This window comes from Ischnura elegans, chromosome 9 (assembly GCF_921293095.1).
Source record: "Ischnura elegans chromosome 9, ioIscEleg1.1, whole genome shotgun sequence".
In the NCBI taxonomy this organism is placed as follows: domain Eukaryota; kingdom Metazoa; phylum Arthropoda; class Insecta; order Odonata; family Coenagrionidae; genus Ischnura; species Ischnura elegans.
The window spans coordinates 34,234,393-34,522,750 of NC_060254.1; the positions used below are offsets into that span (position 1 = coordinate 34,234,393).

General features: G+C 37.5%; 7 protein-coding genes and 1 non-coding gene across 13 annotated transcripts; 4 read left to right on the forward strand and 4 right to left on the reverse strand.

The window, feature by feature from the left end:
* Window positions 1–732: 732 nt before the first annotated feature.
* On the reverse strand, window positions 733–22,457 carry LOC124165462 (26S proteasome regulatory subunit 6A-B). Its single transcript, XM_046542897.1, has 9 exons — window positions 22,191–22,457; window positions 21,895–22,101; window positions 16,852–16,959; window positions 9,845–10,045; window positions 8,818–8,920; window positions 7,748–7,927; window positions 6,589–6,695; window positions 2,690–2,917; window positions 733–910 (listed from the first exon to the last, which is right to left on the reverse strand). Exons 1-9 carry the CDS (start codon window positions 22,236–22,238, stop codon window positions 800–802), a joined length of 1,293 nt encoding a protein of 430 aa, XP_046398853.1. The 5' UTR covers window positions 22,239–22,457; the 3' UTR covers window positions 733–799.
* A 480-nt stretch (window positions 22,458–22,937) lies between these two features.
* On the forward strand, window positions 22,938–69,332 carry LOC124165081 (eukaryotic translation initiation factor 2 subunit 3, Y-linked-like). 4 transcript variants are annotated; one of them, XM_046542344.1, is made up of 11 exons: window positions 22,965–23,071; window positions 23,331–23,463; window positions 23,790–23,853; window positions 42,971–43,081; window positions 57,676–57,909; window positions 64,364–64,522; window positions 64,606–64,835; window positions 65,858–66,002; window positions 68,134–68,303; window positions 68,828–69,000; window positions 69,088–69,332. In XM_046542344.1, the coding sequence occupies exons 2-11, from the start codon at window positions 23,392–23,394 to the stop codon at window positions 69,155–69,157; spliced, it is 1,428 nt and encodes a 475-aa protein (XP_046398300.1). In that variant the 5' UTR covers window positions 22,965–23,071; window positions 23,331–23,391; the 3' UTR covers window positions 69,158–69,332. The 4 variants fall into 4 exon arrangements, with proteins under 4 accessions (XP_046398298.1, XP_046398297.1, XP_046398300.1 ...); XM_046542343.1 differs by having other exon boundaries at window positions 22,966–23,098; XM_046542342.1 differs by lacking the exons at window positions 57,676–57,909; window positions 64,364–64,522; window positions 64,606–64,835; ... (2 more) ...; window positions 68,828–69,000; window positions 69,088–69,332 and adding an exon at window positions 43,328–45,022 and having other exon boundaries at window positions 22,938–23,071.
* Window positions 69,333–72,962: 3,630 nt separating this feature from the next.
* LOC124165680 (DNA polymerase zeta catalytic subunit) lies at window positions 72,963–109,339 on the reverse strand. Its single transcript, XM_046543161.1, has 24 exons — window positions 109,052–109,339; window positions 108,788–108,974; window positions 105,863–105,956; window positions 105,630–105,774; window positions 105,302–105,487; window positions 104,317–104,498; window positions 102,828–103,059; window positions 100,476–100,797; window positions 95,581–99,022; window positions 94,787–94,940; window positions 94,444–94,607; window positions 92,259–92,492; window positions 90,470–90,588; window positions 89,281–89,422; window positions 86,840–86,970; window positions 83,862–83,975; window positions 82,481–82,694; window positions 82,223–82,366; window positions 81,842–82,093; window positions 81,364–81,477; window positions 77,891–78,081; window positions 75,058–75,321; window positions 74,095–74,404; window positions 72,963–73,290 (listed from the first exon to the last, which is right to left on the reverse strand). The coding sequence occupies exons 1-24, from the start codon at window positions 109,188–109,190 to the stop codon at window positions 73,150–73,152; spliced, it is 7,617 nt and encodes a 2,538-aa protein (XP_046399117.1). The 5' UTR covers window positions 109,191–109,339; the 3' UTR covers window positions 72,963–73,149.
* A 35-nt stretch (window positions 109,340–109,374) lies between these two features.
* LOC124165683 lies at window positions 109,375–131,607 on the forward strand. Its single transcript, XM_046543163.1, has 9 exons — window positions 109,375–109,759; window positions 109,983–110,202; window positions 113,855–114,188; window positions 116,452–116,762; window positions 116,852–117,141; window positions 121,129–121,275; window positions 124,789–125,327; window positions 127,141–127,346; window positions 131,393–131,607. The coding sequence occupies exons 1-9, from the start codon at window positions 109,592–109,594 to the stop codon at window positions 131,605–131,607; spliced, it is 2,430 nt and encodes an 809-aa protein (XP_046399119.1). The 5' UTR covers window positions 109,375–109,591.
* Window positions 131,605–152,320, reverse strand: LOC124165682 (probable ATP-dependent RNA helicase DDX10). The gene is made up of 14 exons (XM_046543162.1): window positions 152,041–152,320; window positions 151,777–151,971; window positions 151,548–151,698; window positions 149,782–149,903; window positions 149,566–149,687; window positions 148,031–148,232; window positions 146,221–146,383; window positions 145,948–146,134; window positions 145,398–145,574; window positions 144,662–144,906; window positions 143,549–143,757; window positions 137,650–137,816; window positions 135,173–135,424; window positions 131,605–131,844 (listed from the first exon to the last, which is right to left on the reverse strand). Exons 1-14 carry the CDS (start codon window positions 152,155–152,157, stop codon window positions 131,694–131,696), a joined length of 2,460 nt encoding a protein of 819 aa, XP_046399118.1. The 5' UTR covers window positions 152,158–152,320; the 3' UTR covers window positions 131,605–131,693.
* A 73-nt stretch (window positions 152,321–152,393) lies between these two features.
* Window positions 152,394–177,276, forward strand: LOC124165684 (WD and tetratricopeptide repeats protein 1-like). 3 transcript variants are annotated; one of them, XM_046543165.1, is made up of 15 exons: window positions 152,394–152,491; window positions 152,887–153,078; window positions 153,159–153,289; window positions 153,362–153,473; window positions 159,727–159,911; window positions 160,395–160,599; window positions 161,567–161,693; window positions 164,785–164,991; window positions 166,054–166,295; window positions 168,008–168,135; window positions 168,547–168,627; window positions 171,663–171,916; window positions 173,962–174,196; window positions 175,156–175,348; window positions 176,482–177,276. In XM_046543165.1, the coding sequence occupies exons 2-15, from the start codon at window positions 153,013–153,015 to the stop codon at window positions 176,695–176,697; spliced, it is 2,382 nt and encodes a 793-aa protein (XP_046399121.1). In that variant the 5' UTR covers window positions 152,394–152,491; window positions 152,887–153,012; the 3' UTR covers window positions 176,698–177,276. The 3 variants fall into 3 exon arrangements, with proteins under 3 accessions (XP_046399121.1, XP_046399120.1, XP_046399122.1); XM_046543164.1 differs by having other exon boundaries at window positions 152,396–152,599; XM_046543166.1 differs by having other exon boundaries at window positions 152,411–152,438.
* Window positions 177,277–178,886: 1,610 nt separating this feature from the next.
* On the forward strand, window positions 178,887–194,884 carry LOC124165243 (prolactin regulatory element-binding protein). The gene is made up of 8 exons (XM_046542561.1): window positions 178,887–179,149; window positions 179,763–179,985; window positions 180,554–180,749; window positions 183,527–183,743; window positions 186,029–186,147; window positions 187,561–187,834; window positions 189,871–190,033; window positions 192,065–194,884. The coding sequence occupies exons 1-8, from the start codon at window positions 179,012–179,014 to the stop codon at window positions 192,148–192,150; spliced, it is 1,416 nt and encodes a 471-aa protein (XP_046398517.1). The 5' UTR covers window positions 178,887–179,011; the 3' UTR covers window positions 192,151–194,884.
* A 60,401-nt stretch (window positions 194,885–255,285) lies between these two features.
* Window positions 255,286–255,359, reverse strand: Trnat-agu. Its single transcript has one exon. It is a non-coding gene; the product is annotated as a tRNA-Thr (tRNA).
* Window positions 255,360–288,358: the final 32,999 nt, after the last annotated feature.

A 288,358-nucleotide genomic window follows, 5' to 3' on the forward strand; every position in this document is an offset into this window, starting at 1 on the left:
ATTGATTGAATTTCAAGAAATCAATGTTTGAAATATTATTCACAGCCTTGCTAAAAGTTTTCAAACTATACTTCGATTCACAGAGCTTTGAAGACTTAATAAAATCATTACACTTAGGAGGTTGACCTTGCAGTAATTCCATCACATATTAATTATGGGCTTGTTTAGAAGGTATTTCGATAATTAATTTTGTTTATGTACATGAAAATCACCTTCATAAATGTTTTTTGATCATGCACAGTTAAAAGTTTTACAATTTTTTTGTATTTTACAAATCAATCGAAATATCCTATTGCATAATTTTCTCTAAAGGTAATTCCGTCACAAATGGAATTGCCCATGGACTCTTTGGAAGGTTCCCCACTACCAAGCTCTGGTGGACCGATCCCACTTCACGCTGCAGAAATGCAGTCAGACCACATATTGATCCTACCTTTTACGTTGCAGAGTGCTCACAGTAGAAGTGACAATCCACAAAAATAACACTCATTATAGTGATAAGAGCAACTGCAGGAAAATAATGTGGAGTAATACTCATTTTCAGGAGATCACCTGTTTAGCAAAACTGGGCAGGTTATTTTCCACAACACCAAAATATCAATAATTAAAAGTGGCTGGCAGATTGATTTAATGAAATGATATTCCATCACAAACTCCAATTGTGGTAAATTCAAGTACATACAACGAACCCCACGAGGAACTTTGCATGCAAGTGAAAATGAGAGAAAAATCTATATATAAACAATTTTATTATATTTAGAAGTATAAATTCATACTCATTTACCAAAAAATAATTAAATTAGGCATAATAATTAAGATTAGCTTTCTTCTTTGCCTGAACTTCCATTATTGCATCCATAAAGTCTTCATGAGTAACAGCTGCAGCTGCTCTCCGCAGGGCAATCATACCCTAAAGAATTCAATAAAAATAAAGTGTTAATACTAGTAAAAATATCTACCAAAAGACAATTGACAATCAATAACGCTTAATTATATCATGGTTATTACCCAGTTCAAACCAAATTAGCATAAAAAGGAAGATCTGACTCTGGATAACAGCAGTCACTAGCCTCGCCCACTAACTCCACAATGGTAGAATAGAACCATAGTCAGATCTAGGGGGGGGAGGGAGGGAGGCACGGGGGCACGTTCCCCACCCCCCCCCAGACCCTTAAAAAATATGCAAGATTTTTAATACAGTACCATTATCATTGCGTTCGTTTTGTATTATGAGGTATCCTTGTCCCCCCCCCCCCCCCAGAACAAAATCTTGGATACAACCTTGCTTGTGCCCCCCCAAAAAAATCCTGGATCCACCCCTGAATAGAACATTAATTATCCCAGAGAATACAGAGGAAAGCACAAAATATGAAACAGAGATCGACATTCATTGCTGTTTTCACAGTACATACATAGTTTTGACAATAATTTCCAATGCTCAATAGTTCTGCCATGCCATTGCCGTATGTTTAACTCTTATTCACTTAAAATAACCATGGTTTCTAAAAAAACTTCTTTCACTGGCCTCTCATTATACACATTAAAAAATTTCTATACTTTTCCCAAAAATTTTGACAAAAAAGCAACTATAACGATGCCTGTACACTATAGTGGATGCTCCATTCAACAAAGGCACATCACCCCCAGAAAATTGTTTGCCATATCAGGCAATTTTTACATGGTGAAGAGTGAAATGACTAATTTCCCATATTCTTAATCACCACTTTTTTTCATCTTGGAGCTAACTCAAAGAGGAATTAGATATTTGTTTGCCTTAACTTGCATATATGTATATAATGTTGCAAATGAAATCTCACAAACCAATTATTTGCACTTTCAAAAATCATGCATCCATAGCTGCCTAAAGCAACATGTGTGATGAAATAACCATGGATCTAGTATTATCTGTGAATGGTAAGATACGTCTAATCGCAGCGCAAAGGTATCAAATCAAAAAGGCAAAAAATCATATTCCAGGCACTATACTAAACATTTGCAAGTCAAAAAGATGCATGAAAGCAGTCTGAGTGGGATGCAGTTCAATAAGCATGTGGTGCAATCATACCGCCTCACATAAAGTAAAGCTGAAGGCAACTTATTTGCAATTGCACATCATACAGCCATTGATTCATGGTTCTTGAACACATGCGCTTAAAGCTGCAGATATTTTCATAGGCAATGAAACAAAATTAATTTTCAACTGTCTCATACAATGACAGTTGAAATGTGGCAAAATTTCCTTTTTACATTAAGTCTCAATGTCTCCACCGCAATCTATACCCGACCTCCATACATGTCAACATTTGCCAAAAATAAGATCGCTCTGAAGCCTCTCTAAAAACCTCTTGAAGCATTTGCTTTATTTCACAAATCCTATTGACCCTACCTGCAGACACAATTGATAAGTGTTAGGGCAAAAAAATCGAGAGCAATGACACGTACTACCCAAAAATAGAAAAAGTGCAATTAGAAGGGAACGTATATATTAAAATTTTCATAAAAAATCAAGTTAACTTAATTTCAATAATTGTCCTCCAAAACTTATTGGGCAGCTAGCAATCTTAAGCCCATAGAAAAGAATAGAATCTAAGACACTTTTAAAGCATGCTCTCAATTTCCTTGAATAAAACTGTCCACCAAAGTTCCTTAAATTTGACTGGATTTTTACACATTTTCAAAATACACTTACAGCTTCTACGCAGACTGCTTTGCACTGAGCTCCATTGAAATCATCTGTGGACCTAGATAACTCTTCAAAATTCACATCTGGGCTTATGTTCATCTTTCTTGAATGGATTTGCATAATTCTTGCTCTAGCTTCTTCATTTGGATGAGGAAATTCAATCTTTCGATCCAGACGGCCTGACCTCAGAAGAGCTGGATCAAGAATATCTACCCTGTTGGTAGCAGCTATCACCTATGAAATATATAAAGAGAAATTAATCATGTCCAACATATATAAAAACATTTAGGCAGAACAAATACACTGGATAGCCATAACAATAATACAGTAAACTCTCGATTATACGAAGCAGGATTTTACGAAGTTTTCGATTATACGAAGTGATAGTGCGGTCCCGGCGAAAAGCCTATGGTAAATACATGGTGCTATTCGATTTTACGAAGTTTCGATTATACGAAATGTTTCGAATTTACGAACCTCGGATCGGTCCCCAGGAGCAAAAGGCATTCGTTTATACGAACTATGGCGAAATATTTGTCAACAAAACTAGTTACGCCGGCGTAAGTAGCTAAAAAAATCAGCGCTTCCAACTGTGGTTCATCAAAAGTGTGAAATCGTAAATGATAGTGCAACTTTGGAGAGAAAGGGTTCGCCTAAAACCTCACGGTGGGAATTTAGGGGAAGTAGGACTTAATTAAAATATCGCGACTGATATAATGCCCCTGTTTACGTGCCTATTCGTAAACATCGCATCGACAATAATTCGTAGTTTAACATGTCAGGAAGGTCGAGGGTATTTCGTACACTCCTAATTAACCCTTTGCACTGCTGTGAACGTACCTGGTACGTTCGCAAGGCAGGCTGCTTTGAACGTACTTCGAAGACTACTTGACTACTTTTCGCCGAAGCACTACAAAGGGTCCCTAATCCGGGACCCTTTCCTCGACGAGCTCACCCTCGCTGGCCCATCTCTTCGACCCTCCGAGCGTGGGGCCTTTCTCTCCAAAAGTGACCGCTCTGACTGCATTTTGAAAATCTATCAATCAATGCCATCATCAAAAATAATTGTTTGCATCACACTCCTGCCTATCAGGCATTCAAGTACGTCTCTGAACCGTGTTTCTGCGATGAGGAATAACGACTTTGTTAACTTTGCTAAAATGGCCAAGTTAATAAAATTGTCATTTTTCATCGCAGAAACACGGTTCAAAGACGTACTTTATTTCCTCCACTACAATCGCAAATTGCTGGAAATCGGCCGGATTCCCTTTGATAGCGCATCATGAGGATGTTCTCGAGGTTGGTAATTGATACAACTAGCCTACTAGTAATTCTACTGCTATAATATCACGGCTATGGTTGATTCGTTACGTTATACATTCAGGAAGCAGCAGCAGATAAAATCGCGGAGGAGATTAGAGGCTTAAAAGATGATTTTGAAAAATTCTTGGAAAAAGCAGGAAGAGCACAGCGCGCAACATCAAACGATTATATTGCCCTTGACGGTGATCTCCGGGCTTGCGACAATGGGTCGCCGGTATATGCGTCGGAAGAAGCAGCGGCCGGGACTAGTCATAATAGCAGTGGCGACGAAGATGAAAGTGAAGTAATTTCACCAAATAAAAATGAAGTACCCGCTGCCCTCCAAACATTAAGATATATTGATCTGGCTAACGAGTTAGTTCCCCAATTTCATTCCCATTTATGCAAGTGAGAAACCATGGTGGAAGCGGCGATGGAGGAGGGCAAAAAGGAAAAAAATAATTGATATTATAGTAGTATCTTTTCGTGTGTATAATAGCCTTCCTGAATAAACAACTTAAATATCTTAAGTATTGGGCTCTATTAACCACCAACTTATTTTTCGGTCTACTCGTAAGAAAGATGCACTTCTAACCGTGAACTTTCTTCTCGCGTGTCTCCCCGCTTTCCCATGCTGAGAGATCTTTCTTTCCAAAGTCTTTGTTTACTTCCTCCCGCGGCCTTCTGCTGATCTTGCTGACACCCATCTTACGCATCCCAAACCCCTCCTTCCCCAGCATTTCCCATTCACTCCCTCCCCCCTAAGGTGACAGAGGTCGAGTGCGTCGCAAAAAATACGGCCCCCAAACGTAGTCTGAGGCAGAGATGAAGGCCATTTCCCCACCCTTCTTTCTCCTGCCCCCTTCACCACTATTCACCACTCCTTTGTGCTGACCACACTTCTTTCCTCAGGCAATCCCCATCCCACTCTTATTCACCCCACCCACTGGGAACGTTCCCCGATTGTGGAGAAGGGCATGGTTCATCTTTACCTGCAACAGGGGTAAGTTATTAACCGGAGAGAGGCTGAAGAAGTATCTTCCACTATCAGGGAAATGGTGCCGCGCTTATAATTCTCTCTCTTCTTCTCTGCTGACGTTTCAATTGCAATTATTTTCTTTGCTCTTTCCTCACTATATTTATTTACGATTATTGCGCGACTATTTTTAGTGCTAAAGCTAAGAAAATCTTTTCTCTACGTCAATGATTCTTTGCATAACTTTCAATAGGGAGGAGAAAGGGACACGAAAAGTAAATGAGGTGAATGTACAGGTTTTTGCTTGTTATTTTTGGGAATTCACGCAAGTGAACCAATACTTCACACACGTTGAGAAATGATGAAACATCTCTTGTAGAAAAACAATCAATGCGGATAATAACGTTTCCCTCTTTATTTCTCCGATAATGGAAGATGTTTCTCCTGTCGTTTTCCGGTTGGAACCTTGCTCCTGTCGGCATAAAAGAAGAGAGAGAAATACTATATGAACATAGCACTTCACACCCGGTATGAAGAATATATGGTCCGAATGAAGAATGAAGTCTTTCGTAGCAACGTCTGCGAAGATGATGGAGCACAGTATCCGGACGGAGAGCTCAAACAGAATTTACTTCAATTATTCGCCAGAAGATAATCATATCCTACGAAATTTAGAATCGTAACCGAATCTCAACAAAAATAACCAATGGAAAAGATAGCACATTCAACTGAATATACAGAGTAACTCGAAATATTAACTTACGAAGGTTATTTAGGAAACGGGTGGAGGCCCTCGTTTTTCTTTTTTTTCTCGTCACTGAGCGATAGAGGGCGACATAAATGGCGGTTAGGCCGGCTGCTGCTAACATTCCGTGGGTGCTGGAAACAAATATCTATCTTACGCGAACTTAATAGTTGTTATTCGCTCCTAACCACAAATTTATAACATTAAATTCTTATAATAAACTTTGCAATTCATTATTTGATTGCGTTTTCTAAACTGGTCGGGAATTTCTTAAGCGATCGTTGATGTTGAAGTATGAACAAGAAATGGGAATTTTATGGTGGTATAATTATTTAACGATTTTTCACATCATAAATCGATAACAAAAAGCCTTTTCTATGAATTATACCGAAAATAACAACCGAAAACATTTAAATAAGACCACTAAAGACAAAAAACGGCGGAAGAAACAAAAGCGAACATTTTTTTCATGACTTATGAAAAAGGTTTGAATTTACGAAACTCGATTTTACGAAGTGCCGATTTTCCGGTCCCACTGACTTCGTAAAATCAAGAGTTTACTGTATATTTTGCGACTAGTTGAAACACCATGAAATCATATTCTTAAAACTTATTCATCATTTCAGACAACAATTTAACATTCCAATACAAATTAATCTCACAGTATAGAAAGTGGATATCTGAAAATTACCGTAAAGAGTTAGTGATTTTCCCTAGAACTATCCACTATTTTATTAGCCAAAGATTTTAACAGGTTTCCTTCTTCAATTTTCGAACTCAGCTTGCTTTAGGCTCTCAGCATAAATTATGGCTAGCTCCCAGGGCAACCACTCCTGACACTTAAACCATAAATTACTACATTGCTATGCAAACATACTTTACCTTGATATCTGAGTTTGAACTGAAACCATCCAGCTGATTCAATAATTCCAGCATAGTTCTTTGAACTTCTCGGTCTCCAGCCTTTTCAGAATCAAATCTTTTCGTACCTGAAAATGGAAGCCTCTAATGAGATTTTCATGAAGCATGAATTGTTTAAAATTGAAAGCTGACAAACTTAAATGAAAAAGAAATGCAAAAATTACACAAAAATCTGAAGAGCCAATGGAGCAAAAGCCACATACATTTCTTATGAGACTGAGTGCGAGAAATAAAAGCATATGTGTGCGTACGTACCCCAACCTTCCTTATGTCATGCATCAGTTGTGACAATCTACTTAGGAGCTTGATTAACACTTTTAAAGGATGAAATAGGTTTCCTCAGCAAAACTATAGTCTCCATTTAACCAATAAACTTTTTAGCACAATAAAACTCAATTATGGGGATGAGAGGGAAAACAAAAAATAAACGTCTAGGAGTTACAGTGTGAATTGTTAATTGAAAATAAATAATGAACTTGTACAATTTATGGAAAAGAAATAAATTACCTGAACCAAGAATCAAAACCCACATTGGTCATATTTTAAAGACAATACCCTTCTCTGCTACCCAAAAACTCACCATAGTCACGCAATTCTATTTGTATGTGTAAGAGGTGATACATACTTGGTAATCTAGATTGATTGTTAAATCATACAAAATTTAAAGGCATTTAGTGGCTAAATTGAAGTTCCAGTGAAAGACCTAAATTAAGAATTTTTCACACAAACCAAATAAAAAACTTGTAGTTGAAACAAACCACCATCAAATATTGGTTGAGGAATGACATAACATGACTGAATACCTAGAATATTAGGTAAATGTGACGATATATAGTCTGCCCAATTAGGTTCCTGAATTATACTCTCTGCATACACACTTTATGCCATTATCATATTTCTCATTATTCCAGCCATTAACCTTCCTAATCTCACACCCACAAAATCATACATAGGCAAAATAAGGAAATCAGAATAAAATATGTTACAATATGAAAAATAATTCACAGCAAATCACAACGAAATTGACCATCAACAATGGACTTCAGGCAGATTTAGAATTCCTGCCATAAATTAGAAGGTAATACTTACTTTAAGCTCAAAAAAATATTTTTTAACGTACCAATTGCATCCAGTTCATCTATGAAGATGATGGCAGGAGCCTTTTCCTTGGCAAGCGCAAAGGCATCTCGAACCAATTTTGCACCATCACCAATGAACATCTGGACCAACTGAGGACCAGCAAGTTTCAGAAAAGTAGACTTAGTCTGAGCAGCACAAGCTCTGGCTAATAATGTCTTTCCTTAATAAGGAAAATGAAACAATTTTAGAAAAGCACTTGTTCCCCAAATACACTGCAAACATTAGGGATCATTTATTTAAAAATGAAGTGTTGTTAAACTCTTTAAGATAGGTGTTTGTGTCTTTGGTATACAAGCAACACTTATACATTAAAATTATTATTGCTGTCATTAAATTGTCCAATTACGAACAGGAGAATTTATCCCAATGAGACGATGAGAATGTCACCGATCAATGCATCCTACCATTATGCATTATTTGAATCAGTTAAAAAAAAGAAATACAGAGAAATAGAATAATATTTACAGTATCGTGATAAATAAAAGGAATCAATGCACATAAGAGTGACCAATCAAATCTACAACATACATAACATTGCAATGCAATAATTTCTAAAGGCAATGCAATATTTTATACGGGGCACATCATTGCACAGGTTAGCACTCAAACCATGTTGAAATTGCAACAATGTGAACTTGGAATTAGAGCAGGGGCCATTTTGCCATTTCGTGTCCATGAATTCTCACATGTGTTCTTGCAATTCACAGCTTTACGCAACACAATTTTGATTGTACCTTCGTACAAACATCAGATAATGCATTGGCGAGCCCAGGGTCAAATAGCCTTAAAAATAATCTATCATTTACATTATTATTCCCTTAAAGCCAGTGATAAGCCATGCATTAAGTGCAGTTTATTGCATACAAAATTTAACAAATGAAACATTATTTTGATATTCTCCTGCTTTGCATGATGCAGCCAATTTAGGCTCCTCTTCGTGGCCTTCTGATTGTACTAATTCAACATGTACTGAAGAAATACATACTTTACATACAGAAAAAAGAAAATTCTAGGGAAAATTAACATGAAAATATGAAAAAGATCATTTACCTGTTCCAGGAGGTCCATACAATAAGACACCCTTAGGGGGTTGGATTCCAAGATTTTCAAACTTCTCTTTGTGAGTCATTGGAAGAACAACAGCTTCAATTAACTACAAAGAAATAATAGAGTACATTTTGTCCCATGAAAAAGCACAGAGCATTGGCTACACAATTATATGTGTTTTTGAGTTACCATGGCACTTTTTCTAACTTTCCCAATGGAATATCAAGATTTTCAATTTAAGGAGCAACAAACATTATCTTTTATTAAATATTATCCCCACATTTTGCTTAAAATATGTTAGGAACAGCAATTTCAAAAGGTTTACACATTTTAATGCCAGTGATGGCTTGTTAGATGAAGTGAGTCAAGTATTACTTCATCTATATTTTGAGAGGAAATGAGAGTCAATTTATACATTATTTGAAAATAGGGAAATACACTAAGCCTTAAAAGTAAAATTTTCAGAGAGTTATGATATAAATATAATGCAATGATACCACAAGATGTATAAGCATCAGTACATCAGATTTCATTGAGTAAGTTTATTTTTTTGACGTAGTTACCAACGTCTGTCCAAGCTACTATAAGCCCACCTACTGACCCCATTGAATACTTGGACAGATACACAAGTTCCTTTCACTGAATGACATGCTTTAACATAATAATAGGTAATAATGAGAATAAACATCATCGAACATTGATAGAACGTGCAAGTCCTGAACAACAGAGATCATTAAAATTCTTTAATTATAATTTACAAGTTAATAGGTACAAAGAATGATCTTAATATTATGGAATAGTATCGGTTCCATTAAAGATTATATTAAAACTTATGGAATCATAGACAATTTGGTGAAAATATTTTATCTTCGCATAAACAAATTTCAAAGTAATGAATTCACCACTTTTTGGGTCTCATGAATTTCATTATGTTGGGGTTCTAATGTATACACACACACCAACAAAATGCAACTACTGCACTAGTGAAAATCAGGATCTCATATTATGAAAAGATAATGCATTATCTTACCTCCTGAATCTGCTTGTCCAAACCTCCAATATCAGAGTACTGCTCAGTAGGTCTCTCATCAACTTCCATGGCTTTCACACGTGCATCATACTCAGCCGGTAATGTTTCAAGAATGAGGTAAGAATCTTTATTCACTCCCACTAAATCACCAGCCTTCAATCGCTCTGGATCAACTAACCCAATGACTGGTAGGAAGTATGTCTAAAAATACACATGACAGAATACATTTTTTTTAAACTAAGATATGTACTCAAAAATGCATTCAACACAGCACATCATTTAAATAATTCTGGTAGTTAATAATAATAAGTAATAACTTGACACAGCGGAGAATTAAAAAAACATCAAAATAATTTAGGAATTGATCAGCCACGTTAATGAGTGGCAGACATATGCACTTTAAACTTCAAAACACTAAAATTTTGAATGGGTATTTTGGCAACAAAATTCCAAAACATTTTTAACATAAATGATTTTGATAAAAGATTTTTTTAATGGTAAAAATGGCAAAATCGTTAATAACAGAATATCAAGTATAACATCTGAGTTCATAACCAATTTCTTTTCAGTAAGTTAGCTCTTTTCTTGCTGTGGTTTACAGACCAGTCCGCAGGTGGGTTCACCAGATAAAGGACATATTTTTTTAGAAAGGGAATAAGACAAGTCTGAAGAGCGTACACATCCAAATTATTAAGTGCCAATAATTCCTCACAACACATAGATTGTAAGAAAATGATGTAAAGAGGATAGCCTCTTACGAAAATGAAGACTGTGATCCTACAATATAGCTATCAAACAAACATTATTGATCCACCAATTATTATTGGATACTTCTCCAAAAATTATTAAAGCATCATAGATTCGGTCATTAATTTCTACCAAAGGTTACCATAAAATACTATACTGGCTACACTTTATAGTTCATAAAAACGCAACAAAAAACCAAATTGCACAAATAAAAAAGAAGGAAGACACATCCTGGGTTAATAAACAAGCAATACATAAAGACAACAAAAAGTGAATGATTAAGCTTCAGTTTTTTTCCCTCAACCTTCCTAGGATTGTTTAGAAGTGAACAAAATCCCTCATTAATGGAGATTATTGGATATGCCATTTGTATTCACTTCAACATACGTAGTTGATTTACCAAAAACAATCCAAACAACATTGTGGCACACAAAGATAAAAATTTAAATATGGGGGTTCAACTACACAATGAAGCATATGTAATTTATTTGAAATATTCATAATTATCAACTTGTCTAATTGTAATACATTCTAAACTGCATGCCACACAAAAAGCTGGGCTTTCCATGCCACATAATTTGGGGAAAAAATTAAAACAGATTTAGCTTTAACTATTTCAAATGCATGTTGAATAAATGCTAGCAAAGTAACTTAAACCAAGCATGATCATAATTACGAAAATGCCACAGAAGACAAGAGACAAGAGGTTGTCTTACATTGTAATTCCATCATATTTCGCGAGTGACACAAGGAAAACATTTACATTAAACATTGCCTGAAGCAGGAGTAAATTAGATAAATATTTATTAGAGCTGGGACGGTCAAATCTGAGGAATGACTTTTCAAAAATGGTTCAAGTTCATTGCTTAGGTATCGCGCAATGTCACGGCTCACTTGAAATAGATGCCGGCAATCTTCTTCCCTCGCCTAAAATGGTTAATTAATATCCCGCAACAATTTCTCACCCAGCTTAACAGCCCCACTTTTTCTAAATGCTCTTCATATACAAGTGTAGGAACGCACGGTTGGCTGCTCAGGGCATGGACTCTTGGGGGAAACCCAAGAGGTGGGGGCGTGAAGCCCTCAACGGGAAAAGGGCTTTTGGGCCCGTTGTAAAAGAGAGAGAATAAAGAGTTGTGTTTTGAACCTCGAAGTGAGCGAACGTTATTTTGAATATCCTTCTCCAGCGAACCGGCGCTACATTGGCGCAGTCGGTAGGATTGTGTTCTCGATCCTGAGATATCGCGTGCGGTTCGGCGGCGGCAGCCATGGCGGGTATGGTGATGCCGGAGAAGTTTAGTGGTGCGGAGGAGTGGGAAGACTGGGTCTTCCAATTTGAGACAGTTGCAGAAATAAATAAGTGGCCTGAGGAGCAGAAGACACTTTATCTGAGACTCTGCCTCACAGGAAACGCTCTCTCGGCATTTCGTGATCTACAGGAGGAAAACCGTGGGAGCTATGCAAAGGCGCGGGAGGCATTGGGGCGGCGCTTCAACCCAAGGGAAGCGAGCGAGAAGGAGAAGGCGCGATTCGTCCAAAGGGCGCGCAACCCCGGAGAAGACATCGCCGCCTTTGCCACGGACCTCGGGCGCCTTGCTCGGCGCGCATACCCTTCCTGGCCCGAGGATGCGAGAAAGGCCGTAGTGCGCGACCGCTTCCTCGATGGGCTCGACGGGAACATTCGGGTGTGGGTGAAACAGGCGAGACCTGCTAGCCTCGAAGAAGCAATCGGCGTTGCAATCGAGATGGAGGCAATCCATTTCGCCAGGTCATCCACCAAAGGAGTGAATGCGTTGGCGCCGGCGACGCTCGTCAGGTCACAGGAAATCGGTGTGGAGAGTCGAGGGTGCAGTCGCGAGGACAGAGTGGAGGCCGCGTTGACACAGAACTCAGAGACAATGAGAGAGGTGTTGCAATTTTTACGAGGGATGGGTATGTCAAGTGGTGAAGACCGCGGCCCCGCTCCCGCTCCGGAGAGGCGGCACCCTAATTCCAGTGTGAGGCGCAGAGATCGGCCGCGGTGTTGGATGTGTGGCGAAGCGGGCCATCTGAGAGCCGAATGCTCACGGCTATCCTTCTCGGGAAACGACGGAAGGCTGAGGAGGCGGTAACCTTCTCGGCCGGTGACAAAAAAGGAACCCGAGACACTTTTTCACCGCTCGAGGGCGTCGGAGGATGCGGAAAAAAGGAAATTTGGACAATTTTGTCGGAGTCAGTGCCCCTGGTGCACGGATCCGTTTCGGGGATCCACGCCGAGACACTAATAGACACGGGAGCCGCGGTGTCATTGATATCGGAAGAAATATGGAACCGCACCGACAATTCGAGGAAAATCAAAACAGACAATTTGACACTAATAACGGCGAATGGGGAGCCATTACGGGTGCTGGGGAAGGGTGAAGTGATACTTCAGATCAGAGGGGAAGAGTTCTCTCATGATGTGCTCATTGCCCCGCGCCTATCGAAGGGATGCCTCCTGGGTGCCGATTTTCTGCGAGCACATCAGTGTGACATGGCTTTTTCCCGGAATTGCATTCTTCTCCGCGGAAAAGCGGTGCCTTTTCTCTTAAGTGAGGGAAAGTGCGAGTGGGGCTGCGCAGTTACGTTGAAGGAGAACGTTGTTCTTCCTCCTCACCACGAAGTGGTAGTGAAGTGTTTGGTGAGCTCGGACCCGGGGTTCAAAGAAAAAGTGGGGATAATCGAGCCAAACCCAAAACTTTTAGAGCGTTATGGCGTTTTCGGTGCGCGGATTTTGCATAATGTGAAGGATACGGTGAAAATGCTTTTCCTGAATCCCTTGGGAGAGACAGTGACTCTATACAAAGACAATAAAGTGGGCGTATTGCATTAGTGTTGTGGAGAACAAGTGGAAACATGTCAAAAGCCCGTTTTTAGTCTGGAGAACACGCATCTCCCCCCGGCATCTTCCCTCTTTGACTTAAACTGTGCCGATATTAGTGAAGCGGAAATAGAGGAACTCAAAACAGTGTTGAATGAGTTTTCAGATGTGTGCTCTCGAGGACCCTACGACTTAGGGCGTACAAACATTCTTAAGCACACAATAGAGACTAGGGATGTGTCCCCGATTCGGCAACCTCCCAGGAGATTGCCAATCCACAGACGCGGAGAAGTGCGACGAATCGTAGAGGAAATGATGAGGGACGATATAATCGAAGAATCATCATCTCCTTGGAGTTCACCGATCGTTCTTGTGAAAAAGAAAGACGGATCGACGCGATTTTGCGTTGATTATAGGCGTCTGAATTCCGTGACTCACAAAGATGCTTATCCCCTCCCCCGCATGGACGACATTCTCGATTCGCTCGCCGGCGCAACAGCTTTCTCCACAATAGATATGGCGTCAGGATACTGGCAGTGCGAGGTCGCGGAAGTTGATCGAGAAAAGACAGCCTTTACCACTGGTGACGGTCTATATCAGTTTAAAGTGCTGCCCTTCGGATTGTGCAACAGACCCAGTACATTCCAAAGACTAATGGACCTAGTGCTTGCGGGTGCACAGTGGAGTTCTTGTTTGGTGTACTTGGATGACGTCATAATTTTTGGAAGGGATTTTAGGGAGCACGTAGAAAGGCTAACAGATTTGTTGATACGCCTAAGGAAGGCGGGACTGAAAATTAAGCCTGAGAAGTGCCAAATCATGAAACCATCTGTGAAATTTTTAGGCCATATAGTCTCCAAAAATGGTGTCGCGACGGATCCTAATAAAATTTCCGCGATCACACAATGGCGGTCTCCAGCATCCCTTGAGGAGCTTAGGGCGTTCCTCGGAACTGTGTCATTCTACAGGCGATTCATTAGAGGCTTTTCAGAGATAGCATGCCCCCTTCACAGATTGACCGAAAAGCATGCCCTATTTAAATGGAGTGCAGAATGTGAAGACGCCTTTCAGACTCTTAAGCGAAAGCTAACGTCTTCACCAATTTTGGCCTTCCCGCGTATGGACTCCGAATTTACACTCGACTGTGACGCTAGCGGGATGGGTATCGGGGCCGTACTCAGCCAGAGACAAGAAGGCGAGGAAAGGGTTGTGGCCTATTATAGTCGGACGCTGTCACGTGCCGAAAAACAATATTGTGTGACGAGGCGTGAACTTTTGGCGGTAGTCAATTCTACCCGCCATTTTCGCCAATATTTATTAGGCAAACGGTTTGTGGTGCGCACCGATCATAATTCCCTACAGTGGTTGAGATCGTTTCGAGAACCGGAAGGACAAGTTGCTCGCTGGCTTGAGCAATTGTCGGAGTATGACTTTTTAGTGGTGCATCGGCCGGGAAACAAACATGGAAATGCCGACGGTTTATCCCGGTCTGTTTGTAAACAGTGTGCTCGGGGAGAGGGGGAGCTGATTTCAGCGGAAATCGACGCCGTCTTAGAGGCCCCCAGTGAAAGCGTGAGGGACAGGCAAAGCAAAGACCCCGTGCTGAGAAGGGTAATGGAAGCACTCGAAGCAGGAATTCGGCCGTCCGAGGGAGAGAGGAGGGGTGACTGCCCGAAGGCGAAGGCTTTGTGAGACGCTTGCGAGAGAGCCTCGAGAAAGCCCATGATCTCGCACGGCATAGGCTTGGGTCGGCCCACCTCTGGCAAAAAGAACAATACGACCGCCGGTGTCACGGTGCACCCTTTGAGGAAGAGGAAAATGTATGGCTCCACGATCCCGCTACGGCAAGAGGGAAGTGTCGTAAATTCCATCGCCCCTGGACGGGACCCTTTCAAATCATACGGAAATTGTCTGAGGTCACGTACCGGGTGAAGAAGGTGGATAATCCTCGCCGCCGCTTAGTGGTACACTTCAACCGACTCAAAAGGTGGGAGGAAAGACCGGGAGAAGACACGGAAAAGGAATGTCAGAATACGGACGGAGTGGAAGAAACAAAAGCTGGGCCACGAGAAGCTGAGACAGCGAGGGAAAAACCTGTCGTCCGCGGAGGGGGTGGATGGAAGTTTTTCTCCATCCCACCAACACATGAGGGCCAAGCGACTCCGGCAGCGAGAGAGGAGCCACCAGCCGAAGCGGTTATAGAGCCGACCTTGCGATACCCCAGACGGGTGACAAGAGAACCTCAAAGGTTTCAAGCTGGGCTCTGAGGAAGGAGTAATTCCGGGGGGTTGGTCTCTTTTCTTTTCCTTTCGTTTCAGAGATAAGGAGATTAAGGCGCCCACTTCCCCAGGTCCGAGGACAGCGAAGGTTCTCGCTATGCAGACCGTCGCGAGGCCTTTGAAAGGAGGGGACAGTGTAGGAACGCGCGGTTGGCTGCTCAGGGCATGGACTCTTGGGGGAAACCCAAGAGGTGGGGGCGTGAAGCCCTCAACGGGAAAAGGGCTTTTGGGCCCGTTGTAAAAGAGAGAGAATAAAGAGTTGTGTTTTGAACCTTGAAGTGAGCGAACGTTATTTTGAATATCCTTCTCCAGCGAACCGGCGCTACACAAGCAATAATCTTCTATGGTTTAAAAGAAAACAAGCTATGTTGAGAGAATACAACAAAAGTGTCGAGAAACGCACTTTCTCCGCGGGAGAAAGTGATACTTAGGGCTCCTGAGTGGAGCATAACTGAAGTGCCCGTCTGGGATGCAGGAAAGCGTTTGAGAGGTCTAACAGACTTTGATTGGGAGACAAGAAATCTCCCAGGCGACAAATTGTCTCCTTTCTCCGGCAGAAAGCGCTAGAGACTTTGGGTAGGCGACAACTCTCACACAGGCACTTCATGAAGCTCCTTTCTCCCATTTTCAGGAGAAAACAGAGTTACAGACTTGCCCTTCAGATCTCCAGATTGATATTCTGGTACGCTACTCACAAGTATAAACCAAGGCATTATTATGCTTTACATGTACATTTTACTCTATAACATCGTATTTACATTCCAAATGGATTTAACAAAACTAGCAATTTTCATCACTCTACATTGTAGCATAGCTGACATGGTCATACTCCCTAAGCTTCTGCTGGTAGAATAACCTCTAATTTACATCTAATGAAGAATAAACTTTTCCAAAGCACAACATAATAACGTGACTCTGCACATAGCCATGTGCACTGGTGCTAAGTTATAAACTTGTTCTGCATTCATAGCATGAAAATGCATAAAAAATATGATCACAAATTAAAATCAGAGAAAGTTAAAAAAGGTTTATTTCCTTTAATACTACTGATTAACTTCATAAAAAGGTAAAAAGTATAGTATAGCCAGATTTGATGAATTCATTTCAACCAACTAACAAGGATATTCATACCAATCACATACCTGACGTGTAGACGTTTTAATAACAGCACATTTTCCTTTTCTTTGAGAGTCTAAGTCAACAACAGCTCCATCCTCTTCCCCAGTATCTTGAGGGTCCACATCTAATAGCTATGGACATGAAAAAAATAAAGAAAACATAAGAAGTAAAAAATAGAGAAACCCCTTGTTAAAAACTAGATTTAAAAAGGTTTTTTTTATATACTTCGGAAGCCACTTCTTCCTAGAGTAATTCAGCTATTTCCTGTAAGTAAGAGCAAGTTTCTTTTTTTTGCTGAAGGCTAGCTGAGTGAATAGAGTTACATCACAAGGTTTTTGGCTAATAGATAATCCTCATATGGCTTGTAGCAGATTTTTCAATTATAAACATGCTTTGAAATTTACAATGAAGTAATGAAGCTTCAATAATAATTCATCTTAACAGAGAAGTGATGGGCAATAAAGACCCAAACTGTCAAAATGAATGGTTCAATGAAATAAACTTATTCCCAAATAAAGAGTTCTTTAAAACTCCCGTTGTCATGATTATGGTAATGTCTGTACTGCACTAATGCAACATGTTACGCCATGCTCAGGAAGAGGTATTTTGACCTAAAGCACTATCACAAACTTACTTCAGTAAGTGTATTGGGATCACCACAGATGGTGGTAACAATGAGACCATCAAAGGTGGCCTTAAGAGGTGCCATCTGCACCAAAAATCCATTCATATGGCCTTTAGACAGCACAAACGGCCAGACATTAACCATTTTACTGCCAGGTGGTTTGTCTGGGTTTACACATTCATCTGGGCATTCATGCTCATCTTTGAACAGGATTTGATGATTCATTCTCACAGACAATTCACCATTAGCTTATGTACCTGTTCTTAGCTTTTTTCAACTATTCAAAGTTAATTTAGACATTCAGTAAAAAAATTGATGTTATGCTTGTGGAGAAAAATTGTTAGGCAAATCCAAATGGGAATGTGGCAGCAGAGAGGGCAGAGTGCTTGGCTTAGATGTTGATTGAAGGGTCCTAGGTTCAAATATTGGGTGAAGCCTTTGGACACCACCAAATAAAATCCTGTAAGTGAGAGGTGGACCAGGGGTAGGAATTGGCCCTTCAAAGCTGAATGTTTTATTTTCATCCGCCCGTGCCTAAGCCTGGGGTGAGCTCTACCCTCACTTCTCCAAACCAACATTTATATTCACTACATGAGAGTGAATGTTAAGCAGCAATCAATAATCTATTTAATTTTTGCTATTAATATTTTCAATAGATTTCGCATATTTATAGGTCATCTATATGCATATTTCCTCTCTAGTGATGAATGATGATACAAGAAGAAAGTATCTATACAGTATAGCAATGCACAGGTTGAAAGCTGTGGAAAGCTCCCCCTAACATATGGGAGTAAAAATCCACAACTGCATGATAGGAAAATTCAATACAAATAACAGGGTACTGGCAAAGAAAACATTAATTGTTATAAAATCTATGTTGATAGAAAAAAGTTAGAGATGAGCGAATAGTATCCACGAATACTCGAAAGCATTCGATAATCGAGACCTCGAATAATTATGCTCAAAGTACGAACTTGAATACCTCAAGTACTTTGAATTTCGCACCATACACTATCGCACACACGTCGTTGGTAGTTGATCTGGAAAAACATAGAGGACTCAAGTCGTTTAGTGCACGCAGCGCCGTTTTAGGCAAGTGACAAACTACATCCAACTCGCAGATTAGAGTGGTGAAAAGATATCGTTCGATGAGGGGTACCGAAAATGATTGGGGAAAAAATCCAAAAATTAATGAATAAATAAATCCGTGGGGGGAAAGTCAAGGGGTCCGGGTACCTGCTCCCCGATTTCGAGGGTAAAGCCTAAAACCCGCAGTGTTGGGTCCCGATACAAAGACGTCTCACACCCCCGACCATCATAAAAAAGAGAGAGCTAGGAAACATGTATGTTCGGCATTTGTTCATTTGAGTAAGAAAACCTCAGACAAAAATATGTGGCTTTCGTCTCCCGGGTCAAAAAACGTTCACACGTTTATTTTCGTCTTTAGTAGGGAAAAAGTTAATAGTGCTTCCCAGACTCATTGCTTTCTTTGCCAGTTCGCGATCTACTTAGCGGTGATAACATGGTTGTACTCGTATTATTAATGCTCCATGTAAGGCCTGGTTTCGAAAACCACACATCCGTAGCTGTGTGATCATGGATACAGAAAATTGGTTTGCACGAATGCTTCAAAACCACGGCTCGACATCGGAAACTACACTGTCAGGCACCACGCCACGTAGTCGCGTCTTGCACAAGTTGAGGGCTAGCAACTGCAGTGCGATGTGTATCCGTGATCAAGGACCGAGGTTGTGCACTGCGAGGCTTGGAAAACAGAAACAGAGTGCTCCCGTGAATGCAGCTGGCACTTGATCGCTTCCTTTTTACGAAGGGGATTCTAACGTAAATAATAAGCCCGCTGTATCCTAGAATTAATACCGTAATTCCGATGATTTTCCGTCCGATTTTTTTAAAAAAATTGAGCGAGATTGAAAACCATGCACGGATAATCCGCAACCGGGATAAACTGTAGCCGGATAATGGGGAGTCTGCTGTACAACCATGTTATCGCCACTAAAAAGAATGCGAACTGGCGAAGAAAGCTCTCATTGAGTCTGGGAAGCACTCTAAAATAACAGAATACCTGCATAAATAATATTATACTGTTTGTTTTAGGTAAATTAATAATATTTCAAGACATTTAAGTAAAATTTTGGGTTATCCGTGCTTCCTGATTATTTGTGCCATCTCTCCCCATCATTAGCCCGGATAATCGGGAATGTACTGTATTTACACATGGTAATTTGGTATTTTTGAATATAAATTCCATATGTGCATGAAATATTTCAGTATAAACCCAGGATTCAAGAATCTTTACCAGAACAGAGTCCTTAAGGCCGTTTTACACGGTACACGGAATTGCGTAGGTTAGAGCTGCATTACTTTCTAAAATGGCATGGAATTGCACGAATGCATGAACGCAATTAGAACAGGGGCTATTTTGCCATCTCGCATCCACACATTCTCGCATGTGTTCTAGCAATTCACCGCTTCACACGACACAATTTTGATTGCGCCTTCACACGTACGTCAGACTGCGCAATTCCGTGTACCGTGTAAAACGGCCTTTAGGCCCAGTGCACACGGTGCCACTGTTCTGCTACTGCAGTTGCAAACCAGTTGACTGCAAAACTGTTTAGCGACCTCGACAATGTATTGGAGTTGGGAGGCAAACACAACACGACTGGTTTTTGATTTTAGGACCACATCATGTGATAGGTCCCTGACAACCTTGAACCTACTTCATTGTTTTTGCTGGAGGATTGTAGGATAGTAAGTAGATATAGGTTAACAGAACATTGCTCCTATTAAAATACTCTAAGAACTGCATAAAAGTACTCATATTTTTAAAAAGTGATTTCTCACTGTCCTATTAAACCCATACGGTGATATGCAAATTGAGAAATTAAATTGATTATAAAAAAATTAAATATCTTTTTAAAGACCTTAGCATTGATTTAACTTTATGTCACCTTAAAAAGATACGAATACAAATGGATGATTCTCAAACTTGCACTATGGACAACAAAATTATTTCCCCAAGACCACAGCTATTTGAATAGCAATCACAGGATTTTCTCTAAATAAGATACTTTTTTATGTTGAGGAATGAAAATAGACTTTTCCCATAATCAGGGCTGGGCAAAATACAGGCTGAGGGGTAGATATTTGAAAAACAAACAATAAATACCTTTTAAAATAAAAAATACATTTGTATGGAAATATAAGAGATAAAAAGAGTATAACCTGCCTTGGCATGTTATGGATAGTTACAAACATGAAGAAAATGATTCTAATGAAAATGAAGTAATCTCTGAAACATAATGTATTTTACAAATTATAATTCTTATTTTAGAATGGGAAAATACAAAAAATCTGTATTTGAAATACAAGATACTTTCAGATTGTATATATGAAATACCAAATACATGTATGTATATGTTTACCATTACAAACGTATTTCAAATGCATATTTTAAAATACTTGTATTTCAAATACTGCCCAGCCCTGCCTGTAATATACATGTATCACATGGTATCATTTCACAAAATAAATTGATTTTCAAGAATGTTACTCCAAGTAATGTGATAGTTTATCAGTTTCATGCATTACCATGAACAATACATTCAAAGCCTTGGAATAATAATAATCATGAGGCCAAGCCCAATCCAAGGGGATAAGTTATTTGCTGAGGTCAACACTAGTGATGATAGCCAAGCAAAATTAAAAGTTAGGTACACTGTATAGCTAAACAATAACCTCAGAAGTCACCCTTTCACTATTAGCCCTCTGGCAAAAATTTCATAAGCCAGGTTCACGTGGATGAACTGCAACCTCTAAAGCATAAAAAGAAATAACAAAAACTCTCCTGAGGTCTCTTCAACATTGCAAAAGTAACCTATGCAACTCTCTAAAGGTTGATAATTTGTAATACATTTTACATGGAAATCAAATAATTAAAATTACTGTCTACGGCTAAGGAATGAAATAATATTGTACATCATAATTTCTTGAATAGTTAGGGTAAATATTAGATTAGCAACCAAGACACATAATATTAGAATCATGCTGGCAACTACAAGTAGTTGCCAGCATGAGTCGCAGCTTTGTCATAGGTGACATGACAAAGGTATTTTTACTTGGAGCAGATGACTGAAGTGAGTGAATATTTAAAAAAAATCACTAAATTAAATTGTCATTTTTACACGTCTCTGCAATCAGCAAATGAGTATAATTAGCAATGCAGTATTCAACGATCAGAAGCCTCCTCCGACTGTACGGAATGTTGAACGTCAAACTATAAACAACTACAGTATTACTATACCATACTAATCCTACCATTTGATAGTATGGTATTATGAAGGCATAAATTCAAATTAATTTGAAAAATAGGGGCACAAATGGGTTCTGGTAACAATGACAGTAATGTAAAAAGTATTACCTCTATGACATTAGAGACCAAATACGGCAACGTTTGATTGACCTTAATTTTCTCGTTATTTTCTTTAATTTTTTCATTTTGCGCCTGCAGTTCATGAGAAATCCTCATTACTTCACTCTTCATGATTTTTATTTCATTATCCAACAACCTAGTGCGACTAACAATTTCATCTGTTGACATTCGCAGTACTTCCTCGCCAAGAGCCTCCTGAAAATGAATTGATCCCGCTTTTAATGACACTACACCGTTAAATCACCTCAATTTTGTGAAAAATATAACAATGCTCAAAAGCTTACCTCCGCATCCTCCCAAATAGATTTATCCTCAAGAGTTCCCAAAGCCATGGCTGAGCCGAAATACTACCACAAAAGTTCAATAAGTGTGCAGGTTGATGAAGGAGAATAAACTTTTCACCTTCACTTCGCCCTTCAGTGAACTCGATGAAGGTTTTAATCTTCAAATAAATGTATTTTTCTAATATTTCTGGAAATTCCGCGATCCAAATCCACTCCAAAACATACGCAGACGATGACTATCCGAATGCGGCTAGATTGTTTGAGAAAGAGCTCCATCTGCTGAGAAAAAATAGCAACGGAGTTATACACTCAACTGTCTGCAGAACCAGCTCGTGATCCTATTTCGAAAGACCCGTTCTTCAATTGGAATTTGGATTCGTCATTTATTGATAAAGTCAAACTAAATCTTCGATATGTGAGACCATATATGATGGTTGATTGATAATACTTGTAATTGATGTTTTACTGTTATAGAATCGGATAATAATGGTTCTAATCCTATAGACATTCACACCGACAACTCATGAGTCAGCTCTTTTTTGTAGCTGAGACTGATTTCAAATAGATGCTTTAATCAGTTTGCTCATCTACTGATTACCACTTATTATGAAGAATAGTCAAGTGTAAATTTTATTACTTTTCGAGGCATTTACTCATCAAAGCTTATGCAGTAAGCTTCATGTGTTCTTTTCTGATGCACTTTCCTCGAAGACCCGATTGGATGATGAGCCAACTCATCTTTTACCGGTCAATTTTGAAATGACCGATTAGTATTCGTTTTCAAAAACGGACTGAGTTGACAACGGTGTTAAATATTTTCGATAAAAAAAGCTATAGCAATCATGGAATAGGAATATATTTTGACCCATTGAAAATACAAGGTGATTCTATCGTTAATCTACATAGAGGTACAGTATGAATCGTATTTTGAGATGATTTTAAGGTTTTTTGAAATATCCGTTGTCTGTGGTTCGTATTTTGCCGCCATCCGTCCGTTGGTTTTTTGGATTGATGCGGCAAATGAATTTTTATAGTTTTATGGTATTTGCATCAGAAGCCAGAGAATTCCAGGAAAATTTCGTGAATATTACAGTGTTTGTGACTTATTGTATGGGGTATTTCAAATTTTCGTGAATTTAGATCATCAATCGAGCTGATTTGAAGGAAGCAACGACTGGCGTCCAGCGGTAACGTATCCAACATGGCTGGGGGTGAAGGACTCATGGCCACGACGACTCAACCGAAGTTGTCGAAACAGGACTTGTCGACCCTAGTAAGTTCTTACTGGATACACTGTGCACGATGCGCTTTAATTTTGATCATATGTGCATTTTTTAAGGGATTGTTTTGTGTAGAATCATAGCAAATGAAGTGCCGCTGGGGGGAATTTTCGGGCATACTAATCCATATAAAATGTGTTCCTCGCATTCAACTTCGCTAAATTTTGCTCTGTGACGCCCGAATATGTGTTTGCTTACTTTGGGTAGCATGGTTTCATTATACCCTTTTGAATTAATTATTATTGCATCACCATGTGGTTACGTTGGAGGGTCATTACTATCCAATCATCCATTCACTGAAAATGTTGTATTTTTTCAGGACGTTACAAAGCTCACGCCATTGTCACCGGAGGTAATCAGCAATCAAGCGACAATTAACATAGGTAGGGTACCTTTGTTGTTTTTTCCATGAGTTATGTCATTTTGGAGAGACTTGGTAGTCGTGTGACAGTATGCAATTAATGTTCTAAAGAGGTGTGGCCTGGCTGTATTGTTTCATAATGACGTGCCTCTAGTTTTTAAGTGACTTTCCTATCTCGGATTCGTCGTTAACTGAATTCGTCGCCAGGAAATTTGTAAAAGACAGCATACGAAGTTTGCAGTAGAAGCATTAGAACGTTCTGATTAACTGCTTTTTGCCGGTTTCGTGTTGTAGTTATGTATTCTATACATTCTCTTAAGCACATCAGAATTCGGGTTTTCCCCAACCTGCCATCTTGGTGGACGACAAAAGTTTCTTATTGCTTTGATATACCTGAAATTCTGGCCGTTTTCGTATTTTCCACTTTTAACATCGGTGTTTGCTCCGTGCTCTTCTTACACTGTCAGATTTAATAGTCATAGTGATCTCACTTTGCATGTGCTACGGCTTAAGTTGTTGTGGAAGCTCCACCTTTTATGTGTATTTTTTCGTGATGATTCATTTTGCCTTCGTAGTCAATTGATTTTGCCATCTCGAAGGAATTGTTTTTGTTGAAAAGCATTAATATAAAATTATTACTCGAAAAGTTACGGCGAGGTAATGTGCTAAACCTAGAAGGGATAATAATGTTAACTTCATTTCTGTGTAATGATCGTGGCTTTCAATCATTTTTGCTTACGGTTGTAGATATTTCCTCCTCGGCAGTCATTTACGCCTGGTTACAGATTCGAGATTTTCGACTTCTGGTCTTCTGTGGTAAAAAAACGTTTTAATGTTATTCTTTTTTCTTTGGATATTCTAAAGTCGTGAAGTCGGCGTTTTTGTTCAAAAGTTTTGTCTCATTTAATGCTCGAAGCACCATTTATGCAATACTATTTCTTGTGGTCATGTATTCGTATCGTTATAATTACTGATGTTGATGATGTTATTTTGTATTGGGTGCAAAGCTATTTTAAGGCTTCTTTGATTAGTTTCACTGGAATTCTTGCCCGTTGTGTTGTTGGTGAATAATTTTTGTATTCTAATGTTTGCAGCAATTAGATGTAGTGGTATGATGCATTTTTTGGGTTTACCGCTGGGTGGAATGAACGAACAATTGTAAACATTTCCTCAAATAATACCTTTGCGGCTAATGGTGAACAGTCTCACCAACCTATAATTTGGCTTGCTAAATATCTTGGGATATTCAGTTCTTCTATGACATTGCCTAATCCCATGTGAAAAACTCAAGCCAATTGAAGGAGTTAAGAGCATCATAAAAGGATATTCCTGCCAGTTCTGATGCTCTGACTCTTTTCTCTAAAGTTTGTCAATGATTCAGTGCATTTCAAATGTGAGTGTAAGGGTTATTCGCAATAGACCTAAGAATATGAATTTTATCAAAAGCAAGCATTGTAAATACAGCACAAAACTGTTACATAATGGTTAATGCAAGTAGAAAACACATTACACAGGCTGGTATCTGCAGTATATGTTAATTGGAATCTGAAAGCAGTCATGTTAAGGGAGCAGAAATATAGAGTTGAAGCAATATATGAATTTGATTTCCTCTGCAATTTTGTCAGATAAAAACTGAGAAAGATCAAGCTAAACTTTTAGGTCTGAATAAAAACTGAGAAATCTCATTCAGTCCCTTAGTAACATTCCTTCCAGGAGGAACAAAATTGTGAGCATTAGAAGTTCATTCTGCACAGCAGTGAACTATAAATTGGATGACACATGGTGAATATTTCTTGACTTCTTCGTTTATAGAATAGGGTAGTTTCCTTCATCAAAGAAAATGAAAGCCATTGACTGCGATTTGTTACCCACCATTAGTATATTCATATTATACAAATTATTTGGTTTTAGAAATCCCAGTTTAGAAAAATGTTAATCGTAAATTTTAACCTCATTTGAAAAAGGCCCGATTGGCACCCATGCAATGCCACTACACGTGACGTCACAGGGACCCAGGTGCTATATGAGTGGTCAAGAGTTTAACAACGTCTGAGTTCACCAATGCATGCATGAGGCACAGAGCTCAGGGAAACATCTCTTAGTAATTACTTATTAAAATTGCCTTTGGTCATAAAGTTTCCTTCGTTTGATAGGGTATAAATAATCCTTATTTCAGCCAAGCGCTACCTGCTAGTTGAGTTCTCTGCTACCTGCTAGCAGCCTGCATCGTAGCGGTGCTCATAGCCTTGCACTAAGGTGGCCTCACACAGTGGCAGCCGGAACCAGAATGGCATCACATGGGCTTTTCCCAGCGTTCATACTTACCATTAGGTGTTGCGTTTTTACGCTTAAAATTTTTCTCTTTTCATTCAATTGAAAGAAATAGATTTCGTCATTAGGAATCTAAAAGCACGAAATACGTACTTCAGGAGTAATAATCTTTCAATTTATTTATTAAAGTATTCTACTGATTAAGGTAAGTTTCCAAGGAGTACTTAAGAATTCCGAGAGCCTCCCCTTCTCTCATGCACTTCCCGCTTCAATTCACAATAAGACCTACTACCTATCATTCTATCTAAAAATCCTATTCTTTCCCTCCTCTCCCTCGTTTACCAGTCATTCTACCCTCTTAAACTGTTTTCAACATCCTCTCCCTGCTAGGTACTTGCTCCATCCTTATCTTCTGTCTCCTCTGTATCTCATCTATAAGCTGCCTCACCTCACCCACCATGTCCAACTCTTGTTGTTCCTCCTCCTCTTCATCCACTTCACCTTCTCCATTCTTCACCATACCCACATCTCGAATGCCTCAAGTCTTCTCTCATTCTCCTTCCTGTGTCCTCATTTCTGCACTGAAAAGTGCTACACTCAAGATCAGACTCTTCACTAACCTTTTCTTTAAATTCTTACTTAGAGAACCTCTCAGAAGCTCCTTCCTGTTCATGAATGCTTCCTTTGCTATTGCAATTCTTCTCCTAATGTCCTTACTACTGCACCCATTTTCCTCTATCGTATCGCCCAAATATTTGAACTGCTCAACCTGCTCAAGTTTTTTACCACCCACCTTTATCTTAAGTCTCACATTCCTCCCTTGTGATGCTTTACAAAACCTCATAATCTTGGTCTTCTTGTGATTAATCCTCATCCCATACTCCTCGCGACTCTCGTGTAACGCATCCACTAGAGCCTGAAGCCCCCTCACTGACTGGCTAATTAATGCCAGATCATCCGCGAATCTCAATGATTTGAACATCATTCCTCCCACTTTTACTCCAGCCTCTGACTCATCCCATGCTTCCCTTACCATCTCTTCAGCGTACACATTAAAGAGCAGTGGCAATAGAGGACAGCCTTGCCTCATTCCTCAGCCCATGCTTGGCCACCCAGATTCTCCGTCCGCTACCCTAACTTGCGCAATCTGGGCCATGTACAGATTATGAATCAGTCGCCTATCCCTCCAATATACACCTATTTTCTTGAGAATATCCAGTTTACCCAGTTCTCTCCATCAAATGCTTTTTCAAAATCCACAAAACTGGCATACACGTCCTAGTCATATTCTAGGTTCTTCTCCACTAGGGACCTCTTGATCGCTTTTGCATCACGAGTTGACTTCCCTTTTTTAAAACCAAACTATTCATCGCCCAAATACTCGTTTGCTCTCGCCTCCGTTCATCCGTTCAATAACCTCAGTACCACTTTTGCCGCATGCAATATTAGGCTAATAGACCTATAAACCTGGCATTCAACATTTTTCTTCTTTTTCGGTAGAGGAATTTGAACCATCTTGACAAAATCCTACAGCCAACACCCCTCCTCATAGGTCCTGCATACTAGTTCGAAAAACCTTTTCTTACTATCCTTCCCTAGATTCTTTAAAAGCTTACACAGGATATTGTCCACGCCCACTAATTTCCCAGCCTTCATATCTTGAAATGCTCTCTCGATTTGCATGTCTAAGATACCCAGCCCCAGATTATCCCTTTTCCACTTCACTTTCCTCCTTTGAAGTCAATCTCTCCAGCCTGTTCCTTCCTTCGTACAGATCTGCCACATATCCCTTCCATCTACTGTGTAACTCTTCTCACTCAGCATCCTACCATCTTAAGCCTTAATTTTAGACATGGCTTACCTTCTTTTGCCGCCCAATAGTGACTTAACTTTGGCATATAAGGTGCCTACCTCTCCCTCCTTCTGAAACTTTTCAATTTCCTCTGGTTGTGGTCTGAATCAGCTTAGCCTAAGTCTATTCTCACATCACAATTATTCACAGTCAAGTCTTTCTATAATAACACTATTCCTAAACTTCTGTCTTACCATGATGTAGTATATCTGATATCTCCCAATATCTCCTGGACTTTTCCAGGCCTATCTTTGCCCTTTGTGATGATTAAACCAAGTGTTTGTAATGGATAACTTGTTTCTCCTGCAAAATTCTGCTGCTTTCTCACCCCTGTCGTTCTGAATTCCTTATCCAAATTCTCCTACTTCGTTTCCATCCCTCCCTTCCCCGACTGATAAGTTCCAGTCCCCCATCACTACCAGATTTTTCTCACCCGGAATTAAGTGTCTCTAATTATTTCCTCAAGCTGTTCATACACCTCATCTACTTCTTCCCTATGATTGCTAGTGGGCATGTAAACTTGAACCACCACAAGGTTGGTGAGTCGTGCCTCAATTTCTACCACTAGAATTCTCTCGCTTACTTGATCTATACCTACCACACGCTAACCCGTCTTCCTGTTTAATACTAAAGCCACCCCTAGGCTTGACTTTCCACTCCACCACTATGTATAACCCTGTACCCGTCACTCCATTAATCCCCATTGTCCTTCCACCTAACTTCGGACAGACCCAAGATATCTATCCTCCCTTTCTGCATTTCCCTTATTATATTTTATAGTTTACTCACCCTTATCATTGTCCTCATATTCCCTGTCCTTACATTCATCGATGCCTTCTTTTTCTCAATCCTCTTGTTTTTCTACTCCTCCTCCTTGGATGCTGCTGCTGATGCTGAAAAAGATGATTATGATATGTTTCTCCAAAGATTTCGCATAATAAGGACCCCAAGGACCTTGCTGCCACCTACAACACATGCCCTTAACCTTTTCCCTACCGTACACGTATATATACGTGTGGACGTTTCCTGACCCGGAGACCACGGGCGTATATGTATGTGTGAGATTTTCCCGGTCAAGAAAACGAAACCCGTATATATACGTTTTCTAGCTCTCCCCCTTTCAGGACGGTTGTGGGTTTAGGTCGCCTTTGTCTCGGGACCCAAGCTTCCGGGTTTAGGATTAACCCTCCGAATCTGGGAGCAGGTACAGGTACCCGGACCCTTCGTCTTTTATTACCCCTCTCAGCAGTAAGGGACAGCGAGCATACAATTGTTTATAGAGTCAATTTTCGAAATAAATATTTGTTCATTTCTCAAGAAATATAAACTAAGAATTGAATTGTTTGTCTTTTGAGCAGCGTTTACAATTTTTAAACGAAATTCTACGATAAATATTAACTTATATCTCGAGTTATGTATAAACATCAACATGGAAATTGTTGCTGCGTTAAATGCTTTGATAATGGCCTTAGAACTTCGTTTAAAATTTGACAATGCTCAGATAAAAATGAGGAATTATATTCAATGTCTGTAATTTACGTGCAAGCAACAATTATCCATTTGCTAAATACATATAAGCAATATATAAGTTGACCGCAAACCAATGCAGCAGGTATGGTCGTAAACCCAGAAAGGAAGGAGCACAACTACTCTCGGAGTCCGAGATAATATGGAGTCCCAGAGATAATATGGAGTCCCACCGTGGAGGGGTCGAAAAAGGTTCAGCGAGACCCTTCTTAACGAATGCCCTCCAAAAATGCTCCTCCGTACCACGAGAAAGAAGAGTCCTTGGGGCTCGGTACAGCAGTCAAGCTAAGACGAAAACTCCGCGGTCTCGAAAGGGTTAAGGGCTGCATCCTGCAATTCCATCCGTGGCTTGTTCAATCAAACTCCATGTTTTCAGGAAAGAGATAATTGGTAGGGTTCACGTCCATTCCAAAAGTGTTTTTTACGTGACACCATCACATGGACTACCTTTTGTCTGGCTCCTACCCTTCGACCTGTCTGGCATGGGTGGCCCTACTGGGAATAATTACCAATTAATCCCGCCAGCACAGCTCTAAGGGTCATAGGAACGTGCAGGCCCACTGCGAAAAGGTTGCCCAAGGGAAAGGTCTTTTGATTTAAGCATTGAAAAAAGGAATCCACCCTATTCATTCCAATAGAATTATCTTGCTATAGTTGCTACTGTGAAAAATTCAATTTCACATTCAATTCATTGAATTCATGTTGGGGAGGAGGAATATGTTTTGCCAACTTTAAATCCTGACTTCTGGCGAAAAAGAAGATCCTGATAACTCACTGGAACTTCATTTGTTGCTATTAAATTCTTTCATATTAGCTCTGTGAGCTCACTTGAATGCGTAAGTTCTTCATTAGTCACATTCAAGGAATTTATGGTTATCAACTGAGCAAGCGAATCCTTCACGTAGAGTAATTTTTTGTTGAAGCAATTTTCTTTTAAGATTAAATTTCGTGTGATGATGTCTAATACCTTCTGTTTTATCATCAGCAGCTGTATCTCATATTTCTATCTCAACAAGTTAGTTGGTCCTTCAAGTTTTTCAATGTGTGACTAGGAGTCATACACTCAAACTTCTAAGGAACTCGTGGCAGTAACAAGTATTCCCAATTAACAACAAAATCCCTGGAAAAAGAATTTTCTCACTTCCATGGCCAGTACGAGCCCCTGAATCACTTGCATCAGTGTCAGGCCCATGATGACCTAATTTGCTTCATCAAATTCTCACAAAAATGTATGGGTTCAGATTGATTGTTTGTCAATTGCCAACTCAAATGTTGCTGTAAATTACTCTGTTCAGTTGGTATTTAAGATAGGATTGTATTGGATATGTACATATTATTTTTTCAGTAGGAAAGTGGCCATAATGTTGGTTCATATATTTTTGTATTGAATGTGAGGGATTGGCTGAGATTCTATTTTAATGTGTATTCAATTGGTGCGGCAGCAAGAGTCATCCCCTGGACTCTTAGAGAATATGTTAATAATAGGAATATTTATTGTGACACGCTGATGCTTTACTTTCTGAGCCAAAAGAAGATGGCAGGCAAAATGTTTACCAAAATATTAAATTCCCCATTTCTTTACATTGCAAGTGAAATTAATTTCCTAAAGTACATACTCTATTTGAATCAAACAATTAAGTAAAAAGATTGAAAAAACAACTAACCACTGTTGAGATATTCAAATGGCATCCTAGATAGCCTACTGAATAATGACTTGGGTCTTATTCCAACGTTATGTTTTTGGGGTTTAGAATTTCAAAAAGCCGAATGTGTTGAGAGTAAAAAATTTGTTATGTTGATGTTGGAATCAGATTTCCGATGCTACTGCTAAGTATGAAAAAAATAATGGGATTAAGGAAAAGTTATTTCTCTAAGCATTAAAAAATCCAAAAATAATAATCCTGTGGTAGAATCAGGTTTTTGATACTTGATACTGTACTCCATTTAAATCAGTTTAGAATCCTTTTTGGATATTTGCAGAAGGCTGAACATGAAATTTATAGAGTAGGATAAGGTTAATCTGGAATTTTAAGTAGCTGTGTATGTATCTATTTAATGGAAGGTTTTTTTTTGTTTTTTTAGAAAAGTCCCAACTTCATGTTTTCTGTCACCCCAATGAAATGACTGCCTAATTAGCCATTACTAGAGGTCCATGAAAGTGGTTTTATTTTTTGCTAAAATTCATTTTAAAACCATGTGATTTCGGTGTTATAGAAAATCTTGGCTGTGTTATTATAATGCTACATTTTTCATAGATTTACGGGCGTTTTATTATTTAATGGTACACGTTTCATGAACACTTATGCTTTTATTAAGCATTTTACATGACATTTAACACAATTTCGATTGTTCAAAATTTCTGATAAAACTACATTTAAGAAATGGTTCAAGTATGTAGTCTTGGTGAATACGATCGGCAAACGGCAAATCCCCACTACCTTATATGTACATACTTTGAGAGCCATTCCAGAATTTTTGCATTGTCAAGTTTCTCTGCACTAAATAAAGCCTTTAAAATTGCTTCTGTAATAGCAACAACAAGCTCCTCCTTTGCTTTCTTTGACTGAGTGACTGTGTGTTCAAATGATAGCTGTTGTTTTGTGGGTCCCTTTTCTTTCGCACGTTTATGTGTATCGCTACTGATGTGCTTTAACAAAGTGTCAAATCTTTCAAATTAAAATCTTTGATTGCAAACTTTGCACAGTAATACTCTGTCTTTCACATAAAATCCTTCTCAGCTGAATTCACCTGCCCTGGTATGAACATTATCACTAGCTTTTGGCATTTTGAAATTCCTATCCTTAGTTCGATATTTAAAGCTGGAACTACGATAAAAAAACAGTTGTGCCATAATGGGCACTTTCTCAATCCCTCTGAGACTCAACCCTTCTGAGACTTGACCCCTCTGAGACTTGACCCCTCTGAGACTTGACCCCTCTGAGACTTGACCCCTCTGAGACTTTCTCGCGAAGCTACAGAGTACGTCGTGCCGCTGATCCACGCGTGCCGCTGATCCTCGCGTCCTGTGAACTGCTCACAATTTATAGTGAATTCACCAACGGTGTCGGCCTCTTTATGCCATGTGTGAACTATCGTTACTTTCCGCCACCGTTTACCCAATTGTAAGGTGAATCGTCAGCGTGAAACCTGTTTCCCCTCCTCTGCCTACACCTCCCCTCTCACGCCTGCTTCGAGCGCGGCCGCGATCCTGTAAGCGGTCTGGCTCGCTCTCTCTGCTACTGACCTCAGACAAGGAAGGAACTCTCTCTCGTGCCCGGCTTCTTCCCAACGGCAAGAGTACATTATCCTCAGGCAATTTAGTATTTTATGTATTGTGCTCCTAAAGCTTACTTTGGTTATTAAATGTATTATTACTGTTGGAAATCAACCATATTGTTTGTTAATTTTTTTACTCCTAACCACCTATTTATCGTCAATTCATTCTCGCGACGTGTGTGCGTTGCAAAATGGTGCCGTGACCAGGATATTGGTCGAATTGACAGGTGGTTTAACTAATGGAGTGTCATTTCTTGTATTCTTTAAGTTGTCTGGGCACTGATTTCCACTATATTCTCATAAATGGTTTACTTGTCTTTCACTACACCTTGATCGAGGTATTTTCTGCTATTGCTATCGTATGTATTACTGATTTGCTTAGTTTATTCACTGTGTTCTCTGGTGTGCATATTCTTAAGTCACTTGTTTTCGTATTTACTGTGTTTTCTAAGAGTGTCGTGACATCGACTCAGGCCTTGTGGTGTGACTTATTTTGGGTCTCTTGCTCTGATAATTATTTCCTCGCATCAGTGTTTGTGCGCTCTGTAGATTACTGCGTTCATGTCTCAAAATCCAGAAAACCCTTACGCGGTAGAGTATCTCACCACGTCGTCAGACCGGCGTGATCGTCTTAATGCTCGCCAAACTTCCTTGAATGCTGTAGAGTCAAACGTAGGCTCAGCTAACTCTCTCGAGCAACACGAATCCATAGTCAACATGGATAACGCGGACGGTCTGCGTGTAGTACGTCAATTGATTGACGAAATTCCTACTTCGTCAAGTTCGTCTTCTAGTGTATGGTTTAGTTTTATTTGTAAAACCTCAGAGTTGTTAGATTTGGCCCTGACCTCTCAAACTCACTTATTTACTCTTTTACTATGTAAGCTGCCACCAAATTGTCGACCCTTCTGGCTGGGTGTTATTCGTAGGAATGCTTCCTGGGAGCAAACTATCTCCGAAATTTGGGACACTTTCGTCTCCAATCGCGAGCTTGACCGTTTGGTCTCCCAGAAGCTCAAAAGATTTCAATTTCCTAACGAAAACCCTCGTGATTTCTATTATTCTATCGTGTCTGCAAATAAGGCACTAGGTAAAAAGTTTACCGATCTCGAACTCGTGGAAGTCATTCTTGATGGTATCAATCCACTAACGCAGTCTGTTTTGCTCTTTTGTCAAAAGCCCACGAATTTGGTCGACTTGGAAAAAATGTTGATTCATGCCGCTAAAGCTCTTATGACACGAGCTGAGTACTCAAATTCTGTTTCCGAATCGCGCCCCACTGTTCAATTTCCTCGTTCTCCTCAATCCTCTACTCTTACATGCCATTACTGCCGAAAACGTGGTCACGTTGAGCGAGAATGTCGAAAGAAAATACGTGATTTGAACGCTCGAGACAGGCCGTCTCGGCCACAGCTGACTTTTGCTTGCGGTGGCTCATTCCTCGGCCTTGCTCATATCCCAGTTCAACCCCAAAACACAACCTACCATGGTGGTGTTTTCAAACTGAGTGCTGGGTAGCTACGGTATAACCATAGTACTGAATAACTTACAAATTGGCCAAAATGCTCGTGTCGTGGGTTCCCTTTCGATGCCCCTCACCCAGGTGTTGAGGTAAGGTAGGACAGCAGCTAGATACAACAAAATCGCTTAGCTTTGATTACAGCTGTTGCCAATCGGTCTGGAAAGGCAGGGAAAGAAGTGCACATAACAAAACCTAATCGGGTTCAAAGAAACTTGAAAAATTATTTCCCATTAATCGATCTTGAAACGTCTAGAATGAGACGCTTTCTCTCCTGCAGAATTAGATATTAGATTTGTCCAATGTCGAAATGATTTTTTTTTTTTTGCATTTTAGCTCAGTGGAGGGCCAATATCCGACGATCCGTCCGCTAATAAGGAGAACTTCCTCTCCTCATATCCTTTCTGTTCCTTCCTTCCCCCAACTGCTAGCGCTTCGTGCCTTCAAATAACCATGCGTGTCTATGGATGTCTTAAAACGAATCGAATCGCGCCGTTGACGGCCGCCGTGGTCAATCTGGCCCGGCGGTGCGCCGTCTACGGCGTGAAATTCAGGTAGTGCTACATTGAGGCCGCTTTCTGACCAAACGACCTTTCGCCGGCCGCTGTAAGGTCGGGACACAACCGCACCGAGCCCGCGCCGACACACGGCCCCGGCACGGACGACTGTTGGTGACGGTGGTAGGAGAACACACTGGCCCGTCACTGCTCCGAGCGACGGCCGTCAGTATTGTCTCATTTCTGTTCCTAGCGTGGTGTTTTTTTCTGTTCTCGATCATGTATTCAAACTTTCGGAACTAGAGGTGGGTTAAACTGTTCATTTTTATGAACCGTTCACTTTGATCCTGTTCAGTAAAAAGAACAGTTCAAAATATCGGTTCATAGTGAACAGGTAGGGTCATTCGGTAGAAAATATTGTTTATCATGCGTTTAGAGTACATGAAAGCTTAGTGTGGTATCGTAAGGCGTTTTAAACAACATTTTTGGAGATGCATCCACATTGCACAATACAGCGCACTTAAAAAATTAAAATTTCATCATAGGCGCCAAAAACTAAGTCCAAAGATCATCTTGGTAAGGGGACCGAAAAAAATGTTCCACAATCATGAGTTCAATCGTTTCCTAAGTTCATGAATCGCGTTTTAAACAATATTTTTGGAGATGCATCCACATTAAAAAATTTCATCGTAGGCGCCAAAAAGTTAGTCCAAATATCAACTTGGTAAAGGGGCCGAAAAAAATGTCCCACAATCATGAGTTCAATCGTTTCCTGAGTTCATGAATCGCGTTTTAAACAATATTTTTGGAGATGCATCCACATTAAAAAATTTCATCGTAGGCGCCAAAAAGTTAGTCCAAATATCAACTTGGTAAAGGGGCCGAAAAAAATGTCCCACAATCATGAGTTCAATCGTTTCCTGAGTTCATGAATCACGTTTTAAACAATATTTTTGGAAATGCATCCACAGATCCACAAATGTTCAAAATACGAAATCAAAATGAACGCGATATCCCAACTGAACGCCCCGAGGAAACTAATATTTGATCTAATATTTCGAACGGTTCGAAAGAACTGATATTTTAAATATCAGTTTAAATATTAGTTATTTCGAACGGTTCGAAAGAACTAATATTTTAAATATCAGTTCAAATATTAGTTATTTCGAACGGATCGAAAGAACTAATATTTTAAATATCAGTTCAAATATTAGTTATTTCGAACGGTTCGAAAGAACTAATATTTTAAATATCAGTTCAAATATTAGTTAGAAGGAACCGTTCAGTGGCTATCGGAGGGGAATAGTAGAGAAAGAAGGGGAGGGGCTCGGTCGTCTACGACGCACTTCGGCGGCCTTGGATGGCCTCCCTCGTAACCGCCATCTGTTGTACCCACAACGCACTTGCTCGAGTAAGCTGCAGTTCAAAATGCCTCTTGATGATCATACCTACTGTACCGAGTACGCCACAATTGTGCAGTGCCGACATGAACAGTGAACAGGGTGTTTTAGAGAACGGTTCATTTTCGAACCGGTTCATTTCAGTGAACAGTTCGTTTTGGCAGTTCGGTTCTTTTTGACCCATCTCTATTCGGAACAGTGATCTAGCGATGATTGCCGTGGCTCTAGAGGAAGAGGAAACTTTGAGGAGGCGAAGAAAGAGAACTTGGGTGGACAGTGCATGGAAATCAAGATCCATTGAGGGAGAATTTAATACCCTGTTTCATCGTCTTATGGATGATGAAGTCAATTTCTACGGATATTTTCGAATGACAAAAAGTACTTCAATAAGTCTTTCGCTCTCCATGTTGCACGAGCCCGCACCGTCACCGTCAAGAAGTAAATGGAGCTAGTCGGTGACGGTGTGGCCCCGGCGCGGTCTCTGAGCACGATGACGGTGCTGGCACGGTGCGGTGGTATGTGTCCCTACGCGTTTAATGCATTGTTTTCCTTTCCCGCCGTAGCACGTCCAACACTCGGCCGTGTGTCGGCGTGGGCTCGGTGCGGTTGTGTGTGTCCCGACCGGTACACGTCACGACGCCGTGAAATTCAGCCGAGAGCTTTCAGACGAGACGACTCTCTGACACGCTGTGGGCCGTGCCGCGAACGGCGGCCCGGTCCCGCCAGCGGCCGTGCTTAAGCCAACGAAATGGTTACATTTGACACTCACTCAAGGTTTTCCTGCAACAAGTTATCCAATAACGCTGTCTAATGCGTCGCGGGGAATCACCGGAATTACTGCTCGGCATTGACGCGTACCGGGCGCGTGAGCTTGTATTTCCGCTCTTCCGCGGCCGCGTTAAATTTCTTTCCGCACATTTTGAATTCATAATATCCAATTCTTCAGGTGAGAAAGCTAAATTCTAAATTTCAGGGTTGATACATGGGAATCAAGAGAGAGGCTGTGATAAATTTAACGGCAAATATTTGGCGGAGAAATCACTACAGTGCGCGACATTACGCGGATGCGTTATGCGCGAGACTAAACGAGCCAATTGACCTTTTAATCGTAATGAGATAGAGCAAATGAACGTCGGCAGCGTTAAACAATGAAGGCTTAGGCTTTAATAGATTATGACTCATTAGATTTGATTTTTTTCGCTAATCCACCTTAAATCGCAAAAAACGCGAAATTTCGTTTTAATTTACCGATTTCACGTTATTTCGTGTTATTTCGCGTCTCGCGAAATTCACGGACCTCTAGCCATTACCAATTCCTCTTAGCACTTATTGGCTTCCAAGTTCATCCATAAAAGAGAATCTTTCGGCAAGTATGTATTTAAGTTAATGTGGATGCCACATACTGATAACAGCTCCATACGTTTTGTTATTCTATGGGCTTACGCCACCTATGCAGGAGTAGCTATCACAGCGTTCCAATTAAAACTGAATCGCCTTGTTTCAAAGCAGGTTTTAATGAATATTGATTAGACCTTGAATAATCATTTGCTTCGGCAAAGTGAAAAGCATCAACTGAGTAGGAGTTAATGTGAAAATTTGGCAGTGCCTCCCAAGCATGGCAATTTGGTTGATGATATGAGTTAACAACCAAGGAATTCCTGCTGGATTATCCATACTCATCTATATTGCTGTTAATTTGTGGTGATGCTTTTCATTATAAGTGATTGATTTAGAGTCATTCTCAGTGATCTAATCCTCGAAACTTCAATGGCCATTCTCTTTTTCTTTAAACAGCAGCATACAAACATATTTTTGATAACTTCAGGCTTTACTTTGTGAAACCTCTCCATTTTGGAAATAAAGAAATAAAACTTTGTAAGGTTTACTATTATTTTCATATGGGCACGACCCAGGTTTCGTCATAGGAAGATGTAACCACGTTACGAAACCCGGGTCGTGCCCGTATGAAAATAATAGTGAACCTTACAAAGTTTTATTTCTTTATTTCCAAACTTATTTTTTTTTTTGCTAACACCAACTCTCATAGCCATCAGCAAATAATGGGGAACATGCACAATTTTTTAAAAGTACTTTAATAAGAAGGCCCCTGCTTCAAATGTACTAGCCGAAAATTTTGCGGATTAATAATGCTTTTTAGCTGAGTTACGAGTCTTTAAAAATAGACTTCATTGGCTGCGTGAAAACACAACGTCATCGGAGCGTGACGTCACGGCACGGTATCCACTGATGACAGACTGAGGAAGTGGATAGAAAATCAATCTACGAGGGCTCAAATGCAAATTAGGCAAAAAATTATTGCTGTTTTAATGTCAAAATGCAGACCGTTAATATTTTAGGTTGCCAAGGCTTTGTTGAAACAAATAAAGGGGATTGTTTGGGGAGATTTGGAAAGATTCAGTGAAAATAAGTAGGTTGCAGATTGCGATCTCCGTTGGACACCCATATCATTTGATTGGTGGAATGAGTGTATTGCAGCATGGATATTAAATAGACAAACATGTGAAAACCATATATATCGTGTTTAGTGGTCCGCCGATCTAGTACCTTTATTTTCACGGCGGAGAAGATTTTTGCTTGTGCCCCAAAAGACAAAAAGAAGAGAAGAAAGTGGTTGATGACGTACGGAATGGAGTTAAATACTTTACTTTGCACTTGCACTTGCTCCAAATGTTCCATAGCAGTGGATGCTAGTTCTGGACTACACCAATGGTCACATTGTTGTGCATATGTTTTGATTAGATCCATGCGATCCATTACTTGGAATAATTAAGTTAAGCAGTAGATAAGGTAACAGGATAAAGTGAATAAGTCCAAATGCCAGTTAAAGATAAAAGGATAAGTATGTTTAAAACCAATTTTTGATCGTCATCGCCAATCAACAATGTGGGAGGAAAACTGGTGTTAACATGCAAAGGGGTGGGCTGAGAGTGGCTCAAATGCACTCTTAGCCCATTCCTCGTTTTATAACAGTTTTCCTTTTCTGTTGGTGATAACTGATGACTATCGCAATATGGATTCTGAAATATATTTTCTTGCAAATTTCTTTATTGTTTTGATTGTGTCTTTGGACATATTCACGTGCTTCCTTGTAAAAGAAGCAGAAATTTCCTCAAGTTTTCATCAGCATAATGGTTTCTAATGTATCCTCGACCTGTTTTTCTGGTAATATGATCACTTAATGCTATCCCGTGTTTTTTATGTTAGCACTAACTTTCTCTCATTTCCTAGTACTTGCAGTAAAAAAATTGGCACCACTGTACTAAATGTTGACTTTTCAGCAATATAGTCATTTGTTTTTATTATGATCCCGAGGAAAAATTTGATGTTAGACCCAAGTAATTACACTAGACGGCAAAAAATAATTTTTTCTTGAGCCCTGGTACCATTCCTGCTGATTCTTATGTAAAATGACCTCCTGAATCCGAATACGATATCCATTTTCCTCCATCACCCACCATTTTTGGGGGAAGCCCCCCCCTCTAATTTTCATCACTTTTGCAATAATTTGGAGGAATGAAAAGGATTATATCAGCTTTAATATTTCTTATTAGGTTTTTGAGAGGTGAGAAGTTCTAAAACGTGATAATTAATGATAAGGACGTAGATTTGGCGGGATTAGTTTCCGTTAATGATTAAAAAAAACGCATTAAAAATAATCAACCTTCCTTTTTTTACACTTATTTTCTTCATTTTTTATCTCCCATTTCATCTTCCCCTACCCGAAATATCCCAGAACGATGGAAAAATATATCAACAGCTCATATTAGCAATTATAAAAATATTTAAGAACATGGCATAGAGAATGTAATGAAAATTTGTGCCGACAGTTCAGAAATATATGGTATCCCCTAAATTATGAAAATGAAATAAACTAATAATAATCACCCACCGTCCTACTCCATCCCAAATTTCCCCCCCTGCATAACCTCTCTCCCCCCCCCCCCCTGCTAGAATGTGGGTATTTATTGAGTAATGGTCACTCTACTTGAGATTGATGCCTCCTCATCGAAATGCATCGAACCAGTAAATAATTTCCAGGGAAAAGTTACCAAGGCTGTTTATTTTTCATTTCAACATGGATTTTCTCAAAGTTAAAGCAATTGATTGATTTCATGAAATAAACTTTTTGTTAACTCGGTCATCTTTATCATATGAAACACTAGTCCCAGTCTCATCAGAGGAATTATATTTTTTTCATCTGGATTCCAATCCTTTTCTCCTTGGAATCTGATTTTTCCCAAGTAACTCAGTCATTTGAACCATCAAGTTGGTAAGAAATACAGCATTTTTGAAACCACAATTATTACAGTTAGGTGAATCCCATGCATTTAATATCTGCTGGGCAACCATTACCAGAGATGGCCTCCTTGATTTTCCTGCTTTGGTATATTTTTAATCATTATCTCCACATTTAAAAAAAAATTATTTTTGAAAGGTTTGTCAACCGATTCATTTAAAAGTTTAGTTGGCTAGTTGAACTCAGTGCGATAACGACGGATCTGCTTTCCCTTATGCTAGATTAATCTTCACACTTGCAGTAATGTGGCCCCTGATTGAGTCGAGAACCATCATGGATGGTATATTTAGAAGGGCACTTGGCTTCTTTTTCCAAACAACTTTTATCCAATCCATGGCCAATTCCTCTGTCATCCATTCATTTTCCTGAACCCTTACATGCATTCCTGGTGGAAATTTTTCTTTTAAAAATATTTATTGGTGCAGTTTTCTCCCATCAGCAGTGATTATAGGCATGTAATTATCTTTTCGTTTCCCGAAGTTTTGACCAGCTCTGATTTTGCTCCCTTCTCTTCAACTGTTGTCGAACTCGGCATGCCGATAGAAAATGGAGTTTCGTCTACATTGCCCATTTGCCCCAATCCTTGATCTTTGCCTTTGCCACATTTGGATGACATATCTACCTTTGGTAGCCAATTATTTTCTCCTCGTAGCAAACCCGGAGGCTCTGTGCTGGTGATGTTCGTCGTCGTAGTGTAAATCCATTCCGTTTCATCTCTCATCTCAACCAGTCTGAACTTGCGTAAACTAGTTCATTGGTATTCCACTCCCTAGGTAATTTTCAATGCCTCGTCGTGAATCATTCTCTAAGTTACACAAAGAGCTTCTGCTTTGCACTTGTGCACAACTTTGATGACATTTTCCTGTAATTCTTTATATCTGCATCATCGAGGCTTCCGAAATGATTTGCGCATCGCAAGCGAGTAACTGCTCATTCCAAAGTCACCGACTTGCTTTCCACGCCAAACTTTTCTGCCGACGAATGAATACTATGCTTTATAGCGTATTCTGCTAGGGCTATTTTTGAAATGCCGTCAAAGCTCAATCTCTGGTGGTTTCATATCTGAAGCAGCGTCGATCCTCTTCTTTCCACTTGACCCATCACCCCTCTGTTAAACGTAAAATTATACTGTGGAAAGAAGACATCGTGGAAGTAATTGCGAAAAATTATGTGACCTAACAAAAATATCGATAGCTGCGCATTCTTGTTCCATTATCAAATCATCGGTGTCTATTTAATTATTCTCTGAGTAAGAATCATCTTTTCAACATTGGTGGGAAAATTTTTTATAATTTCCACTAAAACATGGCAGTATTTACTCATCTCTCCGATTATAATACTTATAAAAGTACCTAACTAGAAAGACTACGAGAACATCGTTCTTTACGCTCTTTTTTAATTTGGTGCTGACCTTTAGTATGCTTATGCGGATTATCCTCGAATATAGTCCCTTCTTACTTTTTGACCACACTTTTGGAAAAAAGGGGACCATGTTCGGTTCCCTTTCATCCCAAACAACTTATGTAGTTAAGTTGTTTGGGATGAGCTATGTTGGACTAAGTGTATACAGAGCTTTTTGCACATTTTGGTGAAGGACTATCGTAGCAGTTAATGATTAGCGATATATCGCTAACTTTAATTGATCACCGTTACTAATGGTGAGCAGAACTGTGATTTTCAAATTACTCTGTTACCTGTGACTACTACTCATTGTAACGGTGATTCTTACTTGATTGCTACTAGTGATGAGCGGAACTGTGATTGGAAAATCACAGTTCCGCTCATCACTAGTAGCAGCTCTAGTTGTTCTCTGATTATAGCATTCCGTAGACTGCAATGATTGTTGTTTTGGGATAGAGGCTTGTAGTTTAAACCATAATATAAAAATTCACCAGCTAAATTTGTGGACTAATTGGTCGACTAGAACTATATTGGTTCGAGCAAATGTGAATTTTATGTAATTAATATGGCAAGTCTGTTCTCACTAAAAATGTTGCTTGGGTAGGCTTAGCCAATGGCGCAGTGAAGGGGGGTTTTGGGGGATAAACCCCCCCCCCCCCAGAGCTCAGAGAAATTTTAAAGTTTAATCCATTTTACTTAGTTAGATTAATATTACTTATAGAATAATGTAAGGATTATAAAAATATCCCTCAGAAGGCCGTAAAACTCACCATTTTAACCATTTATCTTAAAAAAAATTCTGAGGGATGGCGCACCACCTCCAGCTTCCCCTGGCAGGTATTCCATAACCTCTAACTCCCCGGTATTAGTTGTGCCTAAACCCCCCCTAGCCTTAATTCCTAACTGCGCCCCTGGGCTTAGCCACTCAGGTGCTAGCTCCTAAATCGTCCCTGAAGATATCTGTGGGGAAGTTATGCTTGTTAAATTATCAACAGATTTTCAGCCTGTTGTGGCTTATCGGTGAAAATTTTTTCATGGCTTTTTGTGGACTTATAAATTTTCTAATATTTTTTTTCAGGGACCATTGGGCATGTAGCTCATGGGAAGTCAACTGTTGTTAAAGCATTATCTGGTGTTCAGACTGTGCGGTTTAAAAATGAGTTGGAGCGGAACATCACAATCAAGCTTGGTAAGAGTTTATATTTTTTGCATTATTATTTAATTGTAACTCCTTTGTTAGAAGAACTTTCCCTTTTTTTATAAATTAGAATTTCAAAAAACCTCTACCACCTACCAATGTGACATGAAAGCTTGCAAAATCGGCTAAGATGCACTCACTTGATCGTTAATTATGAAAGTGTGTCTTGGATTTGAGCAAGTATGTGTGTGGCTCCTAGTGGAGTGAAGAGAACATGAGGAATTTTCACAATTACAGGCAAGCGTGCGTCAGGACTCCAGTCATCGATGGGAGATGCTGTAACACCACGTGAAGGAGAGGTTGCATTCCCATTTGATGGTCTTCCAACAGAAACAGCTGGTGCTAGGGAATTTGCTGAAAATATGGATGAAGTGCCAAAAAAAAAACTTCGACAAGAAAGGAAAGGACAAGTGCAGAGAGTTAAGAATAAAGAGAATGGAAGAATGAAGAGAAAACAAAGGAGAAGAAGTAGTAATGTACCTGAAGATGAGTATGAAGTAGAGAAGATATTAGATTATGATTATGACTATGATACTCACTGGTATCTTATAAAATGGAAAGGCTGGAAATCCAGATTTAATACTTGGGAGCCATTGGATAATTTGGGAAACAGTCAGCACTTGGTTGAAGAGTTTCACAAAAAAGCTGATGAGCAAGCAAAACAAATTAAAAAGAAACAAGAGTCATTATTAAATCAAGCAGAAGAGTTAATGGCTCTGCATGCTGATATAAATTTTTCTCAGGTGAATTTAGAATCAATTTTGAAGAAATTAGGGAAATTTCCAGAATTGCCATCAGATGATGATCTCATACAATGTTATAAAGTGTTGAAGAGAAAGGAATTGACGAAGATGATGCGACCACCCATCATTTTATGTCATTGGGCTTTAGCCAAGGCAAGAGAAAGGCAGATAAATGAACTGAAAGTGTGGGAAAAAGAAATAAATGAGAAATGTAATGATCCAGCCCCAATTTTTGTGGTCAATGATGTTGATTTGGAAGGATCTCCCAAGCAGTTTAATTATATAAATTGTTACTTACCTTCCCCTGATGTTCATATTCCATCTGAACCGGTTGTTGGATGCTCTTGTGTGAATGAATGCTCCTCCCGCTCAGTTTGCTGTGCTGATCAAGCAGGTGCCAGTTTTGCGTACAGTTCACAGAAGAAGCTAAGGATAGCATATGGACACCCTATCTATGAGTGCAATTCTCGATGTCCCTGCCCACTAGCTTGTCCTAATCGAGTGGTGCAATTAGGACGTGAGCAACCACTGTGCATTTTTCGCACCAGTACAGGTTGTGGCTGGGGGGTCCGTGCAGTGCAACACATAGCCAAAGGATCATTTATTTGTGAATATGTAGGTGAGGTTATAACTAGCGAAGAGGCTGAAAAGCGTGGAAGAGAATATGACATGGTTGGTCGGACTTATCTGTTTGATTTGGACTACAATCAGATGGGAGAGACTGACTGTATGTACACTGTTGATGCTGCCAAAAATGGCAATATTTCACATTTCATCAATCACTCTTGTGACCCTAATCTTCAAGTTTATGCTGTATGGATTGACTGCCTTGATCCTAACTTACCCCGTTTAGGGTTGTTTTCTTGCCGAGATATCAAGCCAGGAGAGGAAGTGACATTCGATTACTCTCCTCACCAAGGATGTGGAAAGGCAAATAAAATGTCTCATGTGCGGGGTACTAAGTGTAGATGTGGAGCAAAATCATGTAGAAAGGTATTCATGTGAATGTCGCAAATGGATTAGCTGTGAGTTCCAGTTGTTTATTTTAATCTTCTTATTTAATGGAATGTGCTATGCAAAATGTCTTGTTTTGCATAATGAAATCTGACCATACATTTATAGAATTTGTGTGTACAGCTTGCAGTCACTGCCATACCATGAATATATATTTTTTACTCTCGGACATTCACCATGCATTTTGTGTTAACCCTTCCACTGCTGAAAATGTATGGCAGTAGGTTTCTTGACCAGGGAAATGAATGCCAGAAATATCCATCTGAGATTTTTTGACTCAGCCATCGAATGTTGTTTACATCAGGCATCTTGCTCTCTCCCTTCTGTGGTGGTCGCAGCTACAGTCTTAGTTTTGGAAACCAGTGCAGTGGGGATCAGGTCTTACTATCAAAATCTGGAAGCAGGTACCTAAACTCCTCTTCTTAAATGTATTTCCGCACTTTGCAGTGAGGAACCATGGTCATACGGTTATTTATCCTACCATTTTAGCGAAATTCTACCATTTAATATTAACTGATATATCGATTTTTGTATTAATATCGTACAAACACTTGATAATGCATACCGGGAATAGTTATTTCAATGTTTTGTTTTATAATGTGTTGAATGTTATTAGAATATTCTTTTGATTGAATTTCTATAAAGTTTGTTTTCTTGTCTTGTCACCATGAAACAATATATCCTATCCTTTCATATCCAGGCTTTGGACTAGCATTGGCTAAGTTAAAACTCTGTATTTGTCTTTCATGGCACACCTGTGATAGCACATACTTTGCAAACAATACCACTGTAGTTCTAGCTGTTACAGAAAACAAGTTTTCCTGAAAATGAAATTGTTGCCTCTACTAATACATTTTGAAGAAATATATAGTTAGCAAGGTTTGTCTAAGGGTGTGGTATTCAGTAAGAATATTTTTGGAGCACATTTTTGGAGTGGAAATGAATGATGCATTAAATCCGTTGATATTGATGGTAGTGCTTCGTTTAAAATTTGACTTCCCAGAGAAAAACGAATTTGATTCTAAGTCTGTAATTTAAAAGCAAGCAGCATTTATCCATGTAGCTAATACGTATAAAATTTTGAGTTGACCGTGAGCCAATGCTACTGGTTGGGTTTTAAACCAGAAAGGAAGGAGCCCAACAACCCTTGAAGGTAATCCAGAGTCCCTGCTGAGAGGGGTTGAAAAAGGTGTGAGCTGATCATGAGTGATTACCTGCAATACAGCAGTCGTGCTAAGGAGAGAACTACACCATCTTGAAAGAATTAACTAGGATCTTCATTTAGGCCACTGTAATTAGTGGTGGCTGGTATGGCTTTGTGTCTGAATTGAAAAGGAAAAGTCTGTTCCGTTAGAATTCATGCTGTAAAGTAGAAGAAAATATATTTTTTGGTTTGGGTGTGTACTGATGAGTGTGTAAATATATATAAATTCTATCAACTTGAATGGACTGTGGTCTATAAGAGTATAACCATATTGCCTTGTTAAAGTCTACCTCAGTAGAAAATTGGATGGCAAATTTTATAAATTTGTCATATTTAGGCATAAGTAAAGCTTTCATAGAAGCTCTGAGAACTTTGTTTATTAGGTTTATAATTATTTTACAGTATTTCTTTAAATGTGCAACCATGAGTGGAAAAGATAAATTACATGAACTATTTGTTTTGCTGTGGTGTACATGTATAAGGGTGTGTCGAAGACTGATGAATTCTTAATACATGTTTTGCATTTAAGTGTTACACTATTAACAGAAAAGTTGTGGATCACCATTTGCCTCCCAGGATGTCTTTTAACCGTAGGCAGACGTAGTCATTACCTTCCTTATTTTTCCGGTGTTCTCAAAATTCACTTATGAAAATTTTTGCTCTTTCTGTCTTTTATGTTTCTAGGGCTATGCCTCTCCCTGTGTTTACCTCGTAAAAACTTACTGCATTATTAGTACCAGCATGATAAATATGAATTGGATTCTTATTTATTTTGGTTGGCCATTAACTGCATCTTTAATTATGCTTGTCTCTATACTTGTATTAATTGATAGCTATAGATAGTCATTTGTGATGGGCTAATGTGATGAAACGTGTTATTTAAAGTTATATTGATAGATACTTGAATTTGGCCAAAGTTGAATTTTAGAGGAAATTGTTAAGATAATATTAATAATGGGAAATATAAGTTCTTAAGTGTACAATTAAGGACACGTTTCTCAAATTTATTTGCCTAAGTTGGTAATGCACTAGTTGTTGCCAAACGTTGGGGAAACAAATGGTCTTCTATTAGACTCCAGAATTGATTTTTTTAAAGAGACAAGCTATTAATTCTTGGATTTTAGTTGTACGACTGCTTCATGGATGAATTTTTTTGTTTTGAAGAACGGCTATTTAAACTATGAACTAAACTAACTAAATTAAAACTACATAAACTATGCACTGCATACCTGGAAAGGCATATGATCTATTAAGTTTGTAGCTACCTTAATCTCATTATCCAAATGGGTCATTTATGCTTTAATTATTTTGAGTCCTTAGTGAATTTCTGTGACTGAATGCATTGAGAACTTGTATATTTATATAATGGCAAGTTATCAAATTAGTTTCAATCAATGTAAATATTATTGTTTGATCTTTGGAAATATTAGTTTTATGATATAATGAATTAGAATCCTTTGGTGTAGCATAATTTTATTGCAACCATACTCTTTAGTTTAGTTGTTGATGGCATTATGTGCTTGATTCTTTCAAGCATACGTATGATTGTGGCAGTTCATCGTCACATTGGTAGATCATGTTAAGGATGCGACCTGATACATAGAATTGCAGGTTAACCGCATATGATCTCTTACCCCAATGAGGATATTGATATATCTGAAATGGATATAAGTGTCATTTTGCTTTGGTGTTGTACTGGGAGTTACTGTTTTCAGTTGCCTTTATAATATTTAAGCAAATAATATCCCTTGGTATTAATTGCCTTCCTGCAATATTTTCTAGAAACTGATTAATTGTAGTACTGTATTTGTCTGAATATAGTCCCCCCTTTTTTTTCAAAAATGCTCATGTTAAAAGTGAAGGTGAGACTACATTCTAACCCATTTTTTAAATTTTTTCCTGAAACTCAAGCCTCAAAATTAGGTGGAGGGGACTATATTTGGAGAAATATGGTATCTCTTTTAATTTTCCTGTGATCTGGCCTGTGATATAATGGCAAGAGTAGTTGATACTAACCTGTGCTTTTATAAGGAAATTGTAGTTTGGAAAATCCTTTTGTCTACTATACTAAGGCCGATTAATTCCAGTGATAACATAGTGTGCCAAATAGTAATGGTTTAACGTGCACACAGAAAAATTGTCTAAGTTCTCATTTGTTTGTTTATTGTATGTCAATTGTTTCATATTGTTATCGTGCCTTTTTCGTTGTCAAATTTGTGTGTGAAATTTCTCTTCACTTGACTCAAAAAATTATACTTTTATAATAAAGAAATATGCTTGTATGTATGCTTTTGATTTCTGTAGCAGCCCATGGATTTGAGGCTCGAAGTGGTGGTAATTCATGCAGAATTTGGAAGTGTTTTTTTTTTACCTTTTATGATTGAAATAAAGCCAGCATTTGCTAATGCGCCTCTCATTGCCCATTGTAGGTATTAAGCTTTGGCTTCTTTACCATCACTGCTCTAAAGATGTTGATGTATGTAGATCTTGGTGGTTGGGTTTTGAAGTTAAATGTTCAATTTCATATAATATGGAACAGGTTTCTCAGATATGAACAGAAACATCTTCACACAGATGAAGATAAATCCACCAGAAAAGCTGTGAATAATTACAGTAGACCCTCGTTATTACGAAGTTCACGGTACCGAGAAACCGGAGGTTGGTAATAACGTTTCCTTTAGGAATCGTTGAAAGAAAGCAACATATAATAACGACGCTTAAATTACGCGAAAATATATATAAATGGGAAAATATGTTTCAGTTTCTCGACATGAGAATGCGGTATGATGCAATTTAGGGTTGATATCTTCCTGAACACAGTCCGATATACGACCTAGGTGCGTCCCAAGACCTTGTTCCTAATTTGATAAACCTACAGTCCGGCCGCCGAGAGTGGTTCGATGATAGGAAGAATGGTCGGGAAGGGGGCTAGGTTACCAGGCAAGAAAGGGAAACGCCAACAAAGGGTTCCGTGAAGAAAGCCGGAAGGGACGACAAGCGTGAGGACCCAGAGGAAGAATCACTGGGTTTGGTGATTCGAAGGAAGGGCTTGTTTGGGCGGATCAAGCTTATTTCAGTGCTCCTTATGCATTTGAAGTTGTATGACTAGGCGAGGGTGTATTAGGTGCGTTTGGGGGACAGCGATTGGATGTAAACCGTGCTGGCCCAGGGTTATCTGCCCCTCCTACCGTGCCGTCAACGGACAAATCTTGCCGGCCGGATTGTGTACAAGGAATCGAGGAGTGCAGTTATCCTGCAAAATGCAACACTGCAGTACATGTATGCGCTAACTCTCGAAATTTGACAATTTTGAATGCTCGTACCTCTGAGAATTCGTAAATAAGAATGTGCGTGGGAAGATTATACGTCCAATTTGCGAGCGGTTATGAGTGGGTCACAATGACTACAGGAATGAAGCTTATTATATGATGTAGCGTATAAACTGAATGAAGAACCATAACTGACTCTTTTGAGCACAGAACACGAGAAGAACTTCAACGTGGCGCAATTATTAAAACTTATCGTAGTGAATTTCCTCCAAAATGCCGTTGCTTATGCGTGGAACTTCGTAATAAAGTTCATTTTGTAACCGTTGGGACCGGGACCGAGGTTCGTAATTTCGTAAAAACGAAAATTTCGTAATAACGTTTTCTTTACTATAGCTTGTATAGTCCTTTTCATCGGGACCAATGCTTTGCTTCGTAATAACGAGAACTTCGGAATAACGTTGTTCGCATTAACGAGAGTACTGTATATCTATTCGGCTTAAAATTACATTCTCGTTTATGTATTGCTTCTAAAGTGTCCGTTATTGTTTATGAATGAATTGATACATATGGTGGTATCTTAATTTTTTTATTTTTAACTAGATATTCACTTTAATGCTTTTCACAGTAGTAATTCTTGTGTAATTCAAGAGCTTACCCCAATATATACTGCTCAGTTAATGCAATATTTGCAAGGATTGTTCTCTGCAATTGATCTTTTTTAATAGCAAGGAAGTTAAATTCTATTTACTCTCATCTTGATGAAATCAACCAATTTGCCCACTGTGTACTTCTTGAGGCTTGGGATGAGGTTTATCTAAGTGAAGATGTCGATATGAAATTGAAAGCTTTTATGAAAACCTTCATGGTGTGTTTAAAACCTCGTTTTTTTCCTTCAAAAGAGTCAAGACAAGAAATTTTCATGAAAGTTTCAAAATTGGTGCTACAAAACTTCAAATGATGTCTGAGAACCTTCACTTCTTGTGTAAATTTACTGAAACATCCCTTTGCAGTCATCATAATACAACTGTTAAGTGTTTTAAGAACTATTGCCTCAGAGAAAAAGGCAGCACTTGACAAATACCTGGGGAACTCGAACAACATTTTCTGGGAACCATGGAAAGTTATTCATCTGTTAACTTAATCTTCAGTTGGTTCCTCTAATTTTAGCATTACCTCCAGTGGTAACCTTGTGAAAAATCTTCAAAAAATTGCTGATCACTTCAATTCAGAGTTTTGTTTTACTCAGTCTCCTACCAACAGGTCCCCTGTCCGTCCTCAATGTAGGACCCTACACCATTCTTTTTTTTTAACACCGACTGTTCCCTTTGAAATTGTAAGCCTAAGTAAATACCTTTGCAACTCTTCTTCAAAAGGTCCAGATTAAATTCCCTAATCTGTTGTTAATACTTCCTCACAAGTGATAGAATTACCCTCTGCTAATATTTTTAATCTTTCACTTCCGTTGTCTTTCCCTCTGAAATGAAGCAAGCCAGATTTGCACGTGTCCCATAAAAGAATCCTTCCTAAGAATCATGTTACTTTTGATATTTTCTGCTCAGTCAGAATTTCCAAGTCTTATAGAAATTAATTCATCAACGATTTAGTTGCTACCTAATCTCCATCAACTGCATTACAGACTCCCAACATAGCTTATGAGTTCGTAGATCAACTAATGCAGCAATTTTCCAGTATCTGAACTTGTTACTAGAGGGCTTAAACCTTAAACAGCATGTTTTAGGAGTATCTTATGATCTAAAAAATGCATGTAATAGTGTTGAACATGAAATTTTAAAATGTAAGCATGAAAGTCTGGTGTCTCTCACCACTGAATTACCTCCTATCTTGAAAATAGAACCCAAGCAGTGTGCTACATGCATCAATCTGCAGTGGGGATGGTGCAAACTGTCTCAAGCACACTTTGGGTAGAAGCAGGTGTCCCACAAGGGTCAATTCTTGGCCTACTATTGTTTCTTCTTTTTATTAATATCCTTCCTCAGCAGTTTACCTGGAGTCACAGTTATATATGCAGATGGTACATTTAGTCTGTCGACTGCTAGAAATACTTCAGATCTAAATGAATATTCCAAAACTACTCAAACAAAAAGAGATGTTCGAATGGTGTTACTGGAACAATATCACATTAAACGAAGCCTAAACTTCTTACCTCCGTTTTCATACTAAGACACCTCACCAAGCCTAAGATTTACCTCGTGATCAACTTTTCACCTTTTCTTCATCAGTAAAATCTTTCATATGCACTTAACTGATCATCACAGGATTCTGAACTGGATATCAAGCTTTGTTTTTTTATTATAAGAAAGCTTGAGCCTTTTTGTCCACCAACACACTCAAAACTCTACTCTGCTGAAATACAGTCTCTCTTGTGTCCTCCAACTTTTTTTAATACCTCTCTTTTATTGGAAACATCTCTCCAAAAGAAATCTGTTAAAACAAACTGTAGACTCCCTATCTGCACCCCTGGCAGATTAGTTTTCATATGTCTCAGTATCTTAACTTTCCCCTCTATCTCTATACTTACCTGTGTCATGTTTGTGTGAAACTCTCCTCATCTTTTTACTGTTAACTCCAGCATACACAATCACAACATATGCCCCAGAGAAAACATCCACATCCTCCAATACTCGTACAAAAACTTACATACTTTATATAAAAGGTCCATTCCATTCCGTTGCCTCTGTGTACAATAAGATTCCTATCACCATCTGTTCCATATCCTCATCCATTATATTCAAAGCTAAATTATAGAATATAATAATTCAAAAGTGTTATTAAAATGAGTTTCTAACCGATGGTTTACATTAATCTATGTATATGTACTTTAATTGTACTAAATAGCTTGTGTGTACCATAGTATAGCTGTGTGTATTTTATTACGTCCTTGTGTATTATTTAATATTGTATTATAAAACTGATGGATGATTTAACCCAATGGCGTAAATAAATATTACTATTACAGGCATCCCCCGAGTTACGTAAGAGATGCGTTCCGGCAGACTATGCGTAAGTCGAAATTTACGTAAGTCGAACCTTTGCGTTGGCGCTTCAGAGATTGCTGTATAACAAGTTGTATCGTACAGGAATGAGCGCAACCACATACGCCACCACATCCATCGCTAGAACTGCAAATTTTCACGTTGATTGCTGACTTGGAATTTATAAGCGATTTTTCTACAGAAATTAATGAAATTTCCTTCGAGGAATGACAAAAATGGGTCACTTTGTTATTTTTAGCAAGTAAAAAACTATAACTATTCGATATTTTTTCTACCATAGGTTGTACGAGCGAATATCTACTTCTTCGCGCTCGCATTCGAAAATTAACGTAATCATTTGAAATACGGTTATCGCTTACGTAAGTACGGATTTACGTAAGTCGAGACATACGTAACTCGGGGGATGCCTGTATTATTATAATTCAACTATTTTGGAGAAATAGTAGTACAGTAAAACCTCTTTACATCGTAATGGAGGGGACCAAAATTTTGGCAATTTGATGTATGGAGGTTCAGTATAGAGAGGTTTTATTGATAGACACCATTTTTTCATATCCTTAGGAAATGAAAGGCACTACTGTCTTTTAAACCATTATATTTATGTGTTTAAACAAACTTGCATCAGTGAACATATATTTATTATTTAATAATTACAGAAAGCGAGACCTATCGAATAATTTTTAATCTGTTTCAAGAGAAAATTATGTGATCTCTCTCAATTCAACAGTCACTTAAAATGATTAGGATAGTTGGATACCTTTATTCTCATTTATTGTTAGGTATGCTCTCATATGGAAAACAAATGGGCACAACTAATGATTAACGTGAAAATTACAGCATATCAAAGGTATATAAGAAAAAAAAGAGAAACATTTACTGCTGAAAATGTCATTCTATGTAGGTAATCATGGCTGCATGGGTCTCTTGTTGCCTCGATACGATTTGCAGAGGTAGTTAGGCCGTCTCAGGGGTATCTCCTTGGTATGATAAGTGGAGGTTTTACGATATAAAGAGGTTCACTACAAAGAGGTTTGCCTATAAATTTACATGTAAATCAGACAGGACCGTAGGGGTGGTATGATATGTGGAGGTTTACAATGTAAAGAGGTTCACTACAAAAGAGGTTTTAATGTAATCATGCCTCATCCAATGATGGTGTTATCGTTGGAAAAATAGGTATCTGGTTGCGTTATGGGAATCACTCACTTGGTTAGTAAATATTTCAAGAATGATAAACAACCACGAAGTACATAGTTGGCAAGAATTTTGGCTTACTCTTACTTTTTACAACATTTTTCTTAACTTATTTTCATGTCTTTCTGTTTATTACAGTGGAATTTTTTGTTTATTCCTGCCAATGGATGGTTGATGACTTTTTTCATTGTTTGAATTAAGTTGTTGAAATTTAAAGGTATCATGGAGTTCATGTGGAGACATCCACTACATGACCCACCTCTAGCAAATGCTGCTTAAGGCTTTTTATCCAATCGGGAATGTATCATCCAGTTTGGATTTTAAATTAGAATTTTATCATGCTACTTCAAATTGAATTTATCTTTGAAGTTAGAAATTTGATCAGAATGAATCACTTGAGTTTGAGCTGGAGGATTTCAGAATAAAACCAGAACATCTTAGGCTGCCAGAGTAGAACAAGTTACCCTTCGTTTCATTTTGCCTTTGGTAATGCCATTCGTACTCATTTTTTATGTTCCAAAATATGTAGTCTTCTCAACTACTTAGCCATGGCAAGTTGGCTAGTAATAATATGTGTTATAGATTCTGAAATGGGCTTGGAGAACTGTATAATTTGTATGTTGAATGGCACTGTGTTTTGCCAGTTTGAAATAGGCACCATGGCGACCAAGGCATGGATATTAGGATTATACCTAATTAGGGCCCCTGGTTATTTGAAGCCACAGCACTCAGTGAAAAGTTGGAATGTCTTGGAGTAGCCTAACAGGGTTCATTCTGTTCATGGAAATGTTTGGGAGAAACTCCTTAGGAGCAGCTAAAACGTAATGGCTATGGCTGAATGAGCTGAGCATTTTATTGTTGGCCTGGCTGTGTCGTATGTGGTAGTGAAGACTTGGCTCTACCTGACAGTATTACTACCACTGCTTGATTGTTTCCGAATATACCTTCTGCATTTTCAGTTGACTCCCTAATTATCACAGCTTCACTTCTGATTTTCAGTTGGAGAAATAGAAAAAAATAGTGGTGGAAATTGGGGAATTAGATAATGGAAAGTTGATATGAACCCTGAATAACAATTTTTAAGTTTGCAGCATTGAATAATTCAACTAATTTTATTTCTGCGAACGAACTTGTCGATTCTGTTTTATTTTGTGACTCATTACTAAGTTTAGAACTGTGAGAAAAATAATCACATTAAGATTAAGTTTTGCATGGAGTTTATGAAGGGTTGATTTGTTCCAGGATCAAATGTCAGTTTTAGTGTAAGGGAAGTTTTGGTTTCGGTGACTCATGTTTTGGGGATGGTAAATTTTGGAAGCATAATCACAGAGAAAATTAAGATATTAGTGTGCTGCGGAAAAGAAGTCAAGACTTCCGTTAAAAGAGGTAAACAAAATACTAGAAGATTTAGAAGAATTCTGTTATTTGGGAAGTAGAATATCGAGTGATGGAAGAGGTAATAAATGGTTTATCAGAACATATTCCTAGGCGAAAAGAGCATTCCACAGAAAGAAATATCAACGTACATTAGATATATAAGCAAAGAAGTATAGAAACATTATTGGAACTCAAATTTGGATTATACTTATCTAGCAGTTTGAGGCATTGACAATGACAGCTTGGGAGAAATCATGGCTTTCAAAATTTGTTGCTGCTAAATAATGAAACGGATCAAATGGTCCTTGTAAGTAGTAATTGACCTTGTAGTAATGAAGACATACTAAGAAGAGTAGGGCAGAAGTGAAAACCTTAGGAAGGTGGAACAGCCTAGTTGGGTCTATCTTGAGGCGTGATGAAGACATTCATCCAATGACAAGTGGATGACAAGAACTCTTAGAGGAGACCAAAATAATGCTTATGGAAGAGTTAAAGGAAGAGAATAAGAGGTTATACATGGGTGTGAAAAGATAAGCCGATGGTACATTTGAGTTGAGTGCTGCATCAAACCAATTGTTAAGGTTGTTGACCTGAGATGATGAAGATGATGGTGTCCACCATTTGGTGCATTGCATGAATTTAGTTAACTTTGATGGGGATTATTATGAGCGGAAAGACTTGTACAAAATTTTTTGTTAATTTTCTCTCGGTGTGGATTCTACAGGGGGAATTTTTATACTGTCACAACCTCAGTCTGTAATTTTTGGCATATTTTAGACAGATTTTTATTTACGTGATTTTCAGTGAACAATTATCTACACTTCCACCTGTCTCATTAAGTTGAGAAAATACTTCTTATTAATCACCCAGTGTTTAGAATTTTTTGTGCCCACAAAGCATCTAAAGAGAAAGAAGGTCATTGAATTAGAAAATCTCTTATGAAATTGAAACTGTTGTATATGTTTTTTTCTGAACCTTGAATATTTCTAATCGAATCACTAGTAAAAATTCATTTGCATGAGGGGGGTATTTGAGAGTGGAGAGTTTATCTTTTACAAAATGTAAGTTGTGATAAATTTTTGCCTGTGGCAAAGTGGTGAACACCATCAATTTCTCATATTTTGAACAAAGTTTGAATACTCAAAGTAAATTTACTACTAGAAGTTCTCTGAAATATAAATGCTCTTTTTTGTAAATGCTAGGAGTGCTTTTACTAAAATGTAGATAGAAGCTGGAGTAATTCTTTGATCATATTAATGGAGATAGAAATGATGTATTTTAAAGTATACCGGGAATAGCCGCTGTTATAACTTTTACGGGAGTCACCCGCAATGCACAATCGTGCGAATTATCCACAGAAAAAATCATCTGCCTTGATCGGGATCGAACCCAGATTTCTGGTTGAGTGCTTTAGCCAGTTAAGCTACCGAGGTGTCATTCTTCCCTGTGGATATTTGTGGACACTACCGGACAAGGTGTTGCTGGACTGCAGAGCATATGATGCCACAAGCAGTCCAATCGTGTGCGCAGCGCCACAGCCGGAGAGCAGGCCCGGACATAGAACACAAAGAGGTGTTCGCTCTTGACTAGTTTAAAGTATACCGGGACTAGCCATGGTGATAACTTTTACGGGAATCACACACAATGCACAATCGTGCGAATGATCCATAGAGAAAATTAAATAGCTGAAAAATTTTTAAATCTGAAATGTTGCAAATTCTGGGAAATAGCCTTGGCAGTCTTCGCACATCCCACCTAAAATGGGCTGGCAGTAAAGGGTTTAATTTCTTGAGTACACATTTAATTTTTCCTTTGTTATCTTGTGCCTCCCATAGTCAGATTTAAAACAAATCCATTGGGTTTTTATTTAGGAATTCAAAGAGGTTTGCAAAATTAACTCATCATGTCCTAATTATTATAGCAACTCGGCTGAAGAGATCTTCCAAGTACCAAAGGCGATTCTTATTCTCTGCTCACACAAAAACTAACAGTCAATCATTCCATAATCATCTTTCCACCTTTGCTGTGCTATGTTTAAGCATCTAGGATCAAGACAGCGGAATGCAGAAAGTATCACTTTTTTATTATCTTAATGTTAAAAACAGCCTACTGTTTTCAGGAATTTGTTCCTGACTTTATTCTCAGCTTCCAACGACAACACATTGCATTGCTCACTTCACCCAAAATTCTCTGGTAGTTGATAAAATGCTGTGCTAGAATTCATCCAAGCCAGCAGTAACTTATTGAATGATAAAGAGAAATACCCTGCTGCCAAACACCTTAGGGTTGACTTGCAGGTTATTATATAGATGTATATGAAGGTGTAGATGGAAAGTTTTGATGTTGTTTGTTCCCAAGTCCACAGGCTCATGGCTCTCGCAACTGACAGACAACCTGTGCTTTAACCTTTTTTGTGGCATTCTTTTGCTGTACAAGGGGAAATTTCCTTTGAAGCGGTGGTCATTGGTTGGAGTGAGGAGTGGTCTTTGAATAGGGGTAATAAATACCATGAACCTTACGGGAACTACTACCAGTTCCGTAAAATACTGGTCTGAGGGGTGTAGAGATGTAAAGAGATGCAACTTTACAGGGAAAATATCTCTATAGAAAGGAGTTTGATTGTATGATTCAAGCGGAATACCGGATAGATTGATGGAAAATGAAGGTTATTTTTATTCTAAATGATAATAATGACTAAAAATAGGTGACTATATCAGTAAAAAGGTTTGTTATTATATTACCCTCAACCATGTATCCATTTTGCTTCTAGGTTATGCCAATGCCAAGATCTACCATTGCGATTATGAGCAGTGCCCACGACCTGCATGCTACATATCTGGAGGATCTTCGAGGGAGGATTCACTCCCATGTACTAGACCAGGCTGCCCTGGTCGTTTTCAATTGGTCCGTCATGTCTCATTTGTGGACTGCCCCGGCCACGACATTCTTATGGCCACCATGCTTAACGGTGCCGCTGTGATGGATGCTGCATTACTTCTGATTGGTAGGTTATCCTCAGCGCTTGGTTGGAAATCATAGTTATGGATCAGCCATAAGCATAGATATGTGTCTTAGGGATTTTTTTAGATCTTCAGCCATAACCCATTTTAAGCTAGTGTTCTATTTTTGGAGCATCAAAATAAAATTTTAGGACCGTTGCTCATAAAACAGCATTATGTTGCAATTTTTATTCTTTACCTTTTTATTATGATTTTTAATAATAGTGAGTGACCCTACTGAGAATTATACAGTAAGTACGGTGAAGCTGGTGGAGCTTCTTGAAATTCGTTGCAGTTTACCCTATATCATTATCACTGGACAGTGGAAGCCCTATGTAATGAGTACTGGATATAGTGGCAAGCTCTAATTATCGACAGCCAGCCCTATGATTTACATGAAAAATAAATTTGTATTAGTGATAATTGCTCAAAACTTCACCTTTGCCATTCGTAATTACTCTTGGTTGACTTAATGATAGCGTGTTGCATCTCTTAATATTAAATACTTCTAAAACTACAATTTTTTTCACTTCAGGATTTAAATGTTTGCTTTACCCCTATTCTACTTGTCTTAGTTTCTTGTGTACTTGTTTAATTTTTCTTTTGCGCCTCCCATAGTTCGGTTCAAAATTATTCAGCCCAACTGCTAACGTCATGGCTGGTAAATGCAAGTCCTTAGATCTAAAAAAAACTTATTGTGAATTATTGGCTGTTGTAAAAGTGCTGAGTGTTCTGTCGTGAAATTGTGAGGCAATTTGGAATTAATGTATCAACCTGATTCACCATCATAAAGAACAGTTGCAGCCTTGCGAGCATCTGCAGCGAGAAAGTGACCGTTTCTAGTGATTTTACCTACAAAGATCTGTGAGGATTCCTATCTCAATCCCCGTGATGTGAAGGCCAAAGCAGAATATATGTGTGAGAGGCTTGATATCGGCAATTTTAATGCTCTGATGGATGGTTTGTACGATTTAAAAACAGGAAGGGGGTATATATCCCTTCATAAAGTATCTGGGGAATCTTCATGTTTTGATCTAAGTGCTGTGGAAGGGTAGGTTCCTGTCCTTAAAACCTATTTGTATGATCCCTGTTAGTCACAGTCAGGACAGTCCCTGTGATATTTACTATGGAGATGAGATAAGTTTATTTTTAACCTTCTCTCAAGCAAAATTCTCACCACTCGAACGAACCATCCATTGTTAACACTTGACAAGTAGGTGCATATTTATCAATGTCTTCATAAGCTTCAAAGCTACATGAGCCAAAATGTTCTTGCCATGTTGTTTTTGCCATCGTTAAGAATATCTAGAACCTTAAATGCATCCTAGAATAAGATCCCTGAGAGCACAAAGTTTGCAGAATACCATATGTAAACCAGTTGTACACGTCTATATGTGGTATACAGCAAACCTAATGGTTTGCCGTATACCAAATGTAGGCGACTACATAATAAGCAAAATACAGTTAAAGAAACACAAGACATGCAATTATTGTAGAAAGAAACTTTTATTTCATGATAATGTGACAAAGCTTCACCATTTCCTTGGTTTGACGAATACGAATTCACAGCAAGTGTATGCACACAATTCACATCTGAGATCGCGAATCGGTTCCGCTGCCAACACACACACACACACATGCAACAACGTATTTCAATAATATAGGTCAATCCACAAATGATATACTAGCACACACCATAAAAACATAGTGGGAAATAGGCAAATATAATTATCAAAAACTGGAAGTCACTACCATACTTATATTAATCACGTGCAATTCTTACAATCACAGAGCTCGTTATGATGAAAAATACTATATATTCACCGATTTGGAGACTTAATTAGCCCATTCAAGTGGCACAGGTGACTTTTCTCACTGCTATTCGTTGATATACAGGCGGTCCCCGACTTTCGTACACAATGCGTTCCCGAAAACTTGTACAAAAGTCGAATGTACGAAAGTCGAACCATTGACTTCCATACTAATTAGGGGTTACGTTCCAAAAGAGCGGAATATATGTACTAAAACCTTTTTTTTCCACGGAATTCATTTCAATTGACTTAATTTTAATAATATGTTAATAAAACTCCTCAAATCATCTAATTTCTTTCGGAAATACGCAGAAAATGCAAATAAAAGTTTAAAAAACAAGAACTCCGTTGGCTATCGAGTGAAACTTCCTCTTGGCGTTTAAGTTGACATTCCACTTATTACGTCCACTATAAATAAAAAGACATATCAAGAAGCATAACAAAATGTAGTTGTTGAACCCGCACTGTGGATACCTTTTAATTTTTACACCAAAATTCGACATTTGGCAGGTTACATTCTTGATCGCGTATATTTCGCATGTTATTCAAAAAAGACAAAAGACAAACGGATTTCGGGTGATATTTCGTGCAATATCGTTGCTGAAGGTGTACATGAATTAAACAGCACTCAAACGAAAAAACACAATTAGAAAGAAGATCTTACTAGTTTTATTGAAAGCTATTTGATGATGTCTAGTCAACTTCTTTTGAAAAATATCTTCAATGAAGGCCTTCTTCTTCTCTTGGTAAAGGAGCCTATAGCAGGCAGTCTCTCTCCCAAATAAATCACCTAGATTAGAGTCAACTACCAACAATTCCCTTCATTATATACGTTCGTATTGTTCGCATATACTGCCATTTGAAACAATTGAATGTTGGGATGTGCAGTAAACATCGCGGGAATTTAAAAAAAATTACAGACCAACGTCCGAAAGTCCGAATTTAGCGTACGAAAGTCAAGTAAAAGGTGTCAATTTTGAACGAACGAAAGTCCGAATTGTACGAAAGTCGAGTGTTCGAAAGTCGAGGACCGCCTGTACTAGAAAAATAAACTTCACACACAGCTTTGATCTTGATAGCTTGATCGTGATATGACATACCCACGGTGAACAACGGAGGATAACACGCCACTGACATTTACACAACTGTCCATTATCGATAGCGTAATAGCACTGTTTACAATTCAATCACGATGGAAATCTGAAAATACTACTCTTGGCCGATGTTTTTCAACCTTGTCAAACTTAACTGTCATAGTGCATTACAACCACTGGCACTGTGATTGCCAGCAGTAGATTAATGAGAGTTGTCACGATGAAAATAACACTATTTTGGCACAAAAGATGTTTTAGTAAAAATTAGTGATGGGTCGATTCCAAAATTTTATCGATTCCGATTCCGATTCTGACATTTCGATTCCGATTCTACCGATACCGATTCCATCGATTCTGATGCCATAGGCTCCAAGAAAAATATCACTTAATTCCAGGCAACAAGAAAACCACTTTAAAAAATATTACTCTGTGAAAGAGTCAGTTGACAAAAGCATCTTTCAAATAATTACTATGTAATTAAAATATAATAGCTAAATTTCAAAACGGAATATACCTGAGTACAGAAATTTTCATAGCTGTAATAAAGATTACATACTACGTATATGAATCTATGTAATATTTGGCCCTTTCAAATTCTCAAGCAGAAAAACCAATTATTCTACATGCTCAGCCAGCAGGTTTTGACGTCTCCATGTTATAGTATTACTGCCTGCAGAAAATTGCCTTTTGCTACACATGTGTGTTATTGGGCATGTACTTTCCCACCAAAATTGCAAGATTTCGGAAACTTTGGAATTTTTATTAAAAATTATATCAACGATTTTTTGGATCTTGAATCTTCATGGAATTCAAGTGGTCGAAGCGAACAACTATAGAACTAAACTTTAGTTTTGTAGAGCCAAAAAAAATGCTATACTTCTCACGTCATTTAATCAACCTTAAAATCTCTTGCTTTAAGTTCAAGAAAGAAACTAAACGCTACAAATGAATATCACATCGGACGGTCGTAGTAATAAAAAAGGCTAAAAGAGCCTTTTTTATTACTACGTGGTGTGTGGTGTGAAAACTCCCCCTACCGCCCGACTCACCTCGGCGAAGGTGGAAAGGGAAAAATGGTATCTGTTGTTGTCTTTCACGGAAATAGTTCTTTTTTCTCTCTCTTAAGCATGCTGACTTAATTTCTTCACTTTACTTCAATACCCGAGGCATATTTCTTATGCGTGGGATGGTTCCAAAAAATATCCAATCCTTAGTATTTTCACTCGAGTAATGCGCTAAATGGTCAAGTCGATCTATACATAATCCTTTTTAACATCCTCAGTTTAGTGTTTTAAGTCAATGAAGACGATTATCTATGCTTTAAATGACGATTTTCAAGACTAATGTTTTAAAAAACTTGAAAAATCGGCCTGTTACCGAGCCTTAAAGTTCCGCAGCGTGTAGCTCAGCCTTGACGCGCGATTGAAAAATCGCTCTTATTTCCTTCTTCGCAAACTTTTTTTTCAAGATTTCTTATTAGTACTCTTTAGAAATCTCTACTTTATATTGTGGTTAAAATTTTCCGAGTTATATTTTTCGTAAACAAAAGATATTGTCAAATTTCACGTGAAAAACGGGTCGGCCATTTTGCATTGTAAAAGCAGACAGATGAGAGCCAAAATCTTCGAAAGTCATTGAAAGTATAGGCAAAGCACCAGATCAAAGGAATATTGCGTTTTATATTCCATAAAACTCACACCAACGCAAAACCACTTGGATAAATTCAAAGATTTTTTGAGGAAAAACGATATCTCGCGTGGCATTGAAAAATTGGTCATCCTTGGGCCTCTGTATCTCACTAAAGGTTCGTATTTATGTGAAATGGCATATAAAGCAATATTTGGTAATGATTTATGAGTATTTACGCTGAGTTTCAAGTCTCTATCCCCAAAAAGGTCATTTTGGACTTTATTCCAGCCTTTTCCGATTTCAGACTAGTGTGCGCCGGGTAGGAAGACGATCGGCCGCTGCGGCTGGCGTAAAGGTATTCGGCGCCCACGTCGACAACTATAGTGTATTCGGCAAGCTGAAACTACCAGGCCAAGGCATTAGAATGACTTATCGGCTTTAAAAACTGCATTATTACATGAGTTTCATGATAGCGCTTCCTATCGCCAGATTGCTGGACCTACTAGCCTAGAAAGCACTGTAACCTTAACTACTCGACTCGACATTCGTAATGCGACTCGGAATGCTCGAGTCGAGTACCAACTACTCGATCGACTTGAATTTTCGAGTACTCGCACATCCCAAGAAGATATGTGTTTTGTTATTACGATTACGTGGCGCGAAAATTCAAATGACTGTTGGAAACGCGGTCGTTTATTTTGTTGTTTGAAGTACTACTGGAATCGGAATCGATTTTTCGCCTTGGCAAGTACTCGTTTTCGATTCCGGTTCTTGGCCGAGAATCGAAGAATCGAGGAATCGAACCGACCCATCACTAGTAAAAATCGAAAATCTCCAAGCATAGGGAACTAAGTTGTATTCTCTGGTGTTCACCTTATAATACAAGCACAAGCAGTCCTTAACGACGAATTTACCAGTACCTACGAAGAAATGGATGAAATTATTGACTGTCAAAGCATAGCAGGCATTAGAAAATATCAAAATTGTTCTAATTATATAAATGGATGAGGTGCCGTCGATAACATCAACTTACATTTAACGTATCCACCTCCAACGGTCGTGGCTCATTGTCAGACTGCTACAACGATGCTACTGACTTTTTGGTTTAACCACTGTTCCAGTTTATATTTAATGCGCTTACTCAGATATTAATATTGTAAATAATACAAAATATGAGGGCTTCTGAGCCTCTATCGTCGGAGATTTTGCTTTACATTGGAAATAACCAACACGTATCACAAACGAAGCTCTTACAACTGCTCGCAACTCATAAACAATCAAAACAATACACTAACGTGGTCTGCAGACGACCAACTGTGTTACCATCTGCAGCATACGGCTCGTTAGCTTAGAAGGCATTGGTAGAATACATCGCGTATATTTATGGTCTACAGGTAACTTCCATCATTTAAGTTACCAGTAGACTTGAAATATCCCAATTGCGGTAGTAGTACATCGCATATATTTTTGGTCTACAGCCTTCCATCGGTTAAGTTACCTGTAGACTAGAAATATCCCAAATGTGTACGCCTTCAATTTTTCGTGTATTATACATCGCGTATATTTATAATTAGCTGTTTCATGCGTAACTTTATGGAATCTACCTGTCATGATGAATATACATGACATGACATTTATGTGAAATAACTAATGTTTTCTTTACTTTTCATCACGCGTATATTTTTGGTCTACAGCCTTACATCGGTTAAGTTACCAGTAGACTTGAAATATCCCAATTGCGGTAGTAGTACATCGCGTATATTTATGGTCTACTGGTAACTTCCATCGGTTAAGTTACCTGTAGACTAGAAATATCCCAAATGTATACGTCTACAATTTTTCGTGTGCTCTCAGGGATATCTAGAAGGAAGATAATTGCAATATTCATAATCATTACAATTCAATTTTTTTGTTTATATTCCTAGCTGGAAATGAGTCATGTCCTCAGCCACAAACATCAGAGCACTTGGCTGCTATTGAAATCATGAAGTTGAAGCATATCCTCATCTTGCAGAATAAAATAGATTTAGTTAAAGAGGGGCAGGCAAAGGAGCAGTATGGTCAGATTCTAAAGTTTGTGCAAGGTATGTTTTTGCTTTGTTCTTATGAGCTATTTTCCAACATTGTTGTATAGATAGCAGGATTAATTCTCACTTTATTTTAACAGGAACGGTGGCTGAAGGGGCTCCAGTAGTGCCAATCTCTGCTCAATTGAAGTATAACATAGAAGTGATCTGTGAGTACATTGTGAAGAAGATCCCTGTGCCATTGAGAGACTTCTCATCACCTCCACGCCTAATTGTCATTCGATCCTTTGATGTGAATAAACCAGGGTGTGAAGTAGAAGATCTTAAGGGAGGTGTGGCTGGTGGTAGCATTCTATGTGGAGTTCTCAAGGTAATAAACAGGAGTTTCAATACAATTGCATTGTTCAAATTTCAATACAATATTCATATTAATCCAATGATTCTTAGGAAAAATTTCAACTACTAATAACAACACTCGTCATGATGATTAAAATGAAGTATCATGGCATATTTTAGCTTAAGTAATGGAATGAAGTATTGGTAAATGGTTTATTTAAGCCATTTTCTTTGGGAAGTGCAGAGCTCTGAATTTTTAGTTCATCTTTGACACAAGCTACTGTGGTAGCTTTATCTTCTTCTTATTAATCATTTCCATACTTTATTTTGGTAAAATGCCTTCATTTTGAAAAGTTTGTCTTGCTTTTAGGGTAGTCATCTTGGCATTGCATTTCTTCTGATTCATGTATTGCAATCGAAAATACAACTGCATTTCTACAACTGTTTGATTCTTAGGGTTATTTAATATTTTTTTTGTAATGTCAAATTTTTAATTTAAAGATGTCCATAAGCTATCCTGTTTTGTAGGTGGCTAAAGAAAGAATTGACCCATGGAATAGTTTTTCACTTGTTGATAAAATTGAGTGCCGCACGGAATCGCCATTTTATGCTCAACCTACTTGGCTATTTGATAGAGAAATGTAGATTTTATGAAAATATCTAGGTAACTATGCATTAATGTTCCTAGGAATTTGCTGTAAATTTTACTTGGTACAGAAAACCTCATTTAAGTAACTGTTTTGAGTCTCTTGGAAAGATGCTGGCACTACAATGATAATTTTTCAAATATGGTATGTGCAATGTTTGCATTTAAAAGGTTAAGACAGTAGTTTTCTTTCTGCTATATATTTTATTGTTATTTTATAATGCCTATTCCATAAATTGCATTCATTTGACCAATAGTTGAAAAATGGATTGACCATTTTCTTACTTACACTCTATGCTGTCATGTTTGATTTTGTTCAAGTGTGTCTAAGAAGCTTTCATGCATGGAATTTAGCTATAAAAGTTTATGTGAGGATATGTTAACAATGCCTCTTATTTTATTTTTCGTAGGTAGGAATGGAAATTGAAGTACGTCCAGGATTGGTGTCTAAGGATTCTGAAGGAAAGCTGACTTGCCGACCAATCTTTTCTCGTATTGTTTCCCTTTTTGCTGAACAAAATGAGCTTCAGTTTGCCGTTCCCGGTGGATTAATTGGTTGGTATTTCTTAAAGTGCATGGAAGGAGAGATTGGTTCTGTAGAATCATTGTTATGTGTATAGCATTGAAGCAATTTTTTAGCTGTCTGAAAATTGATTTCTGATCTTCTTGGGTAAATGGAAATTTCTTATCTACTTTGGATGAGAATGGTAGGTCCTCATCTAGTGTAAGGTTTTTCAGCATTTTGTATTAAAAAGTTTGTGTTCCCAGAAAAACCTTAATTAAGGATTCTTTTGTACAGGAGGTCCTCGACTTTCGTACACTCGACTTATGTACAATTCACACTTACATACGTTACAAAGTGATACCTTTTACTTGACTTTCGTATGCTTAATTCGGAATTTCGAACGTTTGTCTGCAATTTTTTAAAATTACCGCGGTGTTTGCTGTGCATCTCAACATTCAACTGTTTCTTATGGCAGTATATGTGGACAATACGAATGTTTATATTCGAGGGCAGTGTTGACTTTAATCAAGGTGATTTTTTTAAGGGAGGCACTGCTTGCTATAGGCTCCTTTATCAAGAGAAGGAGAAAGCTTTCAATAAAATTAACAAATAAAAGTGCCTCTTTCTAATAGTGTTTTTTCGTTTGAGTGCTGTTTAATTCATGTATGAAATTTAACAGTGATATTGCACGAAATATCCGAATTCCGTGTCTTTTGTCTTTTTTGAATAACACAAGAAATATTTGCGGTCCCAAGATACGTTGTGACGACATGTCACCTGCCAAGGAAAACGAGGTGTAAATTAAATAGCATCAAGAGTAAGGGTTTAGCAATACCATCTGTTTATGCTTCTTGATATGCTCTTTATTTATAATGGACATAATAAGTGGAATGTGTCAACTTAAACACCGAGAGGAAGTTGAACATGCCACTTATATTTGACCATGAGAAAATAGTTATTTTTTTCTAGATTAAGACCACTAACACTCACCGTGTGATTTGTTAATCGTCATCGCTAATGCAACACGAATTGGAAATTGAATTTGTCCAAACTCGAAGGGCATATTGGTTGGGATAGTGGAAATCCTCATAATGAGAACGTCCTTATCTTCGAATTTTCCTGTGAGTGTAGTTGCGTGAATCATATTGACCATCAGTTTTTTTTCCACCGAATATGATCAATTGCATAGTTTTGGTTGGTTTTGGTTTTGATGTATCATGACCATCGAGGTAACCTTCAGCTGTAAATTGTGCGGTGGTAAGCCAGACTCATTCAGCAAGTTTAAAATTCAAATGGATAGTTGGTGACTTCGTCTTTGTTACACATTCAATAGATTTTAGTGCATGAAGAGTAACAACGATTTGTTTTTGAATTACAGAGTATAAGTCATCCACATCTTCGTTCTTAGTTGTCAAAATTGCTCGCCCACTCAACCATTTGTGATTTTTGAGGTTAAAAAATTGATTGTTTGAGGCGTAACTTGGTGAAAGCGATCTAATTAAAATTTAATTTAATTTAATTTTTGAGGTTGTCAATCATTTTCAGAAACACTGTTGATGAGCTCATTTTTCGTGAAACGAAATTGCAAAAATTCTTAGGAAAAGAAATAAATTGCTCCATTTGTCGATAAAAACAAGGCCATTACTGTTAGTCAACAATTGTTTGAAGATTGGTTTACAAACATGGTATTGACGTCCTTGTTGACGATTCTAGTCAAGTTGGACTTTGCTCAAATTAAATGATTTTAATATTTATAATACTTTTTAACGATTAAAATGTTGTTAAAAGCTCAGTTATTAAATTGGTAAAAACAAAGCATATCATTTAGTTTCCACCGACTTTAAGCTTGTGCACCGCTACCAACTCATAAAAGAATACCACTAAGATCAAGATTAATTTTTTTCCTAACTTTTACTACTTTTAAAATTTTTATTCTGTTATACGGGGCTGAGATGAATCCAAAAAAACCAAACATCATTCAAATTGTTGCAGCCGTTCTTGAGTTATAAAAGGTGTAACTATCATTATTTTCAGCTATGTTTCATATGTATAGATTAATATATAAAGTGAAAACCTGTGTGGCAAAATTTTTGTGTGGTCCCGAAAAGTTTGTTATAAAGGGGTTTATTGTGCAGATGATGAGTGGTCCATATTCTCTCAATGTTGTCATTTTTGTTTTAGGTGTGGGAACTAAGATTGAACCCACATTGTGTCGTGCTGATCGACTTGTTGGCCAAGTTCTTGGTGCCGTTGGAGCTCTCCCAAAAATATTTATTGAATTAGAGTTTTCATACTACCTCTTGAAACGTCTTCTTGGAGTTCGTACAGAAGGAGATAAAAAGGCCGCTAAGGTTGGTTTTGAAATGATGATGTTATTAGAGGTTTATAATGTGTATTTCTGTTCATTAAGAATGTTTCTAGATGTCATCTCTTGAATGTAAATTGAATTTTTTCTAGTTTTGATTGCACAGGCATAAGTTATGGTTATCAGCATTTTCATGGTCTTATTAATAATATTATTTACAATGTATTACCACATGGTAATCATTCTAGGTAATAAAGATGTTTGTTCGTTCAAGGATTTTATAATAAACTGCCCTGAGTTATTTAATTCTAGGTTTATGCATATTTATTGAGTAATACATTTTTAAAAGGGTGTAGAATTTAAATGTTACTGCTGTTAATTATTGCACATTAAGTAGCTGAAGAAATTTCACCTTGTGTTTTTCTTTGTGTGAAACATTTGTTTCTCAAAATACCCATTGTATAAAGTTAGGAGTTGATTCTTATTTAAAACCATTTTTTGACTTAATCGATTGCTTTGATTTACTCCATTGATGAATGGTACTCACAGTTTGATTTATTTTTTCTCTAGGTTCAAAAGTTAGCAAGGGGTGAGGTACTTCTTGTAAATATAGGCTCTTTGTCCACTGGAGGCAAAGTAATTGCCACCAAAGCTGATTTGGCGAAGATAAGTCTAACCAATCCTGTTTGCACCGAAATAAATGAAAAGATTGCTCTCAGCAGACGTGTAGAAAAGCATTGGAGGTAGGTTGAGTGCTATAGTCTCTTGAATTATCTTTTGAATGTAGTTGCTTCTTTTCCTCAATCATCATGTTCTTTTTTTATCTACAGATTAATTGGATGGGGGCAAATATTTGGAGGTGAAACCATAGATCCAATAATAGACCACAAACCTGAATGATGGGTTGCATAATGAGCCAACTTTATACGGCTTTTTCAAGCCTTTGTTTTGTGTATGGAAGAGGAGATTGTTTTGTGTTATGTTTTATAGATCATGGGATGAATGGAGGCTTACTAAGGTCATTGAACATTTTCAACTTTAATCTAAAAATAAAGGTCTTCATAAGATTGATAAATTTGTTTTTGGATTTCATTTCTTGTTTATTTGTTCTTGTCTAAATATTTTATTTCCCTGGTCACATTCGAGTGATGCTGTCTCCTATGTGAAATGCCAGGTCTGCATTGAGTAGCAATGGGAGTGAAGTTGTATAGGTTTTGAGAGATTTTACATGATCTTTAACGAGGGCATTTGACTTGCTGGCCAATAATGATGTGAAAACATGAGGCCACACAAGTGAAATAATAATGAAGGCAGGAAAAAGTAGGAACCTGATAAGCATCCTTTGATTGGATCTTTCAGGGAATTGGGACAATACCACAACCATTCTGGTTCCTGATGTTTCATAGTTGGGGAATAAGTACATACCCTATTTTCTTGTGTACTGCATTCTCCTTTTTCCACTTACATCTTAAAAATGTTTGCATGTCACTTGCAGGGATGAGTATATTACAGGTTACATGCTGGTCAGGGAAAAATTCTAGAGTCATTGCTAGAAGATGAAAATCATTATTGAATATGCAGTGTGTATGTTTGTTTTAACTGTTAGTAGTGAGTATTTGGTTCCGAAAAAAATTGCCATTCTACCTAGTGTAAATTGGATATTAAAGGAGGGCTATTGCCCCACCCCCAAATAGATCCACCTCTGTGCTCAGCCATACATCAAGGTTTCTTGAAATGAAGCTGGAAAAATTTTAACAGAACTTTTTCAAATATTCCATTTTCATTATACATATGTATACATAGTTAAAATATGCATATAATATTTTAAAATGTTCTTTATAAAATATTTTTGTTACATTTTTTACAAATATCATTATTATTATTGTTCAAGTATTCCAATGGCATCGGTTTGCATGGAGCATTTTCGTGATCACCCTGTCCGGTCCTCTGTCCCAGCTTGGAGTTTCCTCCTCAACTCACAACAAGGTCCAACCTCTTTCATATTTCTATCTACAAATTCTACTCTCTTCCTTCCCATACCTTGCTTTTCCTGCCTCTAAAACTTGTCAACATCTCTTTCTTCCCCACTTCTCCCACTCGTCTTTCCTTTCTATTTCTTCAATTATTTCCCTCACCAGCATCTCAAACATCTCCAGTATTTTATCGTATCCACTTTTTTCTCTCTGCAGTATTACGGATTCATAATCCAAATTCTCTTGTTTTGTCTCTGTCTTTCCTCATCCGACGGAAGCTTTCCAGTCTTCTGTCACAACTAGAATTTTATTACCCATTGCTTCCCTAATTGTATCCTCCAGCTCTTCATAAATTCCATTTCCTTCTTCCTCCCTATGGTTGCTAGTTGGCATGTACGCTTGAACCTCGGCAAGGTTGATGGGTCGCACCTCAATTTTTACCACCAGTATCCTATCACTTACCTGACTCTATGCCTACCAAAGTCTGACCCATATTCCCATTTAATAAAAAGGTACCTCTTGTTGACTTCCATCCCCGCCACTGTATATGACCATGTACCCATCACTCCAGTAATCCATATTACATATCCTTCCGCCTCACATTGCACAGTCTCCCTTTCTCTGTGTTCCTTTAGCTATTATCTGGTACCTGCTCTAACATTCCATATCCCTATGTCCGTTGCTGCCTTCTTCATCTTCTTGGTCTTCTTTCTTGGAAGCTGCTGATGATGAGTCAGCAAGGGTTTTGCATGTTGACGACCTCACTGGCGTGAGTGACACCCACCCATCGCTAGGAGACGGGTCCTGTTCAATGAATTACCTCATTGAACCTTGGGAGGGGCTCATTTGATTGTACTCCATGTTTTCGGGGTGGAGATAGTAGGTTGGATTTCCCCGTATTCATTGCAACAATGTCTTTTTACATGGCACTATCACACTCTACATTTTATCCGGCTCCTAACCTTCAACCTATCTGGTATGGGTGCTCCTACTGATAGTAATTGAGAATTACTCCCACCACAGCAACTTCAGGGGCAATGGAATATGTGCACTTAAGGTAGAGGGCCAAGGGAAAGGTTACAAAATTATCTCTCCTGATATGATGCATATATTTTATTTGGTACACTCTAATATTTGCCATCTGTGTGAAATTATGTGATGATTCTCACTTCAATCAAAGATTGTTTGAGGTCATGGAAGACCAAGGTTTAAAGGAAAAGGAATTTTGAATGTTAATGTGGTATGGAGGAACCAGGCAGATTAAGCACCTGCTAAAGAATTATTAGGGTTATTAGATTAATCAGAAGAGGGAAGTTTACTGAAGATCCTGATGAAAACCATAGTATCATAAATCTGAGTTAATTTGTAGCATGAAGGCAGTTGAAAGGCAGAGTGGGATAAGGCATGGGTATTGGTTCAGGGCCCCATTGGTGCTAATATGATTGTAATTTAAGATCTCGTAATCATTTCTGTGGTGTGCGTGTCGGAATGGGCTTCATTTCCTTGGTAAATCCTTAGGTTGATAGTTAAATTGATTGTCTATACACAGTTTTGGACTGCCTATGTAACATTCATCATTACGTTAAACCTCTGTGGAAAGAAACCCAGTGGAAATTTTGCCCGTTTTACTATGAATTTGATTGTGGTGATACTTGTTTTTGAGGATATTAGCATAACTGCCAGAGCTAGCTAGTGCTTAGAGACACAAGGCAACCTACCCTGTACAAACCCTTGGATTTAAGAAGAAAGGAAGTTTGGATCCCTTTAACTTTGTCAATGTGGAGGTTTTAATGTACGCTAGTTTGATTTGACTTACAGCTGAACAGCATTGAAATCCCCCCCCCCCCAAAAAAAAAAAAAACAATTTACTTTTTACAAGGATTTGAAATTATTGTTTATCAAATTTTAAATGATAGAAAAAACAACCATAGGAGAGTTGGAAAGATGAAAAACAGAGAAGGCAGTGCCGATGAAAGATATTTGAATCCCTCAGCATTCAAATTCAAGCTTCTTACTTTCATTGTGGAAGCTAATGCTTCATTCACAAGATATCATTGGTAAAAATTAAAACAAGACCATTTTATTATTAAGTTTTAACTAGAGGACTCATGATTATATCCTTCAGTATGTACTCATTTTAGTTTGATGAATGCTTCGAGATGTAGATAATATAAGGTCATGCAAGGTTAATTCCATTATAAATTTTTGAATGGAAGAACTGAACGTGGGTGGTATAACATCATCTTTGTTCAACAAGGTATTGTGGAGAAAAACGTATTTAATGAGCATATTCGATTGGATGCCTTTCACAATGAATGGTATTGTAATTTGTCAACCGGAACCGTCTTCTTTTTAGAGTGTGCCTGTTTAGACAGGCCCTGATTCATTTACTGCTGCAGACTTAATTTCATAGCCATTGAAGACGAAAAAATTGTTACTTGTGCCCTGTAACTTTATCTTAAATTAGCACTTCTGGGCATTTTAAATTTGGTACCTAATTCATATTTTTGTGGGAATGTACTCAAACATTTTTGAAGATATTACATGGAAGAAACTTCATTTCTTCATGGGAAACATTTTCGGTCTCCTCAGGTATCTTCTCAATAGTATTGTGGAAACATATTTTTATGCAATCTTCAGGAAAATTATTGTAGCCCAATGGTTAACACTACCAAGGAAAACTTATTGATCAAAAGTTTCTTCCTTGTGAGACATTTAGTAAATTCAAGGAATAAGTACGAATAATTTATTTTATAAAAAATATACAATTCACAAGGCTATCAACATCGTAGGAAAATAGTATGCATACAAACAAAATATAAATATACACAAAGTTTAACAATCAATGATTAATAAAATTCTTTCAATAAAATATTATGTACAAGAAGGATATCAGATTAAAACAAAACCTCAGAATAATCATGCGAGTTGTTCAAGGACATTACGCAAAGTATGGGCTTGTTCCAATTCAGCAAAAGCTTGATGTCTTCGATATAAAATGGGGCAGTCCAATGATGTGCACTCTATGCGTTCCATCCTTTGACAACAGCTTTGACATAGCTGAAAAGTAATTTCAAAGGATACTTGTACAACATATGCACTTAGAAGTAAACTGCATAAATCTTTGACAATATGAACAGAAAATATCTCTTGTAAAGATCTCGCCCACATATTGCACATCATCTTGTAAATATATGCATAATCATCAGCCAAGGCCAGTAATTGAGTAAAAAATGGTCAATGAAGATATTGTATTGTCACAATTTTATTAACAGAGTACTACAATTGTTTTAATTGTTATACATCATCGGGTACTAACAATGTGGGCAATACGATATCTTCCTTGATTATTAGTGATGTTGTTCCACTACATCTCTCCACAGAAAGTTGACTTTAATCGAGTAAAAATAATCAAATAACTTTTATATAACCATTTGGATTATAACTACTGATAATCATTACTAAAGTTTTAAAAAATATGTACCGTATATGTCTGAATATAGTCCCCTTTTTTTCCAAAAATGCCCCAGGTAAAGTAAAGGAGGACAATATTCAAACACATTTTTTTAACTTTTCCCAAAACTGAAGCCTCAAAATTAGGGGGGGACGGACTATATTCGGAGAAATACGGTAATTTCACTTTTACTGGTTACATGATGCAGTAGCCCATATGAGGTAGTGTATCAGACACACAACGTAGGCAATCAGATGTTACAAAGTATTCCGATATAGTACTCCGTTTTTATCCCTGCAGCATTTGATTAGATGCCTTCATTCCATCTGCTTTTTTTGAAGCTACATTGCCACTTATGACAGAGAAGAGAATTTTAAAAAATCACTGTCTCCCACAAATGTAAAACTTACCTTACTCAGACTTGAATATGTTCTTTCCCAAGAGTTGCATCGTCCGATCAAGTTCAACAATGTGCTTTGAGAATTATACACGCATGCCTTGCAAAGTGACGCTCGATTTTTCACATCTAGCTGCACTCCACATGACAGACAATCAGATGTGACAAAGTATTCTGATATTGTGCTCCGTTTTGATCCCGGCATCACTGGATTAGATGCCTTCATTCCGTCTGCTTTTTTTGAATCTACATTGCCATTTATCCCAAATGAAGTAGCAGAGGGCTGTAGCAATGATCGGTGCTTTCGGGGCATATCTGCATACCTGAAAAGGATAAATTCAGATGAAAAGTATAAGTAAATGGTATTAGTATGTAAAAGGAAAAGGAGATGAATGCCAACCAAGACCCTTAGACAAAAATAAAGCTTGACTCACAAAAGCATACATTTGGGCAACAAGTGAAAAACTAAAGGATAAATGAAAAACACTCAATAGCAGACATATTATACATAGATGTTTGACTTTTAAAATTATGGAATTCTCAGCTTAAATAAATGTGTATATGCATTGTAATATTTCAGTTTTTACTTGTGCCAAACAGGTTTCAGCAAATTTATAAAATCCTACAGGATTTACTTTGGCAAAATGTGCTGAAAGCAGTAGGGTAAACACAAAAATTGTGGAAAAGTACATTATATATATACATATATCGATTTAATTTATCTTAAATAAACCAACATGACTTGATATTTAGGTTATAACAATTTTTACATCAAAATAAGGTCCCTCTGCATTGCTTAGCTATCATCAGAAAAAACTATAAGAGCATCGAGAATATATTATGTATGTATGATAATAAAAAAAAAACTTCATTCCACTTTTACCCTGCTGATTCCACTACTGTTTTAGGGCTCAAAATTTATTTTAAGCCAAAAATTACACAATGTGGTAGTAAATGAGATCTGTAATCAAATTACCATGGTTCAACATCAACACCAATGAGGGAGAAACAACGCTGAAGAGGTGGCACCAAAACTTTGGTGATGTAGTAATGGGCATTGACTTGAAGTTGACAGTGGACTGTTGAATTTGACGAGCAAGCATCAGTGCCCAGATTAAGCAGTTCATTTGGTGAGCGAACCAGTTGAAACAGTGGCAATCCTGGAGGACCATTCACAATAACGTAAGGAACCCTTTCTCCAGATCGTGGCTCAGCCCTTCGGTCAGCGCTGAGCCAGCGTCTGCAAAGGAATAATTAGTAAACTACATTAGGACATACAAATGAAAAAAGTAAATAATACTTATGATATCAATAAATATGGCACCAAACACACAATCAAAATGGAAGTTTGCTGCACAAAGAATTTTTAATACCTTCATCACCAAATGAGAATGGCCACATGGATATGATGATTCAACTTTTTACTTTGATCTGAATGAAACATGCATATATTCATTCATAGAACTCTCATTGAGATAACACATTCCTTTCAATGTTGAGATCAATTTTGATTTGGTGGAGCGAGTACACATCATCTATGTAAAAAAGACAACTGTTTCTTCTAAGAGAGAGAAAGGCTTGGTCTTGCAATAATTCTGCAAGAGATCAGTGATATATACATAGCCTCATTTAGGAGGGGGGCTGCACCAGCTCCCTCACATACCTTAGGTGACTACCATTAGCAATCCTAGACATTGTTCTTGGTGACAAGAGGTAATTGTATTTATCAAGACTCTTAGGGAAATTCCATCAAATTCAGTAGGCAGCAATATCCATCTTTTGGGTTTACCTTCCTGTCTCTCACGCATACTTGTTGAAATAATCCTCCATCATCACTCGTCAACAATTCTAAGATTGGTTTGATGCAGCTTTCCACTCAATTCTCCTAACAGCTAATCTTTTCACACCTATGTATTTCTTCTCTTTCAAATCTTTCCTTACCTGTTCCATTTATTTTGCTCGAGGTCTTCCTTTTCCCCTCTTGCCATCCACTTATCCCTCAACGATTGTCTTCATCAGGCCATCATGTCTCAAGATATGGGTGATTGGGTTGCTATGTTTTCTTATCAAGGTTTTCATTAGGCTCTCAATCTTTACTACTCTTCTAAAGACTTTCTTATTACTTACTTGGTAGATCCATCTGAAGATGTGGCCAATGAGGTTGTTATGTCTTCTTATTAAGGTTTTCATGAGGCTTTTCTCTCCTACTCTTCTTAGGACTTCCTCATTACTCAGGGGCGGATCCAGGATTTCCTTTAGGGGGGGGGGGGCGGGCACAAGCAAGGCCGTATCCAGGATTTTGTTCTGGGGCGGGGGGGGCACAAGGATACCTTGTAATACAAAACGAACGCAATGATAATGGGACCACATTAATGATCTTGCATATTTTTAAGGGTCTGGGGGGGCACGTGCCCACGTGTCCCCCCTCCTAGATCCGCCTATGCCATTACTAGGTAATTAGGTCGATCCATTTGATCCTCATCATTCTTCTGTAATACCACATTTCGAAGGTCTATATCCTTGCTTTCTCTACTTCTGTCATTGTCCATGCCTCTCTTCCATACAGGAGCATACTCCAAGTGTAGGTTCTTATAAATTGTTTCCTTACTTCCATATTTAATTTTCCTACAGTTATCAGGTCTCTCTTTTGGTGGAATTCTCTCTTTGCTTGGGATATTCCACTGATAATTTCTTTCTTGCTTATCCCGTCGCTAGTGATCCTGTGGTTGATGGCTGTATCATCAGCAAATCTTAGCATGCTAATTTGTTCTCCATGGATATTCACTCCTGAAGTCTTTTCTTTGATTTCATTAATAGCTTTCTCGATATAAACGTTGAAAATTACAGGTGACAAAGCACAGCCCTGTCTCACTCCTTTTCTAATTCTTGCTTCTTCACAACTGGGATCTGATTTTATCACCGCTACTTGGTTTTTGTATAAACTGTGGATGATTCTTCTGTCATTTTGAGAAATCATGTAGAAATAATCATTAGCGGTAACTTAAGATCAATGTAGGGTGTAGGGATGCAAAAACTGTTGCGAGGTTGGGAAAACTCTCTGATCCTTATACGTACATACATACATATATGAATGATATATGTATGCACCGTAATTCAGGGCATGTTCTCAAACACACGTGTTTCATCAAAAATATTTAAGACTAAAATGATTATTTTTTCTAGACTTTCCTAATTTCAGGCCCACACCTCCGATGACCTTACATTTGCCCTAACTGAAGATGGCTACTCTTTCAATGGATATAGCAATTAAAAACTCCATCAATTGCCCATATGACAGAGAGAAACCTAAGATGTAATTGAATTATTACTAGCCTTCGTATCAATTATTTTATTTTTTTACAATGAACTAAAGGAATATATTTTACCAAAAAAAAAACAAATATGTATCATTAAGTTATAAACACTGATTTCTGTTTTCATAATTTCACATGCTTCAGCTCAAAAAATATTTTAAAATCTCATTTAAAAGACTGGGTAAGTAATATTCAATCCCACATAACTGAATACTCTCTGACAATTAATAGAATGATAGGCGAGCATATTTTCAACCAACCAAATGACTGAATACCTAATAAATTCCATTTTTAATTTCATACAAGCCAAAAGGTTGACACACCCATTTACACTAATTAACATTCCATCCACTTCAATATGTACATCAAGTATCAAAAGATACTTTTTGAAACAGGAATAAGTCTGTATTATCATATATTTCAATTACTCATCATAAGGGAAATTTACAAACAAATACTATTGTGATATATCGGCAGAAGTTCTGCCTTAATTACCTTGCTAGCTGAAGAGCAGGAACACAAGCACCTGGCCTGTAGCCTGATGCTCCTCTATATTCTCTGGCAAAGGTAAGCTCTTGTAAACTTAACCTTCCGCTTAAAAGTTTTCCCAATTGTCTCTGAACATGCAATTTTACCAAGCTCACGTCCCTGGTGTCAAACAATAGACGTAGAGATTTCTCTAATATCTGAAAAAAAAATCATTTAATGTGAAAACCGTCATTGAATCTATGCTCTATAACTGGTTAGTGCATGACGACTAAAATGGTACGAAACTACAGCTGAAGGGAAAAAATCATACAAATCAAAATAAAGTTTTTTTGAATGCAAAAATTACATGAAATTTACAAAGACAAGCAAACATTTTTTTTCAGCCTCTTCATACACATTACGGCCACAACAAGGTGGGAGGTAGGTGTCATGGGTTCATGATAAATAGGTACCAAAAAATTTTGAGAGGGCATGGTCTTTAGTGAACACCCTTCAAATAAACCACAAGAAAAATATTCTCACTATTATATGTACAGTGGAACCTCGATCTATTGTTTTTCATCAAAAACGATGAATGTGGGAAAAAAACCAATGAGGGAATGTTTGGCCAGGTTGCCTATGCCCCAGGAAATGCAGGATTTTAGTGAGTACCTAATTATGATATTCATGAAAGGATTCAAACAATATTTTATCTGATTACAGGAATATTAGTACTTTATCGAAACACTTGGTTCATATTGTTGATTCAACTTATATATCTCTTAAAAATATCCTATCCATGTCACCTGGCTAAAAAAATGTTTGCACTCCGCTCGGCATTTGCACTGCAATTTCATCTACATTATACCCCGCGAGCCACCTAAAGGGCGTGTGGCAAGGGGTGTTAGGACACCAGCCGTTTACAACTTAAAAAAAAAAAAAAATGAAGTGCTCTGACAAGGTTGGGACTAGCGTTTATTTAAGTCCTTTATGATTCGGGGGAAAAACAAATTCCCATATCTATGCGTTCGGCAAAATTATTATCATGGATTGCTGTCTGATGTAAAAATTCTTATCCATCAAACGCCATTTCGCGCACACATCAGAGCAATGTGCATGTTATGCCTAAAACAACTGCTTTCGCCAGTGCAGTTATTGTTAGTGAGATGGATCACAAAGGCCAAAAATAGTCTATTATTTGAAATGTTCCTTTCTAATAAATATATTTTTGATATAATTGATGCAGCGTGTGAAGCGTGAAAAATGTTCCGTTAATTGTCAGCGGCATGCCCACCTTATCCTCGGTTTCATCCCACTTATTGTTTTCACCAGGCAGCTCGCTCTACCCCTACTGGCATGTGTTAGTGGACAACCCCAGGCATTCTGCAATATTCACATGCTTCTAGCCCAGATTCTTTTATTCATCTTCAATTATTTTCAATCCATTTTTTACAGTTCTTACTTGTTTCTTCGGAAGGGCCATGGTCCAAAGACAAATAAAAATAATAAAAATGAAACCTGACTTTGTTAAACCCACACAGAAAACACTCGCTGGTTTGAAGTCAAACCTGCGAGTGTTTTCACCCTGGAAAATACGGAACCACTCGTACGAGATGAAGTTTGCCACTAATGCTATCTCAAATGGCATACATAGAGCATACTGTAGAGGGTTAAGCATGACCATATGACTGGACCATGAAATTTTTTGTCCTAAAGAGAAGGCAACTTACCCATGGGCGTACCCAGCGTGGGGCAGGAGGGGGCAGCTGCCCCCCCCCCCCACCCCCCTAGAAGCAAAAATCGCAAATGTCTTTAAGGAAAATAATATTTTTTCAAGCACATAATTTAAAAAACTAAGAAAGAGCTGTTACAGTTTCCTTAAAATGGTGATTTCATTAACCTTTTCCATGCTTAAATCTTACCTACAACTTGAACAACCATGGCTTGCCCCCCCTAGTTTTGATCCTGGGTAGGCCCTTGAACTTACCCACTCATTTATAAATAACATAGTGCCAGATGAGCAGATAAATTCAGGTTGCTAGTAGGGAGAAACAAAATATCCTGAGAAGATATCGCTTTGTCAGTAACCCGGACAAGTGAGACTTTTAGTATAACTTGTAAATTGTAACCCGATGTCCTGTTTTCAGAAAAAAAATGCTGCATCAACTGCTGAGAAGCTCAGCTGTGAGTATATCGTGTTTCACCAGAAATCACCATCATATTTTTCCAATTATGTATTTCCGTACTTAAAATGCTTAAATAACGTTAGAAATACGTCGTGTTTGGTCTCATTCTTTTTTTAATTATGTGCACATTACTAATATTTCAATCTAATAAAAGTATAATACCAATTGCCGAAAATCATTGTTAGACAACTTTTGGGCTAATAGGTGATTCGTGCAGCAGTTGACCTCCAGAAACTTGGAACTTTGAAGCAGGTAGGCTGAAAAAGTTCAAGTGGGCAAGAATGGGAGAGGCATGAAACGTGTTTCTATTGTTCTTGTGTAACTTTATATTTTCTTTCGAAGCTGAGGTCTTCCTAATACAATCCCTGCATGAGCTGGGACCTTTTGTTTCATTTTGGAGAAGAGAAAAGACTCAGAGGGGGGAGGCGAATGCTGAATGGAAGGGGATAGGGGATCTAGGGAAATGCGCTAATGTTACTATCCCATGGCACTGAGCTTCTCCCTATGGTAATTCCATCTCGTAGGGAAGATTCAAACTATGTACCTGTTGTTACTAGCCATAAATGACACATTGTATATATATTTTGCCTCATTTTTGTCAAATGATGGATGCGGGAAAATTATATGTCGGGACTGCGATCTTCAAACGATCATTGTGGGAAAACGATACTTCGGGGAACGATAGATGCAGGAAAAAATTACATTGTCTGTATGGAACTTTATTTGGGACCAGGAACGAAGAACAATGAAAGTGGGAAAATGATCAATGCGGGAAAGATAGATCAGGGTTCCACTGTACATACATGATACTAATTGGTTGTGATTAAAGGACAGAAATAGCTGTAGTCCCACCACCACTTTTGAAGTTCAATTGTTAAGATATATGTATGTACTATTGAAATTATGACCATAAATCTCTGTGTGGATGAATCATGCTAAATAAAGCTAGATTTAGACTTTAACAAGCATATATTCTGCAACTGAATTAATATATATTTTCAGTCAACCCTACTGAAATATGGATGCATTCTCCTTTAGTTGTGCCCCTCTAGTTGAACACCAAATGGCTGTAACTGCACAAAATCATATGTATATACAATACACATAGCATGTATAAATGGAATATTAAATAATGCACATGTAAACAGAAATCAATGGTCAACATATGTAGTACCAATACTTTCCAAATACATATGCATTATACAAATGATGCAAAATAAACAGGAAAATGAAATAGTCAAAAAAATTGAATAATGGGAATCCCATCCCAATTGATTCCGCTCATAACCCATTATACAAAGAAGAATAACTAACCTTGGCAGCAGCTGGACACCCATCTCTCCTAACAGTTTCAATTCCTTTGGCATCAAATATTGGATTCTCTTGATCAGGGGTCTCATATGCATACCCAACATACCTCTTCTTCGTCTTCATGATTAACATGAAAAATATTTCCAGAAACATTAAAAATTCTAATTGTTAGTAGGTTGCTGTGGAGAATGTGCTTGTCACTGATTGGAATTATTCTGATCCGTGGTTTTTGTGAGTGCTTTATTCTGAGTGGTTTGCCACACAATTGGAATTTAGTGTGTTTGAAAATTTTCATTTTGATGAAGGGATGAGACCACATAATGAGTGTAATGGAAAATTTCCAACATGAAATTATGATTGTATTGTCAACTACTGATATTCAACTATGGACACATATAATGGCTACCGATCAGAATCTATCCAAACTGGGTCAAGAACACTCCCCCCAGAAATGAAATTCATTGAGTTAAATAAACTGTACCTGTAAAAGGCAAGGCTGAAACACCTTCTCCAATTTAAGTTTAACAGGTTTTGGATTACTTTCTGTGACCAATTCAGCAATCTCAGCGCCTAAGTTGAAGGCTTCTGTTTTTGTGAATCCCTTTGCTAATACAAACAAGGAATCTGTATCGCCATACACCACCTTCACACCTTTGCTTCCCCACTTATCATGTACCATGGCAATCGCCCTTTCTAAAGTCTCCCTGCCTTTGCTAACAACACTATCTCCAACCTGCAAAGAGGCATAATTAAGAACGTTGGATTTTCAAGAATGCAATAGAAAAGAATAATGGAAAAAATCTCAATAACGGATAGAAAATATGGAATTTATTATAAATGTAAGGTCATTTTTCAATCTCACTTCAATACATGGCATTCTCCCTGAGAAATTTGCTGCAGTATACCCATAGGTGACATTGGCTATTAACTTAAGTCCAAGTTGACGGGAATTTAACACTCGCTCCACAACTCTGTTTCCTTTATTCTCTTTCAGAGCTTTTTTCACCTGAAATAAATTATAATGGTATGAGTTAAATAAATACACAGTACACCCAGAACAAGACAAAAATTTTGGATAAAGGGCAAGAAAAATTTTTCTAAGTAGCAGGAAAGTTCATACCATTAGTCTCGTCTCCAATATCTCAGACAGCATCTTTGGTAGTACACCATGTCTAACTTCTTTCCCCACAAAAGCAACACCACATGGTGAAAAGCTTATCTTTGATCTGAGGTAGGATGGATTTCCACCAGTATCACCTTTTTGATTCAATAATTTGGCAATTGTTTTTGGAGGGACCATTAAATTTGTGCAACCAAATTCAAACGGACCTAGCCTGAAGAAAAATTATAAAGTAATTGTTTTTGTGTTCATTCTCATGGGTGCAAATAATTTTTTGGATCTCCCACTTAAGTAAGCAATGTATGTTTTGATAGTAATTATCTCTACAAATGCAAAAATCAACACAAAAAAAGACCAAGGCACAATCATTTCCTTTTCCTTGAAATACGACAATAGGGTAGTTTCCTTCATCAAAGAAACCGAAAGGCATTGATTGCGATTTGTTACCTACCATTACTGTATTCATAATACATATACAAATTATTTTGTTTTAGAAATACCGGTTTAGACGAATGGCAATGGTCCATTTTTATCCTCATTTGAAAAGGGCCAGATTGGCGCCCATGCGATGCCACTCCATGTGACGTCACAGGGACCTAGTTTCTATACGAGTAGACAGGAGTTTTACATCGTCTGAGGTTACCAATGCATGCATGAGGCACAGAGCTCAGGGAAACATGTCTTCATAATCACCTATTAAAACTGGCTAAGGTCGGAAATTTTTCTTCGTTTGATAATGTATTAATAAACCTTTTTTAAGCCAAGCGCTACCAGCCAGCAAGGTACTCAGCTACCCGCTAGCATCCTGCATCCTATCAGCGCTCAGAGCCTCAATCAAGGTCACCTCACAAGACGGGAGGGGGAACCAGAAATACGTCACACGGAGAGATTTCCTTACCCGTCGCGTTTTGGCGCGCTTGAAAATTTTCACTTTTCATTTAATCGCGAAAAATAGATATCGTCATTTAAAAATCTAAAAGCGTGAAATACGTACTCCAGGAGTAATAATCTTCCGATATAGGCAATAAAAAAATAATAGGAAACCACCCTATTATCTATTGTGCATAACATATTTGACAGCTTTCGATAAATATATGTATAAAATTCCATTTGGAGCTTTTACAGCTTAAAGTTATTGCAAAAAATATCTTGCCAGAGGAGGGAAATGGTTTTAAGTTCCCCTCCTCAACCCTCATTAGTTACAATATTTTCCCACAGATCATTTAAAATCTCATAATTGGAAAATAAACAGGAAGTAACGAGAGTTTAACCTCCATATTTTAAGAGGTTACAGCAGCCTTTTTCATATTAAATGAATAGTGACCTATATAACTCTGAGGTTTCAAAATTTATAAATAGGAACTGTATTATTTCAACTTACTGCCCTAAATGCTTCACTCTGCCCAGGCATGTAGAAAAACAATAGTTGTAAGCAATTATCATAGATGGATAGAGACTTTGAAAATCTAAAACAATAACTGGATCTGCATAAAACCTAGAAGAAATAGAGGGAAAATATTAGCCTCCAATATGATCTTTAATGCAAAACTTAAGAGCAATATAATAAAGAGTTATGTAGTTACAAAATACCTCAATAAATCTAGAAATATTTAACCAATGCTTTGATTGGTTCATGAATAGAAGGTCCATGAACAGAAAAAAGAAAGTAATTTTTTTAAAAGAGAGACAAAATATGTCAGTCTGAGAGGACACACAAAAATATTACAGATATTTCTTGCGGAAAGAAAAAGACAAGTGCTTTTTTCTTAGAATCTTCACCTTACTGTAATCCAAATTTATATCTTGTAAATACCTGCAGTAAAAAATGGCAGCTACGAGGCGAGTTCAATCAGTAATGAATCCCATTTTTTTTCACGGCCAATTTTGGTTGAAAAAACTTGGCATTTCTTGTTGATCATTTTCAGACATTCCTACTTTGTCTCGTATAGCTACACTGACTTCTGATAGATGACTATGCTATTTGGAGGTGTTAAAATGGCGTATGTAACGGAGGTGAGTTCCTAACAACGGGCAGTGATTGAGTGTCTTTTGGCAGAAAACCATGGTATCTCACATATTTACAGGCGCTTGTGGCATGTCTTCAGTGATCTTGCAGTGGACGAAAGCACGGTGAGTCGTTGCGCAATGATGCTCCATCATTCGGGGATGATGAAGTTAATGATACAAAATGACTTCGACTCCAGCATTGCAACCAGTGGATTGGAATTGCAACAACCAGTGGAATGGTGCTATGCAGACCCTCCCTTAAAGGAAGCGTCAAACCGTGGCATTGAATGGAGATTACGTTGAAAAATAGTGTTTTGTAGCAAAAAGATTGGGGAATAACATGGGGTGTTTGAATGCTGGATACAAGTAACCCTGTTTCAGAAATAAAATGTGTTGCATTACTCATTGAACTCCCCTCGTATATACTCTAAGAAGGCAACAGACTTATCATCTGTCGAGACTCAAGCCTTCCACCATAATTGCGGTAAAAAGTTAAATATGATTGCGAATTGGTCAGCTTGACTTTTTTATCACTTGCAATTCCACCTCACTTCTTAGCATTGGTTCTCAGTCCTGGTTCAATTACATAAGGAAGTGTTTAATTTTCATTGCTTAGTTTTTTATAGCTAACAATATTAATAAACTAATCTCTGGTGTAAAGCATTACAAAAAAATATCCACATGAAAAACTTTCAACAGAAAGAACACCCAAGGATGATGTCAATAAACATCAATGAAAACCTTGGAGAAAACCCAATTTTACTAATAAGCCACAAAGTGCTCCCCAAAGCAGAACAACAAGCTACAGCATACCATTGCAATATACCTACCAAAAAAAAGGAGGTCGCAGAAAGGTATCTCACTGCTGACTCATTAAACAGCACACTCATGATTATCCGGGGTAATGATGGGGAGAGATGGCACGAATAATCGGAAAACACGCATAACCCAAACTTTCACTTCAATGTCTTGTTATGCTCATAATTTACGCAACACAAGCAATGTATTATTATTTATGCCTTTATTCTGCTATTTTAGAGTGCTTCCCGGACTCAATGAGAGCTTTCTTCGCCAGTTTGCATACTTATTAGCAGCGATAACATGGTTGTACTTGTATTATTAATGCTCCATGTAAGGCCTGGTTTCGAAAACCACACATCCGTGGCTTTGTGATCACGGATACAGAAAAGTGGTTTGCATGAATGCTTCAAAACCACTGCTCGAAGTCGGAAACTAAACTGTCAGGCACCACGCCACTTAGTCGCCTCTTGCACAAGTTGCCCAGGTGGAAACTGGTGCGGGACGTGAATCCGTGATCACGGAGCGCGGTCGCACATACGAGGCTTGGAAAACAGGAACACGGTGCTGCCGTGAATGCAGCTAGTGTGTGATCACTTCCGTTTTACATCGTAATGGATGGGACCAAAATTTGGGCAATTTGATGTATGGAGGCTCACTATGGAGAGATTTTAGTGATATGCACCACTTTTTGATATCCTTTGGAAATGAAAGGCACTACTGTATTTTAAACCATTAAATTTATGCGTTTAAATAAACATGCATGCATTGGTGAACATACATTCATTATTTAATGATAACACTAAGTGAGAGCTATTGCAAGATTTTTACCATGATTCAAGAGAAAACGATGTGATCTCTCTTAATTCAACAGTCACTTAAAATGATTAGGACAGTTGGATATCTTTTTCCTTATTTTCTGTTAGTTATGCTCTCATATGGAACAAAGTGGTCATAACTAATAGTACATACAGCGTATTAAAGGTGTAAAAAAAATAAGTGTGAAACATTTATTGCTGAAAATGTCATTCCATGTACGTAATCGCGGCTGCATTGATGGTCTCTAGCTGTCTCGGTACAATTTGCGGAGGTAGTAAGGCAGTCTTGGGGGTGTCTCCTTGGTATGATAAGTGGAGGTTTAAAGAGATAAAGAGGTACACTACAAAGAGATTTGCCCATAAATTTACATGTAAATCTGACGGGACTGTAGGGGTGGTATGAAGTATGGAGGTTAATGATGTAAAGAGATTCACCACATAGAGGTTTTACTGTAATAAGCCCAGTGTATCCTAGCATTCATGAAGTAATTCTGGTTATTTTGCATCCGAATTATTTTTTTATAAAGATCTCAGAAAATATTGAGCAGGAGTGGAAATCATTCACGGATAATCTGCAACACAGATATACCGCAGCAGGATAAATGAAAGTGTGCTGTAATTACTGAGTGGAGAAGAAAATATCAAACTGCTTAAGGCTATATAATGAGAAAGGAACAGAATTCTCATGCTCCAAACTTGAAAAAAAAAATGCAAAATTTCATTAATTTGTACCTACCTAGATTCAGGTTCCATGATTAGCGGTAGTTGCTCCGGTGCTTTCATGCTAGCTCTTTGCTTACTACTGGGAGAAACACAAACATAATTCAGAGGTTTGGCTAGACGAAGCATCATCGACTCCACTCGAAACTGGAAAATTAAGAATAAACATTCAATTAGAACCATGGATAGTATTACAGATGATACTTTTTGAGACTAAAATAGCCATAAAGTAGATCAAAGATATGTGAAACACATCGGATATATGCCCAGGATTCATTTTTAAAAGACATGTTTTCATAACCTTTTGCTACTATGTACTAAATTCTACTAGAAGACTGAGTCTAATTATAAGCAGTGCTAAGCATGAAATAAGCATAGTTTCTCAATGACTTCTTAATATTTTTCATTATGGATCAGTCATCGGCAAATCAAGAGATGACTGGACACTTCGCCACAGGGTATAACACATATCGTGCGAGGTAGGGTACAGATGGAAATTTTTTATTAGTAACTAAAAAACCATGTCCCCAAAAGGGCATTGTTAGCATGGCACTTTTTATTTTCAATTTAGCTGCTAATTGCACTGATGGAAATACGCATGATACAGTTTTGCAAAGTGGCTTTTCAACTACATCTACATACTACCCAGCAAGCCGCCTCTACAGAAGTGTTAGGACACCAGCCATTTACAAACAATTCAGGAAATGCTCTACAGAAATTACACCTAGCATTCATTGAAGTCCTTCATTGCACGGGAGAAGAATGAATTTCCACACCCATCATTTCGGGTAATATATCTCTCTTAATTTATCGTTTCTGTCAGACCAGGAAATTTAGGAATTTATCACCCTTGTGGTTTCTTCAGGCAATAGGAAGATACAGACCATATTGAATTATAACTTGAAAACTTTCAGAGAAGCTAAATTAATCATAGTGATCAAAATATGCAGCTGTAGGGTTTCACAGGTATCATTTCTCCAGCTGCTCTTTTGCTCGGAATCGCATGCCCTCCACAAAGCTAACCTGTGGAACTCGGCTTTGATACCTTAAGTAAATCTTTTATTCTTTCCAAAACACCCCTCCTTGTATTGCGAGTCTAAAAGAATGCTTCATTCTTATTAAAAATGAACTCATTACATATTACGAATTTCCTAGTTGAGAGTTTCCATCGCCCATCGAGACCAATTTTTGCTCATTTTTACTTTTAGAACCACACCAGGTGATGAAATAGATGATCATGAAAATATATATGAATTTGAAATAATGTTTTGTGAGTTCACTTTGCAGTATGGTGACATAATACATTCAAAACTAAGCCTTTTAGTATTCCATTCAGTATTTATGAAGAAACTCCACCAGTTTTGACCTTTTCAGGTCTTATCAAGAGGTGAACGATAATGATCATGACCTGAAAAGGTGGAAACTGGTTGAATTTTTTATGCATACTGTGTGGAATACAACAAAGTTTATTTTTGTGCCCATAATATACATATTTATTAATTATAATGCTCATGCAGATGATAAATACGTTTAATCTGTGTGGCCTGCGTGTCAGCGCTTGGTGATGCTTTTTTGTCAAAGGCCCTGTGATTGGTTGATTTCATCCAATTGGATGAGAATTTAGAACCTGTCGTATCCATTTGGACAGAACTGAGTTTGGTCCAAATGATAGGACCAAAAGCCAGTTGGATAAAATTTTGACCATGGGAGACGGTGCGCGTCAGTTGTAACAAAATTTGATGCAACTTTGACCATGGGACATCGGCTTTACACGCTCTCATATGGTACATATCAATCATAAAAATATGCCAACTAAACAATATCAGCTGGCAGTAGCTTGAGGATGCCCCCAAGCCTTAAGAAGGAAAATAGCAATTATGAATATAAGTTCCATATGAACCATGATTTAGTAAGCAATGAAGAATCAGTAACAGAATAAACAATTCTCGGCTCAAATTACATTTACCAACCGAACAACAACAAATTATACTACAACTTCAACCTACTTCACTGCATTAAGTGATGATGACACAGTACGTCGAAACCAAGTTCAAACTTTTAAATCGATTCAAAACAAAAAAATTTGTTACTCAGTTTCCATTCATTCAAATTAATACGGACACATTTAATACAGCAAGAATGTGCTCATATCATTCATATGGGATTTAAATGAATGATGGCATGGATAAATCACAGATGTGTAAAATTTAAAACCAGAAGTGCATAAAACCAATGGTTTTAAGGGTAGTCACTTACAAGTGCACATAGACACAAGGATATATGCACCTAAGAATAGAATTCACTATAAAAAACTCATTTGACTTTTACGAGAAAAAAAGCCACCAGTAACAGAATGTCACCTCCCTTTGAATGTTGACTCAGAGGAATTAGCACCACAGTTTAATTACACACAAATGGTTAAAACTATGTCATTTGAATTGCCACCTCTCTTCATACCTGAGATCCTCGTGAAAACACTTCATAAAACTGAATTCCAAAAAGACGAGCAAGCTCACTCGTCCGGCCAACAATGTCCAGCTGAACAAGAAGCCGCATCACACCTTTCACTCTTACAATCCAATACTCAATTGTGATCCACCTGAAATAGATAAACAAGGCATAACAACAAAATTGAAATTTGCCATGTTATACAAAAGAACAAATAAAGGTAGATGTCTGAGGCTTGATCCATAAAACTATAATTCACCATAATAATGATAATAAGTTTCCATAAAATAATGTATCCCTCTTCTTAATTTGAGGCATCCACATAATTGCAAAACTCATTTGATCCATTTAACATTACCAAATCACGCCATATCTCACTCAACTAGTCTATTAAAAAAAACAGAGGATACACGAGTCAGAATATATGTTTGTTGCAGTAAGTTCACTGAAAAAAGATTCAACCTTCTAGGACCCACTGGGAGTGAGCAAATGATAATTTCATCAAGTTCCTAGATATTCTACGATCATTAAGAAACCGAGTTTTTCACAAGATGCTTCTTTCGTTTAAGAAAAAATAAATAAATTTTTTGCAATTTTTGCTGTTTTATCGACTCAACTGAATAATAAAAAATTTACAGAGACTTCAGAAATATACAATTATATATAGAATACTATCATAGACTATTATAGATTACTACTACTACCTATTATTACTATATACTACCTACTATTATATTATTATTATTACAGAGACTATTTGATGCATTACCAAACGCATAACTTAATAATGTACATTTATGGTTCCTATTTCAACCATTTGAAATTATTATTGAGCTCTGACCTAGATAGTTTTGCAGTATCCAGGTTCTTGAAACAAATTTAAGGGAAAAGAGGTTCAATTCATATGTACTTTCTCAATTTTAGTGCTAAATGATTGAGCATGCATGTTTTCACAAAAATATTCCACTATGAATCAATTATTCAATGTAAATGTTTTGAGATAAAGAATGCTTCCATTACCAATTTAGATTAAAAACCCCAAATTCAACTGTAGATATAATTTTTAGTTACTTGATTCATAACTAATTGTCTGCCCTATTTTTCCTCCCTATATAAGCTACAGCTTTTGCTTATTCACCAGTGGCAAGACTGTGCATATTCACTGAATGGAATTCATAAAACTAATTTTTCATTTCACCTGTATAAATTTGTACGGTGCTCCCACCAATCATTCAAGGATTTATACGAATGTGATGGTATTCGCTCGTGCAGCAGATGATACATGACATTCTCAAATGTGTAGCTCATTAAAGCGGCCTGTAAGAAAAGTGGATTATTACACAGGTTTACTGAAAAGAGTTGGCATTAGAATTATGTACAGTTGAGGACCTCAAATTCGGAAAGCTTGGGACCAAAGGGTTTCCGGATTTCTGGTCTTCATGGTATAGTTTGTAAATTAATTAATTTATAAATGCTTTCAGGCTCTTGTGCTTGATATTTGAGATCCCTGCGTGTCCTTGCCGAGGTTGTTAGCACATGTTCATAGCATGTGCTAACTTCCTACTCGTCCCAGAACAAGGCTTGCAGAATGGTGCTACCAGGTGGAAAGTCGTAACACTATGCAGAGGAATTTTCAAGCATTCTGGATTTCTGGTTTTACGGGTTCCTGGATTCCGGATTTGAGGTCCTCAACTGTATTACATATTCCTGAACAAAAATCCCCATTTTTATCCCAACACTGACTGTAAGGTGTATCAAGGACAATGGATGGGGCTGGGCAAATTACGAGTATTTCAAATACAAAATACAGATCCAAATGTATTTCATATGCAAAATGCAATTTACCTTTGACTTGAGTATTTCAAAAAACAAACAAGTATTTTAAATACCTTTTAAAATACAAAATACATTAGTATGGAAACTAAGAGATCTTAAAAAATATAACCTGTCTTGGCACATTATGGATAGTTGCAAGCATGAAGAAAACGATTCTAACGAAAACTAAAGTAATTTCTGAAGCATAATGTTACAGAAGTTTAATCAGAGCTACTTCAAAAGTATTTTAAAATGTAATTTTTATTTTAGAATGGGAAAATACCAAAAACTGTACTTGAAATATCAAATACAAATGTATTTCAAATACATATTTTAAAATACTTGTAATTGAAATACTGCCCAGCCCTGACATTGGAACAGAACAATATTACAGGCAACCCAAAGGAAAACATACGCAGTCATAAATTAAACATTTTCACGTAAATATATTCCCATTCATAGTGTTTTCAGAAGGTACGTCAACTTTATGAACCATTTTAAATTGATTAATTTGTGCTGACTTGAATATGAGTTTAATTTAAAGTGAAGTTGTACAGAAGAGATGCATAACTGAAGAAAGAAAAATGAATAGTTAAATAACAATTTTTATCAAGAAGTAAAAATAAAATCAAGGGGTCAGACTTGACTTGACTTTAGTTTATTTAACCTGGGTTGGGTGAGGCCAGGTGGCCCCATCTTCCCCCAACCCAGGGCAGAGAGCCATTGATGAGAACAAGGGTACCAATAAGTAAGATCTTTGATAATCCATTTTAATGGAGGGAAAGTACAAATAGATGATCAAAAGAAAGAGATAATCCATTCATGACCTGTTTCTTAAATAATAGACGATGAGTACACAAATGTCACATTAACTAATATTAATAGGTACCTCATAGTGAATTAAAATTTACAGAATATTTTTTAACAAATACTTCTCCTGCTGATAATACAAAATGAATTGGAACTGGTTATGAACTACATTTAATGCATTTCAATAAAATTTACAGAATATTTTTTAACAAATACTTCACCTGCTGATAATACAAAATGAATTGGAACTGGTTATGAACTAAATTTAATGCATTTCAACAAAATTTTCCATAACTTTTAACTTACTATTAAGTTAAAATGATTCCAGGTTACGCATGAAACAACTCCATATACTAACATACCTCACTACGCATTATCCTCCAAACATTCAAAACAATTCTCCCTGGAAGTTGAATGGGATCATAATCCTCAGTATCTTTGATTCTTCGTGAGTCCATTTCAAAGGGCTCACTTGTTTTCTCTTTAAAAGTTGAACCTGCTGGATTTATTGTGAATATCCTAGACAGTAATGATTTGACATCCATACCAAGGTGATTTCCTCGCTCTATCACATAACCCCATGAAAGCATTTCTACCTGGAATATTAAAAGAAAAATTTATGTAGATTTAACTAAAAAAAGTTACAGGGTAAATAATTTTTAATATTTGCTTCAGACTACAATGAATAATAGACATATATCAGAATCATGGAATTATTTTAGGGCAATGATTTAGGGCAACCCTTTCCTGCCGGCGAGTACAATATGAAAACGTTTTCTGTGCTAAAAGTAGCATAAGAATATTTGAAACCTCTCTTTCCAAAGCTCTTTTTTTGGGGTGGGTTACCCTGGTATTCACATACAAACATTCAACATTAAATGGTTAAACATTATTTTTTTTCTATCCTTGTTTCGTAGTGGGAGTTATTCAAATGATAAAGTCGAAAAAACATAAATTGAGTGATAAACATATTAATGCTTGCATTGAGTATTCCGTGTTAGGCAAAGTTGACATATAAGAGTCCAATTAGATAGTGCGTACAGATTCAGAATTCAAAAACTAAATGAAGAAGTGTCTAAAAACTGTTACGTAATAAGTAAATTGATAGATGCCAACAGTATATTTAAGCTTTAGTTCATCAAATAGTATTTTTTAATAAAGCTTTATCAGGAAAACTAGGCATTTTTGTTGAAAAAAACAGAACATATGGCATCACAAATTTCATACCTAGATTGCCTAATTAACTCACTAAAATATACAAAATATTAAAAAATTTTGACCCCCTGGTGTAGTGTGCCCCCCCCCCCCCCCCAGCATTTGACTAATGAGCCACCGCTGGGTCAACTTATTGTGTTACCAGTGTTTTTTCAACCAAATATTGCACTTTATTTTCAATAATTTACTCTTATGAAAGAATTAATAACATTTTTAAGCATTGAAGAATTTTAAACAGATTTAAAGCATTAATAACAATTAATTGCGTGAACACAAGGTACTAAGACTAAAAGTCCAGAAGTGCTTTATTTTTTGCACTAAAATTTCGTTTAAAAGTTGCTCATGCATAGAACTAAACGACAAAGTTATTTTAAATTATAAAAAAAACTTGTAATATGCAACAAAATATATCACTGCAAAAACTAATGGCAATATAACCACTTCGCAACGGACTCTTGCGCTGAGGATGAATGTAAATGAGTGGGAGGGTTGGGCTAAATTGACAAGGAGTGGCCCTAAGATCTCGCTAAACTGGGTTTCAAGCAGGGCCTGAATGCATCTGACAATTGCTACCTCTTTGGTCACTTCCCTTCCCTAGCATCAGAAAGAGCCGACGTCCTGTTGTTTGCATTGAAAAATACACGACAGCTATACCCAATGTCAGGTCTTCTGCATATGAAAATGCTCGTCAGCTCCACCCAACTTTGGGTTAAGTTCACAAAACTTTCTATCACATCACTCCCTATGAAAAAAAATTTTTGACTATGACCTTAATAGCAGCCCCTTGATACCAAATCTTAATAGTGTAGCCTTCTGACAAAAATCATTTAAAACCCTACACAGGTATATAACCAGAAATTTGCTTTGGAAGGTGCTTGAGAGGTTGCCAAAACTGTGGTCAATTTGCACTCATCCCAAAACCATACATTTAATTAAGTCAGCTACACATATATGTATTCCATTTGCATTATGCTGACAGTTCAATTCATTGTTCTTAAATGGCAGACGTAGTGAAATGTAACTATGTATGTATATTGAAAAATTGAGCGTCAGAGGATAGATGCTCCTGGGCCGGTGGTCTCCTCAGCAGATATAATGTGGGTAACAGCGGGAAAAAAATTTGGAGGGGCTAACGCCCTCAGACTCCCCCCCTCTCTGGCTATGCGCCTGACCCTATATTGATGATCACAAATATGTCTTCATCTTATGGCAGAAAAACGCCAATGTCATAAATTAAACAGGAGAACATTTAAAAGTTATTACAATGATTCTTTAAAAGACATGAATTTTAAGAATATTTTTTCATATGTGTATAAAAATGTTTGCTCTTACTTCGTATCCAGCAAATATGTCTGGGTCCCATTTTGTTACCAATTTTCCCAGAGCTTCAAACAGCAAAGACTCATCGGTTACAACCTGTACTGCTTCCAATGAAATATCACAGCTTCCAATCAACTTGCTCTTTTTACAAGATGAAGATTCAACCATAATTATACCTAATTGAAGAGAAATGAAAAGGGACTTGTACAATGAAATTCTAAGTTTCAGGGAACATTTCTTATAAAATGCACACTTAACAGTTTACAGTTAACTTAACTGTTACTGTTAACTGGTTAACAGTAACTTTCACTTTTCACATCTGGAATCATAAATTCTTTCCAATAAAACTTATTACCTGTTTCACAATGTTCATTGGCCTCAATCTGCCTTGCACCATCCTCCACAACTGAATAAAATATAGCCTGGATAGCATCATGCTCTGGATCAGGGCGTAAGTGACCTCTCGTACTCACTTGGATTTCCATTGTCATCACAGTTATGAACTGGGGCTACAGAGTGTCCACAAAATTAAAATAATAAAGTTCAATCGTAAGCCAAGGTTTTAAAGCCTCAAGCTTTTAAAGTATATTTATTATATTATTATTACCATGGTTTTAAGGTGAATAAATGAGATGCTTCACAATCTGTATGCCAACTATGATTTTCCAAGCCAGATCAATTGAAGAACATCAATAAAGTAAATAAATATGTACTAGGAAATAACTTCAAGATGGGTTGATTTAGTTTTTTTCCGGTTCCAATTCCAGCTTGCAAAAGTGCAAAATATAAAATATGTTCTCCCCATTCAAGTCATAGGAATTAGTAGTTAAAAAACAGTATCAGAATGAAAGTTGTGAAATTCTACTTCACAATTCCTGAAGAATGGTCTTTTAGCACGAGGACATTTAATTCACAAATATGATAGAGTGATCACGGAAACCTAAGAAAATGACAAGCATATACATAAATCTGACCGATTGCTACCATTTGCTTTTTAAATACACTATTTGCATACTTAATTATTTTTGAAAACCAGGAATTCACGAGTCTCATTTCCAGTAAACATAGATTTTCCACAAAAACAATACTTGTTAATTTTTTTGTTAACTGCACATGTTGTAAAAGGAATTCTTTTTTTCAGTCTCTTACCTGTTGTATAGCCTTAGCCTCTTGAAAATTGTTGGGAGAATTCTGAAATCCATATGTGTTGTTAGGAGACATCCCATCTATTTGACAGCTACTATGGCCACTACCACCAAGGCCCACTATATGGTGACTGTTTCTCTGCATTATTCCTTTCTGCAAATCCAATTTCATTTCACCCGAAAGTCTAAAATTTCTGGAGCCAGATGATTCATCCTTGTTGCTTTCTGTAGTTTTCAATGGACTAAATTCTTCTTCTATTTCACCTCTGCATGACTTAGAATCCTTCACAAGTCTTCTCCTACTGAATGAATTCATTCCTGACCTGAGTTTTGGTTTATTTATACTGCTTACTTCAGCTGTTGGTGGAGGGGGAGGAGTGCACATGATTAAATCTTCCTCTTCATTCTGCTCCTGAATAGGTGAAAAGCCAATTGAATGTTCAAATGGACTGGCAAGCTTATCACTATGTTTGATACTTTTTAAAGAGGAACAAGGGGTGCTCTGATAAGAGAGACTTCTCTTGCTAAGACAAGGATCATCTAATCTCTGACTTCCAAGAGAACTACAAGGAGACAGTGAGACCAATTCTGAGTCGTCATTGTCATCATCATCATCTAGAGAACAGCCCATACCAAGTCTCACTTTTCTCTTTGACTCATTATGAATGTTGTCGTCTACCCTTTTCAGAGCTAGCCCACAGTTTTTCTCATCCAACCACTTCATTACATCCCTATAATTTGGTGGGTCTTGACATGGCTTGATAATCACTTCCCTTGCACCACCTTCAGGTAAAAGGGCGGACTTAGATATCTTTTCCAATTGGACATTCTCCACGTCACCAACCTCACCAAAGTTGTTTTCTAAGGTCAATTTCCTGTGATCCTCCAGCCCAGGACATCCAAGGCAATTTTCAAACTGGGGAAGTTCACTGGGTCTGTTGGAATGCAAACGCAACACCAATTCACCAACTTCCATTGGTTTGGCTGGAATATCATTGGGATCACTGCAAAAGGGCAAACCTTTTGGTTCCACATTGAATTTGAAATCTTCAACTTCCTCCCTAGATGGGGCCTTTAAAACAGGGGCAAACTCGAATCCATTATCTTCATAGTCATCAATAAACCACGTAGGATGATCTATTTTGCACAACTTTTCCATGTCCACTATACTTTCATCACTAGAAGTTACTGTGCCGGTGAATGATAGCTGTCTTTCATCAACACTGGCTCTATCAGGTGATGATGGTAATTCTGGAGTGACTGCAGTTCTTGCTTCCTCGGAACCTTTATGCTTACTGACAAAAGCCTGGCTTAAGTTCATTCTCTGTGATTCCCTCAAAAACTTGCAATCGAATGTTGGTGAAACAAAAGTGCAATCTAACACATCTTCTGCACAGAAACTAACAATACCAAGATCACCATCCTCCAAAGATGATTCAGATCCACTGTTTTTTGTTGATGCTGCCACCTGATCATCTGAGCTCCCAGATGAGGAGAGCTCAAAATACTCTAAATCTGACACATCGGCATCTTTAGATGATTCACCAGAAAAATTAAGATGTTGTTTAGCTCTCATATGTTTTTTAACTTTATGAGAAGAAGAACCAGAATTCGGAAAGGATTCATCATTATCCTCTTGAAATGACATACTTAGAACATCAGGAGATGAACTCATTTTGATGACATTAGGATCATCATCACCTTCACTCGTTTGATACGTCTCATTACCTCCATCGAGAGAAAGGTCATCACATCTTGAATTATTAGAAGTTTTTTCACAATCCACAGATGATTCTAGATCTGCTAAATTTTCACTACCATCTTCAAGGGTATTTTTTGTTATTAACTGATAATCATCTTTTTCAGGATATTTCGATGATTCGATAGAAACAGAAGGTTCTTTATCACATAAATGGCTACCTCTCAATCTTATACTCCCATCAATTTCTTCACTTGTTTCCGATATTACAGCACGAACTATATTTTGATCACCACCACCACTACTGCTGTTCAAGCTTACATTATCAGAAATGCCTTTAGAAGTTGTAGGTAAAACTGAGGTAGCCATAGTTACATTGTCAGAAACTATACCTTTTTCCAAACTGACAGTATTAGCATTTTTTCCACTCTCCATTAATATTTCTGGAGTAGCAGTGTTTTCATCATCACTTAATTCAATGGCACTCAATGGAACGCATGATATAGCAACAGGTGAAGTACAAGGGACTGAGTTTGGAGAGAAATTCAAATTACCTCTGCTTTTCACAGGAGATTTCTGAATCTTCACCGTGAGAGGCCTGTAGCACATTTTACTACTACTCAATCTATCTCCTTTACCCTTGGGACTGCCTAATTTGCTTTCAGAAGATGGAGGTTTTCTCATGTGACGCTTTTTTGGTGATGAAGGGGTATTCAAAGTCAGCAATGACCTATCCTTCACTGAATATTGATTGGCATCAGTGACCCTCTGTGCTGAGTCATCTCTGAAAGCTTCATCGACAATGAAGCCCGATTGTCTCCTCAAATCTTTTTTCTTCTGGAGTAATATATCATTTTTAATGCTACTTGGAGTTTCTTCTACCAATTGAGATTCATGATGTGACCCTTTCGGGAATGAACTACCTGATACGTCTTCACTTACATTAAATGCTTCGTTAAATAACTTGGCACTGTGCGAGGATAAAATAACACCATGCTTCTGGCAGATGTCATCCAAAAGTACTTCATTTAGAAGCTCCAGCCTTATTGTGCAACGCTTGGACATGGCAGGAACTGGACTGTGAGCAGTTGCAGAATTTAAATTCTTTTTACAAACAGTCTCATTTTTAACCTGATTCTGGATAGCTTTACTATTACCAGCAACACTACTCCTTGAAAGTCCTAATTTTCTAGGGATAGTGGAGCGTGTGATCACTCCAGAATCAGGCAAATGTGACTTCTTTGGCTTGTCCTTTGCAACTGACAGTGAAATTCTACTTTGCCTTTTCAGTTCATTAATACGTCTATGCTTCGCAACTGAAATCAGAGGTCTGAATCCTTCATCAACCTTGAAAGTGGATCTTAATGGTGTAACATCAAATTTGCCACTTTTTGAGGCAGACTTAGGAGAAATAACAGGAGAGGATGGCAAATGCTCAGAGCTCTTGATTTCTATGCTCTTGGTATTACTACTGGAAGGCCCACTCGCAGGCATTTGCCCACTATTTAGGTCCACACCCTGAAGGGAAAGGTTTGTTCTACCCCTCAGTCCTAACCTTCGTCGATGAGTAGTTGAAGGTTTTCCTGCTTTCGGCTTCATAAGCATTGTGTCATCAGCACCATCCAATTGTGCAATTGGTTCCACATCAAAATCTTCATTTTCATCATCATCCCACAACTCTTCCCACTCGCAGATGTCATCACTTTTATTCCCGTTGTCAGAATGATCATCCCTTTTATCATGAGAACTGAAAAAAGGAGAAAAAGGTATGCTTTAGGGATGGGACTGCTTGGTTCTCAGTTTCATCACAGCCTGAGCTTAAAACCGCAATAGGAATTGAAGCCAAAAATACTTGGTACCAATGTAAGCAAAAGACAGAAAACTTTTCACAAACTGAAAATGAAAGCCTGATAAAATATGTTAATTGCCCACTCAATATAAATTAAATAAATGAGACTAATGGGTTAACTGGATTATGACTGGTACTACATTGAAATTAACTTGAACACTAGAACCGGCTAAGGACATTTAAAATTGCATAGGTATACAAGGTCCATTCAAAAAATAACCGAACTTTTGTTTATAAATTTTTATAATAAATTTTTACTCATTATTCCTCTTTGTCCCCTTCAAACCCCTATTCACACACTTTTTCCTGAAATGCGTTCACTTCACAAAGCAGTCCTGGATAGCTTCGTTAGAAATGGCCTACAAGGTTTGTGACAAATTTTCTTTTAAAATGTCATCATAAACGTCTTCAAAACTTTCTTAAAAAAGTCATCAAAAAATAGAAGTGGCGACTTTTCATCACCAATTTTAATTTAAGAAACAAAAAAATCACCAGGAGCCAAATCTGGTAAGTAGGGAGTCTGAAAGAGGACAGTCATCTGATTTCTGGCAAAAACCTGACACAAAAGTAGGCACCTCTTCCTCTTGCTGAGTGGTTGTCTGGTTCTAGTTCCCCCAACTCACCAAAGGTAATGCTATCCGAAGGGGCATGTTCTTGTCATTCGAATTGTTCCATTGTGTAGTAGTTGATTCATCCATTTTTTTTATAGTTTCAAAACTTGCATTAGGCCATTCATATAGACAAAATTTTTTTTCATGATTTTGTTTTATGCCAAAAACAATAAATTCAGTGCATTTTACCCTGTTTAACTTGCAACTTCCATATTATTTTTATTTTATTATCACAGAAAAAAATATACATGTGACCTACATGAATTAGCAATAGGCATTTACACTGATAGTTTCACCCACCTTGCTATAAGCAGTAAAACTGTACACTGGGCAATCACGTTTTGCCTTAAACCTGTCGCAATCCAAGAATATGAATACATGATGAGGAACAGCGCTGCCAACCACACATCACTAAATACCTCAAGTGGCACATTATTCAATATGTTCAGTTATTTTTGGAACAGACCTCTTAGATTACCAGAGCGATTTCAAATGGCAAATGGATTTGTTCAGACAAGGGTAACACATTTCTGAGCAGATTGCTAAACATAAGAATACATTAAAAAATTTTCAGTTCACAATGAATTAATAGTTAAAGATGAGGATTTAAAAATAAATGATATCATTAAAACGACCATTTAAACATTAAAAATAAGAAACACCTAAATCTGAGAACAACCAATTGAAATCCAACACCAATTCAAAAATCTTACATTTTGCTAGCTATAGTAACAATTTACCTTTCAAATGAATTCCTTCCTGGAGTTCCCTGAAGGGTTTTTGAGTCAAATCCTTTGGCAGAGAAGCTACTTTCTTCAACATCACTCCCTTCATGTAACCTTGTATCCATCTCATCTTCATCCCTAATTTTTTCCTCCAGGCAGAAAACTTGACTCATTTCCAGCAAATGATTGTCTTCAATATCTTCCACCAATTCTTCTTGTGGTACATTAGGCTCCACATCATTTAAAACTGGAGTCAAAGGGTTAAGAATGCTATCTTCCAAATTCTCTTCAAGCATATCACCCCATTCATTCATGAGAATTTCATCCTGAGTGTCCACTGTAAATATATCAATTACACAGTCATGAGCCACAAAATTATTTTTCATACTCATTCCAGAAGAAATTTCTGAAGGCTGTTTTACATGGAGCACATAATTGCACAATCTGATGTGTGTACAAAGGTGCAGTTAAAATTGCATTGTGTAAAGTGGTGAATTGCTAGAACACATGTGAGAATGCATGGACGTCAGATGACTAAATAGCCCCTGGTCTAATTTAGTTGTGCATTCATGTAATTGCATAACATAATGAGAAATTTAGAGATGTGCGAATAGTATCCGCGAATACTCGAATACCTCGAATATTAGAAAGTATTCGATATTCAAGGTTTCGAATAGTTGTGCGAAAAGTACCGCCTCGAATACTTTGAATTTCGCGCCATACACTGTCGCACGCACGTCGTTGGTAGTTGACTCGGAAAAATGTAGAGAACTGTAGTAATTTAGTGCTCGCAGCGCCGTTTTACGCAAGTTGACGAATTACATCAAATTCGTGGATTTTAGCGGTGAAAAGAGTTCGACGAGGGGAACCGAAAATGGTCGGGTGAAAAAATCCGAAAATCTCCGATTCCCCCCACCAGGAGAACTTCAGTGCCGTGGGATAGCAACCTTAGGGCATTTCCCACGATCCGCTATCCCCCTCCATTCAGCACTTGCCTCACCCACTCTGACGCTTTCCTCTTCTCTGAAATCAAACAAAAGGTCCCAGATCGCGCAGGGATCGCATTACGAAGACCCCTGCTTCGAAAAAAATATCGAGTTACGAGAACAATAAAAACGTGTTTCACGCCCTCCCCCCTTTTCTCACCCACTGACCTTTTTCTGGCTACCTGCTTCGAATTTCCCCATTTCTGGAGGTCAACAGCTGTGTGAGTACCGTGGGATACTTACATTAGCGCATTTACCAAGATCCGGTATCCCTCTCCATTCAGCACTAGCCCCCCCTCTGAGGCTTTCCTCTTCTTCGAAATAAAAAAGGTTACAGCTCGCGCAGGGATCATATTACGAAGACCTTAGCTTCAAAAAAATACCAAGTTACACGAGAACAATAGAAACGTCTGAGAACAATAGAAACGTCTTTCGGGGCCTCCCTTTTCTCCCCCACTGACCTTTTTTTTCCTACCAGCTTCGAAGTTCCCCATTTCTGTGGAGGTCAACCGCTGCATGAGTCATCTATTAGCACAAAAGGTGTCTATGAATGACTTTCGTCAATTGATGTTACACCTTTATTGAATTGAAATATTAGTAATTTGCGCGTAATTTAAAGAAGAATAAGACCAAACGCGACGCATTTCTGACTTTATTTAAGCATTTTACGCGAAGAAATAAATGTCAAAATACGACGGAGACCTTTTGTTAGCATTCTGGCGAAACTCGATATGAGCAGCAGAGCTTCTCGGAAGTTGATGCGGTATTTTTTTCGAAAACATATATCAAGTTACAATTTATGAGTGGTGCTATAAATCTTTATTGTTACAGTCCCAGACAAAGGGATATTTTCTTAGAATATTTGGTCTCTCCCTGATAGCAATTCCAATTCATCTTCTTATCTTGTGAGAACTCCCAAAGATGGACTGAAAATAATTGAAGAAAATCCGGTGGAAAAGAGCTTGTATTTTGCAAAATGCCTCAGATTGTCAGCTAGCACTTGGCAGCAGGAGTGGGGGTAAAGCGATGTTAGTTGAATTAATTATATTTTAGTTATAAAATTTGTTTCCATAAAATTAAAATATTCATTAATCAGCTAAATTCCTGTTCGAATCATTTTAAGGAAATCAAATTTACTCCCCAAAATCTTGTGTTGCCTGCTGCATAGGCAATTGAGTCAAACATTCCAGCATTCATCATTTAGTATTCGAGGTATTCGAAATTCGAGGTATTCGAATATTCGAGCAATGATTTAATATTCGAATTCGAGAAATCTGCTATTCGACCCATCTCTAGAGAAATTATTGCAGTTTTAACCTGTGCAATTACATGCACCATGTAAAACAGCCTTAAGAGAGATAATCAATTGATGGCCACTTACAAAACACGGAATTCTGAGAAATGTTGTTTTGAATGTCCTCTTCAGATGGTAAATCAGGTATGCTAGGAGGTTTAGTTCTATTTAATGTTTCATTAGCACTCGCAGGCAGATGAACTTCCACCAATGTAGCATCCTGAAGGGATATATTTTCAGGAGTTTCAGAAGGATAGCCAGAAGTGTCCAGGGATAATTGAGTCAAGCTGATACTTTCTCTTGGAGATGATAATGTGTCCTGAAAAGTATAATAAATTAAGCTTGAATAAAAGTATCAATACATATATGAAAATACCATAAGAGCAACAACCCAGACTGTCCCATCCTACTCCTGGTGTTTGCTCAGTTATTGGAATAACACATTTGGCCCTAAGGTTGAGTAGAAAGGAAAATACTCAGATGGCCATATAATCCTCCCACGGCTCGTCCACCTTGCAAGTCAAAATTTCACTGTGTTGGTGTGCGGGAAGGGGGAGAAATTCACTGCATGGACCAAACACACCAGCCTCTCAAACGGAAAGCCCAAAACACACACACATTCACTTTTAACATACATACACAACAAGATCCTTTGTGGAGGCTGTAGGGACCTCCACTAAGGATTCTCCCTCCCCCATTACGCCATTATGATGATAAAAAAATAGTCTCATGTCTATGCTTGTCGTAATTAAAATTAATGACAAAGTTGACGCCGCTTGATCACAATGAAGACAACAAAATATACAGCCATCACGAAGCCTCGAACCCTGGTCCCCCGCGTGGTAGTCTTAAACGCAACCACTACCCCACCTGACCCATCTACTGAGTGGTGCGATATCATGGAACTATAAGCGGCTTGAGAAAAGTACTGCATGAAAATTAATTAATTACAGCCAAACTAAGGCCCATTCAACGGAACCACTACTAGTTCAGGGATGTGTTCACCATTCCGAAGGCCATAAAAAATACCACATTGAAAAAGGCGGAGCAAGTTTCGTGATCTCCCCTTGTCAGCACAGTGATTATGGAGCCGCGTCTCGCAGCAGTTGCATCCCAGGCAACTTGTGAGAGACTCGACTACCCGGCAAGATGCCTGTCAGAGTGGGGTCTGGCGTTGTGCAGTGGTTTCGAAGCATTCGTGCAAACCACTTTTCTGAATCCGTGACCTCGCAGCCACGGGTGCGGGGTTTTCGGAAACCAGGTGTTACATGTAGCAGTAGGAATAAGAGTACAATCACGTTATCACCGTGAAAAAGATCGCGGTCGGGAAGACGGAGCTCTTGACGATTTCGGAAAGCAAACTTAAATAATGTAATGTGCGTAGGTAATAATTGGTTGTTTTAAGTAAATTATGACAATTATAAGAAATAAAAGAAAAATTTGGATTATCCGTGCTTTCCGATTTTCGTGCCACCTCTCTCAATCATTAGACCAGATAATCGTGTGTACTGTATACTACTACGAGATCTCTAGTCAATCAAAAACAAAAAGTCAAAGTCCAACGTAAATCAAATACCTGAAATGCATGAAGTTGATTCAGAAGCTTTTCCTGGTAGAATACTTCACTCTTGGTATAAAACGGATCATCTCTAGTTTCAGAAGCAGGCAAACTCAGTTGAGACGAAAGTCCTTTCATTCGTAATCTTTCCCTTTCTTCTTCCCAGATGGCAGCAAGACCCGGAATAACTGTGACGCCATCTGAAAAGTACAGTGAAAACATTTTACATGAAAATCGACAGCACAAAGTAATAGTTAAGGCAGAGAGATCAGTAAAGGAAAAAAAGGACCATGATTTATGGATTTATAAGAAGACAAAATGAGATAGAGATGAAATTTGTAAGTAGAGAAGAAACAACAATATTTATTCATTCCATAGGACCATTTATTCAGTGAAATTCATCTGTAAATTTAAAAATTTTACCCCAAAAATCAGCATTACAACATTAATAAAACATTCAGCAAGGAGCACATCAATAGACATGGTCCCGTCCAAGCTGAGATACGGAGCACATCAACAAACGTGCTCTGCCGATCGGATGGGTGGGCCTTTCTCCGCCTCCGTACATGACTAATATCGACTTCTCAGTCTTCAGATCGTGTGTATGGCCTTCAGCAAGCTTCCTCTTTCAAACCGTGTGCACCGTTTGAAAATAGCAGTATTTGAACGGAAGTTATGGCGCAAAAACTACTCTCTATTTTTCTATCTTATTTTATCGGCCAATTCTGACGACGTTCATGAAAATCAGGCCCGCATTGAATGTGTTAAAGCCAGTGTAAGGAGAGGGATATGACAAGAGGGAAAATTAATAATTTTGATGTTATTCAATGAGTGTTAAAAATAGGTGGATGAATTTGTGTAATAAATAAGCATCTTTTAAAAACCCCAGCATGCATGTTTCAATCTAAAATCAAAATAAAGAGAATTTGCTACCAGCCATGTCTATTATACATAGGAATTGTTATTAATTCAAACTAAAAATCAGCAATTTGACAATAATTACCTCCAACACCTGATCTATTGGATATTGATGTAGCTAAGGTGTCAATTTCTATTTCACAGGAACTGATCCGTGGAATACTTTCTGGCAAATACAACTCCTCAGGTATACTTTTGGATTGCTCTACCTCAATATTGCCACTAGAAGTAATTGTACTGCTGGATTTACAAGGGGGATGTAATTCAATCTCTGTAATATAAATACATTCAATGAATTTATCACAAAGTACATATTTAAAGAGAAATAGCATGATTAAGAAGTTCTTAAGAGTTAATCCACAAAGAAATCACAGGTAATCAATTAATGAGATGAATAAAAATAATTTTTTTACCTGTAACATTCTGAGGACGGCGATAAAATACTTTGGATAAATTGATCAAATTCATTCCATACAAATTGAAGTCAATAAAAAATTGCAAAATGAAACTTAAGTGAGCTTCATGAGGCTGAAAACTTTTTCCTAAAACGGCTCCACTCTGAAAAATTCACAATGTGAAAATCAGATATCACAAAACTTCTCAATTGCTCCACAGATAACAGTTAAAATTCGATAAAAATGATTACCTGCAATAAATCAGCGGTTCTTTTAACCATAATAGGATTGTATAAATAAATTTTATAGAACTGATGCTCCTTCTCATGATAACCATAAAATGGTCTGGAAAAAAAACATAAGAGAATCAAAGGGGGAACCCATTTGGAAAGTAGGTCTGTAGGCATACATTCTTTGGATTACTAAATGCACATTTAAACCTGAGGTACATATACAGTCAGCACTGAATGAGCGTTAAGTGCTTAATGCAGCACATTTGCATTTTTAAACATATTCTACGGATATTTATCCTAGGCTGATGGATCATTCATTGGGATCCCACATTACGTTAATGGAAATCATTAAAATGCATAAAAAAGATTCTGAGAATAATAGGTTATGTCCCCTACGGGCATAGTTACTAGCAAATCCAGACTTAATAACAGTTAGAAATCCTCAGCTACAAGATGTTAGATTTTGGGAAGCAATCAAAATGTTGCATCCATTTTATCTATTTCCCTTCCTCCATTGAAAAAAATATCTATTGGCATATTACAGTAGAACTTGTTTCTAATGATGATACATAAAATGAAATCTCAACATTTATGGTATAAAGAGTTAGGCCAAAGATCTGAAGCCAATCTTACATGGTAAAGTGCAAGGTGCAACTTATTATGAGCTATTCGCTACCTTGGTTTGACAAGGTTCTAACTGACATTTTTGCAAAATTTGGTGTTTTCACTCAAGATAACTAAGTTTATGTTTCTCTATGTGTTGCACCGGTTTTTATTCCTCTATATAAAATAATAACAGATTTAGAACAGTGACAAAGTTCCAACTGCAAGGAGAAAAAACTAATATTTGGTGTGACACGGTTCCAACAGCATTTTACTTATTTTATTACTTGACATATAAACATGTAAAAAAATGAAATAAATAAAATATTTTCTTAAAGTAATAATTACTAGTGTATCTAGTGGATCACTAGTGTATGAGCCAAAAATAAAAAATAAATTCCTATTAATAATAGAAATATGTAGAGCAGTTTAAAACTTTGACAAGGTTTATCTCAAAACCAGCTGATTGTCAGTTAGAACCTTGTCAAACCAAGGTAGCGTATTGCCTTTGTACTGTCATCATCATCAGTCAGCAATCCAAAGATAGGTTTGATGCAGCTCTCTATTCAATTCTATAATCAGTTCTCCTCTCATGGCATAGTCCTGCTATTTATTGTCTGCATATCTAATTTTAAGTAATGACTTCAAAAACATTGTGACCTCCACTACTTCACTTCATATTTTGTGAAAGAGCTTCCCGCCTACATTGATTTAATAATATATTAAGCACTATTATAATTATATATAATTAAATTAAGAAAGATATGGTTGAGGTAACATTAAAAACATATATTCATAGAATGAAACATGGTTCCCGAACTTTATTGAAAATTTGAAATCTTGTCAGAATGGAACTAATGCAGTTCCAAAATCAAGTTCAGACCATGAATATGTGCACTAGATATTTGTTGAAAGAGGGTGCTGAGTGTGATCATCTGACTCCTACATGACCACCTCCGATAGATGCCCCCAACATTCACCCCATAATGTACGTAGCATGCTTTTACGCCACTCATAAAATAAAGTTTGTGAGGAGAGTTAGGGGGATCATAAAAAAGAAAAAATAGCACTGGTAGTCTTAAAGTTAATTACTTTTTTCTAACGAAGTATGTATTCACACTATATACTTTTAGGGTGATAGTAGGATTTTATCAAATCACCAGTTATCGTAGAATGGCGACTAAATTTATGATCCATAACTTAACTCACACTCTAAACAATATACTAGATATGGATGAAAGCAGTACAACAACAATTAAAATAAGATTTTTAAGGCATCCATCTCTTTTAGCTTAGGATAGGTATCTTGATTGATTCAGCAGCCTTAAAATGTTCAGCCCAAAGGACTCGAATGTGCATCCGGGATGCATTGCCAAGACACTGCGAAGTGCATTTTCATCTCCGAAAGGCCGTTTTTCACATAACTGAAAAACCTCTCCATTTCTCACGACTGAATGCAAAAAATGGTTGAATGTATTAACAGTTGCTGGTTGTTGATTTGTTTGACTATGAACAAACAAATCAACAACCAGCTATGTTACAGGTAAGAAAATGCAGCGAATGTGCATGACTTTTCATGGACCACCTTAGGAAAGGAACTTGGTAAATGAATTAGGGGCGAACCGTGCCAAAACTTCACCAAATCCAGCATTACCCAACCCACCGACATATATTAAATGGCCAAAGCAAACAAGGAACCCATCTGTAACAAAGATAATCATCTTCCTTATAGATGGACTAGATATATGCACTTATAAAAAACAAATTTTTGTTAACTTAAAATTTTGTCGCAGTAATTTCATTTACATCTAGTATTGTTTAGAATGAGAAATTAAATGAATCCTATAAAATTTGGTGACCATCCGACAAAAACTGACAATTTGAATAAACCCACCACTGATAACTATGTAGTGATCATTAAAATAAATCTACAGTGAAACAATCGGCAAGGAAGCGAGTCATTTAAACTGGAAGTTTCAGGAACACCTGGATGGCAGTGCCAAGAATCCAGATTACACACTTAAGATGGTTCAACCATTCATGGGATCACACAAGCCTAGTTATAATTTTTAATTCAATTAAGTATTCCATTTCATATAGGAAAATAGAAAAGTTGATGATTACACTGATAAAGGCATCACTTTGTACTACATTGCAGTAGAAATTAAAATTAACAACTCGTGTATTTATAGCAGGGAATGAATATTTGGCCCATAAGTTAAGATGATTTAATTATATTTTGTACGGCTATTTTTGTAATAAATTACTCACACTGAAATGATGCATTTACAATGAAGAAGCCGGTAAACGAGAAAATACTGATACATATTCGGTACTAACCTTCCAGATACCAATGATATCTTGTAGACATGCTGTGTTGTCGCATTGGACTTTCCCAATGAAACATTGAGTGCCTTGTCCAATCCAGACGCTAATCGGTATGCCTTACGTTCTTGCGGTTCAAACCCATCATATGGTACATAGATATATGGAAATACGCCGTGGACATGAAGGCAAACCTTCTTTCCTACAGAATAATATAAGCAACTAGTTTCCTTGACTCACACACAAAATTCAGAAAATGAACTCAAAAAAGCACCACACCTTTGGAGTCAGAGCCAAATATTCTGATCACGGGTACCTGCTTCACTTCTGAACCGCGGAAGTCAGAATAGAAGACATCCAAATTCGGGGAAGGCGCAGTCATATAATGATCAGCTGTCACAATTCTCACAGAAACCATCGCCTAAGCCTAATTTTATGGTTACCGTGGTATATATCGAAAAGACTGTCATAGAGATTGGAAACAGCTGCATATAATTTTCGTCCATTCCAATAACATTAGATTGAGGTAATTTTGAAAAGACACCATTGCTATTGTATACATATCGAAATGATAATCGAAGTGAATCGATACAAATGAAGAACGAAAAACCAAAAGCAGGAATGGGAATTTCAAATGGTGTGACCGCCTAATTTGCATTTTTGCATTTGGATTCTACTTTTCGTGGCTGTCGGCGTAATTTCGTTGTAATATTAATCAACATAATTATAACAAGTTTTTCAAGACATGTATTAAGGCAAGACTCCCATTCGGACAATTATTTTGTAGTTAATGATATCCTTTTGTTGTGGTGAACGAAGATGGATCATATCAAGTTTTTGCTAGGATCTTTGCGTACAGAATTTAGGAATGAAAAGTACGCTTTGTGCTCTGGCCATTTACATAATCTTAAAGAGATGGGTTATTTTGCTGCAGATGAATTATATCTAAGGATATACAAGAATAACGAACTTCTTTGTCAATATTTGGTACGACTGGAAAACTGTGATCGTGACTCCTTAGTCGCGTTCAGCCGACAAACCTATGCAAGTGTTCTTTACGGTTGTGCATCGGTCAGTCGAAAAGTTGTCTTTAAATTCCGGTGATATGGGCCCGTGTTTTGGAGCGTGACAGTTCACAACGGGAATATCGGCTGAACGCGACCATTGCCTCATGCTTTGCTTGGAAATAATGCTTTAACTTTTTTTGCAGGGAGGCGTATGGACAAAGACTGACCGGAGTAGGTACTTTTTGTTAAGACGTGGTTTCTACGATGTGTTAAGGGAGAGCATTTTTTCAAGTATAACTTCGGAAGCTGATATAGGTGTGGTGAATAACGTTTTACAGTTTTGTTGCTGCACTGAACTCAGCCCAGAAAGTAGCATTAGCGGTTTTGACTGTTTATGTGGCGTTGTAATTTCCCTAAAAAAAGGTAGGTGGTTTTTTTCAAGGGGTGACCAGAACAGAATTTCCAAAATCAGGATATTAAAAATGAAATTAAAAGTTTAAAAAATACCCTTTATATGGCACGGTCAATAAAAAAATTCACTTTATTTAAATTATTATTGAGTTCATATTTTAATATTCAAAGTACTTTTATGAAAGGTATCTTTCCTTAACTTGCCCTGTAGCAGCAAATTGATACATGCAAACTTTAGTTATCAAGTACTAAGTAAATAAATGCATTTTATGTCAGAATAGATGTCTAAATTAGAGTAGGATGTGATAATTTATCTAAATTTACATCCCATACAAAAAAATCTGTGCTGTGGCTGTACTAAAGCTGCACTGTAACTGTGCTAAAAGGGCTGTACTGTGACTCTACTTAAACTGCACTTGAATTGAAACATCGCAGTACAGTTATAGCACGGTCAGAGTGCAGTTGCCATAGCACAGTCACAGTGGAGTTGTCATAGCACAGTCACAGTGGAGTTGCCATAGCACAGTCAGAGTACAGTTGCCTTAGCACAGTCATAGTGCAGCTGCCATAGCACAGTTTTTACTGTAATACTCTGTCCATGAATCAATAATTGAGTCTTGATGTGGCTATTGCATTCCCTGTATATCTTATTGAAAACAAGAAGCAGAATTAAATCAAGATAGGCCAATTAGCAGAGATATATAGTTCCCTTTTTAGGTGTTTGAAGATTGGTTGCCTGATCCAATCAGAAAACCGCAAAGAGATAACAGTGGCCAAAACGACTAACTCATTCGAATGTTGACTAGTCTAAAGAAAGATAAACCGTATTCCTAACAGACACTCACTGAATTTGTTACGTTCCACTTCCTTAATATGAACAAAGTTTATGGCACTAAAAATATTGCTATCGAAGCCCTTAGGTTCTATGAGAAAAATTGACAAATCCTATTCTGCACATCAACGGGCACTCAACATAAAAACCACCAAAATTTACTTCAGTGCTATTTGTCTAGTTGCCACAAATATGCCCACCTCGATAGTTTTTGTTGATGAAGTTTCAGTACTAACGCCGTGGAGCACAATAAATGACAATAAGATATGAAAATAAAAGAAATTTATTAAATACAAATATACTCATGATTATAAACATAAAAATGAAAGTCTTGTTAAGGCATGGCCGCTAATTCATTTGCCTCTCTGGCTTCCTTCCTGAAATTAAAAGGAAAAAACATTACATACTGATATCTAATAAAGTGTTACTTCAAAATTTGACTGTTAAAGTTTGTCTGAATTTAATTTTAGAGAAGTTGAGTACTTACCTCCAGCAGCAGAGTATAAATAAAGATATGTCTTTTTTCAACTCTCTCGTGCTTCGCAAGGAGTAGATTGCGAGTCGTCGAAATCAATCGTGGAAAGTTGATTCATCGCGAACCACACGGATTTCAGCAAAATCGACGATATCACTTCACCCGCAAGAAAAATTCCCGGCTAATTAGCTAATTTTGATGTAATTGAAGTAAAGTTCACTTCTTCATGTTCTTAGCGTCGATCTTACATCGACGTATCCATCGTACAGCGTAGAATTCAGAGCACGTAAACAAGTAATGTTACAACCGGTTCAACACCAATGCTCTAACAAAGATGGCTGAGTATCGGCGGAAGTTGTTCTTTTGACCATACTTTACCAAAATAATAAGCAAGCTGGAGCTATGCATTGCCGCTGTAATGTCAGCATAAATTTTTATATAATTTACGCATTCATATTCTCATGGAAATGATAGTTGATCGTAATATGAAATAATATAGGAAACACTTTCTCCTGTCAATGACTAGATTAAGTCCAGCCCTGTCGCAGTGGTTTGAGCCATAGTACAGATCCAGTCATGTTACCCAGCCCAGTCACAGTCCACTTTAACCACAGTACACTTCCAGTAATGTTTTCTAGCCCTGTCACAGTCCAGTTTGAGCTATAGTACAGTTCCAGTCCAGTTACCCAACCCAGTCACAGTCCAGTTTGAGCCATAGTACAGCTCCAGTCATGTTACCCAGCCCAGTCAAAGTGCAGTCTGAGCTCTAGCACAGTTCAAGCACAGTGATCCAGCACTGTTACAGTACAGTTCTTCTCAAATTCTAGCTGCCATAGTACAGTCTAGTACAGAAAAGTGTACTGTGACTGTGCTAAACACAGAGTTTAGTCCAGTTACAGTGCAGATTTAGTGCAGTCGCAGCACAGATTTTTTTGTATGGCCTTGGCCAGCTAGGCTTTAAATTAAGGATTGGTGTGGTGACTAGTGTTGGCCTCCTACCCTGTGGGTTTGGGTTCAATTCCTGGCAGTGGCAGATATATATTTAAGATACTGCCTGATCTCAGAGTGCTTTGTGGGGGGCACTTCACATACACTACTCCATCTGTAAGATGGGACTTGAATTCGTCATCCTCTCGGTGCCTTGTGTTCAGAGTAGGCTAATGTCAATGCTGGGTTCCTGTCCACTCTTCCTTCCTAACCCTTCCCTCATGGTGCAATTGACCTCCGCTGTCATTTTCCTCTTTCAAATATCTGCCTACCTCTATAAATCAATATCATACACAAGGGCGTACCCAGGATCAAAACTAGGCGGGGGCAAGCTATGATTGTTCAAGCTGTAGCATTTAAGCATGAGCAGCTGAATGAAACCAACTATTTAAGAAAAATATTACAGCGCTTTATTAGTTTTTAAAATTATTTGCTTGAAAAAATAAATTTAGTGACATATCTTATACTAATATCATTTTTTGTGGGTTTAAAGAAAATTTGTTGCAAACTTTCATTTCAATGCAGTCCTGATTTTCATTAAAGACTTTTGCGATTTTTGCTTCCAGGGGGGGAAAATTTTGAAATGTCAGGTGTAACCACTAAGATTGCCTTAGTTCCAGATGGGGTGAAAATGAATTTTTTTCATCAGAAAGGATTCCCACCCAGAGTGTTATAGATTTGCATTCTCAACACTACTGTCACCACATTGAGTCATCACATAGGTATACTTCCACAATGGGAAATGCAGTGTCTGACAGTTTTGGGCTGAGAGCCTCCTAGAGTCTTATGGGGAATGAGCAGATATCATGTTGTTTTTAGGTTTATTGAATGCGTGAAGATCATTGGGCATTCAAGGAGAGTTGAGATGTTTTCCGGAGCCTGTTGAGCTTTTGTCAGAGCCCGAACACTCTGGGAGGGCTTCGCTGAGGGGTATAAGTACTAAGAGAGAGAGCTAAAGCCGCAAACATACAGTGTACATAGCCGCCCTAGTTTGTCATTGAAAACGTGGGAGTCATGGGTGGTCACAGGTATTTTGGGCCCAGTGCCAAGACAATATACCTACTCATTTGGAAAGTTTTGAGGATACTCCCTTCACCGCAGGGGTGGTATGAAGTATGGAGGTTTACGATGTAAAGAGGTTCACTACATAGAGGTTCTACTGTACCATATTTTCAAAAATTTTCCACCCTAGCTTTGGACCCCCCCTCCCCCGTACATGAAACTCCTGACTACTCACTGCTGTTCAGATTTGAATGATGAAATGCTCACTTATTTTCTTTGGAAATTTTGTAATTTTAAATTTAATTATAACTTGTTTCTTAATGTGAGTATTTGCTTGTCTTGTTCATTTTTTTTCTTGCTGATTGCAGTCATGTGCTCATTCGCTGGGCAGGAATTCGTACCTCCAATCACTCTTGAAATTGGGGATCCTTGCACTGAAATCATCGTTCTTGTAGAAGATGTAATGAACTGTGCTCAAAGATGTGATAAAAAATCTAAACCCATTCTATATTCTGCCTTGACGTTATTATTGCAAGCTTTACTGGTAATGAGTGGTGGTAGTCCATCCAGCAAAAGTGATGGTGATCAATGGAAAATCAAAGCCTTGCAAAATATTTCTTCTAAAGTTCCAAGTTTTATTGATATCATAAAGAAAAGTGCAGCTGAAGGAGAATCAGAAGATAGCAGAGATAAAGTGAAAAGGTATTTTTTTCGCATTTAATTCATCTCACATTGTCAACTTATTCCATATGCTCGCCATATTTTAGAGGCAATGCTCTGTGACTAACATTTTGGCAAAAATTTGTAGATTTTTATTTAAACGAAGTGATCTGATGAGATATGATGGTGGGACCATGTTTTCGTTCTTTTTTTTCAGTAATCCGTCATTTATTAAATATTTGAAATAAAAATTATGTAGGTATCGTGTCAAACTTGTGATACTTTAAAACTGTACACTTATGTGTATGTTTCCAATATTTCTTAGCTCTTTGTCAGTAATGAAGTGAAAACTGTTCAGGCCTTATAATTATGTGAAAAGCTCTGAGAATAATAATGATGCAGCCAAAATTTCTCAGCCTCGAAATGATACATATATTAGTACAATTTCATAAGTGTTATGGCACTAGAGAAGGCATTACGAGTGTTACCAATATTAGAGGGTCTAGTGCAGTGCCCGGGGTAATGGCTGGGCTGGTCTGAGTTGAGTTGGGTCCCAAATCGGATAATAATAATAATAATAATTTATTCGCTGGAGGCAATACAATTGCATAGTTTCGTCAAGTTACATTTCATAAAGGGTAAAAACACAAACAAACGATGGCAATAGAACACAGTATGTACGCAAATGACAATTAAAGATACATCAGGACAATATTTAATACATTAATTTACATTTAAGTTTTTCCTTACATACAACATAACTCATTTAAGTTTTTCTTTACATGCAGCAAAAAATTTATCAGTAGAATATAAAGGTTTTTGTATTAAAAATTTTTTTAGCTCAGTTTTGAATTTAAACAAATTGCCAATTTTTTAAATAATTTGAGGGAGTGAATTGTGGAGTTTGGCGGATTGGAATACCAGGGTAACTCCTCCCCAATAAAGAGCTCCGTACAGAGAAGTTTAAAATATGCTCATGCTACTCGAAGCACAGAAAATGTTTTCCTCTCGTAAGCACCAGTAGGAAAGGATTTAAGTAATTTTTATGTCAGGAGAGAGTTGCTTCTATTTATCTTTGGTAGAAAAATGAATGTTGCTTCTTATATTTCCATTCAATATTTGTTAGCATACAGAGTTTTACTAAAAATTCAGATAAAAAATTTTAGTTATTGTATCAGTGTCCTCTTTGTTCCGAAGTGAGGCCGTTTTCCAATCCACGTAGTATGCACTCATTCCCTCGTCCCCTTTCTCCCTTGCACCCTGCTCCCTTACAAATGCCCTACTGGTGCCATATAGTGTGAACGGAAATAATGCGAACTATTGGCAGTAACGAAATGTGAAGCGCAGGGTCGGGTTAGGACATCTTGTGGTTGATTTAATAATTAATTTCACCCTACTACTCGGTTTGTTTACGTTTGTAATTTAGATTGCTTAGTATTTTGACTTTTCTGGCACCGATTGGACCCTCTCTCTTCACATAATAAACAAAAAATTACTTACAACTCCAGTTCAAGATTTCCGAGTTTTCCATTGCCGCCATTTTGACGTCCACTTCCTACGAGGGGAAGGTAGTGAGGGAGCATCCGCGCTCCCTTGCTCACTTACCCTTCGTTCCCTTGTGCCCTCGCCGATTGGATCCACCCTTGCTGTCGTCACATCCGTAAGTTGACGATCGAAAAGTGCACGGAGGGTGAATAATTGCGAATTGGAAAATGGCCTGAGTCTTTTAAAAAGAATGTAAATGTGCTGTATCAATGTTTTTTTATGCACTGACTGTTTGGACTGGATAGAGTACCAAAGCAAGAAACAAGGATGAGACCCAATGAAGTCCATCCTCTATCTAGTAGACACTGGTATTGCACTCCCTATCTTCTCCATGGATTCCATATCAATAATGGGGCAATTTTACCTCGGAAATAAATTATGATTACCAAAGATTATTCATATTATTTTATTACATTTTTTACTCTTATTTCTTATTTCATTTTTCAATTTGATTGTTTGAGGCGTAACTTGGTGAAAGCGATTCATAATTAAATAAAAAAATAATGATCCACCTGATGATGACGTCTAACGTTGAAACCATGGTCGTGAATAAATATTAATGTGAAAGCACAAAGTTCTTCTTTTTTAATTTAATTTTTCAATTTCATTACATTTTACATTCATTGGACAATCGTTCTACATCTTGCTCTTAACTTCTCATTGAAAACCAATGTGGGCCTTTTGCCCTTCTGCTAGTTACATATAAAATTATATGAGTGTGATCCTTTCAGTTATGTTCTCTTTTCTTCATTCTTTCCAGTGATCATCATGGAATGGATGTTGACATTCATGTAAATACCCATGAACCAATTAAAAGGGAAACAGATGAAGATTTGTCATTGGAAGTTTTTACGTATACACCTGCAGGAGGAGGTGTTTTTTTGCGAGATTATTGGCAGTTAGCTTCCGTAAGGAATGAGGTTATACAGTATCTTCTGTTTACGTTAAATGTCATTTATCAAATCTTTATTGATAAGACTGCTGACAGGGAGTGCGTCAATTTTGAGCTGAAAGAAGTTTCAAGCACGTGGGGTGTACAATGTCTCAATGGAGCATGGAGATATATCAGAGGTTTTTGTAAAATGTAATCAATGTTTTGAAATGAAGGAATGACCTCATTTCATTATAAATAATGGGATGATTTATCAATTTTTCCTTAGGCTACTTGAACCTGAAGGCTGGGAATTTAAAGGAAGCATTGAATGAATTGGATGAAGCTGATTTCTCCAGATTCCGGACATTCCCTACTCATTTTGAAAGTAAAAAGGCTCTTTTGACCGGTAGAATACTTTTGAGAATGGAAAAACCTATGATGGCTCTGACTATCTTGAACAAAGATGGTTTGAATTGCACAAATTGTTTGCCAAATGTTTTGTTAGATATTGCTGAGGTCTATGAGACACTTGGATATGATGATTCTCTACTGGGAGTATTGCGACAGTTAGTAAAAGTGAGTGTTAAGTAGTCTAAACACATGCAAAACTCATTCTATAATCCTTCGTTAAAACTTTCGCGGGTGCTCGTCATTATGATTAAAAACTTTTGGGCTATGTCGCCGCGTCAATTCTTGTGTGGCCCCAACGTTTCCCGACCGATGCTGGTCGCTTTTTCAAGGGATTATGTCCCTTTTTCAAGGAGTAATCCCTTGAAAAAGTGACCAGCATCGGTCGGGAAACGTTGGGGCCACCCAAGAAGTGACGCGGCGACATAGCCCAAAAGTTTTTAATCATAACATTCTATAATCATTCCAAATATTTTTGCCTTATTTTGATCTTTCATGTTTGAATACTTTACCAGCAAATTGTTTTTCACTTTCTATTATGTTATTTTATATTGTAATTGTGGATGCTTAATTGTGTTAAAAAGCATAATTGGTAAAATGTTTATAATGCAAGTTAAATATGGAAACCATTTTTCGTATTTAAAAAATTATGTGCCTGTTTCAAGTGCTGATTTATAGTGGTGTGCTCACTGTTGACTACTCTTTTGCATTTTATTTAACATTTCGTGACCAGAATGCATTTTAGACTGTTAGCTAAAAATACTTAAAATCCTATTACCTCCACTATGGCTATTTTCCCAGCTCAGAGCGGGTGACCTTGGACGCGCTTGTCCCTTTCAGCATTCTAGCCAATCATAGAACAGTGGTCTGTGAAAGCGTGGAGGAGGATTTAGTCTCTCTCTGATTTCTGTACAGTAAGCATCGCTCGACAGCCCACAGTATAACCTGTGGTGATCGCACAGTGTTCGTGTGCGTGGTTTGCTTTTGTGCAAGCATGCATTTACTTTCACGGACTAGCAATTCTGGTTGTAAGCATGGAGGGTAAAAGGGAGGGGAATGGAGGTGAATTCTGTGGTGTTGTGGACAGTGCCTCTGATTGGCTACTAGCTCTCTCCTGTCCATCTGCCAAGAGTTGAAAAAAAGGGTCATCATCATCATTAGTCAACAATCCTAAGATTGGTTTGACGCAGCTCTCCATTTCTCTCTCCTATCCGCTAATCTCTTCATAGCTACATATTTATTCTCTTTTACATCCTTTATAACCTGTCCGATATGATTCATTCGGGGCCATCCCTTGCCCTATAGTACAGGGTATACATATTAATTAGGGATGGACGGATCCAGGATTTTTTTCGGATCCAGATTCGGATCGGATCCTTGATTTTCGGAACCGGATCTTTCGGAACGGATATTTTCTGATCTAAATGCATTTTCAAATTCCTGCTCTTAAACGAATTAATTATTCAAGTTTATTCTGGGTACATAGAATCAAAGAAATGCTTTTTAGATTTTCATATACATTATAATATTTTTATAAATTAAAAATCATTTTTATAGGCTTTCAAGTTGTTTTTTTAAAAACATCTTTACGTGCTCAGGACCTAAACTGTTACGCTTGGGTTTGGAAATGAGAATAGGAAAAATTTTAGGATAAACCACTGACCAGTGGCGTAGCGAGAGGGGGAAGCCCGAGGGGTCCGGACCCAAAAATTAAAAACACAATTAATAAAATAAAAACACAATTACTTTCCGTCATAAAAGGAAACAAAATATTGAAAAATCATGAATGTACAATAGATTTCTCTCAGAAATGAAGTTTTTATTCGATTATGAAGGGTGTTAAAATTAGTTTGAAATCCTCTTCTTTGTACCCTGTTGTTTAAAAATTTCCCCCCCTGATTTTGGACCCCCCCTAACGAAATTCCTGGCTACCCCACTGCCATCGACTGAATTCAAATTTTCCTCACGCACCTTTTCCCTGAATTTTGTGACTTTCTCATTGCATACCGACTTGTGTTTCTCCCGAAAATGCTTCAGTATAGCACTCTTGCCCTAATTTCCTTGTGATAATTTCACGCCACAGTGCATGCACATGGCATACATTGGTTCTCCTTATCTCAATGGAAATGTTTCTACCCAATGAAAGACATTTTAATCAGTATATCATTAAATTAAATTGCAACTGCGCAATCAGCAACACAACAGTATTTAAAACAGCATTAACGTTACGTCTTCGTTTTACGGCTGAGGGTGGTTTTCTGAAATTTGCGACGTAGTTACTTTTTATGTGGCTATTATCCTGCGTTGCTGAGATTCCCCCGATGATTGTTCAATCTCTTGGGAAGAGTCACACTTTGTGCGTATTTTGCCTTTTTTATTTTCCACTGCTGAAACTGAAATTCTGCTAAGTAACCTCTGTGAGAGCTTACAAACAAAACGGTTCATGAGTAAGACAAGAATCGCATGCGACGGCGCATTCGAAGAGAGAATCTGAACTCTTTCCACCCTTATTGCATTCACTGAAGCTATTATTTAAAATTTCGGATCCAGATCCGATGTCTTTCGCGACTTTGGATCCGATGTATCCGATGAAGGGCAATATCCGCAGATATGTGGATCCGAGGTATCCGATCCGACCATCCCTCATAGTTATACGTTAGGATTAAATCAGATGTGTAGGTATGATTGATGGTGATATAAAACCACAATTAATGGATTCCCAACTTATTGCAATGAGCAGTATCATAAATTTTGCCATACCTTGTCAAATTAGCTGCAGGCCCATGGTATTTAGAAAACATAATTACAGAAACACTAATATTGTATCTTCCACAAATTTTTTTATGGTCTGACCCAGGTTTCAACACTGTAGACTATGTAATTCTCAAAGGTTGTACCAGTGGCGGATACAAAAAGAGGTGCGGGGGTGTGTGCCCCCCCCCTCTTGCGGAGACCCCCACATTGCAGAACCACGATTGTAACTATTTTTATATCATAAGATGGAATTGTCTTGTACATACATACATACATAGTATATGTGTAAATAAAACATTTTTAAGCTTTGCATGTGACTTAATTGTTTGTCATTACTACAAAAGTAAAGGTAGCTCAACATATCTTTTGCACTCCCCCCCCTTTAGTTTTTTCTGTATCCGCTACTGGGTTGTACTCTATACACAATGGCATTCTCTTTTTGTAGACATAGTGTATAGTGTCAAAACTAGGTCAGGCTGTTGAAAAATTTGTGGAATATTCAATACATATATAAGTATATCGGTGATTATGTTTCCTGTCGCAAAGTTCCACCAATTATCGCCATCCACCCTTAAGTTGGTCTATGGTATTTATTCTAAGGAATAATTCATGAACTACTTTAGTGACTGTTGGGTAATTCTATAACGTCAGGCTTAAAATCATAATGCTTGTGCTCACTGAGGGGCTCTGTCAGTATTTATGTGAGTGAGTGAGTCAGTCATGGGTTGGAAGTGTATAGATTCATGAAAAGAATTCAGTGGATGGGAGGGAAAGATAAGTTACATAAAAAGTCTTCCTCATGCAACCATTCTCTTACTATTGCCGGCCTTGGTGGCAGCTGGGTAAAGTTACTCATTGTTGTGAATACATACAAGTCCTGTGCTGTAATGGTGGTCGTGAGTACAAGTCTTGTCTGAGAAGGTAACCTCTATCTTGAGCATAGATGTTCTAGAATGTTTATAGTTGTCACAAAACACCAATGTAAATGGCCATGTTTGCTGTTCTCCTTGGCATGGGAATAAATATATTTTAAAATAAAAAGAACATGGAAGTTACCCCCCACTTTTCAGTAGTCAGTGATATCATTAGAGTGGTATTTAACTTGTTCAAAGAGAGCAGCTAATTGAGGGAACTGCTCTTACTAGAAAAAAAGTTTTGGGGGATGGGCTCCTCATTTGAAGGGATGTACTGCTCATACAAAAAATTTTGTAGGGTTCTGAACCTTTTGACTCCCCAGCTAGCCTTGAGTCTTGATCCACTTGGATAGGTATCAATCCATACCTAGCTTTTAACCTTACGCTTCATCCACTTTAATGTTATTGGTCAGATGTCTCCTGCATTTCACTCAACAATTTTTTTATATTTAAATGTCAACAAAGATTCTTACCTTCATTTTTACAGGTCCTCAGGCATAGAAAACATATGGATGACCAACATGATCATGAGTATCCTATGCTGCAAAAAATTCTAGATGTAATTCATCCAATTCCCAAAGTTAGTCTGGAAATGGCCCTGGAAAAAGTTGCTTATAATTTATGCAAAAATAAGGTATGTTTTCAGCACTTACTAATATTTTGTCTTTAAATATCTCTGAATGGTGTGTATTAATATAGGTATGTATTGTTGTAATACAGCTGTGATGAATATTTAAATGAAATGGATCTAAATTCCGAAAAAAATATAATTACCCTGACAGAATTATTGCCTGAGTAATGCATCTGAAAAAACTTGAGAATATATGAGTAACAGATTTTGTATTTGATTGGTGAAAATCCCTCTTGACCCATTTCTTCCCAACTTTGCATGAACGCGTAGTAAATTTTGCATTTTTTTACATATCTAGTGACTGAAAACAGTTCATATTTTTTATAAAGGTAGTTCAATGCTTTGTGAGTTATTATTAATTTTTTTAATGTACATATTTTTTACTTTTGTTTTTACTGTATTGTTTTGACTTAATGGTTAGCAGTGGCAGCTAGTGGTTATATATCCAGGGTGTGCATTAGAGAAGATACTTAATGATGAAAAAGGGCATGAAGTTCAAATGAATGCTGCTAAATGACACTGAATGCATTGACGGGCTAGGATCCTGAGCGCAGGTAGTGTAGGTGGCAGCTACACCGCTGCACTACCTGTGAGTTACTCACCAAATATGCGTGTGCGCACTCGCGTCATGTTGAGTCTGCTCCAAGCACCCATTTTGCCAACATGGCTTGTCCCCCTACTTACCTCGTCCCGTCGGAGCACCCACAAGTGATGCCACGGGATTGCACACTTGTAGAGCGGTGAACTCACCAAGGAGATAACAATAGCACTTGGAGCTTCATATCCCATCTCTGTGTGTACAGGATTTTTATCTGTCTCTTTGCAAAGGAATATATTGTTTTCTTTTATAATTCATTCATCTTTGGGAGTGTAGTTGCTAACATGCTTATAAGCACGTGCCGCCACTGATGGTTAGTCGCTATTTCTGGGTAACTTCTTTGGTCACTAGTAATGTAAAGTCTGGGGCTCTTATTGAGTCTCTACATTTTGAATTATCCATTTGGATTTCAAGTCACTGCAATAATTTGGCTTGTTTTGTGCGTACAGTCATAATAAACAAATGGAATTTACTGCCCCTTTAAAAACAGTCTTTCAGAGGTGTGAGTGCGCATCCCTTGGTATCTTGGCAATGCTGAATGGATGAGCATTTGTGTATGTCTGACTGAAATTGTTAAAGTAATGCAGACAACATATTCATTCCACTTGCTTATTATGCTAACTTTTGATGCATGTATTATTTTGGAAATCTATTGTAAATGTTAATTGCGAAGTTAATATTTAAATACTACAGTGTTAATTTTGGAGAAGCATTGGTATTTAAAATCTGAAATCTAGTTGACACCATGCTAAGCAGTTGTGAAAACTTATGAATTGTTAGATGGAGCTAATCTAAGAATCTTTTTTATTTAAATTGAGCTACTTGACGTAGCATGAAACATTGCATATTAATTACTTTGAGATTAATTTCAAAAGAAACTGCCCATTTCATGCGACACCATCATGTCATTGGTCATTGCTAATATTTTATCTTCCCTCAATATTTTGCACTGAACAAAAAAATTAAGAAAGTAATGAAAAATAAATTAGGAAAAAATGAAAGTGCACTCTATGGATTCCAGGTAAAATTTGAGAATCTTTATTTTGTGACTGAATGTTAGAGCAATTAAAAAAAAAGAACTCGTGTGTGAGAAGCATGGTAGGGGAACGTATGAGGTCAAAGTACATCGACAGTGTAAGAGGGTTAAGGTTTAACTCTTAGTCCAGGTTGAATATTTTCAGAAATTAAAGAAAGGAATTAAAACCAGTGGCGGATTAAGATGGGGTACCCCACTTCCTCTACAATTTTTGGAAACATTTAAAAGGTGGTTATTTTTTATGTAGCTCTTCAGTGAAAATTTTTATTTCACTAGCTTAACAAAAAATGTTTGAACCCTTTTGTGGCGAAGCCTCGTGGAGAGAAATTCTTCCACATTATGAGTCCCATGAAAAGTTCTTTCAGTCCCCTGTGTGAAGCTCTCTCTCACAGATGGAAGGCTGAGGTTTGCACCTACCTAAGGCTTGGACTTGACTCAGTGGGATGCCGATCCCTCTCCTCGGCCACTATCGGAGACCCTAGAAGGATTAAAAGACTCCTTCACAGCACGAGTCCACGATCAACTGAATTTAGTAGTCGTGTTTTATATAAACAAATATTCCCATCAGTTTTTTAGTATAAACAATGAATTCCCTGTGTTCTACTGAGTGTGTTGAAAATTTGAAAGAAGTTCTAATGTTCATATTGATGGATATAGAATATTTCTACTCCATATCAATTAATTTGTAACTGAACTGAACTCCGTTGAAGTTAACACTAGGACTCTGTTTGAAATTTCCATGCGATTAGCGAATAAAGAAGAATTCAATTATAATTTTAGATTTATCAGATAAGCAACCAATGTTTTTTTGTAAAAAATACTGCAAATAGCAGTGGGCGACTGTGTGGAGGGGACAGGAAAGGTCGATCTGATTGGCCAAGGAAGGGCCTGGAGTCACGCTAAGCTGGGTCTCGAGGGGCTACCCCGTAGCTGGGACTATTGTGTTTGCAATGGTCACTTTCCTCCACCCTGTACCACATATATGCGGCTTTTGTTCAGGAAAATTGACTTTGAAAATTAAAAAATGGATCTTTTGCGAAGAAAATCCTTGCTGCATACGTGCCACGTTCGGCACGAAAGTGTTAAACTAATCAGTGAATATTTTAAATCCACCTGTCTATGCATATTAGAGCTCAGATGCTTTATTGCTGAGAGATGCACATTGCATACTGAAACGTGTTGTGTATGGAGGTCATTGGTAGCATTTAGAAGAAAACTACTCTGGGAAAATTAGTATAGGTACCAGTTTAATTAAACAAAGAAAATACACAACCTAAAGAACAGGACGTTAGAGATCAATGGGGGGCTGAATGAAAGAAATGGAAGTAGTGGCGTGGAGGGTGCCTTTTGATGGCACTTTGCTCTCCAGGAAGCAGATTTCTTCCGTCTCTCTCCTCAACAAACTCCAGATCGTCCTCGCTCCAGGAGTACGCCTCCAAAAATTCCCGGATCGGGGTTTCACGTCCCTTTTATATCCAACCTTCCTAGGGCCAAAAGTGGGTACTTCCATTTGACTGGCAAGGTATATAATCACAGAGGCAGCTGTGGGCCTCACATATTCTCCTCTGATAGACCGTTTAGGCACATATATTCACAGAGGTAGGGGTGGGCCTACCCCGCACTCCCATCTCCCTTTGACGAAAGAGAAGCCCCATGATGTCATGGCCGGCTCAATACCGCAAAGGTGTCACGGCAGGCAGTGAACCACAAAATATGGCTTATGATGGTACAGAATGCATTGTAACATGTGATGGGATAAAAATTTTTGTGGAAAATTGTGAGAAATTTTTATTATATCAGTATGTCAGATTTACATCAGGTCAAAATCAGGATCAGGTGAAGCCTGAAAACTCTCTACATATTTATATATTTTTATTTACAGCTCTATGAAGAGTCTTTGGAGTATTACCTTGATCTCCTGGCATTGCTAGAAATTAATGGCCCTGCAAAAGTGTTCCGTTTTCATCTGCATAATACAGCTGCTGTGTTATTATTACTCAGTGAAACATCTGAATCAGACCGGACAAAAGAAGCCATTTCCTTGTGCAACAAAGCTGTGACAGTTTACCAGGCTATTCCAAGTAATCTGAGAACTTCAGATATTTCGTTGCTCATGGATGAAGATTGTGAGCCTAGTGCTAGGAAACGGCCAAAATTGGAGGTGGATGTGCAACATGCCTTATCAGATTTGAATGCTGAAATACCAATTGATGACCAAGTTAACCTCATTGCTAGTTTTGAGAGCCATGATAGTTTTGGAGCAAAAGATACTGGAAGTGAAGGCATGAGTGATGAAGTGAATTCAGATTCTGTTTACTCTTCATTGATGTTTTCCGAACATGATTTAATGTCGTGTATCCTGTTGTCAGAATGTGCTTTGAGGGAAAGTGACTTTTCTAAAAGCTTGTTGTTGCTGAACAAGTGAGTAAATTTTTATAAAATATTACTAGCTTTAAGTAATCTTTCTTGGTTTTGAAATGTTTTGTTTCAGAAATTTTAATCTTTTATAAGGCTCTGTCGTAACCTGATCAGTGATTCAACCTGAAGGTTGGTAGGGATAGGTGCTGGTAGACTTCACCCTAGACTCAGCCCCTGGCATGTGAATTCTCTTAGATTCTGGTTGGAAGGGGCAGTTCCTTTAAACCGCCTCACATTTGAGAGGGATTTTATTTTGGGAGGTCTGAAGACTTTACTCAGGATTTAAAATCTGAACTCTTCAGTTGGAATCCAAGTGCTTTACACAAAAGGCTACCACACTAACCTAAATAGATTTTGTTTCAGAGCCGAGTCACTTACTCACCATCGGTGATACAACCTGAAAGTTGGTTTCCTCAGACTAAGCTGTAGACATGTAAATTTTCACAGAATCAGGATAAAAGGCCTGTTTCATTTTCTTGGCCATCTTGCACTTGGAGATTTTTTTTGGGTGTTTAAAGGCTTCACTTGGGTTTTGAATGTGTGACCCTGGTATCAGTAGTCCAATGCTTTACCCACTGAGGCATTATACAGGGTGTTCATAAATGAATATCGGGGTTTTAAAGCTTTATAATATTTATTACATTATACTTACAGTAATAAATTATATGTCAAATTAAAGAGCAACTCAAACAGTTTTATTTTTTAGCAACAATGCACATGTGTGTGAAATCGATTCTGCCGCGATCCACTAGAAAGCGGTAGTAGCAAAGATGGTGACTAGTGAACAGAAAGCGTTTTGTGTTTTACAGTTTGCAAAGACTGAATCTGTTCAACGTGCGTTCCGCATTAAATTTGGTTGTGATCCTCTAAGTGACAATAACAGACAATAACATCTGTAGATGGTGTAATCAGTTTGAAGATACAGGCTGCCTTTGTAAAGGGAAGAGCACGGGACGGCCAAGAGTTAGCGAAGAGACAGTTGAGCGAGTGAGAGAATCGTTCACTTGTAGCCCAAAGAAATCAGTCCGCAAGGCTAGTTGTGAATTGGAAATTCCTGTGTCGACTGCTTGGAAAGTTTTAAGGAAACGCTTACAACTGCGTCCTTACCGTTTACAGTTATTACAGGCTCTAAAGCCTACAGACCACGGATCACCTGCCAACTTCACAATGGAAATGTTGTTTCATGACGATGATGATTTTTTGGATCATGTTGTTTTCAGTGATGAATCGATTTTTCACCTCAGTAGACTTTAAACACTCATAATGTGCGGATCTGGAGTTACTGCGCAACACACGTTGCACAGTTACTACAGATTCAGTCTTTGCAAAGTGTAAAACACAAAATGCTTTCTGTTCACTAGTCGCCATCTTTGCTGCTACCGCTTTCTCGTGGATCGCCGCGGAAACATTTCACATACATGTGCATTGTTGCTAAAAAACAAAACTGTTTGAGTTGCTCTTTCATTTGGCATATAATTTATAACTGTAAGTGTAATGTAATAAATATTATTTAAGCTTTAAAACCCCGATGTTCATTTATAAACACCCTGTGTACCCCAAACCCTATCTTGGGAGTTTTCATTTGATTTGGTCCAATTGTATAAAAGTATTTGGCCTGGTAATGACTATTCTTTTTCTCTTAGTGACATGACATCTCAATCTTTCATTGAGATCTAAGGTATCTAGTGCAATAAAAATAACATCATTACTGAAACTAGGATTTATTGAAAACTATTTGTCAAAGGCCCCCATTATTTAATTTCCTGATGGTAAAGATTTTTCTATTGTATAATTTTGTTAAACTCTTATTTTTCAGATGTCTTCAGCATATCTCTCATCATCAAGTATTAGAAGGAGTAAAACCTGTAAGGGGAAAGGAATTCCTGAAGACAACAGAATTTATTCTGTCAACTTTATGGCTTAGAAAGGCAAAGGTGCTCATCAAGAAAGAATTAGAATGTGGCATAGATTTTAGTAGAGATATTGAACATTGTTTTCGGAATGCTCTCTTACGAAATCCTGGTAAGTAGATAGTTATGAGAATGAGCATAAGCTCAGTTTTAACATTTGTTAACTTTAAAAAAATAATAGGTTAATTGAATGTATGATACAGCTGAATTTTCAGTAGAGTCCGGTCTTGTATTTGATTGATATGTGAGGTAGTACAAGGGGAAGTTGTCCAGTTTAAATCTTGGAAAATCATCTTACTCGTAGAACATTTGTTGTTTGGAAGTTGGCCACTGAGTTCAACAGAATTGTTCTTTAAATATGATATGTTCAGTCCAAAGGATGTCAATCATACAATTATTTTATGAGTTTGATAGAAATTGACTTTCTACGTACAGATGTATATCATGTTTCTGTTAACTTTTATATAGCTTTTAGAAGATCTTCATAACAGTGCGATAAGTAGGGGTCTCATGCCAGTTGATAAACGTTGTTTAGGAAGTGATCATAGTTTTCATGTTTTATTTACATGTCAGTATGGGCTACGATATACTGTTTGTTTGTTTTTAGTTGACATGAGTGCCACTGTACTTCACCTCTGTCATGGATCCTTCTCCTCGGTATTGACCTCTAGGTTAGCAAGTTCACTTACCCTATCACTGTTAGGCAAAAGGTAGGAGTTCATTCCACATGAGGTAAATTAACTGCCTTCTGATCTGGACCACAAGTGTTACAATCAGGGGTGGGCAGTATTGAAAATACAAATATAGTAAATACAAATGCAGTCGAATTTTGCCATATAAATTGTTTCATTTTGTTGGTCTTTAATTTTATTTATTTTTAGAGACTTAAACCTAAAATTAGGTGCTCTTGCCTTAAAAAATGGCAGACTTAATGGGATTGCCCTGCTGATTTAACATTAATTGTCACATTAAGTCATATGAAGATACGAGGGTTGTACCAAAAGTAAGGTTCCCATGTTTTTTACAAATAGATAACTTTGTTAATTGTTATTAATTAACACATAGTTGAAAAGCTTACAGTTTTGCCTATTTTGCTAAATAGTCTCCATTTTTTCAAGACAGTGCTCCAGCTTTTGCATCCCTAAGTTGAAGAAGTCCCGTGTCAACCTGTTGAGGAAGCGTGTGACCTCTGCTCAGACTTCATTGTCACTCTTGAAGTGTTTGCCACCTAAGTATTCCCCTTTAGCGTGGGGAAGAGGTGATAATTGCTTGGGGCTAAGTCCAGCCTGTACGGGGGATGGGGCAATACAGTCCACCCATATTTCTTCACCCTTCTTTCTCCTGAGTTTGACAAGTGGTATGTGGTTGAGCATTACTACTCCCTCTGTCAGTCGTCCTCCACTGTGATTCTGGATTGCTCGCCAGAGTTAAGTCATTGTTTCACCATATCTTTCAGAGTTAATTGTCATCCCAGATTGCATGAAATCAATGAGGAGTACCCCTTTTCGATCCCAAAATACAGTCGCAGTAACCTTTCCTGCTGACTGCATTTGTTTGAATTTCTTCGGTGGCGATGAACTGGAGTGACGACATAGACAAGATTGGTGTTTTGTTTCAGGGGTGTAATGAAACACCCACGCTTCATCTGCGTGATGATATAGTGCAACAACTTTTCCTTGTTGCCTCCCCCTCACATTGTTGAAGAAATTTGTGAGCAAAGTCAAGGCGTTACTCCTTGTGTCCATCAGTCAGCATCCGGAGGACCCAGCAAGTACACATCTTGCAATAACCCAACATTTCTGTTAAAGTTCTTTTAATTGTGCCATGGGAAGCTTCAGGATGCATTCAACAAGTTCACGGATAGTTACCTTCCGATCTTTAAGCAGCTCATTGTTGATCTTCTGGACAATCGCATCTGAAACCGAACATCTTCCACTCCGTTCTTCATCGTGAAGTCCTTTGTGACCCTTAGCAAAAGTCCTGCACCACTTGTGGACGTGCTGAATGGACATGCACTCTTCACCATAAACCTCAATCAGTTGCAGATGAATCTCCACGGGCGATAACTTCCTTGCATGGAGAAATCGGATTACTGCTCGAACCTCACACTTTGCGGGAACAGGGATCAACACTTCATGTCCACATTGTTGATGGTTGCGAAGCCATCACTGAGCGAAGTAGTGAATTGCAGACAGGCAGGCTGGGGAGTAGGGGAACCACTGCGCATGACACTGTTGTGCCTAGCTCCTTTCCTCAACATTGTAACTCATTTGGAACATTACTTTTAGCACAACCCTCATAGCATTTTATCCTTCTCAGGAATTTGATGGGTTCAATGGCACCATAGAGGTGCTGTTTTATTTTGGCAATACCTTTCAACTTAGACCTTTGTCTCAATCACCTGATTATATTGATGTAATCTGCTCTGCATTTTTTCCATTAGTTGCCATAGAACTTTCCTGTAGCGGTCCTCTTCATAATTATTTTTAAATTAATTTAGTATTTCCAATGCATTGACTTTAAAAAATGTTTCATATTGTGTCAAATTCACTTCACTCGCTCACTCACTGATTCAGCCCGAAGGTTGGTTATGATAGGTGGTTGGAACTGCCTCAGGATGTGAGAATGATTTTTTTTTAGATGAAAGAGGAATATTTTTAGCTAATGTAGGTGGTGGAGGGGGAACACATAATTTGAAGAGAGGTTTTAATTTGTGCATGTTTATCTTTGAAATCTCCTGAAAATTATGTGATTTTACTAATAGGCTTATATTATTATGATGTTAACTTCACCTTAATGAATGTGAATCATTGCCACAGAAAATCCTTTGAGGGAAAGAATAAGCTATCCTGAAATGACTTTGAATTTTTTTGCTCACAGAATCATTAGGGACACATTTTAATTCAGTACACACAACAAAAAATATTTCGTACTATTTTTACCATAGTTTTACGAGTTCTGGATAATTTCAATGAGTATGACTGAAACTCAAATGAAATTATCCATAATAATAACAACACCTGACATCTTGGAATGCAAATACAAAGCAGTGAGACTTGCAAGGGCTGACTTTTTGCGTTTCACTCTTGAATATGTATCACAGCTCTCACACGGTTTGTATAAAAAGTAACCGAACTGAGCTCAGAAATCATATTTATTGGCAAAATTTCTACACTTTTGGACTAGAAATCTTCAAAGTAGTCCCCATCGGAGTGGATAACCCTTTGGTACCGGGTTTTCCAGTGCTTGAACGCCCCCTGGAAGTCGACAACCTGTAAGGCGTCTAGAGTACTTTCTTGATCTTGGGGAATAGGAAGAAGTCTAGTGGTGCTGTATCCGGGCTGTCAAAAATATCCAGTTCTGTTTGCAGGTGATCAAGGATTTCTGAAGCAACAGCAACACGACACTCCTTTTGCTCGTCCGTCAGGTATTTTGGCACCAGCGTTGCACAGATCTTCCTCGTGCCCAGATCGTTCTTAGCGATATCGTGAATGGTCATTTTTATCAATTCTGACCCTTTCTGCGATTTCTCGGATGCTCAGACGACGGTCAGCGTTCAACACATCATGGGTTTAGGTCCGTGTGACTGATTGATGGACGTCCAGCGAGCTGTTCGACGTGGACGTCATTGCAGAAATTATTGTGCCACTGGAAGACTTGAGTTCTGGATACAGCATAGTCACCGTAAATCTAATTGATCATTTTAAGAGTTTCCGTAGGTGTAATCTGGAGTTTGACACAAAATTCGATGTTAACACGTTGCTCGATGGTACACTCCATTTTCACTCTGACGAGGTCACTGAAGACGCACTACGCTCTCCCACGATGGTAACCCTCCAAGTGTCTGCAGGCAGTTGACTCGGGCCCACTACCCTTCCCTCGGTCCCCTGCCATCACTATAGCACCAACAACCAGTTTGCGTACACTTTACCTGGGCGTCACAAGCTCAGTCCGGTTACTTTTTATACAAACCCTGTACATTATGCTTCCAAGTGCTCATTGAAGCATGATATTATGAATATATATGTCCAACACTTTATTTCAACACAAAAGAAACTAAAGAGCTACTGTTTGAAAATGATGAAAAATCAATTTTTTTAAAACTATTTTTATTTTAAGCGTTTAAGTTATCTGAAATTTTTTCAATTCCCTCCACAGATAATGCTGATGCCAAATATCAGTTTGTTACCTACCTGATGAAGTCTGGAGAAGAAACAGATGGAAATGAAATTTCATCGCTTTTAGAGGGGAAATTTCAATTTAATACATTATCCAGCACTCCTACACTTAATATGGCTATTTACTATATTTTTCGATGTCATGTATCCGAAGAGGATATAGAAAACCTTAAAGCAAAAATAAAACACAGGTAACAAAAAATGGCATTTTTTTAAATAACAAATGAGGATGATTTAATACACCAACAATGTACATAACATATGTATTTGAAAAGGATGAATCACTGCCTGAGTAATTGCATAGCCAATTCCTCCTCTTCTTGCAATGAAAGGGCTCCTTTGGTGGCGATTTCTGAGGCAAAATCCTTTTTATGCCTTTTTCTTTGACTGCTGGCCAAGTTCGTAGACAGTTTTCTTTTACTGTGGGGTAAGCTGACATAAGAATAAAAGGAGATTTATATTAATTTAATTAATCCATTTTAGTTTTATATTATTTTACCATTCATGACTCAATCATTAACACAAGAACCATGATTTTTTTTGGCATAAAGTAATTATTTACATAATGAATATTAGGGAAGACTTTTTAATTTCATATAAATATTTAATGTACGACCGAGGTTTCGACAAGGTACATCATCATCTGGATTATTTATTCTATTCTCTGACATATCTTCAGCTGAATTATACATTCATTTGTAGTCTAATTTAAAGGATATGACCAATGATAGCAAAATAGGCAATATAGAATGAAGCAGAATAGCAAGACCAAGATAAATGATAGATAAATGTAATCTTAAAAATTATTTTCAGAGTTAATCTGCATAATGACAATCCTAATCAATTTTTCACACCAACAGAATGACTGAAATTACATCAGGAGAAACATACAATCAGAAACCAACTTTACTGAAACACACTGGAGACAGCCAGTAGGCTGGGACTAGTGGCCAAAAACAAAACAGAAATTCCGGCGAGGCAAATCAATTTTTCCATCATTCACCACATCATCATTTTTTCCCAACTGAAACCATAATTGGTATGGGCATTCTAAATACAGTCTACTCTCAATTGTTTGACTCCTAATTTCAGGATTATTTGGGCTATTATTCTTATCCCTAGACATAGAATTTCAAAGAGTATTCTGAATGCAACAATGATGGAAATCAAAAGCTTGATGCATCTCAATCAAATTCATCTTAATATGAATGTACCCTAATTATTTCAATGCCTATACACCCATGTCTCGTATAGCGCAAGGGATGCGTTCCTTGGGGTCTTTGCGCTATACGAATTTGCGTTATACGAGAGCGTTTTAACATAGGGAAGATAGGGATGCGTTCCTGGTAGCATAGGTCTTGGGTATTGAATTTCCTCTAAAACATCTATATTCCCATAAAAAGCCTTTGAAAACATTATTTCTAGAAATATTTATAGTTTAAAACATCTTTAAAGATAGTATTCACACATTCAAAGACTTTTATTCACGTTAAAAAAAAATTCTTACGTGCTTTCGAAATTCCATCCTGTCGTGCGGGTGGGCTAACATCTGCTTTCTCAGGGGATCGTAATGCGTTGCCGGCAGTTGACGATTTTTCAAACTAGTCTACAAACAACTATTGTGTCACCCAGGCCCTTTTGTCGCTCATCGAAATGACAGGAAAATGCTACTTTAAATGCCATTTCATAGCTAGCGGAGTTTATGAATGATAAATCATTTTAATTTGAAGTCCTCCGAGTCATTAGCAGCTACGTGAAACAGTCTTTAAATGCCTTGAAACCTGACCCAGGCTTTCCTTCCCTGAAAATGAATGAACGAGAATGCATTCTTTTCCAAAAGAATATCGTCTCATCTACACTAAAAACTAGTTGAGGGGGAAAGGAGCCACTTTCAATAACAGCTTGGAGTTCATCAGAAAATGTTGTGGTGGCTGCGCTATCAACACTTGCAGATTCACCAGCTGATATCGCCACACTGAAAATACCTGCTTGCCGTTTAAATTCTGGAACCAACCGGAGCTTTCACTAAATGTCTCGGAGCGATTACCACTCTCGTCTTTTTGCACTGATTCACCATGAACTTTCTGTATGTGTAGACCGCTTGGTTGAAGTTGGTGCAGCTGAGGTCACTGATATTTTAGCTTCGTCTTTATTCAGAATAAGGCATCGTGAGTTTAAACTTCCGCGCAATATCGCTTTGACGCTCTCCATTTTCAAAGCAATTGACCTCTTTCAAGTCCTCTTCTAGGTTTATGGTTTTTCTTGATAAATTCTTGATTTTTCTACACTCATTCCTATTTTTCGCCATATTCTCTTGGTTTTTACTCTGTATGGCTCTATCTAAATCACCTTCTTCTGCTGAACTGTATTCCTGAGACGCAGAAGGCCTAGACTGCGGGGAGGGAACGAATCCATTGTGCTTGAGACTCTATAGCGGACCCTTTTAAGTGTTGATGCTATTCATGCGCAACTCGGCCACCGCTCCATTTCTCGCCCGTGAATACCGATGACCTTGAAGGCTTTAGCGTAGACCCTCTACCTGGAAGTCAATCGCCCGGTAACCTACGACGGCAAAAATACGTCTCAAACCGTATGGCTGAAAAAAAAATTCATTTCCACTAGCGCCACGCTTAATTAACGATCTAAATTATTTATTATCATTCTGTTAAGGAGACAAGATAAATCTTCGGTAGGCCGGCTATCTGGACCCAATGACGAGTAATACTTTCGGCACTTGCACAGCAATGGATTTCGATTAATATATAAACAAAAAAGACGATTTGAGGCAAGAAATAATATTAATATGCGTAAATTGATAGAAATTTCGTGTGCACTTAGCGTACGTTCACGTTTTATCACGAGAGCGTTTAAGATTTTTGATTAGGCTACACTGCGTTGCAATGTTTCCCCGAGGAACGAATTTGCGCTATATCGAAATTGCGCTAATCGAAATTGCGCTATACGAGACATGGGTGTATTAATAACACCCCTATTTATAATTCCTGCATTACGGGCACATTCATTATATTCTCAATTATCTGTGCTTGTTGATTATCTGGGCCTCAACTCACTTTCATTAGCATAAATTATTGAGAGTTGACTACATTGATAGCAAATAATTGAAAAAAAGAGCAACACTTTTAGTGTGCTAAACTGATCCTCAAACTTGTACATAAAAATTGGGATTACAATGCACAATTTTCTAAATAATAACTTTTAATTCCACCCAGATTTCAGTTTCAGGAGATATATATCCGGGTAATAAACTTGCAGTGAAATAAACACCCAGGTTGAATCTTTAAGTCAGTCTTGCAGAAAATTGCAAATTGCACCTAATTATATAATTTCCTCAGAACAATTTCTGCCCCGTTACGCTTGAATATTTGGATTTTGTATCGACATTATTAATTTAAAAAACAATTGTAAAATTGCCAGAGCGAATTCTTGAAAACAGTTGGTTTACCCAAAAAAAATCATCCAAATAAAGAAAACATATGAAGAGTGATGAATTATTGAAAAGCTATACATTCGTAGTTAACCATGAATATGTACATATTTATGTTCAGTTGATTGGTTTATAGCACTTACATATATACATCTTAATTTTCATTATTACAATGTAAGTAATGTAATAAGAAAAGTTCATTGCCAAATTTAAACCATTGCACAGCATATGAAGGTAAATCAGATATTTTTAATCTAGCTTCGATACTTCCAACTCCTGGGTTAATTTTAAACAAAATTTTTTGCTTTCCCTTACCTGCTTTGATCTTCTTCAGGTGAACTAGAGTTCTCTCCTTCACTTTCACCAGCACTTTCATTTTCCACTTCACTTGCAGATTCCTCATCCTCGTTCTGCTTTCCAAAAACTTTGTCTGGATCAGGTAGCCAGGACAGATCTGGACCTTCACTCTCTGAACTGCTGAATTCATCTTCTTCTGTGTCATCGGTCTTTTCTTCTTTCTTTTTCTTTTCATTCATCTTGGCTTCCTTCAGTTTCTTTTTCTGCTCCCTGAAAGACAATCAATTATAACCAATATATGAAGACTGCAGCCATCATCCATGGATTTTGTTACCTTCATAAGCACATAGGATTGTTTTTACACCCTTATAACATTGGCAATTTCTCAACTACACACAGTTTATATTTGTTTGAACCATCCATATTCACCTATAAAAGAAGGGTGAAATGGTCCTTGCTTTTCTTCCCTCCTTTGCAGGGATCCGTTAAACTGGTGTGAGTTTTGTCCAGAAGAAGATTAAAAAATAAGCCTTTCTCACCTGTGTTGTAAGTACCATAGAGGCTGTAATTATTCAAATAGATTTTATATACATGTGCCCAGCCTTCCACAGCATTTACATGAACAGTTAAAGATTCACCAGATACTTTATGAAGGGATATTTCCTTCCTGTCTCCTAACCGTACAAACTATTCATCAGAGAATTTAAAATTGCCTATACCTAGCCTCTCACTCAAATATCCTGCTTTCGCCTTCATCATGGGGCCTGTGATCAGAATCCTTTTGACTCTTTGTAGGCAAAACCATGAGAAAAGGGCAGTTTCTGTGTATGCTCTCAAGGCCGCAAAGTTTTTGGGTGCTTGGTCGTCCTTCTCGAAGCACTGCTGCATAAATTTTTTCCTTTTTCTTTACGATGGTGAATAAGGTAAATGTATTAATTCCATTTTGCCTCGCAATTACACTTTTGAAACACTCACAACTTTTACAATTGGCATTAATTCACATTTTGGTTTTTAGATCTAAGGACTTGTGTTTACCAGCCATGATGTTAGCAGACAGGCCGAATAATTTTGAACCTGACCGAGGGATGCACAAGTGGACAAAAGAACAATAAAGTATGTACAGGAGAAATTAATTAAGGGCCAAAGAATAGGGGCATAACAAACATGTGAACGTCATAGTAGGTGAAAAAATTTAGTTTTAATGGCATTTTAAGCCGCATATGCAGCGAGTGATCATCGAGCCAACTTGTCGTAATTACAAATAGCATAGGTGACAAATCGCACCATTATTGGTAATACTTATTAATTTTTCGTGTAAATCATAGGGTTTTAAGTGTTTCCGCTCTTGTTAATTTGAGTTTGCTGCTATTTCCTAAACTCGTTATATGGGGCTTCCACGGTATTTCTTGGCTCATAATTCAGTAGACTCTTGTTGATACAAACAACCTTACTACGAAGTTCTCGTTATAACAAAGCAAATCATTGGGCCTGACAAATAGGCCAATCCAATTCATAGTAAAAGAAATGTTATTACAAAATTTTTTCACCAGGATATTACGAAGCTCATTCCCAGTCCTGGCGGCTGCAAAAAGAAATTATTTTAGGCATTTAATAAGATATAACTATGCTACGTTCAAATCATTGCGCTACTTTTAAGTTCTCCTCATGCACTGTGTCCAAGAGCGTCAATTATGGTTCCTTCTTCAGTAGGAGATACTTCAATATGCAAACAACATCATATAATAGCTTCATTCTGGTGGAATCATGGTGACCCACTCATTACTGCTCATAAATTAGACGTACACTAAGTCCTCTTCTTATGAATATACGATATACTTTCAAAAAATTCAAGCGTGCCCAAAAATTTCAAATTTGACACCTTTCGAGTTTGTCGATGCAACTCGGTGTAGCGTACTCACACTTAGGGCATAATCTGAACAAAGTATCATTTAATCCGATGTGTAGTCAGGTTCTGTTCAGCGTTTACTGCGTTCTTCCTTCCTGCGGACAGTGATTATTTTTGGCTACGGCTGCATCATACACCCAGCTAGATCAGACTGTCACAATCGTGAGTTCACACACAATGGCAATGCAGTGCTGCTTTCTGCAAGATATCCGCACTTCTCGATGCCTTACATAGATTTATGAACTTACGAGATACGTCTCGCAACGCATCATGTTCGTATACTGAGGACTAACTGTATTTGGGAAGATATCAACTTATCTTCCCGAATTTTCAACTTATCCTGAAAGTATCAATTGCCTTATGCCTCATTCCTCTACTGAGGAAATCAAACGAATGTGCTTGTTTTTATATATTTGTGCGTAATTTTATCACATATACTACACACATGACTTTGAAGCTATTATTACGCGGAGGGAAATCCATGCAGACTTACCAAATGCTAATGCTGGGAAAACACAGGAGAATACATCATTTCAAAAGAATTCTTCCTTCAAAATTATAATTCAATAGGCCAGGTGCATTAACTTACCGATGTTTAGCCCTCACTCTTTCTCGGAAAAGTTTCCTGTCAAACTGATCTTCTTCCTTCAATACCAGCTTGGCCTTCTCAATGTTAATACCTCCCTCAGGAACATCTTCATTTTCATATTCACGTGCAGCTTCAGACACTTTATCCCTTGCATAATTGACAATGGCCTGAAATGAAAAAGAGCCACTTAAGTTTTACTGAATTATTTATGAACTTTAAATACATTAAAAAATAATGGCACACTTTTCATTAAAAAGAGGCAACCTTTTTTTCCAAGTCTCATAGAAAAAAAGTCATCAGAAATTTTCCCACCTTTCAGCCCAGTCAATGATGATGATAAAACAGGTAATGTCAATTGATTCATTTTAAAAATTTAAGGAAAGTTCATTTCATTGACTTCTTGGCTTAAAACCAATATACAAACTATGAATGAGAAAATTATTCACCAAATTATCTTGAATTCAGAGAATATGTATGTAGTGGAAAAGTTTCTTCACAAGCCTTGTACACTTGTGATGGGGGTTGAATATTGAAAGAAAAACCACAGTTAATACCACTGAATTTGTTCTCTGGAGCACATTCTGTCTGATACATGCAGCAACAATTTTCAATTTTCAGCCAAGTATTTTAAGTTTTATTAGTTTATTTCATTGTTTCAATTACTGATATTCTATAAACTTGATTATTTCAGGCTTAACTTTGTGAAAATTCATTGTAAATAAACAGTAAAAAAACTGCAGTTGAAACTGGAAAAAGGATTTAAATACGTTCCCGACCTTCCCATAGGCAAAAGAGAGCTTGAAAACTTAATCATAGACTGTGACGCAGCCCTATTTAATAGCAATAGGGGACATAAATCAGTGTTCTCCCATAAAATTTCCAATGCAATTAAGAGAATTAACCCCACAGCAAAACAATTTTCCAGTACTTGAAACCCTTGAAATCCGTCCAAAAACTGTTAAGGGAAGAAAAATTAATTATAGAGAAAGCCGACAAAGGCAACGCAGTTGTTGTGATGGACAAAGTTGATTACGTGAAAAAGTGCAATGATTTCATTTAGAACAACCCTGTAGTGGAACTACCTAATGACCCAACATACAAATTTCATAAGTTGATGAAAAAAGCCCTGAATTCCACCCCAAGTATCATTAAAACAAATGAGATATACAAAGTAACAGTGATGAACCCACAGGCACCAAGATTTTTTGGTCTTCCAAAGTTACACAAAACAAACATTCCAATCAGACCCGTAGTCTCAAGTGTTGCTGCACCATCAAGAAAACTAGCCTCCCACCTCAATTCAATCTTCAGAAAATTCACCGGATTCAAGCCAAGATACGGGGTAAAGAACTCAACTGCACTGTGCCGTCTTCTCACTCAAAGAGAGCCCCCACCATCCAAACATACGTTAGTATCCTTTGACGTGAAAGATTTATTCACCAACATTCCAGTTTCCGAGGCTGTTAAAGTAGCAGAAGAAACACTGAGGAAAGCCGGAGCCGATCCACCCTTCCTCGACGATTTTGTGAAATTACTGACAGCATGTGTGGAAGAGAATTATTTTAAATTTAATAACAAAGACGGATTGGCAATGGGGTCTCTGCTATCGCTGCTTTTAGCGGAACCATATATGGACAAGTTTGAAGAGAAAATTTTCAGTGAAGATTTATTTTCACTAGATTGCGCGCCGAAGGCGCGTTTAAAGCCGTTCCGGTAAAGCGATGTTTACCCCTACCAGCCAGTTTACAATACAATAATTTTGGGCGCAGTTGTATATGTTGTCGGGGTAGTGTGTTGTTTGTGTTAGCAGAAACTTACATATTAAACATCAAAATACACTAAGCTACATACATCTTGCAATTTCTTTTACAGAAGAATGATGAGTACAAGGTAATTAAAACGGAGTTGGAAAGAACGTCCACATTTGTAATGGGCTCTTTTGATTTTTTTTTTTTTTTTCCTCCTCTGTTGAATACGTTTTATTTTTTCATTGTTTTTAATAGTTTTTATATATATTTTTTTTTATTGGCCCCTTTTTTTTTCTTTTTAGTTAATTTTTTTTTTTTTATCATATTGGTTTTGTTGCTTTGTTATTATTATTATTTATTTTATTTTTTTCTTTTTGTTCTTTTTTATATATATATTTTTTTCTTTCTTTTTTACTGTGGACACACAAAACAATGCTAACCTAGCAATACTAATATCTAGAAGAAGGAAAGATATAGGATAGACTCATAGAAGAGTAGCTTGTTGAGGCAGTCTGTATGTTGTTGGGATTGTAGGATCGTAATTCCAGATGTCTGTAAGGAGAGTGTTGTTTGTTTCCCTGAGCCTGGACTTAAAGTTTTTTACTAGTTTGTTGATAAATTCTCCAATGGACGGAACACCGTGAGCGCAGCGAATATCTTTGGTCCTTGTGAGTCGGGAGAGGTTAAGTAGAAGGCGGAGGGATTTATTTTGGAAGGATTCCAGTTTATCTCTGATGGATTTATTGTTAGCGAAAATCTCGCAGCCGTAGAGTAATGAAGGACGGACTATTGCAGTATAAAGCCGGATTCTAGAAGAATGCGGTAGCGGGGAGGATGAGGAGCAAAGGGAATAAACCGCTTGCCGTGCCTTGATGGCTTTAGCAGTACTGTATTTTAAGTGGGGTAGGAAGGTGAGTTTGCTGTCCAGATAGACGCCGAGGAATTTGTGTGATCGGGCTCTTGGTATACGGATTTTGTTGATGTGTGGTTGTGTTTGTGGGCCGAATTTTTGTCTGCGTGAAAAGTGTATGTGTGTGCTTTTGGAGGCGTTGATGCGAATCTTCCAGAGATTCGTCCATTTATGGATTAGTCTAAGGTGAGTGTTGAGTTTGCCTATGTTTGTATCTCCCTTCCATGATGTAGCGGCAATTGCTGTATCATCGGCGTACATGTGGAGCGATGTTTTGCGTGTGGAGGGCATGTCGTTTACATAAATTGTAAAAAGGAACGGGCTGAGGATGGAGCCTTGAGGTACTCCAGCTTCCATGGGTCGCAGAGATGATAACGTTTTGGCTTCGGCGACTCGGAATTGACGGTTGTGCAGATAGGAATTGATGAAAAGAATATCTGAGGGAGGGAATTTCAGGAGGTGAAGTTTGTACAGGAGGCCTTTATGCCAAACTCTGTCAAACGCTCTTGCAACGTCGAGGAAGACCGCGTCAGTTGTGTAGCGGCGGTTGAAACCGTGGCTGATTTTTTCCACTAGTCTGAGGATTTGGTGGGGCGCAGACATTTTGCGCCGAAAACCAAGCTGATCAGGTCGGATGAGGCTGTTTGCGGAAGAGAAAGATTCGAGGCGGGACAGAATAAGAATTTCGAGAATTTTTGAAAGATTAGAGAGTAAGGAAATGGGACGAGAGTTTCCGGGGATTTTTGGATCTTTGCCTGGCTTTGGGATGAGGATGACTTTGGCTTGTTTCCAAGCAGCGGGAATATATGGGGCAGAGTAACAGTGGTTAAAAAGATCAGTGATTGCAGAGAGAAAATTTGGGGAACGGCTGGCATATTTCAACTGGGAGTTGGAAATGTTATCCAGCCCGGGAGCTTTCTTGACAGGAAGAGTGTTAAGAATATTGCGGACTTGAGAGGGATTGGCGATGGTAGTGAAAGTGGAGGAGGGGGGAAGGTTATTGTAGAATGAGTTTATTTGGGGTTCTATTGGAGAAAGTGAGGAATCAAGGGATGTTGTTTGTTGAAGATGATCAGCTTGGATTTCGACCTTCTGGGCGGGATCGAATATCAAGGTTGAGTTGGAGGAGATTGGATGGAATAACTGTTTGTCCGTGCGTTTGAGAGCGCGGATGGTATTCCAGATTGGTTTCTTTTGGGGATCAGTCGGATTTTCTAGGGTAAGTGTTGAGATGTGGTTCTCCCAGAGTCTTATGCTATATTTTTTAATTTCTTTTTTCACAGAGTTTGCGAGGTTATTATAGATGGTTTTGTCGGAAGGGATCCTGAACTGCTGCCATACACGACGAGCGGTGTTACGGCGTTTGATGAGGTTGACTAAGTACTGTGGAAATCTGTCTGGCCTTTTGGCGCGGGGAATAAATGTACGGGAGGCGGAAGTTTTGGCCGAATGAAGTGCAGTGGTGATGGCTTCTGTTTGTTTTTCTATCAATTCCGGCGTGGGATTGGATATTGGGGGGAGAGTAGAGAGAGAGTCATTTAGAAACGTGACAAATTTGTCCCAGTCTGTGACAGTAAATTCGGAGGGCAGTAGCGTAGTATTCGTTAAGGGAATGGAAAATGAAAGAGGTAGATGATCGGAAGTGAAAGAATAGATTAGAGAGGGAGTGAATTGGATGGGAAGATTGGAGGAGAAGCCGAAATCGATTACATCGCTGGAACGGGGAGCATAGTGTGTGGGTTGGAGTGGAGAGAGAGGAAGGAGGTTTCTGTTTTTGACGTAAGAGTACAGGATTTTTCCATTTTTGTCGATTCTATTGCTGTTCCAGTACGGATGTTTGGCATTCCAATCGCCGAAGTATATTCCGTTTGAAGCGGAGAACAGGTTATCAAGGTGGTCTTTGGTGATAAGTTTATTTGGCATGTGATATACTGTGTAAATGTTTAAGGGACCGGCTTGAGTGTGTACCGATACACCAAGAGCTTCGAACACTTCTGGAGTGGGGGAGTTCAGGAGGGAATGGGGAATGTTACTTCTGATTAGGATTGCAACTCCTCCGCCTCGGCGTGTGTTGCGGTCCAGTCTGTATATGTTAAAGTGTGGAGAGAAGAAAGAACGAGTCGGGTTTAGGTGTGTTTCCTGCAAGAGTATGTTTCAGTGAAGATTCAGTGAACACCAATTTTATCCACTGCTGGTACAGGTACGTTGACGATGTGTTTGCTGTATGGACTGGTACTATGAGGCAACTGGACGTATTTTTGAATACACTGAATACACAAACCAAAAACATAAAGTTCTCATGTGAAAAAGGATCCGACCATAGTATCAACTTTCTAGATATCACTATTTCAACCATGGAGAAAGGCTATGACTTCAAAATATACAAGAAAGAGACTACCACCGACCATGTCATCCCCTCCGACTCCCGCCACAACCCCTCTCATAAGTTAGCCACCTTTCATTCCATGTTAAACAGAGCACTCAACATCCCCCTGTCTGCCGAGAACCTCACCATGGAAATGAAAACCATCAAACACATTACAGTAAAAAACGGATACGAAGAAAGTGTCATCGATAAATTGTTGAGGAAGAAATGCTCCCTTTGGGCACTGAAACTTATCTACCAATCATCCAATCATAATGAGCATAAGAAATGCTGGTGCAAACTCAGTTATTACGGATATATTTCACAGGCAACCGCAAACCTCTTTCCCAGAGAAGAATTTAAAATTGCTTATTATAACACAGCTAACTTAAGGGCGTTATTATGCAATACGAAAGATAAAATTGACATAAATGATAGAAGTGGCATTTACAGACTCAAGTGCAGTGACTGTGAGACCTGTTACATAGGCCAGACTGGACGTTTGTTCCGATTAAGAACAGAGGAACACAGAAGGCATTTAAGAAACGGGAAGATAGACAAATCGCATTTCACAAAACACCTATGGGAGAGTGACCACAGGAGCGATTTTGTTCCAGAAATTCTCCACCTTGAGAAAAAGGGAAGAAGGATGGACTGCTAGGAGGAGTTAGAGATTAGGAAGCACATCAGGGATGGAATTTTAGCAAATGAGAATATTTTTATACAAGAACTCAAATTAAGGCAATATTGTAAGTACATAGGGCCAACCTCCACCAGATAAGCGCCGGGCTTCAAAGCGTAAAATGAGATAGAAAGACTACATCTAATAAACAGGAAGACAGCTTATTGAATTAGTAATTATGAAGAGGAACTTACATTTCCTTCTTCATCAAAAACAGTTTTCTTGTTGGCAATAATCTTCTTTTTGAGGACACGTTTAGCAATGGCAGCTTTGGTCAACACCTTCTTCTTCTGTTTCTGAGACAAATCTTCTTCAGTTTTAATTTCAGTGCCCTCTTCGTCATTTTCAAGTTCATGATTTCTCCTTTTAACCACCAATATGTCATCCTCACTGTCACTTTCAACTGGAAGTAAAAATATATTGATTGCATTAGGTATCCAGTTACTTCAAATACAAGAAATTACCTCTGCAGTAGAAGGTAAAAATGGTGGTTCAACAATAAGAATCTGTACATCAGCTCATTCCATGTCAGTTCATCCAGGCATGACACCCACCAACTCAGATTTTGATGAAATTTGACGATTTTCATCCTTCTATGTAGGAATGACACAGGGTAAAATATTTCTTGGCTATCTCAACTACGTAGTTTTTTTTCCCCACGATTTGAAGTTTGGGTGAAACTGCAGTTTTTCAATGAATGTGATCTCCAAGGCCTCCAGAGGGAAATAATTTGTCTCAGCCATACTTTTCATCCAATTCTTATGAATATCTGCAGTTTTAATATAGATGAGGATTCCAAATACTAATTGAAAAATAACTTAAGGGTTCTTGAAAATTCTCTAAACTCAAGATGTTTTATAAGATTTTAGAAAATTTTGCATCAAAAACATGGGTCAACAAAACATCAAATTTTGACCTGAGGCAATATGAGAATCAAGCTAAATTATTTTTTCTAATATTCCTTAAAGTACGACCCACCGACTGTAAAAATAAAATTCATGGCTTTTTTTCTTGCTTTATCGTTAAAAAAAAATTATGCCAAAAAAAATCCCTTTTCACGACTCTGTTAGTCAGGGTTGGGTCTTCTTTCAAATGTGATGAAATGCTTGTGTTGCATAACAGTTTTCTACGTCTGAGCAAATATTCATGGTGTAAATCTAGGACAAGTAAAAGTTTCATCAAACTCAGAGTCTGTGGGTGTCATGCCTGAATGAAATGACCCAATTGTGAGTTTACTGAACTACATAGTACAAATGTACTCCTAAATGGCATACATATATCATTACCATAGCCACGCAAGTACTCACCACTGCCAAATTTAAAGGGCTCTTGAAAACTTGATGATTGCTTTTCAAACCCTGTTGATTCCACAGCATACTCATCATCATTTTCAACCTTCACATCAGTTTCAACCTTTATTGGTCTTTGGTTGAATGCATCAGTTTCAGAATCTTCATCCGAATTATCTTCTTTAATATTTCCAGTGGCAGCCTTTTTCTTTTCCATCCTCTGCAAAAACCTTATTCTTGGAGGAATGGCTAATCCGAGGGACCTTCAATCAGAAAATTCATTGTCACTAATGCACACATTTGCACAAAAAATAACACAGGAGGACAATTAGGAATATACTGTGAAATTGAATCTCCTAAATATGTAAACCATTTGAGCTGCAATTACTACCTTAAAAATTGGAGCTCTAAAATGGATCAAACTAAATTTACTTGTACACAGAAAAAAATATACATCAATCCTGTGAACATATACTTCACAATTTCCCATGAGAGAAAGTGTATTGTCATGGAAATAATCTGATGATATGAGACAAAGTGGGGCAAAGTTATGAAAATTTAAAAACCCCAAAAAATGTTAAAGATTCATGATTAATTCACAATGAATTTATTAATTAATGTGTTCCCAAAATTGTACGGCTCAGCTTGAGATTCAGGGTTGTTCATACCAATCTCCAAGTTGAGTTTAATCAACCAGAATACTTAAAAAAAAAAAAAGTTAACAAAGAGGGGAGTTTTACCACTAATATCTCACCTAGAGAAAGCATCTGTCTTCAGTGAATTAACTTTGAAGACTTCTTTGTCCTTCATAAGAAAGACAGACTTAATGTAAGCCACAAAAGCTCGCTGAGCAGTGGCTTTCAGTTCAACATCACGAGCTAAAAATGCCTCTAACTTTCTCTGTGGTGACTGGAGTTTATTGGCACTGATCCTGAAGAAAAAAAACATTGTGAGCTACTCTTGATAACAATTTAGTGAAGAATTTAAAATGTGTTCCCAGAGTTCCTCAAAAGAACAGCTGCTTTTAAACAAGCATTATAAATGAGCTCCATCCTCATACACCAACATTGACCATCATGCAAGCATTCACTTGCTCCAAAGTCTTATTAATTTTTTTCAATGAATTAATGTCCCCCATTCAATTATTTTCTTATTCACTGATCTCTTCTTATCCATCTTATAGCCACCATTTTTTCCTGACATATACTTTAACTATTTTATATAATCAAAAATAACAATCAAAACTTATCATATACACACAAAAAATGCTACCACTACTAAAATCAGATGTTGATTGAACATACTTGATTTCTCCTATGGGAACTTTAGCCGCTTCCAATCGTTTCACCATAGCTTCCTTTTCTGATGGTAATAAAACCAATAATGATTCTCCTCCCTTCTCATAGCGAGCAGTGCGACCTGCTCTGTGAATGTAAGTTGCAGCATCCTCAGGACAATCCAGCTGAATAACCCAGTGTACAGCAGGGAAATCTAGAATTACATTTGAAAAAGTATAGAATGATGAACCACATCCTGATTTCTCAGAGTATAAGAAGAAGGTAAAAATCTAGACATACCTAGTCCCCTAGCAGCAATATCAGTGGCAAACAGAACTGCATGATTTTTCCGGCAGAAAGATTCATAGATAGCCATTCGCCTCAGTTGATGAAGAGAACCATATAATGCCAGGAGGCTAACTCCAGGCCGTAGTCTGCAGAAGGCCTCAAACATGAACTTCACCTTAAGGAACAGATCAGATGGTGTTTGTATTATGTGGTACACAATAGGTGGAGTGGTTTTCAAATAAATTTCAGAAGGGTTAGTTTGGTTCTACAGTTCTAGTTCAACCATTTCTTGAACTTGGAGTCACAGTCAGAACCACAGTCAAAAAAATCTGCATTGAAATCAGCGGGGTAGCCAGGAATTTCATTTGCGGGAGTTCGAAAATCAGGGGCGAAAATTTTTGAAAAACAGGGTATTACGTAGAGGGTTTTAAACTAATTATAACACTTTTCATACTAAAAAAAACTTATTTTGTCAAAGAAATCTTAGAAAATTCATGGTTTTTAAAAAATATTTTGTTTTCCTTTATGAAGCAAAGTAATTGTGTTTTTATATTTAGGGGGGGGGGGGGGGGGGGATAGTCCGGACCCCACGGACCTTCCCCCTGGCTACGCCACTGACTGAAATTATTTACATTGAACCCAATCCAAAACTCTTCTTATATTTAATTTAAATTACAAAGTTTTAAAATGAGTGGATCTAGTCACTTGAGAGGTAAATTAGTATTGTTATTTCAAGCATTATCAAAATAAATGAATGTTTATTGTGCTTTTATAAAATAAATAAAGATCTTGAAGTTATAGGAGGTAGATCAATATCAATATTAAACGAATCAATTCCCTTAAAACGCTTCACATTTTTTCCTGTATCACCAGGGATAGTGCCTTTTAAGTGAATGTTTTACGTTACGGAAATAAAAATATTAAATATAGCAAGTTTCACTGTACACTAAAGTGTAATATTTTTAATGTTTACAATGGAAAGGTACCAAAAAGTTAAGTGAATTTACTAGTTAACTAACACATAACTTCCAAAAGTTCTAATCCTCCACCAAACTTGAATTTCAACGAAATAAAATTAGAAGTTAAAAGTTTGGTGGAGGTTTAACTTCTTTTTCAACTATTTAACTTTTGTGTGTTCGTTAATAAAAATTCTCAAGCTCTTATGCTGCAAAAATATGAGGAATGTTGGCAAGAAAATGGGTTTATTAAAAAAATACTGACGTTAACCTAACTGCAATCATTTCAAGACAAAAATTTTGCAAATACATAAATTAAAATCATTAATAACTTTTGAAAATCAAGCAATGAAAAAGAAACAATTTTAAACATGAATTGAAAGATGATGGCAGGAATAAAACATGAATTGAAACCAATATAAATAGAGGAGAGACCAATCTCTACTAGAAATAGTTAAGGGTGTAACATCAGCTTCAGCCTTGGTGGATGGATAGCTATCCTTCATTGTTTCCGATGTCCAAGCTAGAATCATTCACTCAAAATCATTAGATGCTTAAGTTACATAATATCCTCCAGAACTACAAAGGATTTCAGCACATTCAGGGTCTAGTCTAACCAATCTATTTCAACATGAGCTGGTTTCTGCTATACATCAACTAGAAAATATCTGAATATGTGCATTGTTTACATTAAGTTTAAGATCATTAAGGATTAAGATAAATAATAATTGATTTCATTCCATGATACTATTTCAGTCCCCCATTTTATTTCCCCAGAGTACTGTAAAATGTACTCTTACAGATAATTCAACTCCATCGCCAAAAATTAATTTACATTTTCAGAAAGAATAAATAAGGTTATTTACCTGTTTACAGCTGGCCATGAAGACAAGTATTTTATGCTTTTTGTGATTCTTAAGAAAAGACCACAGCATGGAAACCTTGTCTTCTAATTCCACTACTAGATAGCTTTGCCTTAATCCTTCAGGTGTACTGTGTTTTGCATGTTCATGAACTGACACATACATAGGATCTTTCAAACTTAGCCGTGCAAGGTCCTTCACAGATCTGTAATATACGATAATAAATATATAATCCATAGGTCCACATTTTAAAATAGAACAATGTGAAGAAACAAATAATAACATGCATATACAAAAATGAAGATGAAAATCTACAGATTACCCATTACGTACAATACTGAACTGAGCCTTAGTTTATGATTTAAGATGAACTAACTTTCCTACTTGGAACATACTACGAGGAAATGCATTTCAGAGAAATTAATTATCACAGTCTATACAGCAACAAAAAGTGGGACCCTATTTGGTAGTAGATGGCTAACAGTGCTCACTACAGCAAGCAAGTATAACTGCAGCAATATGCTTGAGTGCATACTTGCAACCATTGGAAATCAGCTTCATATTTTTTTCATTGGTGTGTTGTTGCTGTCAATGAATGTTATATATAATACATTGTCTATTCCTTGAAAGAGCACCAAAGACAAAATAAAATATTTAACCAGCGCAAAAATGCAGTTCACCTGAAAAGATTGCAATTGCTAGAACAATAAGGGTACAAAACTTATGTTGAGCCATGGCCACTGTAAAGGAGGTTAGCTGTCATTCTTTGGAGGGGAATGTACGCTTCACTAACACCCTAATGTAAAGTTGAGAATGAATCAAAGGTCCAGCACATTGTTCGGGAGCTGTCGGATCATTCTGCAATCAAACTTGCCCATCATCACATGGGTTACCATAGCCATTTGGAAAAAAGAAATTTTATCCATTTCTTAGGAATACCTATGCTGATTAGAGATACCACATAGCTCACAATGGAATCTCCTTGTTTAGCCTTTGGGACAAAAGAAATGGGACCATATTTAAGTGAAAGTGACCTATTTTTCTAAAATCGAGTAAAAAATTGTGGAAGAGGAACATTGATAGAATAATGGAAAAAGATTTAAAACAAAAATTTCAAGTGAGGCCCAATTACCTTATTTCTCCGAATATGCATATGCACAAAAAGTGGGACCCTATTTGGTAGTAGACGGCTAACAGTGCTCACTACAGCGAGCAAGTATAACTGCAGCAATATGCTTGAGTGCATACTTGCAACCATTGGAAATCAGCTTTTTTCGAGCCCCCCCCGAGCGAGCCCCCCCCCCCTAATTTTGAGGCTTCAGTTTCGGGAAAAGTTAAAAAAATGTGTTTGAATATAGTCCCCCCCTTTAATTTTACCACAAGCATTTTTGAAAAAAAAGGGGGGACTATATTCAGACATATACGGTATGTAATTATAAAGTGAAATTGTGTAGTAACACATGAAATTAAGCAGTCAAGACTAGAAATATATCATGCTAAAAGGTTACTAGAATAAATCATGCAAATTATTTTCCTACCTTGTCTGTGTAGCCGAAAATAATAGTGTTTGCCTCTCCGTTGGTAAATTTTGGATAATGTTGTTCATGGTTTCCTCGAACCCCAAGTCAAGGCACCGATCAGCTTCATCAAGCACTAATATCTTAGAAGGAAAAATTAAATTAAATGCAGACAATTACAAAAATATCACTATGATCCATTAAACAAAGCGATGTAAATATATTTTGAGTAGTTACCTGTAGGTTAGAGCAATTGAAAAGATAATTCTCATCCATATGTTGCAGCAGCCTTCCAGGAGTGCATATGACAATATTGACTTGATCCATTCTTTTCCTTTCAAAAAGCCAATCTTTGCCCCCTAAGAGAGATGAAAATAAATATTGAAATTAAAAGAGAAAACAATCAAGTTCTTTAAATAAGACTACAAGATACAAATGTTAGAAATTTGATCATTTAGTATGCAGGAAAGGCATTTGGGAAGTACATATGGAGTATGATGAGTTGAACACGGAGTAATGGAAGTATAATAGCCTTTTCTATAAACCCCAGCACAGCTCAGCTGGAAGTTTTTTCGGGTTTGGCAAAAGCCCATTTTCTGTATTCCGTGTGAAATCTCTATCCAATACTTTTGCCCTACACATTTCTCCAATGGGAATGTAATACCCTTTTTTAAAAAAAAAGATGCATAAGGACGACAATACAAGGGAGACTGATAGCTTTGAAATAATCACAGTTTGTACAAACAAGCATGCCAAAAGTGCTAATATGAAGTTCATCAGTAGTGTTGGCTTCCTTGAAGCCCTCTATCCTCATAAGTCCACTCCAGTTCATGATTGAAAAGAAATTCCTCATATGTTTTATCAATGGGAATACTTTAAACACCCTTAGAAGCAGTGGTGGATCCAGGATAGGGACAAGGGAGGGCTAAGTGGGGGTTGGAAAAAAATACTATTCTATCTAGCGTAAATTGGATGCCCAAGAGGGGGCTATAGCTCCCTTAACCTCCCCCCCCCCCTCCCCATAGATCCGCAACTGCTTAGAAGTGGTATACACTCAAATGAGGTAAGTGAAGCACATTAATGCATGATTTACGTGGAAAAGTTTTGCTCAAAACATCTAAAACACTTTCCTCAATCTTCGAGCAAAATTTTTGCTGGCTTAGGATCGTGTTTTAAGGAGACCTTTACTAACCCTGACTCTAACACCAAATTTGCACGGAGCTGCATAGAACATTAGTGGTTTAGGCTGCCAATTTAAACCTAAGACCACCCCATGTCACACTGCGAGGTGGCTCAAGGAAATGATCTTGCCCCCCCCCCCCCCTCCCCCTTATCCTGAATGTGAAAAATTCACATCCTGGTGGCTAAGTCTGGGGTGAGCTCTATCCTCACCTATCACCAACCTTAGGGTTAAATCATAGAATGAGATAGAGAAAGCAACATAATCAATAAAATTAGAACCTCTTGAGAATGTCTGACATTGGATGGCCTTTTCATTTATGGCCAAGAGTCTCAAAAAAATCCCCTTCTCTCACAGAGTCCACATAGTCTTTAACCTACTCCTCCCTTCGACACGACACAAAGCCTCTTCACCTATTGTGACTGCCGCTGACCTCGAGAGAAAATTTCTTACCACCACTGAAAAATCTCATTTGGGCACCTATGTGAATAACATTCCCCCAAATTTGAGTCCCCAGTACTGTGCAAAGCTACAAAAACAGGGCCCATGCAAGCAGCTAAGTACTGAGTGGTTATGTCACAGGTCAAATTGAGCAAGTTATTATGGTGCAGCCAAACGGGCGGAACTAAGATATACACCCGCACCCCCCGGGGGATACAGCATCCAGTGCCAGGCCTTCTACACCACATATTCGGCATTATATCAAATACGTCCATTTTTGAAGGAAGGGAGCACTATATATTTTTGCTGGAGAGGGCAAATAAGAGTGTAGAAATATGATTGGGACATTCATTGCCTGAATATAACCATAAAATTAACTTACCAATAATTAAACCCGCAGAGAAATCGTGAAACTGTCCAACTTTTTTCAGAGTTTCAAATATTTGGTAAGCCAGTTCTCTTGTTGGTGTAATTATTAGCGCGCCTACTCCATCCAACCTCGTCCACTGACTACAGTACAGCTTTTCCAGGATCTGAAAGGTAAATTAGACGAGGTGAGGAACTGTTATATTGATACAAGAATTACCATTTTAAAGAAATATAGCACCTACCGGAATCAAAAACGCTAATGTTTTCCCGCTTCCTGTTTTAGCTGCTCCAAGAATATCCATCCCCCGCAAACTTAACATCAGACTTTCTTTTTGTATTTCAGTTGGTTTAAGGTAGCCATTTTCCTTTAACCCTTTGAGAGTTTTCTGAGAGAGTGGAAAATCACGAAAAAATCTTCCTGTTGTTTCGGTGTCGACCTAAAAGTGGAAGGAGTTACTTTTCCAATTCCAAATTCATGGTGATAGTGGCTACGTACTCATTTTTACCTGATCATATTGTGCTGTCAGCTTCTTTATTTCTTCTCTTTCCACCAAAGACGTGCTGGGCTTCGTTTTGAACACTTGAAATTTTTTCTTGCTCTTCCTGACATTCTTTTTATCCATGACTAAAATTTACAAGTCACTGCGTCGAGATAATCACGGAATACACTTTTGAAAACGTTTCCAAACAAATAGTATATTATTATCAACTGAAAACTAGGAGCGCATTAAGTTTTCGAATCAAAATACACCACACGAGGAGTTGTCAACATAGGCGGATGTCGTACGTCATTTTAAAATAAAATTGCGCTTTCTCGAATCACTTTTTTTTCTGTAAACATTTGACAGAAGATAAATAGAAATCTGGGCTGCCAACATCAAGTTTGTTTCCCTACAATCAGTTTGTGAGTGGTGTACTGCAGTGTTTAATCTAATTACTTGGGGCCGTCTAAAATGAGTTACGTTTAACATATCGCTTATTTCATGCATATTTATCGGATGAGTACTTATTTCAAGCAAGACTTAATACGTTCTAATACGTTATGAGAAGGCATCACAGTCTAGAGTAATGTTTGCTCAGTTGACTTTTTTGCCTTAGTGATTTATTTTATGTCATTAATTAGTTTTTAATTTTAATTGGAGCCATTAAAGTTTATGTTTTTGGAATTGGAATACATTATTATTGCCATCATTGCAGCTGTCGTATTAGTTGCTTTGAGTATTTTCACTGTCAGTACAAGCATTTGTGTTCTCTCTCTACCTGTCACTTGCCTTTGTGATATAGCATGTAAATATTTATCATGTGCTATATAAATTGGCGAGTTGTTATTTTAATGAATGCCAATTTTTCAGTCTTTTTAGGCGTCACCAGCGGCAGAATTTTACAATGGCTAGGTGTTTAATGGCACTGCACCATTAGCAGTTAGGTTCTGACCGGTGCAAGATCGAATGATTTTTTTGTTAAACAAGTAATCAATCATGATGATGAAAACGTCAACAACGGGACACAATGTTTTGCCATTGCTTAGAACTAGAGAAATAAAGGTAAATATCAGCCTTGTCACTAATCAGTAGCTATTGACCTAGGGTATTTTCACTGTTTAAATTCATCTTATTCGTTGTAGGAAAATGTATCATACAGTTTCAAACAGTCGATGCACGTGACAGAAGACTTTATCAACCGTTTGGGTCTGGAAAAAGAATTGGAAGGCCATTCAGGATGCGTCAACTGTTTGGAATGGAGTGAATCAGGAACGTGAGTGATTTGAAAAAATGAATGTTTTTCATCCCAAGCAGTTCGTTCTGAAAACTATGTAATTTTCTTTAGTGTTCTAGCATCTGCATCGGACGATGTATTGGTCATCCTTTGGGATCCATTCAGATACAAGAAAATCCACACGATCTCAACTGGGCACCTTGGAAATATATTTTCTGTAAAGGTAAAATAATTATTATTTCTAAATAACTCACCCTTTTTCGTTTATTGTTATATCTAATTTCATAGGCAAAACCGCCTGTTATTTAGTTGTAGTGTGTCAGTTTAGCTGTCAAAAGATTAGGCTTGCTCTTAGTAATAATAATAATTTTCTCTATTTATGTCAACATTTTGGATCTGTTATGTATAGGAATGAAGGCAAAACTACAAAAATGCGTATAATTCTCTGTATTTTCTTTGACTTTTCGTATTCTTACTATGTATGAATTGAAAACTCATATTGCTAATTTACTAAAGTTACATGTGAAAAAAAATTATTTGCCATCGCCTGGACTCTAATCTGGGTCTACAATTTGCACTAAGAGCTTAAAAAACATCCTACGCATTATCTTTCTCTGTGAGTTTTTGGTGAGTGCGGAGGACTAGGTGGTGGTGTAGGGTGAGGAGGACTAGGCCTAATGATTAATGTCATGTTGCATGGGGATGATTACGGACGTGGTAAATGAATGCCATCACCAATTATGCATAATAGGGTTTATTTCGCTTCGTTTGCGTAGCACAGACAAGCTCTACAGTATCTACATCTAAACCCTTCTCGTCCAGACTGTCATGGCGTCGCTCTTCTCTCTTTCATGGCGTCCTCCTTACCCAACGCCGTTGGTGGAAAAACAATTGCAACGCCTTCTGCTTGTCTGCCACAACACCCCCCTTGGCAGTAACGGAGCGTGTCTTGAGACCTTGACATACATATTACCCTTAAATAAAGAAATGAAGAACAAACATAACAGTAAATATGCATAAGTGAGCTGTGTTCATGACCACAAAATCAGCTGCGTTGATACTACACAAAAATAGACTCTAACTAAAGAATGTGCTTTACACTATATAATCAGTTAAATGCTGTGGAAATCACACTCGTCTCCCAGAACGTCAGAGAGGAACTTGTGGCACTATTGTGTCATTCACAGATTCACTAGGGGAGGAACTGCTGACAGGGGGAACACTTGGAGGTACACTAAATGGCAAAGATATGTGGGTGTCACTAGAGGGTGTATCTGCCACTGTGTCATTTTCTACAAATGCAGGTTTCAGTCGATCCACAGAAACTACCACTTCACGCCCATGCACACTGATTCTAAAAGTTTTTTTACCCCGATTGAGTACACGAAATGGGCCGTCGTAAGGTGAAGTCAAAGATGCATGCACCCTGTCATTTCTCAAGAAAACATGGGAGGATGTCTGCTAATCTTTAAAAACAAAAACATAGTGTGTGCCGTGGCGACTGGCTTGCTGAGGACGGAACTTGCTTAGATACCCACGTAGGGAAGTAACATAGTCTGCATCAGCGATTACCTCATTACGTGATTGAGAAAGGAATTCTCCAGGCAGTGTTAAGGGCTGACCATACAGCACCTCAGCAGGTGTGCCATTCAGATCCTCTTTCCTGGTTGCTCGCAGGCCCAGAAGTACAGCAGGTAGAGCCTCATACCATTGCTGATCAGAGTGGCAGCGTAGGGCGGCCTTCAGCTGACGATGGAACCGTTCCACCATCCCATTAGCGGCAGGATGATAAGCCGTAGTCCTCAGGTGGTTCGTGCCAGTGAGTTTCATCAACCCATGGAACAGGCTGCTCTGAAATTGCCTCCCCTGGTCGGTTGTGATGCGGAGAGGCGTACCAAATCCACTCCTGAAAGAAAACTCTGGCCGTTGTGTCAGCAGAGGCATCCACTAGAGGATAGGCTTCAGGCCAACGGCTGAAACGATCCACACAAGTCAACAAATAACGAAACCCTCGGCTGCTAGGGAGAGGACCAACAATATCAATATGAACCTGCTGAAACTTTGCACTTGTCGGAGGGAAATCACCCAAAGGGGAAAGGACATGTCTGGTCACCTTGTTTCTCTGACACTGCAGGCACGAACGGACCCAATTACGACAATCTTTTCTCATGGAGGGCCACACAAAACGTTCTGCAACCATCTGCGTTGTTTGTCGAACTCCAGGATGAGAAAGGCTGTGGAAGGATGCAAAAACTTGCCTCCGGAAAGGTGATGTGACAAATGGGCGAGGGTTTTTAGTGGAAAAGTCACATATAAGGGGCTTCTCTGATCCTGGAAGTAGAATTTCCTTTAATATAAGCGAGGAGTGTAGGAAAGAATCGGACAGCTCTTTGTCATGCAACTGTGAATCAGCCAACGATGTAAAGTTAATGGGACCAGATATTTCCTCCACTCGAGACATCGCATGAGCAACGACGTTGTCCTTCCCAGGAACATAGACAATATCAGTGGTGAATTGCCCGATGAAATCCAGATGCGGGAATTGTCTAGGGGAGCACTTGTCTCGCTTCTGCCGAAAAGCAAAAGTGAGCGGCTTATGATCCGTAAAAATGGTGAAGGCTCGTCCTTCCACCATGTGTCTGAACTGCAATACCGCTTTATATGCCGCCAAAAGCTCACGATCATAGGCGCTGTACCGCTGCTCGGCATCATTGAGCTTCTTGCTCCAGAAAGCGAGGGGCTGCCAACCGGCAGGAGTCAGCTGCTGGAGTGCCGCGCCGATAGTTTTATCCGAGGCATCTGTGAAAAGACCAAGCTGAAAAGATGGATTCGGGTGGGCCAGAAGGGTGCAACGGTAAAGCGCTGCCTTGCAGGCGTTGAAACAGCTATCCAACTCGGGAGTCCAGTCAATGATGTCACTGCTTTTCACGTTACCCGCGAGCAGCTCGCTGAGGGGAGCCTGGAGTTTTGCGGCTTCTTTGATGAACCGACGATAGTAGTTTACCATCCCAAAAAATTGTCGCAACCCCCGAATGGTAGATGGACGAGGGAACTTTTCAATGGCCTCCACCTTGTCTGTTAGGGGTTTCGTCCCATCCTTGGACACGGAACACCCAAGAAACTGTACTTATTACTACTATTACTACTGTACTGATTACGGACGTGGTAAATGAATGCCATCACCAATTATGCATTATAGGGTTTATTTCGCTTCGTTTGCGTAGCACAGACAAGCTCTACAGTATCGACATCTAAATCCTTCTCATCCAGACTGTCATGGCGTCGCTCTTCTCTCTTTCATGGCGTCCTCCTTACCCAACGCTCTCTTGTGGCCGTTGGTGGAAAAACAATTGCAACGCCTTCTGCTTGTCCGCCACAGTCACAAGTCAGCATGTTTGTGGCCATGACACCTCAGACCTAGGCCAGACCAGAGCTTAACTAGGCTAATTTTGATCTTCGATCAATGTCGATTTTAATAGGGTTTGATAAATACAGACTCCCATATTTTTCCGATTTTGCCATCCATTACTGACTTCTTGAGTTTTACAAGGTGAAAAGTTGATATCCTACCCTATACTTCTGGAGATATTTGTGGCAAAAAATCTTTGGTGTAAGTCTTTTTGCTGTTAAGTTGATGACCTCGTGTACTCTTGCTCAGGGGCTAGGAATTATGGCTACAGGAGGTTTTAGGGGCAACTAATACTGGAGAGTCTGGGGGGTATGGAATACAAGCCAGGGTAAGCAGTAGGGGCAGGGGCCCTCCCCCAGAAATTTTTAACTTAAAAGGTTCAAAATGGTGAGTTTTACGGCTGTGTGAATAGTTTGATGTTTTGTTTGTGGGTCCTCCGTCCCCCAAATATTAGTTACAAAATTTGTCACATTGAAATATACTTATAAAAAAATCTCTGAGCTCTTTGGGGGGGGGGGTTTCTCCATACCTTCCCCCCCCTCGCTGTGCCACTGCTCTAGCTGAGTAGCAGCTTTTCAGCTACTCCTCCCTTCCTAGAATCCACACTGCAAGGTTCATTGGTCATCATCATCATCATCACTGGTCAACAATCCTAGGATTGGTTTGACGCAGCTCTCCACTCAGTTCTCCTATCAGCTAATCTTTTCACACCTACATATTTCTTCTCTTTCACATCTCTCTTTACTTGTTCCATATATTTTGTTTGAGGTCTTCCTTTTCCATTCTTGCCTTCCACTTGTCCTTTGACAATTGTCTTCATCAGGCCATCATGTCTCAAGATGTGGCCTATAAGGTTGTTCCGTCTTCTTATTAAGGTTTTCATGAGGCTTCTCTTCTCTCCTACCCTTTTTAGGACTTCCTCGTTACTAACTCGGTCGATCCATTTGATTTTCATCATTCTTCTGTAGCACCACATTTCAAAGGCCTCTATCCTTGCTTTCTCCGCTGCGGTCATTGTCCATGCCTCACTTCCGTATAGGAGCATACTCCAGATGTAGGTTCTTATAAATTGTTTCTTTACATCCATATTTAAGTTTCCCGCTGTAAGCAGGTCTCTCTTTTGGTGGAATGCTCTCTTCGCCTGGGCTATTCTATCTCGTTTGACTGATATACCCTCTCGAGTAGTCCCTGCCGGAGATCCGAATGGGGGACTAGTTTACCTCCGGAATATTTTACCCGAGAGAATTCCATCATGTCATTATATAATTTGAGTGGAGTAGTTGTGACTCCTCGGGATGGTTCATTGGTACTTACCCATTACTGAGTGATTCCTCCCCTCAGTGAGCAGCTCTTTCAAAATGAATTAATGAATGGGAACTGTCATGATGTGATCCGCTTGTGAAAAGCGGGTGGCAACTCCCTCATTTTTTATTTAAAACTTATGAGAGAAAAACCAAAGAACATATTTTCTTCATGACTTATGTTTCCCTTCCATCTATCTAATTCCTTTAACACATTCCTTACTGCAGATTTTTGGAAGAAACCAACCATTATGCCAAAGTGTTTTTCTTTTTCCTTTTGCTTTATTACCTGAATTTTTTCCGTTTGAGTTTTCGTGAGCATTTGGCTACGTGTGCCATGTCTGTCGTGTCATAAACGCATCACCATAGTAACTGTGACCAAGGGCTTGCTATGAGAGGCCGAAAAAGTGACTCATTTTTGACCTATGTCCGAAGGGGCATGAAGGTGAAGTACACGTTTCAGTCATTATGACCGAAGCGGCTGTAAACATGTTAGTGAATTGTGATTTTGGGTTTGAGTGAATAAATTCATTGTTGTTCATAGGGTCCACCGTATCTGGTGACTCCATTAACCCTTACGTGCGGGAGCTCTGACAAGTTTCCCAGTTACGAGCACCTCAGGAACTTCTGAATGGGCACCTCATTATTACATCTTTATACAGGGCTCCCTGGAGGAGTAAAATTGTATGGGTATAGCCATTGCCCTTCCTTGGGATCCATATGAGCGAAATATCTGGCCCTTAGCCTTTTTATTAGCCTTGACCTTTCAGCGGATTAATTGCAATTTTTGCAGCGTTAACAGGTGGAAAACTCACTGTATTGATAGTTTTGTTTAAACAAAATTTTTTGCACTTATCATTGATTTCAGCTTAAATGAGTTATCCTGATGTTTTTGTGTGCAGTCGATCAAAAAATGAATATCAAGCTTTAATATACACTGATAAAAGTATTGCCTACCGTTTAAAAAAAAAGTAATCGTTAGTTTTTGGTACATTATCCACCAGAGCATGCCGTTCAAGAAGCCTGTTATTATTACTGTAGCTATATACTGTTATATATTTATACTGTTAGCTATATTACTGTAGCTAAATACTTATACTGTTACTATATTTGTGCGGTAACTAGTTATTTATGAAATTTTAACTGGTACTTAATGACTAATTGAATTTTTTTAAATAACCAACTGAGCCCAGTTACATTTTTTGGCTACTTTAGACATCCCTTTACATTACTTAAAGAATTGAAGGAAAATATATGGAAGCAAAGAGCTGCCTATGGTTGCATTGCTACCCTGTGGAAAGAAGTGTCAGCTAAGGTTGCAAATGCACAAGATTATTTTTTTACTCTATCTACATTTCTGTAATGGGCAGAGTTTTGAATTTTCTTTATTAAATGCAATTAATATTCATACAAAATATTATTAATGAAACCAAATATTCTTCAATTGAATTATACATCTTGGTTATCAAATGTCTACTCAATTTGAGTTGGGACGAATTAATGCTATTTAAAGTTTTAATAAAAATTTGTGGTTTGATGAATCACCTTATGGCCATTTTAGCCACTTATAAGTCATTGTATGCATTGGCAGTGGCATATATTTAACTATGCACAGAGTTCTTGCTCAATTTAGCATCTATGCATTGGTATTAGTAATTTTCAGCTTTAATCTTTGATGAAAATCAGGAATTCCTGCATTGCAGGCATGTTTTTAACCAATAAAAGTTAAAAATTGTACATTGTGTTTCCAATGATTTTTCTTATAGTTCTTACCATCAAATGAAAATACATTGGTGACTGGAGCAGGTGATCATCGTATTCGTGTTCATGATGTAACTGCTGGCGAAGCTACTCAGTGTCTTACTTGCCACACTTCCAGAGTAAAACGTCTCGCTACTGCTCCCAATCTACCCTACATGTTTTGGAGTGCTTCTGAAGATGGTACTGTTAGGTGAGTTCTGTATGCTAATTTTAGTGAGCCAATGTGCCCTGTTTATGCACTCCATTAATAATTTATGAACTATTATGTTTTACGTATTTTCATGCACACATCCACTATTCATGATTTAATTTTAATGTAGAATTTAAAAATAACCTGATCTAATTGTAAGTGAAAATCTCTCCTGATACATGGGTACTTCTAGAGTCTTTGCTGTATATTTCACCTTGACAATTAGTCAATATTTGGTAAGAATTTCGTATTTTGTAAAATAATACATAATCATTGAAGAATTGATCATATTAATTGTGACAATAGTAACCTAAATTGATGATTGCTTGGTTGCACAAGAAGTTCAATACATATCTCATTATTTTAACAAGAGAATACTGCAGAATAACAAATTAGTAGATCTCTAATTAGAAATCACTTTAGAATTACCTCTAGAAAATGGTAAATTATCTGTGTATGATGCCCTTTCTCTACCTATTTCAGGCAATTTGATTTACGCTCCCCATTGTCGTGTTCAACTCCTGATGTGGCTAATGTGTTAATAAATCTTTTGGACCATTTGGGCCACTATGCGGAGGCTAAGTGCCTTGCTGTGAATCCATTGAGGCCAGAGCTCATCGCCGTTGGAGCAAATGATCCATATGTTCGCCTCTATGATCGTCGAATGATCAAATTGACTAGTGTTCAGGTCAGTCCATAACATGGTGCCTGTGATATGATTTTATTGCCCTATTGTTTTACGCTTTGATTTCATCCATTATGAATCATGTATATGAAAAAATATCCTGCCCATTTGTATAAGGATTTTCTTTAGGCTTAGTTATGCAGTGCTTTAATACATTCTATTCAATGGTAAATGTGTAAATGCGTGAGCACAAAAATGCACCATGTTACTACTCTACTTGTACATATGCATGGACAGAAAATAGTATGTGCTCTGAAGTGGGTCATGCATTCGTACATATTTCGTCTCCATCAACAAAAATCATTTGTGCATTTATACATTAACTCGTATAAGTTTATGTATTGTGTTAACTGGCCTTTATATTAAGAATCCTCCGAATTAGATGCGTGGTCAAATAATATGATCAGAAATCCATGGAAATTATTTTTTATGAATGTGCTATCTTTGATTAGGAAGAGACTTTATCGAGAGAAATTTTGGATGTTGCATTACCCCTTTAGTCTTTTTTTATCTGATTATTACTTGCAAAATTTTCTCTCCATATTTGGCTGTTTATGGTTTTTTTCAAGTTATGTTAGTATTTTTCTCACATTCTCCATACCGTAGAACATTCCATGTTTTATTTTGATCACAACATTCTGGGGTACATGCTATTTTGGGGTGCCTACCCCAAATTACCTATGCACTTGTTTGTTACACCCAATCTTATGGAGAAACTGTGCATTGTTATGCACCAGTCCCCATTCATAGTGCATCCTACTATGTTAGCATGCATGTGGATCGGCAGATTTGTGGGGAGGGGGTACATGCCTTATTTATTTATGGTTAATTGATCTTGAAGGTGTTTTTTTTTATAATCAAGTGATAAAAGTATGTTTATACTGTTATTTCTTAGATTTGATGCCTTCAAATTGATTCGAAATGGAAAAGCTTGTATAATCAAACTTAAATGATTTTTTCTTTATTATAGTTTCCTCCAAGCAGTACCCCTCCGTCCAGTCCTGCCGAAGCCGAAAATGAAAATGCTAATACACCCATGGTAGATAGAGAGGGGGCTGACAATTTGTCCTTAGGTTGTGTTCAGTATTTTGTAGCAGGTATGTATGCGTGCATGATTTTTACATTAATATTGGCGTGATTGAAATTTATTCTTTATTTTCCATTGGCATTTAGCTAGTGATGGGTCAATTCCAAAATTTTTTGAAAAAAATTCAAAACATTTGAAAAAGTTCTCCATCTGCAAATAGTGTGCGTACCGTATAAGCGTGTGTAAGAGGCGCGCACGTGTGCGAGGTGCACCCCTAGCATGAGCTAAAGCATCAGAGCTAAAGAAAAAAAAACTTTTCGGCATTTTTTTATCCTATCGCACAGTGTTGCAGACTTAAGCCTGGACTTTTGACAGTTATCAAATTTTCCACTTTCAAAACTAATAATTCACGTGGCGTTTTTCACCTACATTTACACGATATGTATGGTGCTCGGAGATTAGTAGGTATTCACTTGTAGCCTTAACCTTCTGATGCTTACTAGGGATGGTCGGATCAAATACCTCAGATCCACGAATAATGCCCTTCGGATCCAAATTCGTAGGAGAAATTGAATCTCAATCAGAAATTTTCAATCATTGCTTTCGTGAATGCAACGTCCCACGAGAGGGAGTAGAAAGAGTTCAAAATCCTCTCTTTGCATACGCCGTTGCACTACGATGTTTGTCCTACTAACGTGCAATGTTTTTTAAAGCTTTCCTAGGAGTATTGCAATAGAATTTCAGCTGTGGAAAATTTTAACGCAAAACACGACAGGCACACAGCATGAATCTTCCCAAGAGATTGGACAACAATCGGGGGAATCTCAGCCCCGTTAGAAAATAACCACGGCGTAGATTTCACAAAATACCCCCGGCCCTCCATCAGCCCCTGCCTATGACGTTTTTTCTTTCCTTTCTGAGAACCCACGGACCATAAATCACTTGCCTCAAAGGAAAATATCAAGTTTTGCGGTAACAATCGAAACTTTTTTCATCCCTTCCCTGTCTCACCAACTGACCTTGATCGATCTCCCAGTTTCTGGAGGCCAAATGCTAGGTGAGTCACCTACTGAGCCCGGAGATATCTCAGTAGCTTTCAATAATTGTATGACACGCACGAGGTTCAAAAAAAGAAAGAGATCTAACGCGACACATATCTGACAGAATTTAAGTCTTTTAAGCACTAATTGATTGACGCAAAGATTTATAGTTACAACAAGGCTACTAATATTCAAAATAGTCCAAACAGAAAAATTTTGGAAGAAACAAGGGTAGCATGAGCACATTCAAACAAGACAAGACGGACTGGAAACTTCAGGCAACTCAAACTGCGTATATCACATTGCTGCGCCTTCGCCCCTTCGCTTTGAAGACAATGATGTCACATGCAAGATCGGACGTGTTCTTCCCTTTCTCCTTTGCCCTCAGCCTCGTTGCGGAGGAAAGACGGAGGGAGCGAGCTCCTTCCCCTCTACCTCTCCTTCAACGCTCTTCACTTATAAGCATTTCAGATTTCTTCTATCCGCCATTTAGTCAAACAATGTAAACACTTGTTTGAAAATTTTTAAACAGCAGGTTTTGACACCAATATAATTTTCAATCGCAATAACCCTTATAATAACGTCTGAAGATGATTTTTGAAAAAGCAGGCCCTTAACGTAATGGAAATTACTCAGCAAGACAGAAGTTGACTATTGACCAGGTATTGCCCTTCAAAACTGCACTTTTCTCTATGTTTGATAAGCGAGTGCTGTATGCAGTATAAATGCCGCGGTATGCCCACTCGTAGCAGTAAATTTAGCGGGCCCTCTGGAGCGAAATACCCCACGCGATCTTTTCCATGTTCACATCTGAGGTACCTACCGACGTGACGCTTAAGAGTAATAAACGTAAACAGGAGCATTTTAAAAATATGTCACTAAGGAAGAAACTCCCCTACCTCCTGCTGGTTTTTGACCTTGGTTTTTAGATGACTGACTCACACGGAAAACCAAGGCCACTCAGTTCCTCTTGGGCTAGCGACCGGGGAAAGGGAGGGGGGGAAGATAAAAAGTTTGTGTAAGAGGCGCACCCCCATTTTCAGCTGCAATGTCTGGGGAAAAAGGTGTGCCTCTTACACACTCTTATACGATAACCTTTAAGGCCGTCTATAAATGGAAGAAAAATGTGAAAAAGTTTTTAAATCCAAATAAAACATCAGTACAGTGAGTCCTCGTTCTACGTCACCCCGTTTAACGTCATTTCGCGATAACGTCACGAAAATTTTGAGACCGTCATTCGTTTATCGCACCTTCGCTTCGCGATAACGTCAGGGCTTTTAAATTTCGCACGAGAAAAAAACGCGAAGCGGCGGGCGTTGAAGGTTGTTCGTTTTGTGGGCGGTAATACAGTCAGTCTAAACGAAGTGTGAAACGGTGTGTTTATTGTTAATTGCGATTACGGTTTTAGCAAATTGTCTGCAAAATGAATTCTTAGGTAGGTGCGCAAGGTTTTACTTGACATAATGGTTTTCGGAACCTAAAAAGTGATTTCAAGGCATTTTTCCGTGTAGAACTCGGAGTTTTTGTCGTCACTTTTTTCGCCGTGTTATCAATAATTTTGGTTCCTATAACTAAGACGATGTTTCAGCGATGATGATGCCCAGGCGACGCTCGCCCGGGCGACCACCATAGCAAAGCCGAAAAGCAAACGCGGGAAGATACAAAAATGGAGAAGTATTTACGTCAGTGCTGCTATTGTCGTCGATGAAGACAGGAACTCGTATTTATGCCATAGCTTGGCATTCCCATCGTAAAAAATGCCCCAGATATGATACGCTAAAATTTTTCCACGTAGGAATTGTGAGGTCTAGGAGCCGATATTCACTTTTTACATTGTTTCTTATGGGATATTATGTTTCGATTAACGTCATTTTATTTATCGTCACATTTTTCAGGAATGGTAAGTGACGTTAAACGAGGACTCACTATTTTGCTTCTCCATATTTTGTATGTTGTTTAGAAGATTCCGTTATTTAGATTTCCAGATTATCAATCTTCTATTGTACACTGTTGAAATTGAAGAAAACACTGCAAACTTACCTATGGATATCCTATTAATTCTTAGGAATTGATTGCCTGTGGACCTTATTTGAGTCAAATGTTTGTTTTTTTCAATTATAGGCCACCTTCCGAAAAAACTTCAAGACTACCGAAAAAGATGTCGGAATTTGGCTGCCACATATCTTACTTTTGGAGCTGATGGCAATGAGTTACTAGTTAATTTAGGCGGTGAACAAATATACCTCTTTGACATAAACAATAAAAGAAAGCCAAAAACGTATGATTGTCATGTAGCTGGATCATCTCATGATGAGAAGTCTTCCCAAAGTAAGTATACTGATATCCATCTATATCCCTGCTCTTCTTCAGTATCTCTTCTTGTGTCTTTTGGCATGCTTTTAAGCAATTGGACTAATATTTCACAATGGGTAGAATATGCAATGATCTTTTGATACCAAGAGAAATCTAACAAGTTAAGTCCCTAAGTGTCACTACCAGATCTCGTTCAAATTTTATAGTTTTTGTTTCAGTCACCAATGCTCAATACTTTTTAAGATATTAGGAATGGTAGGTACCATGAATATGCTTAAATTTAACACGTTGCGTACGGATGGCGAGAATTCTCATCATTTTTTTCCCGAACGTTCCGGAGGATTGACGAAGATTCTCGTCATTTAGATGCGTCAACCTAAACAATTTTAAAGCGTACAATATGTATTCGTTAGTACGTTATCAGTTGTTGTTCGTTATTCATAATGAATTGATGCATCATAACGTTTGATTGGGTGTAGTTATTTTCTAAACATTAGCTTTTTAACCATGTTTAAACCAAAGGCATTACACCCTAATAGGCACATATTTCCAATCTCAACACCTCCACCCAGAATTCCTAGGAATTTAAATACCCCAGTACGCAACGTGTTAAGTTACTCAAAGCTCAACAATACAAGGTCAATGCTCTTCGTCCTAGATATGGAAATTAAGGGCCTATTGGTGTGCTGTGGGTCGCATAAATTTTGGCATTTTTCCTGGTACACTCTCCACCGCTAATATATCAAAAAGTGTTTAGCGTTGGTGGCTGAAACAAACACAACACTTCATGGGTATCCATTTAGCAAAATTTGAACGAGACCTGTTGGCGACACTTGACAGACTTTCTTGTGAGTAATATCAGAGTCTATTTAGCTTGAGAGACCCTCAACAATGAGTCTGTGATGGTAAGGGATGATTCATTTAACTGTGAATGCTCACTGTTGTTTTAGCTTCAAATTTTTGGCCCCAGTTTCAGATCCTTCCAGTGACAGGATATGCACTGGGACCTATGGGGTGGGAAGCCAGCCCTCCAACCACCAAAGCAACCTGTATTGATTTTAACTCTTTATCTTTTAGAGCTCGTCCATTTTGAGGCAAATGGCTGCAGCTATGGTTTGAAGCTGGGCAGTGGAAAAGACACAGGAATATTCAATGGGGGAACTACAAAGGGAGTTCCGAATGGAACCAATGGTGTCACCTTTCCTTCATCTAAAGCATCTCTCAAGTCTAGTTCCTTGAAGACAACCCAGTCATCTGGCAATTCATTTGCTCTAAAGAAACCACCTTTGCCTATTAGAGCAGAAACGTTGAAACTTAAGGTATGGTATTGTATTTATTTTAGTTTAAAATCCAGCCTTTCCCCTTGTACTTATTTACTCAAAAGTTTTTAATTAAAAAAATTAATGATTTTAAAAATTTACAAATCCTCAGCCAGTTGTCATCAAATTCAATGTCTTGACAGATGAGAAAAAGTGCCATACACGTACACATCTTGTTTCACCTGTTTAGCAGAAATCATTTTCCTCTCTCTCTGTTATTACTTAAGGAGTGTGGACAGAAGTAATTCGCAAAAATAAAATAAGAATGGTTTTCGTGGTACAGTAGACTCGTTAATACGAAAAATGTTATTAAGAAGTAATTAGTTGGTCCCAACGAAAAGGCGTATCCAATCTTTAGTAAAAGAAGTGTTATTGCGTTATTGCAAAATTGTCATTATTACGAAATTACTGACTTCAGTCCCAGTCCCGGTGGTTACAGAATGAACTTTATTACGAATTTCGGCAAAATTCATAATAAAGTTCATTTCGCAATGGCATTTAGGTGGATATACACTTCGCTACGTTATCATCATTGATCTACGTTTAAGTTCTCCTCTTGTACTGTGTCCGAGAGCGTTAATTTTGGTTCTTTCTTCAGTAGGAGATACTTCAATATGAACTCAACATCATATAATAAGGTTCATTCCAGTGGAATTTTGGTGACCCACTCATAAACACTTGTTCGTTGGATTGGCGCCTTTGGAGTTTGCCGATGCGACACGACGTGGCGTAGAGGAACTCGCACTTTGGGCATAATCTGAACAAAGTATCATTTAATCCGGTGTGAAGTCAGGAACTGTTCAGCGTTTCGCCCATTCGTTCTTCCCACGGACAGCATTTTTTTTTCGCCTCCGGCTATGTTGCAAGCTAGATCAGTTCATCACAATTGTGATTTAATGCAAGATTGTGATGTAGTATGCATTCTGCAGGTTTCAATATTAGTTATGTGTGCCAAATATAAAAAAGAATGAGTACAAATATGACACATTTCTGACATGATGAGAGCAGCTATCCGAGTTCTCCTGCCATGTTTGTATGTAGCGAGAACCTGGATAACTACACTCATCATGAGTATTGCCGTGGAAATTTTCGCAGGAGTGACATTTCTGGCATTATTTAACTTTATTAATCATAATACCATAAGTTAAATTTATCGATTTACCTATGAATCACGAGTTCCTATGTTAGACCGCACCCAAAAAGCCCTAAGAAGTTTTTTTCTCACGAGCCATCTCAAAAATGTGGGTGCATAGGATACACGAGGGCGCAGCTTACACGAGTAAATACGGTCATTAGTTATTGTTTTACTCATTGATTTTAAATTACTACATATTTCAAATAACATTATTGTGCCTAGAATGAAAATTGTCTCTACGCATAAATTTAAGTTACTTGGCTCATGAGCTTGTAAAATGACCACAGACCCTTGGAAACTGAGGAAAAGAATTCCAAAGGTAGCAATCAAATCTAGTATTTTCTTACGGATTCAGAATTTTACTCAGTGAAAAAAATTAATTATAATTGATGAGTATATCTACAATTTGAATTGTAGGTATAAGTTTTTAATTTGTGTGTGTGTGTTATCAAAGCTTCTACATAGGAAAATCATTGCTATACAAGTCTACAATGAGCATTAGGTGAAATACTGAATATGAGTTTTAATTCCCTAGTATATTGATTTGTTTTGATTTGTTATTTTCTTTCATTTCCAGGCAAATGATGCATTTGAAAAGCAGCAGTATACTGTAGCTATCAATTTGTACAATCAGGCCATTTCAGTATGTCCTATGTCAGCCATACTTCATGGTAACAGAGCAGCAGCATACATGAAGAGAGGATGGTTAGTAAAAGAATTTAGTTTTCCTCTTGTAGTGCATTTTGTCGTTTTTATTTAGTTTTTTGCTGTCATGTTCCTCTTAAGTTTTTTAAGTGTCGATGATTTCATAGCATTTGATATTATGGAAACTGAAAGCTGTTTATAGCCTAAATAAATGTTCCTTGGATCTTTGTGCATAATTCACATGATAATATCATGAGAACTGTGGATCCTGTCATTTTGAAGACTTGCACTTTGGGCTAGTTACCCAATGGTATACATTTTGATATTCAGATATTTTTTATAAATCCTCCTATTTTTTTTTAGTTTGGCTCTTCGCCTTTCTTTGGGCTGTTTCTGTTGGGTGTTTTCTGTTTATCAAATGTTGTATCAAAATTGTGTGTAGTATCATTTATTTAACTTTAATTTTTTCAGGGATGGTGACATTTATTCAGCACTTAGAGATTGCCACCTGGCCCTTCAAATTGATCCTAATCATCTCAAAGCTCATTTCAGGTAAGCATTTATTTCACTTTGCCATAATGATAGTGGCAATTTTTAAAATGACTTTTGAAGATTATGCTTTCGTTTTGTGGACCCTTTGAAGTATTTTTCCTACACTCACTCATTAGAATTCCAAAATCTACCCTAAACTTTGATGATTAAATTATAGCCAAAGGGTAACCTCATCTAGAAAGACTTGTATTGGTCCACGATATTGTCATTTAATTCACCACTCTAGCTGGGATGTTTGTCATATGCGAAATGACTGCTGAATAATATGGTGTATGAAATAATGTCATGAACTTGGACTTTTTCAGAGGAAGGCAATTTTCTATTTTTAAAAGTTAAATTATTAACTTGATTTCCTTACTGTTTGGAATAGACCGGTTACTATCAATCTTTGATACCTTTTTCTATTATTCAAAGAATTATTCCCTAATGTTTTAATTAGTGATAGGTCGGTTCGATTCCTCGATTCTTCGATTCCTCGATTCTCGGCCAAGAACCGGAATCGAAAACGAGTACATACTTGCCAAGGCGAAAAATCGATTCCGATTCCAGCAGTACTTCAAACAACAAAATTTACGACCGCATTTCCAATAGTCATTTGAATTTTCGCGCCACGTAATCGTAATAACAAAACACATATCTTCTTGGGATGTGCGAGTACTCGAAAATTCAAGTCGATCGAGTAGTTGGTACTCGACTCGAGCGTTTTGAGTAGCATGTCGAGTCGAGCGGATGTCGAGTCGAGTAGTTAAGGTTACAGAGCTTTCGAGGCTAGTAGGTCCAGCAATCTGCCGACAGGAAGCGCTATGATGATACTCATGTAATAGTGCAGTTTTTAAAGCCGATAAGTCATTCTAATGCCTTGGCCTGATAGTTTCAGCTTGCCGAATACACTATTGTTGTTGTCGACGTGGGCGCCGAATACCTTTGCGATCGTCTTCCTACCCCACGCACACTGGTCCGAAATCGGAAAAAGCTGGAATAAAGTCCAAAATGACCTTTTTGGGGATAGAGACTTGAAACTCAGCGTAAATACTCATAAATCATTATCAAATATTGATTTATATGCCATTTTACATAAATGCGAACCTTTAGTGAGATACAGAGGCCCAAACATGACCAATTTTGCAATGCCACACGATATCGTTTTTCCTCAAAAAATCTTTGAATTTATCCCAGTGGTTTTGCGTTGGTATGAGTTTTGTGGAATAAAAAACGCAATATTCCTTTGATCTGGTGCTTTGCCTATACTTTCAATGACTTTTGAAGATTTTGGCTCTCATCTGTCTGGTTTTACAACGCAAAATGGCCGACCCGTTTTTCACGTGAAATTTGACATTATCTTTCGTTAAGAAAAATATAACTCGGAAAATTTTAACCACTATATAAAGTAGAGATTTCTAAAGAGTACTAATAAGAAATCTTGAAAAAAAAGTTTGCGAAGAAGGAAATAAGAGCGATTTTTCAATCGCGCGTCAAGGCTGACCTACACGCCGCGGACCTCTGAGGCTCGGTAACTGAGGCCGATTTTTCAAGTTTTTTAAAACATTAGTCCTGAAAATCGTCATTTAAAGCATGGATAATCGTCTTCATTGACTTAAAACACTAAACTGAGGATGCTAAAAAGGATTATGTATAGATCGACTAGACCATTTAGCGCGCATTACTCGAGTGAAAATACTAAGGATTGGATATTTTTCGGAACCATCCCGCGCGTAAGAAATATGCCTCGGGTATTGAAGTAAAGTGATGAGATTAAGTCGGTATGCTTAAGAGAGAGAAAAATGAACTGTTTCCGTGATAGGCAACAAGCGATACCCTTTTTCCCTTTCCACCCTCGCCGAGGTGAGTCGCGCGGTAGGGGTCGAGTTTTCACACCACAAGGCTCTTTTAACCTTTTCTATTACTGCGTCCGTCCGATGTAATATTCATTTGTAGCGTTTAGTTTCTTTCTTGAACTTAAAAAAGCAAGAGATTTAAAGGTTGATTGAATGACGTGAGAAGTATAGCATTTTTTTGGCTTTACCAAACTAAAGTTTAGTTCTATAGTTGTTCGCTTCGTCCACTTGAATTCCATTAAGATTCAAGGTCCAACAAATCGTTGATATAATTTTTAATAAACATTCCAAAGTCTCCGAAATCTTGCAATTTTGGTGGGAAAGTACTTGCCCAATAACACAAATGTGTAGCAAAAGGCAATTTTCTGCAGGCAGTAATACTGTAACATGGAGACGTCAAAACCTGCTGGCTGAGCATGTAGAATAATTGGATTTTCTGCTTGAGAATTTGAGAGGGCCAAATATTACATGATTCATATACGTATGTAGTATGTAATCTTTATTACAGCTATGAAAATTCCTGTACTCAGGGCTCTCCCTTGTAGTTTGGATATATATATATTGTCGACATATTATGAGTGCCAATATTCTAAAGTAATACCTATCATGTAACACCACTTTTCAGGTATGTTCTGTTTTGAAATTTAGCTATTATATTTTAATTGCATAGTAATGATGTGAAAGATTCTTTTGTCAACTGACTCTTTCACAGAGTAATATTTTTAAAAGTAGTTTTCTTGTTGCCTGGAATTAAGTGATATTTTTCTTGGAGCCTATGGCATCAGAATCGATGGAATCGGTATCAGTAGAATCGGAATCGAAATGTCAGAATCGGAATCGGGATCGGAATCGATAAAATTTTGGAATCGACCCATCACTAGTTTTAATGCAAAGGTTTGTACAGTTAGTTGCGGTTGGAGTTACTGCCCAATGCTAAGTCTCAGTCTTGTAAATTTCAAACTTTCCCTTGACTTCCTTGCATTGCCAAGTTATATGGTGGTTGACCAAAGGCTTTGGCCAGAATTTGAACCTTGGACCCCTCAGTAAGTGGTCTATAACTCTATCCATTAGACAAAATGTTCCCTTTGAAAAATTGTGCCACATAATTTTCATGAGAAACTCAGTTGTTGATTTAGTTCCAAATGAATTTTCAAAGGAGGTCGCTCAACTGTATATGTGTCTTTATTTTGGCTCGTCCAGGTTAGCTAGATGTCTACACGAACTTCAGTGGACAAAGGAAGCATGGGAGTGTTTGTCAGCGTTCTGTGATCGATTCCCTGAGCATGCTCACAGTCATGCGTGTCGAGCACTCTATCGAGAGATCGTCTCATTGGCTCCTCCTGCATCTCCTACGCCATCTGACTCGGGTCTTTCATCCAATGCTAGCAGTGAAGTGAAGAAAAGCAAAAACACAAGGTCCAAGTACTTAAAGAAGGCCCCTCCTCCTGAATCAGGTGAGTTTGAAACAGGGATGCAAATGAAATCACCCAATGATTAAAGTATATTTACCTTGACACATTTGCGGCAGAGCTGAATCTCCCTTCCTGGGTTCAGACTTTGATGGGACCCACCAGTGGGTCATGGCCATACTTCATTCTGTGTGGTGTGACCCACTGATGGGTAATGCCTTTGTTCATCTTATAACTACTGCCGAGAAGTGGTGCTGCACTCCGCAGCCTACTGCTGATGGGATCAGTGGTGCAGCGAGGGGGGGTTTTGGGGGAAAAAACCTCACCCAGAGCTCAGAGAAATTTTTAAGTTTAATCCATTTTACTTAATTGGATTGATATTACTAATAGAATAGTGTACGGGCTAATAAAATAAAACTCACCATTTTGAACCATTTATCTTAAAATTCCGCAATTTATTAAGCTCGCACCTACCGTTTATCCTGGTGGGTATTCCATACCCCCACACACCCCGGTATTAGTTGCACCTAAACCCTCCCCAGCTGCACCCCTGGATGGGATTGGGTGGAGGGGAATGAAAGAATCTGGGGCAGCCACTGTTCTGACCCCCTGCAGCTAGGAACTACACTAAGAGGCTCATGTATTTAAAAACCTCCCAGTAGAATGCCTCAAAAATGTGGCTCGAGCCTACTGCCAATACTTGGTGTTGCTAAATTCTGGGCATTCTCTACCTGGATGTCAGACAGAGGCCACTGTCAGATGGAGCCATGTGGGAGTGCCACACAGGTGGAACCAATCCCGTTGTTCATTCAACTTTAATTGCTGAGAAGGGCAGGAGATAATTTGAAAGGAGTAATTGGGGTCAGGCCCATGCTGGACCACTTCTCAAGGCCGTTTTACATGGGGCACGGAATTGCGCAGGTTAGAGCTGCATTAATTTCTAAAGTGGCATGGAATTGCGCGAATGCATGAATGAAATTAGAACAGGGGCTATTTTGCCGTCTCGCATCCACGCATTCTCGCATCTGTTCTAGCAATTCACCGCTTTGCACAACGCAATTTAGATTGCGCCTTCGCACGTACGTCAGATTTCGCAATTCCGTGTACCGTGTAAAACGGCCTTTAGGGTTGTGGACGGCCATGGCCAGAGTGTGCCAGCACTATGCAGAAGGAGTCTAGTGGGGGGTGCCAAAGAGTTCTAGGCTGGAGGGCACACCGGTAGTCCCGGTATCCTGGCGGCCCAGCATGGGCCTGATTGGGGTATTGGCTAAGGAACTGCCGAATGAATAATTCATGGAATTTGAAAATTCATAGATTTTCCTCAGGAGTGCAGAAGATGAAGCTTTCATTTCTTTCCAAGTCGGTAAAAGTGTTTATGTGCACCACCATTCTTAGGGAGAATCGGTTTCCATTTCTATGGTGAATGATATTTTTCATCATGAAGGTGGTAGACAATGCCACTGAAATATTGGTGCCCATCAATACCTTCTTGCTGTAAGCTTGCAAAAACTTCATCTGTCGCACATATTGTTTTTCAAATGACACACAAAGCTTCATTGTGTTGTAGCTAATTAAATGCAATTTTGACTGCTGAATTTTGAATCTCATGCAGACACACCCAGCAGTATTGGGGAGAATGTTCTCTTGCTAAAAGGAAGCCCTATCATCCCTAACTTTATTGAGAATGTTCACAATGTATTTTCGTACCCTTCTCAAAGTAAGGTCTTAAGAGTGGAAGGGACCTTTGCCCCTCCAAGCAGCCCCTCCTGACTTACAGTAGCCAAGACTAGCCTTTTTAGTAATGATATGTGGTGTAGAAAGTATTTCCTGTAATCCTTGCATTTTTTCATGGCTGGTGTATTTTGTTCTATGTAAATGCTGGATAGGGAATGAAAATGATGTTTGAGCTTTGTTGGGAGGTTGTGTCTGGTGCATTCCTTACTCGCCAACACTAAAAATTATGCAGAGCCTATGAAAGCAGCAACCAACATGGAGAATTTACGATTTTTTTCAGTTTCCAGTGTCTACATTCATTTTACAAGATTTTTAATTTGAATACCATGTGTTTATTTTTTGCATTGTTTGAGAAGACGATGCGGCAGAAGATGATGAAGATGTTGAAGATGACTCTGGCACGGGTTCTGGTCCTGGAGATGTAGAAGAACCGAGTAGGATAAACATTCATCGTAGTCTCTTTTCCCAGCGAGCAAAGAACACATCAGAAAAAGAGAAGGTTTGGCGAAAGCTTGCCTATGACTATGAAGTGCGATTTTGTGGTCATTGCAACACAACCACTGATATCAAAGAGGCAAACTTCTTTGGGAGGTATGTGATTGATTGTCATATTTCTCTGGTTTTTATTTATACAGTGCTTATCATTTGTAGTAATAGAAAGGGTTAGCCTAATCAGAAAAATAAGGATAACATATTCATTGCTGCTTGTTTTCCTATGATTTGTATCATTTTGTGAACCATTCTTCTTTTAACACTTTGAAGGCTGGGGCTACATAGAGTAATCATACAAGTCCAGATATCCAAAGGTTTTCTTCGCTCTGCAATAACTTATCCTAGTGGATTGCCCGTACTGTTGTGACCAAATGTTACATTTCTGTGCTATATGTACTGCACGATCCATCTAAAGAAAGCATAGGGTGTCTTGGCTAAGCTTTAGGTGGCCAATCTAGAGAGTATGCAGTGTAAAAACTGTAGCCATGGCCCTGACCAGTGGCGTAGCAAGGAATTTTGTTTTGGGGGGGGCAAAACCAGGGGGAAAATTTTTTGAAAAACAGGGCACTAACTGATGGGTTTTAAACTAATTTTAACACTTTTCGTAATCGAAAAGACTTTATTTGTTAAAGAAATATCTTGTAAATTCATGATTTTTCAATTATTTGTTTTCTTTTATGAAGGAAAATAATTGCGTTTTTATATTTTGTGGGGATTCGAACCCCCTGGTATCCCCCCCGGGTATGCCATTGGCCTTGACAAGGGTTGGGGCATTACATGTAGTCTCAAATAGAACCCATATTGATGATGTAAGATCCAAAAACAAACTTTGAGCAAAACACGGTCTCAAGGTGTGAGAAAGAACATACGAATGCATAATTGGAAGGGGGATGAGTAGAGATTAGATAGGGTATTTCTACTGACGATGGAAAATGTTTCTATGTATCTCATAAAGTGTTAATAAAATTTTGAATCCAAGAAATATTGTTTGAAGTAACTCCTAATTAATCACTATATGCATTGTAATATTTGCTGTACTTAATTTATTCTCCTTCCAGACAAGGGCAGTACATTGTTGCTGGTTCTGATGATGGGTCGTTCTTCATTTGGGACCGGAAGACAACAAATATAGCAAAAGTTTTGAGGGGAGATGAATCTATTGTCAACTGTTTGCTACCTCACCCCTCTCAGTGCCTGTTAGCCACTAGTGGAATTGATCCTGTGGTTCGCCTATGGAGCCCAAGACCAGAGGTGAGTCCCTTTCCTTATATATTGTCTGGTGTTATCCCAGTTAACTGTATCTTGGAAGGCTATACAGATTTTACACTAGGTAATTGTTATTCCGGTCAAGGCGAATGATTTTTCCTTTGTGGATTTTTCGCACAACTTGTGCGTTGCAGATGACTCCGTAAAAGTTAACAAAATAGGTAATTGTTGACATGGCTGCTGACTTTTCGGAAACTCTGCCCTGAAAATGTGACCTGACTTGGTTTTTGATCATTCAGCATTCATATCAACGATTACCCTGAATGAAAATCAAGTGGCTTTCCAAAACTTCTCATGTCCCCTCTAGTTTTCTTACATTCAGTTTGAGGAACTGCATAGTAAATGGTCTTACCTATCCTGGGGCCATTCTTCCACAAAGTGAATTTTTGTAATAATGAAAGTGTTCATCAAAATTAGCATTCTGTTTGACAATCTATGTAATTATTTTGTGCATTACCCACATAATTCCTTTTCCTATGAGTCATATTGGTGGGCATATTTCATTATAAACGTCAGTCTTTTTTGGTCTTTGTGACTTTTATTCTCATTTTTTATAGTTGCAGTTTCATTTTATTTAACCTTTTTCATGCAAAAGGTTACTTCGGTTATCTATTGAGATTTCCATGAATGCCCAGGGAGGGACATAGAAAGAGCTGGTGATTGACCTAATTTCAAGTTCTATGCAACTATCTGTGACTAAATAGCAAAGCTGAGGTAGTTGATCATGTTTTGGGGCTCATATCAATAACATAATTAAGTTTATTACTACAAATCACCCGTCAGTGTTCTCCTCCAAGCAGAATTAATAAGTTTAATTTTTCTGTAAGGGCTTATTCAAGAACATAAATATTCTCCTAGTGCAGGTGTTTAAGTAAAAATAGTATGGTACCTTTCTGCAGCCCTCATTGCACTTCTGCAACGTTGCTCCGTCATGCAATGTTTTGCTAATGATAGCATTTGCATTTTCAGAAGGGGCATACTTTAAAATAATTTTTATTGCTTAACAAGAGTGTAGATAGTTTGGGTAAATGTGGTACAAGTGATTGAAATCCTTTCACATTATGATGCGTAAATTCCTTGTAAATATATGAGGTGACGTGGTTGGCTTTTGTTCTCAGGATGGGACGAAGAATGACCGGGAGGTGATGGATCTTGATAGAGCAGCATCAGCTAATCAGATGAGAATGAATGCTGATCCTTTTGAAGTTATGTTGTTGAATATGGGCTATAGAATTTCTCCTTTAAGTGGAAATAGTGGTGAAGGACCTGATGGCGATGCTGAAGGGGCAGCAAGTGGAGCTGATGCTGGAGCCATCAATTGCCGCCCTAGCTAGTACTAAATTTCTCAGTGCCTGTTCACAATATTAGTGATGCTACGAGTCGAGTGAGGACGAATTTACATTCGGAGAAACTCAGGATCGTGAGGTAGTGTCACAATGCTGCTGCAATATAAGTGAAACGGCTTGCAATGAGGTTCAATATTGTATAGTTTTGTTTTTGTGTGTGCCTAAATTTTCCAAAATCGTATATTTTCTGGAGTGCCTCTATAACCCAATTAAATGTAATTTATTCTTTATTTTTTAAGTTGATTAAAGTGTTACTTGAGTCTCTTATCATGTTTTCTGTATTATTTCATAGTTGTCATTCAAGTTGATGTTTGTTTGTGTTGTGGATTTAAGGTTAAGGAAAGAATTGAAATGTTTCAAAGGAATGCTTGTTGTCTATGACAACCTACTGTAAATTAAGATACCTCTGTAAATTTTTAAGCACCATAGGGTAAAAATAGTGCCCATGGATCCCTGCAAGACACTATTTTAGTTTAGTGTAATTGGGCCTTGTCATTTTTGTCTTGGAAATATGTAATGTTTCTGATTAAAATTCAACATTAAAGAAAAGATCTCCATCAAGTAGTATATGTCAATTTTTTATTTATTCCAAATGCATGTTATTTTTTATGCATGCATTTAATTGATTATAAACTTTGCGGAGAGGATTATCCACAATAAAGCAAAGTACATGCATAATTCAGGTGGCTCTACATGAAATTCTAACTGAACTCCAAATGAAATTTCAAGTGGAAGAAGAAAATTCCTGAACAAAATTTTGCATTTGTGAGAACTGGACTACTCAAGGAATATGTTAAATTGAACAATGTAAAAGACATAAGTTAAATAAGGAAGATCCTTCTATGGCATACTCTTGCCCAGGGGTGCCGACTTACAAAAAATATTGGGGGGGCCCAAACCTGGGACCTTGCCCTGGTAAATTTTATAAGTACATAGTGAATTTTAAGTTTTTTAAGCATTTTAGAAGACTCATATGATCAACATTAGAACCCTGATAACTCGAATCTCGATATCTGGACACTCCGGGGAAAATCGACAAGCCTGACACATTTTTTCTCACATTTGTAATGAATTTTTGAGGGGGCTCAGGCCCCATGGAGTCGGCGCCACTGCTCTTGCCTCTCCACCAAAAAAAGGCAGTTGGTAAGCAAATTTAAGAAGTCAATTCAACATTTTTGTCACACATTTGGGGTAATCGGCCAAAAGCAATCAGAATGCAGAAGAGGTTTGACAGACCGAAGGCTGCTAATGCCCCTAACATCCATTTTTATGGTGATGGAATTTTATTAGTCGCTGGTGAGGCTCTTAAGGAGTGTGTCAAAGGAGAGGCTACTCAATTTTAAAAGGATGAAGTAGCCATAGCAAACGAAATGAAAAAAATCTATGGACTGGTGATCAAGGAAGTAGACAATCATATTGGCACAACAGCCATATTGTGGAACAAGAATGTGCTTCCCCTATTCCGATGCCTTGATAATTGCATTGACTGATGCAACTAACTCTGCTTATGTGGTTGAAATGATTACGGTTGGCTACTTTCAGGTAGTCCGGGATACTTAAAAAATGTAGCCAGATGCTGACTTTCTTTATTAATTTTTGGCAAAATCAGCACCCGCATAACCAACCAGAAATGTCTCATTTCTGTTCTTTGTATCATTCTAATTTTAAGCATCCCATGCATTCATATTTGAACAGAAGTATCCTTTTCAATCACTTGCCCTGAGCTTTCTTCGCATTTCCTTGAAATATGCTGAGGTAATTTACTTCACATAAATCAGATCAGTTTGCTTGCAAATGAAAGTGCATTGAACAGCCTATTTGCTCCCATCGAGAGCAACAAATTTTGAAATGTATCTGGACAAGAACGAGCAAGTACTGCATGACAAATCGTTCCAAACGATATGCACTGAGATGGGTTGCGATGATGCAAAGATTTCAATTCCGATGGCAATTCTTCGCTACTTCCATGCTATTGTTTACGGATGTGGATAATGAACCCGGAAGGTTATGCGAGTTCGCAGCTATGCGAGATAATTTATGGGGAATGCGGATATCACCAATGATTTTTATCATTTTCCACAAATTCGATAAGTTCATAACCTTTTAGAATTGATAAACACCAGGGCAATGGACGCATGCGTAGGTCATTTGTTAACATGAAAATAGAGAATGGAGGCTCATGGGAGACTGAAAACTGAATGGCGAAATGATAATTGAAAAGTCTCCTACGTGGAAGACGTAAACAAATTGTCCTGTTTATTAGTTTATCGGATTAATTTTGGCATTTTCATTTGCCCGAACAATGCCGTCGAATCGCAAGACTCGGGAGTTATTGGCGCGAGTCAATTTCCCCCTATATACTCTGCAAATGCTGACTAGTCGACACATACTTGTCGCTGGAGGTGGTGGTTCTTCAAAAACTGGTGTAGCGAACGGTTTTGTGAGTTAATGGACACTTTTATCATTGTACACTACTATAGCGTAATCGAAAGCTCTCAATAAATGTATTTATTTAATTATGATTTTGGTTTACTCTCACAATGCATTGTATAGGCGCTATTGTCGAGCTCAATGTTCGCTCTATCATAAAAAATTTTACTGGCTATTATGGTCGCAATAATTGTCTTTTTTTATCGTATATCATGAGTATGATACTCTATTCAATTTAATTATTCTTTGATGAAAAGTTAAAAAGTCTTTTTGTACGTATAATATTCCAGGAAGAACTATTATTCGTGCATTCATTGGTGTTAGCTAGTGGAATATTCCAATTTCAGTTTCATTATTGATTGTTGATTGATAGTGGGGAAATTTTCATTAAAGGCCTCAGTTCATATGCTTCTCGCATTAGAACATCGAGTTGTATGCCCCAAAAATAACTGTTTTAACAATTAAACTGATTTACTATGATTTTACAAGCCTGGAATATTGAATACTTTGTATGCCTATTTCATGCTATCTTTATATTCATTTTATCTGTTAATTGATTCCATTGCACTATTCCTAACCTTATTTGTTATCTTTGGGTACACTAATCAATTTTTTTTCTCCAGGAAATTTTTGAATTATCCCATGATGGAAAGCGTTTTGTTGTGGATGAGGTGGTCAGACATGAAACGGGTCTCAATGCTGTTATGAACTGTGCCACATCCGTAGGATGTGGAAAATCTTTAGCTGGGCATAAAATTTTGCTAGCAGCTGGACAAGAAGGGAACTGCCAGTTGTATTCAGTTTCAACGGAATTGATGTCCTCCGACGATGAAAAGGATGATCCAGGTAGTATAGTATATCCCAGTTTATTATACCCCATTATGTCGTTATAGATGTATTGAGATCGAGAATAGTAATAAGTAATAAAGTTGGCTTTGATCGTGACATCCTCCTTTTAGCTTTGGATTTTATCCTGTCATCACCGAAAATAGATTATTTGATACTCTGGGTGATGATTTTAACTTCCCTCTTGTTCTGGAAGACCAGTTCTTTGGTCTCTGGATCATTTATCATGTTAGGATCATAGATAAGTAACTGACAAAGTGTAGCCTTGTCTGACCTTAGAAATGTTGAACTGCTTGGTTGTCTATAGCCTTAGAATTATTATGGTGTGCATATTATGTAAAATGTGGCGTACGTATGACGTACAATTTATTTTTCTGATGAGGCTGATGGTATTTTATTCCAAGTGCTCATCCTCTTTCTGTTTTTATTCATCATTGTGTCAAGGTCAATGGTCAATTCAGCTCTGCAGGAGATAATCCATTTAAATGAGTAATAGGGATTAATTATTTGCATGATTCTTGCAGTTGAATTTAGTTCAAAATCATGTATGCATCCTTTCATCCCCTAGTTGATGAGACAATTACAAAGGAAGGAGTGGTGAGACGGAGAAGACATGGATCTGAAACCTACTATGGGACCAATGGTCGTGGGCCAACGTTGCCAAATGTAGGATCTAAAGTTGAAGAAGTGGACGGGAATCGTAACACTTGCCGGAGGATCACTTTCGACATACAACCAAAAGAGTGCATACAGACTGATTTTAGGTAAGTTCGATCCATGTTTTGTTGTGTTTAATTGAGGGAGATGGGTGTGCATAATGTTCAAGGGGTGTATTCATCTCATTGAAAAAGTATCCCTCCAATAAATAAATTTTTAACAAAGGAAACTGCTCACATAGAAAAAAATAAATTATCTAGAAAGTAATTTCTCTATTGGAAGAGGATTGTCACATGTTTTACGTGGGCATTTAAAAACTTTCAACAAGACCAATGGCGATTGTATTTAATGGTTTGGTATTTTTACTTAATTATTCTTTCAAAATTTACTAGAGAAAATTAATTCTTAGCTATCCTTTTTGTGTGACCAGGTTATATTCCAAGTACAATAACATGATACATATGTACATACTTATAGCTTAAAATTTTACTCCAGAATACTATAGCTGCATATTTTGCTGTGTTCACCATTTGCAATTTTAAACACATTTATTGCTACTTTAAATTGCTATTTTTCAAAGAGTTTAGTGGGGATATTATTGTTTATTCGTAACAGAAAAGAGCTCCATGTAGTTGCTATTAATAAGCAAGTTCAGTCTTTTTGTATTTATTTACTTTTTTCTGTGCCACCAAAAACAGCACCATTGGCCTTTTACATCAGGGTTTTTTACTCAACACAATCAAATGTACTCAAACATCCATGCACTAGATAGGGACAACCTACCCAGGCGGACTCAAACCTGGGACCTCTTGTGTGGCAGGCAAGGATTTTACCCTGCCACCACTAAGGCTGATCTTCCTAGAAACTTGTCATGAGAGCACCCATATTTTCTGTGTGGAAGAAAAATCTTTAACTAAATTCATTATCAATTTGAACTTAATGGTTGTGAGGAGTCAGTGCCACTGAAGACAGGAACTTCTTGAGGCACTAGAAAAAATGAAAATCACTGTTAGGAAAATAAAGATTTTATGGTGAAAGATGAAACAGCTTTAGTAAAGTCACTGTGCACTGTGTGTACCTGTTACCAATTAATCATGTTTCTTTTTTCTGTGCGGAAGTTACTTTCTGGATGCACCTTGTATGAAACGTACATTTATTAGTGATTTGGTCGTAAGGGTTGTATGCCGTGCTTATAGAAAATGAATTATGGTTATCAGGCTGTTGGGACAATATCTATGCAACCATTAGTATATGGGAACTTCGAACTGTTTTTATGAATGTTGTTCATCATTGCTTGAAAGTACCATCATGCGTGTGGGCAATAAGTCTTCCGCAACGCTGTAATCTCCAGTATCTGCTACAAAGAGTAATGGGTTTGACGTCCTATCATTCCGCCTGATTCACCCACACAAATTGTCTGCCGACCTTTTTCTCTGCGCGATCTCAGTTGCACTAACAGTGGAATTGCATCATGAGGCATATTTTTCTCTTGGATGGTGCAATGACCTTGATGTTGGGAAAGTAATTCGAAAGTCCTTCCGATTTGACGAGCGAACAGATAGGAAACGGATTTGCATTTCATCTACCCGTCATTGTTCTTGTATTAATAACACAGGCCAACAAAAAAATTTTGTTTGAAAACTTTTTTTATTTTAATAGCTGATCTTTATAGATTTTTATGTGCCGAATCCAAGCCTGGACTTAGTTGATTTTGGATCATCCATAGTTTCCAAGCAATATGTATTTTAATATTTAGTCTAATACCCCTATACGGTGTATAAGGAAATCAATGAAACAATGTGTTAAATCATAAAATTGTTTGTATTTATGTTCACTACATCGTGATGAAATTGTTTGTATTTACTACAGTGTGATAATACAGGGTTCAGAATTAGTCTACATTTTCTTTCCATTTTTTCCTTGAAGCTTCTTGTGTAGCTTTTTCTGCGATGAATCGCTTGCTGAACTTCTCGGTGAAGTACCAACAGTAAGCCCCCATTATCTTTGTTCATTAGACCTACTTTTTCAATTTTATTATGACTATAAAAAAGCTGTTAAATTCTAAAAATATTGCTTATTTCATAAATTATCTGTTAAGTGTGAATAAATGGTGGGTGATACAACTATAAAACCATGATTCAGCGACTTAAAAAACATGAGAATAAGGTATTTTCAGTAAAAAAGTTTTTTCATTGTTGGCCTGTGTAATTGGAGTGCCAAATTTCTAGTTCTGCTTTCACGTATGAAACATTTTGGTCCTTTCTTGGTGAAAATGAGATGCGTTTATGGTCCGTTTTAACTATGAATATTTAAAAAATCTTAACCGAAAGATATATTCGTTTCGCCTATTTGTTGTTTTGCCTCAGATTTCAGCTTATTTTATTTTGAAAGAAAGTTCTGTATTTACCTGAATTAAATAACTTTTCTATTCACATATTGTTATATTATGTTTAAATTGAAGGGTCCAAAAAAACTGAGTATGGCAAGGATACTTACGATGCAATAAGGACTTTTTTGTCCCTTTTTATTGTTTAGATTTTCATAGTCAAGTACTGGGTTTGTAATTTTTGCTCTGATAGTAAATCCTTTTCATGCATAAGATAAATTCTTTCCCAAATTTTTCTGCTTTGATGTAATTTGATTAATCATATAGGCTTTTGGAATTGTAATGGAGTTTGATGAATGAGAGAGAATGATTGACCTTTTTCATGAAATGAAGCATGTGATTCTCCCGGCAATTCACTCTTATTTAATGAACCAATCTTAATAGAACCATTACTATTGCCCAGTGCTTATTATGGTAATGTACAATAATGCCTCAATGAAATGGGTAGTTTTTGAAACAATTTTTCTGCACTGACCCCATTTGTCCTCTTACTTACAGCAAAGGTGAACCTCTTCAGAGGGTAGTGAGGCTTGGACGAAATTGCCAGCTAATGGCCACTGGTGGTACTGACGGACATGTTCGTCTGTGGAAATTCAACAAAAATAAGACAAGTGAGCCTGATGACGAGGCATTTCCACAGCCAAGTCTTCAGTTTGACCTTTCAGCTCACTCTAAAGAAATTGATGACTTGGCTCTCAGTCCAGATGATAAATGGGTAGGTTAAACTCCTAAATTTGTCGTTAGGCTGGTATTATAGGGAGGATTCAGATTTTGCTCAGAGTATTAGTTAAATAATAAATTGAATTTTATCCACTGAATTTACTTGAGCACCAGGTCCGGATTTAGGATGTGGGTGGCTATATATAAATGAATAAATTAAACTTCTTCTTGTCCTAGGGTGGGCACTCAGAAACACTTAGTTACATAGGAAAAATAATAAAAAATTAAAGGAGGGAACTTAAGGGGAATAGTTACTTTGAATTTTTTTGTGGGATGCAGCCCATCTTTCTTAAGTGAGAAGAGGAAGAATAGTCGTATATGTACATACACATGCAACTAATGCATTACAATTCTGGCACTTTCCTTGATTAGCCATTTAATAATGTCAATGTTGATGACTGCATGTTAATCAAAAAAGAGCCCAGATTTACTTCGAATCCCCTCGTACAAGATGGTTTTTTTCTATTTGGGTTCCCCTCTTTGATCTGTCCCTGTTTGGCACAACACATTTCTTTGTTGCTTCAACATGTTCACGTGGATCATGTGCAGCCAAGTTCGTCATTAACCCTTAGAGTGTGGGAATGTTTTTATACATTTTTCACTCTGACTGCGGTATTTACTCAAAATTTTATAGTTACCTGGTTGTATTGCCCTTGGCCAATTTCCCTCACCGTAAGGATCACTAAGGGGCTTAATTCTCGTGGCTCTCGTGGCAGGGGGTGCCTTGTACGTAGGTCTCTTTTGCACTGACTTGCAGCTAAAATCGTTAACTCTCTCGGCCCAAGGGTTAAATATGTCCTGCTGCTAAAATGGAGTGGGTAAGAGGAAGGATGAGGTTTGGTTGTCGGGAAGTGGGGAGTATTGAAGGATGTGGGGGAAAGGGTCGTTTTTTAGGACTTCTGGAAAGGAAAGGGGGGAGATAGGTTCCAGGGTGAGGGTACCACATATGCCTTTGCTGTTTTTATTAGCGTTGCGATCATCAGGATAGAGTCCTCGTTCCAGATGGTACTCTTCTAGGAGAAGAATGTAAGATGGACTTAGGGTCAACACCCAGGAGAAGAAGATCTTGCAGAACGAGAACTCTATCCTGATGAACGTAAGATTTAAGATGGCAGTGAAGATGCATGCGGTACTTTCACCCTGTTAGTAACGAAATGCATTGTGCTAAAATTAATTCAGTGGAAAAATTGCAATATCTTATTTAACTAGTGTTAATAACTTCCACCATATGGTACCACATGTCATACAATATTATGCAGTGTAGCTTACAAAATCATCTCTATTTCTATAAATATTTAAATATGTCAGTTATTGTCACATTCACTTAATATGCAGTTAATTAATTTGGTTTAGAAGAAATCGGGCTTTGTTTGCTATGCAAGATACATAAAAAATGTGTCTTTTTGCTATAGTCCATCTTGAATCTTACGTTCATCAGGATAGAGTTCTTGTTCCGCAAGATCTTCTTCTCCTGGGTGTTGACCCTAAGTCCATCTTACATTCTTCTCTTAGAAGAATATCATCTGAAGTAATTTTTTAGTTTTTATCTTACATATTAACTTCTAGTTTCAAATTAAGTGTATTGAGAATATTCAGAAAGTTCAGGAATTTCTTTATGTGATGAGTGCTTGTAATCCATTCTTCACATTGCAGAAATTTAGAAAGTAAAAAAATATAGTACCCTGCTTATGTCAAATTGAGTAGCATGTTCCAAATTGATATTTTGTCAGAAATAAAAAGATGAGAAAGTAGGGGAAGCATTGATTAGTGTTTGAATATGTTTTTTCTGTGCGAGCTAATATGTTAACAAGGAAGGGGATACCATGATTATCAATGGGATTAGAAAGACCAAGTTATTTATCGTAGTAACTAGTTTATCTACAGAGACTGCAATGGGAAATACACGTTAATTTTCTTGCTCTTTCATCTAGGGCAGGGGTCATTAATCTGCTGCTCAGGATTGTACGTCCCTATAATAAATAATTTGCTGGTAGTCAAATTATAGCGCTATCAAAATGTAGCTGTGCGACTTATTGCAATGCTGGTTGTATAACTTTTGGCTCTTCCTTCTCAAAAGGTTGCCGATCCCTGATCTAGGACTTAATTATGCAGTTGTGAATCACTCAAAGGAGTGAGAGTGTGTGTATTGTGGTTGAACAGGCCGTAAAATTTATCCCTCATGATAATTTCTATAACTAGTTTATGATGTTTGTTGATTATTTAATTGATGAATTCATGATAGTAAAATTGATGTTTAATATCCTTTATAATTGGAATTAGTTGGTGAGTGTCTCTAAAGATGGCCACGCTATAATTTGGGATACCAAAACAGGGAAGCAGTTTCGAAAGCTGACTTGGGACATTCCAGAAGGAACTAAATATCTTTTCAAACGTTGCAGGTATGGTATACTTTCAATTTTTATAGAGTATAGTTAAGAAACGGTCTCAAATGTACCTAATTAATTTCCTTTATCTTTGTGAAAAAATGACAGTATCAAGTCTCAGGCACTTTTGCTTATGAGCATAATCTTTCTATTTTTGCCTATAAACATTCCTGATTGAAGAGAATCATGGCATTTTTAAGGACACTGCATGTTAGATGATCAGTTTCCTTCGTACATATTTAAGCTGATTAGTTTCTTGAATCATTTTGTAATGCATTTGTATCTAACTAGTAATCAGCTGTACTACTGTTGGCTTTTAAAATTCTTGTTTTACGATTTTTTTAATTGGTGAAGAGAATAATTTTGTATGCCATGCAAGATACAAGCTTTTTCTGAATTTACCTCTTAAGAAAGTTTAGCTATACATTATGACTAAGTTCAAGTCTTTTGGTTCCTTCTCCATCTCTTGTATGGTTTCCTGAGGCTACATCGTTTTTTGTGATCCCCATATCTGCCCTAGAATGTAAAAAGTCTTGGGTAAGGAATATTGGACGTTGGTCTACTTGTTCTTTGAGAAAATTTAGCTTCATCCATTCCTCCTCATTGCACTTACAATGATATTCTCCATTTTAATCCTTGCCATCTTTCTATAGTTTATTTACACATATTAGTGGGGCATTGTTTTACAGCTTCCTTAAGGGGTCTTACTCTCATAATGATAATGGTAATAGGTAGAGAATAGTATTTATATGATATGTGGGGGATTAAAATAGTGTGGCTTAACATAGTGAAGCCTAGGAATTTCAAGTGATAAATTTAGTCAAGGGAGGAAGCTATCTTTTAGAAAGAAATTATGAGATTTACATTACCCTTAGGTTTTATTTACAGCTGGTGAGAATGCTCACATCTTTGAATCCTTGCTCCATCATTCATCATTCTTTAAATTCTTGCTGTTAGTAATGAATTTGTTTTCTGTTCTTGGTATATAAATATATAAACAGTGAAATTAGGCACCCCAGAAGATTTCATCTTTTGTAGGGGTTCATTCAACGAAAATAGGACAGTGCTTGGCAGTAAATTACAACATAGTTACAAGCAAAAGCAGCTCATCTGTCATTCATCGTAGAAACAAGTGTCCTTAAGCAATGAATAAAAATCTGCTAATAAGATTCAAGGCAAATGCTTAGCTGCCTTCAGTCACATTTTCATCCAAAATTATATAAAAATTTTGTACAGTTGACCAAATCAATCAGTCTGTATTCTAATTACTAAAATAGTCTGGAATAATGGAAAGGTCAGGGGTATATATTTTGATGATTTGTAATAATGTTTATCATTTTTTAAAATAATTTAGACATTAAACAAATCAAACTTGCAGTAATTTTCATCTTTGTTTGCCCACGGTTGTATAATATTGTTGTTCCTCAGGTTTGGGGTTCGGCCAGCTGGTGAGAATGGTGCCTGCCGATTGTTTACCATATCCAATAGGGTCGGTTGGCAGGGAGCTCGTGGCTTGTGTAAGGGTGGAGTGGGGGGTTATCTCCACTTGTGGGATCCATCACCTGATGGTGGCCCTCCATTGAAAAGCACCACATCGGGGGAAAGCCTCTCTGCCCTGGCTGTGAGTGATGATGGCAAATTTGTCTCCACGGGAACCATGTTCAGTGGGAGTGTAGATATTTTCATCGCATTCAGCTTGCAGGTGAGTGGACTGAAGAGACATTACCTATTTGTGGCATTGCTACTTCAATCTGATCCACTTGCACGTGGTTTGGCGTTAGAGGTCTGGTTTCATCAGTAGCTCTAATGCCAATGGGATATTCACTTATACCTAAAATCTCAATTCATGGAAAGAAATATAATTTATGACAAAAAAAGGAAATTGTCCCTATTGAGCTTCAGATTCTCTCATAAGTTAAAAGTAGGAAAGCAAATACATATGTTGCTACCTACTTTTCATGAGATGGTAACGTCATTGGAGTTTTGGTTCATATACTGAGTCAGAGGGAGCATTTTTTTTAAAGGAAGGAGTCATTCACCAGGGTGTGCACAATGACATGCCAAGCAAGACCAATGCACAAGGCCAACGAGTTGCTGAGAAGCAGTTTTGTGCTCGGCATGAGTTTGTAAAATCTTCAACTTATCTGCAAAAGGGTTGAGTCTGTTGATATTTTATTACAAATACATGGTTCCCACTCAACCGTGAGAACCTTAAAACCGTGAATAAGCCGTGAATTTCGTTTACCGTGAAAAAACCTGGAAAAAGCCGTGAATTTCGCCATGAAACCTTAAAAACCTCTCAAACTTGATTTTAGAACTACGATTGAAAGAGCAAAAGAAAAATCGATATGTCGATCATATTTCAAGGTCAGTCACTCGCAGACACTGTCCACGCATTTGTGTGCACACGTATATTCGAAGCGCAAATATTGGTCCGTGTGCCACGACGACACATTGATCTTGAGCCTGTGATTGGAAGAGCGGTAACCAAAGTGATCATTATCCCTGGCGAGTCGTCATACACCTCTTCACTTCCTTGTCACCCTCCATTTTCCCACTCACAACCTTTAGCCAGCCCTAAATTTTGCTTACGATAGGCGACGTCTTAAGATCACTTTCATTGCTGCATTTGTATTCCCGGCGTTCATCGCGTTTGCTATATTTTTAGTTAAAGTGCGGCCAGTGATTATTATGTGATCAATATTTCTTCCTAAAATGGCTTATCAACTGACCGTGAATTTGAAGCAATTTAGACCGTGAAAACCTGGAAAAACCCGTGAATTTTATAATTTAGTTATAATGGGAACCCTCAAATAGCTTGAGAAGTTGGCTACGGATTGAACAATGGAAAAATTTGGGTCTCTTTATTTTTCAAACTCTATCTCAGTTGACAGTGAAATAAAATCATTAAATGAGCCCATTGCACAGTAATACAGCAATATTCCTGATACAAATGTAATGGATCAAAATTAAACATTATATTTGAAAAGTTAATTCGTTCTTGTTAAAATGTGCTTTTCTGAAAAATTTTTAAAATTTAAAATTTCATGCTTTATTTTTTGACTTGTCATTTTATTGCATTATTTAATTCTGAAAGCTTATGGCGAGGTTCTCCAGACTATAACCTGCAGGCCACATCTGGCCCGACACATAATCTCATCTGGCCCACCAAACAAATCCTTGAGTTTTTGCCTTGAAAATATAATTATTGCACGGCTGGCATTGCTGAATTATTCAAAGTTTGGGAATTAATCAGAGCTACGTGAAATCTAACTATTGAGCAAATTTGTCTGATGGTCATAAGAAATCAATTTTTATAATTGGCTCATCTAATCTGGAACCTCATTTTAATGAAATTTTGAAGTCTGAATGATTGGTATTATTCATCACACTAAGTTGGTTGCATAAAACTAAAGGTAGGAGTCTATTTAGTTTACCCTGATTTTTTCCAACAAGATTTGTTTTAATTTTTCCATGTTTATTCTCCAATGTTTGAGGAAATTAAATTACTGGCACTGATTTGTATTTTCATTTATTTTTTATTCCTCGTAAATGTGGAAATATATTAGTGGAAATTTTTTAAATAGTGTAATCATCCTGAACATGTTGAGCACTGAGCAAAGACTATGATTGTTGAATAAGGGTCCACTGGATTTTTATTTTAGTTCATAGTAATCAGGTTGTCTTGCATGCATTTCACTGCATTATTTAACTAAGTTTATGAAATATCTTTTTCAGCGAGTTCTTCATGTTGAAGGAGCTCATAGTATGTTCATCACTGGTCTAGAGTTCGTCCCAACTTCCGGAGAAGGTGAACCTCCAATCACCAGCGACAGTGAAGCTGCTGTTTTGAGTATTTCTGTGGACAACCAAGTTTGCATCCATAGTGTGGCCTCTCGTTGTGAGTCTTGTTAAAAATGTGGCGTATTTATGCATAATATTTGTATTTTTATTACTGCCTCTTAAAATAGAGTATTTTAGTTGTGATATACTTTAAAGCTTCTATGAGACTGGCAGTGAAATTCATGTTTGTGGCAATGGGAAAAATTTTCCTAGCACCAGAAATCACAGGAAAATGGGTTGGTGTGGTGGCTTGAGTAATGGCTTCCCACCACGGGGGTCTTGGTTCTAATCCCGAGGGTGGCAGAGATTTATCATGGGCTTCCTGATCTCTGTTTGACTGCTATGTGGAGAAAACTTCAGGTACAGTAGTGTGCCCGTCAGGTGGGACGTTAAGCTGTGGTCCCCTTTAGTTTAGTTAGCTCTAGCTTGAAGTTTGCTACTGGTTATAGTCGAGGAAAGATACGCGAAAAAAGGCCATAATAAAGAAATTTTTGCGTCCTGGACGGATCGGAATGCGGTTTTTTGCATTCGCTTGCAAAAATTATGTGTACAAAAGTTACCATATTTTCATTTGGGAGAAACCTTTAGTTGCATTGCTGCAGGCCAAAATGCACTCGGAAAATGCAATTTCTGAGACGCCCTTTGGAAAACGTAATAACTTTGTAGAAAAGAGTCAGAACTGGCCCGGAATGGGTATGCGGGGGTTTTTGAGGTCGCTGATCATGATTATGATGTTCAAATTGACACCCGGACCACCTGGGGCTCAGGAACACCGTCGAACGTCATCTCCGTGGAACTGTCCCAGAGTTCATGCGGGAAAGGAAAAACAAGCGGCATCCGGGGGTTTTTTGGGTCGCTGAATTCAAATATGGCATCGGCAAACCTCCCCCGGACACCTGGTGCACCAGAACCTGGACCTGGACGTCATCCCCAAGAACTTTCATGACAATATCGACAAAAACAACCCGAAAATTATCGGAGGCGTGTTTTTTGAGGCGCTAAATCACAATTCCACGTCGAAAACCTGAAACCGAACACCTGGTGCAACTAAAGGTTTCTCCCAAATGAAAATATGGTAACTTTTTTACAAATAATTTTTGCAAGCGAATGCAAAAAACCGCATTCCGATCCGTCCAGGACGCAAAAATTTCTTTATTTTTGCGTATCTTTCCTCGACTATTATGGCTTTTGGGAAGTCCATTCTTTCATCTTGCCATCTCTTGGATGGACAGTGAGAGACTCACACCTAGTACTCTGACCCCTGTAGAATTGCTATGAGAATTGAGCTGCTTGGATGGGATTTTGGCTTCCACGGTAACTCAGAAAAGCAAAGCTTAGTGATTGGAATCCTAGTTCCTGGGAATTTTTGTCCACGGCAATGAGTGTGGATTTCTCTGCTGCTCACACTGCAGGTTTGAAGTACATCACACGTATCCTTTCATTATGCTGCAAGAAGCTTTACATATGCATCTGCATCTAATGACTTTAAGAATCAGTAATCTGTCAACTAATGGCTTGGGTCCGGCCTTTTCTGAGTACATTACCTTTAACTTTTAAGACTGAAGGGTCTTAAACCTAACCTGCCTTCAGAGGGCCTAGCCTCCTTTTGAGTATTTCCCACTCATAGTAAACACTCTAGTTTCCTCAGCAGAAGGGCTAAGGAAACATTTAAGGATCATTGTGGATGAAATTTGCTGTGAAAAAGGCTTAGCCACGATTTGACCCCAGATCTCCCTATAGCCAGTCAGGTATGCTACTGAGATTTCCAGGGTTCCAATCTTGGCCAAGCCAAATGACTTTTTCATGGTGAGTTTTACCATTGGAGTATAATTTGCACCTGTGCATGTGACTGCATAGAAAATATTTTGTTACATGCAGTGATTTAGGCATCAGATTAAGAATTCATATTGAAAATTCCATAGCTATTTATGTATTTCATATTTTGAATTATTTTGGCTATATTTTTTAAATGACAGAAAACATTTCTTCCCTCCCATTTCTTTTATAATTGTCTGGCTTAACTTCTGGTTTTATCATGTTTTCTGAGATGATACATGTATTTTAAATGAATTTCTTCTTCTGATTTCAGCTACTATTCCAGTGTCCGTGGCCATGTTCCTCATAGTTATCATTATGTTGTGTACATTTTGTCTATGCAGCTTCCTTGGCTTATGAGAACAAAGGAACATAGACCTTTTGACTATCAGAACTCAGTCAATAATGCCAAATGCCTATGAAATCATTGACAATATCATGGCATTAGGAAAGTGAAAGGTACTCGTGTTTCAGATTTTTTACCGAAATATTGAATGTCCTTAATTATAGCATTTTCCATGATTTCATGCTCTGAAATATACTGTACTATGATTAAGAAAAAGGTGATGACTGGTATATTATATATTGTTATCAAATTCGTATAGTCTCTTTGAAATATTTTGAGGTGATCGCATCTTCAAATTTTACTGTGCAGCTTACATGTTGTACAGAAGTCCAGTCTTTGTACATTGTTTTCTATATCAATGACTTAAGGTTTGTTGCCAGTTATTTCTTGCAGAAATCTTGGTAAAGACAAATCAGGTTAGCCATGCTTCATTTATTTTGTGGTCGGAGAATTTTATGAGATAATTTATGAGACTTAAGTGATTATTGGAATTTTACAGTCATGGTTAAAAGCCGGAGGGTGCATTCATTTCAGGTTTGGCTTTTGAGAGAATATCATTATTTGTGGATTTTAAATACATGTATAAAATTCACCAGTGAGCAGTAAACCTTGATATGAAATTGAGGTGATTTATTTAAATACTTAGTTATGATAGTATATGCCTGTGGTTTAATAAAACTTAACCTTATATTTATTAGTTCTTCGTGAAACAAATGCAGTTTTGTTTCATCAAAATGGTCAATATCAAGGTTTTGCTGCCTGTTTCAAGTTATACTGTGATATTTGGACAAGGCAGCTTTGCTGTCCTAAAGTAATCGTCTGTATCATTCCATGTTTATTATTTTGGTTAAGTTCAAATATGTATCTGAACTTGATTTCTATCAGGATACCTTAAATTGTAATGTGTTCCTGTTCTATGCTGCGAGTTAGATATTGTGAATGATGTTGAACTTAACTGGAATCAAAATTTCATTACAAATCTTCTTTACATATACTCAGAAAAAAGTAGTGGTATGTAGCTGTGTGTTATTTAAATTTACTTGCTAGTTGACTTTGCCTCAATACCAAATATTACTCATGCCAATTGGGACTTATTAATTATTTTCATGCCTGCTATCAAAGGCATTGAGAATTTTTTCCTAGGCAATTAAGTTCATCTTTTTGCCAAGTTTTTTGAAAGTTTTAGTGGTTTCATTAATTTTCAGTGTTCTCATCTGGTAAATATTTCACCATCACAAATAATGTATTTCATCTTTGTGACACTACTTCATATGTTGTGGTTATGTTGTGTTTTGCTAGCTGAGTGATCAATTTGCAGAATTGTGTGGAAATGATGTACAGTAATGTTCTGAACATCCAACATATTAGTGCAAGTGTAAAAATCTGATTTGAACTGGAGAGTGATCTTGCCGTTATGTCAATATTTAATCATTAGTTGTACTTGTGCAATACCAGATACCATTTGTTCTCATTTTATTTATTTTCAGACATCATCAAAGGCTAACATACCGTTAAATATTCTAATTATTTTTTATTGCAAAATTTTGTGGGAAATTATTTAAATCACGTATTCCCAAATCCTATTTTTGATCCTTTTGCCATTATTTATTTCCCATTTATATGTTTTTTAATCAAATGAATTCATGGAGTGAGTATGAGTAGGTGGTTTCAGAAGCACTGAATCAGTTGATGCTCAGGATTGTTATGTAGAGGTGTGCTCTAAGTTTCTTTGCGGTAGTTGTATTTGACTTATTGGAAACCATAATTTTTGTCTGTTGTACAGCTTAAATATTAATCTTGCTTGTGCCTTTCATTGCTAAAAGTCTACTCGTGTGTGGCTGTTCTTACTTGAGAACCAGGAAGTTGTTCAATGCGGAACAATTTATTATTTACATTGCTATAGATTAATTTATTGCATTTATCCTTGATATGCAGAATTTTATGGTGGTTAGGAATATTGCCTTGATATTTTTCCAGCTTAAAAAACATAGCGTTGAGTGTTTCATTTCAAGTTACATAGTCGTGTAATAATTCCATTTATGCAGGAAGAATCTTATTTCTTGTTTGATGTTCAAGGGTTTTTCTGTTTAAAATCTTGGTTATTTGTTTTATGATGTGGATGGAAACCCTAACACCTACCACATCATTCCTTAGGAAAACTATGTATATTTTTACTCATATATATTTGATGTTAATATTGAAGCTAAATTTAACGAAAGATTAAGAGGTCCCTAAAATTGACTTAGTTTTATTTGTTTCCTTTTTATTAGGCATGGAAATAAGCCTTATGTAGTATCTTGTATTCAGTATATTCGGTAAATTTTTGGGAGGTAGTCTTTGCTTTACCCCTGCAAATGTGTCCCCCGAAATGCGCCCATCTTCCTAGTAAATCCCCCAAAAATTATCTGTTAGCTTTGATGTTCATTTACCTTTGAATTGAATTTGAAGAAAGCGGATCTTAGAAGTCGTGTGTTGCTTGCATTTAGCAAACCTGCCCGAAAATATATTTGTGATTTCATCTTAATTCTTCTGTGTGGAACTGTGGGGTGTCAGTTTTTAATTTTTTATATCAACTGTTACAATGCCATTGTGGGTGAATAAGATCCTGTTGATCACAAAGAGTAACGTATAATCCTGAGCATCTGGTTGCTGCTTATGTTACCACTTCTCATCAGTAGTGTGTTTGATAATGTTGTTATTGTTTTTGTTATATGCATAAAAGTTAAATAAAAATAATTCATTTTGTAACAGTGGTTTCTTATGGTAAATTTAAGTGATTCCATTGCTACCTGTAATCGTCTCGTCTTTGTTATGGTGGTGAAGGAGTGAAGTTTTTGACTGAAACTAGTACTCTCGGCGTTATGCATTTTTTTAGACTTGTTTGCCCAAACTTGCTACTCTGTGATTTAAAAATTAATGGCTCATGTGCTTGTTCTCTTGTCAAAAATAAATTCTGTAGAACTTTGATTACCTGTTCTAAGGCACGGAGGAATCTAAATATACAGTCTAACCTCTTTATAACAAATGCCTGTACAGAGAAACAACTGTGTTCAGCAAAAATAATTATGGCCCCATTTTGACTCCCATTTACTGCCCTTTAACGCTGCTGCTCTTTAATGTGTATGCTGAAGAGATGGCAAGGGAAGCATGGGATGAGTTAGAGGCTGGAATAAAAGTGGGAGGAATGATGTTCAAATCATTGAGATTCGTGGATGATCAGACGTTAATTAGCCAGTCAGTGAGGGGGCTTCAGGCTCTAGTGGATGCGTTATACGAGCGTTGCGAGGAGTATGGGATGAGGAATAATCACAAGGGGACCTAGGTTATGTGGTTTTGTAAAGCATTATGAGTGAGGAATGTGAGACTTAAGATAAAGGTGGGTGATGAAAAACTTGGGCAGGTTGAGTAGTTCAGCTATTTAAGCAGTGCATATAGGAAAACGGATACGGTAGTTAGGACATCAGGAAGAGAATTGCATTAGCTAAGGAGGCGTTCATGAAGGAGCTCATGAGAGATTTGCTATGTAAGAATATGAAGAAAAGGTTAGTGAAGAGTCTGATCTGGAGTGTAGCTCTTTACAGTGCAGGAATGTGGGCACTTAGGAAGGAGGACGAAGGAAGGCATTCAAGATGTGGGTGTGGCAAAGAATGGAGAAGGTGAAGTGGATGGAGAGGAGGAGGAACAACGAAGTGCTGGACATGGTGGGTGAGGAGAGGCAGCTTTTTGATGAGATACGGAGGAGACAGAAGGTATGGATGGACCAAGTACTTAGCGGGGAGGGTATGTTGAAAAGAGTGTTAGAAGGTTGAATGTTTGGTAAACTAGGGAGAGGAAGGAAAGGAAGAATAAGAATTTTTAGATGGAATATAAGGGATCAGGCCTTATTGTGAATTTAAGAGGGAAGTGGTTGATGGGGAGGTAGGCTCCCAGAATTCTTCTTAAGTACTCCATGGAAACCTACCCTAATTGGTAGAATACTTTAATAGTAATAATAGAAGAAAATTTTAAGATTCAGGATCCTAAATTCCCAATTTTGCCATGTTTCCTTTACAGTGCATGGTGCATATTCCCTATGAGTGGCTAGCAAAACAATCTCTGTTTCATTTTTGTGTTTCAGGTTGTTTTGAAGATTTAAATGGGAAATATCTCGTAACTATTTGCAAATCCAAGCTAACCGTCAGAAACCAGGCGGCTTAAAATCACAGCTTCGGAATGGTGATCTAATCTTGAATAAAACTGTTTGAGCGGTGGTGGTTTTTGTGATTTTTTGATTGTGTGGGTAAGGATGGTGATTAATGTTATCAATATTTAACAGACCTGAGCAATATTTTTTATTGAATAGGAATATTTTATTGTATTTACGATTTTGCGGTAGTATAGGGGCGATATATTGTGGGCGTGATAAAATCTTCATATATCGTCAATAACAACAGTCATGCAGCGATTTATTTCGATTATATTGATAGTTCGGACGACGATATTACGCTATTATAACAATAACATAATATAGTGGAATCCAACATCAATATAATATCACAGAAAACGCTGTATTTTATACGGACACGAAGGATATCTTTTCTTCCCTATGTTCTACGGAGCGATGTGGCGTAATAGTGTTGGGGTACTGGGGTACCCGAGTTCAAATCCAAGCGAGGCCTTTGGATACCAACGGAAAACTACATGGTGCGAGGCGGCCAAGGGAAATTTCCTGGCTCTCGAATTCGAAAGCCAGTAAATTTCCCTTGGCCTCCTTGCCTTACTTAAGTCATAAATAATCTTTAAACATATCTATAAATCAAAAATAAATAATTTGTTTTCTTAAATAAATCCGACGCAATGAAGAGTAGATTAACGTATTTACGCTGAAACTACGCATTTTGAACAATCTCATGTGAGATAAGAGGGAGGGTTTGATCTCACGATATCTCACTAAAAGGAGAGGGGTAAAAATTGCCAAAATCACCTAACATTAATTATTGGACGCTTATCAATGTCTCGCACGGAGGAAATTATTCCAGAACCGCAATATATTTCTTGGCCCGACATGGACGATAGTATGAGAGACATTTTGAGATGGGTACTTAATGTTTTCCCTCGAACGATAAAGGACTTTTAATTAAGCTAGGTAGATGTCAAATCCACCGAACCAACGTACATTTTTTCACATACACAGGTGGGGAATATAAGTGGGAGGCATCCTAACACCCGTACGCGCCGCATTGAGGCGGTGTACTGAAAAGTACGTAGGTGTATATGAGTATTCATTAGAAAGGAGTGGAATCAGCATTGCAGCACTTTTTGGCAATGTTCACAAAATTGCTTTTTTCCGAACGTGGAAACATCGGCGATATTAAAATTCTAAAGTTTTTTTAATTTTTTTTTACTGTTATACTTCTTTTCAAATTACTTGTCATGAAACATCGCAGTTCACCTTTTCTCGGAGAGGGCTTGGGAATTGTGGAGTACACTTGCCACTATGGTCTAATAATGTAATCGCAATAGGCGTTTCCTTGAATACCACGTCCCTCTCTTTATAACGATGAAACTATTCAATATAGAAGCATTAATTAAGTGTGTTAGCAGTGTTTTCATAATGACCTATTATTTGAAGTCCTGCATTTTCTCTTTATCGATTTTATGGGTTCTGTTGAACGTGTAAATATGGTGTGTTTCAATCCCAATTTTTATTGAGTTTCAACTGAGAATATGCTAAAATAATCGTACATTTATCATCAAAATTCAACAAGTTTTAAGGTTTTTCTCTATTCAGTTATTAGATAGTTTCGAAACTAGCTAAATGCTAGTTTTTTCTATTCTGATGGCATGGCAATTATTTGTCTCACTGCGATATTTTCTTCCGCGTACCTATCTGGAAAAGTTGGAAACTCTATGAAGCTTCTACCTTCAGGATGCGGAAAGAGTTAGACGCGAATCTATGATAGAATGGTGGGAGTGGCTGATTGTGAGTTGAAAGTGTCTTGAAATCTATGTTGATCTTTCTTGGATTTGATAATTTTAAATCATAACTTTTATTGGAGCTATCTTGATTTTCCTTGAAACTGTCAGCGAAAACAATTTCATATGTAAAATAATGCCTCTAAGTCAACGTGATGGAACTGTTACGCTACAAATTCATAATTGGGAAATTTTCCGCTGGTGGCAATTTAGCAGTTTGCTATTGCCGTGGTAGTTTTACAATCCAACGTGAACATTTCGCATTTATTTATACATCCCATTGTTTAAGTATGTCTCAATATAAATTTAAAATGAATTTCTACAGAGATTGTATTAAAAATTATTCTTGTAACTTTCAATGTATTTTAGGATGATTTATAGACATTTTTAGACTCCTTTAAAAGAAGGTTTCAACGTAGTATGAGCACTAATTTATACACTAGTTATTTCAAGAAGTGGTAAGGAGTGTAAATAAGGGAGGGCCTACAGAATCCGGCCCTCCTCGGAAATGAGGAAAAAATTTTGGCTACCCCCCTCCGGCCGCTTAAAGCTATCGTACTAAATTTTAATTTCAAAATATAATGGGGTGTAATTATTCAAATCTACGTAATCTAGCCATACAATGATCTTCCCCTCTATGTCTTAAGATGATGTCATTATATGCTACTAAAAGTTGTGCTCTCTTCACGACATTTTTTTTGAAGCGTCTATTAATATTTATCTATAGAAAAAATGCTGTGTGTATATAAAATGAGTTCGTTTTTCATTTCTTAAAAACTGTCGATCGTGATAGAGTTAAATCATTATGAATGTCTTATTTTTCGTATCCGTAAACGTACTTAAAATCCATCTGCTAGTATTATAGCACTTCCTTAATCTTCTTGATTTCATATTTATATTAATTATAATGTATCATGGGGTTTAATTATTCCAATCTACTAAATCTAGCCATAGCCTTCCCCCCCCATGTTAAGATAAAATCAATGTGCGCAACAGACAGTCGTACTCTCTTCGCAATATTTTCTTCCAAGCGCCTCAAAAGTAGAAATCTCCCTGCAGGTTCCACCGACTGGGTACTGGATGGGTTTGAAGGAGCTTCTCTATGATAGAACAGGAGCGCGCACTCCCTCAATGGAATAGCATCGACGTTCTGAATGCATGACTATCGATTGGATGGGCGAGGGACGACGTTTGAAGGATTGTCGCACATCTTCGAGGTGAAACCCCTTTTCCAGCTTCGTGACTTGAGGACTGGAACATGGATTCTCATGGAAACATTGTGCGCATCATCTCCGTTGTCAGTCATCTTCGCTCTCTGCTTGCGTGCGCTGGTTCAATTGGAAGTGTCCTGAAAGTACCTATTTTTTCGCACAAAGATTCTAGCCACTCTGATATCAAATTACTTATTCTTATCTCTCGGAAAAATGCTGTGTATACTTACAATGATCGCGTTTATCATTTTTTTAAACTGTCGATAGTGATATAGTTAAAAAAATTAAGAGAGTCTTATTTTTCAATTTTTCGATTTGTCGCGTACTTCTCGAGTTATTCGCGGCGAAAATCGACGGCCTTAACCCTTTGGGAGATAAGTTGATGACATCACCGACTCCTACAGGGCAGACCACTGCATCGTATCAACTTCGCAGCTTTGCTCAGCTCAGTGTTGTTTTCACGCACGTGAGCAATTTACTTCTTTCCTTTAATGAGGTTCTCAATTGATGAGCTCACGAGACTAAAATCTAATTGCGTTATCAACTCATGAAAAGTGGCGGCAACTTTCCCTTTTTTCTTTAAAATTTTAAGGGACTTGAATGACGCTGAAATGACGCAACGACGCCGAAGGGAAATATTTGTGACTTCGGAACCTATCTTTCTCCTTCCATCTTCAACGTTATTATAATGAATTTCGATCTTGGTTCAGAGTGAACGACCCCACTGTCTTGAAATTTTCCTCATCTCTAACGGCGATGCCTGCTATTCGGGTGTCAAATTCTTAATTTTTATTCATGAGAAGAAAGCTATGTCAATCAAATTCTTGCAAAAACTCTTTTTCGTGTAAATATAATTTTTGTAACCAAACCGATTGAATTTAGAATTCGTTCATGTGTGATTCATAGTACTTCTGAATTATTCCATATCAAGTTATCATTATCATAACTGGTCAGAAATCGTAAGATTTGTTTGACGCAGCTATCCACTATCAGCTAATCTTTTCACACCTACGTATTTCCTCTCTTTCACATCATAATTTACCTGCTCCATATATTTTATTCGATTACATATTCTAGCTATACACTTGCCCCTCGGCGATAATCTTCATCTGGCCATCTCGCGTCTAGATGTGGCCGGTTAAGTTGTCCTGCCTTCTTATTAGGGAGCTCGAAAGGCTTCTCTGCCCTCCTACACGTCTTTGGGCCTCCTTACTGCTCATTCGGTCGAGCTGTTTGATTTTCAACATTCTTTTGTAGCGCCACGTTTCGAATGCTTCCCCCTTGATTTATCCGCTGCTGTCATTGTTCATTAGGCCGGCCCTTATTTTTCAGATTTGCGAAAAGTTATGTTTTCCTGGTCTCTAAATGATCCAAATGGTGTTCATATTCACGTGTTTAAATTTGGTTACTTTAAAATAACGGCAACCCGTGCCCCAAGGGCCCTAAGTACTAAGGACCCTCAATTGAGTTTTCCGGGGCCAAAAAAGCACTATATCTATGTAAAACGTAAAAGTAAAGGTCTTTAGGACCGATTTTCTGTTTGTTTTAACCTATCTCTAAGCGTTTAGGAGATATCGCCCGTCGTAATGCAATCTCCCCCCTAGGGCGCCACCCCGCACCGCGGCACCGCTGAGGTATGTCCCGCACCACTTACTAGAGACTTCCCCTCAACCCCCTCCCCTCCCTCGGCAAAGACTTTGCTCCTGATGACAAGATTTACATGCTAGTGGTACAGTATTGAATAGGTTGTTCCTCTTGTGTCATGATTAATGTTGTTAAAGCCTATAATGTCAATTTTAACCCTTCTACGCCGTCCTATGTATTGGGTACCGACCCCTTAAACCTTTTTTGCCGCCAAACGGCCGCGAACCATTCCAGCAGGCTTTGTTCCAAAGTGCTTTTTATGTACAAAATATTATAAGCATGTGATAGAAATGTGTCTATGAAAAATAAAGGAATGAAGGGATTGAGCAGGGCTTCCAGGGCTCCAACAGTAGATAGAAATATTCAAGGAGAAGAAAGGAGGTAGTAAGTTCACTGAAGATCACTGTGGATGGATAGAGATAGTTCTTGTGTATAGTGTGCAAAGGATAGGAAGAGCTAAGTTTTTTAGGATGTAAGGAGAAAAGTGGTGAAATAAATACTTTATCATGAACGTGACGTTCATTTTAAGAATAGACCAACAAGGAAAGGCATGTAATCAAGACTAAATCCAGGCATTGAACTGGTTTGAACAGAAAGTGAAGAAATACTCGGCTCAAATTTACCGGCAGTGAGAGAAGTACTATGTGTTTTCTCTATCTCCTAATGGGTTCGAAATTTGTAAGGCTTAGTGCGAGAAAAACTGTGAGAAATGCGTCTCATCCATAGTATAAAACTAGAATTCCTGTTTTTACGGAAAATAAGGCGATTGAAAAGTTAGAAAAATGACGCAAAGAATGGATGAACGTGCAACGGCATAAAGAGAACGCGAACTACGGTGGATATGAAGAGAAGAGAATCTTTCGTAACAAAACTTGATGATTTGCTTGACATTACAAGGAGCGGTACCATTGAATTTTTGACGCGCGAGGAGGAAAGTGCAGTTAATCTCTCGGATAAATGTGCTTGGGCTGAAGAAATAAAGTTCTTACGCAAATAAAGAGGAGAACGAAATGCAGTTATTGGTGGAATAGATTTCAATATATTCAAGAAGAAATGAAAAGATGTGGTTCTCCGCTCCTTTTGTTGCATTAGCTCCCATCAGAGACCCGTAGTTCCTACAAAGACTTGTTAATTACGTAAGTGTTAACCTAGACATAGCGAAAGCGGCACAAAAGAGGTTTTCAAACTACTTGTGGTACATGAGTGAGGAGTTGGTAGGCCTGTCCTTCTTTGACGGATGCATTTCTAGGTGTGAAAAAAAACGTGATACGCCGTATGTGGTCTTGTGTAGGAAAATATGATCCACCGAAGAAGGCATTATATAAACGTAAAGACATGACTAAGGTATCTATACCAAATTTTGTCACCACTAATTCGAGAAAGCTATTTAATGTATTGTAAATATGCATTGCATTCTTTGATGTGAACATACGAGAATGGGATGAACATACAAGAACGATTTGCAAATTATTCGGGGTCATCAAGTGGGAAATGATTGTGCAGCGAGAGGAGTGAAACTAATTCAAGATTTTTGGGCAGTCACGTTGAAGGAAGAGAGCTTTCAAAATTTATTACTAAGAGTGACTTTTCATCGCAATACAATCCTTACGTGCGGAAAGGCACTTTCATTTCCAAATGTAGGATGTCAGTGAAAAATTAGAAATACAATGAAAATCTATTTTATTTTGGTTAATGTACCGAAATTCATGGCTAGAGTGAAAATAAATTGATCCCTTGGATTGGAAGTATTGTTATGGCAATTAAATTCTTTCTAAGGTAAGCACATTTCTTCAGAGGCTAGATCTTGACATCAGGAGCAAAGTCTTCGCCGAGGGAGGGGAGGGGGTTGAGGGGAAGTCTCTAGTAAGTGGTGCGGGACATACCTCAGCGGTGCCGCGGTGCGGGGTGGCGCCCTAGGGGGGAGATTGCATTACGACGGGCGATATCTCCTAAACGCTTAGAGATAGGTTAAAACAAACAGAAAATCGGTCCTAAAGGCCTTTACTTTTACGTTTTACATAGATATAGTGCTTTTTTGGCCCCGGAAAACTCAATTGAGGGTCCTTAGTACTTAGGGCCCTTGGGGCACGGGTTGCCGTTATTTTAAAGTAACCAAATTTAAACACGTGAATATGAACATCATTTGGATCATTTTGAGACCAGGAAAACATAACTTTTCGCAAATCTGAAAAATAAGGGCCGGCCTATTGTTCATGCCTCACTGCCGTAGAGAACCATTCTCCAAATGTAAGGCCTGATGAAGTGTTTCTCTGCGTCTATTGTTGAATTTCCTTACTTCTCACTAAACTAAAATTCCATATCGCATTATGCTGAATCAGAAATCGACACTGGATTACTTGGAAATTTTCTTATCGAAGCAGGGGCAAACCCCCCTAGGTCCACGGCTCGCCCCCCAAAATATGACGAATTAGCTCCCCAAAAAACAGGCGACTAAGCTTACCCCTCTTTTAATTCACGATGTGCGTCTATTTAGGGTACAAATTGAGGCATGTGCCACTCTTTCCTTGTATTACCGATATCTTTAAGTATTTTTTATTTTTATTTATTTGTTTTAACCCTCCAAAGTGTATTGTTATGTCTGAAAAAAAAAAAACTGGAGTAGTTGCGACTCCTGAGGATAATAATGTGATGGTTTCCTCTTGCCCTCCGCACCGTAATACTGCAGCTGTAAAAGTAAATACTACCACGCCTGCAGTGAAGTGAGTGTCTGTCCACTGTGGTCTCCACCTTAGCTCACATGAAGAAGAGCTGTTGCCTCCTTCCCCGAGTCATGGGAAGCATAATACTTGGCCATCTCCCGTCACCAAGTCACGGCATCGTCACAGGCTTAACGTATCAATTAGATGGCCTATCTTACCCAGGGATAGACCTATACCACCTCGGGATACCGTCGCTTTTTGTCCACGACTGCTTATTTGACAAATAAACTCGCTTATAACGCTGCTAGCGTCAATATCTAACCACCATCCGCCAGGGGCGCAGCTAAGAATTAAGGCCAGGGGGGTTTTAGGCGCAACTAATACTTTGGGGTGTAGGGGTATTGCATACCCGCCGGGGTAAGTGGGAGTTGCGGGGGCCCTCCTTCAGAAAATTTAAAGATAAATGGTTCAAAACGACTAGTTTTACCGCTTTATGAGAGATACTTGATGAATCCTAACACTATTCTATAAGTAATACTAATACATTAAGTAAAATGGATTAAAATTAAAAATTTCTCTGAGCTCTGGGGGGGGGGGGGGGGCTTATCCCCCAAAACCTCCCCTCGCTGCGCCATTGCCATCCGCCACCCGGTGGACGCACTCGGTGGCTTTAAGCTCAGCCGCGAGATATTTTTATGACCACCCCGAATTTCCAGGTCGTACTCGGCGCTATCAACCTTCTCCTCCCTGTGGGTATGACAAGGCGCTCCTGGACTTGGTGAAATATTTGTTCACGATTCAGGTTTTTTTCCGAAATGCTTTCCTTATAGGGTCGGTTTACGGCTGTTGGTTGATTTTTGGATCCAGAGATTGCCTTTTTGCTTTTCGTATTTTCGATGGATTTTCCTGCTGTTGTTTATTTTTCATGCCTCCAAATTCTTCATTTAACTAATTACTTCCAGCTCCGAAAGTGGGCCTTAGACCTCATTTAAACTCGCCGTAATTGCGTCAGAATATGAGTACGAAGGCCGCAAAATCTGACGGCAATGTTTCCCCACGAGGCAGAATGTACCGTATCGTAATGAGTGCTCCTTAAGTTATAAGCAAGGGAAGCTCTTTAGGAAATTGAGAATTGCGGCGCCAAGTAATGCGTTGTCGTCCCCAGGGCTAGATTTTTTTAAAGGCTGATGGTATTCAATACTTGAAGGTACATTTTACTTCAGTAAACATAGCAGAAAACCGGGAGTTTTAGCGTATGAAGTACTGCTTCAGACAGCTTCATGCCATGATCATGGACCATGCACCGAAGTCTAATCAGCTGAGTGATTTTTTCTTTGCCTCTTTTATTTACTCATGTGAAATGATTGATTCACTGGTTAAAGTGTCTATTTAGAAAATTTGATCCCCCGTTCAATGTTGGTTAAGTTTAGAAATAAATTTAATACAATCTTGATAATGAAGGTATTTTCTACATTTTTGGACTCACGATCCATTCAAATCGTTAAACTGGGGAGTTTCCACGCTGACGAAACATCCATTCAGTTGCGTCATTTGAATCCCAAGCCTCATACTGTGGGTGCCTTCTTGTTGATGTTAAATCTAAAAAAGGTGACGAATATCCTTACTTTGTCTTTGTACTCCTGTATTTATTCTTTGATTAGTACTCATTAAAGCACCTGTTTTAAGTAAGGCACCCATTCAAATGAGAGAATTCATAAGTGAGATAATTTAACATCAGAATACAAAACGGTTTGGGATTTTTTTACCTTTGCGTTAATCGTATACTAAAATATTATTGATATTTTATACGCCGGGTAGAATAAGCGATAGCATAGTTTCAGTGAGGGATGAGCATTATATTAAGAGTATGCATGCATCACTCCCTTTTGAAAGGTTGTATTTGATTAAAAAAATATTACGTCAGGAAATCAGATGAAATATGACCGTTTGATGATGTAACTTCATGCTAGTGGTTAAGCCATGATCATCAAAACTCAACTTGGGGCAACAATGGAATTGAATAAGTGAAAATAAAGTATTCTGGTTAACAGCCACTTTTAACGTTGCAACTCGACTTCTCATAGCCATTAGTTGAGAAAAGCTCAAACCTCCCTAAAATTAGCTATTAGTAAGAAAGGTACTCGGTGAATCGAAATACATATGTACTTACGAAATTCGTCTGAGATAAATTTAATGTCTACAGGACGGTTTGAGCTGTGTTTGATACAAACCTTCAGTTATTGGTCTGATTCGTAATGAGTAAAGTTACGCCAAGTTAAGACAATGTGAATGGGGCCTAACTATGGAGACTACATGAAATTATCGCTTATATGGAACCACCAAAGAGCCAAATTTGATGGGAATTGAGATGGAAGTGCGATTTTTACGACTAAAACCAATGTTGAGGGTAAAGAATTGTAGTTTCAAGAACATAAATTCTGGTCTGAATGAAGTGCTCGCATGGAATATAGGGGGTGGAATAGGTCACGTATCACGGGAGTATTTTAGGAGTGGAATGGTTTCCGTCTTTGGGCCGTTAAGTGCGGAGTTGAAATGGCCGAGGAAGTGCTCTCGGGAAGATAGGAATCGATGCTCGGAGTCCTGCCGGCATAGAATGAAGGAAAGAGCAACAAGGAAATATCCTTGCGAAATGGCAAAATACTCGAGTTTGAATTTCTGTATTTGATCAATTATGGCATGGTTAAATTTCTGCGAGAAACTTTTTTTTCGACGAAGCAATAGCCTTTCCGTTGAAAGTGAACTAATTTTAACCAATTGTCATTTGAAGTGAAAAAATTCTTTTGGAGCGTGAATCGAACTTAAGTGCCGTGGTTTGATACCCGGTTTACGAAAATGTTTTCCATTGAATTTAGTGTGAAATTCGTTGCCTTTCACGTGGTAGGACTGAAATATACCACAATAGGGTGGTTTCCTATTATTTTTTTATTGCCTAAATCGAAAGATTATTACTCCTGGAGTACGTATTTCACGCTTTTAGATTTTTAAATGACGATATCTATTTTTCGCTATTAAACGAAAAGTGAACATTTTCAAGCGCGCGAAAACGCGACGCTTAAGTATGAATGCCGGGAAATATCTCCGTACGTCGTATATCTGGTTCCCCCTCCCGCCTGGTAGGTGACCTTGATCGAGGCTCTGAGCGCTGATAGGACGCAGGATGCTAACGGGTAGCTGAGTACCTTCCTGTCTGGTAGCGCATGGCTTAAAAAAGGTTTATTAATACCTTATCAAGCGAAGAAAACTTTCCGACCTTAGCCAGTTTTAATAGGTGATTATTAAGACATGTTTCCCTGAGCTCTGTGACTCATGTATGCATTGGTAGCCTCTGACGATGCATAACTCCTATCCTCTCGTGTAGAAACTAGGTCCCTGTGACGTCACGTGGAGTGGAATCGCATGGGCGCCAATCTGGCCTTTTTCAAATGAGGATAAAATTTGACCCTTGCCATTCGTCTAAACCGGTATTTCAAAAACCAAATAATTTGTGTATAATGAATACACTAATGGTGGGTAACGAATCGCCATCAATGCCTTTTGTTTTCTTTGATGAAGGAAACTACCCTATTATAATTTGGATTTTATGAAAAACATTACGATTTTGTTGGGTGAAAAGGTTAGCACCTTTTTTACGTTAATGTTTAAGAACAAATTTAATCAAAATTAATGGATTGTAGGTTAATAATTAATTGAAAGCATTCAAGCTAATTATTGAAGCAAACAATTTTTGTTACAGCTTCACTTATCTGTATGTCTTGAGAAGCCTACCAGGAATTTTTTAGCATCTAAGTTACCAGGATAGAGTATTTTCATTGAATATTAGCAGTTAAGACCTCGAAAATCAGAGATTTTAGACAGAACATGTTCAATCATCATCACTGCTCAGCGATCCTAAGATTGTTTTGATAAAACTCTCCGTTTATTTCTCGTACCAGCTAATGTTTTCATACCTACGTATTTCTTCTCTTTCACGTCCTTCTTTACCTGTTCTACGTATTGAACTTGAGAGAATTCCGTCGTGTCATGATATAACAATGAGTGGAGTTGTTTCGTCTCCAAGGGATAATAATGTGGTGGTTTCCCCTTGCCTTCCACATGGCACTACTACAGCCAGTGGTGGATCCAGGATTTTTTCTGGGGGAGGGCACAAGGGTCTGACAGGCTCACGATCTTCTCAAACTTCAGATTAAAAACAAGATACAACAATTACTGTACGAAATATTCTCTTAATTTTTAACATGAAAGTTATTAATATGAAATTAAATGATTGAGGCTCCATAATACACAAAACAAAACGAACGTAATGATAAGATAATGAAAAAATTTTTCTATTTTTTAAGCGTCTGGGGGGGGGGGTGGCATGTGCCCCTGTGTCCCACCCCCTATATCCACCAATGACTACAGCCGATGAAGTAAATGTTACCACGACCGTAGTGAAATGAGTGTAACTGCACTGACCAATATGGTCTCCACCGTAACACATGAAGACGAGCTACTGCCCTTTACCCCAGGTGATGAGAGGCATAATACATGGCGGCCTCCAGTCGCCAAGTCACGACATATTTACAGGTTTCGGTATCATTTAAGTTGCCTACCTTACCCAATGAGAGGTCAATATTCCCTCAGAACACTGTCGCTTTTGTCCACGACTGCTTATTCAACGAATGAACTCACTTACCTCATAGCTAACCTCTATATCTAGAGGTCGATCCACCATCCGCAACCCGGTGGACGCACTCGGTGGCTCTATGCTCAGCCGCCAGACTTATGTAATATGTAATACAAAATAATATTCATCCATCGCTTTTTGTGATGAAGAGCCCGGAATAAGCGGAAAAGTAGGGGAGAAAGGAGCGTGTGTAGTAGTCGTATGTAAAATTTAAAGTGGACTGTGAGGTTTTATGACTCGGAGACTTTAAATTGCGAGAAGATGGCATGCGCTCAGCATTTCAGTGCTTTTGAGGTGAAGGGGAGAAAGAGCTGTAAAATAGGCAGTGAGGAAGACGGATGAGGCAGTGCTACACATGGCTGGGGAGGGAAGTAAATCATCAAAAATGTAAGGATGAAATGTGTAGAGGGGAAGGAATTTTGGCTTGTTTTTTTGTCTGTTTTACCTTGGGGGAAAGATTAGCCTTTGGCCGTTGAAATGTTTGGCCAAGGTTTTTTGGTGTTGTGGCGAATCGATGGGCAGGTTTTAACGGTTTTGGAAACATAATCACTGATACACTACTATCGGCAAAAAAAAGGTAGAACGCTGAACTTTAAGCATTTGTATAAAATCCTGCCGAAGCTCCTTAGGGTCTTGTCCAAGGTCCTTATGTACGGGCCTTATCGATGGATAAGTTCTAACAACACGTATCTCAAAATTTGGCCGGTTTGAGACAAGTATCTTAAAAAAGTGTAATGACATTTAAAAAATAAAATTCAAGCAAAAAACAAATTTTTGTTTGAAAATGTCTGATTCTTTTTCAGTTTTATCAATTGTTGATTTTTAATTTCAGTTTACAATTAGAAATATAAACCGTTTCCTTTTCTCTCCTGTAAAGTTGCTATTTTTGAGATACGTGTTTTTAGAACTTAGCCATCGTTATGTATACAAGGGCCATGGCCTTGTCAATTATCATTTCACTTATTGTTTATACGACTACAACAATGAATCATCAAACATTGTTTAAACGTAAACTTTTAGCTTCTACGGTCGAAAGAGTGAAGAAGAACATGCGAAAAAATATGAGAATGGCGGAAGGGTCGTCTTCTTCATCTCGTCATGGGCAAAATATTAAAATATTATATTGGTGCATTTCACTGTATTTTTTATAGAAAAAACGATGCATTCGCATTAAAAATAGCTTTTTAAAATAAAATTCCATTTACCCATTCTTTGATTTTTTGAATGGCCGAAAGGTAGATATCAATTTCCGTAGTATAGAACAGAAACGAATATCGCAGTTCCTTACATTCCAATATTGTAAAATATGTTATTGTTATCCTAAATTAAAATAAACCAAAAAGTTGAAATTCGTCCCGTGGCAATACACTCTACCAAACCGACGAATAGGTCAAAGGGTAGGAGCCAGACGAAAGGTAGTCCACGTGATGATGTCACGTAAACGTACTGTCGGAATGGAAGTGGGAAACCCTATCAACTATCCCTTCCCTGAAAGCATGGAGTACAACCAAATGAGCCTCGGAATCTCATCGAACGGGACCCGTTCGCAAAGAGCGGGTATCGTTCACGGCAGCGAGGTCGGCAAGGTCCTCGGGGTCGTCAACAAGCGAAATCCTTGCAGAGGCTTATCATCGTCATTGATTGGGTACGAATGAAAAAAATACTAGCGAGTTAGCCTGGAAAGAAGTTTGTCTGCCCGTAGTACCAACTGCAGGTGGGTTTTTCCCAGTTTTCCTACCTACGATTTTTCTTGGGAAAGATGTGTAGGCATATTTTTCAGGTAGTGAATGCCTTAATTTTGCCTGTTGGTCCAAGCTAAAAGTACTCAATTTTAAGGCTTATGCTGCTCCATCAGATTAAATAAGACTATTTTTGAGGAATTTTTGTTAATAAATTCTGATTGGTCGTGAAAATTCAGGGTTTCTAAATCGCCAAAAAATGCCACATCTTCAATTTATTCCTTTCTTAGGAAATAAGATGATAATGCTTTTGTGTTCCTTTTCACCAAGTACAAATTACATTAGCTTACACTGTGATCCATATTCAGGCATTTTCCATTTTTTTTTCATTCTGTACGCTAAGAGCGTTCTACGGCGAGCCGTTGTTTTCCATTGCTCCCGCCACAGCTCATGATGATGTCAGCACTTCAAGCTATCCACTTCCCGGAACATTTTAAAACCCCAATAAGTTCAAAGGAAATTGATTTGAGTGAAATAAAAGAACCTATCAAAATTTATAAAAAAATGCGAAGTACCCCTTCATCCTAATCAACGTATCACAGTTGGCTGAGGGGGAAAAAGCTGGTCAAAACCTCAAAACTATGTTTTTTCCTTAGCCTGAAGTCGATATTTTGCATAGAAGTTGTTAATTAATAGATGAACGTGTTCAAGCATGTCATTTTTAATGATAAACAATTAATGTGAGTAATAGCTATGCTCTAAAATTTGAACAAATTAAATAAAAAATAGAGTAATTTTTCCGGAAATCAAAACATTTAAGCTAATTACTGAATGGTTTTCAAATTAACACAAGGAAAAAAAATATTAATTACTTTTTTTGCATAATTCCTTTTAATTAATCAAGACTTATTTTAGTTGATAAAATGTAATGTCATTCATATTTGACGGAATAACGAATCCTATTTTTTTTAATGTTTCGTAATGATTTTGTTTCTAAAGAAGAAATAGGTATTCGCAGACACAAAGATATTGATACCGCTATTTCAGAGAAGGTTTTAAAGTGTGAATTGGAGGAAATCATCTGTGAGTGATTTTTTTCCACTCAGCATCTCACGCCATGCCTCGTGATGAACTCGTAGCTCAATGTAGAGTGCTTCGTGGCATATTTCTAGCTCGCAAAAAAGCTCGTAGAGTATGAATCTAGATGGAATAAATTTATCGGAATAATGATTTACGGTGAATATCCTCCGAGTACTGCCCCGTTGGCTCCATATTCGCCGTTCTTGAGAATGAAATAGCGATCTTTGAACTAAAAAAAACGTGCTAGAACGCGAACGTAGAGCAGCTAAGAATTACCATGGCGTGAAAAATAACCCAGCCGTGCTACGGGAGGAGAACGGGATTGAAATTTTCCAAAATTCAATGGATATCCAAAGAGGCTCTCGCAGGAAGCTTTCTCATCAAAAACTTGCGAACGTGACTCCGAAACTTGGGAGATTAAAACTGAAAAGCGGGAGGTCTTAACGCGAAAGGTCTCTCATAACCAGCCAGTCGCCAACACAGTTCTTCTCCGGAAGGAGAAGAAGAAGAGTCAACTTCTCGTGTTACATTTAAATTTTAAGCGTTTTTGAAAGAATGTATTCGCAAAGCGAGTTAGCCCGGCGAGAAGTTTGTCTGTCCGTCGTACTTTCTGCAGGTTGGTTATCCCCAGTTTGCCTGCCTTCAGTTTTACCCAGAAAAGAAGGTTATGTTTTCCAGGATATGGGTATCAATTTCGCCTGGTAGTCCTAGCTAAAAGTGCTCAATTTTACGGCTTAGGTTGTTCCATCAGGTTAAATTAGACTGCATTAGCATTTGATGACTTGATTATCGTTTATAAATCGGTAACGTTGTGGAGATACATATATATTACGAAGATACCAAGAGCGAAAATCTACGACGTCTCATTTCTGTTTCGCCCGCACTTTACAAACATGTTATACAAATTCATAATAATAGCTCTTAGTTTATATCAGACAACATAAATCATTTATATCAAAGGTACATGTAAATTCAGAGGTAAGGAAAGAAAGGGATAGGAACATGGAATAGAAAAAGGACGAGGACAATGGTGCTGTGGTAGATGGAAAAAGCCTGAGGCCGCATTTTTACCCTCTGATTTCTGGCTTTTTCCATCTACCACAGCACCATTGTCCTCGTCCTTTTTCTATTCCATGTTCCTATCCCTTTCTTTCCTTACCTCTGAATTTATATGTATGTTTGCGCTTAAGGCGCCGTCTGAATGAATGAACTAATTTATATCAAAGATATATTCATATAGCTGTTAATAAGATTCGGTTACAATAAAATGACTTTTTCCGAGTTTTGGGCTACCAAAGTTATTACTGCGCTCTAAAAAAAGCGGGCACTGTTTTCGTTACAATCGTGATATATACCCTTCAAATACGGCGATTAAGTAAAAATTAAATTGAAAATAGCACAGAAAGGAACCGGAAAAGTATTGCTGTAATTAGTTTTTCTGTGTCACTTTGCGTCAATTAGTTTACAAATTGGTTAAATTTCTTAGTTCGTGTTAGACTGCTTAAATAATTGAATTCAAAGATGCACCTTTAGATATGAATATAGTTCGGTTACAATTAAATGAGTTGTAACGAGTTATAATACATCGTGCTCTCTAAAAAAACGGGTTCTCTTTTCGTTATAAGCGTGGTATATAGGTGCTCCTCCAATAGTGTTGTGAGGTAAAAAATTAATTACAAGCAACACAGAATTGAACAGGAAAAGTGATGATGTGATTAGTTTTCCTGTTCCTTTTCGTCGTTTAGTAATTCATATACGAGATCGAGGACACATAATTTCTGCTACGATAGTACTTTTCTTGATTGTCCCTAATTTTCAAACCAGTTTTACCAGTAGATCACTGTACTTTTATTTAAGGTGATTTTCTCAGGTATTTCAGCTGCTGATGATCAATCGCCATTTATCACCAAAACCTCAAGTAAGCCTATCACATCACCCTCTTGCCTGGAGCCAATCGCATCTAAAAGAAAGGACTCATATCCATCTCAACGCTGATAAAAAAATGTTCTGGCAATCAGGGGCGGATTCAACATCAAATTTGGGGTAATCACTAGGGTCTGTTAAGTATGGAATACCCCAGAGAGAGTGGGTCCCGTGCAAAATATTTTAAAATACCCTTTTTACGTTTTTACGAATTTTTGAGCCTAAAATATCATTTTAATTCTTAAAAAAAGATGAAATTGAACAATTTTACACATTTAAGGATACAAAAACTATTTAATTAATAGAAACTAAAAAGTTTTGATAAAATTTAGGGGGTAATGACCCCTGTGATCCCCCTTTATCCGCCTTTGGCGGCAATGAGCTCGTAAATATTCCCAATAAAGATCTCAACTGTAGTCAATGTGTAACCTATCGTATCAGCCAGTCAGCACTTTTTTTCTCAGATGAAGAAAGATTTCTTTGGTATTCCGTAAGGTATTTTGAGTAATAAATCTGTTTAGTGTTTTTGTTTCGTTAAGACATTTGAGTTATAATTCAAGAGAATGATTTCAATGCGCATATGATGCCATTTAATGCAAGATCAATTGCTCGTTGTTGGGACCGTCACGAGACATGCTATCTTATTGGGACACCCGCTAATCCGTCACGTATTTGGACGAAAAAATGGGGATGGTTAGTGTTGTTTGAATTTCCCTCGTCGAACAAAGAAAAACAACCCGCTGTAAAGGAGCTCAGCGATAGTGGCGGTACTCTTTTTTTTTGTGTTACTATTTTCTCCGTTCGATTCATGCATTGTGATCCGTTGTACGCGTGAAGTCCAATAAAAATCTCGACATACATCATCGTCGACTCGTGCCATAAACTGTAGACATGAAATAACAACTTTTTAAGAATCCCACAGAAATTTTCAAGCTCCCAAACTGTTTCTTTAAAGTGTCCCCACTATTATGCGAGTTAAAATCAAATTCTTCAACTAATATGAATGGGTCGGAAGCCAAGGGGTACAAGTGATTTTTTTCTCAACAGAGTTAGGTGAAGTTCATTGTTAGAGGAAATACACAAAAATAGGTTGTCAAGGGAAACGAGTGAGTCCCTGTGCTGACATCGAGTCCAAGACCAAGTATATTTCTTGTTGTTGTTTTCCGCAGTTCCCAGCTTTGCAGCTGTCTCCTGGGCGTTTCGTTTAGTAATGTTGCAGGCAGATTAGTTGATCACGTTTTACAGATTAAAAGAGTCATGGCATTATAATACTGGACAGGGAATTAGGGGATAGGGATATGGGAAGGGTTGAGGGCACATTTGTGGAGGCGGTGTTTTGGTTTCAGCAGAGGTTCGTAGTCCCAAAGATTTTTTAACAGTGCATTATTTGTTTTATCAAAAGTAAGGGCAAATTTTTCTAGAGCAGATTTTAGTTTCGCTAGAATAGGAGTAATTTTGAGATCCTTTCTGATGTTTTGGTTCCGGATAAACCAAGGCGTGGAAAATCCAATACACTAGTATATATCTAATTGTTCTCGCTTGCTTTCTATACCTAATTTCTGTACATAACTCTGCATATTAAAAGAAATCACTTGTACCCCTTGGCTTCCTACCCACTCATATAATATATATATGGGCGTACCCAGCGGGGGGAGGAGGAGCAACTGCCACCCCTTCGAAGCGAAAATAAAGTTAGTTCAAAACATATGTTATGAACAAATTTTCCTATATAAGAAAAATAATATTACTATAAGACGTGGAGCTAAAATAAAAATCATTATTTTTTCAAGCAAATATTTATAAAAACTAATAAATCGCTGTCATAATTTCCTTAAAATTTTGGTTTCATTAACCTTTTTTGTGGAAAAAAGTTAATACTTGAACGACCACGGCTAGTTTTACTCCCTCCCCCCTAGTTTTCATTCTGGTTACCCCCATGATAATGTAGTTTACAAAAAAAGAGGGAAAGTTACGTTCCTAGAATATCAAAGAGTACGATAAAATGGGCTATTTAAAGTTTACGAGAATTTTTTGCATAATCGTAATTTTGCCGTGACGGTTTAATTGCGTGAAGTTGAGCCTAAAACCACAGCGTTCATAAATTGTAGGCCAAGAATATCCCGAACCTTTTTAAGAAGGTAAGTTTTAAACGAGAACTGAAAACATGATAACAGGATAATTATCTCCATTCTAAAATAGGCTCGCTTTAAAAATCCAACATTTTTTAACTTCATTACTGGGCCATGTGGGGCTCGAGCGGGACTGATGCATGGGCATAATAATGAAATGAATTCCGGATCAATTACAGCGACGAGCGGAGGTGCATGCAACGAGGCTCGCTCTCTGTGTGAGTGGGTTTATAAAAAGACTTGAGACGAAAATCTCTTTCCCTTACTCAGTCGCACACATTCGTATATATACACGTACACACGTAAGCGGCCGAGGTATACCGGAGTTTTCTCGCACATACAATATCTCTGGAGAGGGTTTTTATTTTTTTTTATGTGTACATATATATTTTTTTCGCCCGCGAGGCACTAACCTTGCTTTTGCGACACGTCATAGCCGCAGTGCAGAACCCCCTTCTCGACTCGATACGCTACCGTTTGTGGGGGAAGGAAGTGAGAGGGGAACTCTGGAGGCAAGAAAGGAGATTCACAGGTCGATGACACTCCCTCTTACTACTTGAGATTGAGTGACAGTTTAAAACGTCGAAACCATATACTATTATTATTAAAGTATTCTATGCATTATGTTGGGTTTCAGTGGAGTTCTTAAGAAGCATTTAGACAGTCTCCCCTTTCTTCATGCGATTCCTCTTCATTTAAAAATAAGGCCTACTCCCTTTCATTCTACCTATATATAAATCCTATTTTCTTCCTCCCTCTCCCTCGTTTACCCAACATTCTACCCTGTAACGCTGTTAATTATATCTCTTTGTTTGTCACATTTATTGAAAAATTTGTGAAATTTTATCCGCTTACATTAAGGTTTAAAGAATACCGGGCTATTTTTAAATGTAGGAATTACTTCAGAACCTTTTAGGTAATTTCCTATTTCACCGAAATAATTATTATTAAAATATCCTACCGATTAAGGTGGGTTTCCATGGGGTACTTGAGAATATTTTGGCAGCCTCCCCTTCCTTCATGTACCTCCTCTTCAGATCACAGTAAGGCCTACCCTCTTTCACTCCATCTAAAAATCTTATTTTCTTCCTTCCTTTCCCTCGTTTACCCAGCAATTTACCCTCTGACACTGTTTCCAACATCCCCTCTCCGCTAAGTACTCGTTCAATCCGTACCTTCTGTCTCCTTCGTATCTCATTTAGAAGCGGTCTATTCTCACTCACCATATCCAGCACTTCGTCGAAACCATCTTTGGGAAAATAATAATGAAGTAGCACGTAAAACGAAGTGTTTGACTACTCCCGCAAAGAGAATTTACCTACTTACCGATGACTTTGTTTTACTCTCACTTGGAATGGATCGCGCATTTCTAAAAGATTTTTACGTTGTGTTTATTCATGTGGTGAGAGAAATATAAAAAAATCCTCTAGTTAAGATTCGAGTGAAAATTCAAATAAGATCATATGTAATAAGTTGATAGATGAAAAATAAAAATTCTGATAAGATAATATGCTATGAGTTTTCTTTACTATAAAATAGTTAAGAAAAACTCATATCCAGAAGGTGATCGAACACACGTTTTGGGAAATTATCGGTGTAGTGATTTGCGTTTTATACACCATTCTGGAGTAATAATTTTTATTCAAAGCAGTTTTGGAGTATACGGAATTGGAGCTTTAAAAAAGATATAGTTTGCCAACAAATAACCGATTTTTCTTTATTTCTTCTCGTATTCTTTATGAAAATATTTTCATGTTGCTACCAATTTAGTAGACAAGTGCATAAAGATATTAATAAAGCAGGGAATTGTAAAAATGTGTTTTCTAATGGCAAGTGAAACATTTTTCGAGTGTCGCTTTTCAAAAGGTATAGCAAAATCGCCATTTAATTCTTGTAGTTTTCATCAATGCCCTTCGTTAAGTACAATTCATATTTAAGTCAATCAGGATATGTATGAATTTTAGCTGTGGAACGGCTATGTTCGAATCACTATTACTAAAGGTGATCGAACATACGTTATGGGGATCACGTCGGTGTGGTGATTTGCGCGTTATCTTTCATTCTCTATTATTAGTTTCAATTCAAGGCAATTTTTGAGTATTCGGCATTGTAACCACTGATGATACTCTTCGTTGAGAAGTTAATTTAATTATCGGTGCGGCTGTCGTTAGATACATTTAAATGTGAAGGGTTAGAATCATGTTGTCGAGAAAATAATATTGCCGAAGAAAAAGAACCAGCCCTATTTTTCTAAGGAAGTCCGTCATAGACTAACCTGTCTATAATCCTTTACTCTGGCCGTAACAGAGAGAGCTTGAAGAAATGCCAAATTATCTATTGAATTAGCGTTGTCGAAACTTTTCCAAACATTTTGAAGATATTACATGTCTTTTTTGGAAACAGTAAGGCTGAATATCCTTCAAAATTCCTCTGGATGAATTATTTCTGCAAAGTTAAGGCCATTATAGGCTAGTATAGTAATGGACGCCTATAAGACTCGCAATAAGGTGTAGGACGATTCTCTGTGGTGTTTCCTTCAGCGAAATAAGGACTTTAACCTTTTTTCTTATTTCTGAATGCCCTCTGACTGGGAATATTTTTGACCTCGATACTCCGAAGTGTAGGATGGTGTCTCAGGTCCCCTTGGAGGTCCTACCACAAGCCAAGCATGTTTGTATGGTGGGTCGCCTGAGTCCCAGGAGATATTGTCATCGAGACGTGTTCAGAAAAAAAAATTTTTATTTTGAGCGGTGGCGGATTTTCCTTCTCATTCCTAGTGGCACATGGCAGTAAAAGACTGTGCAAAAATGTATGGCCTGGTTGACGGTCATTTACAAATACTCAATAATCGACACCAATTTTAATCATCGCCTTATAGTGAGTTCTTTGTGGTGTGGTTTTTAAAAAAATAGTGTTCTCGGAATCATATTATATCCCATTGGTGTTAAAGATATTTCATCGCTGTCTGTAATAGTCTTAACGTTTTTTTTAGAAAAAATGCTAATTTTTTTCGCAATGTCGAATTCAGCGAACGGTTTTTTGCTATGTATTTTATTTGAAACCGAAATATATACGAAATATGTGTTTTAATTCTTTTTAGTTCAGTTTTAGGTATTCAGTGATCATACTGATAAATTACTGAAAGTTAGGAAAATGTTAGATGGTTTACTGATGAAGATTCCAATAAAAATATTCGTCGTCATTATCACTGGTAGCACTTAATCAAAGTAATGAATTTAAATGTAAATTTAAGTAGCAAATGATTTGGATATTTCCTGCCAAAATTAAAATTATTAGAATTCAACTCGCAACCACATCTAGAAAAGATTTTGCATATTAAGAATAGAAAATAAAAATAAATTTTATGAAAAATAACTTTTTTATCGCAAACAAAAGAGAGTGCCGTGAATTATTTACAAGCCTGACAGATTCATATACAATACTAAATAAAATGATTCATATACAACAAAAAACGTGGTTCACTATGATTCTTAGTTTACACACCACATCAAAACATGATGTAACTACGAAATACGGCGGACCACATTTTAATTTTAGTCGACTCGTTCTTTTTGTTTTGTTTTTTATATTCTCGTTCCTTTAAATAATCTCAGCGCCACCATCTGATTTGGTGGCCACTTTTTGAACTAATCTCCATATTTAATTTTAAATTCTTAATAACAATCGAGATACAGTTAATATTCTAATGAAAGTGGTGGAAATACTGCATTATCATCTGGCTATGAGTTATCCTGAAAATTGTGGCTTGTCAGCCAATCGGAAAGGGTTTATTATGTTGAGTTGCAAGATTTGACCCGCACAAGATTGTAAACAACAAAGCGAGTTCATAAAACTATTCCTTGATATCGAATAATAGTCAGGTAGAGAAGTATGGCCTTTTCCCTTCGCCACCCAATCCTTACTTGCTGACGGCTGCCGCCAGATCTCCCAGCTAGGGGGCCGTTGAGGTCCCGTCATCTAGCACCCTTCTTTCCTTGTGCATCATGGAGGCCCACCCTCTCCTGCCCCCAGGCCGCCACCACCGCATTCATAAACGTCCTTGCTGGAATTGTGACTAGTATGTACAACCATATTTTTACCTTTTACCTGCAATCGAGTTCCACAGGGAGCCACATGAACCGAAGAACCGTTCCACGAGAACCGAAAGATACCACCATCGCCACTACCCTTTACTTCTATGGAAATACAACGGTATGTGTGTCAATGTGTCATTCATATGGTTCCCTACGTATGCTTATTCCTAAATGTTATGATTATTATCATTAGTTTATCAAGGAACAGGTTTTTAGTATCGTTTCTCGAGCCGATTCGAGAGGGTATTTTCTAATAATGTTAATTTTCACATTTACAATTTAGATTTATTTATGTTATTCCATTAGTTCAGCAACAACTGTGATGAAAATGAGATAAATTCCAAAGCTGCTACGTGGACGGCGGTGAAATTTGCATTGATTTCCAAAGGAAATTTACCCAGGGACAAATTAAAATCGTTCAGTTTGGACTGAAATTGATGAAATTATTTAAAAGAATTTTGGTTGGGAAAGATTAGTAGCACTAAAAAGCATTCAGTAAGTTACAGGAGGACGGCCTTTTCCGTTGCCACCCATTCCTGACCTGCCGGAGGCTGCCTCCTGATCCCCCTGCAAGAAGCCCCGCCGCGGTCCCGTCGTCTAGCTCTGGGTCTCGCACTCTTCTTCCCTTGCGCATCGTGACGACCCGCCCTCTCCTGACTCCAGGCCACCGCCGCCGCATTCATAAACGTCCTCGCCGGGATTATGACTAGTAGAGACATGGCCCCACTTCGCCATCACTGCATCCGCTGCCACAAGGCATTCTCCTCCTCCCGTAAACCCGGATCGCATGAGCGGATCCAGATTTCGACTTAAAGGGGATGAGAAGTGTTGCTTTGTTAGGCTTTCGAGAACTCCATCACTTCTTGCGTAGTTAAAGAAAGTCAGCTGTTCTTTCTGGAACTCGATTTTAGGCAATAGGTAAAAATATAGCTAGAAATTTTACTGTTTTATTGTATTTAATGCTAGTAAAGGGCTTTAAAAGACTGTGTGATGCAAATAGCTCTTTACGCAGTCACGCGCACGGGTGCAAAGTCATGTACTCATCTAAAAATCATTCGGGTTACCAGGAATACCTAAAAATCTAGAAATCATATGGTTTAGCAGCGATACTGGCTAAGCTAAATGATTTTTTCATGTCGAATTCCATCCTTGATGTATATAAAGGGCTTTTTGTGAGAACCTTTGGCAGTGACCGGCAATGGGGTCGGTCAGTCAGAACAAATATTGAAATTATTTCAAAGGATTTTTTTTGGTAGGTCAAGATAAGATGTATTAAAAAAACATTACGCTCATTGAGGGGAGGATTTGTTCTCATGAGTGTATACAAAATCGAACTACACGAAGTCGACCATCGAAGCCAAGGAATAGCGAAGCCCAGGCGACAGGAGCGCGTGAGGTCATCAACTTATCTGTTCAGACTATCGATGTTTCTCCGCGATTAGCGCGAGAAGGAGGCAACGGATATATACTTCTAACTATCAATTTAGACAGTGATAAATATTAATAAACGTCGTTCTTATTTTTACATTAATATAATAAAATCTGTGAGTTTTTGTTAAAAGAGTTGGCTTTTGTGTTTTTAGAAACTCCATTGCTGTAGTAGGTGAGAACGTACAATGAAATTTGATCGTTTTTTTATTCAAAGTTTCTAGACTTTTAGTGGGAATCTTTGGCGTTAGTAAGCAACTTCGTTTTGAGGGCAATGTAAATGTTGTATAGCATGGAAGCAGCGGATAATTGTTGGAGCTCCATAGCTGTCATATTAGTCAATTAGTCTGGTGGTGGCCTATGGTTGTGGTTAGCTTCTGTATCAGATAAGGCTTTTAGCTACCCAGAACTTTCAGCCACCGCCATGTAAATTGGAATGCTGAATCGAACCCATTAGGCTACCACAATCTCTTAGTTTTGTTCTAAGGTTCGTGTAAATTTCGCGCAGTTCAAGGAAGGGGTAGGCTCTTGGTTAAACTCTCTTGGTGTAGTAGGTAAGAAGATACTTAGAAATTTAACTGTTTTTAATTAAAGTTAGCTTTTCATTTAATGCGGGCCCTATTTTCGTGAAAGTTGTCAGAATCGGCCGATTAAAAATTGTTTTAGTTAATTTGTTCTTAATACAGTTCCTTAAGCATGCTTACATATGAGTAAAGCTTTTAATTATTTTTGCAAAAATCAGTACTTCGTCAATTGACGTGCCCCGTATTTCACGAAAGGCCAGGCTAAAAAAATGAGCGCGTTGATTAGATTTCAGGATAAGTACAAATGTTCATAGAAATCTTCAACGGTGATAGGGGATTATGTTCTGTCATTGTTCCCGTGTTTCCTCCGCGTTGATTTTATGTCTTATGATGGCAGTTTGGCTGCAATCCCGCCAGCATCTTCAGGTCAGAAGATGACGGCAGGATATCTGATCTGAAGATGTTCGCCAATGTTATCGGTTAGCGAAACAGTCGTCATCAGATATAAATCATCTCGAAGAAATCCCGGAAGCAATGGCAGCATTTAATACTCACCGCGGGGCCGTCGCAAGAATATCGATAATTTCATAGGAGCTGTCTACTATTTTTGGACGTATGGAATCGTGTTAGGCTTTGATTTGATGTGGTGGAAAAACAGCCTATTTAATTAGTAAATTTTCACCCAATGCAGCCATGAAATTTCAAAAATTTTCTATGAGAAAATATTTTACACCAATAGTAATTTCTACACTTTTACTCATGATGCCACAACCGACCGATGGTTTCTAGGCTGTCATTTTCTAGGTTATCCCAGAAACAATGGTATTCAGTGGAATATATATTATTAAGGGAAAATTACTATTGGTGTTAATATTTTATCATGGACAATTTTTGGTTGCATTGGGTGAAATTTTATTCAGAAAATACGCTGTCATTAAGTTGGCCGTTAGTTTCCAAGTCTTAAAAGAGTAAATTCGTCTTTGTAACATTTTTTTAAAAGTGGAAGATAGGCATTTTATCATTCAGAATGTCCATCTTAGTCCACATTATTAAGTCGGATGCGGTGGAGTGAAATGAAGTTTTTTTTTGCCAGGGCTCAGAAATCTCAACTTGGTTGGGGGATTACCCTTTTTGCTGCTCCTTAAATCCGCTCATGTTCCAAAGCACGCGGAAGGTTTAGAGAAAATCCCCCTCGTTGCCACCACACTTGAGGTCAGTGCCCTGAAAGAAAGGTCGGACGGGGGAATTGTTCCATCCGAAAGAGTTTTATCTCTCGGAACGGTTCCATCCCAACCCGCTTTCTGAGGTCGTGCGGAGTCAGCAATCGAAGAAAAAAATCTTGTCGATCGAAGCCGATTGTCTTTCCGGGCCGACAAAAACAAGATCTCCGGGGAAAGGAAGCCTGAAACCGGATGTGCGAGGTTGTTCACTTTGGGTCGATTTTTAAATCGAGATGAAGTCGATGCCGTCTTGGCGGCAGTGGGAAGTGTACAAAATCTGTGCTTGACGCGAAATAAGAGGTGAATCAAATGTCTCCACTGTGTGAATCTTCGTGGCCGATTGAAAAATACACTCACTACACGTTGTCCACTAAAATCCAAAATTTCATTTAATTAAAAGATTAACACTTACATTGATTACCTTAGTACTGTAGATATGTATCCCGGTTGTGGCCATTTTCAATACTTTTGTGTACTTCGTAAATACCAACCTTTCATTTCAGGAATACATGTTTTCTGTCATTTCAAAGAATGAATTTTGGTTTTGTTTTTTCAATATGTTTTTTTGGAGGCTTACCATAAAAAAATGGCAAATTATGATTTTTTTCAATATACGGATGGCGTAATCTAATGCCCGTAGGAAAAAATCAAAGGATGTCACGTGGAGCGTGCAAAGTGTAAAATATGACGAAAAAAATCTTCCCCATTCAGCCATTCTCTCATAATTTGAAAAGAACGCGACATTACCGCCCTTTTTCATGAGTTGATGACGCCATTACGGCTAAGATTACTTTTGCTTGTTCTGGGAGACCCGCTTACTTAGAGAAGGAATCGCTCACCAGAGTAAAAACAGCAACAAATCATATGGAGTTGATGCGTGAGGCCGAGGATCAGGGGTGAAGCGGAGACAAACTCGCTGAAGTTCATGGCGTCATCGACTCGATCTGCGAAAGGGTTAAGGACATCCATTTTTCGCTGCATCATCATCAGCTGGTTTTCTGCCCACTGGTAAGTCCCAAACATCAAATTCGTCTTCACCCCCCTCCAAGGGCGTACCCGGGATCATAAATAGGGGGGGAAGCCATGGACTATGGGTGGGGGGCAAACCAAGTTGTGACATTAGTTTATGAGATTATTTCCTTGAAAAAATAGTGTTATTTTAGTTACATATCTTATACTAATGCATATCATTTTTCGTGGGTTTAAAGAAAATTTGTTGAATAGTTTCGTTTCAATTCAGTACTGATTTTGCTTAAAGACTTTCCCGATTTTTGCTGGTTGGGGGGGAGGGGCAGCTGCTCCATCCCTGCCCCTCGCTGGGTTCGCCAATGTTTAGGTACATTAAAGTTTTTCCTCAGCACGACATTACCTTAGCACGGCTTGGCGACGGGTTCAAATATAGGGGTATTAAGATTAGTCTTCTCTAGTTTGATCTATTTCCTGAACCGCGTCTGCCATCTTCAGCTTTTTTTAGTTTTAGTACATCTAATAGCTTGTATTTAGGTCTTTAGGCCTTTTTAGTTCGCGTGAGCGAGATAGGGCAACGTGGTGTGTTGGCATAAGGGTGTAGGATTAAGAGGATCAGCATGTCAGTTTTGATAGCTCATAATGATGACCGACGAATTTTTTCCACTTTGTTCTCAAAAGCAACTTTAAGGTAGGAACAGCCTATTCTAATCACACAGGTAATGAGTCATGGCGTCAAATTTGGAGATGCTGAGGTTGATTCCTAATTAGTGATTTTCATTTTCATCTGAAAATTAGGTCATTTTTATTTTTATTTAATTCAAGCGATCTGTGTCATCGAGTCAGGATATATGTAACGGAATATTTGAGGTACATGCTAATGTCATCCAAGCGAGATATCTTGCATTAACTATGAGAGTAGCGGTCTGCAGAAACTGAACCGAAAAGAAACATTTTTTCAAATAGCGAGTTGTATTCCGTTTTATATTAATAAGAGCGCCGAGTCAAAAGTGCTTGCAAATATAAGGATTGTTATATCCTAATTTTACTTTTTAACCTCAACAGAGGTTGTCTTTCATGATTGTGTACTTTCTAAAACATGTACGAAAAGATTTTTTTAAATGGTGGTGTCGCGAAATTGACCTTAAATAAAGCTCTTGTGAACAAGGTTTTTAGCTGCCTTAGGATCAAAATAATGAGAGAATGAGCAAGGAACTAGATAAATATCTGCAGGAGCTGTACCGCGGAGAAATATTTTTTCCGCGCAAGATAAGAGGAAGGAGAGTTTCAGATAGCGACTTGCATTCCGTGTCATGTAAATAAGAGCACCGAGTCAAAAAGGTTCCTCAAAAATCTAAGAAAAAACCTATTTTCGGGCCAAACGTTCGCGCCTCTCTGTTTAGCGCTCTTAAGCCTCAGCGGGATGAATAATTTAGGGACCCTTAGAAGGAAAAGAGAAGTGTTAAAATCCGTGAGCAAAAAAAAAGTCGTTTTCCCTTCCGTTCTCACTCAGACGGTCAATAGCCAAAATGTTTTCGTGAAGCATGGATGCTGTGGAAGATTCCTTTGAAAGTTAAAGGGGAGCTACAATGGCCCGAATGCGTCCGTAGGAATTCAAGAATACCCCGGAGGAATGCGTCTCCGTTCTTTGCGCTGAAAAAAGGACTTTCCGTGAAACCTTTTCTTGGCTTCATGATAATGCGCCGCATTTAATTCACTCGCCCACTCCTACCTTACTTGAAACACTCCTAAAATTTTGAAGCATAAAATAATGCATGTTGGACGTAATTGGAACTTCTCCCTTATGGTATGTATTGAAAGTTTTTTGCTGAAATTATTTTATATCATTGTGTATTGGCATGGTAATAGCATTATTTATAAACATGGTATGGAATTGGACTAAAAGATTTTTTGCTGGAATGATAATGCATCATTATGTAATGGTATTGAAGTAGCATCATTTATTAATACAGCGTAACCCGTATATAGCTTCGATCAAATGGGTTGAAGAAAATTGGCCGCTTAAGAAGGCGATCGCTGATGATTTGTATTTAGGAATGGCCAACTATTAAATAAGCCATAGGTTAATTTAATTCATAAAACTGGTTATATTTTATTGTTAGAGTTTGGAAGTATTAACTTCATGTATTGATGTCATTGGGAAGAGATGAATGAAACAATACAGTATGAAATTATTTCAGGCTTGACGCGGTGGGAATGTGATATAACTATGATAAAATATAAAACAACAATATTAATTTCCACACTTAGACACTGATATATCAATTCACTTTGACACTCTTATATAATTTTTGAGAATGATATAACAATAATTAAACCATTGTTAGTAGTGGAGTTATTCTTCCACAAAGAGTTGTACCGGTTGCACACTTTGGAGGGGCGGCTGTAATCTTAAAAAAAAACTCTTTGATAAGTTATTTTAAGGCTTTTAAGAGTACATAGTTTTTCTATTACAAATGGCCAATTCCCCAACGAAGTATTCAGTGGAAGTACAGGCAGGAGGCTGGTTATTTAAGAGAATGCTTGCCTTCTTATTGACCTGTCTTTTTTGGTGACGAATTCCTCGCTCTAAACTTATAAATTGCAAGCTTAAAAAAGCTTTATTTAAGTCTTCTTGAAAGCTTAAAAACTCTGTCATCTTGAAATTTCAGAGTATATAAAAAGACCTTATTCAACATTCCCTTTTATCTCAAATTAGAAATTTTTGCCATTTACCTTTATGTCATTTTCTCAGGCTTATTTGTTTTAAATTATCTGAAATACAGGCAAATGCTGAAAACGTTCCAGTTTCTATCACCTAAAAATTTCGAAATGATAGTATTTTAAGTGTGTAATCCGTAACCAAAAAAAGACCAGTCTAGAAGAAAGTGTGTCGTTGGCCGAAAAAATTATGTCCGGATGCCGTTGAAAGAGGTGATCGCAGAAAAGAGTTGTGATTTTCATTGCTTAACCGGAAAATACGTTCAGTTCCAGAGAAAAGTATGTGAATTTTATCGCTGCAATTGAACGAATGTGCTTTTTGTGCACTAAAGTAGATAACTATTTTAGTTGATAGACGATTATGCTACGATAAATTTTATTGCAAAGTATTCTAATAAAAATTAATGTTACAATCTAATTGAGGACAAAATATTTTTAAAAAGAATACATAAAAGACTTGTTTGGGTTTTACAACAAGAAGCGGAGGATTTAGATATTTGAGATACATTAAGAAATTTAATGAAGAGTGTTGGAGTCTTAAACGGTTTGAAATTATTAGTTTTAAATTTCTCACCATTATGCCTGCGCAATTTGGGGTACATTTTCATACTCACTTGGAGCCCTAAATTGAAAAAGAAAGACAAAGTACTCCCAATCTCTACTCCGACGAGCCACCAAGTTAGCTAGGCACCGGTTCAAGTTGTAAAGGATCTCTTATGAAGGCGGCCGTTGTGTCGAGGTGCTCGTTTTCACAGGTTTCATTGTACTCTAAACACTATGAGGACCTCTACTCACTAAATAATATTGCCTAGCATTGTTTTTGTCGTCTTTATTTTTTCTCACTTTATTTATTTTTATGGTACTTTTTTGTTAAAGTATAATCAAATTTTTTCTCGCAGGAATGGAGTTATATCATCTTTCTACGGATTCGGTTTTCTATTCTATTTGTAACGTTTCCGTGTGTTTTATTCAGGAAATCACTACATTATATTACTTCTGGCCATTTTGATGCTTTAGTTGGCACATTTATGCATTTAACATTCCTAATTACAATTTGGATGTAAATAATTAGCATATTATTTTACTGAGTGGCGTTTGGTAGGTCAGCAGGGGAAACATGTGACGCGACGTGACCGCTGGTTATATTAAAGTTTTTGTGGTGAAATGATTTATAAAAAATACTTAGTTGTATTGATAAATAAAGAAAAATTCTAAATTCTAAATATAATATTCTAAATTCACACATTGATTGTCCTGATTTGCTTTCATCCATTAATTTCAGAGTGCCCTACCGACCCACTCGTACACATTCCTTACTCCATACGCCTATCCGTAAACTATCCCTCGTTAAGCGCTCACTCCAACACCACCTTTGCTCCGTGCTCAATTCATTACCAGACAATATTGATCCGTTTTTTCTGCCTTTAAACTCATTTGTCAAACTCGCCATGTCCCATTCCTCGGCTAATAAATAAACCTCCCTCTCCACCTCCCTTTCCTCGCGCCTTCTATTTTGTTCTTTACACTCTTATGCCTGTACTCTTTGTTCAGATTTTTTATGTTAAAATTTCATGTTTGTTACTGCGTCACTATAAATTGGCAGAAATGCTGTATGTGAGCGACTCCTTAAATAAATAAAGAAATAAATAAAAAGGTTATATTTAACGAAGTTATCAATTAATTTAAACATAAATGAAGAATTATTTAAAATAATTAATACCTATTTGTGCATTGCGGGCGACTCCCGCAAAGTTATCACCGTGGCTAGTCCCGGTATACTTAAATTCGTCTAGAGCGAACACCTATTTGAGTTCAAAGTTCGGGCTTTGCTCTCCGGCTGTGGCGCCATGCGCACGCCGCGCGCACGTTACTGCTAGTCGCATAATATGCTCAGCAGTTCATATTACCTTGTCCGGTATAGTACACAAATTTCCACAGCACTCTAAGGTCGGAAATCTAAGGATCCGAGTTCGAATCCCGGTCAAGGCGATTGCTTTTTTCTCTGTGGATTTTTCGCACATCTTGTGCATTGCGGGTGACTCCCATAAAGTTATCACCGTGGCAAGTTCCGGTATACTTAATCAATACCCCTCAATATAATGGATAATGGTCCACTTAGGTAGCCATACAAACTCGGCTCCACTGGTGCTAAACCCTGATTTTTTACCCACTTGCATTACTACTCCACCAGTTTAGCTTTTTAGCGCAGGATTTCCGTAGGTCTCTTCTTTTGGCCTACAGCAGCTCGAGGCCGTTTTCCGCCATTTATCTTCATTACTCCCATTCCACTTCTTTCTTCTTCTCTTTTGCTCATTTCGGCCCCTGGAGGAACGTTTTCGGGTCTCTTAACTACTCCCAAGTCCCATTCAAGTTCCATCGCGTCCGGAGTTCCTTTCGAACGCTTAGGACTTCTTGTTTTTATTCCGATTCTCTCGGCTATAATCGATAGTGTCGTATCGCAGTACAAAGAGTCGGGTCGCATGGTGGAGAATAGAATTAAGGGTCCGTGAGATCCCATTTAGCCTGACTTATTTTTCTGCACAATAAGTGTCATTATCACCCAACGCTGGGGTTTTTTCGCGAAAAGATTTATGGCTCGATCGTCCGGAAAATCGCTTAAGGAACAGGTTTTTACTATAAGAAAAGCGTCTGTCGTAAAGCAGCGAGAAATTGCTAGAGGGAAAATGATCTGTGGAAAGATGAGTGCTCATCAAATTTCTCGCGTGGCTGTGCGTCGGATTTCACGGAGATACTACAAGTATAAACTCATTTCCATACAAATGGAGATGGAGCAAACGAATAATCTATGCTACCATCTATGTAATACCCCGAAAATTGACTTAATAGGCGTGAGGTGGGATTAGATGCCAGTCTGCGTTTACCTCTGTATATTAAAAAATACAATAAACCGTGCATTAATCGTGTGATGTCACCACTACCTATCATTCTTCACCACTGCCCACCATCTATGATGGTTGGAATATGCGGATATTATAAAACTTCTAGATGGAAAGATCAATCGTTTGAAGTAATCGAGAAGGTGGATGAAAGCCACCCGATAAAAAAATCCTGGATGTCTCAGATGGTTAAAATTTTGAAGCCAACTACCAAATGGTTTCTAGCATTCAAATTCTTTAAGTCCTTTATTGATCGAGGTAAAAAAGATAAATTGTATTCGTTCAAAGAAACATATTTTTTATTTTATCGAAATTTAGGACCTGGAGAATGTAATGCGGCTGTGAGTGAAGTTATCTTTGTCACACTAAAATATATTCGTCCTTAACAGTAGAGGCAATCTAAGTCGAGCACTTAACCTCCGAGTCTCTAGCGGTTCCTAGTCTGCTTCTTGTACGTGCTACGTGAAACCTATGTAATAATCGAAATATATGAATAATAGAGAGCGGAAATGTTTTGATGCGGACTTCGATAGCCCGTTAGCCGATATTACCTTTGTATTTTGATTGCTTTAAACCTTCTATGGCGGTTGGAATATTCGGCTATCATAAAACCTCTGATTGGAAAGATTAATTGTTTGAAGTAATGGAGAAGGTGGATGAGAGCCACCCGATAAAAAAATTCTGGATGTCTCAGTTGGATAAAATTTTAAAGCTAACTACCAAACGGTTTCTTATAGCATTCAAATTCTTTTTGTGTCCCAATTAATCACGTAAGAATATTCGATATATTTGTAAATTTTGTATAGTTTTGTGTTGAGTTTGAATGTGGAGGAAGTTTTTCTTGTGATTGCATTTTTACCAATGGTCTTGGTCATAAAATATTTTTTAATGTTATCATCAGTAAGGCACAGCTTATATGCGATCACTTGTTAAAAGGAATGCATTCCATTGAGGGATTAATAATTTTACGTTGATTATCATACGTTTTCTCTTTTGTTTTTTCAAAACCTTTGCCTTGTCTTGTATAAGTATAAATGTTTAAATATTTAGCCCAATGTTAACAGTCAGTGGGTGATTTATTTGGGAATAAGTATTATCCTGGATAACAACCAAAAGAGGCTGTTACGATTTAACGAGCTTTGGCATTAATCAATATTTTATAAGTTAAATCATTTGATAGACTTATTACTAAAGGTCTATAATATGCATCATAGGATTTATTGGTAAGGACTTCTTACCAACGTTTTTAAAATAAAAGGTGTGATTAATTAATGATAGTTAATTAATCACACCTTTCATTACGAAATCCTCAATGAAATTATTAATTATTTGAATTAATGAAATCCTCACTAGTGCCACTTATAAAATATTTTTTCCTCTCGCTGCTAAATTAAAAGAGTTATTTGATCGCATGCAATGATTATCATCGTGCAATAGTTGTCATAAATTCCAAAAATGCAGTCCTTCAGCGAAGATTTGAGGTAGAATTATTTAATTGGCCATCTTAGAAGCCAAGAAAACCATAACTTCAACTTTTCCCCTCCCATGTTTATTTCACAGAACATAATATTCATTTATCGAAAAAAATTTAAGACCCCAGATGCAGCTGATTTATGATAGAAAAATCGATTTCGATTTAAATCGAAAATCGAGATGCCAAATATCGCGGAACTCGAGATCAAGCCATGATAATCGGGTTTCGATACAAACTCAAATGTTCCGACCTTGAACATTTCGTTTGGTCACAGCAGCGTCACTACCGGTGAATGATCATAAGTCATCCGTCCCATTAAGAAGACTTTTCTCTAAGTCCAGAAAAATTGAAAAGCCACGCCCTCAATCATCAAGAAAGCATCTTCATCGGTTGATCTTTCTCAAAACATTTAATGAAGCAGAATGCTACTAAGCGGTGATCCTCAAAACTTTTATGCGCGAGTATTTGTAAATATTTACTGCTAAAAAGTCATTTCGATCGAGCAGATTTTTAAATTTATTTTCTACTGCTCAAATTTGTATATAGTGTTTTTAGAGTAAATATGTTTTTGTACATGCTGTAATTTATTTGAAAAATAGCAGGATATTTTTTCGATTAATCGATATTTTGGTTCAAATTTAGATTTTTGTCGAAAAGTTGAGCTTTTCATTTCGATTAAAAATCGATTGCTCGAAAAATCGATTTTAATCGACATTTTTCCATCAATACAGGAGATCTGCATCTATATACCATACGAGCCACCTCCTAGGTGTTTGGCAGAGGGTGATCAATCACCAGCATGTAATTGGTTTCCCCCATACACAACACATGGTACAAAAAACGTTACGCACACTAACAAATTATACTACCGTATTCATTCAAAGGCAAAACTTGCCAACTAATCATTAAGGTTTTCTGCCAATAAGGCTATTTTTAAGGCAATCTAGAACACACAAAACATGCTGTTAGAAATAATAAGAAAATTCAGAAACACGCACTAATGAATACCTAAGTTAGTAAGCTACAATCATTTAATCTATTTATGAGTTCTAAAGCTGCGGTTATAGTCTCTTACTGATCGTGGAAAAAAAGAAAGTCCATCTCTCTTATTTTATTCATATGATCTGATTTACCGTTGTATGTTGGCGTTTGGTCAGATACATAGGTAAACAAAACAACTGTTCATCTCGAAGTCCTGGCGAGTGAATTAGTGCCGTTCAGTTATATAATAGGGTGGTTTCCTTTTTTTTTAATTGCCTGGATCTAAAGATTATTACTCCTGGAATTCGAATTTAACGCTTTTAGATTTTTAAATTACGCAATCTATTTTTCGCGATTGAATGAAAAGTGAAAACTTTCAAGCGCGCCACGGCTTAGTATGAATGCTGGGAAAAGCCCGTTTGACGTCATTCTGGTTCCGGCTGCCGCCGTGAGAGCCCACCTTGGTTCGAAGCTATGAGCGCCACTACGATGCAGGCTGCTAGCAGATAGCAGAATACCCTGCCAGCAGGTAACGCTTGGCTTAAATAAGGATTATTAATACCCTATCAAACGAAGGAAATTTTCCGACCACAGGCAATTTTAACAGGTGATTAGTAAGAGATTTTTCCCTGAGCTTTGTGCCAAATGCCTGAATTGGTAATCTCAGACGATGTAAAACTCCTAACTACTCGTGTAGAATTTTGGTCCCTGTGGCGTTGCGTGGAGTGGCATCGCATGGGCGCCAAACTGGCCTTTTTCAAATGAGGTGAAAATTGACCTTTAACATTCGTCTAACCTGGGATTCTTAAATCGAAGAATTTTTGTATTATATTTACACTAATGTTGGGAAAGAATCGCAATCAATGCCTTTCGTTTTCTTTGGTGAAGAAAACTACCCTATTATTTTAATGTGTACCGCTGTAAATACTCGGTAGTGTTTATCCTAGATTATTACTTCCCGGGAATTATACTTTACTGTGTGTGCATCGTATTTTAGTACGTTTAAAAAGCGTTAGCCACACTTAACTATTTCCTGTTTGGGTCTCCTTTGCTTCTGCATGATTCTTCGTATACACTGATTCCAGATAAGGGGTGATTCAGTGGTCCGGAAACTCGGCTATAAAAACAACTTTCCTTCGGAGAGCGTTCTGGTCGTTTGAGTAGAATCCGAGGAGACATTTGCTCCGTGGCTTGAAAATGGATGTGCTACATCCGGTCGTATTTCATTGCATTTCGATAAGTTTGGTGAAACCGTCGAGAGAATATTTAATTGCTACAAGACGTTTTATTTGCATCCAAATTCAGTATTAGTTTTGATTTGCACAATTTCGCTTCTTAAATAAAATTTGCAGTTTTCCTCGACAGTTCCTAACATTGCCTTCACTATGCCATATGTGAATTGACTGGAAACGTTGTCGATACCTCTCAGGGTTCCAATTAATAATGTAATCGGTATGTAATAATTAATGTGACAGAAATTTTAATGTCGGAATATTTAAATACACACTAAAATTACTGCATTATGTCATTGGTGAATGATATAGTTATTATATAATTTTCCGGTAACTTATTTTATGTATTTTTACGTAATTTGTTATAATTGTTATTATTTTTCACTGATCATATTCGGCGAAATTGTATGTATGAGTTTGATATTTCTTTACTGAATAAATGTACTCCTCTCTATTTTAGATTTACATCAAAAAATACATTTTAAGTAGAACTATTTAAATAGAAGGAATTTATGGCATATTTTCTTTATTTTGTTGCCATCAACATGTGAATTGTAGGTTTAAGTGATAAGGTTGATGAAAAATGTGAGAAGGATTCGGAAGCTAGTGGTTAACGAAGAGGAAATCGATGGAAACCTCTCTCCCTTGTGAATCATTTGGAATTACGGACTTAACCACATTACGGCGACTTCGTGGCGACCACTAGCCGGAGCCGACTCAGAGATCCTAACTGTGCGTGACGAACGCCGCCGGGGAAAATTGGAACAGTCAACGAAACTAGCGGGAAAATGGATGCAAGTGTTAACTGATTCTTCTCTTCGTTTAAATCAGTAATCCATCTGTGCGACATTGAGTTCTGCAAGATATTTTTGCACCACTTGAGCATTAGATTGGTATCCTTAGCATAAGATAATGGATCACTCTTTCTCGAACGTTGGTATGTTTTCTTTGAGGACTAAACGAAATACTTCGTTAAAGTTTATGCTATTATCTTGAAAATTTCAGATGTCATGGAAGAGTTCTTTTTCAAAATTATCCTGCATCTCAAGTATCTAAAGGTAATGAAAGGATAATAATATTCTAATTTAAGTTGCAGACAAATTTTTATAAGAGAATTATGGAGTTATTGTTTAGGAATTTTTTTAACAATTTTAAGGACATGCATAGGTATGTCCTTAAAATTTGAATATGAGAGCAAAATAATAACTACACAATTCTCAACACAAGTAATACTACACAAGGAACACTGGTTAGGCGGGAGTAATGCGTTTCGTTAAGCATGCATAGTCGTATGGCGAGATACGAACTATTTTGAACCTAAAAGGCTTAAATGATGTGAAGAACCTCTGCGGAGAGCAATTAAGGCCCTCGTGAAACTTGTGTGGTTAAGGTAGTTTACGGCCTTGGAAAAGTTCCAAGATACACTTGTGGTTTGGTGATGGGTATGAGGAGTCTCCTCGTATTTAGCACATAGTGACTGCGTTTTCCCAAAAGTACTCAACCCAACTACTTATTGCCTACCTAATTTGGTTTAAAATACCGGAAGGCTTAATTTTCATGCGAAAAATAAGTGAGGACGTGAATGCGGTAATTTTCAAGTGGCAGAAGGGCTGCTGTCCCTACATAGGGACCCTTGAATTAGCGTCCGCATCAGCATATGCAATTTAATATCTTCTTAATCAGAGGAAAGCCTGATGAAGAAGGATTTTTCTCTCGAGATTTTAGCTTATTGATCTTCAAAAGCAGTGTCCTTAGCGAAAAATTGCAGTCGACGTAGTGTTTAAAAGTTATTTCAAGAACGCTTAAAGAGTTCGCTTTTTAAATTTTCACGAAGTGCGCTCGGGCAAAATTTATCAAATATTTATTATTTCATTTTCTGATGAATGAAATTCTTTTACTTTTTCATTTTTTTACCGAATTAATTTTTTCTTTCGTTATTTATTTAAAAGAAGCGAAAGAAAAAAAGTAAAAATTCTCTCTTTATTAAGAATAGCCAATGACTATTCATAATTTTAAATTTTTTTAATGAATTAGCCGTAGATTGAAAAAATAACTGTTCAAGTCAAAAAACTGGTCAAGTTTAGGGAAAATAGTGTTAAAATACGTTAAATTTGATCGCTAACGGTGGAGATTATTTCGATTACACCCACAGCATAACTTTTCACTGTGCGTTGCTGGTGGTGGGTCTCAACCTTACATACTTCAAAAAGTCTTCAATATTGAATGGAAACTTTAATATTCCTTTTAAATTATTTTCCGAGAAAACAATTTTCTGCTTCCAAATTTTTATCACATTACGGATTTTATTTGTTCTGATTTTAATGGTGTGCTGGGAAAGAAGTTGGTAATTTTGATAAGTTGATGAGATAGTTCATTTCAGTTATTATTAGACGACTCTCGGTACTTCATACCAATCTTATATTGGTATTAATCTGCTCAGCACTCCTGGGCTCTTCAGATTATGATTCGCTTCGGGTTCCAACTTGCCAAGGGACTTATTTCCTGTAAAAGCCTCCTATGTTGAGGCCGTAAATCCCGTTACGGGACCGCGTTCTTTTGTTCCTTCGGAGGAAGATCTTCTGTTTGTCCGGTTCCGGCGCAGGGTCTTGTGTATTTGTCCCAGGGCCGGACAGGGAATTCTGCTATCCGTCGCAGCTCCGGAAACTTTGACTTCGCGACCTCCTGGAAAAATTTCTGTGTCTGGGACGAAGAGTCTCCTCCAGCGGCTCCATCCGCGCTAACGGCCATAGGGCGTCGTTATGCGGTGTCCATCCGAGACAAAGGGCACCCCGAAGCGATTTTCTCTCTGCTACTTCCAGGATATGCTGAGCAGATTTGCTTGCAAGACCAATCCATGCTGGTGCTGCGTATGAAATGATGGGCCGGATTATGGTCTTATGAAGATGCACTCTTCTGTGTTGCGGGAGATTTATTTGCTTTTGCAAACCTGATTAATATAGGTACTTGTATGAGGCACTCACACTTTCCAAAGTGTAGCTAACTTCAGTTTTATTCCATTCATCTCCTTTATTGGTGGTGATTTTGTTTTAATTTTCCACTTATATTTTTTTCGATTTACGATGTATCAGTTATGGTGTTACGCATGCATGTGTCTGACCCCTCATTTATTTTACATTTTTTAATCGGTATGATTTTTATGAAATAAACTACACGCCTGAGAACAGCGATCAAGATTATTTCAAGGTCGCATTTCGTTCGCTCCTGCGTGCTACTGTGCGGCATTTTTTCACAAGATATGATTAAGAATGCATAAATAAGTTGAAGGTTGACGGTAATATGCTATTTCCTCTATTCAAATTGATGTCCATTTCACTTGAGTCCTGTCCATAAATATGCCTTGGGGACTTTGGTTTATTCTTGTAATCATTTTATATTTAATCAATGAGAACGGCATGATTGAGTGGTTAATTATAGCAAGTGGCAAATTATTCTAATTTTTAGTTAAGATTAAGCTATTGTTTATTATTGAGACCGTTTTTTTGAACTGTTTAATTTCACAAGCGGTACTATACAGAATGCTGATAATAACTTATTAGTATTGGCTTAATATAGACCCTAAATGATTTTGTTGATATATATAAAATTAAGGGAAAAGTAATATTTAAAGATCAATAAGATAGGAGCAAAGTAATGCTGAAAACCAGAATTCAAATATTACTAAGAATTCAAATATTACTAAAGAAAATACTAAAAATTGAAGCGTTGTAATGGGAGAGGTAGTAAGTCACTAAATGTGATTTTTACTGGAGACGAAAGAAAGAGGTTTGTCAACATTTTGAAGCTTATGTTACTAATATTTTAATAGATTACGAATCATAGAAAAATTACAAATAAATTAAAAAGTGTTTCTATCTCTTTTATTTCTTATTTCGGGGTAAACTGTAGGACTATATAATGTTTAAACATTTTCGTTAATTTACGACAAAATATGCGTTCAAAAAATACGTAAAAGCCATTTTCTTTATCTTTATAAATGTTTGCAAATTATTTTGGAAGATGAATGCAGTAGACGTAGTAGTTTTTCCTAGGTGTAGTTATAAAGTTCAGGAAGTTGACCAAACGGCTAATTTTACGGTGCGCGGAGTCACTTATTGTACTGGCGTGTCTATATTTTTTTCATAAAACAAAAAATACATCGGAATCAAGAATAAAATTTTATTTTAAATGACGTATTATTCATTATTTAACATGCGCACAATCGCAGATATAAATTTGCAGAGTACAGCGGCATGTCATTTTGACGCCGACAGTAGAGTACAAACTTTGTCAATCGTAACTATTGATATGTTGCACCAATTGACTATCTACCTTATTCATAACATTGACACGTGCTTGAACTACCCTCTGAACGAAAAAAACGAAATTTGGATTTATTTCTGGCTTACGGCCTTTGCAGCGTCAGCAATTCAATTATGTCTCCGCGTCTCATATCCTCCGACGAAAATAACCCGGCCAAATGTTGTAAGCCAGGGCGAGTACTCTGGGGTTCAGGTTGCCTTTATAGCCGTACGCTTAATTTCATGAAAGATACGTAATTTTTCCCAGAAGCCTCAGTCATATGTAGGTTATGAAAACTTTAAAAGGCTAGGAAACCCTAAAAAAATGTGATATTCCTGGTAGCAACGCCTTAATGCAGGGGATCGGGTTAGTGTGGTGGCTAGAGTGTTGGCTTCCCACTTGGCGGGCTCGGGTTCAAATCCCGGCAGCGGCAGAGAATTTTCAGAGACCGCCCGATTCCTGCTTGAATGGTGTGTGGAGGACATTTCAAGGTCAAAATTCCGTCCGTCGGATGGGACATTAAGCCGTGGTCCTCTCTGCGCCTTTCGTTAAGAGCAAGCTAATGCCGACGCCAGGTTTCTCTCCACCCTTCCTTACCTACCATTCCCTCATGGCGCAAATGACCTCAGTTGTCGGTCGCCTCCCCCAAATAACTACCTTAATGCATGTGTGATCGCAAAGTTTGTTCCAAAAATAATGATTTGAAGAGATCTCCATGCCTTTGCCGTTTTAATCATGAATTCTAACTGTTTTGAATGTTTATGTGCAGAAAACTCTAATTTTGTTCCCCACAACCTTCCCTAAAGTAATTAAATTAATGGCTCGTGTAAAATAATTCTCGTATAGGCTTACTTCTCAATTCTAAAATAATATGAAAAAATTATATATTTAAGTTTATAACGTAGTCAACCTCAAAATAGTACTTCCTTTCGTCGTTACTCTCTCAATATCAACTTTTCAGTTTTACATACTGCAATGCTGGTAAAAATTTGGAGTTCTTCTCTCCCAGTTTTTTCAGTATCTCTACCTCACCGAGAACTTGATTATTTCTTCTCTTATTGTTTGGTTAGGCTTTAAAATTCCCATTGTCATTTAATTTCAGTCTGCAATGCTATAAAATATAGTCTTATTTCTCACTTTTTCTGGTATGGCCTTTTTTTACTTATTATAGTTGCGTAAATGTTGATGCTAAAGAGAGTGAATATTAAGAAATAAATAGTGCATTAACGTATGTTGGATACAAATGAGTGGGGAAGTTACAAATTAACTAAATGTTCAATAATTTATAAAAAACGATGCAGTGAACAAACAAGTATAAACTTTCATCAAATACTGAAAAAAGATATATATTGAGTGGAAATGTTTGGAGGCCATTTTGACCGCTGTCGTGGTTGTCTTAAATGCCTCGGTTAGATCTTTTTGTGGCGGATCTAATTATATTTGTTCACCTCTGTTGTGCCTGCCAGTATGCGATGAACTATCGCCGCATGTGTTGAAGATGACGATTGCCTCCTCTATGCGTCTTTTTTTTTCATACTCCACCAGTTAGCGATGTCATTCAAGTTATGAGGGAACGAATGATTCAATATCGTCGAGCTAACGCTATTGCGACTTACCCGAAAGGCTTAAGTTAAAATAGCCGCAATACATTTAGCTGTTGCATAGCTCAATCACCTACTTTTTAAAAACATTTTAGCCAGTGTGACCGAAAATATAAAACTTAAAATCTGCCGATGAATAGTTTGAAATGCTATTTAGTCTGAGATGTTCAATGAATTCAGTAATTTTTTTACTGTCCATTATACATGAAAAAATTAGGAAAAATGTTACAATTAACGTAATGGTTTCGACGCTTATGCCACTTCCACGTTTTAAAGTGTCGAGTACATGGTTAGTAATAAACTGTTGTTATGTTCAAAGTGTTCCAGAAGTAAAAAAAAAAATATTTTCCTATATCCTGATTCCACAAAGTTATGTCGAAAAAGTGAAAGAGTGAGAGCTCTTGAACTTGCCTCTTTAGAAAATACGGATTTTTTAAAGTAGAGTAACGTAGTGCGGAATTATTGGGGAGATGTATAGTGTAGGTCTCATTGTACTTTCCCTTGACTAAACCTTGCAAAATTTTGAAAAAATTGAAGGACTATATAATTGAAAATATTTAGTGAATACTGAAGTTCCGTGTGAGCATAGTCAAATCGAACTCTCTTCATTGAAGATTCTGAGGTTGCCACAGAGTCATTTCCGATAGTGTGATAGGAAATCCATGACATGGCTTTTGGAAGCCATGTCATGGAAGCAATGTCCGGATTAGGAAAGTCCGCCGCTGTCCGCCGTTCTGTGGACGATGATGAATCTCCCGACACATTGCAATTGCTTCCGTTCTATTAACATTTTGGATATCCGTCGGGTGAATTTGACGCGGATAGCTTAATTTTCGTCAGAGCATACGCGTAGGGACAGAACGTTAGTCAGAACTGCTCAGGGGATATAGCAGGAATTTTACTCAATTCGGCCTCTAAATGTGTTGACAACCAGCGCGCATTTTAATGGGTTTACAGAAGTCGCCACTCGCGTCGCCACGGACAAATCGATCCGAGTTTCACGAGGGAATTGGTATTAACCGAAATTTATGCACAGGATGATATGATCTACCGATTTCATTACAAAAATAATAATGCAAAATATTGGAAAAAAGCGGATCGCATCGCACTTGTCACCGCGCCGCGGTCGTTTTTGAAAAACCGATTAAAATGCGACCGAAGTGGCAACAAAAAAGCCTTTTATGGGACGAAATTGGGCATCTTCTATGCAGTTACCTTGAGAAATAGACTGCAAATCCGATAGATTTCAGATGTCATTTTTTCCGCGCACAATAAGGGGCCATAATACCTGCGATAATTTAGCTGTAGGATAGCTTGACTCGAATTAGGTAAATTAGGCTCTACATTTTTAGTTAATAACTTACTACAATTGTCAATAATAGCTATCTGCATGCATTTATTGTCATGTTTTAACTCATGCATTATCACCCAGTCAACACAACAATTGTGGCCACAATGTGGCTATAGTGGGTCGCCATTATGGCCCCATAGTGGTTTTGACCCCTGGCCATAGTATGACCAAAGTATGGTCCACCTTAATGTGGCTTAAGTATGGAAGTAAGCACTTTCTTTATATCAATTGAATCAACCAACTTCCATTTTAATAACTCACCACCTAACTTGTATCAATAGCAACCGTAATATATTTATGTGTACGAATGTTTGGTTTGCAAATCTGTGTCTTTCCTGAGGCGATCCACAGTGTGGCTACAGTTTGGCTTGTTTGGCCAGCCAAAGTATGGTAAACCACAATTCTGCCTCAGTGTAACCATAATTATTGTGTCGACTGGGCAGTTACTACGCTAACTTTTCGTTTTTATTACTAACTAATAGTTTTACTTCTGATTGGCTGACATGGGGTTTTTGTGACGGTTTCAGCGGTGGAAAAAGCGACCAGAAGAGTGATGAAAAAAGTGATGGGAATCCTTATCATTGCAGTGATCGCGATAAACAATTGCGCGCGACGATCATTTGCGAGTGATCACTAGAAAATGACGAAAAAAATGATCGTGTGATTCAGGCTTAACTTGTGGTCCCCTTGGCGCCTTTCGTTAAGAGCAAGTATTGGATTCACTTATTATTATTAAAATATTTAGTTACAAGTCGACCATGAAGTCGGGTGGTCATTCTTCATTTCAAGAAAGTAGGAGATGGACGCAGACGTATCAAGAAAAACTGCTTTAATTGACCACCTTCATGTTCACAAGCAATAGCATCGCATAGATTTGACAATTGAACGCTCATAAGACACCACGATTAATACGAAAATTCAATAAACAACATCAAGCTAATGTCGACGCCAGGTTTCTATCTTGACGGAATATTTAAGGCGAACATTTTAAAATTTATTGTACTTTTATTACGTAAAAACCATTCGCCTTGACCGGGATTTTTCCTCTGTGGATTTTTCGCACTATTTGTGCATTGCGGGTGACTCCGTAAAAAGTTATCACCGTGGCTAGTCCCGGTATACTTAAATACGTAAAAACCGTTTGAGACGAATAATTCGAAAAAAAACATTAAGCGTAAATTTTCATATAAACCAATTTCAAAACTGCACCATTCTTTTATGATAACCCTGCATCTGACCAGTATTTATTGTGTTTTTATATAAATTTAAGGAAATTATCATTGGAAATCATCATAACTTGTTGACCGCTAAACATTCCACCGAAGTAGCGTAACTCCTTGAACTTAACCTGCTAATTTTTTAGAGAACTTTTAGGGTACTTTCTTCAGGTTATTTAGTATGTAACTAGAATCTTGTACGCCATTCAGGAAAAAGAAAAAACCCTGTTTCACCTTGAGAAGTGCTTCTAATATATAATGCGGTGGGGGCTCGTTAATTCTTGCCATGTTCCTCTAGTTTGCGGAGTCCTTAGAGTGGAGGCTGCGCTAGTACCGTCTCCCTATCTCATCCGTCAATTTTCTCCCCACGCGCCGTGTTGCGCCTCGTCAATCCAATATCTGCGGTGCATGAAGGCCTCCATTCCCCACGAAGCAACTACCCTCCCCCTTCTCCTATGCCATCTGTTAGAGGAGGAAAAAAAACCATCCTTATTTACCCTGAACCCACCTTACGTAAGAACTTCCACATATTCCCTACTCCTATTTGTAGGTTTCTTGTTTTCCCTTGGGCTGTAAATACGATATTATAAAAAAAATAAGATAGGAATAAAGAAAATACTGTGTGAATTATATTGAAATCTTTTAGGGGCAATTTGGTGGAATTTGTATGGATATGTAATTCATGTAATTTAAACTTACGGGCAATCATCCACATAACTGAAGCTGATTGACGATAGTACAAAATGTATTTAAAACAGACACGCGAATAAAATAATTTGTGAAAAATTGCAAATTTACCAAAACGGTTAATCTAAAGTTTGTATGTAACGATAAAATTATTTATTATAATCGTAGTTACTTAATTAAAATAATTAATAATAACTGAAATATCACTCGAATGATGAAGAAAAACGGAGTGAATGTGTCAGTAATGAGTAAATGTTTAGAAATAAGAGATGAATACAAAAAAAATCCGTCAGAAGAAGAAGGAAAAACTTAATCGGCCACATCAAAGAGCATGACTAAATTAAAGGATGGAGTTGAGGGAAGGTAACATATTTTTGTATTTCTTTAAAACTTTTTAATGCCTTTAGTTATAAGCTGTCCCTTCAAACCCGGCGAAAATACGTTCTAAAATTAGAGGGCAAATCCTACTGTGACTGTTAAAGAAAATTAACTGTTTTTAATGATACACTAAAAGAAAAAGCATGCTTTTCCCTTAAAGGAAAGATAAAAGAAATCCCTTTTTAAACGCTTGGAAAGCCTTTCTCTCTCTCGGAAGGAAGGAAAACTTCAGTTAAGGGAGTTTTTTTATTTATAATTACTTTTAAAGCTGGAGTTTAGACTTGAGGTATTTGAATTACAGTTGTTTACCGACAAAATTAGATGTAAATATACTTTTCAGTTTCCATACTTTAATAAAGTTCTTTTTTTTGCTATGTCAACAAGTTTTATTATTCCTTATTCCGCGTAACTGAGTGAATGAGTCTAATTTTGGGTTTATTTTTGCCATACAACTGAATTTTACAGCCTCTGAACTGCTGTCTAGAGGATAGTAATAAAATTTTAATAAGGGAAACACAATGGGGATTTTTTTTGTCTACAGTATTTTTCGATTATGCACCCGTAATTGTCTTGGTCGGCCATGGAATTCTAAGCAAGGAAAAAAATATGAGGGAAATACATGGTTCTATAGTACAAGATTTAGAAAATTAAGATTAATTAATTAAGGTTGATTAATTAAGGTTCCATTAAGGTTTTAGAAAATGTAGTCTATTGCACTAAATTGATCTGTTGCAAACGAAACTCAAAAACAGGTTATTTGAAACTTTTTATTTAAAAAACGGTGTCTCAGTAAAAGCAATAGGTGAATTATTTCAATATATATTTCATCCAAATAATGATCGATGGAAATCATTAAACCAATAATATTAATTCGATTTAATTGGTTATTGATCTTGGCTAATCCTGGATGATGATTACGTAGTAACAATTTCGTACTTAGTATATGACCGCCTGAGGAAATAAGTTCATTTACGTAGTTTTATTGAATTTGTATCCTTATTTTATTATAATAAATTAAATATGATTAAAAACGATACAGCCGCTCTTGATTTATAAATGGTGTAAGTAAACTGTAAGTTCATTGATTGTTAGGCGGTACGAAGTTCGCCGGGTCAGCTAGTATAATTATAAAAAGGAAGGGTATTAGATAGTTTTTATACACTTTTTTGTCTTGCGCAACGTCTTAGCTCTAAAATAATCCATGAATCATGGATCTGCGGCAATATGGTTATGAAATGGTAGGAATTAAATTATTCTAGGCAGGATATTTTTTGGCAAAAATGCGAAAAAATGAAATGCTCATAAAACGCATAAATAGTTTTTCGCAGAACAGTGTCGTCGGGGTAATTAGCTTGAGGTGAATATAGTCCCATGCACAAATTATTATCGAAATCTGAAAATCTAAGAAAAAGTTTTATTGCATTGATGTGGAATGACTCATCTTTCGATGAACATTGTGATTACAATCTTCACGGGTCTTTCACCAAATAAAATATTGTGATTCTTAGATTTATCATAATAAATAAAACTATGTCTTTCTGCAGTTCATGGATTTTACTTAAGCTCCATAGTTCAATCAACCAGAAATCAAAGAACCATGTATAAAGAAGTATGTTAACACGGCCGCATCTATATACTATACTATAAAGCCCTCTTTTTGGTTACTAAAACCGACTAAAACTGGTACTCTTATAATGCTATATGTCTTCAAATGCAGATTAATCTACCTATTCTAGGTAGAAAATGCAATTATTACTTGAGATAAATGAAATAATAGAATGAATCTGCTACCCTCTGGATAGTTTATATTTCTTCTTTTGTCTCCTACCCATAAAGCTCCTTGAATTCCTTTCTCCCCCTGCGCAACTGGTGCCATGATACAGCTGTCCCTACAACAATTGAAAATCCAAAAAATGACACTTCTTCATTTGTCACAGTAACGACGGATTGCGTTAGAAAAACTGTAAATTTTTCGGTTTTTACATATTAAATATGTCTTTTCGTTTCGTTTCACTATCCCGAGGACGCCAAATTGAAAAAAAAATCGAAGTTTTTGTGCTATAGGGTGCGTACACGGAAGCTATTACGAATAATTTTGCTTTTCTTTCTGTTTTTAAATAGCTTTTTTTAAAAAAATGGTGTATAAAGTTTTTTCCTTCTCTTTCCATTGTTCTGGTTAAAATAGCTGGAGCAAGAATTTTTTTCGGAGGGCTTTGTGCCTAAAAAATGAAACATAAACTATATATTTTGTATTATCATTCTAAAACGCCCAATCAAAAAAATCACCAGCTCTCAGTTGTATTTCCCATAGGATCATACGGTATTATGCTTTAAAGCCCCTCTTCATTGCAAGATTTTATGTAATGATACATCTCACAAAAAAACTGTAAAAAAAGATGGACCGTATTTTTGACAGGCATAAATAACCTTTGTTGCATCTCCTACTTTCACGACTATAAAGGTCTAAAATTGAGGCAACGTTGCATCATCTGTTTCGATTGGCTTAATTTATGTCTTCCAACTCATGGCTTTTCTTTCATCCCTCCTCATAGCTGGTGTTCGAACACCTGCTTCTAGGATGTGTGTGGCGGCACCAAACCTTCTTCTTCTTCTCTCTATCTCTCTGGAAATAGAAAGTATACAGAAAAAATGGTTGTATTTTTTAATGATAAACATATCATGTAAATTTTGAACTACTTCTATGATTTCTCGACACTTTTAATATTTCATAACGCTACCTTAAATGCAGCGAACACAGGGTGGTGAGGCCATTAAGGTTCAAGTTCGAGCAACTTTTGCAGATTTAAAATTAATGATAGATAATGCCTAGTGAAATCTAATGAAACTGTGTGCGGTAAAAATTCTTCAACTAGATGAATATAATAATGTTAATAAATTATAATATATATATAAATAAATACATGACTATTTAATACGGTAACTAATATATATTTTATTCTATGTAAATGTATATACAGGAAATTATTTCCATTCAGGGAAGTAAGTTAGCCTGTAAGGGCATAAGCCTATACTTAGAATAACTTCAAAATTCTTAAATGAGGAAATGAACAAAAAAATTTAACCAAAAGTACTTGTTACCTATAGAAAAATATTGAAAGGAATTTTGCTCGTAACAATAAATTCTAAGCTGCAGTGACTTTAAAATGAATTACAATAATTATGATAATTATAAAACGTGGTAAATAATATTTGAAAGCTCTTAAATATAGTTTATTCTTGCATTTTAGTTTTTTTTAAAAATAATCCTCCTTTGAAATGCAGCGATCATGTTTGAAAAAAATATTTAAAAAATACCTCCCTCTGACAATGAGTAATTTTTGTTTTGCTAAATCCATGGGAAACATTTAATTTCTTGTGGCAGCACGAAGTAAAACAAAACTTCTATATAATGCCGTTTTTATGGACGTTCTTAAACGTCTAATAAAAATAAAGAACTTTTCTCATCTGTCTCCCCCACGTCTTCTTGGTCGCTCCACAGCACTAGTCTGTTTTCCCCTCCCTCTTGTGCTCCAAATGCCTCCCTCCACCCTCCCCTATTCCCCCTTCCCACTGCAGTAGCATAGCGTCCCTCCCCTCCGCCGCGGCGACTTCTTTGAGAAAACCCAGAGAGAGGAGGAGGAAAAAACTGCAAATATCGATCTATTTAAGGCTGTCCTCCGCTTCTTCTATTATTATTTTTTTCGGCGTAGGCCTTTCGCAAATGTTCGCATCGTGAGCTACAAATGTCCCGACTCACTTTGGTATTCCGCCGTGAAGGGGTGAGTCAAGGGCTTGGAAGGCACTCTTACGTGCATCACGACTAATGTGTCGGAAGGGTCGCGTCTTTCCTCTTCGGCTCGACGGTATTAGACATTAAGCCCTCTTCAGTCAATGTCTTTGGGGATTAACGCCGTTCCCTTAATCCGAATGTGTTTTTTTATTTTCCATCAATGTAAATCACATCCTAATCCACATGCTGTGTTGAGAATTCTGGAGTGTTGCATTCCTAGCTTTTATAATACGAATGAATCACCAGAATAAAGAATTTGACCCGTAAAATTCATCTATGTAAACTATAAATCTATTTAACTAAGCGAAAACTAAAATATTTTCAGTTTTTCTTATGCATTCCGTACTTAAGGTGATAAATGAAGCAGCCTCATGTTATGGCTTTTCAACTGCTCTAGGGACGGCTGTATCAGGGCACAAGGTAGTGAGTTCACCTGAAGGATAGGATTAGTTTTTTGATCCAACTTTTATTTCAGAGTATCTGTTTTAAAAACTATTCATTATGCACTATTTTTAATAAGGTAAATTTAAAAAAAAGAAGAGCGTTGAAATCGGTTGCAGTGGAAACAAAACTATTTGATAGAATATATTCATTATTTTCCTTAAAACTCGTTCCTGACCAAATTTTCGTTCCATTATATCGGATTTAAAATTATTATATGCGAATGAATGCAAATTCAGGTTAAAATTAGGTCGATTAGGTTTAGTAAAAATATTTGTCGCGTTTCCTGCCAGATCTTCGTGATCATCACGTGTGAGAATAATGCTACCAGCAGGTTTAAATATGGAACTATAGGGTTCGTATTTTGTGGACTGATTATTATTTTTACGCCGCTACGCATAAAAGAAGTGTTAAATTTCAAACTCCAGGTGTTTTATTGATTTTTCAGCTGCCATAATGGTAGTTCCTACGATTGTTACGTCATAAAGCAACAATCCGAAGATTCCTTCGACGCAGCAATCCACTCCGCTCTCTTGTCAGCTGACCTCTTCATACTTGCGTATATCCTCCCCTTTAAATCCGTAATAATGCTGTTTGTTGAAAATCATTCTGGGCTAGCATTTCCTTTTCTTCTCATCTTCTTGTTCTTTCACGATTGTCTTCATCAAGGCGTCATCCCTCATAATGTGGCCGATTAAGTTGCCTTCTTCGTAATGCATGGCTACACGGTACGTTAACCGGTACGACATTTGTTAATTCCGCGTTGTTTGTTTGTTACACCTGCGATTAATCTCTGATTGCATGAATGATTTGGGTGGACCGGAGCGTAAACTGTACGAGTGCATGAACCAAATTAGAACAGGTTTTCTTGTCTTACATACGCTCTCTCAATTTGGGTGGTTACTCGGTACAATTTGGCGTTCATTCTCGTGTTCATACATTTCGGCATTAACTTGTGCGTGTTAATGCATCGTGTAGCCAAGCCTTTAGGGTTTTAGGAAGGCCTCTTAATAGGCCTTCCTCTCTGCTCAGTAGCAGCTAAAAATATCTTAAGCCACGTTTTACATTTTAATTGCAGGACTGCACTTCCTCATTAAGATACTTTCTTCAAAGTTTAAAGAAACCACATTTTCGCTGAAGAAGGGAGTCAGTTGCAGCATTCTGGACCGACGGGGATTCAACAGGCTTCATCGATTTGTCCAACATAAGGTTCATTCTCACTCTGTCCCCGATGCATGTCACTGGCATTTCCCGTGACTCACCCCCTGATTTTCGGGTACCAGTTTCGGGAACCAGTTTTCGCTGCCAGGTGGTAGATGCCTTTTGAAGTGTAATCTTTCCATTTTAGGGGGTACACCACTGTCTCGGTGTCAGACGTCGCCGCATATCGTCACAATGTCCCCTTTAGTACCTTAAGGAGGTTACTCTGACACCCAAAGACTTTGAATTTTATTAAACATTTTCAAAATATTCCCCTTAGTTGTAACTCATCTACGGATGACCAAAACAATAAGCCTTTGGTGCTATGCTTTCAGAAAATTTCATTCCGAAATCCGGATTTTTATACCGGTTATTATGACAAAATTTATCTAAAAATACAGATGATGCTGATTGAGGCTGTAGTATTTGTGTCTATTTGACAAGAAAACTTATACTTCTCTACATAATTTCCGTTCATTTCTAAGCATTTTTCGTACCGCTGAACCAGCTTAGAGGCTGCATAGAGGCTCGCCGCGTGAGAGTTGATCCAATTGGACTAAGCCACAGACACACACTGCTGTCAAAACCAATAAGAATATTCAAGATTGGATGTGAATAGGAATATTCAAGGTTGGGAACTCTTTGACCACCCACCGTACAGTCCTGTCCTTGCACCTAGCGACTACTTCCTCCTCTTGCACTTGAAACAGTGGCTCGGTGGGCAAAATTTCGAAACTCAAGAGGAACTCAACGGCGTTGTCAATTGGTTCAACTCTATGGCGGCGAGTTTCTACGCAGAGGGGTTAAAGAAGCTGGTGCAGTGGTACGAAACTTGCTTAGAAGTGAACGGCGATTATGTGGAGAAATGAAGTAGGTTTGTAGCCAACTAAAAGTGCCAATAAAATGTGTTTCATATGAGTATATTTTTTCCTGAGACCAAACGGCTCCTACTTTATGAATATGCCTCGCATTATGTTCGCTATCTTTAATACCAAAATTTAGACTGGTTACCGAACTGCTTGTTGAGCAATCAGAAATGAACCCTATAGCAGAAGACAAACCACGTAAGTTATATTGAAATACCGCCTTGGTCGGCTAAAACAGCTAATGAAAGTATTGGCTTAAATTTATTTATTAAATTATCTGCATTCTTCTTATACTTTTCTAATTTTTAACATTAATGGACATCAATATAATGGAAATATACTTCAGTCAAATGTGCGAAAAGTAATTGCTTTAAAATTCGCTAGCGCGAGCCTAACTCTTTAAAGGGAGAGCCATTGTAAACGATAGATTTGTGCAGTAACAAAGAAGCACATTAGATTTTAAAGTTGATGTTATATAAAATAGGGTTCAAAACGTTTTATTCTGTATTTTGTTAAGCATAATTAAATGTAATTATTGACTCCAGAAAAATCACGTAATAGCGACAAAGGTTCGTTCCTCAGCTTCGTGTGAAAATAGTATGTATCACTACGTTTGTGAATTAAAAGCCTCAAAACGAATATATGGGCGCTCGTCTAATTTTTTTTCGCTACAATTTCCTCAAAATTAGTGCATGAATTAGAAATATGCATTAATACACTCTAAAATTCCATTCCTGGCGATATTGTGCCCTCCAGGGTAGACGAGAACACGCCAGTATACGGAGACTTTGAAAGACAAGGGATTTCGTTGGCATGGCGATAAGTTGGTTAGTTTGTTACTTTCAAAGTTGAATTAAGTAAATAATCTTGCATAAAACTATATTAATATTAATAAAGTAAATTATCTTGCATAAAACGTATAGTATTTAGAATGTTGATTTGACACACAATCTGCCTTTCTCAGACTTCCCTTATCCAATTGTGAAGTCATTTAAATGTAAGAATTAAACAACAGGACGAATCTGAACATACTTCCGGTCACTATCAAATTGACACTTCCATTGAGAATTCTGCTTTTCGACACTGGAGCAACTGCACCAATCGTCCTATTCGGTGGACAACAAAATGACTAAAACAAAAGTGTCATTTGAGGCTGAAAATTATGAGATACTACTATCCAGTGGCGCAGCGAGGGGGTGGTTTTGGGGATTAAACCCCCCCAGAGCTCAGAGAAATTTTGAACTTTAATCCATTTAACTTAATTGGATTGATAATACTAACACTACTATAATAGTGTAAGGATCAATAAAATATCCCTCAGAAAGCCGTAAAACTCACCATTTTGAACCGTTTATCTTAAATTTCCGTAATTTATTAATCTCGCACCCACCGCTAATCCTGGTGGGTATTCCATACCCCCACACACCCCGGTATTAGTTGCACCTAAACCCCCCCCCCAGCCTTAATTCCTAGCTGCGCTCCTGCTACTATCAATATACGACTTTTGACCGATTTTCTCGTATTCTTTTACCTGTGATTAGTATAAGAAGGATTAACATGACGAGGAAATTAATAATCGGAGGGCTATTATCGAAGTTACTAGTGATAGATTCTTATCCTTACAGTATCGAGGCCATTCGCCTTAGACGTGTGAATCCAGTACTTGATATCTTTCTCTAGAGATAGAAGACTCAAGAAACCGATTTAAATGCGATAAGTCGTCCAAAAGAAATTTCTTAGCGGAGCGTTCTTGAAATTGGCCCCCTCTGCGGTGGCATTGGAGAAAGATCGCACGCAACGTATAGCCTCGTCAAGTGGTCGGATATTGGGAGAATTTTTTTTTTTGACTCGCCGCGCCTATGGAAAGTGAAATGGTAGCTATCGCAGCAAACTGGGTGTTTTAGACATGGAATGATATCTCATTTTTGAGGTTAGTGAAACTGCTGTGTACATGATTGATAGATTTCTTCTTTTTGCTGCCATATCACTTTTGTGGTGGCACGAATTTCTAATTTACCGCTGATTCGAGGGCAGTGACTTGGTTTGCCGCTTGATGATTTCGGGTTGACATCCCGGCGGGGAAGGAATTTCGCCGTAGAATTCGAACCCACTGTGCGGAAACTATATGAAGAAAAAAATCCTATTAAATCTATATTCGAACCCGGCTCTTCTGAATTCGCGCTAGGTTCTCTACTACTTATTGTCGGAGTCAAAATTATGTGCCGCTCTACTTTGCAAATTTATATCTGGACTTCAGTGCATTCCATAGTAATGAATAATGCGTCATTTTAGAGGAAATTATTTTTAATTCCCGTTTATTTTTTGCTTTATGAAAATTTCAAAAATTTAGACACACCAGTGAAATACGTGACTCTGCGCACCGTAAAATTAGCTGTATTGTCAACTTCATGAACTTTTTAACTCAACCTAGGAAAAACTACTAAGTACATACATCTACAACATTCATCCTCCACGATAAGTGGCAAACATTAATTTATATTAATGAAATGGCTTTTGTTTATTATTAGAACGCATATTTTGTTGTAAAATAACGAAATTGTTTCAATATAAGCTAGTCCTACAGTTTACCCCGAGAAAAAAATTGATAGAGACACTTCTCAATTTTGACAAAAGTGGACAAAACGGCTAATTTTACGTTGCGCAGGGTCATTTATTGCACTTGCGTGTCTGAATTTTTTAATTTTTCATAAAAAAATCAATTAGAATTAAGAATAAAATATCCTTTAAAATGACTTATTATTCATTAATATGGCATGCACTGAAGCCCAGATAAAAATTTGCAAAGTATAGGGGCGCATGATTTTGACGCCGAAACTAAGTTGCCAAGCTGCGGAGTTTAGTTGGTAGCTTAATTGGATCGTATTTTAGAAACATGGGGTGAATATGTATTAGCATTTACTTTTTAGTCCTAAAAAATAAGGAATTTTTTATTTTGGTGGGGAAGGAATTTTGCTATAGAATTCAAACTTTTGGTGCCAAAGCTATGCTATATTGCTTATAATGGAATGGAATAATTTCGGAAATAGAGTATAAAAACTAAAATAAAACTGAATGCTGTGAGTAATTTTATTTTAGGTTACAGATTTCCAGAGCATAAACGTCATAATGTATTGAATTAGTTTTCGAAGTGCAAAAACAGTAAGTTTTCACAAGGCCCCACGATATTTTCGTCGCTTCGTGGTACTGCAACTCACACAAATTTAGTGAACCAAATATTTCATATATTCAGTCATTTATTTAATATGCATTTAGAAATATATTTAATGCATTCAGGCATTCCAGTGGGGAAGGAATTTCGCAGTAGAGTTCGAACTCCTCGATGCAAAAACTATGCAGAGAAAAATAACGAAATACTTGATTTAGATTCGAACCTGGCTCCTCTGACATTGCCTTAGATGCTCAACTACTTAAGTTACCAAGCTTCAGAGTTAAGTTTGGTTACCTAATTTCATTGGATTCTAGGCACATGGCGCAAATTCGTTATTTCCAAGCATTACCTTTTAAGTCCCAACAAAAAATTAAGCTAAACGGGACATTCTAAACAAAAAGTGTAAATACACATTATTCTTTAATGCACCTATTGATGGTGTATGTCTCATTAAATACACTTTCAAGTGAATTAAATATGAACTTACCCGAGGAAATGTTTCGCGGAGAGATATCGTCGATGTTAGCGACATTAAAAATTTACACAGAAATTTGTACGTGAAATTCAACCAGCCTTGACTGTTTTGCTAATAAATTGTACTATTAGTGTATTAATTTATTTTTGTTTTATGACTGTATTTATGACTATTTGTAAAAATAGTTTACCACATTATTGTACTTTCCTGCTGGGTGAACGTAAATTATTAAATTAAAAAAAATTGAATCTCGGTTGAGGAAAACGATTTTTCCCTCACTTGAATTTTCACATTTATTGTATGCTAACGTATTGCTTCTTAAATGTACCCCTCTAGCTAGCTAGCGTTTATTTACTTGAATAATCGAACTCCTCGTTATAATATTTGATCAAAGAACTTATTACAGCTTACTTTAAAATTGATATAAAGGTATATTCAATGTAGAAACAGGTCAGATATACAGTTAAGTGCCTCTTTTCACCTTTCCTCGATTTTATATTGGCATCTTAATATTTATCTGACAGCTTTTCATTACTGATTCGTACGGGATAGGCGCAAAGTGGCCATGGAAAATCTAGGTTGACGCCTAAAGGTTATACATTAGAAGTTTTAGTCAAATGGATAGCCGTGATGCGTACATAAATGTCAACATCTTATTTTCAACTCCTTCAAGTATGTTATTTTTTTTAGCCCTACTGTGCGCCGCAGGGCTAAAGAAATAACATACTTGAAGCATAACTTACTTGAAATAACATACCGCGCGGCGCAGCGTGGTATCCAGCCGTTAGTAGTTTATTTACTCGAAGTGTTTACTGTAAACAATTTTGATTGCCCATTGGGTAGTGTGTTTTTGTTAATGTACTTACTTTGATGTGATATTTTACCTAACATGTTCATAAATGCGAAGAAACTGACTTAGCAACGTACGATTCTACCCAGTAAACTCCATTACCTTCGGTAAATAATTGATTTTCTTGTCATTCACTTAGTCATGAGCTTTTGCATGGAGCATATACGGAAAGCTATTCCTGCAATGATGAAAGCAGCATAAATTCAGGTTATTAAAGTATTTAATAAAATTTATAGTCCGTAATTAAATTCAATAGGTAATTTGATCATAGGGTTAAAAGCCGTCGCAGTATAAACTTCATTATGGGTTGAAATAGTTTTCAGAGTCCAAAAACAGTAAGTTTTCACGAGACCCCATGATATTTTCGTCGCCTCATGGCATTGCATGTTTCTTGTTAGATGACTGTTACCAACTGATACACATTAAGTAACAATATTGTCATTGGTCCTGCATTTACTTAATAATCAAGTACCCTGAGATATGTCTTCCCACTGCTCCCACGGGTATGTCATCCTATGTTTCTATTCTGCAGTGAAATAAGTCCATTGCACTTGCCCTTCTGTGGGGCTTTGGTCTGTAATTCTTTTGAGAATACACGGGTCGCCAACTCTCGAGGAATCATCGAGTTCCCCCAGCAAAGCGATTCACGCGTCCTTGGATTGCGTTCATCGATTCGGAACGATAAGCAAGCCTTAACTCCACGAAATTCTCCCCTTGAATCTCAGCAGAAGGTGAGATTTATCCCTTCGTTCTTAGGACGCATACTGACTGGTGATTTTGTCTTTTATGGTGATGGATTAGTAGCTTAATACTTAGGTTATTGTCAGGGCCAGATTTTCCTATAGGAAAACTAGGTTTCAGCGTAGGGCCTCAGGATCAAGATAGGCCTACGTTCAAATTGTTGGCGAAGTTATAATTACACTCTTTCAAAAACAATGAAAACTGAGGCGCTGAACCGAAAACAAAGCTAAATTCTACTCAGACGACAAATAAACTAGCAAAAATTTATCGATTTACACTTTTGGGTCTTTCGTTTGTATTTAATTTCTTAGATTTCTTATTTTTTATTATCCGTGCCACATGTTTTATAAAGATTGGTACCAATCACAACATGTTTAAAATATTGATATATATCACATTGGAGTAGTATGTTGCTGTTAATGTACTTCCAGTTATTAGGCAATAGTCAGTTATTTTATTATCTCTCAAGTAATTTACGGACCAAAAAAATTGGAAGGTGAAAGGGCCTCATAATTGGTATGACCTAGCGCTCTTTTCTTCTAAATCTGTCCCTAGTTATCGTCTTGAAATTTTCAGAGCATGAAGAGTAGGTCTTTTGCATAATTTTCCTGTTTCTCTAGTATATGACGTTTGCATATCATAAAATACTAAAATTTTTCAATTTGAGAAACAATCAAATGTTGATTAGAGTGTTCTTTCTATACCCTGAATATTTCAAGATGATATCATACATTTTAAGCAAATAATACGTCACTATAGTGACTAATCGAGAGGTAGGCGCCTTCTTAAATAATGCCCAATAAAATCTTACCCCTGAAATCCGCCATTTAGAACTACAATGCGCGGAGTTTCCTCTCCTCAATTATTTTTCTGAGGTAGTGCTATAATTTTCAATACTCTCTGACAGACATTTAACTTTAAATCGTTCTCTTCTCTGGCGAAAGCATATAAAATTTCCTACTCTTGATCGTTCTGTTGCATTATAAACCATTTATTAAATATTTTGATGAAAATTTTAAATTATGGACGTTTTATCTCTCGTTATTATGGTCGTTTGATTTGAGTCACAGGGTCAATGCTATTTTTTGAACGTCACTTATTTAATTTCAAATGCATTCAACATCTTGTCGTCAAAATATTTTTCTTAGATTATGCTATTTTTTCACCATTACGGTCTCCATATTTTACTCAAATTATCAGTCAATTTTTTACGTTTGGCGTGTGTATGATGATGATTATTATTTTTATTCATGAATTTTAGTGCTCAATATTTTACTCATCACTTCTTTGAGATTAATTTTTTTGAATACTTAATCATTCCCGATGATTAAATCATTTACTGTTGTATGTTTTAAACAAATTTTGAGTAGTAAATAACGGTTCTTTTCCTAAATGTGTACTTTGCTATAAAGCTTTTATTATTATTTAATTAAGGGCAAGTTGGCTCTTTCTTACGATAAACGTTTTGAGAAGCTACATTAGCCGGTACTACGAGCGGATAAATACTGCTAAAATGGAAGTGAATTTCGCGTCAGCCTTAAGGTTTCCCCCACACTCCGTCAGGGGATCATCCAAAAGTAGGCACCGGGGAGATTCGAACTCCCGATCTCCTGTTTACTAGACAGGCGCTTTAACCAACTAAGCCACGGCGCCGATGTGTGGAGACTCTACTAGAGAGAATATTATATTTGGTCCAGTTTGAATAATACCTGATACCATGTCGAAGATTGTGCAGTTACCACATTGATGGAATTATATTCTCCTGTTATCGATGTTATGAGTCGGCATTTGCTTTTCTTGAGCGCGTTTTCAACAATGTTGACTTCTGAATTTAAATTCTCGTAACGCAATCTACATATTCTACTGCTTTTGCGATTTTAAGGATGAAATTGTGGTTAGAATCAACAAAAGCTATCTTGTGATTGGAAGGATAACAATTGCCATTACAGCGTAAGCCTATCCGAAGTAAAACAACCCAGGAAACAATAAGAATGAAAATGATATTCCCAACCATTTCCTAACATATGTTTTTCACACATCAATCGAAATATCTCATTCAAATACGTAAACCTAATCGATAGATAAGGGCAAAAAAAATTGATAAAAACTACAGAAAAAGTTGTAAGCTAAATATAGCCTTCAGGGTCCTTCTGTATGTTTGTGTAACAAATATGGTATCTTTGCTTCCGGAAATTTTTAATTCTGTCAGCCACCTAATGACAATTTCAGATGGCTCTAATAGAAATGAAGGATAAAAATAGGAAAACGCGAAGAAACTTGTATGTCCTAGGAGGAAATATCATGGTTTTAACAACGCTGTTATGGGAATTCCTTAGAAAAATTACTATGACTTTTAAATGGAAATTTTCCGGGAAAATTCCGTGGAGAAAACGTGACACCCGCAATGCGGATCGCCATCTTCTGGAAATTCGACCTCAAAGTTTTTCATCAGTGGCTCTGATTCGTTTGAATTAATCTCGGCCTCTTGGCATACAAATTGATTCAAACTCAACTAAGTTGTAGCGTGCTGGCAAACAGCTGACCTGGGCCCTGCAGTATTCCGGTGGAGAGGTATCGATTCAGAAACCTCTGCTGAATGTAATTCCAAGGTCAAAGATTGACACGATAACTCGACAGCCCGTTCCCTGTCTTCAGAATCAGAATTCGACTGTGAACACCGTGGTATGTACTGTGGGATGGATTTGTCTTAGCGAGTCGAATTAATCAGGTAACTTTCTTTGAGCCATTCAGGTGAAATGTTGGACGATTAAGCATTTTGCGATCTTTTCGAGCTATAGCTATAGATTCGGAGGGTGCATGCTATGCTATTGCTTGAGTAATTTAGAACAGATATCATCAGAATGACGTGGAGAAAATAATAGTCGAACAGTAATATTTTCCCAGATTCAAGAGAAGCGATAAAATAAATAGTGATATCTTGCCGGATTGGTACAGGACATAGTTTTTCCATTAAACATTAAAGGAAATTAATCAATACCAGGAGACCCAAAGCCTGCTTTGAAGGCAGACAAGACCCTCCCTGGTGTGCTTTCAAGGCAAGTGGGTCATTAATTAGTATTGAGTGTTTTACTGTCTTTGTATTGTAATTTATCCTCTCCCAAAATATTAAGACATATTTCAGGCTTTGGGCCACTTGAGGCGTCCGACTAATAATTTTTCTTTCCTAAAACAGTTGAAAGAAATCCATATTTAAGGCAGTATTAAGCTAACTACGGCTGAAGAAGTGGAAAACTAGCCATTTAATTGAGGCGTATGATTCTGAATACAATGCACTAATTGCTATGTTTTTTGTATCAAGTGAGTTTTTACAAATTGTTTGGAAATTGCTGAAGGACACATTACCAAAATAAACGTAGGTACCGGGACAGCCGTGTTTTAGGCAAGAAACCTCTACTACTACTATTTTGCGTACCAAATTTCCATACGAAGAAATAAAGTAAATGGCTATCTTTTTGCCATAGGAGAGGGTCCCACTTTGATATCCTATGTTTTTGAACTTTTTCTTCCGCTGTAAAAAATAATTATTTTGCGTTTTTCTCTGCTCCATCAACTTATAAAGTTCTGAAGCGACAACAAAAAAAAATGAAACCAGAGAATCCACATTGAACGTACAAACCTCATTTCAATAGCTCATGTGTTTAAGGGGATAAGGAAAAAAATTAATGCAGATTGACTCACTGACATTCTACAAAATTAGTGTAAATAGCCAAGGTCCACCTGAGGTGGTAAAAAATCTCGCAGCACGCTAATTATGTTTTTTAACCCTTTGAGGTGCATCATTCATTAAAAAAATATTTTGGACTGAAACAGCAAAAACTTTTACTATCTTTTTTACTTGAATTTTCCGTTATGTTTATGTAGCTCTCGGTTTATTTCGTACAGGACATCCTTGTGGTACCAATTTTATTTACCCTTAATCGTCTTTCCCTACATAATTTTCCCTCAAAAAGCGCCCATTCGTGCTTAATGACTCAGTTGGCCTCAGTTGTTCGTTTACTCATGGAAAAACCCAACCAATTACTTGCTTCTCTAAAGATCCCAGCGGAAGATATAAATAAAACGCAAGCATTTTCTTTACTTTCTCTCTTTACTTTTCCACACAACCTCTGGAAGTGTATAAGGATAGAACTTCAATGTGATCTTGAAAACGAAAGCAGAACGTATCCCAAAATTCCTCTCCGGGATGCTATAAAAATAATTCCTGCCATTCCTTCGAGCGAATGCGAGGCATTTTTTATTTTTATTTTTGACGAAGACGAATGAGCTCACCCACTGACCCTTATACTTAAGCTCTTAAGGACGCTTGAGCGAATCTTTATTATCTCGCATTGTTGTCCTGGAAGAAGAGAAATTGGGAACCCTGAAGGACTGGAAAGTAAATGGCGTTAGAATGCCAAGAAGGAGGACCAATGGAAGGGTTTTCCCCTTTGGGAAGGATTGCCCCGCGGCAGGAGGACAGAGTTTATTTCGGGGACAAAGGTTAGGGTGGGAGGTACCTCCAAGGTCACCCTCCCCTACCCTGGTGGAGCGGGACACTTTTTCAAGGTTGATCACGAAATACTTGCCCTAATATGGAGTTGCTTCTGGGAAATATCAACGAAAATAGTGAACTGCAAATACTGGCAGGGACCAATCGACTATTATATCTATAAAAATATATTTTTATCTAATGCAAGCTCATTAAGGCCATCGCAACACTAATCATCGATTAAAGCATTGAAAAAATCGTGTAAGAACTACATAAGTGAATTGAGGAAACGAGGAAATTGCACAAGAGATTATTAAAGCGATGATGTAAACTTAGCCAATTTCTTAAAACTCCCTCCAAGCGTTAAAACTTAAAAATTTTTGTAGTATACACTTTTAGGCAAGCCCGTCAGCAAAGAATTATGTGAGGTTTAAAATTGAGCACATTTTACCATACCTGGATGGAGGTAAGTTAGGTTTATGGCTTTCAAAATTACATTTAATTGTTTCTACGAATTCCATCAAATAATCATTTTCATAATCTCTTCTGCATTCCCTCGTTTCCTAAAATCACTCTCTAAGTGAGTTAACCTGAATGTTGGTTTGGATAGGTGAGGGTAAAGCTCACCTTAATCAGAGCCCTGGCGTGGAGCGTGTGAAACTCACACGTTCAGAGTAGGGGGGGGGGGCTTTCCCTGGGCCACATCGCATTGTGAGAATTTTCGCTTGGTAGGGTCCGAAGGCTTTACTCACGATTTTGGGATGTGAACCCGAGATCTCCCGATCAGCAACCGGGCACTCTACTCATTAAACTACCTCGCTCCCACATATCATAACTAACTCAGTGAATTAAAACACGTTTTTTCAATGTTTAAATAGGTGATTATTGCTGTGATTATTTAATTTAGCTTACAACCGATAAAGGCATTTTTTACGCGTTTAAAACTCGTCGGGCCCTAGCCAGTGTATACTGTTTACTATTTTAGTTGATTTTTCCGGAAGCTATACAAGTCACGTGATCCAAATTCGGGCAGAGATGGCGCTCTGCTCCACAGTAACCCCACTCAATATACTTATTCCATTTAACAAGTGTGCTCCTCCAAGCAGTCCCAAGCAGAATTAACGACACGGAGGATCATTTAATTTCTCACGGTTGCCATGGCGACGCGGAATAGGCCACTCCGCAATCTTCCTCTCTTCTTCCTCCGACTCATGAAAGTGAAATTTTCAGTACTCCGACGTACAACCTTTTAAAACCTGGTATCGAGCATTAAACTAGAAGTGGAGGTTTTAATTCAGAACTAGAATATTCAGAGCAAATTAAGTGGTCTGAAGAAGGAAATAAGTGCCAGATGTATTCAGAGTGCGAGCAGTTTGACTATTTGGACGACACACAAGAGGAAAACGGATACAGAGCCAAGACAATCGGGAAAAGAATGGCATTAGCGACGGTGACAAACGACGGCAGGTGTAGAAGTGAGGAAAGTGACAGTGGTAAGTCACCAAGGTGGGATTCGATCCCCGAACTTTGGTTTGGCAGGCAAGGACTATACCCTGCAGCTACAGAGGTCAGTAAAAAATGTCACCCAACTGGGGGCTCGAACCCACAACTCTGAGATTAAGAGGCTCATGCTCTACCGACTGACCTACAGCCGGGCATTGCCTATTTTTCTAGAAAAATTGCTACTGAAGAATCTAATCTGTAGCGCTTTAAGGTGCGGAAACTTGGACACAAGGAAGGAGGACTAGGAAATACTGAAGGCAGTGGCGTAGCCCCGGAGGGGTCTGGGGGGTTCCGGAGTCCCCCGAAATATAAAAATACAATATTTTCTTTCATGAGAGAAAACAAAATATTGAAAAATCATGAATTTGTATAATATTTCTGTAAAAAATGAAGTATAATGAAAAGTGTTAAAATTAGTTTAAAACCCATCACTAAGTGGCCTGTTTTTTTTTAATTTTCCTCCCTAGTTTTGGACCCCCTTCCCCCCCCCCCAGACGAAATTCCTGGCTGCGCCACTGACTGGAGGCGTTAGACGTGTGAGTATGGAGAAGTTAAGATAAGGTGAAGAGGACCGTTTATATTCACGTGAATGGAAATATTACGGACTACCGCTCTCTACGACTCTGCCTATAATGGATAAATTCATAAAGATAGTTGAATCAGGTAAAGCATAGCGAGCTAAGGATGGCATTTTTTAATATTTCATAATATTGGGAGAAATTTATTGATGGGCAATCGTTTATAAAGTATTTTTGAGATTATTACCTACAAATACTATTCATTATTCTATTTATTGATATAATATTCTAATAGTGCTTCTCATAGCGATGAAAATCATTATAGTTATTTTTCATGGTCATTGCCACAAATAACTGGTCTTGTCCATGAAAAATGAGTATATTGATAACACCTTTAAACGTATTAACTCAAACAATATCGATAAGTTGAAAAATCTCGAATTTATATTTTAATTAATGAAATAAGCAACTCAGAATTTGAATGCAGAAGGGCTGGGAAATACATTTGGCATTCTTTATGAAGCTGTTTGTGTCGGCCGACTTTCCCCTCGGTTGCTTTGTATTTAAACGTTTGTACACTCAGAAAAAGCACTGATGAAAAGAGAAAAGTGGGTTGAAGTAACGCTGACGTGCGATGGTTACCTCCGGTTGGATAATTGCCGGGCGCCAGAGGTAGAAGAGGGGAATAATATTGCTTTTAATGGGACATGCCACGATATGTATCTTTAAATGTGTCGAATAATTTATTGTGTAAGTTAAAAGCGTGATTCATATACTCAGTTTTCCAGTTGAGATTAATAATTGAATTATTTTTATCCACGTAAAATATTTTAGACTTTTACCGTCAAAATTATACTAATAATGCGGATAGGTGGTAGAGTAGTTTAATAATTATATATATTTCACACGATTTATTTATAGTTTAGTGGCGTAGAAGTATGTTTTAGAAGCGTTTAGTGAAGGACTTCTTTTCTTTCACACTACGTTTTGTTTGTTACTGTGAGGTGAAATTTTGTTGATTAATTGTCATACCCAAGTACTTCAAATGAACTTCTACATTGTAATAAGTCTTCGAAATATTTTATCTCCGCTTTGAATTATCTCATATCTTTTGTATGAATATCCATATAAACGTTGGGTACTTAAATGTCACTTTTTACTCAGGAATTTCACCTCTGCTAAAAACATAATGCGTTTATGTTAGGATGAATTGAAACATTTGAAAAACAATATTAAAATCTGAAATAGCTTCGCAAATTAATTCAAGTAATAAAGGAATAACTCTAGTCGGTACATGAACAGTTATATAAAATCCAAACCCATTATAGAAATGTATTTTAAACATATAAATAACAAGAAAACTCATACAAAACATCATAACAATGATAATAGTAAAAATAATAATAATAATAATGATAATTATGATATATTCTGTAATATAATCGAATTGAGGACTTTAAAATTATCCTTTCTTACTACTAACTTGTTAGAGAGCCACATACTTGCCTCCATGGCATGGATGGTGGTAAATCCAACCAGGCGGGATTCGAATCCGCGACCTTCGGGTTGGTAGACGGGGACATTACCCCGGCGCCACCGAGGCCGGCAACATCATGCCATGAAGGGGATATTTCTGAGGATGATGGGGAAATAAATAATTTAATGCCTAGGTACTAGTCGGATTTTTTTGGAATAATTCTGAAACTAAATTTAATCAAGGAAAGTATCGTTTCACTGGGAGAATACTTATTGGAAATGGAAGCGATCAATGAGGATATAAATACCGAAGGCTTGGGATGGATGGACGACAATAGGGAATGGAAATCATTTCGATGCCACGTGCTCATTGCTTGCGAGATTGTTGAAGGACTAGCATTAGAAAAAAATGCACCGCGAGTTCTATCGAAAGATGGCGAATTCCAGAAATTGATGATGGAAGTAAACCAGGTGAAAGCAATATAAGCTGTATTTTACGTTTGTTTATGGAATCTTAAACTTAAAACTTATCGGAAACTGATAAAAACATTGGTCACTATTCGATAATATGGAATTAGTTGAAAATCGATTTTAATCAAAAAGTTAGCACAATGAGTGAAATATTGGAAATATGCAACAATTTCTCGTTCCCGCTTAATCATAAACGGCATTTTGGGAAGAAAAATGTGGCTGAGATTAATTAATTCAAGGACAGGAATGAATATGTCTTAATATAATTTAAGTTTTCAAATTTCATTGACGCCTAATGTCTCGCTATGTTAGCGAGTAAACGATTTTGATATCGATTTCGAAATCGACCATCCGTGGAATTTAAAAATGATTACTCCCTCCTTCTGCCCATAATTTATCAAATTATCTCTGCGAATTAATCGATATCATTTCAAATGCTATTCCCCTTCCCACCTCTTTGGTGTTTGGCTGAGGCGAGCATTTTCCAACGATTATTTTTTCTTTAAAAGACACTTGCCGTCGATTCTAGAGGGTGAAATTGAGCCACGATAATAGAAATGCTTTTTTGTACTTTACATTCTTCTGGCTTTGATTTTGTTCATGATTCTCGTTTCGTGAAAGAGATGGGTCTGTTTAATAAAATATCTATCCGATATCGTCTCAACCCTACATTCAATTGATTTTGCGACAACCCTGAAGAGGTCATCAGCGGTTATGCTAAATTTTGTGTGAAATTTTACGAGGTGTTTTTTTTAATTCCATATATACTACGTGCACTCATTGCTTAAGACCATTTCTGGGCGTGGTGATTTTTAATTTTTCCGGATTTTAAGTTATCCATCCCCTGGAATGATTTAAAAAACGATTAAAAATTCACCTTTGCCTTTCGAAGCAGTAACACATGAAGTGTCAAATAATAGTAAGTAACAATAAAAATATTAGTCAGCGATGCTACTGCTTCAATTGTGTACTGTTGAGTGCTAATTGTGTACTACTGAGTAGCATGTTGCCATAACTTTGGAAATAAACCTCCGGAAACTCACGTCAAAAGTGCACGAAGACTGTGAAAAGAAATTATTATCCTGCATTTGAACATGCTATACTGCATTAGTCATGGCTTATCCGTGTTCTTCACTCATTCCCTCTCCATTGCTGGAGAATACTACATGTAAGGCTTTTATTTCACTTGAGTTTTACCATTATCGTCTGGATTAGCTGGGTAAAAATATATTTTATTTGATATCTACGAAAGAAATCGTCATCCGCGTAAACTAATATCGTTTTACAACTTTGATGCTGCATTCCGCTTACATATTTTGGTAAACTATCTTGAATTAGTTCATGATGGCTCCCAATAAGCAACCCGCAAGAACTTTATAATGAAAAAAATACTCAGACAAAATTATTTAATGCTTTTATCCGCTCACGATTCAGGCTTCTCGAAAGAATTAGAGACGTCACGCCCGCGAAAGTTTCGAGGCTGGCCAAGTAAAGTAATACTCTGAAGCCGTAATTAGCAAAGGAGGAAGGAGTCTTCGACGAAGGTCGTTTCTTTAATGGTATGCGCTTATGATATGAGACTTTCGTACTCCTAGCATCAAAATTACATTTTCTTAGCTTGGGAATTTCGAAGTCTTACTGGCGTATAAGTGAATTCGGAGAATTTTAGACTATCTAAATTGATGGTTTGAATTAGGGGATATCCAAGTGTTTTTTCAGCGTGACTCCTCAGCTGTAATAAGTCTCAAATTTGCTATAGAAAACATTATGATTTATTAAATTCTTACGCTAAATTTGTGTATTTCTTTAACTTGAGCGATTTAACGAAAGGTCCGTTGCGTTATTGAATGGGATTCATTATCGCCATCCGAGCGTGGTATCAAGATTTTAATGGCAAACTCCTAAATTATGTAATGGATACAATGCGATGGTTCTGATTGGCTTACTCCTATGGGAATTTTTTTTTACATGTTATTTATTTCTTTTGGAAATTGTATATCCATTAAATTAATTACCCACAAATAAAAAAAAATCATGATTTTAGTAAAATCAATATATTTCATTTTGCTTGCCAATTCATTCCGTTTATCATCAGAATTCCTAACTCAGGCATTAAAATGTTGACCTAAAGTTTTGAATTCCGCGCAACCACCTTGATCTCATATTTGCGTATTTAATCTGAGATTATGCCAGTTTAAAAGAATGTTGCACAGATTTTAGAATGGGGTGATGGAAAGAATTCGTATTGAAAAAACTTCTGAGAATAGGGTGGTTTCCTATTATTTTTTATTGCCTAAATCGAAAGATTATTACTCCTGGAGTACGTATTTCACGCTTTTAGATTTATAAATGACGATACATATTTTCCGCGATGAAATGAAAAGTGAAAATTTTTAAGCGCGCGAAAACGCGACGGCTAAGTATGAATGCTGGGAAAAGCCCGTGTGACGTCATTCCGGTTCCGGCTCCCGCCGTGTGAGGCCACCTTGGTACGAGGCCATGGCCGCCGATACGATGCAGGCTGCTAGCAGGTAGCAGAGTAACCAACTAGCAGGTAGCACTGGGCTTAAATAAGGATTATGAATACCCTATCAAACGAAGGAAACTTTCCGACCATAGGCAATTTTAATAAGTGATTATTAAGAAATGTTTCCCTGAGCTCCGTGCCTCATGCATGCATTGGTAATCTCAGACAATGTTAAACTCCTATCTACTCGTATAGAATCTAGGTCCCTGTGACGTCACGTGGAGTTGCATCGCACGGCCGCTAATTTGGCCTTTTTCAAATGAGGTTAAAATTGACCATTAACATTCGTTTAAACTGGCATATCTAAAAAACCAGATATGGTAGGTAATGAATCGCAATCAATGCCTTTCGTTTTCTTTGCTGAAGGAAACTACCCTGTTGTTGAATGCACAAGTACAATCCAGAGAATACATAGTACTTCCCGCTCGATCTATATTTTTTGGTGACGAATGACTCACTTTGACTCTTATGCTAACATCTTGAAATTTTCAGAGAATATAATGTAGACCTAGATAATGATTGCTCGTATCTCAAATTTAAAAGACATTATCCCACAATTACCTAATATGGGAAATATTTACATCTATTTATTCTAGGTAACGGGCAAAAATCGACCCAGGGTAGTTATATGTACACTGAATATTTCAAGATGGTAGCTTATCCTTTACAGTATTAATACGCCACCAAAAAACGACCAGTCAATAGGGAATTATGCACCCTCCTGAGCACCTCTCTGTCATATAATGATTGCAGTACCACTGTCAGGTCGTGTAACGCTGCCAGCTACCGAAGAGTTCGAGTAATGAGACCATTTGATTTTAGGTTCTTGGTTTCTCGGCGCGAGTTCTGTCGCCGAGAGACAGATGCTAAGGAATCACCAGAGAAGGGCTAGCCACTAAGATCAACCTTATCGATCCACCGCGAATACACCTACCTACCATCCGCCCACCGCACTGTCATCCTAGAAGGTCTGCCCGGCAGTTTCCCATGCATTCACTTCCTTCAATCGTGTCTTTACTTAGCTTACTCCTTAATCTCAAGAGGACCAACTGTAGTCCCCAAATCAAAGAGGGGTTTCAGAGAGGGTGCTATTCTATCGGACCTCGAAAATTCCAAGATAGAGGAGCTTAAACTGCCTTGATCTGAAAAACTCTGCACAAAATAAAAATAAACTCTATAATATAAGATTTGTTCTCTCTCAGCGTATGATACTGGTAAATTATTCTCGGGTTTTGCCTACAAGGGCCTATTAGCAACTCACCCTGTGGAAAACCCGAGGAAACTTTAACAAATTCAATAGGACTTATTTAGGACATCCATTACTCTCTATTTTAATTCCCTTTGTTGCCGATGAGTGAAAAAAGCTTAGTTGACATCATATATATCGTGAGAGAAGATTGAATGGATGATGCGTAGTTGCTATAAATGTAGGGTTTGAAGTCAGGGAAAGTTGTTAGAGCACTTTTGCGGTTTTAAGAATTAAATTAATTGCGACCGTAAACTCTGCCCGAAATAATACCCTCAGCTGTTCACCAATATGCGCTGTTATCACATTACTATAGTTAACTAATTTTTGATGGTTCATAATATTGACTTAACTATTGGATTATTAGAAATTGTCTATTAACACCTGGGAGTAAACTGCAAAAATAACTCTTTTTTATGGTAACTATCACCTTTGCATGAAATCGATCATATTTTCTTGGTCGAGAGCCGAGTTTGATTTGAGCAGAGCATTGGGAGAATAAATAAATGTTTATTACAATTTATCATTTACACTCAACATAAATACAGTAAACTTTCATTTACCCTATGTGTCTCAGATTTTTGTTGTCACCACAAAATGATTGAATTATCAATAAACTAAACGATAAAAAACTTACGTGTAATACTTACGGAAGCCGACTTTGTATTGCAGGAGGCAAATTAGGGGAAAAATTTGTTGTTCTTTCAGCATTGGTGGACAATTGAAAAGAATTATCTCAATGTTTTGTTGCTTGAATAGTACTTATTTGCATAATTTTCTTTCTATTAATCTTTCCAACTAAAATTGTTGCGCTCATTGAAATAATTTGAATTGGGATACCAATTTACTATGCTGGAATCTTATTGCATGCTAATAAATCTCGTTCATCTTAATATTTTTGGAATGCAACAGTGAAACGCCAAACGTCATCATAGCACGTCCCGTGTGGAAAGGGTTCTCCTCGATGAGAAGGCAATATTGGTCAAATTATAGAAAAATACTTTGTTCTATTCAACACTTTATTTTATATAGTACGACCAGGGTTTCTGCATATCATGCTATCATCAGAAATTTAGCTATCATCAGACATCAGGTCGTAGTAGTAGTAGTAGTAACCTTTATTTGCCCAGAGGACACTGAACACAGTAAAAAATACATGAGTTGAGTGTATAGGACACGTCATATACATATAAATGTTGCAAACAATAATAAAATAAAATACACAATTGTATGCCATAATTTGACCAAAAGAAGTTCATAAAGTACATAAAATTTATTCCATATTCAATATGATTAGTTTTTCCCCAAAAATTCCTTTACGGAATAAAACTGTTATTTCCTTAAAAACGTTATTAATTTCCTTTTGAACAGGACTGGGTCCTTTTCGTACTTAAAATCAGTAGGGAGCCTGTTCAGTACAAGAAGGCCCATGGATTTAGGCCCCAAGGATGCATTTAAAGTCCTGCAATATGTTTGATGCAGATCTCTACAGGCTCTAGTTTGGTGGGAATGAACATTGTCATTAGACATATAATTAAATAAATTTCTTTTAGCAAACATGCTTACAACATAAATGTAAATGCATGGAACTGTCAAAATATTTAACCTTTTGAAAAAGGAAAGACAAGGGAAAAGGAAAGACGTACTATTTAAAATAGAGTGTGGAATAGAACAAAGTATTTTTATTTTATTTTATGATGAAGCAGTTCCACAAAGTAACGCCGGAGACCGTGTCTTATATCAAATTATCGAAGTTTTACTGCACATAACCATAGAGTAAGTATATTACTTACTCTATGTATACTTACTCTATGACACAACTTATTTCTTTGTGGTGGCCAACTCTATATAAAGATAAGTTAATGAGGGAGCTGACGATGAAAATTTCTCATGTAATCTTTTAGGTCAAAAGGGATGGGATCCCACTATTGGAATGAGTTTTTAAGTTCCATGTTAGATAAAAACGAGATACTTGAAGTTGTCACTTGATGCGTCCAATATAATTCCTGAGCTCTAATTAATTCGCTGTGATAATCGATAAAAACAGAAAATTCCCATTACAAGCCATTTAGACATTCCCATATTACTCATATTCTACCTTCTATTAATCCAACGAAAATAATACTAAATTAGCTCCTTATTTTCAATCATTCATTTTTTAACAATCTAATATGCCTACCTGATTTCCCATTAATTATATTATTTACCAAAATTAGCTCTGAATATCAGTCATTGGCGTTAAAAAATTATTTCATCATTTGATGTCGTATGAGTAATTTATGTAATACATTTGATAATGAATTCGATGCTATTTTCATTGCTCGCTTTTTTTTTCAATTTGCTAACGCTTTTCTTTGAACAAGTTAAGAAATATTTTTTGCGGAAAACAGAAATACATATTTGGTATTTGTTCGCAGTGAATGTTAGTAATTTACACTGTATCCTTCCAACTGAAAATGTTCAACAAAGCGTTCCCACTGCAAGCTAAGGAAAAAAAGCGCAAAGGGCGCCGCCCCGCGGGAAATGCGAAATGCTACGATATTCCTCGAACGTACCGGAAGTGGGTCAATGTCATGCAGTTTCGAAGCCGGTCCTATCGCGTGCCCGACATACATACCAGCCATCTGCCATCACTGCACAAAGAGAGGCGGCGTAATGGCTTCCACCTGACATAAAAAGGAGACTTGTTCGCTACTGCGTCGGTCAGAACAAATGAGAAATTCCTGAGTCTCCAAGTTCGTTCCTAGGGTTCTTCTTGCGGTAATTGCATCAGCGGTGCCTTTCCCTTCCGAATCCTGAGGTGACCTTCACCTCAGTAATGGTTTGCTATCTTTCCTTACCTTAATTTTAATGACCATCGTGTGATAACATCGGGATGCGCAATGCTGAAGCTGTTTGTTTCAGAATAATTTTTACTTTACGTTAGGATGCACTAGATAATTCTTTTCAAGTACAAGAAACAAAAAAAGAAGTGATTATGTTGGCTACGTCACGTATATATTTCAAACAATACGGAGGAGGAAAATCATTCACAAGTGCTTATTTTTTTGAGAAAGGTATGTGTGTATAAAATGTATTCAACAGTATTCTTGGTTTCGATTTCTTATTTATATGTATATAATCCATTGAAATAAATATTTAGTATATACTGTTACACTACCATGTGTAAAATATTTAAGGGTGGATATGGTTTGCTAAATATGATAGTACTATGATGAATATAATTACTGATAAACTTTGTTTGATCTCCAGGATATGACTGCATAGCACCATATCCTAAAGTACGATACCTACTCTCATTTTCATCAGCGATATTGGTTCTTCTTAAGTAATGGTCAAGATAGGTTACATATGGAAAATATTTAATTTTCAGTTTTAAGTATAGCATAGATGTTGACATACAAAAATGACTTCTAAATCGGATAGAAAGTTTTTGATTCTCTTATTTTTGCTGTGAAATTGAGGTTCCTGGAACGATTAGCTTCAACTATAATCCATAACTTGTAATTAATTTGTCACAAGTGAAAAATAAGGTTGCATTTTAAAGTGGTATTAAATTTAATAAATAGACTTTGTTTCATAAATAACATGAAATATCGTATTAACCTTCAAGCTTCGTTGTAAATCGTTGGGAAAATTTTTCCGACTTTATCGATATTCATCCCATTGACGGTATGAATTCAATACTTGATATTTTTTATTAATTATGTCATGTTGCTGTCAAAGTTTTCGATTGATGACGAGAGGTTTTTGTCAGTAATAGTGAATTTAGTCAGATCTTTTTACCAATACAACAGTTTGAATGATTTTTCATCGTACAGGAACAATTTTTACTCTTTTGAAATGACCAACGTAATTTGCAATTTGAACGTCATGGTATGGAGGCGTCTTGGAAAATCTGGTGTGAAATGAGGTGCTTATTTTACGGAAAGTTTGCTAGAAAAGCCGTTGGTAACGTCATCGATATTTAATCAGACTCCATAAATCCTCTCCATGCATTTAAATCATGGCGACTTTTAGTGTTACGTTCGCTGTGAAGGAGTGTTTTTTTTAGGAGAGGTTCCCTTCCGAATTTACTCGACCCAAGAAATATGAGCTGGATATTTAATGGCAAACTGTTGCTACTCGAAGGCCTGCGATGGAAGTTCAGCTGTGCGCAGTGAAATATGGATTCTCCTTTGTATACGACTTCTTAGGAAATCTCTTGGCAGCGGCCCTGAATTCTTCTTTTTCACTGCTGCACGAATGGACTGCTTATATCCATTTTTCTGCCATGCATTTACGTGATCTATTCAAGAGTGGCTACTGGCAGCATTGAATCATCACAATGGAACCTATTATTGAGCACGCCCATGAAAAATGTAGTCGCCCTTTGCATTTGACATTCTTAATTTTTTGTCTACAATTCGAATGCTATAACGAGTATACTCGGAAGGTTGTGAAATTTTAGCGTGAATTTATTTTTTCACTTATCTCAATTACCTCTGAAAGCGGCACAATGAAACGTATCCATCGGGGATTTCAACAAATAACAGTAAACGACCTCACATATCCACGCCCTATTAAGGGGAAACTTTTCCAGGCGGGACACGACCCAACGACCATCGGTATGATAGGCGAGGACTTATCCCCCTCCCGCCACCGAGGCCAACAAATTAGACATTTTCAACTTTTAACAGCTGATTAAAATTTTTTGCAATTGTTATTACCGTGCTCCTATTATTTTTGACAATCATATCATGTGGTATTTGTGCGGTGTACTAATGAGACCTAGTGACGAGAGGATATTTCCGTCGCCACTTAATTACAATTTTTATTACCACGTTTATCGCCTGACATCATTTCTCTCCTCCATTCAAATACAAAAAAGGCTTTGGTTTAAATAATAGATAATTCTATTACTTGTCTGTATCTAGTCATATTTTGAAAAAATCTATATTCCAATAATTAGTCATATTTTGAGCAAAAATATAGTTGAGATATAGCCCCGTCACCATAATGAGTTTTTGACTGATCTAAATTAAATTTTCAAGGGTGTAGTAGGTATCGAATAAAATTAAAACAGGAACTATCTTGTTGACCGATTGGAGCGATTGGATGAGAGGAGACATCTCTTAATTAGCCAAATTTAATTTTCAATAAAATCTTGAAAACTGTTGCAAAACAGCACTGCATGAAACAAAGGTATTTCTACACAGTCGCGCGCACGGATGAAAAGTAAAATACAACTAGGAAGATGTTCCCCATGAAAAAATATTTGACTCAGCTGGGATTCGAACCCGGCTTGTTCGGTAAAACCTATTGCAAAGTTCGCTCTGATTGAGATCCTGGTTCGAATACCGGCTAAGTCAAATATTTTTTCATGGCGAACATCATCCTTGGCGTATTTAATGTTACGAAAAAGTGTACTGCAGCTACTAAAATGGTAAACCCACAATCAAAGGAAACACTACAGCCTTACAGTATCACAAGAAAAAGAAATCAGTTTTATTTTTCAACAGATGTAATCAAATTGATAATTAGTTTATTTATTAATAATAAAATATATATAATAATAAAAATAATAATTATAGATAATTAGTTCTCGTAAGAAATAGTTGAAACTTTATTTTGATGTTATATATTTAAAACACTCATGTATCATTTACTGCATTATTATGTTTTTATTGGCATACATTTTGTTATTTGATGTTGGCTCAATTCTGGTCCTATGACCTTGAAGACCACCTAAAGCTCCTTCTCTTGTTTTTTTTTGTATTCAGATGTAAAAACCAAATGTAGGAGTAATAAATTATTACTATTATTCAGTCAAGTTAATTTACCTCTCACGGTCTTACAGAAAGAGACAAAAATATAATAGTTTTGGTTCCTTGTAGCATGGAGCTTCTGTAATCACACTGCAGCATTTTAAAATTCAAGTTTACAGTAGAGATGACGGATTTTGTGCAGATAATTTCAATCCTAGCCCACTGTGCACCGGTAATTTTACACGTAAAAGTTTGCGGTTCCAATGTTAATACAAGTCGCTAATTGTGGCACAATCGGTCACCAGTGCGCTAACTCGCACGAGACTGGAATGGTGTAAGCTTCATGGGCTCGCCATGAACATTCGTCCTTCTTATAGGATTCCCAGAGACCGGTTGTCCCCATATATATATATATATTCCTCGCCGATGGAGAGCGGAAGAATTGCATTAACCCCCTTGAAATCTGCGGGGACACCGAGTCTCTTGCCCCGGTCTCTTTTCATCTTCCCATCATCAACTCGCTGGAGGGATCCTCGTAGATAGCCATATTCCACGTCCCTTCTTGATTAAACCAACCTTCTCAACGTTGTATCACCGAGGAATGCAAGTTGAAGTGGTATGAGATGTACGTACATCTCTATCTTGTGCTGAAATGAATAAGCCGAGAAAAATATTTCGAAGAGGAAAAGGAAGAAAGTGCAATCTTATCAATATTATCTGCTTCGATAATAAAAATAAACATTATCTGTTTCTGTTTTCAGTTATAATACCTATGGATATTTTAGTGAACTTCTTTGCTAATTATATTGTCATCGTAGTTTTTATTTTTTTCCGGCGTTCGAATACTGATGAAGAGAGTTGTTTCAGATTTTACGTGGTGTAATTCTGACATATTTTTAAAGCAAAACTTTCTGGCATTTTTTTTACAAAAGTAGATTTGTGAAAATTGCCAGAAACTATTGATTTACTAACTCGAATGCTGAGATTTTTTAAAGAATTTATAAGTCAATAATTTTGAGTACATCTGTATCGAGACAGAAATCATTATTTCTGTTTCTACCTAAATTATCATCATCACTGGTCAGCAATCCTGAGATTGGTTTGACACAGCTCTCCACTCAATTCCCCTATGAGCCAATACTTTCACACCTACGTATTTCTTATCTTTCAGAACCCTCTTTATCACATATTTTGTTCGAGGTCTTCCTTTTCCGTTCTTGCAATCTACTTGTCCCTCGACGATTGTATTCATCAGGCTATCATGTCTCAAGATATTACACCTATTATATTAATACCTAAAATATACCATAAAAGATGCAGTGTCCGGCGTGATACGGTGGAAATCTTTGATATTCAGTATATTAAAACCACTTGTCTGTTTCCACACACTTTTATTTTCACTGACCATGGTTTCACAAGTTGCCGAAACCATGGTCGGTGAAAATAAAAGTGTGTGGAAACAGACAAGTGGTTTTAATATGCTGAATAAAATATACCATGAATAAATTGTAATTTTACTTACTTTTGTGATACAAGTTTCGCAATTCTCGATTAATCATGAGATACCATTATAACAACGAAAAATTCTCTTGCATTGGAGAACTGTTGGATCAAGCCAATGGGATTCTTTGATCATTCAATGGAAGATACCATCGGGGTGTATCCATGGCCTCCCCACCGTCTGTCTCCTAACCTGTCTCAAGATTCCCCCATTGCCGAGGAAGCGTCGTGTCAATCGATCATGTCTACCACTTTATCGTCTCTTGAGCCACCACACAAACCTCCATCTTCCCTCCCGGCCACTCCCAGCCCCATCACTTCGTAACAGATACTTCTTTCTCGAATATCGACATCTCACCTTCCGAGAAATTGGCCCACAAAAGCGGTGACGTTGACAATATAATCCGTGGCATATCGGAAAAGTTGTGAATTCTTTCGACAGGCATGGATAGCATCAGGTTTATTTAAGATTGGCTGTGGTTGAATCTCCTTCGCGTAGCACTTCTAAAGGGATGCGAAGAAATATATATTTCCTCCGGCATTTTTATTTAGGATAGGGTATAAATTCGATGATGCGATCGAATCTTCTCCAACACATGAATTCCATATTCGATAGAATATCCTGATAAGACATTCGTATGCTACTCGTAGGGGTTCTAAAATACTAATGGGAGCATTCAAAATTTAATATATAAGTTAAATAAAAAACTTAGTACACGTCACATGTGATTTTTGGTAACAACCAATTTCGTCACTGTGCGACATCGTCAAGTTCAAATACAGGATACAGGGAAAGTATACTCTCCGTTGGTTGTTACTAAAATCATATGTGAAATTTACAAAGTTATGGATCAAGCCAATAGAGAATAGTATTTATGTAAGAGTGTGTACTGTCCCTGTATCCTGTCTTTGAACCTGACGATGTCGCACTGCGACGAAACTGCTTGTTACTAACATCATATTTGAAATTTACAAAGTTTTATTTATTTAACATGAAGCAATTTCACCAATTCACGCCTCAAATTTCATTTATAAGATTATTGTTGGCTACATTCATATTGATTATTATAGCAGAGAGTATCATTGTTAAAAAAACTACTGTCTAATGTTTGTCCTTCTGTGCTGAGCGCGCGAACTTGCTTGCTTTCAAAGTCTTTATCTTAAGATAAAATCGCTGATATTGTTTTAAAAAAATTGCACAAATACCTCGAAATATATTTTAATTTTACAATTGGTCGTGCCGGTTATAAACTAAAAACATAATGTAGTGGAATTCTGTCCCGAAGTTTTTTGTTGCATCAGTTTTGCAAATTGTAACACGCATATTACTTACAGCTCCGGAAATTAATGGAAATAAAATGAGTAGTGCAGGCTTGGTAATGTGCCACCTCTGTCTCACGCATTCATGCCAACTTTTGTTATGACCATTAAACAATGAAAAATGTAGCTTGGTAGATGGGTAAATTAAAATATATGGCAGGCTTTGGGGACTGGCCGATGGAATTTAAAATTTCTCTGGCGTAAATTGTGGAAGAATAATTTCATGCATGAGTTTTCTTCCCGATTTTATGAATCGTAATGAAATTCTGTTTTCAAAAAGATTTGTATTAATAGTTTCCATATAATTAACTGCCATAAACTTCAGTGTAAGAAAAAATTGCCTTTCTATAAAAATAAAAATAAATACTTATAGATATTCAAGGCCGAGGCTTTTGAAAGCTCGCGCTCATTTTTTTTAGTTATATTTGAGAAAACAAAGTAAAAAGAGAAAATTTCGAAAGAGGAAGCATGAAGATATTACGGATCACTGATAATATAGTTTTAATATGGCTACTTAACGCGCTTAAAGAAGTATTAATTTAAAAAAAAACCTCTCCACTTACTAGCGCTCTGGATATGATTTGCATGGTTTCATGTGGACACGACAAGTAATAGGTGCCGAAGAGGAGGGGATAGGCAAGGGTAAAGGGGGAACTTCATGCAACTTTGTCCTTACTACCTCTAAGAGTAAAGCCATCCGGGGAGGGTGAGAATAGAGATGAGGGAACGCCATTTCGTATGCACCAGCAGGTCACCAAACACCAATTTAGCTTACAGGAATACGCGTGAGGAAACCAAAATTTTCATTTTCTAACATCCAGCAAGGTCTTGGGACCCGTGTTCTGCTTCTTAAACATACCAATTACCATTGGCGAAGTTATGTAGTGGTAGAGAAATAATTCTGGCCAAATTGAAATCAGAGGCTACATTTTATGTCTTTTTGTTCATAATACACTAGTACATAGTACACTAGTGTTTCAAATGCACCAAACACATTTTTAAAATTAGAGTTCAAAATAACAAAATGTCGTAAAACCACAGTTTAAATCTTAATAGTGTATACTTGATTCGATATATTCACAAAAGTCAATTTTCAGACCCAAGTGTAAGTAGTACCACACTTTTACGCTGCAAAAATTCTTTTTACTCATATTATTTGATATCCGAAGTTAAATTAGCGCGCAAAACCTTTTACATATCGTAAATAAAAGTTCAAGAGGTATTTACTTAACATGAGAAGTATATCGCCCGTATTGGGCCAAAATTGGTTTTCGATTTCGTCATAATAAATTTGAGGTTTGATATAGGAAAACGTCGAGGTTCTATAAGGAAATTTAAAAAAAAAGAGCATCAAAAATATTTATTCCGTGATATTTGTACCAGGAGAGTAAAATATCGTCAGTGCTAAATAACTCCCTCTCGAATTACTTGTACGACTAGTAGAAATTGCTGAGTGGTTATTTCACCTCGGGCATCAATTAATATGCGTAAAAAGATTTCCTGCGGCTTGTACAGTATCATGTAGACTCGCTTTCGCTCGATTTATTAGACTCCTCTGGCCACTTTGCCAGTTCTTACCATTTTTTCCTTAAGTATTACTTTTTCCTTGATATATAACCTACTTAAATTGAATCCTCGGAACACAAAATATTTTTTTTGGTTTCCAGGCTTTCCGACTGTTACAAAGTGTGGACTAATGGCTGACATAATGACTTCGGTGCCTTTAAGATGCTTCTCAAAGATGGTCAAATTCCTCAATAACATCGATTTTTTGACCCTCAGATGCCAACGAAAAGTAGAGGCAGTTGACAACACTATTGTAGATTTAGTGTTCTCAAAAGTTATCCTTGGGTTTCGGATGATGTTGGAGCTATTCGATTCTATGGTTTCTTTGTCGTATCTCGCCTCGTTCATTCCAAATATGTGTATGAATCAGTCAGTCCTGAGTCGGAAATGGGCTTTAAATGCAATCTAGATTGATGCATTTTAAGAGGGAAATACTGAAAAAGATTTTGATCGGAGTGTTTCTGGAATGATCTACCTATTTGATCACGCTTTCCAAACTAATCAACACTACTACCGATAATAATTATTTCAATCGTGTCCAACCGCAAACTCCCAAGGTAAAGTTTCCGCATCGTCGTCCATCATCATCTAACGTGGGGATGGGAAGGATATTCCCCCATCCATCTCGAGAACTTCCCCTATTTCCACCACCCCTATTTCCCCTCGTCCTTGCCTATTACTGCTGTCTTCCAGCCCTCGTCAAACTCATCCCCTATCCTCAAAGCCAACTGTCCTCCCTTCACTATAGATGCTACGCTGCGCCGTGAGATACGTCTTGAATTGTACATCTGTCATTTTATGAATCCATACGCGCTGACCAAGTTTTCATTATATTTCTCATAGCTTGTGCCTGTCTATTTTGTGAACTTTGTGTATAGTAGCCACGGCCGGCTGTTTTGTTTCCACAGAATTTGTATGAGGCAAATTACTTCAAAGGACATTGTTTTAATTGTATAAAATTACTTCACTAACACCACCATATTCAATTCCTTGGAAAAACCTACTATCATGTGTTAACTTGAGTTTTTTATCCTTAGACACACTCTAAGAATAATAAAAGCTGTGAAATAATGAAATGAAATATTGAAAGCTCTTCTTAATGCGCTTTGGAGTGATGCAAAGATCAGAAGGAGTGCAGTGTAAGGATAGTATACTCATAGTCCTCCTGCAAAGCCTGTACATATCGTGAGCATGTGAAAAGTTCTTATAATTCAAGTGTCCACCCTAATTTGTACAAATATGTATGTCTTCTTGTGATGGATTGATACATTTTAAACTCAATTCATCACCGTCTTGACAAGAGAACTGGTATAGTGTTATTGAGCATCCTGCGTAATACTGGTTTAAAGAATACATAAGTGAACCCCATATTTCTTCACCTCCGGTTGTTACATGCTTTTTTGCTCTTAAATGGCTGCATTAAATAAATACCTATAGCTTAACGACATGACTTTTTTATTCAATACAGTTTTGCAGTCAGTGACATCACTAATATAAACCGTGCAAGTTTACATTTATGATGGTCTGCCTTAAAATGCATGTATAAAATGGCTACCGAATTCAGATCATAAGACCTCTCTCTGTGATACCAAGAGACTTCCAATGCTATGGAATCTATTCCAACTTTATATAGCGTAGCGTTACTTGTGATCACATTCTTTTTGATTCCTATTTCCCTTAAAATAATTTGAATTTTGTTTGCTTTGAGTCGAATGCAAACTGTGAAAGGGAGTTTTAAACAGTTTAATGTCGCATCAAAAAGTTTCATTGAACAACAAAAGCCGCTATTGTGCTAAAATAACTCTGCGAAGGTATCTGTTAATAGCATAGGTTACATGAATCTTACCCTATACTGCATGAGATTTCATGGCTATGCAGTGCGCACGTAATGACAATATGTAAAAATGGGGAATCGATGCTAGGAAAACCATATAAAATATTCCAAAGCATCATATCAGCATTCTGTTTTTAATGTGATGCCTTTTGCTACCTTTTGCTACCTTATAGTCAAAGAAGTCCATTTTAAGCGGCGGAAGGAAATCAGGATTTATTTCAAGATAACACACCACACGTAGCATAACAAACTTCTCAGATTTTGCTTTTGTGACATAATTTAAGTGCACGGGGAGTAGCCACGGTGATATTTTAACGGAGCCACACGCAATGCACAAACTGTGCGAAAACTCCACAGAGAAAAAAATCATTAACCTCACAAATTCGCATTCGTCTTAGTCTAAAGTCACCCCATAAAGGATGTTACGCATGTTGATGTAAAGTCACCCCATTGTTAGATGCTAGTGTTAGGACCTCGAAAAGTTCAGTCTTGCTGAATTTAGAGGAAAAGATTTTTCGAGGTCGCGGGATTTTTTTTGAGGGCCACAGTTTTCGTACTGAATTGTTGATTCCTATCTACCCGACCGTCGAAGCCAAAGATTTATAGGATGACCTTTCTGTTATGTAACTGTTGCTTCGAGGAATAACATAACCCCGCCCAAAAATCTACCCGGTTTTAGCCTGATTTTCGCACGATTTTTCCATCTCAATCAATAGTTATATATATACGCTAATTGCTTGCCAGTCACGTGACATAATACCCACGTTACCATTGACAATCTCGAGGTATATATGGACCAAAGTAGTCGCATCACCTGGCCTCCACTTGTCCTTATTCTAACATAAGTTACTATGGGTATTATTACATATTAATTTTTCATTTTTTGTCAAACTCGGCGGTAACCGATCGCTGTCTCGTCCGTTGGAGGTAGCTCGTAAATTATGGATGACTTTTGTTGGAGCATCATGCGAGAATGTCCACTGATTAAGCACTCAAGAAAAAGAAGCTATAAGCGAAAATTTTTACCTTAATGTGTAAATCTACCGTTTGGTATTTTGTCAAACTCGGCGGTAACCGATCGCTGTCTCTTCCGTTGGAGGTAGCTCGTAAATTATGGATGACTTTTGTAGGAGCATCATGCGAGAATGTCCACTGATTAAGCACTCAAGAAAAAGAAGCTATAAGCGAAAAATTTTACCTTAATGTGTAAATCTACCGTTTGGTAAAAAAATCACTATTTGATTGATTGCAATTTTAACTTTCAGTTACTGAATTTAGCCCATGTATAAATTAAATCATTCTATAGGGATATCATATAAGGTAAGATTTCCCTTTAAATTCCATCATTTACAATTTTTTTTGAAGTATTAGACAGAAAGAGGGTATCCTGTGACTTAAAAAGTTGACGTGATAGTTAAAAACTGAGGTAATTTTCTCATCCCGAGGCCAAAATTTAACCAAAAACAAGTCACAGATCTAATACAAAAAAAATTTGTTCCCCATTGTTATCATATGAGATCGTTATTTTTCGTCATCAGGTGAAGTGCCAATAATCAAGTTCGATTGATTTGATGGCTTCTGAAAACGCCCTTCATTATTGGATTCTGATGACTTTGCTGCCGTATAACTGTTGCTTCGGCGTATAGGCAAACAGTCCGGCGAATTCTGGGGTTGCTGAAGTTTTTCCCCACGGACTCCTACAGCCTTTTTCCACCTCCTTGTGCGAACATCGCACTTTGCAGTCAATGCATCGCAGTATCCCAACGCTCACAGCGACACCTCCCCACCCCCTTGTCCTCCCACCCCTACCAAACCACCCCCCTGGACCCGAAAGAGGCCGCTGGAACACACCCCCTGTCACAGACTCCAGGCCCCCATCCTCCTGCGCCGTATTGGAGAACGTGCTTCGTGAGCGGAGTGTGTAATTTCGCAGTGTTGAAGGGGTGTGTTGGGGGTGCCAAGTCAGGGATGGAGGCTGCGCTGTGTGAGGGGGAACGCAATATAGGGTGCGGTCTGGCTAGGGTTTCATATTTTGGGACTCTGAGTTGCAGCGTGTTGAGTGGACTTACATTGCTTATCCCTCTATCGATTGGGTTGCTCTTTCTTTTCTTTGCGAATAATATCATTCAGTAAAATAATTGTCAAATGCCCTTAAACTTCTACACTATGCATCTACATAATACCCCGCAATCCGCCTAAAAGGCGTGTGGCAGGGGGTGTTAGGATACCGGCCTTTTACAGCTAAAAAAAAGAAGCGCTCGAACGAAGTTGGGACTAGCGTTTATTAAAGTCCTTTATGGTACGGGGGAAAAACGAATTCCCATATCTATCCGTTCGGAAAAACATCTCTCTTAATTTATCGCTTCTATCGGACCTGAAAATATGGTGTGGCTCTAATATTATGTTCTCTGTGTCGCTCTTAAAGACATCCATTCTCAATTGTTCAAGCAATCTAAGATTAGCGCGCAGCCTCCGAGTCTCCAGCGGCTCCCAGCCTAATGCGCTTAACATCTGTGTAACACTGTTGGTACGCCCGCAGCAGTTTTTGACGAAACGCGCAGCCTTCCTTTGTATTTTATTCAGTTCGCGGATTAAGTCTTTCTGCACCGGATCCCAACACGGTATAGTGTTTTTAATAATAATAATTCCTCATAATACAATCATACGTTGACATACATCGACACAAAAATATCCCTTGAGACTTTCGCTCCCTTAAGGCGTTGCCTACACGCAAATTTAGGGGGGGGGGAGGGGGCGCGTGCTATCCCCCCAGACGCTTAAGAAATAGACAAGATTTTTAATAAGGTTACCATTACGTTTGTTTTGTTTTTTGTATTGCAGAGCCTTAATCATTTAATTCCATATTAATAACTTTCATATTAAAGTGAAGAGGATACAGGTATACTGTATTTCATACAGTTATTGTTGTATGTTTGTTTTTGATCTCAAATATGGGAAGACCGTTTGCGTATCAGGTATTTCTGCCCAACCCCTAAAAAAATCCTGGATCCGGCCTTGGGGTTGCCTGCTCACTTATTAACAAATAATCCTAAATTTTAAATTGGCTTGTACTGCATACCCATTTTCCTATTTTATACACTTTCGCCCAAAGGTGAAATGAATATACTTCTTTTCCTCAGCATACTAATTCATTTTATCTGTGTATCTTACTCGAGAATCTCATATGACCTTCCCGTCATTTGCCTTTCTCATTATTGCCTTCATCAGGCCATCATGCCTCGTTACGTGGCCGTTTAAGGCCCATCATCTTCTCAGGATTTCCACAAGAAATCTCTTTTCGTAGGTCTTCCCTTATGATCACCTTTTATATCCATTAATTATTATTCATCAATATTCGATTGAGGCATGTTTCTTAAGGCCTGGTCTCATATTTTTGCTCGCACGAGTTCACGTGCGTACGCAGGAATGGCTTTGGTGGACCGGAACAGAATTTGTGCGAATTATGACGTCGAGATCCCTCATTAAATCGCGCGTAAACTTTCTTGAAATCTCAATTTAAAAATAAAAAAATACTTGAAATTAGACACTCTTTGAGTCTTTCACCTCGCGTTAGGGTTGCCGACTCACTCATTAACAAATAATTTCAATTTTAATATTTTAATTTAGTCTGTACTGAACATATATTTTTCTATTTTATGCACTTTCAACCAACTGCTGGATTGTAAAAACGAAAAAAATGCAAAAAATATGCAAAAAAATAACAAATGCATTAAAAATAATTAGAAGATATAGTACCCAAAAATGGAAAATAAGAATATGTAACTGATGAATTCAGGATTAAGTGTGTGAAACCTTTCCGTTGTGGAGAATGAAAGAATAAAATTTGTTAGGTTCGCTAATATATTTGGAAAAGCACAACACGGGTTACATAATATTGTTACACTTAAATTTCCATCTTCCATTCAACCCCTCGTCATGCATTTAACATTTGCAGAGGAACACATTGTCAAGTTACTCTTGAAATTGAGTACAGTTACAGAGTTACGAGATATATCTCATGCGTGATCTCTATTCAGCGACGAGGAAAAATAATTATGTCGATTGTTTTTAATGTTAAACTATTGGTGATTTAAAACATCACATTTGTTTACTGTGTTTTTCATGGCTATCCTCAATCGCTTTCTTTGCATGAAGAGTCATAGAAAATTTTCATTGCTTTTGATCATTTCTTGTGTTGCTTTTAAGTGGTTAACTCTAGCAAATTATCTGCTTTAATATGCTGTATCATTATGTGCATCTAATTATTTGTATAGAAGTTGTAATCTTAATAAGAGAATCAGTTAATAACAAAAGAGTCGTTGAATTATGCTTTAAAAAACAATAAAAATATACAAAGTGAACAAAGTTACAATTACCAAGTGCATGAAGATGTGAGCAAACGTGGGAATAACGTAATAACGTACTAAGATATCAGTTAGACCTAAGTAGATGTATCGTATCACCGCACAGATGTGGGAAAGGGCTGGTGGTAGGGCAGGGTTTTGGTCTCTTGAAAGGAGACACAGTCGTCGCGTCGCTGGGGAGGAAAAAATGAAAGAATCCTTCCCCGTTTTTTTTTATATTTCCCTTTTTATTGTTTTTATTTTTTAGGCTTCCAAGGGACCGAGGAGACAGGGACTTTCCCTTTTTTTTTTTCGTATTTTGTGTCCTCCCTCACATCCGCAACAATGACAGGCGGCTTCGCAACTTCGCAAGGGTCTATGAGCCCTCAAAGTTGGCGTTGAAGCCATCTCGTCAAGCGGGCGAGTTTTCTAAGTAATTAAAAGCCATCGACTCGTGAAAATTTGTGGCAAGTTTCACTCACGCCTTGCAATTGGATGGAATTTTTTTCGTGTTGGCGAACACGCTGGAAGAATAAATAGCAAATTATTAAATCGCTTACTTATTTTTAATAGATTCCTTCTTAAATTTGTTGCCGAGATAGCCATACGAGTTAAATCTCATACGTGGTCTCCGTTCAGCGTCGAGGAAAAAGAATTATACCAAGTGTTAAACTATTGGTGATTCACAACATCACATTTGTTTACTAGTTTTTTAATGGGTATCCTCAGTCGCTTTCTTCGCATGAACTGTCATAGAAAATTTGCATTGCTTTTTTTATCATTTCTTGTGTTGCTGTTTTTGAGTTGCTTTTAAGTGGTTAACTCTGCAAGTTAGCTGCTTGAATATGCTGTATCATGATGTGTATCTAATTATTTGTGTAGAAAGAATAATCTTAATAAGAGAATGTCTAATTGAAAGGATGCATTTTTACAACAATGATATTGAGAATTGAAGCCACCTTATCTACATTCTTTTTCTTCTATGGTTTTAGAGTAAAGAACCACATTATTGGTATAGGTGGCATTAATTCCTCCACGAAGCAGCGAAAACTTTCTCTGCATCAATGGATGACTATCCGTTTCATTAGTTTGTAAAATGATATTGGAGAGATTAATAACGACAGATTATATGACATGCATATGCTATTGTGGACGAGAATGATTCATTACATAACAACCTCAGTCGTGACTTGAATGTGTATTTATGAACCTTTTCACATATCATCGACTCCAGCGTAATCGAGATTGGATTACGGAATGAAGAAAATCATTTTGTAATCCCTTGCATGATCAATTCCAAAGACTTAAATATTTCCCAACAGCATCAACTATTCGAGTTTTACGCGAGTTATCCGTCACCAGGAAAGTAGTTGTTTCAGACACTCAATTAATCATTCTCAACATTTGAATGAATCAGTTGGTTAGTCAGTGGTCGGAAGTTGGTTTTATAGTAGCTATAGATTAGGCCTTCACAGTAAACATTTACAAGAGGCACACAATAATCGGTCTCTGAGATTGGGACCGACGCTGAAATGACTAAATCCGAGATTACTTGATAGATCTAATGAGTCTGATTGACTGATTGCATTTTCTTTCATGTTATTTACTTCGATTGGAAATTGTATTTTCATTAGCTTTAACACTCGCGAGGAAGGGAGAGAATTAGCGCTCTAAGAAATTCAATTTATGAGTCTTTCATTTGCTGCCTATTTTTATTTCCCGTGACTCTGATGAAATAAGCGAGTGTTATGTTGTGGATCCCTGAGTATTTTGCACTGCCGCTTATATGATGCACTCAATCGTTCTCAAGGTCGGCCCGCTTATCCTTCCGAAACGAATATAATGACGACTAAGAGGAAAAAAAAGAATATCACGCGTCCAGAGAGAATCACCTTGAAACGTTCCCTGGTGGCCACGCGTGCCCGTCGACCGCGTGCTCTGACCGCATTCATCTTCCTCCCATTTCACCCATCCCTCTTTCTCTCTCTTAAGGTTGTTCGTTCTCCTATTTCTGAATGAACGAATCCGCTTGAGGGCGCGAGATAATTAAATTGCGGCTGATGACTTCAGGCTTGTGCGTAACAGCGTGAAACCTTTCCATCATGGAAGATAAAAGAATAAACGTTGTCAGGTTCACTATTCTATTTATATTAATAGTTTCATGCTATTGTGGACGAGAATGATTCATTGCATAACAACCTCAGTCGTGACTTGAATGTGTATTTATGAACCTTTTCACGTATTATCTACTCCATCGTAATCGGGATTGGATTACGGAATGAAGAAATACAGAGTTACATCTTCATATTCTGAAGATATAACTATTTATGTTCTTACCTGGTTCGTGCTTTTTAAAAATATATTAGTGAACCTCACCAAGGAATTAATTTGGCTCAGAGACAAGAAGAAGCATACCGGTGTATTGGTGACGGACTAGCCGCATAAAACTGCTATATTATTGATGTTTTGCACTTCATAAATTAAACAACAACAAGAAGAAATATTATTAATAGGCATCATACGTGCGACTCAATATTTTCAAAAACTCTGCCCATTTTTGGATTATTTTAGTAATTTAAATACGCTTACATGAAGCCTTTTAATGCTACTGCTGATTGCTTGAATACTAAGTAGACTTGATACTAAGTAGACTTTCAAATAAAAAATACACAGGAATCATATATGCCGCCCTATATTTTCAATAATTCTGCCAATTTAGTGCTATTTGTAAGTAATTTAAATATGTGCACATGAAGCATTGTTATGTCGCTGTTGACAGCTAGAAGATCTATTGCGGTTGGAAATGAAAACGTGTATACTATATTGTGGCTTTTATTAGTGTTTTTCATTTTTTATTTTGGCATAAGTTCATTATAATTTTGTTATAAATGGTGTTTCGTTTTATGCATACCTCCTCCTCGACAGGTATTTTTGGTGGCGGATCATTTGGTTAATACATATTTCGCCGTCTTGAAATTTGTGGAGTATATAAAGTATGTAGACCGTTTTCAAAATTTGCTTGTATCTCAAATTTGATAATTTTAACTTTTATCTTTTAATATTATCCTCACCGTCAGATGTATATTTTTTTAAAATATTTGAGATAAAGGAAACTACTGAAAAGAGTTTGCTGTGCTTGTCCTGAAAATTTTAAAACGGTAGCAAAAGTTTTACGCGATTGATCCGTCACCATAAAAGACCAATCGAGACGGAAGTGCCCTTAATCCCCTTTTAGACGACACTTGTTATTGCGAAGCCCAAACGTAAACACCCAAAATGCAACAAAATATGTGTAGACTCCTCGATTTTTGCAATCTCATTGTAGCTTGCATTTTATGAATACAGTAATATGGTCCAAACGCCACCCAAAACTGTGGAAAAAATTACAAGTAACGCCAAGAATAGTAAAAATTGTGACAAATATGAAAAAAATATGAAGCCACGATCGTTTTCATTCGTGCAAATTGAGGAGCCTATACATAATAAATGTATGCCAGCTACGAAATATTTGCTTATGTGAAACATAATAAAAATGCACTTACAAAAGTTAACTTCTAAATGCGTATTTTCAAGCCGTGAATTGCATCAACGCATGCGTTAATTCACGAACCCAAGGTAGCAAAACAGCCCCTGCCCCTGTCCTAATTTCATAATAATTTCACGCCCGATCGAGAAAAAGATGCAGCTCAAAGATGTTCAAGAGAGTCTCCTTAGTAAAATAAGGTTTTGAATAAAAGTGTAAGTGCAGGAGTGCGGGGATGATTGGAGAATAATCCATTTATTCCTAATTTACATAAGAGCATTTGCACTCGCGGGGAATAGCATTGAGAAGTTGTGAAGTTTATGAGTTATAACGACGCGAATTTAAATTTCAGTTAAAAGCCTTATTTTTAGCTCATTTCTCCGTGAAATTCAGATTGCATCTCTGTTCGGATGCTAATGGCAACTTTAGTAAATCCGTTCAAGTGTGCGGCGGGTGATAGTAGTCGATGACACAACCCTCGAATAGGTATGGATTCTTGCACTCGTTCATTTTGTTGAACGAGACCGAAAGGAACGAGTCTTTTCCACGCTGCTCTTTCCCGTCTCTCTTTCTACATTCATTCATTCATCTTGCGGTCCGTTACCCTCTCCGCGACCATGGTTCTCCTCCCTCCACTTCCCCGCATCCTGTCCACAATCAGCGTCTCCTCTTCAGTCCGTCCATGCGGAAGTCAACGAACCTCTCTCCCTCCCTTCCCACTCTTCTTAGACCCGCTATTCTGGTCTCTTTCCACTCTCTCTCTCTCTCCGAAAGGATTAAAGTTTCATTTCACTCAATCGAGAGTTTGTATTCATCCTTGGGAGGACTAATACCTCCCTCTCGACCGGACATTTTTGGGGATGAAAGTTCTCGTGAAATACTTATAACGCTCAAGTGCATTCCCATTATTATTATTATTGTCCGGTAATTGTCTTCAGTTTTCACTGAGCTGTTTTAGTGTAAAGAGCACGGGTTCTCACCAAGGTAACTCTTTACTGTTGAATTGCGTTGAGAAATTTTTTCGTGATATGACAGGTTGAAATTATTGCAGTCTTTTGAAATTTGATGTAAGTATTTGGATGGAGGTTGAGTATTTTGAAACTATTTTGTATATGTTTTGGGATGATACCGGTAGCTGAGATGGCAATTGGAGCTATATAATAAACCTGTTCCATATTCCATATTATTTTTATTTCTATTGCCAATTCTTGGTACTTATTTATTTTTCCGGCTATTGTCTTTTCAATGTTATGCGGCAGTGGCACAGCAATATCAACTAAGTAAAAATTATTATTATTATTACTATTATTATGATACATTATTGCTGCAAGTAGGCAATTGAGTGGTGGCATAATTAGATTTACATACATGAATAACAAATGTCCCAATCTAATAACTAAGTAAGAGACAGAAAAGACACCTATGGTAAAAAATAATAAATTGATTCTAATATCATACAACTAACAAATGAACATTGACCTAATTAACCCCATTTCACACATTACCTAATAAACCACTATGTAATTAACCAATAAATGATGAACAATTACTCTAAAAAATTTTCACATTTTCGGGGAAGATCTTAAAAATAACTTCAGGTAGGTCGTTTCATTCCTTTATTCCTCTATGTTGGAAGGATTTTATAAAAATATCTGCTTCTTAAGTATAGGTATACAAGTACATTTCTTCAAATTATACTTATGCTGTCGTCTTGAATTTTTCAGGAAAAGTAGAGTATATGCTATTGAAATAAAAGGTAGTTGACCTTTTTCACGATTATTTTAATGCGTAATATGCTTCTTGAACCAGATGATGGCTCTATGAGTCGAAGCGCGTCGTACGCATTAAAAAACTGTGAACTACCTTTTATTGCTATTAGTCAAACTTTCATTATATCACGCCTGAATCGAATGAATTTATTTATAATAGATGCTGATTGGCATTATCATGTATCTCAAATTATAAAATAATCATACTTGAGTGAATAATAAAAAGGAAAAATTTAAAGTCTTCAAAATTTAGGTACTGATTGTTGTTGATGCAGATTCTGGCGTCGTTCTACTTTATATACCCTGAAAATTAAGCGATTACTGCTTTACCAAGAAAGACAAATTGAGCGATAGGAATGCGTCCTCTCAGGCATAAATGTTTGCGATTGATCCTTTTTTCTTAAAGTGTCCGATTATCATTCATTTAGATCCATTTGATATGCATCATTATTCGCTCGTAGCACAATTCTAAAGGTCTGATCATATGATACATTATCTCGCACTAGTTCACGTGTGAATGCATGAATGATTTTGGTGGACCAGATTGGAAATTGTTCGAAATCGTGAATTACTTTAAGATACAGAAATACCCTCCCATTACCAAACACGGCAGTGATGGCCTGCAGGATACAGTGTAGATGTAAACAAGGGGTGAGACTATTCCACTTTTTTTCGAATCCAATTCCAATTTGGATTCTTTCGAATCGATTCCCGATTCTGGATTCCGACTCCATCGATTCATATCCATACTAACAGCTGAGATATTGATTTGTCAGTAGCATCGCTGTCATCAAAATTTCAGTAAGTAACATAACAGTAA

Coding starts and splice junctions, on each gene's coding strand:
- LOC124165680 (XM_046543161.1), bottom strand. CDS start 109,190: ATGGTTTCTGTGAGAATTGTGACAGCTGATCATTATATGACTGCGCCT. Junction 92,493..94,443: donor ACATATTTGCTGGATACGAA/GTAAGAGCAAAC, acceptor TTAATATTCCAG/GTAGAAATGCTTTCATGGGG. Junction 89,423..90,469: donor CACCGTACAAATTTATACAG/GTGAAATGAAAA, acceptor TATCTATTTCAG/GTGGATCACAATTGAGTATT.
- LOC124165462 (XM_046542897.1), bottom strand. CDS start 22,238: ATGGCTTTGGGAACTCTTGAGGATAAATCTATTTGGGAGGATGCGGAG. Junction 16,960..21,894: donor TGGTCTCTAATGTCATAGAG/GTAATACTTTTT, acceptor TCATGTCCATAG/CTATTAGATGTGGACCCTCA. Junction 6,696..7,747: donor AGATGAACTGGATGCAATTG/GTACGTTAAAAA, acceptor TTCCATTTTCAG/GTACGAAAAGATTTGATTCT.
- LOC124165243 (XM_046542561.1), top strand. CDS start 179,012: ATGCCGTCGAATCGCAAGACTCGGGAGTTATTGGCGCGAGTCAATTTC. Junction 179,986..180,553: donor CGATGAAAAGGATGATCCAG/GTAGTATAGTAT, acceptor TTCATCCCCTAG/TTGATGAGACAATTACAAAG. Junction 180,750..183,526: donor TGCATACAGACTGATTTTAG/GTAAGTTCGATC, acceptor TCTTACTTACAG/CAAAGGTGAACCTCTTCAGA.
- LOC124165683 (XM_046543163.1), top strand. CDS start 109,592: ATGGATCATATCAAGTTTTTGCTAGGATCTTTGCGTACAGAATTTAGG. Junction 114,189..116,451: donor AGCAGAGATAAAGTGAAAAG/GTATTTTTTTCG, acceptor CATTCTTTCCAG/TGATCATCATGGAATGGATG. Junction 117,142..121,128: donor TATTGCGACAGTTAGTAAAA/GTGAGTGTTAAG, acceptor TCATTTTTACAG/GTCCTCAGGCATAGAAAACA.
- LOC124165684 (XM_046543165.1), top strand. CDS start 153,013: ATGATGATGAAAACGTCAACAACGGGACACAATGTTTTGCCATTGCTT. Junction 153,079..153,158: donor TTAGAACTAGAGAAATAAAG/GTAAATATCAGC, acceptor TATTCGTTGTAG/GAAAATGTATCATACAGTTT. Junction 171,917..173,961: donor GGCCCCTCCTCCTGAATCAG/GTGAGTTTGAAA, acceptor TTGTTTGAGAAG/ACGATGCGGCAGAAGATGAT.
- LOC124165682 (XM_046543162.1), bottom strand. CDS start 152,157: ATGGATAAAAAGAATGTCAGGAAGAGCAAGAAAAAATTTCAAGTGTTC. Junction 146,135..146,220: donor TATTGCTGCTAGGGGACTAG/GTATGTCTAGAT, acceptor ATGTAATTCTAG/ATTTCCCTGCTGTACACTGG. Junction 137,817..143,548: donor TTTTTGATGAAGAAGGAAAT/GTAAGTTCCTCT, acceptor TTTTCATTTCAG/GCCATTGTCAATTATGCAAG.
- LOC124165081 (XM_046542342.1), top strand. CDS start 23,392: ATGGCTGGGGGTGAAGGACTCATGGCCACGACGACTCAACCGAAGTTG. Junction 23,464..23,789: donor AACAGGACTTGTCGACCCTA/GTAAGTTCTTAC, acceptor GTATTTTTTCAG/GACGTTACAAAGCTCACGCC. Junction 23,854..42,970: donor TCAAGCGACAATTAACATAG/GTAGGGTACCTT, acceptor ATTTTTTTTCAG/GGACCATTGGGCATGTAGCT.